This window comes from Haemorhous mexicanus, chromosome 23, assembly GCF_027477595.1.
Source record: "Haemorhous mexicanus isolate bHaeMex1 chromosome 23, bHaeMex1.pri, whole genome shotgun sequence".
Classification (NCBI taxonomy): Eukaryota; Metazoa; Chordata; class Aves; order Passeriformes; family Fringillidae; genus Haemorhous; species Haemorhous mexicanus.
The window spans coordinates 5,595,469-5,880,536 of NC_082363.1; the positions used below are offsets into that span (position 1 = coordinate 5,595,469).

General features: G+C 44.9%; 9 protein-coding genes across 16 annotated transcripts; 5 read left to right on the forward strand and 4 right to left on the reverse strand.

Annotated features, from left to right (window-relative positions):
• Positions 1-1,655: 1,655 nt before the first annotated feature.
• Positions 1,656-21,143, forward strand: TTC34 (tetratricopeptide repeat domain 34). The gene is made up of 8 exons (XM_059866410.1): positions 1,656-3,256; positions 3,291-3,516; positions 5,112-5,304; positions 6,689-6,855; positions 7,299-7,566; positions 8,004-8,218; positions 13,801-14,090; positions 21,101-21,143. Exons 1-8 carry the CDS (start codon positions 1,656-1,658, stop codon positions 21,141-21,143), a joined length of 3,003 nt encoding a protein of 1,000 aa, XP_059722393.1.
• A 7,668-nt stretch (positions 21,144-28,811) lies between these two features.
• Positions 28,812-53,941, forward strand: MMEL1 (membrane metalloendopeptidase like 1). The gene is made up of 23 exons (XM_059866769.1): positions 28,812-29,324; positions 29,453-29,616; positions 35,081-35,140; positions 35,803-35,964; positions 36,365-36,445; positions 36,967-37,062; positions 37,286-37,404; positions 38,077-38,142; positions 40,321-40,455; positions 41,056-41,145; positions 41,396-41,532; positions 41,991-42,084; positions 43,343-43,471; positions 44,428-44,526; positions 44,904-44,987; positions 45,246-45,349; positions 46,488-46,546; positions 47,109-47,228; positions 48,213-48,346; positions 48,698-48,763; positions 50,896-50,991; positions 51,325-51,401; positions 52,977-53,941. Exons 1-23 carry the CDS (start codon positions 29,275-29,277, stop codon positions 53,074-53,076), a joined length of 2,322 nt encoding a protein of 773 aa, XP_059722752.1. The 5' UTR covers positions 28,812-29,274; the 3' UTR covers positions 53,077-53,941.
• Positions 53,942-57,983: 4,042 nt separating this feature from the next.
• Positions 57,984-59,534, reverse strand: LOC132337652 (transcription factor HES-5-like). The gene is made up of 3 exons (XM_059866411.1): positions 59,472-59,534; positions 59,076-59,256; positions 57,984-58,948 (listed from the first exon to the last, which is right to left on the reverse strand). Exons 1-3 carry the CDS (start codon positions 59,532-59,534, stop codon positions 58,707-58,709), a joined length of 486 nt encoding a protein of 161 aa, XP_059722394.1. The 3' UTR covers positions 57,984-58,706.
• Positions 59,535-72,492: 12,958 nt separating this feature from the next.
• Positions 72,493-74,401, forward strand: LOC132337792 (transcription factor HES-5-like). The gene is made up of 3 exons (XM_059866683.1): positions 72,493-72,558; positions 72,845-73,028; positions 73,364-74,401. The coding sequence occupies exons 1-3, from the start codon at positions 72,493-72,495 to the stop codon at positions 73,627-73,629; spliced, it is 516 nt and encodes a 171-aa protein (XP_059722666.1). The 3' UTR covers positions 73,630-74,401.
• An 11,154-nt stretch (positions 74,402-85,555) lies between these two features.
• On the forward strand, positions 85,556-104,614 carry PANK4 (pantothenate kinase 4 (inactive)). 2 transcript variants are annotated; one of them, XM_059866577.1, is made up of 19 exons: positions 85,558-85,727; positions 88,283-88,365; positions 88,834-89,042; positions 90,466-90,649; positions 91,146-91,238; positions 92,371-92,524; positions 93,183-93,364; positions 94,758-94,839; positions 95,951-96,051; positions 96,681-96,836; positions 97,651-97,763; positions 98,250-98,337; positions 99,543-99,694; positions 100,108-100,163; positions 100,638-100,687; positions 101,859-101,966; positions 102,121-102,221; positions 102,655-102,723; positions 104,103-104,614. In XM_059866577.1, exons 1-19 carry the CDS (start codon positions 85,610-85,612, stop codon positions 104,314-104,316), a joined length of 2,313 nt encoding a protein of 770 aa, XP_059722560.1. In that variant the 5' UTR covers positions 85,558-85,609; the 3' UTR covers positions 104,317-104,614. The 2 variants fall into 2 exon arrangements, with proteins under 2 accessions (XP_059722561.1, XP_059722560.1); XM_059866578.1 differs by lacking the exons at positions 101,859-101,966; positions 102,121-102,221; positions 102,655-102,723; positions 104,103-104,614 and adding an exon at positions 101,405-101,840 and having other exon boundaries at positions 85,556-85,727.
• Positions 104,503-116,532, reverse strand: LOC132337754 (probable glutamate receptor). Its single transcript, XM_059866580.1, has 10 exons — positions 116,427-116,532; positions 114,787-114,818; positions 113,726-113,785; positions 112,488-112,667; positions 109,960-110,186; positions 109,602-109,699; positions 108,935-109,152; positions 108,174-108,399; positions 107,505-107,752; positions 104,503-106,217 (listed from the first exon to the last, which is right to left on the reverse strand). The coding sequence occupies exons 1-10, from the start codon at positions 116,497-116,499 to the stop codon at positions 106,116-106,118; spliced, it is 1,464 nt and encodes a 487-aa protein (XP_059722563.1). The 5' UTR covers positions 116,500-116,532; the 3' UTR covers positions 104,503-106,115.
• Positions 116,533-120,054: 3,522 nt separating this feature from the next.
• On the reverse strand, positions 120,055-196,004 carry PLCH2 (phospholipase C eta 2). 5 transcript variants are annotated; one of them, XM_059866621.1, is made up of 24 exons: positions 195,459-196,004; positions 194,982-195,368; positions 186,054-186,532; positions 150,420-150,566; positions 149,320-149,563; positions 148,696-148,825; positions 147,532-147,702; positions 145,653-145,746; positions 142,115-142,318; positions 140,926-141,046; positions 139,527-139,698; positions 139,163-139,270; positions 137,852-138,010; positions 137,029-137,121; positions 136,464-136,564; positions 136,056-136,153; positions 135,555-135,737; positions 134,681-134,788; positions 134,397-134,521; positions 133,906-133,990; positions 133,301-133,447; positions 132,352-132,431; positions 126,865-127,921; positions 120,055-123,008 (listed from the first exon to the last, which is right to left on the reverse strand). In XM_059866621.1, exons 3-24 carry the CDS (start codon positions 186,163-186,165, stop codon positions 121,294-121,296), a joined length of 5,454 nt encoding a protein of 1,817 aa, XP_059722604.1. In that variant the 5' UTR covers positions 186,166-186,532; positions 194,982-195,368; positions 195,459-196,004; the 3' UTR covers positions 120,055-121,293. The 5 variants fall into 5 exon arrangements, with proteins under 5 accessions (XP_059722604.1, XP_059722603.1, XP_059722606.1 ...); XM_059866620.1 differs by having other exon boundaries at positions 194,982-196,004; XM_059866623.1 differs by having other exon boundaries at positions 120,055-123,011; positions 127,582-127,921; positions 194,982-196,000.
• A 1,963-nt stretch (positions 196,005-197,967) lies between these two features.
• Positions 197,968-200,991, forward strand: PEX10 (peroxisomal biogenesis factor 10). Its single transcript, XM_059866470.1, has 6 exons — positions 197,968-198,111; positions 198,292-198,372; positions 198,832-199,238; positions 199,901-200,076; positions 200,376-200,511; positions 200,786-200,991. Exons 1-6 carry the CDS (start codon positions 198,003-198,005, stop codon positions 200,855-200,857), a joined length of 981 nt encoding a protein of 326 aa, XP_059722453.1. The 5' UTR covers positions 197,968-198,002; the 3' UTR covers positions 200,858-200,991.
• A 190-nt stretch (positions 200,992-201,181) lies between these two features.
• Positions 201,182-209,172, reverse strand: RER1 (retention in endoplasmic reticulum sorting receptor 1). 3 transcript variants are annotated; one of them, XM_059866473.1, is made up of 8 exons: positions 209,019-209,151; positions 208,536-208,653; positions 205,540-205,625; positions 204,893-204,997; positions 203,905-204,004; positions 203,300-203,378; positions 203,058-203,193; positions 201,182-202,278 (listed from the first exon to the last, which is right to left on the reverse strand). In XM_059866473.1, the coding sequence occupies exons 3-8, from the start codon at positions 205,618-205,620 to the stop codon at positions 202,189-202,191; spliced, it is 591 nt and encodes a 196-aa protein (XP_059722456.1). In that variant the 5' UTR covers positions 205,621-205,625; positions 208,536-208,653; positions 209,019-209,151; the 3' UTR covers positions 201,182-202,188. The 3 variants fall into 3 exon arrangements, with proteins under 3 accessions (XP_059722456.1, XP_059722454.1, XP_059722457.1); XM_059866471.1 differs by lacking the exon at positions 208,536-208,653 and having other exon boundaries at positions 209,019-209,172; XM_059866474.1 differs by lacking the exons at positions 208,536-208,653; positions 209,019-209,151 and adding an exon at positions 206,300-206,422.
• Between the last annotated feature and the right edge of the window lie 75,896 nt (positions 209,173-285,068).

A 285,068-nucleotide genomic window follows, 5' to 3' on the forward strand; every position in this document is an offset into this window, starting at 1 on the left:
AGGTGTGGCTCTGTCTCCTCCGTGTCCCCACCAGCGGTGACATTGATGATTAAAAATTCATCAAATGGTTGTCCCAGCCTCATTCCACGGGCAGGGAATGCTGACCAGGGGAGTAGGTGCTTTCCAACCTCTGTGAACCTCTGTGATGTTTCTCCTCGTGGCTTTACTCCCCCAGAAACCTGGCAGTGACCAAATCCTAGCTTTTCACAGTTCCTGGGCTTGCTGGCATCTGGCATTTGAAAAGCTGCTCCCTGCAAATGGAAAAATGTGTGTTCCAGAGCCCCTCATGGCTGATTTTCTGCTCAAATTATGCTCCATGGTCCCCCATTGCTGATTTTCTCTCAAACCTGTGTTCCACAGCCCCTCAGTGATGATTCTCTATCAAAACTCAGCTCCACAGCACCTCGTTGCTGTTTTTCTGCTAAAACTCTGTTTCACAGCCCCTCATTGATTATTTTCTATTGAAACTCTGCTCCACAGCCCCTCATTGCTGATTTTCTGCTAGAACCCTGCTCCACAGCCCACCATTACTGTTTTTCTATCAAACCTCTGCTCCACAGCCCCTCATTACTGATTTTCTGCTCAAACCCTGCTCCACAGCCCCTCACTGATGATTTCTGCTCAAATTCTGCTCCACAGCCTCTCATTACTGATTTTCTGCTCAAACCCTGCTCCACAGCCTTTCACTGCTGATTTTCTGCTAAATTCTACTCCACAGCCCCTCATTACTGATTTTCTGCTAAAATTTTACTCCACAGTCCCTCACTGATGATTTTCTGCTCAAATTCTCCTTCACAGCCCCTCATTTCTGATTTTCTGCTCAAACCCTGCTCCACAGTCCTTCACTACTGATATTCTGAATCCACAGCCCCTCATTTCTGATTTTAGGATAAAACCCTGCTCCACAGCCCCTCATTTCTGGTTTTCTGCTCAAACCCTGTTCTACAGCCCCTCATGGCTGATTTTCTGCCAAAACCCTGTTCCACAGCCCCTCACTGATGATTTTCTGCTGATTTTCTGCTCAAACCCAGCTCGACAGCCCCTCGCTAATGATTTCCTGCTCAAACCCATCTCCACAGCCCCTCACTGATGATTTTCTGCTCCAATTCTGCTCCACAGCCCCTCATTTCTGATGTTCTGCTCAAAACCCTGCTCCACAGCCCTTCACTACTGATATTCTGACTCCACAGCCCCTCATGGCTGATTTTCTGCTCAAACCCAGCTCCACATCCCCTCATTTCTGATTTCCTGCTCAAACCCAGCTCCACAGCCCCTCATGGCTGATTTTCTGCTCAAAACCCTGCTCCACAGCCCTTCACTACTGATATTCTGACTCCATAGCCCCTCGTTTCTGATTTTCTGCTCAAACCCAGCTCCACAGCCCCTCATGGCTGATTTCCTGCTCAAACCCAGCTCCAGAGCCCCTCATGGCTGATTTCCTGCTCAAACCCAGCTCCACAGCCCCTCATGGCTGATTTCCTGCTCAAAGCCAGCTCCAGAGCCCCTCATGGCTGATTTCCTGATCAAACCCAGCTCCAGAGCCCCTCATTTCTGATTTCCTGCTCAAACCCAGCTCCCCACCTCTGGTTTCTGTTTTCCAGGCCCCGGCCATGTCCCGCCCGTGATGGCGCTCGGTGAAGGCCCAAGCCCAGGAAATGTCCCCCGAGGAGCTCGCCGCCCTGCTCTGTGGGGAAGGGGACGAGCGCCTCTCCCAGCAGGAATTTCCAGCAGCCACAGCTTTTTACCTGGCTGCCTTCAGCTGCTGCGCCCCCACAGCAGTGCAGAGAGTGAACTCCATGGCCCACGGGCTCTGGGAGAGAGTGGTGGCCACCTTGGAGGCCTGGTGCCAAGGCAAGGCTCAAATCCCCAAAATCCAGAGCAGGAACCTGGCCGTGGTGTCCCTCAGCGTGGGAATAGCTGCGATCTTCCTGTCCACCCTGATCCCAAACAACGTGGTGGCCTCAGTGTACGAGCTGGAGGCCCTGCTGAGGCGAGGGTGCTCGGAGGAGGTGGTGAGGAAATGCAATGTCCTGCTGGAGGCTAACCCGAGGGGTTCCATGGAGCTGCTGCTGCTGAGGGCGCTGGCACGGGTGCTCTCGGGGACACAGGCTGGGAAGGGAATCGTGGATTATGTCCAAGCCTTTGTGCTGCACCAAACTGAGGCAGCAGCCTACGTGTGCAGCCGGCAAAGGGAGCACCTGCCCCAGGTCGTCCAGGCTTTCTCTGATCATCTCTCCACGTGCCAGGAGGGAAGCCCAGGCTGCAGCTCCTCGGAGCAGTGGCTGGGTGACTGCTACAGATTCCTGGCTGCGGTGGCACCTGGGCACACCTGGGTGTGCAGGGCACGGGCAGCCCGCCTCCGAAAAACAGGAGAGTTTCAGGAGTGTGTGGCTGTTTGCACCAAGGCCCTTGAGGGCTTCTCAGCTGAGAATCTCAGAGGTGAGGACGTTCTGGCTCTGCTCCTGGAACGAGCTGCTGCGTATTTCTTCCTGGGAGGATGCACGCAGGAAATGATGCAGGATTTAGCAGCAGCCTTTGCAGCAGACCCTGCCCAGGCAATGAAAGGCTTTGAAGAGCTTTTCTCACCCTGTGATGCTGAAAAGATCGAGGAGCAGGCCAGAGCTGCCCTGGAGGGGAGGTTTGGAGCCTACAGGGAGGCTGTGCATGCTCGGGCTGAGCTCAGGGGCACCCGTGGCACTGAGCTGCTCCCTCCTGTCATCCAGACAATCCAGCTGCTCCTGCACATCTGCCCAGGATCCAGCCGGGAGCTCAGGGTCCGGCTGGCAGACTGTCACCTCCTGCAGGGACAAGCCAGGGCCGCCCTGGACATGTGTGAGCAGCTGCTGACAGCAGAGCAGAGCACTTACCACAACACCCTGCTGGCACTGCGAGGCTTCTGCTCCCTCCACGCCCAGGACCACCACGGAGCCCTGCAGGACTTCCAGAGGGTCATCGAGCACGAGTCCCCACATCCCAGCAGCTGCATCAAAGCCCTGTGTGGGCGTGGGCTGATCCGCATTTCTGGTGGCAGCAATTACTTGACAGCCCTGGATTATATCACAGCTTGCCAGCTAAAGCTGGATGAAACCATCTTCACCATCAAGTCCTACGTGCCGTGGAACCAGAGGGGATTGCTGCTGAAGGTCCTCCAGGAGGAAGGACAGATGATGCTCCAGAAGAAGAGGTACCCAGGAGGCAGCTCCGTTTCCTTTCAGAAAAAGCAAACAGGGCTGTGCACATTCCTAACCTTGAAGGTGTTTTGTTTTGTTGGCTTTTTTTTCCCCCTCCAGAGATGCCCCAGGGGTTTTCCAGCTGGCTTCTCTCTTGGTGGAGCTGGACAGCTCTGATGAGGCATCCCGGATCCTGTGTGCTGATGCCCTGTACCAGATGGGCCGTGGGGAAGAAGCCCACGAGATTCTGTCACTGGCCCTCTCCAGAAACCCCCAGAGGGCTCCTGTGCTGGCCAGGCTGGCACTGCTGCAGCTCAAGAGAGGCTTTGTGTACGATGGCAACCAGGTAAGGAGCACCTGCAAAGCCTCATCCTCAGGGTCATTCCCTCCTCAACAGCTGATTTGCCAGATTTTTCCAGACCACAGTGAAATTACAGATGAATCCCTGTGTTCAGTGGTTTGGGTGCATTTCCCCCTTATAACTAACCTTTGCTGTTAGGAACTCCCTGAGTAGCAGGAGGGAGAGCTGTGACACAGTGAAACTTGGAGCCAATGTGCAGAACCTCTAGCAGAACTTCAAGGTGTAAATACAGGGCTGATATTGCCATAAAATCATAGAATCACAGGAATTTGTGTCCAAAAAGGCCACACAAGGACTCCCAGTTAAATCCAGCTCATTCCTCACGTGCTTTTTAATGGCATTTCTCAGCACTTTAACCAGACAGAGCATCTTGGACAACATTATGGGATTGGGAATGTTCCCTTAGAGAAAAGAAGGCACAAGTGCCACCTCCCCAGTTATCCTAAGGAAGCATTGCAGAAGAAAGACACAAATGCAGAAATTCCAATATCACTCTGCAGTTTTCTGTCTCCAATGCTGATAAATTGTGCTGGAAACCCTGAAAGCCATTCCAGCAAAACTGATTCTCCTACCCAGGATCACAAAGCTGAATTCCCAGGCTCTGCCATCAGAGGGAACTATTGTATTCTTTTTAAAATTCCATATAAATTCTGCTAACCCATAAGGAGAAAGGTTTTATTGTCAGCACTTCACTGCTCCCTCAGAAAAAGAAAAGTTTGCTGTAATTTGCTGCTTTTGGGATGGCTGTTAATGAAGGGTGTGGCTTTATTAGAGTGCTCCTCTTGGAAGTTGGATTTCCATCTGCAGCTTCTCCTGCAATTTCTGCATGGAACATCTGAATATTTCTCTTCAAAATATTTTATCTCACCTGCCTGTCAGATGCCAATCACTTTTATCTATCAATAAAATAGAGAAATTTATGAGTTCAAGGGATGTGTCTGGTACATCAGGATAACTCTGCTCTTGTCCAGGCTTCTCTGGCTCAGATTTGAATATCCAGTCCCTGCTGAGCACTGTAAAATCATCTTTTGATTCATTTTCATTGGAAATTAGGTTTAAAAAGTGCTTGTTGAGGCAAAGATACCAAAGGTCAGACAGGATTCTTTTCCAGAAGGACAGTAGTTTGTGGGTTTGAATCCATGCTTTTCCCAGATTACCAATAACAACACTAAAAATAACTTCCCTAATTTTCCATGAATTCACTGGTTTTGATTTTGGCTCACTGGAATCCTTGTGTCCAACAGGAACATTCTCTTTTTTGGGCAATCATCCTGTATTTATAAAAACACTCCACTGCCAATGTGGATGCTGCCCAAAACAAAGCAGGCAGCACCAGGTATTTGCCCAGGATTATTTCCACAGCTGCAGTGGTGGTGAGGAAAGATAAGAATCCCTGTTTTCTCCAACCTGCATTCACAGCAGGGCCAGCTGAGGAGATAAATCAGGGAGATTTGTGATCCTGGGCTGGCTGAAGCCCCGGGGAGAGGTGGGGATGCTGGGGAAGGACACAAAGCTCTCACACACAACCTCACATCCCATTCAACTCTTTCTCTGCTGCCTTTTCCTCTCCCATCCTTAAGCTGCTGAGGAGGCTGATCAGAACTGGAGACTCCTCCTGCCTCCTGCCAGTGCTGGACATTTTCCAGGACGAGGACCGAGAGCTGCTGCAGAGCCACTGCCGCTGGCGAGCCCTGGCCATCCTGAAGGGCAAGCAGGAGGCTGCTGCCATCAAAGAGGCCATTGCCCACCTGTCCTTTGCCATTCTTGCTGCAGGTAGGACACCAGGCTGCCCATGGGGATTTGCTCCTAAGGGAAATCATGTGGGTGGGACAGGATGTCCAGATGTTCTCTGTCACCTCCCCGGCGAGGGCTGACACAGCAGGTTCATGAAGTGGTGGAGTTAAGCAATAAAGAGTTTTAAACTCCTTGAAATGGGTTCAGCTCAGTTCTACAGGGACAGCACCCCCTCTTCTTCACCCAGTGCAAAGAAGTGAATGCAGCCCCTCACACATTTCACTATCCCAGCTTTCCCTCAGGCTGACATGGAAATTCTTCTGGCGTGTTCCAAGTAAAACCATGTTTGTATGGAAATCTGCCTTTCACTCTGAGCAAATGTTATGACAGCAGCACTGAGAAGAAGAGAGACTGGCTGGTGGAAATGGAATAAAAACCCTGTTAATGGCTTGGAGATGGTTCCATTTCACAGCCCATGCATTCCAGCTTATCAGCTCCCCACCTGCTAGAACAGATGCTTGTTAAGAAATAGATATTGTCTTTAGAGGAGCCAACTGGTAGAGCTCCAGAGTGATAATAACCTTTGGTGCAGAAGTTTTGGAGCAAATCAGGAGGGAGAAAAAGCCTCATTACTGCAGAGGAATTGCTTGGAGCCTGTCTGCTAGCTGATCCCTGCAGGCAGCTGCATTTGCTGACCTCCCTATGAAAACATATTTCCAGTGGCACTGATGATTTATCATCCAATATTGGATGCCACAGTTATTGATTGCAACCCTGGGCAGGTTAAGATCCTCATCGAAATTGCCTTGGAAGGAAGGGATGGCAGAGAAATGCTCTGCAGGCAGGGAATGGAGGGACCAGGATTTTCACTGACAGCTCTGTGTGTTTATTTGGGCAGGACTTGTGTGAAAGCAGAGAGGGAAAAAAAAAAAAAAAAAAAAAAAAAAAGCAGCTCAGCATCACAAATCCCAGTGCATATTAATTCTGGCAGGGAATTAGTCAGTCCCATCTGGATAAGTCATTTATCCAAAACAATGTGTACCTTCCCTGCCCGTGGGAGGGGGCTGGGGACTCTTTAGGGTCCCTTCCAACCCAAACTATTCTGTGATTCTGACCCCACTTTATTAAAACAGCCAAATGGCTTCGTGCCTCCACTCTCACACAGTCACAGATCTCCCTTTTAGGGCTTTCTCCTCTCATTCCTGCTGCTCCCACTCCAACCTGACACAGATTCCTCTTTCCTTTCAACTCACGGCTGATAACACCTGGCAGGAATTCCACTTGCAACAAAAATAAAGGAAACTTCCACTTAAGCAAACTCTCATTGTACTTCACCCTGAGGTATCCTCAGGCCAAGTGGAGCTCTTTTGGAGTATCCTGTGGGTATCCTTGCAGTAACCATGGCTGCATCCCTGTCCTCCAGGTGGTTATGCTGAGGATTGCCTCCTCACCAGGGCTCGATGCTATGGACGCCTTGGGCAGATGAAAACTGCAATTTTTGATTTTAATGCTGTCCTGAAGGAGGATCCCAGGAATGTGCAAGCTCTGAGCGGCCGAGGTTTTGTTCACCTCGCTCTGAGGCAGCAGAAGGTACTGTCCATGTGGGGCTTTGCTGGTTTTTCTGAGGGTGCTGAACAATATGAGTGTAAAGCATCAGAGAATTTGTTGTGGAACCACTGGAATCAGGAGTTTCTCACAGAATTTGGGCAGTGAAAGGCTCTGGGTTTGGCTGGGTGTATGAACAGCTCATCTGGCTTCACTGATTTTCTTTCCCAAGCCTAGGGAGAGGAGGGCTAAACCTTGGTCATGATTTTTTGTGATAACCCAAGGAGTTTAAAGCACTTTGCAAACACTCGTTCAAACCTGCCTTTATGACCTCCTATCAGCTTTGCAAATGGAAAAGCTGCAGCACAAGGACAAGGAAGAGCAACGTTTTTCCATGGTTCACAGAGAACAGAAAGCAGCTGAAAGAACAAAGGATCAATACTTAATTACTGCTTCCATTTCTTTCCTTGGCGTTGTGTTTTCCACAGGAGGCAGTGCAAGATCTGATCTCAGCACTGCAGGTGGAGGCAGGAGCAGTGATCCCAGCAATCCTGTCCTTGAAGCCTGAAGCCCAAGGCTTGGTCACTGGGTGGCTCCTCCAGCATGGCAGGGCCACTCTCAGCGAGCTCGTGGCCACCAAAGAAGTCCCAGGAGAAGAAACCCTTGGGAACCTTCTGACAGTGGCAAAAGCACTGACCAAAATCTGCAGGGCTGCACAACATCATATCTTCTACACTGATGTTTTGATGGCAAATGGTGAGTTCCAGTCCTTCAGCACAGCTGGTCAGGCCTGGTGAGGGAGCAGAAAAATGAATAGAAGTGAATATTAAATGTCAAGAGTGTTGCTGGATGGTTCTGGATGGTGCTGGACAGTGTTGGGCAATGCTGGATGGTGCTGAACAATGCTGGATGGTGCTGGATAATGGTGGAGAATGCTGGACAATGCTGGATGGTGCTGGATAATGGTCGAGAACGCTGGACAATGCTGGATGGTGCTGGATAATGCTGGACAGTGCTGGATGGTGCTGGATGGTGCCTCTCAAGAGAAGTTTGAAAACATTTTGGGACAGGGTATGACATAATTAACACCTTTAGACGTGGACTGGCTGCCTCACCCCTGCCTTGCTGTGGTTTCTCGGTACCTTTCTCCCCATGGGATGGGTTATGGAGTTTGTGCTGGTGTTCCCCAACAGGAAGGCACCAAGAGGCCCTCAAGCACCTGCAGGAAGCCTTTGGCCCCTGTCCTGCTGAGGACTTTGCCAGGGCTCGCTTGGCTGTGCTGCAGCTGCAGAGCAGGAACGTGGCAGGAGCAGCTGCCCCGCTCAGTGCCCTGGCCAGGAGAGATGAGAAGGACTTGGCCTTTCTCCTGAACTTTGTAGACACCAAACAACAGCAGCATCTTGCTCAGGTACAGCCCTTTTTTTTTTTTGGTCCCACATCTGTGGATTCAGTGGGGAAAGAATTGGGAAGCAAAACTGGGATTTTGCAGGGATTTCTCCCTGCCTTGAGAAGTGTGTGAGGGAGAGTTTCAGCAGATGGACAGGACAAAAATTGGCTTTTCCTCCAGCCAGGTCAGGGAGTTGGGGCCAAACTTCTTCCCCTGCAGTGACCTTGATCAGTCTCTAATAATCCATCACTGCCACATCTGAGAAATTAGGATTCCTTTTAGGTCTCCCTGGCACAAGAGCTGGTGATGCCCACACTGAAATTCAGGGGGTGTCAGGGCAGCAGGTAGGGATTTAAGAGATCATTGCTAATTGTTGTACTCTGGAGGATACATGGATGGCTCCTGGTGAAGGGGGATTCATTTTGTTCATTTTCTTGGTGAAAAGAAGCTGAATATTTCAATTCAGTGACATTAAATGCTTCCATCCTTCTTTTGTGCAACATTTAGGATTTCTAATATGTTCTCATTTTTAGAAAATTAAAGGTTCTGAGGCTGGTTTTCTTTGCTAAAACTGACACAACAATGTCACAAAGCTCTGGTCCTCCACAAGTATTTACTATTCAGCATTTTTTCATGTTTCTCCCCCAAAGTACACCCAGAAAGTATCTCCAATAATAAGACAAGAGAAGGGCAGATTGATGGTGAAGAGCTTTAACATTCAGCCAAGCATCTGCAATTCTGATTACCCAGAAGCTCTGTGTTCTGAGAATCAGTTTGCTTCCTTTTATTCAATTTGTTGCTGGTGTGCACCCCGGTGAGAAGCTATATTGTTATGCTCTCTCCCAGGTTATAAAACAAACAACATGCTGATATCCTTAATGCAGCAAGAGGAGCCCTTGGAATGTATTTGAACAGAACAGCAGGAGGATATAAGTAAACAAGTATTAATTTACCAGTCCCCAGACACGACCCATTAGAGAAAAAAGAGCCCCTCTCTTCTAAATAATGTAAAAAGTTCAGTCTTAGGGGGAAGAGTTGGAAGATTTCAGAGGCAATTTGCAATCTTCCACTTTAGAAAGTTGATAAAGGAACAATTGAGACTGTGACTAGGGAGGCCCTAAGGAGGAGTCTGTAAATGAAGACACATTTTACAGCTGAATTTCCCCTGCTGCCACATCACTCCTTCTGGGGGGGTCTCACAGCCCAGTCCATCCATGCTGTTCCCTTCTGAGGCAACACAGTAGGGATGTTCTTTGCTGTCAGGAAGAAAAGAAAGAGGAAAAGATAAAATCAAACTGACATTTATATCGCTTAAACTGCACTGACATGTGAGAGCCCACTGGTGCCACAGGTGAGTGAAGCCTTTAAAATGGGAGAGAAACTTATTTCTGTCTCTTTTTGGCAGCTGTGTCTGAAATAAAACCCCTCACTGGGGCTTATTTATCATGAGAGATTGAGACAAGAGGTGTGACCAGGCTGATTTCAAAACTGGAGCCCAATACCAGGGTTGGAAGTTTAAAAAGAAAACATTGCTCCCTTTCATCTCATGCTTTTAAATGTTTAAACTCAAGCACCTGGGGGTTTTTAGATGTGTTTTGTGACCAGGGGAGGAGTGTGTGCTCTCTGGGGTGTGGAAGGAATTGTTTCATCCACCTGCTCAGTGCCTCAAAGGATTTCCCAGCAGCACTTCCTTTTGCCTGGCAGGTTATTCTGGTTTGTGAAAGGAGGATCTCAGTAAAAGCAAAGTTTTAAAAGCTTACAGACAGAATTAATGTTGAAATTCCCAATGATGGCCTGACTTTGCCTGGGTTCCTACCCTGGGAGAAGGAGTTTGCTCTGTTCCTGAATTTCCCAGGTAGGAAAAGAAGAGTTCAGAGTTCACACCCAGTCTCAGCACTCCAGCACAAAAGCATTTCTGCCACATTGTTTTCTGAGATTTTGGAAATACAGGCTTTTTAAAAACGTGTCATCATTATCCTGGAGCCAGGTCTGAAGAGCTAAAAATAGTTCTGCATAAGCTGAATAGGAAAGGGTGGAGGAAGGAGAGAGCTCCTTGATGTACTCTTTTTTATTTCATGGAAAACAAAGCCATAAAATTCTCCCATTATTTATAGTGAAAGGGGTCCCATGCTGAGAAATTTGTAAACAACTGGGAGAGCCCCATGGGAGCAGGAATCTGAAAGATTTATTAAGCTGCAAAAGGTCAGAGGAAGGGAGTTTGCTTGCTGCTCGTGCAGCTTCAACCCTTGGCTTTCCTAAGTCAGGGGTAAATGCTGATTCCCAACCCCTCACACAGATCCTCGGGGCTGCAGCTGCTCTGGAGATCCAGATTCCTACAAAAAGGGTCTCCAAAACTACTTGGTCTGTGCCAGAATTAGGTGAAGTTGCCATTGCACATGGCCTTCATGACACATGCAGGTGGAGGAGGAAAGATTTGCTCCAAACTCTCCTGGAAACACCCAACCCTCTCCCAAAGCTCAGAGTTTATCATTCCATCTCCTGGGATTTACTGCTCAGGGACTGACCCTTGGCCATAATTCCATGCCCAGTAAACTCCTCACTCTTTTTCTTTCTAACAATCAAGCCTTGGTCATGTCATAAGATTGGTCCCTAGGGATAGGAACCAAAAATGCCACAAAAGTATGTGTGTATTCAGTCCTTTCCACCCAGTGAGGTGAATAGATGGAAAAAAGGGACACAGAGACCCAATCCAGGGATCCAGGGATCCACTCATGGCCCTTCCCAGGTGGCACCTGAATTATTTCAGTCTGGAAACTGAAAATAATCAAACCTTTAGTGACAAGTTGGACTCCCCTGGATTGCACTCCAAGGATTTTCCTGCCCTTCCAGGTCACCTGCAGTGAGGCTGATGACAAAAATGCTTCTCCAAGGCCACGTGCAGGGAGCAGCTGAACTCAGCTGTGCCATCCCCTTCTGGCTTGCCTTGCCTTCTCTCCCTGAGCCTGGTTTTCATCTTTATCTCTGTTAGGAGACAATGTGCAAGCTGCTGGTTAATCCTTCCCTGTTACACCCCAAAACCATCCCAGCTCAGGTCCCTAAAATCAGGCAGAGCCAAAAGAGAACCCAGAATCCAGCTGAGCTGCCCAACCTTGCTCCATCAGCAAGGGTGAAAGGGAATCCTTTCTTTCCAGATGGGATTTTTCCTCCAAGTGTGGCAGGAAAGGCAGAATCTCGTGGCTTGATGTGGGAGACTCAGGGAGATGTGAGTGCCTCAGTGAAGAAATGCAACACTGCAGTGTTGCTCAGTGAATAAATGCAATATTGTGGTGCAACAACCCCAAATGCCCTAGGCTGGAGCACTGAAACCTCCAGCTTCAGATTCAGCATTCAGCACAACAACAACCATTGTGTTTTCTCCTGCCTCTGAGACAACAAATGCACCTTAGAGGCTGAAAATGACAATTAAACTACACAAACACGAGCTCTCTTGAGGAACTGCACTGAGTTCCTTGGAACAATGTGATCCAGAACTCTGGAATTTCTAGGGGGAAAAAAAAACACCTTCTCTTGCCAAGATGCTCCTCAGGCAGCTGCAATTCCACCTCGATCCCTTGTTAAATTCCTGCCACTGAGGGGACACTTGGGTTGAGGAGTTGTCTTAAAAACATTTCATTTCAAATGTCTTAAAAACATTTCAAAGGACAAAGCAAATGTGCTGCTCTTTAAATGTACACAGATATCTGAGATGGGTTTGGACAGGCTGCCTGAAAATTTGTGGCCAGGATTGCTAAAGCCAGGGGTTGACACTGTGTGGTGAGAAGTCCTGTTGCTATTTCTCTGTGTGGAAGCTGAGAGACTCCTTAATAAATATGATTAAGTCAGGAAAAATAGCAATAGACATATATTTTATATATTTTATATATATTTATATGACAATCTATGTTATATATAGATATATATTGCTATATATATAAATAGACATATTTATATTTATATTTATATTTATATTTATATTTATATTTATATTTATATTTATATTTATATTTATATTTATATTTATGGTTTGTGCATTATAATGAAATAACTGGGGCAGAATTCCTCCTAAACCATGAGGACAGGCTAAATTATTTCATGCCACTGCTCTCAGAGGAGGTGCTGGGACTTGCCCTGCAGTATTGATCCCTTCCCTGCAGAACCTGTTCTCCTCAGTTCTGCAGACAGCAATCAATCCTAACCTCAGCCAGCCAAAATAAAAAGGGCACACAAAGAGACTGGAGGACCTGACCTGGCTGTCAGGTGTGGCTACTAAAACAGTGGCTGGGCTAGCTGGGTTTCTGCCTCCACAAGCAGGAGTTACCCCTGGAATGAGGAGGATGGAAATATTTATCCTTTGCTTCAGCCTCAGCTTGTTTGGCCCAGCTTTTTGCAAGCCCTCAGCTGCTGATGGCAGCCTTGTTTATAACCTGAATATTCCCTCTCTGCAGCACGTTAAAAGCTTTATTTATTACCAATAAAGGGGAATAATGAGAAATCCATTTGAGGCAAATACTTCTAATGGAGTTTTCTTCATTGACCTCCATGAACCTAAAAATTATGTGGCTCTTTCGGCCTTCTTTATTTTCTTGTTGTTGTTTTTCCCTTCAGATGAGGGCAGAGAGTCAAATTGCACTCAAGATTAACAATTAGCAAAGCCACCAGTTGGCCTTTTTTTTTTTTTTCCTACAGCTTAGGTAAGCTCCAGTAGAGACAAAAATTTCATTTTTAGGTCTTGCATTTGTGGGGCAGCACCTGGGGATGTTGGTCCAGGCAGGTTTTTGTTCGTCATTCCTAAGGAATTTCAACAAATTCAGGAGATATTCTGTGCAAAAACAAAGGACCTCAGAAGCTCCTGAGATATCAGCAAGTTCCCAGTGAGCCAAGAGTTTTATATCTTGGTCACATCATAAGATGGAATAGATGGAAAAAAGGGACACAGAGACCCAATCCAGGGATGAACTCATGGCTCTTCCCAGGTGGCACCTGAATTATTTCAGTCTGGAAACCAAAATCAAACTTTTAGTGACAAGTTGGACTCTGGTTCCCCTGGAATGCACTCCAAGGATTTTCCTGCCCTTCCAGGTCACCTGCAGTGAGGCTGATGACAAAAATGCTTCTCCAAGGCCTCGGACAGGGAGCAGCTGAACTCTTATCTGTATGCAAAACCACACCAATTATTAGCTCTCCAGCTAGATGCAATTCCAATTGATAAAACAACTAACATTTCTTAGTGTCTGTTTGTGTGACCAGTCCAGACTAGATTTTGTTTTTCCCCCTAATTTTTTCTCCTTTATGTCACTATAGGACATGAAACAACACGAGTGCACACTGCTGCTCTCAAGGTGAAAAAAGGGAAGTTTATTTTTTGACTCCAACATTTATAGTTTTCTAAAAGTGACAATGGATTGGAGGGGGACAGTGCCACCTCTCCAATGAAACTGGAATTAATAGTCTATCAAATTTCTTTTCTTCCACAAAAGAATGCAAACCAATAAGTTATTTGCAGAAAGTGTGTGAGAAAGTGAATGTAAACATCAGAAATCTTAGAAAATCTTCAAAAATCAGGGCACCTTTATTAACTAACATGGATTACTCTGTCCCCACAGGCAGCAGCCCAGGAAGGGAAGGTGCTGATGAAAGGCCATGACCACCAGCAGGCTCTGGGCTACCACAGCCTGGCTGTGCTGGCCAGCAGGGCCAGCCCCAGGTACCTGAGGCACAGAGCTGCCTGCCTGATGCACCTGAAAAAATATGAAAAAGCTCTGAAAGACATGGAAAAAGTGATCCAAGGGCATGGCTGTAACAGCCCAAAAACACAGGCTGGGGACCACTGCTGCCAGGGCTTCCTGCTGCTGGCCCTGGCTCGGGAGGAGGCAGCAGTGCAGCACTACATGCAGGCCCTGCAGCTGGATGAGCCCCTGGCCCTGGGCACCATCACTGAGTGCCCTGGCAGGGAATCTTTAACCAAAACTTTTCACAAAATTGCACAAGATAACTTTGAAAAGCAGCGTTATGAAGAGGCCTGGAAAATCACAGACTATGGGTTAAAAATTGATAAAAGTTCTGAGCTCCAGAAGCTGAAAGTGAGACTCAAACGAGAGGCATCGAGCTGTAGCATACATTGATTTCTCTGTTTGGGGATTTTCCAGCCTGATTGCTTTCTGGGAGGCTGCAAGAATGAAGGAAAGATGAGGAAGATAAGAAAAATGAGAAGCTGATGATAAATATGCAACAGACACTGAACGTGGAGTAGAAAGTTTAAGGCAGCAAAACAAAACTGACCAAGAGAGCAATGAGGGAAAAAAGCAAATTGCAGAATTCAGGATTCCTAAAAATTATTGTGGATTATGTAAACTCCCCATTGTGAAAAAAAAGCCTTTTTTCCTGGTTAAACAACAAATTCTAACACAGGGGTTCCAGCCCTACTGAAGGAAAACATTCAAATCACTTGCAGCTCATGAATAATAATCATGTCTTTCCTAGCTAGCATTTGATGAGTTTTAACACTTACTGTTCAATCAATTTGCCTTTTTTTTATGGGCCAGTCAAAAGGATCAGTCAAAAGTAACTCCTGTAAGCTGTTTGTGAAGGCCCTGTCTGTTGGTTACCACAGGAAGAAAATTGATCCCATTTTTTTTTGTTTTCAGCTTGCAAATGGAGCCAGCAGTTGTTTAAGGATATCATTTCATGCTTGGAAAGAAGCTCTCCCACAGCATCTTGATGCCCATTATGGGGGAAAAGCCTCATCAGTGTCACTGGGATTAAAATTGAGTTTGAAGGGGTGGGTTACACCCCACTCCTGGATGAAGGATCTGCCCTGGTGGGAATGCAGGGGATTTGTCAGGATCAGCACCAATATCAGGGATAGGGCAGCACAAACCCCCAAATAAATTGTTCTACTGCCCCAGGGGACAGTGAAAGAACAGATAAACTGTTCTACTGCCCCAGGGGACAGTGAAATAACAGATAAACTGTTCTACTGCCCCAAAGAACAGTGAAATAACAGATAAACTGTTCTACTGCCCCAGGGGACAGTGAAAGAACAGATAAACTGTTCTACTGCCCCAGGGGACAGTGAAAGAACAGATAAACTGTTCTACTGCCCCAAAGAACAGTGAAATAACAGATAAACTGTTCTACTGCCCCAAAGAACAGTGAAATAACAGATAAACTGTTCTACTGCCCCAGGGGACAGTGAAAGAACAGATAAAACTGTTCTACTGCCCCAGGGGACAGTGAAAGAACAGATAAAATTGTGCTACTGAAGAACAGATAAGCTGTTCTACTGCCCCAAAGAACAAAGAAATAACAGATAAAATTGTTCTACTGCCCCAAAGAACAGTAAAATAACATTTAAGGTGAAAGGTGAGACTCAACAAAGACCAAACATCGAGTCAGGGACTCCTGCCCTGATACCCACTCCAAATTCACCTTGGTGTCTCCCTTGGCCAGCAGATAACAGGGATCATCTCTCCACAGATTGATCATCTCTGGTGTCTGCCAGAGCTGCTGAATCCCATCCCTCACACTCCTGGCTGCTCTAGCCCCAGAGCCAGCCCTGCAGCTCATCCAGAAGAGGTGATGCACAAGCAGGAGGCAGCATCCAGGATGGGATTGCTCCCAGAGCTGCAGCATCCCTTCCTCCTCCTCCTCCTCCTCCTCCTCCTCCCTGCTGGCCAATGTGGAATCAGCCCCTGGCAGGTCCAGGAGGGCTTGTCCTGCTGTCCTGGGTCTGTTTTCCAGCTTTCAGGTGGACTTGGGGCCGTGCTGGGACATCCCTGGGGGTTCAGCTGTGTGGTGGGAGCCTCAGCTCAGGCCAGAAGCAGAAAGGACCCGAGGTGGGGCCCAGAGCAGCAGCTCCTTCCTTTGTTTTGGCTGCTCCAGAGGAGCTGTCCCAATATTTCTGGAGTGTGGTAACACAGCCATGGAGAAAAACAGAAGCTACTGCTGAAAACAAAGATGAAAGCAATGCTGAGGAGTGCTCTGCTGCTTTGATTAGGATGAAAGGGAAGAGGGAGCATTCTCTTCTTTGTTGTGCTGTTGTCTCAAAGGACACATTCCAGGGTGGAGCTTCATTCAGCAGCCATGGGATCAACCCACAGCAAAGGTACAACCTGGAACCTTCCACCTTTTCCTCTTTGCATGCTCCTTTTTCTGCTCTAAGAGCACAGGTAAGACTGAGTTTCTTGCCCTTCAAATTCAATTTTAATCCCAGGGACACTGATGAGGTTTTTTCCTCATAATGGGCATCAAGATGTTGTGGGAGATCTTCTTTCCAAGCATGAAATTATATCCTTAAACAACTGTTGGCTCCATTTGCAAACTGAAAAAAATTTAAAAATTGATCATCTTTTCCTTCCAGTGGTAACCAACAGACAGGAAATTCTCTATTTTTGAGAAGTGGTTGTTTAAGGCTTTGTCATTTTTTTCTGGAAGTCTTTCCATTATGTAAAAACAGGATATCCCACTTTTTTCAGACCATGGAAAGCATTGGGAAGATAATCCAGTTGTCCTGTCTCCCAAAGTTATATTCCCTCCATTAGTCTGGAAATTTGGGGCATTTTGGCCTGGTTTTTTTGTTAAGCAATGTATTCTCCTGGACAGAATGCATTTATTGCTCCTAAAGAAATTTTTTTCTTTAAAAATAATGACCATAGGCATCCCTGCAAGACTGCTAGAGAGTTGTCCTGAGGAAAAATTCCTTTTCAGGTGACTGCCTATTCCTCATGGCTTTGAGGAATGGCTGCTTCTCCCAGCAGCTTCTGACTCATTTTCATTGCTTTCTTTTATTGTCCTTGTCCTCTGCCTGTGCTCACTAAAGTCCTTTGCCTGTGCCCAAGCTTCTGATTTATTCTTTAATTCTCTGTGGTGTTCTTACTCTTCCAGCCAGTTTCTAGGAGAGGGCTTGGAGCAATCTGGGATAGTGGGAGGTGTCCCTGCCCATGGCAGGGCTGGAACCAGGTGAGCTTTAAGGTCCCTCCCAACTCAAACAAGTCCATAATTTTGTAATTAGATAAAAGCCATTCTCTAAAAAAAAAAAAAAAAAAAAAAAAAAAAAACACAAAACAAAACACCACAACAACACCACCACCAACAAAAACTGGTTCTACTTCCTCCAGGTAGAAGAAAAACGTGCAGTGATCATATCTGTACCTTTCTGTAAAGTTAAGCTGCAATTCATGGGGATTGTGGAGCTCTTTCCCACTTTGAGATCCTTCCCTCACCCTGTGCAAGCAACCCAAGGCTGAATTCTTAGAAAAGGAACTTTATTGGTGCTTGTACAATGTACTGTAGGACACATCCTCAAGGAATTCTGCTGCAAATGTCACACAGCTGTGAAGAATTCAAATAAACTTATATTAATCAAGATTGTTGTAATCAAGAAGAAAATACAGCCCAATAAAAGATGAAACTGGATACCTGTTTGTAATCCAGCTTGAAGCTGCAGTCATTAATTAATTACAGCTTAAATATCTGTAGTTTATTCAGCTCTGAGCTCTGCACAGACACTTCCAACTATTTCTTTGCTCTCCATAAATTCTGTTCCTTTAAAATATTCTGCACCCTCAATAACCGTGGTGCACATCACCACCAGGTAATGAATGCTGAAAGAAAACTGTGAAATCGTGGTTGAGAATGTTCCTGCACAAACAGCACCCTGCCAGGCTTGCCCCTCTGAAGTATTCAACATTCCTTCTAAGCATGTGAAAGGAAAATCAGATGTGAGAATATTTGCATCACAAACAGAGTTGGACAAGGGAAGTTTCCTGACCTCATGCTCTGCAGTCCAGCAGGCAAAGAACAGCTTAGAAATGATGGCAAAGTCTTTGGAATTAAATATTCCACTGGAAGCTTTTCCTCAGAGTTCAGGCAGAGCTAAACTTTGAGGTTTCATTTCCTTTTAAACCCCATCACTCCCATTAATATTTCCTATTTCACTTCACTGTGTGCTCCCAGGTACTGAGGGAACCTAAACACAGGAACCAACTTCTGCAGCTGCTTTGGAAGCTGACACATCTCCAGGGAATTCTCCTTCCTGCCTTTGAGCCCAGATCATTGTGCTTCCCAGCTCCAGAGCGTGGTGGAAGTGTGGCTCTGGCCCAGAGCCATGCAAACCCAGGAATTTAATGAGTTTCCTTGTGCCCAAGTGAGGACAGTCCCCTTGGCTTGCAGGGGCAGATGTTCCACTCTAATGACAGCTAATCTAAAAGCCATTTCTTTCACCATCATGCCCCTGCAGAAGATAAACTGTTATCATTGTGCTGCTGCTGCATCCAGCAGTTTCCAATTTGCCAGGGCTCCGAGGAGCTGCTGCCACCAGAAATTGGATGAAATGATCACTGGCACTGGAGCCTCCTTTGGAGCCTTGGCTGCTTCCCTTGGATTTCAGCCACACTGACCTGGGCTGGGATCTGCTGCTGCACTCAGCCATTACTCAGTGGCACTTTAAGAATAGCAGGTCATTATTTAGCAGGCACAGCATTCCAAAGCTGTGGGATTCAGGAGACTCCTTCCCCTCCTGCTCTGCTGTGCATTTCAGGAATGACTTTTCTGTCTCAGGATTGACTTTTCCAGAGACTGCACCTGCCCACAGGTGTGTGCAGACAGCCCTGAGCACAGGAGCAGTGGTTTATTGGCTCCCAGAAGTGCCTGGAGGGCAGAAAACAAACTCAGCTGATATTGCTGGTTGTAGCTCTCGGCAGCTGAGGATGTTCCAGGATGGGTGGGGAAGAAATTTCCACCCCAAACGGGAGGCTGGAGAACATGAGCCAGTCCCAAAGATGTCAGCTGAGTGGAAACCACTCATGATCACAGTGATGCTGTTTTGAGTGCCTCACCAATGAACCAGCAATTGAGAAAAGTGAGAAAGTGAGAAAACAGCTCCTGTCCTGGCCTTCCCTGAAGTCACACCTGGTGCCACTGACCCTCTGGGTCCCCCACCTCAATACAGGTGTGGAGCCTTCACCTCTAAGGTGTGCAGCCACGTAATTTCCAATTAATTCATTTCCAAAGTCTACCTTGGGCACAACATGCATGGCCAAGACCTCCTGGAAACCTTGGCAAGCCTCCCTTGTGTCCCTGAGAGCCACAGGGGACATGTTCTGTGCCAGAGCAGCTGTGGTTTAGGTGTGTCACCAGCCAACCTGATCATTTTTGTGTTTCTGTGCTCTCTACACAACCCCAAAGAGTCAGGAGTTGCAGAGAATGAACGAGAATAAGAATTTCCCCCTGGACTCTGAAGGAAATTAAGAGCAGTAGCTCATAATCAGTTTGCATGCCTCATTCCTGCATCAGTAAATGAGAAAATTCAGCTGTAAAGGCAGGGGGGGATTGTAGGAGGGAGCAGGGAACACAGGAGGATGTTAATGGTTTGCATTTTGTTATCCCCCTCATTTGTGCTCTCATCTCCAGGTGGGTGCTGCCACACCAAAAACCCCCTTGGGGTAACCCAGAGTGAGGGACCTGGAGTCCCCACAGAGCCCCAGCCTCAGATCCAGATCAGTAGTGGATGAAATGGAAAACTGACAGGGATTAGCATTTCCCCACTTGAAATGACCACCTCAGAGAGCTTCTTGATTGCTTAGAAAGCTCAGACGTGCTGTTAGAAGACATTCCAGCACTGGTAATGTGCTCCATCTGTTCTCTGCAAGTCACATTCAAATCTGGAATTATTGGGAACACCTCTGAGTGCCTGTCACGGTGCAGGGTTTGTTCTCCCACTGTAGATTTTAACAATGGGAACAATTATACCTTGCCATGTGCTAATTTTTGCAGCCTTGCCAAGAGGATTTTTGCAATGTTGTTTCTTTTCTTCTGGTGCATCATTTGGCCGTTCTTGATCTGCTTCCTGAAGTAAACAGGTAATTAATTAGCCATCTACAGAAATTGCCCTGTGTCCACACCATTAATGTGCTTGGATGTTTTAATTGATTGCATTCTCAAATGGCTTGGATGGCTTAAATGCCAGCTAATGCAATCCAATTAAGACTCCTAATAAACCTGCCTGATGAACTGCAGGATAATCACACATCAAGCACAGATGTAGAGGAAAATGCCACGGAAGTGACAGTTCAGAATAGATTGTGTCATTTGGAAAGATCCAAACCGTTCTCAGCAGGGAAACTGAGAACATTCCCTCTGGCTGGTGCTGGATTTGGGCCCCAGCACCTGATCCAACACAACTTTTAAGCACACATTTACATCAGTTCCTATGCACAGAACCTTTTACACAGAGTCATGGAACAGCCCAGGTTGGAAGGGACACCAAAAGTCATGTGAGCCAAGCTCAGTGGGAAAGGGGTCCTAGATAAGATTATCCAGCACCCTGCCCAGCCTGGGAAATCTTATAAACTTCCAGTGAGGGGAACTTTATCATGTCCCTGGGGAGGCTCTTCCAGTGATTGATTACTCTCACTGGAAAAAAAAAAATAATTCTTTTATCAAGATTAAATCAAGATTAAACTTTTCCCACTCCAACATCCTTTTGGCCCTCGTCCCCCACATGAAAAGAACAACTCAATGCTCAAGGGAGCACCAATGCAAAGGAGATTTCAGGTGATATGGATGGAGGAGCTCTTAAAAATATTCAAACAAAATTAGCTGAGGCAGCAGGGAGATAAATAAATTCCTGCTGGGATAGGATGTGAACTTCCAGTAGTGCCCCACAAGTAACTCATTTGAAGGTGGTGCAGTGTCTTTGTGGCAGCTCTGGAGGTCTTTCCTCAGCCCAAACAGAGATTGGGGATTTAATGGAGCAATCTGTGTGAAATTCTCTGCTCTGCTCTGCCAGATGCCAGACAAGACATAATAGCTCCTCTGGCATCAATGTCTATTAATCTAATCTTGACTTTGATTCTCTGTGTGACTCCCTTTCATCTGTAAAATGGGGATAATTCTCTCTTTCAGATGCCTGTCAGCACCTCTTCGTTCCGGGTACACGGTGCTTTGAAGATTACATTATTTGTACATCTTCCATTATTGCCAAAGAGCTGCATTTTGTCCCTGGCCCCTGTTCCTGTCCCTGTCCCCAGCCCCTGTCCCTGTCCCTTTCCCCTGGCCCTGTCCAGAGCCCCTGTTCCTGTCCAGAGCTCCTGTCCCCAGCCTCTCTCCCTGTCCCCAGCCCCTCTCCCTGTCCCCAGCCCCTCTCCCTGTCCCTGTCCCTTTCCCCTCTCCCTGTCCCCATCCCCTGTCCCTGTCCCCTGCCCCTCTCCCTGTCCCTGTCCCTTTCCCCATCCCTGTCCCCAGCCCCTGTCCCCTGTCCCTGTCCCCAGCCCCTCTCCCTGCCCCTTTCCCCAGCCCCTGTCCCTGTTCCCTGTCCCTGTCCCTTTCCCCATCCCTGTCCCCAGCCCCTGTCCCTGTACCCAGCTCCTCTCCCTGTCCCTTTCCCCTCTCCCTGTCCCCATCCCTTGTCCCTGTCCCTGTCCCCAGCCCCTCTCTCTGTCCCCAGCCCCTCTCCCTGTCCCTTTCCCCTCTCCCTGTCCCCATCCCTTGTCCCTGTCCCTGTTCCCAGCCCCTGTCCCTGTCCCCAGCCCCTCTCCCTGTCCCCAGCCCCTCTCCCTGTCCCCATCCCTTGTCCCTGTTCCTGTCCCCAGCCCCTCTCCCTATCCCTTTCCCCTCTCCCTGTCCCCATCCCTTGTCCCTGTTCCTGTCCCCAGCCCCTCTCCCTATCCCTTTCCCCTCTCCCTGTCCCCATCCCTTGTCCCTGTCCCTGTTCCCAGCCCCTCTCCCTGTCCCCAGCCCCTCTCCCTGTCCCTTTCCCCTCTCCCTGTCCCCATCCCTTGTCCCTGTCCCTGTTCCCAGCCCCTCTCCCTGTCCCCAGCCCCTCTCCCTGTCCCTTTCCCCTCTCCCTGTCCCCATCCCTTGTCCCCAGCCCCTGTCCCCAGCCAGGGCTGCTGTTGGAGGTCACCCCCTGCTCTGTGCCCTGCACAGCCCCTCAGCAGGGAGGAGGAGATCTCACCCAGCCCTGCTGCAGGCTCTGTGTTTGCCTTTGAAATGAGAATTAATGAAGACATTCAGACCCCAGTGCAGGCCTGGCTGACCTCCAGGGGCTTTGCTGCACAAGGAACCCCCAGAGCTGGCCATTCCAAAGGGAACCCACTGTCCCTGGTGGGAAATTCCAACCAGAGGGGTACCTGGAACCCAAACCCTCCTCTGAGGGCACCCAGGCACCTCTCTGCACCCCCAGAGCCCATTCCTCATCCTAAATCCAAGGAGTGGTGGCCATAATCACCTCGAGGGAGCCCCAATGCAAAGGAGATTTCAGGTGATATGGAGGGGCTCTTAAAAATATCATTCAAACAAAACTAGCTGAGGCAGCAGGAAGTTAAATAGACTCCTGCTGGGATAGGATGTGAACTTCCAGTAGTGCCCCACAAGTAACTCACAAAACACAGCAAGCTCCACCTCAGCCTGAGGAAGAACTTTTTCCCATGGAGGTGGCAGAGCTCTGGAGCAGCTTCTAGAGGGTGTGGAGTTTCCCTGGCTGGAGAATTCCAAACCCACCTGGATGCTCTCCTGTGCCACCTGCTCCAGGTGACCCTGCCTTGGCAGGGGGTTGGACTTGGTGATGTCCAGAGGGCCCTTCCAACCCAAACCATCCTGGGATTCTGGGATTTGAGGCACCTTCAGCTGCTCTTACATGACAGAGCTGAGCAGACTCTGCCTCCTCCTGTCCTGCAGCTCCTGCCACAGCCACCCCTCACACTCACTGTCCATTCAGGGACAAGTTCAGCCCTTGGGCTCAAGGATGCCAAGCCCCTGATTTCCCCCACAGCATCCTCATTGCCAGTGGGAACACAAGGAAAAGGGAAGGGCTGGCTGAAAATGGGAATGCTGCTGAAAGTGAAGCATATCTATAAGGATTTTGATAAGCCAGCATTGATCAGCACCTTGATAATCACAGTCTTGCTGAAACCAAGTGTAATCCTTTATTGAAGAGGATTTTATGGCTTGGACTTCTGGGCTGCATTAAATAACAAGTGCCTGGTGTTTAAATACAGGATCAGGGTTAGATACTCTAACTTTTCAACTGGTCTGAACAGCTTTCCTTGGAAACAGGAATCATCTCCTTGTCATTTTTAAAAGCAGTGCATTTAATGGAACAGCTGAAACTTGCATGTGCTCTGTAACTGAAAATAATTTAAGGTAAAATATCTGAGATTTATTTTGTTTGGAATCTGTCTTCCTATACTGCAAAGCAAGGCAAAAATATACCTTTACACCTTTCAAGTGTGCATGTAATTTTAAAGTGGTTTTTTTCATTAAGAATATGATTGCAATACTAAAATAATTACAATACTGAAATTGGGTGTGAAAATGAGACACTGCATTCCAGGAGTCTTGAAAAACCTAATGGGGAAAAAGGTAAAGCACCTCGTGGAAAACAAGAACTTTCCTAAGAATTAATTACTGGAATAGAAGAGAATTCTCCAAATGTTGAGAAGCCAGGAAATCACCTTGTCCTCTTAAAGGCAGCCCTGCCACACAACCTAATTTCCAGTCTAGACATAAAACCGAGTGATTTCAGACGTGTTGGAAGGGGTTAAATCCCTGAGAAGTCTCAGAGCATTTAATTCATTGGGCGTTGGAGCCACCTGCATGTGAGTGAGGGGGAGAGAGGGAGATTTGGGCACAGCACTTTGCAAAGACCATTCCTGGGGAGAGCCTCAGCGCTGGGAACATGAATAAACATTTCTTTCTGACTGCCAGGAAACACACAGAGCCCAGGTCCACCCCAGAAACTGCTCGAGGCACCTCTGCAGCTGGAAAACCTCCTCCACAAGAGCCAGGTAAGACACCTTCACCTTTTTACCTGCTTGTCGCTGCAGTGAATGCATCCAGAAACTCAGGGCAGGAGCTGCTGTACCTTTCCAACACTGATATCTGATCGTTTTTAATTCTGGGGGTGCTCCAAGGATGCTCATCTCTAAAGGGAAGAGAAGAGTTTTGAAACATCGCCCAAACTTCAAGTTTTTCCCAGTTCTAAACTGTGCCTGTACCAGGACTTATTTCCACCCCACACAGCTGGCAGCCAACCTGCTCCAAGGAGATATTTCAATGCTGAGCTTTATTTCATTTCTGCTGGCTGACAGATGACAGGGTTCTGCTGGCTCTCAGAGACAAACCCATTATTTCTGAGCACAATGAGTTCTCCTCTGTGGGCAGCATCCCTGCCACAATAAATCACAGGCTACATCCAGCCATTGTCCTGGAGCCAGGCATCTGCTGATTCACCAGGGAGAGGCTGCTGGGTTGGGCTTTTTGGTTTTAATGTCACCCTATAGCTTCAGATTTTCTTCTGGATTTAAGTGAAAAGTGAATCATAATCTCATTTGCTGGCATTTTGACTGGAATAATGGACACTGTTCTGGTTACTAAACTGACCATTTCACACGTGCATTATGAATCTTGGTTCAGGTCACTTTTCCTGTTTAGACTAATTTATACACACAGAAGAAATAGATCTTTGTGTAAGCTGAACATTAAAACTCAGACACCAGCTAACAGCTCTCTTTCCAGACTCATGGTTCTTTATTGAACTAAAACCAAAAAGGTAAAAAATAAAAGAGATTTTAAGTAGTCTTGGAGGAGTTTTGGAGCTGCTCCTCACACAGAGGAGCTGATCATTTCTAACCTGATTCCAGATCTGGAATTGCACTTCCACTGACACAGAACTGCCTCAAATAATTTAATTTTTTTTTTTATGCACAGGCAAAGGATTCAGGGCAAACTACAAACCCTGACAGCCAGAGGGAAGAGAATTTCCCTCACGTCTCAGATAGATGTGAATATAGATATATATATATATTTATGGATATCTATAAGGATGTACCAGATAGAGATGGAGACCTTGTTTCCATGGCAACAACTCTTAAGACAAATAACACTAAAGATGCTGCCACGTCCTGCTTGGCTCAGATTGCTTTAGGACATGGAGTTGTTTTCACATTTCACATTTGGTGGAGCTGCTTGATTCCTGCAGGAGAGCCCCAGAGCTCCAGCTGGGAAATCACTGCTCTACTGCACACCCACTCCCTGAATTTCTGGGAGCAGCAGCCATGGGATCATCTATTCAGGTGACCCAGAGCATTCAATCCCATCAATACTAACACTAAAAACTGTGCAACAATTGGGCAGGCCACTAAAGTAGGTAATATATTCTCACATAATACTATCAGGTGCATTTATATTTAATTTTAGGTTATAGATTCTCATGTATTCTTATAAGCACAAAGTTTTGAGGTTCATATCACCAGTGACAAAACAAACACAGGCAGAGGGGGAAAAAAAACCACAACTCCTGACAATTTCTATCTGCAGAATCAATTCCTTCCCAAGGAGGAGCTGAAGGTCAACTTGACATTGTGGCAACTGTGACACAGCAACCAAACATCTGAGCAAGGTAAAAATATCCTGGAAGAGTCTCATCCCAGGTAGTTATTCCAGATTCTCCAGGGGAAATATGAAGACAAAAATATTCAAGTGCTGTCTCCCAGACAGGTGAAGCACCAGCTCAAATATTTGCTGTCCAGGGCTGGAATCTCTGCTCTAAATTCCCCCCAGAAGAAAAGCACTGCATAAAACCCCCGAGCTGCTCCCTCTCTGTATCCAGGAGTTCTGAGCAGTTTGGGATGCCTTGTGCCTGAGGAAGCACCTTTGGAGCAAATATTCACACGTGGAGTCTCTGAGTTCCCACTAAATACACCCCACAAAGAGGCTTGGCTGCTCAAGCCCCATCCCTGCAGGATCCAAGGGTAAAATCCCTCATTTGGGGTTTTTTCCAAGCTGTAACCCTGCCACACTGTGAGCTCTTTACACTTCCAAGTTCCAGTAATGGGAGAACCTCCTCTGCAAAGTTCCAAAGTAAGCAAAAAGGGAAAAATCCTTTCAAAGGGGCCCAACCCAAACAGCAAATGCCTCATTGCTCCATATGGTTTGTGTCCACATTGCTTTGGGGAGAGAGGATGTTTTCCAAGAGCTGAAAACCCCCACAGTTCCTCAGTCTCTGGAAGAAGAAACCCCCAGTGCAGTGTTCACCTTCCCAGGACTGCAAAGAGGAATTAAGCTTTTAAAAGCTCTTCTGTAAAATGAAGGGCTGATGGCTGGTGGGGTGGACCAGCAGATGAGAATTCCTGCAGGCACTGATTCAATGATGAATAATTTAATGGAATGTGAGATTTAGGGGGAAAATAAATATCAGAGCAACCCCATTCCACTTCCCAGCATGGAGCTGCCTTTTGCCAAGGTGAGACTGTCAGAAATCAGAGCAGCTCTGTCCCCTCCAAAGCAATGACCAGAACAGGGACCTTGCTGCACTGCCAGGATGATGGATTGCTCCATTCCAGTGACCACTCACAGCTGCTCAAGACAATCAAAATTAATGATTCTGCAAATAAGTCCTTTCTGTGTGCTCCTCACACAGAAAATGAGGGGTTTCTTGAGGTTTTTGGGGTTGGTTGTTTGAGTTGGGTTGGGTTTTTTTTCACTTAGCACAGCAGAAGGAACGAAGCTCTCAGATTCTTGGCATCTTGGTTCTCCACCTCTAAAATGGGCAAAATAATACCCTGAAGTGTCTTATAGCCATGTGTAAGAATAAATACATCAATGAGAAAAACTGCATTGAATCTATGAGAATAGCTACAATAAACTTACAAAAAATAATTACATTAAATCTATGAGAATAGCTACAATCTACAAAAAATAACTACATTAAATCTATGAGAAAAACCACATTAAATCTACAAAGTTAACTACATTAAATCTACAGAAATTGCCAGTTAAATCTATGAGAATAACCACGTTAAATTTACAAAATTAACTATATTAATTCTACCAAAAATGCCAGTTAAATCTATGAGAATAACCACATTAAATCTACAAAATTAACTACATTAAATCTACCAAAACTTGCCAGTTAAATCTATGAGAATAACCACATTAAACCTACAAAATTAAGTACATTAAATCTACAAAAAAAGCCACATTAAGTCCTGTGAGGAACCTGCCTGTTGCACTTTTATGGATGCCAACCAGGTAGATCCTACTCAGAGCCAGCTTAGGTGTAAAGTAAGAGTAAAACTGCTCAACACCGAGGAAGATTCCCATAAATCAATCTTTGTTAGCTGCAGAAATTTCTGCAAACAGAAACGAGAGATCACTTAGATCCTAATTAAATGTATAGATTTGTCCTTAGCAGTGCCCTTGCCTGCTGCAGCTCTGTGTGCCATATGGACACCCAGGAGCTGCTGGAGCCCCTGAGCATTTCCCATCCCTGGCTTCTCCCACTCCTCCTCAGCTGCTGGGATGAGAATTGCTGCCAGGAGCTTGAGTTCACCTGACTCAGGAGAGAAAAAAATCACAGGGAAGTTCTCCCAGGGATTTTGAGGCAGAACGGTGACTGGGAGAGGAGACCTGGGCTCCTGGCAGAGGGAGCTGGTGGTGATTGCTCCCCATTCTTGGAACACTGGGTGTCCATTGCCAGCAAAGGAACCCCTGCTCTGCCCCCAGCACCTCCTGAACTCACACACAAAACTTGGAGTGCAGAGGCACAACCTGGCATTTCTGCCGAGTGAAATCCTGCAGCGAGAGCAAAACACCCCCAGCCCCAGCCCCAGCCTGCTCCTCCCTCCTCCCGCGGTGAAACAAAGCCCTCGGGAAACCCACCCTGCCCTTGCTCTTACTGCCTGTCCCAGCTGTTCCCAGCCACATTTCCATGCAGGAATTGTGTGCATTGCCTGCAACAGCCCATAAATCAGCCCGTTTGCTCGCACTTCTGCCTTCATCCCACCCCAAAGCTGCCGGTGCTCTGGGAAACCGGGGAGCTCCAGCAGGTTCCCAAATCCCTGCGAGGGCAGCAGCCCAGTAACGGGATGGCTCCAGGGATAAAAGAGTCCCGGGTGGAATTCAGGGATAAAAGAATGATGGGGTGGCTCCAGGGGTAACAGGATCCCGGGTGGAATTCAGGGATAACAGAATGATGGGGTGGATCCAGGGGTAACAGGATCCCGGGTGGAATTCAGGGATAACAGGATCCTGGATGGAATTCAGGGATAACAGAATAACGGGGTGACTCCAGGGATAACAGGATCCCGGGTGGAATTCCAGGGATAACAGAGTCCCCGGTGGTATTCAGGGATAACAGAATCCCGGGTAACATTCTGGGATAACAGAATCCCGGGTGGCATTCCAAGGATAACAGAATCCTGGGTGGGATTCCAGAGTAACAGAAGCCCGGGTGGCATTCTGGGATAACAGAACCCCGGGGCCAACACAATCCCGGGTGGCATTCAGGGATAACAGAATTCCGGACTAACAGAATCCCGGACTAACAGAATCCCGAGCTAACAGAATCCCGGGCTAACAGAATTCCGGACTAACAGAATCCCGGACTAACAGAATCCCGGGCTAACAGAATCCCGGGTGGATTCCGGTCTAACAGAACCCCGGGGAGCTCGGGAGCAGCCGCCGCGGCTCGGAGCGCCTCCAGCCCATCCCACTCCCTCCTCCCCCGGAGCATCTCCCCGGAGCTGGGAAGGGCTCGGGGCTGAGCTCCCAAGCCTGAGCATGGCTCGGAGCAGCCTGGCAGAGCCGCAGCCTCCCGGAGCCGCCCGCCGTGCCCGGAGCCGCCCGCCGTGCCCGCCCTGCGCCCCCGGAGCCGCTCCGGGGCACCTGCCCGGCTCCCAGCCCGGCTGCCCTGAGTGGTGACAGAGGTGACAGAGCCCTGCGAGGGTCCCAGCCCGGCTGCCCTGAGTGGTGACAGAGGTGACAGAGCCCTGCGAGGGTCCCAGCCCGGCTGCCCTGAGTGGTGACAGAGGTGACAGAGCCCTGCGAGGGTCCCAGCCCGGCTGCCCTGAGTGGTGACAGAGCCCTGCGGAGCTGCCCAGCGCCACGGAGCGATTATTCGGGCAGCGGGAATACTTTGGAAGCGGGCAGTGGAAAGCGGCTCTTTGCCCCCCTCCTTCCCTGCCTGCGAGAAAGGAGTTGCCCAACCTGGTCATGAGACTTTTCCAGACTTCCCAAAGAGGCTCCTGAAGTTGTGACACTGCACCAGCCCCCCCAGAGCAGACACGCAGCCACGGGAGATGGAGAATGAGCTTGGCAAATCTGTGGACAATCAAATGGACAAATACATGTAATATTTTGGAAGTTGTCTTGCTCTCTTTGTTTTTATTCTGCTTATTTTTATTTTTTTTTTCCTTCTCCCCTAGCCTGATGTAGCCGTGCTGTTAACCCTTTCTCGCCCTCCCCTCCTCGATTTAGAGTTACAATAATGGGGAAATCAGAAAGTCAAATGGATATTGTGGAAAAATCGACCAAATCTGGGAAGAAGCCCTGGAGCTTTGTGGCCATCGGGCTGGCTGTCCTGCTGCTCCTCATGACTTGTGCTGCCGTCGCCCTGGTGATCCTCTATGCCAGCAGCAGAGGTAAGAACCTGCCAATAACCTTCCCCTTCCCTCTGCAAACAGCAAAAAAAGTCCTTTTTTTCTCAGAGCTAAATGAAAACAAAAATACAGGGAGACCATGAGGTCACCTCTGTGAGGGACTGAGCTCTCTCTGCCTCGCTCCCTGCTTGTGCATAGAGATTATGTTGGCTTTCACTTACATTTTGAATTATGCTCTGTTAGACTCAATGCTTTTATTTAATTCCCTGCAATTTGTTGTTTTCAGAGCTGTTTTGACAAAGCTGATGTGCTGTTTAAGAGAGAAGGTGTGTGTCTGTGTGTGAGGACTGACATTTCCTTATTTTATCCAAACACAAGCCAAGATTCATTCTTGCCAGGGTTTTTAAAGCAACAGCTGCTTTAAAACACTTCTAAAAACAATCTCCCTGAAGGGGAAATTGCTTATTACAATGTGAAAGCTTAAAAAAAAAAAAAAAAAAAAAGCCACTTGATGCTGAGGAAAAGGAGATTTTTAAATAATCCATCAGGCAGTTGGATCTCTGAGTGTGATTTGCTTCAGTGACTTGAATGCAAATATCTTGCCAGAAACCTGACACTGAGGCACGTTATTTTGAAGTGTTTTGCCTAAATATTTTAACTGCAGAGCACACTTGGTAAAACCAAAGTTTTCCCACTGGCAGAGCAAGTGCAAAGTCCCACTTTCAAGCCCTGTGAAGCACCGAATGCTCGGGAGCAGCTCTGCCTCATGTTTGTCACTTCCATTCAAGTCTCGTGGATTGGGAGCTCTGTTAAAACACTGGAGAGTGAAATTAAAGTGGGAACAGCAAAACTGGAGCAAAACACAGCAGTAAAACACACTATCTCTGCCTCCCCTGCTGCAGGGAGCTGCATTTCAGCACTTGTGAGTGAAACACTGCACAATCCTGAGCAATAATTCAGGAAAAAGCCTTGTTGTTGTTCACTCCTTTTGCTACCAAATCTGAGTGTTTGGCATTCATAAAGTTAATCAGAAAGTTAATTCTATCAGCTCAGGAGAGGAGAGGAAAGAAATTCCCCAGAGCCAGGTCCTGGAGGAGGAGTTTCTGTATCAAACACTGAGCTTGGCAGGGTTTTGCTGCCTGCATGCAGAAAGGATTTGGGAAATCTGCCCCACATCCTTTGCTGGCTCCAGGCAATGCAGAATCCAGATATTAATAATATTTACCCAAGTGTGGGTCTCATCCAAACCCAGGGGCAGAGTCTGAGCTCACTACATGTGGTTAAGGAAGTTTTATCTGTGAGAAAACAGGTCTAAAACCTAAATATTTTTCTCAGGCTCATATCTGCAATTAAACTTTCCCTGGAAGTGTTGCCCAGACTGAGCCCTGAGTGCAGGGCTGATGTTCTGCTGCCCTGTGCTCCTCACACCCCACCAGATGTGTCCAGCTGTGCCCTGGAGCCACTTTGTGCCTCTGTGCCCATCCCAGCTCACAGCTGGAGCAGCCACCAGCTTTCCAGTGGGGAAAGGAAATTCCAGGTGGGAAAGGAAATTCTAGGTGGGAAAGGAAATTCTAGGTGGGAAAGGAAATTCTAGGTGGGAAATGAGATTCCAGGTGGGAAATGACATTCCAGGTGGGAAAGGAAATTCCAGGTGGGAAATGAGCAGCAGGAGCTCCATCCTCACAGGGCACTGTCCACATGCACTGCCTGGGTCAAGAGCTGAGGCAAAAAGAGCTCTTCAGACTCTTCCTGCAGCAGAAATATCTTTTTATTTTGTCTTGAAAAGTTTTGTCCCAGTGCCCCCCTTAGCTCTGTTTTGCTGTCACACTTCAGCCCGTTCCCAATGCCCAGGCAAAACCTCAAATCCTTTTTCCCCATGGGAAAAGCACCTCTGGCTCAAAGCTGTGCCACAGAAATCCCACAGAACAGGGGGAAAAAAACCACAAAACAGGAAAAAAAACCACAAACAAGGAAAAACCAATGGGGCTGAGCACCCTTCACACCACCAGAGTTATCCTGGGAATCTCCTGTTGCTAATTCCACTGAAATGGTAATTTTGGAACCTGCATGGGACACTGGATTGCTCACTAAGAGCAGGTCCAGATTTCTCACTCCACCTTGATGCACCCTTGATCAGAATGACACTACCCAGGCTTCTAAAAATAATTTTGTTTGGCTTGTAATTAGGAATTAAATTAGGAAATTGAAGTGCTGCCTGTCCTGCTTTGCATTCCCTTTTATTTTTTTTAATTTCTAAAGGCATGTTCAGGCTTTGTGGTTCAGGGAGAATATTTTTCTGCTTGTATACATCTTGCAGAAGAGCACTGTGGTGCATGAAATGGGCCTGTGGGCACAGCAATAATTCCTGGAGTTCTGGTAATGCTGACTGGGATTTTTATCTCTATTCCCAGCCAACAAAAACACTCCAGCTCTCACAGCAGAGCAGTTACAGAGTTCTGGACACAATCTGGGGATTTTTGACATCCAAGGAACTTTTCAGACCCCAAAACTAAATAAGCTGAAAGAAAACACAGGAAGAATAAAGTAATATTTGGGTGACAGGTTCTCAATCCTTCCCTGCCCCCATCTCAGCAGCCTTTTCACAGCTCCCCCCCAGCATTTCCTGAATCCAAACCTCCTCCCTTGCTGGAAAGTCACAGCCTGAGGAACATCTCAAACCTTTCTAGTGACACATCAAATCACTCAGCAGCTCCTCCAAACAACTTCCAGCCTCACCCAGTAGCTGCTCCTGTAATTCTGGTTATTTCCTTGAATTTCTGGCTCTGAGCAGGAAGGTTCACTGATGGTTTTGTGTCTGCATCCCCAAAAGTTGTCCCTGCTGGCTGTCAGGAAGGTCCCAGCCCTCTGCTCTCTCCAAACAAACAGAAACACAAACCAAGCAGCACCTTGTTCTGGGGGTGGTTTTTAACAAAAAAAACCACATTTTTTCCCTGCATTTCCTGTGCTGAATGTGATTGTTGTGCACCCAAATAAAATTTACCCCAGCCTGCTGAGCAGGAGCAGGGTCTAAACAAAAAACTGAGGGGAGTGCTGGCTGAGCTCGGGCTCCTCTCCTTCAGTGCTGCTCAAATGTCCTCTGGAACCCTCCCTAGGGAGCCAGCTCTTGAGGGGAGATGCAGAACTTCACCAGGTGGCAGCTGCCACACCAGGCATGGTGACATTTGGGTGGCAGGGCTCTGCTCAGTCCCAGTCAGGTGAGTGGCAGCCCATGCAGGGCCTCAAAATGGGCAAAGAAACACAACAAACACACAATTTCCTGGGTCTCACACCAAATTCTGGCTCAGCCATGGTTCTAGGTAAGAAATCCTAGGGAAGCTGAGATAAAACCAAACATTTGTGTTCTGCACTCCTTGTGAAGACGCTGCCACCTGGCACAGGCAGCTCCTCCCAGACAGAAAACCTGAATTTGGCAATTCCCTTGTTTGCTGCCAGCAAATTTCTGTTCTAGCAGCAACAGGGGCAGCTTGCAGTGCCAGAGCAGCTCTGAGGAAAGGGAAGGTGCTGAGAGGTAAAAGCTCCCACGTGAGTGAGTGCCTGGTGACAACTGTGGCTCTAATTGTCACCATGTGTGCCATCCCCAGCCATCTGTGCTCCTCCAAAGGCACCAAACACAAGCTGTGTCCTCCAGAGCCCTGCAGGAGGCTTGGCTTGGCTTTTGTTCTCTTTAAAAGGAGCTGCAGGAAAGCTCTGGAAAAGCAGTTTGGGTTTGAAAAGCACCATCACTCCCAAGGTGAGCTGCTCCAGGGGCTGCAGCCACCAAAAGATGCCACAAGTTGATTTTCTGCTCCTGCTGCTGGCCAGGGAATGGGGAGACACCAAACACAAGCTGTGTCCTGCAGAGCCCTGCAGGAGGCTTGGCTTGGCTTTTGTTCTCCTCAAAATGAGCTGCAGCAAAGCTCTGGAAAAGCAGTTTGGGTTTGAAAAGCACCATCACTCCCAAGGTGAGCTGCTCCAGGGGCTGCAGCCACCAAAAGATGCCACAAGTTTATTTTCTGCTCCTGCTGCTGGCCAGGGAATGGGGAGACACCAAACACAAGCTGTGTCCTCCAGAGCCCTGCAGGAGGCTTGGCTTGGCTTCTGTTCTCCCCAAAATGAGCTGCAGCAAAGCTCTGGAAAAGCAGTTTGGGATAAAAAGCACCATCACTCCCAAGGTGAGCTGCTCCAGGGGCTGCAGCCACCCAGAGGTGCCACAAGTTGATTTTCTGCTCCTGCTGCTGGCCAGGGAATGGGACAGGACTCAGGGGATCCTCGTGAGGCCAAATTAAGGCAATAAAATCCTCTAGAGTGACCCCAGGGGGTCTGAAGCATGTCCCAGCTCTCAGGTGAGCAGTTCACCTCTGGAGTGCTTCATTTCCCTCATTTTCTTCCATTTGGAGCCGTCCCACAGCTCAGGTCATTTCATTTATCTCCATTAAAGCTTCTCTGGCCTGATCAATTCTCTGCTGCTGCTGTGTCAGAGTGAAATGGATGCCAGGGCAGGAGCCCCTCTATCACTGCAACTCAGCCTGTCAGCAAGACTCAACCAGGGAGGAAAATAAACAGAGAAATACCTCTGCTTCTGCTGAGAACCTGGGCTTTGTTCTAGAAAATTAATTGAGATAAATCAATAAATAAATACCCATGCTTCTGCTGAAAACCTGGGCTTTGTTCTAGAAAATTAATTGAGATAAATAAATAAATAAATACCCGTGCTTCTGCTGAAAACCTGGGCTTTGTTCTAGAAAATTAACTGAGATAAATAAATAAATAAATACCCATGCTTCTGCTGAAAACGTGGGCTTTGTTCTAGAAAATTAATTGAGATAAATAAATAAATACCTGGGCTTCTGAAAACTTGGGCTTTGTTCTAGAAAAGCAGTTGAGATAAATAGAGAAATACCTGTTTTTCTGCTGAAAACTTGGGCTTTGTTCTAGAAAATTAATTCAGAGAAATACCTGTGCTTCTGCTGAAAACTTGGGCTGTTGTTCTAGAAAATCAATTCAGATAAATAGAGAAATACCTGCTTTTCTGCTGTAAACTTGGGCTGTTGTTCTAGAAAAGTAATTGAGATAAATAAATAGAGAAATACCTGTTTTTCTGCTGAAAACTTGGGCTGTTTTTCTAGAAAATCAATTCAGATAAGTAGAGAAATATCTGTGTTTCTGCTGTAAATGCTCAGAGCGTTTTAATAGATTGTCTAAAAAAGGATCCCACACTTTGAGTGACTGTGGAGGCAGTTAGCAGGTAGAAAAGATGGTCTTATTCTCCTTCCAGGAGAGATAAAACTCACTGTCAAGACTGTGTTGTGCTGCTGCCAATAGATTTTCCTCAAAAACTCCCAGATCTCTTCACAGTTGTCATCTGATGTCTTTGACAGGCACCAACATTCCCTCTCCTGCTCTCAAACCACTGAGCTGTCACTGGGATGGGGCTCTGGTGAGTGGCTCTGGGAGCAATTCCCTTCCAAGCCAAGTAATTCCATCTGCTTTCCTCCTCTCCCTGCAGGCTCCCACTATGGCACCAACTCGGGCAACATCTGCACCACCCCTGGCTGTGTGACAGCAGGTAATGGGGGGCTGGGAATCACTGCTGCACAGGGGAGGCTTTGTGGGCTGGTACTGAACCTGAGAAGGAGAGAATTCAGAGTTTAAGATGAAAAGGAAAGAGATTTCCCCTGGGGTAAGGAATATCATTCATAAGAGGCACAGGAGAATTCCCAGCATGGCAAAGGCCATGGACTGACCAACTCCATCTGTATTTGTAAGCAGAATAAAATTCCCTTCAGACTGAATTTTCTCTTTCATGGGGCATTCACCTTCTTCTTTGTGGTATCTACCCCCCAAGAGAGGTGAGACTCCAGCACAGATGTTCCCAACAGCCCCCTGGGAACACTGGTTCCTTGGCAGTGCCTAAACTGGAACCCAGGGGAGCACTGGGTGCTCTTCCCTGCAGGGTCTTGTGCTCTGGGACAACTCTTCTGCCATCCAGGTCTGCCATTCTCCCTCTGCCATTCTCCCTCTGCCATTCCACACCTGCCATCCAGGTCTGCCATTCTCCCTCTGCCATTCCACACCTGCCACTCAGATCCATTTCCAACCAGAAAACAGGATTCCTCAAGTCATGCCATGTGGGAGTGAGTCTTGCCAAGCAGCTCCTTGAGTGTCTCCAGCAGTCCCAGAGGTTCCTGGGCAGACTGTAGAATTCAGCTCTCCAATTTTGCTGCCCAGCTGCCAGAATCATCCAGAACATGGATCCCACAGCTGACCCATGCCAGGATTTCTACCAGTATGCCTGTGGGGGCTGGCTGAACAGGCATGTGATCCCAGAGACCAGCTCCAGATACAGCATCTTTGACATCCTGAGGGACGAGCTGGAGATCATCCTCAAAGGTAGGGATGAGGCTGCTCCCTCCCCAGAAACCTGGGTTGATTTCAGAGATTCCTCACTGCCCATCAGACAGAGAATAAACTTGCACAGAAGTGCTGATTGGGATTTTTTTTTTTTCCCTCTGGTCCTTTTATCTCTACATCTCTCACTACACCCATTTTGTGGGGACAACCTGTTCCCACTAAAAATTACCCAGAGGTGGTTGGGTACTGACTCCAAAAGGAGCAGGACAAGCTGGCTGCAGGTCCTTCCTCCTGACCCTTTCTTCATTAAGAGCATGAAGAGCTCTCTAGTTTGACAGTAATTGCAGCCCACACTCACAGCCTGGAATCCTCAGGGATTGCTGTAAAATGATCAAAGGTCTCCAGGGCACAAATCTCACTGCAGTGGTTCCTTCCCCAGGTGTGCTGGAGACTGCAGACCAAGGGGACAGAGAAGCATTTCAGAAAGCTAAAACCCTTTACAAGTCCTGCATGAATGAGAGTGAGTGTCTTCTTGTTCCATCAATTCCCCTCTTCAAAACCAGGGGTACAGAAAAACCAAAGCATTTTTAGCAAAATCCAGTCAATATTTGTCTAATCCATGTGGCCTTGCCAGGAAAATTCATCTTCAGATGGATGAAGATGCCTTGGTATTTCATTAAACCTCAAAACAGCCCTTTGGGATGTGGAAAGGATGGAAGCTGGGTACCCACCCCTGGTGTGGATGCAAAGCCTTTCCTTCAGAAGGCACAAACCTGGCCCAGCTCATCCTTCCCAAACCAGCCCACTCCAAACCAGCCCTGGAAGTATTCCAGAAGTCATAATTATTATGGATAATTATTATTATTATACAGAAGTCTTTTCATTCCTTTTCTGAAGACTAACATAGAATGGCTTCAGGATATCTCTTATTTTTTGCCATGACACATTCAGTTGCAAATCTAAGCTGTTAGGCCCGTTACCTATTTTTCCTAATTGTATTTTTGTATGAAAACAATGCAGAATTTGTCTTTGCTCCCTCAGGTCTTATAGAGCAACGAGATTCCCAGCCTCTGCTGGAGGCCTTGAGGATGGTTGGAGATTGGCCAGTGGCTTCTGCAGACTGGAGTCAGACCAAAGGTAGTCAGAATTATTTACTGGAGCAGGGAGGCCGCTGTCACCAAAATAAATCCTTCCATTTTCAGTTTCTCTTCCCAAACAGAACTCAGGCCATCACACATTTAACACTCCTTGACCCATTTAAATAGATCTCCAAAATTTCAGCTTGTGAACTGTCCAACTTCAATCAATCTGACACAGATTGACAAATTAACTCTATTTTTTTTTCTATTTTATCTCCCAGAGCCAAGCTGGAGCATGGAGGAAACCCTTTCCATCATGAACTCCAGGTTTAACAAACGTGTCCTCATTGACATGTTCGTGTGGAATGATGACAGGGATTCCAGCAGACACATCATTTATGTAAGAAAAAAAAGGGACAAGGGAATTTTTTATATGCCAGAAAATCATAATGGATCATTATTTACACTGCAGACAGATGAGCTTTGAACAACAGTGGTACAATGTAGGCAACAGTTCTGTACCCTGAGTGTCAGATCGATCTCAAAGACATTTTGGGAATGTTTTATGGCAGCATAATTTTTGTTTCAGCAAAAGAAATAAGGATCAATGGAACTTCTGCTGATTTACAGCATTTAAGGGCTGTAAATTCTTCTGACTTACAGAAAAGAGGATGAGGTTTAATATATGGTAGGAAACCATGGGTTTAAAACACAGAAAGAGTATTTCAGAGTTTGGTGGTGAATGGTTGTGCAAGAAGTCCAGCCCTAAAGTCAGGCAATGTAGAAAAGTAACTTAAATTTGTTCTTGGGTCTCCGTGGTTACTGAAAGATTTTGATTTTTAACCCACACTAAATGCACCCTGTCCTTACCTGGAAGCCCAGAGATGAGAGCTGTACCCTCCTCCTCCTCCCCCCAGACCCAGGAGAGCCCAGATTCCCCAGGTGTGTGGCAGTGGTGTCACCCCAGCCCTGCCAGGGTGCCTCTCACAGCATCTCCTGCTCCCCTCAAGGATTCCTTTGGACAAGCCCAGCTCCTGTTCACCACTAACCAGAGAAATGCATTTTCCTTCAGATTGACCAGCCAAGTTTGGGAATGCCATCCAGGGACTACTACTTTAATGGGGGCAACTATCAGAGAGTAAGTAATCCTTTATTTTGATTGACTCTGTGCCACTAAAACAACTTTATTCCTTATCCCTGTGCTCTCAAAAACCCCAACACACAAATTCTCACACTGTGCAACAATCACAACTAGACTGGGACATTCTTTGCTATGTTTTTTTCCTAATTAAGCCAACATTTTGCAAAGTTTACCAAAGGACTGAACAACAGGATAAATATCAAGCCTGCCCAGAACTGGCCAACTCATGAAAAAGGTTATGGGAAAATAAAATTGTGTTTTCTAGCTCAGACAGTCTCTCATTTTAAAGGACAGCTTCACATTTTCAGTGCAGGGGATTTGCTTGTATCTTCCTCTGAATCCCTGATGCTCAGCAAGTAAAATTCTGCTGCCACTTACCCTCCCCTTCCCCCAAAATTACATGAAATTGTGAGAGATTATTTTCTAGCTGCTTTCCTCTGCCAGTGCTCAGGGCAAAACCACTGATTCTGCAAAAACACTGTTTCTGTAAATACACAGAAAGCTGTTGCAAACAGAGCCAGATAATTTGTCTGTTTCCAAGATGAAAATACTGCTTTAGTACATTTTATTTTCCTCAATTATGCCTTGCTAACAAAGAGTATTTGCAGCCCAACATCAAACCAATTTTCCTAACAAGAATGGAAGGGAATACAGAGGGACAACAATCAGCATTTGAGACTCTTTTGTCTCGTGGCTGTAAAGGCAGATGAAAACATCAGTGGGAAGAGTTTTCTTCTCACTTGAGTGTGTTTGGCTACACTTTATAGAGAATTTAGCTAAAATACAAATAAACCCTGTGAGGTTTGTAGGAGATTGTCCCCACACCTTCTGGGCACCTTTAGGAGCTGCCAGGTCCTGGGACAAAACAATCTCCTGGAAAAGGAAAAATGTGGAAAGCTGCTGACCCAGGAATCTCCCCTGCAAGTGTCACCTCCCCAGCAGAAAAGAGGGAAGTTTATGCATTGGGGCATGAAGGTCAGACCTAGATTGACTTGGAGGAGGTAGGAAATCAGGTACAGTGCAGAGACAATCCTAAAGCAGAGAAAGAAAACCAGTTCTGCTCAATACAGCTTTAATTTGAAGGCACAAAGCAGGGGGGCTGAGGCTGTGCTTTTAATCCTAATGACCAAGGAGGAGACACAACCCCTTTTTATTTGTATTTACCAGCTCGCTGCCCCCAGACAATGAGCCCAGCTCTGATGACCCAAACTCCCCCTGTGCTTAGTCCAGCATCTTTTGGCAAAACTCCTCCTGAGGCCTGGGGGAGTCTGGCCTGATTAAGGCTCAGCATTCAGCCTAAAACCACAAATCCTCATCTGGAAGTGCCCAGACTCAATTTCACCACGACCACTGTGTTTATCTGGCTTCCAGGGTCTACAGAGGGAGAAAAGCATGTGAGGAGAGCAGGTAGCATCAAGTTTTCCTGCATCAGGGATCAGCAGCCAAAAGTCTTTTCAAGGCCCTTTGTGAGGCACAAATCAGTCAGAGCCTCCCATCAGGAATAAAGCAAAGGTGCCACTGGGAACTGCCTGAAACAGAGCTTTCCTTTCAGACACCAAAACCAGACCTGAGAAGATTTATGGTATTACTTTCAGAGAGCTCAGACCTTCCCTGTTCACCCTGGAATTTTGGATCACTGTTCCCACAGTGTAACTCAAAGCACAGAGCCTCCTCTTTGCCCAAGCAGTAATTCTAACTCAGAATGCCAGGCTTGCATGGCACTGAGAAGCAGAATTTTTTGTTTTGAGGCTGGCAAGTGCCCTGTAAGGTATTCATGACAAAGAGAATGCTTTGCTGAATGAGAAATGTGAAGATGAACCATAGAAAGAGTGAAGGGACTGTTTACAAGGGCCTGGAGTGACAGCACAAGGGGGAATGGGTTCAAACTGACACAGGGCAGGGTTAGAGGGGATATTGGGAAGAAATCCTTCCCTGTGAGGGTGGGCAGGCCCTGGCACAGGGTGCCAAGAGAAGCTGTGGCTGCTCCTGGATCCCTGGAAGTGCCCAAGGATGGGTTGGAGAGGGCTTGAAGCAGTCTGGGTTAGTGGAAGGTGTCCCTGCCATGGCAGGGGTGGCACTGGATGGGCTTTGAGGTCCTTCCAACCCCAGCCAGTCTGGGATTCTATGGAATGATGGACAGCAGACCTTTCCTACCTGTTCTGTGTCCGAGTGCAGGTGAGAGAAGCTTATCTGCAGTTCATGATCACCATCGCCAGAATGATCCGGGAAGACAAGAACGTGTCCAGAGATGATTCCTTTGTCCAACAGGAGATGGCAAAGGTCATGGAGCTTGAAACAGAGATTGCAAACGTGAGTAGAGAGGTCAAGGACTCCTCAGGAAGCTGTGGGGGGCAAGGGGAGAGGGGGAAGAGACTCTTGCTGGTGTGTGCAGGAGTTTTCAATGCAGCAGAAAACCCACAGACCAGAACAAGTGGGGGAAGAAAACTTTCTGTGCCATGAGCAGCCCAAAAATCAGAGCCTGTGTGTCTCTAATTCTGCCTGCTGTGAACACTGCTGCTGTGCTGCTCCAGTCCCAGCCTTATTTCTATTTGGAACTCTTCTAAAGCAGATAATTCCCCTTCTGCTAACCATGCACTGGGATAACACCAGGCCAGGCTCCCTTGCATCCTTAAAAACCTAGAGCACCCTAGAAATCCCCCAGAAGTCCTTCCATTCTAAAGAGGACAGAAGGAGCCACTTGGCTCAACACACCCCTGAAACATTATTGAATAGGGGGGACCCAGGTTCCTGTACTGAATTTTTGGAAGCAACACAAATGATTTTCCTTCTCCCCAAACAAACTGTTTAATCTGAATATTATTGGAGTGTGTGTATGTGCACCTGCATGTGATTTCAGCCATTGATATTTCTGTCAGTTGATTCCAGCAATAACCTTGTGAATGTCTTCAGGCCACCACCCCAGCAGAGGAAAGGCACGATGTGACCTTGTTGTACAACAAAATGACCTTAGCAGAGCTGCAGGAAAAGTTTGCATTCAATGTAAGTGTTTCATGAGCAGTGTCATACTTCAGGGTCTCTTAATTACATGCCAGTCAGAAATGGCTTTGTGAATTGATCAGTGCTTCAACAGAGAGGTATCAAATCATTCCCATTCCTGATTTTGCCTTCAGAACCTCTTTAAAGGCTTTGTCCTATCAAACAGCTGCATTCAAGGTCATCAGACTGTCAAAAGTTACTGGGGCATTTAATCACCCAACCCTGGAATGTCTCTCTGTTAAATTCTGCCTAGGAATTTAACTGGACCTTCTTCATCCAACGTGTCATGTCTTCAGTGAGCGTCCAGGTGGACCCAGAGGAGGAGGTGGTTGTGTATGGGATGCCTTACCTGCAAGAGCTGAAAGCAATTATCTCCAAGTACTCAGCCAGGTAAAGGAACTGCAGGATAGGTAGGACAAGAGTCACAGAAGGATTGCTGAAATCTCAATTATTGGATCCCCCCTTGCTAGTTCTGAGCTTCTGAGGGAAAATGAGACCTCTGTAAAATACAGGAAATGCCTTTGGAGGTTTCAAATTCCAAATACTGCAGTTCAAGGTGTCTCACTTGCTGCTTCCTTAGAAAAGGTTAAATGGGAAGAAAAAAACACATGACGGGCTTAGCTTTTGTTACATTCTAGAAGGAAGAAAAATAAGAAATGAATCCCAGAACAGACATGACAGCCCAGTCCTCAGGCTGGATGTCTCTGCAGTTGAGATGCTATGACACTCAGGGCTGGCAGCAATGATTTCCTTCCTTGTCTCCACCCAAAATTGAGATTCCCCTCTGCCTGCCTGCCCTAGTGCTGGTTTTTACAGGGGGTTAAGCTCAGCTTTGCTTTCCCACACAGCACCATCCAGAACTACCTCATCTGGCGCCTGGTGATCGACCGCGTCAGCAGCTTGAGCCGGCGCTTCAAGGACGCTCGGGCCAGCTACAGGAAGGTATTTCCTCTCTTCACAAAGAGGAGAGCACAGCTGCCACCAAACCCAGCCTGCCCAACCCAAAAACCCTGCCAGGGGTTTGGAAAGAGATGAACCTTAAGCTCCCTCCCAGCCCAAACCGTTCTACATTCTGTATTACATCAGGGAATCCTCGAACAAGACCAATCCCAGCAGTGGGAGCGTTTGGGTTAATTTAGGCAGTGGTTTGAGAGCTTTGGGTTAATTTAGGTGATGCTTTGAAAGCTTTGGGTTAATTTAGGCAGTGGTTTGAAACCTTTTGGTTAATTTACACAGTGGTTTTGGAAGTTTTGGGTTAATTTAGGCAGTGGTTTGAGAGCTTTGGGTTAATTTGGGCCGCAGTTTGAAACCTTTTGGTTAATTTAGGCAGGGGTTTGAAAGATTTTGGTTTATTTAGGCAATGGTTTGAAACCTTTGGGTTAATCTAGGCAGTGGTTTGAAACCTTTTGGTTAATTTACACAGTGGTTTTGGAAGTTTTGGGTTAATTTAGGCAGTGGTTTGAGAGCTTTGGGTTAATTTGGGCAGCAGTTTGAAACCTTTGGGTTAATTTAGGCAGTGTTTGGGTTAATTTAGGCAGTGGTTTGGAACCTTTGGGTTAATTTAAGCAGTGGTTGGGTTAATTTAGGCAGTGGTTTGAAACCTTTGGGTTAATTTAGGCCGTGCTTTGAAATCTTTGGGTTAATTTAGGCAATGGTTTGGAACCTTTGGGTTAATTTAGGCAGTGGTTGGGTTAATTTAGACGGTGGTTTGGAACCTTTGGGTTAATTTAGGTGGTGTTTAGGTTAATTTAGGCAGTGGTTTGAAACCTTTGGGTTAATTTAGGCAGTGGTTTGGAACGTTTAGGTTAATTTAGGCGGTGTTTAGGTTAATTTAGGCAGCGGTTTGGAACATTTGGGTTAATTTAGGTGATGGTTTGGAACCTTTGTGTTAATTTAGGCAGTGTTTGGGTTAATTCAGGCGGGGCTTTGGAACCTTTGGGTTAATTTAGGCAGTGTTTGGGTTAATTTAGGCAGTGTTTGGGTTAATTTAGGCGGTGCTTTGGCACCTTTTGGTTAATTTGGGCGGTGGTTTGGAACCTTTGGGTTAATTTAGGCCGTGCTTTGGCACCTTTGGGTTAATTTGGGCGGTGGTTTGGAACCTTTGTGGTAATTTAGGCCGTGCTTTGGCACCTTTAGGTTAATTTGGGCGGTGGTTTGGAAGAGCTGCAGGGCAGGGTTAATCTGGGCTCTGGTGCTGCAGGCCCTGTACGGGACGACGCTGGAGGAGGCGCGCTGGCGGGAGTGCGTGAGCTACGTCAACAACAACCTGGAGAACGCGGTGGGAGCCATGTATGTCCGGGAGACTTTTGCTGGTGAGAGCAAGAGGATGGTATGTAGTTTACCCTTCCTACTACTGTACATCCACTGTGGTGGCAGCTCTCTGGTCAGAGAGAGAGAGAGAAAGAGAGATGAGCTTTGCCATGAGTCGGCCTGGGAAGCTTTAGGGAGCTGGAGAGAAAGAATTCTGAGCAATCTGCACCTGGTGTTTTGTAATAAGGTGTTTAAAACCCATAAGGTTGTTGGCAAATGGGTGTCTTGTTAATTAGCAATGGTGTTTTGATCAAGGGACTAATCAGGTCCACGTGTGGTGAGCTAGAATATAAAAAGGAATGGGTTCTCTGATAAAGGGAGTGAGCCTTCTGAATGCCTTGGGAGCTGTGTTGCTCATGACTCAACAGTAGCACTTCCACAATGCCCACAGTGCCCATTCCCTCTGGTGTCAGCTCCCTGGTTTTTGCCTGGGAGAGCTATCCACCAGTCGAGGAGGTGCAAGGACTCATTTGTGAGGCTCTTTTATGTCACTGTTGCATTAAGAACGGCGAGAAGCAAACAGCATTTGATTCCAAAAGCTCGGAGGGCATAAAGCAAAACTCTGTTACCAAACTCTCCATATTTATAGGCAGGACCGTTCACCCAGAACCTGACTGGTTCTCAAACAACATTTCTCATGCCATTGGATAGTTAGAAACAACACTTTCTTGTACTTCTCTGTCTATAAAACTCACATACAACATTCCACCTAAATACCAGGTGCACAGACCAAGATAAGAATTTTCATTCTTTTCTCTGAGCTTCTCACAGCTTTTCCCAGAACAATGCCTGGGAAAGTTATCTGTTTCACTCCCTGACCAAACTGTCACACCCACACTTTTAGGAGCTCAGTGCCATGGTTTAGAGCACAGAATTTGGAGACGTGGCCTTCCAGCAGGAAGCTTTTCATCCCTCCTTAGCTGTGCCTGGGAATAGGGCATGGGAATGATGAGTGTCTCCCTGGCTCTCTTTCAGGTCCGAGATTTAATAGAGAAGATCCGTGAAGTGTTCGTGGAGACCTTGGATGAGTTACAGTGGATGGATGAGGCATCCAAGGAGAAAGCTCGTGAGAAGGTCAGACATAACAAAGAACTTCAGTTTTCCCTCATGGACATGAAATATTTGGAATTTTGTAGTATCACCATATCCAGCTTCTCCACAAACAAGAGGCAAAGAGGACATTATGATCCTGTTACATTGTCCTTTCCTTTCAATCCTTTGTTAGCCCACATCAATAAAAATGCCAACTGGATATGACACAATTCCCCCCAAAAAATAAAAACATTTCCAACTTTTAATTGACCTCAGGACCATCAGCACCATTCCAAAGCCAAGAAAAAACCCCAAACATTTAACTATTCTTTGTATTGTGACTTTGGTAAAAACAACCCAACAAGAGCACACCAACAAAACCCACAACTAAGAGGAAACATTCAACTCTTTTCTTCCAGGCAATGGCAATCAAAGAACAAATTGGCTACCCAGATTACATTTTGGAAGATCACAATGAGAAACTGGACCTGGAATATGCCAATGTAAGTGTTCAGTGCATATCTCACCAAATCCCTCCAAATAAACCCCTGCATTTGCTCTCTTGCCTCTGGAATGTTTGTACCTGTGCAACTGCCCTTTCCAAGGACATTAAAATGAACACATTGATAAATAACTGGTGCAAAGAACCAACTATTCAGTGAAGCCATGCAACCAAAACGTTCTTTAGAGGACATTCAGTGGGACGAGGAGTTCCTCTTCCTGCTCAGCTGACCAATGTACTTGGACCCCTGTTTGTGCAGTTAAACTTCAGTGAACACAGCTACTTTGAAAACATCCTGGAAAACCTGAGAGCTGGGGCCCAGAAGAGCCTGAAAAAGCTTCGAGAGAGGGTTGACCAAGATATGTGAGTTTCCAGACAGAGCCACAGACACAACCAAAATTCTGGGTTCATGGTGGGGGTGTTCAGCTCATGCTGTGGGCACCTGGGAGTGCCTGTGGCTGAGACAATCAAGGAATTAAACAATTCTAAGGGAAATGAAAAATGCTTTTCCCCTTGGATGTTGTGTGTTTGGGATGCAAGCTGCCTATAAAGAAGCCACCATGTATTTCCTGGTGGCAGGAATTCTTCACAGCTGTGATCAATGCACCCTTTTTCCTACATGAATTCTTGCCTTACATAATCTCTTTGTAAGGGTTTTCCTTCCTGTTACAAGGGTCTTCCTTCTCCTAACAAGGAAATTATATTTCTTTAGATATCCATATATACATTCCTGAGAATATATATGACATATATATATAGATTTATAGTACATATGTGTGCATATATGTAAACATATATACACATACATATATACATATATAGAGATAGATATGTAGATAGATATAAATATAAAGATAGATATAGATATAGATATAGATAGATATAGATATAGATATAGATGATATAGATATAGAGATAGAGATAGAGATAGAGATAGAGATAGAGATAGAGATAGAGATAGAGATAGAGATAGAGATAGAGATAGAGACAGAGATAGAGATAGAGAGATATAGAATTAGAGATATAGAATTAGATATAGATAAATATAGATATAGATGTAGATACAGATATAGATAGAGATAGAGATATAGATAGAGATAGATAGAGATATAGAGATATAAATATAGATATATTATAGATATAGAGAGAGATATAGAATTAGATAGAGATATAGAATTAGATATAGATAAATATAGATATAGATGTAGATGTAGATATAGAGATAGAGATGTAGATATATAAATATAGATATATTGAAGATATAGATATAGATATAGATATAGATATAGATATAGATATAGATATAGATATAGATATAGATATAGATATAGGTATATTATAGATATAGATATATAAATTGATATAAATAAATAATCCCTGAAAGGATGATATCCTTACAATCCTTTCCTAAATACCTTGCACTTTTTAACCAGAATTAAATTTCAAAACTGTCTGGGGAATAAAACCATCGTGACTAACTGTGTGCAACGTTTATTTCCAGATGGATAATTGGAGCTGCAGTGGTCAATGCATTCTATTCCCCCAACAGGAACCAGATAGGTAGGTTTAAACACTTTTAACCAGCTGATTTTTTCCACACAACACTGCAGGGCTGCATCCAGAGGATTCCATCCAGGAATTGTGGGCAAGGCTGCCTGGCTGTTCAGCTCAAGCACTTTGCTGATGAAAATTCAGCTCCCCAGTTTTATACCCTGCCACTGAGCAGCCTTGGGTTTGAAAGCCTGGCCCAGCACCCAGTGGTCCTGGGCTGCTCCTGCTGCTGAGTTTGCAGCCCGTGGGGCAGCCCTGCAGCTTGCTCTGTGCAATGACACTGCTGAGAGCCACCCAGAGTGCAGAAATCAGGCTGAGCTGAATGGAAATGCTGCTGGGGTCTCAAACAGGGAGATAGTGTAGCTGCAGATGTGCTAAATTAAACCTTTATTAACTTGTCATTTTTCATTTATCGAGAGAGAAACAATTCCACCTGAGGCATGAGCTTGTTTCTAATCACTTTATATTTTCTGTTCCTTCCTGACCCTTACACCAAGCAAACAATCTGTCTGCCAGTGATGCAAAATTAAGCCACTTTACAGCATTTCCCCCTTTCTCCCTGTCTTTGCAGTTTTTCCTGCTGGGATTCTCCAGCCCCCCTTCTTCAGCAAGCACCAGCCCCAGGCCCTGAACTTTGGAGGGATTGGGATGGTTATTGGGCACGAGATCACTCATGGCTTCGATGACAACGGTGAGGAGATGGCTGAAAAAATGTTTTTATTTCAGCTAAAACTGGTGGCAGGCACGGCAGGGATCAAAGGGCACTGGGACTGAAGATCCCTGCAGAGCCACATCCAGCTCAGCAGCAACAGGGGCACACTGGGAACACTCTGGGGAAAGTTTTGCAGGGAGTGTTTCCTGAACAGAGCACAAGAAATGAGCAGGTGTTTAAAAAAATTGAGGCAACGACAATTCTCAGGGAAAAAAATGTTATTTTTACAGCATCAGAAACACAAACAAGCTGATCCATGGGCTCCTGAATACAGTGAGATCTGTGGACAAAGTTTTTGGGATAGAACAAACATCAGTAGTGTCTTAAAATCCCAGGAGACTTTGTTTTTTTACCCAAATGCTTGAAATAAATTGGCTTTTTTAAGTTTCTCAAATGCCATGTAAAAGAATTTGGGGGAAAAGCTCACTTCTGCCTCTACCAGTCAGGAGTTTTTTTTTTCCACGTGGTATTTTTAGTGCTCTTTAAGTTCATGCAGATGACACATAAACACACTCTCAGAAACTGAGGTCTAGAGCAAAGAAAAGCCTTGTTCTAGCCAGAAAGCCAAGAACACAAACTCCAGAACTGCAATTCCAGCTTTTAATTCTCTATAAACTTCAGTTCTGTCGTGTGGCCACACAGAACCAGCACCTCAGACACCTCAGAGCTGGGGGAAGGTTTTGTCACACCATATCTGCAAACCCCACCTGGAAATAAAGCCAGGCCTTGGAGCTGTCCCTGAAGTCAGGGCTGCAGACTGAACAGGAAATCAGGGAATAACAGAGACCACAACTCCTCTCCCTTGTGACAAAGAGAATAAACTGTGCCCAAAATATGTCTGAGCATCTAAACTCAAGGAGGAAAGAGGGAGTGCAGCTCCAGCATCCCAGCTGCCACACTGCAGGAGCAGCAGCTTTAAAATCTTGCTCAAAACTTTCCTTTTGTCCCTGGGCTTTCCTGCAGGTAGGAATTTTGACAAGGATGGGAACATGCTGGACTGGTGGAGCAACTTCTCAGCTCTGCATTTCAAGGAGCAGTCCCTGTGCATGGTGCACCAGTATGGGAATTACACCTGGGAGCTGGCAGGGGGACAGAACGTGAGTGACACCACCACAGCTCTGGCTCTGCACAAATACTGACTTTAACAGGGGATCCCCGGGGGGGATAAGCACAACCCCAGCTACCACAGGGCTGGGATGAACTGGGGACACTGGTGTGGCCCAGAAAGCCCAGGGTCTGTGTGCAGTGAGGTTCTGTCCATGTTATATCTGTGTGTGCTCTGCTCCAATCTGCAGCTCTGACCCTGTGATTTGTTTAATTTCACTCTCTCTTGTCCCAGCACAGCTTCCCTCTGCTCCAGGCATGTCAGGCTGTTGTATGGCTGACCTGTCATCCTTAGAGCTGCTGATTTTATTGACAATAGAGTAAATAAATTATTCTTTTTACAGGTCAGTGGCATAAGCACATTAGGAGAAAATATTGCAGATAATGGAGGAGTCCGACAGGCTTATAAGGTAATCCTCAAACACCCTGTGAGTAAACTTTACCTGTTCTATGCTAAAAAAATGGACAATTACCATGCTATTAGCATATTCCAAAAGCTAAAGCCTCAGCTGCACACCTGGAAGCTCATGGCTTGCTGCCATTCCTGCACCCAGGAGCAGCCCAAGGATGGAGCTCAGGTGTGGGCAGGGAATGTTCTTCCCTACAGAGAATCCCAACAGATGTCACAGTAAAAACCTTTCTCTTTGGTGTGAAGGGTGTTTATGGAACACCCTGAATTTTTGGAAAGTTAAATCCCAACCCTAAGGGACACCATTCCAATTAATTGTTTCATTAGGATTGTTCTAAAAGCCCTCACAGACATGGGAAGGGATGTGAGAACATCCATGGATTCCATGTGTGACACAAAGTGCCTGCACATGGAATCCATGGATGTTCTGTGGTGCTGGATCTCTTTTCACCCTCAGCTCTCCCTTCTGTGCCTTGGGCCTGTCTCAGGTATGAGCAGGGAATGCTCTTCCCCACAGAGATCCCTAACAGATGTCACAGTAACACCTCTTCTCTTTTGTGTTTTGAGTGTGGTGTTTCTAGAACACCCTGAATTTTTGGAAATTTAAATCCCAACCCTAAGGGACACCATTCCAATTAATTGCTTCATTAGGATTGTTCTAAAAGCCATGACAGATGTGGAGGGGATGTGCCTGCACATGGAATCCATGGATGTTCTGGGGTGCTGGATCTCTTTGTACCCTCAGCTCTCCCTTTTGTTTCATGCCTTGGGCCTGTCTCAGGTGTGAGCAGGGAATGTTATTCCCTACAAAGATCCCTAACAGATGTCACAGTAAAGCCTCTTCTCTTTGGTGTTTTGAGTATGGTGTTAATTTGAATTTAAAATTTAAATCCCAACCCTAAGGGACACCATTCCAATTAATTACTTCATTAGGATTGCTCTAAAGGCCATCACAGACATGGAAGGGATGTGAGAACATCCATGGATTCCATGTGTGACACAAAGTGCCTGCACATGGAATCCATGGATGTTCTGTGGTGCTGGATCTCTTTTCACCCTCAGCTCTCCCTTCTGTGCCTTGGGCCTGTCTCAGGTGTGAGCAGGGAATGCTCTTCCCTACAGAGAACCCCAACAGATGTCACAGTAACACCTCTTCTCTTTGGTGTTTTGAGTATGGTGTTTCTAGAACACCCTGAATTTTTGGAAATTTAAATCCCAACCCTAAGGGACACCATTCCAATTAATTGCTTCATTAGGATTGTTCTAAAAGCCATGACAGATGTGGAGGGGATGTGCCTGCACATGGAATCCATGGATGTTCTGGGGTGCTGGATCTCTTTGTACCCTCAGCTCTCCCTTTTGTTTCATGCCTTGGGCCTGTCTCAGGTGTGAGCAGGGAATGTTATTCCCTACAAAGATCCCTAACAGATGTCACAGTAACACCTCTTCTCTTTGGTGTTTTGAGTATGGTGTTAATTTGAATTTAAAATTTAAATCCCAACCCTAAGGGACACCATTCCAATTAATTACTTCATTAGGATTGTTCTAAAAGCCATCACAGACATGGAAGGGATGTGAGAACATCCATGGATTCCATGTGCTGGAATCCTTGGATGTTCTGGGGTGCTGGATCTCTTTGTACCCTCATCTCTCCCTTTTGTTTCATGCTTTGGGCCTGCCTCAGCACCTGAGAGGCTGCAGAAACAGAATGTTGGGAATTAACCAGCATGAGGGCACATTAACTTGTCTCCACCGTGTCAATATTCCTAAAGAAAGCAAATTGGCCAATTAATGTGCAACAATAACAGGTAATGGATTTAACATTGAGCAAGGTTGTTATCTGCTATTTAATGAGCAGTTACCTAAAGGGAGAAAAATCATCACTGTAGAGAAGGAGAGGAGATTTAACACTTTATTTACAGATATAAATTCCTGTAGAAAGAGTCCATGAAATCAACAGTGCTTAAGCTGACAGCTTTTTCATAAAACTCTCTGCCCTGTTTGTATTAGAGAGAGAAGGTGTATACAAATACAGAAGGGAAGCATGCTGGTTAATGCTGTGGTGACTAAAATCCCTCCTCCCATTCAAAATCCTCCTGCTGCTCCTCTGAGTTGATCTGTGATTATTTCCAGGCCTACCTGAAGTGGCTGGAACAGGAAGGGAAGGAGCCAAAGCTGCCTGGGCTGAACATGTCCCACAAACAGCTTTTCTTCCTCAACTTTGCCCAGGTGAGAACACACAGGGCTGGGCTGAACATGTCCCACAAACAGCTTTTCTTCCTCAACTTTGCCCAGGTGAGAACACACAGGGCTGTGCCTCAGGCCCTTGGGCTTTGCTGGAGCAAACACCTGGGGGACATCAAGGGCAGATAGATCTGTCCCAGAGCACCAGATCTTGATAAAACAAAAGCTAATTAATAAATAATTGCATCTATTCTGCCTCTCTATGAAACAGACCCCAGTGATATCACAGCAAACTGGGATGTCCTCAGGAAAGCTAAGAGGTTCCCAACAGGAATTCCCTCCAGTACTGAGCCACTAATGATGAATCTCCCTGTGCAGGTTTGGTGTGGCTCCTACAGACCAGAATATGCCAGTCAGTCCATCAAGACAGATGTTCACAGCCCTCTGAAGTACAGGTGGGTTTTAATTTGCTAACTCACACCTCACTTCATTCAACCCCTTGCCCCAGGACAGCACAGGAGGGTCTGATACCACACAAGATAACTTCTGAGTCATTTCCTGATTTTCTCCCATGGCTTCCAGGACACTGCTGGAGAGCACTTACCTCTTCCTGACCTGCAGGAGAATTTGCCAATCCATAGGGTGTGGTCTTTGCTGGGTCTCCAGGATGAGGGAAGAGTTGAATCTGACTCCATGTTCTCAGAAGGCTGATTTATTATTTTGTGATATTATATTCTATTAAAAGAGTGCTATACTAAAACTATAAAGAGAATAGAGCAAGGATACAGACAGAAGGCTTTACAAGAATGAATAATAAAAACTCGTGGCTGACTCCTTAGTCTGACACAGCTGATGGGGATTGGTCATTTATTAAAAAAAATTCAGATGAAACCAATCAAACATGCACCTGTTGGTAAACAATGCCCAGACCACATTCCAAAACAGCAAAACAGGGAGAAGCAATCAGATAATTATTGTTTTCATTCTTCTCTGAGGCTTCTCAGCTTCCAGGAGAAGAAATCCTGGTGAAGGGATTTTTCAGAAAATATGGCAGTGACAAAAGGGGATGGAGCAGGACCAAACCCACAAATGTCCTGGCATTTCCTTGCCCATATTACCTACATTTCCTAAAGCATCTAAATGCTTAAACTCCCATATTCTGAACTGCACTCCAATTCTGAGGTTCCAAACCTCTTTCTGTTCCCCAGAACAGCATTTTGCCAATCCATAGGGGATGGAGCAGGACCAAACCCACTCTGTCCTGGCTTTTCCTTGCCCATATCACCTATATTTCCTAAAGCATCCCATATTCTGAGCTGCACTCAAGTTCTGAGGTGTTGGATTGTTGGGGGTAGGACGGTGGGGACGGAGACGAGAGATCTCTGCAGCCAGGTCGTGGAACTTGGGGTTTATTGCAAAGAGCCTGGGTGCAGGGCCCTGCTGGGAGCTGCCAGCCACAGCTCAGAGCAGGCCTTAAAGAGGGAGAGTGGTAAAGAGAAAGAAGGCAAGAGCGTGGTAAAGAGGATGAGAGAGTGAGGAAGAGTAAAATAGAGCGAGGTTCCCGTTACAATACCATAAATCTTCTTCTGTGCTGAATATTCCAATTCTCACTGACCAATCTAGTCCAAGATACAAATCTTACTGCATTTACACACAGCCTATAAGAATCATTACATCACCATACCGTGTTACATTTTAAAGCCTAAAAACTCCTTTGGCCCCTTCTGCCAGGCCTGCAGGGTCTGCTCTGCCTCTTGGAGCTGCCTGCAAGCAGAGGGTGTTGTTTGATCACAAGGGGATTACCTTCAGCCAGCCACACCATTGTTTTCCAGTTGTTCAGTAACTGAGGGATCTCAGAGCTTGCTTTCATTTCAATCTCACTTATAGTTTCTATATCCTCAAAATCTTTTGCCAGGCAATCACACTTATCAGGCTTTCCTGTCTCATCCTCCCCACCACGAGGCCCCAAACCACTTCCTGCTCCCCAGAACAGCATTTTCCATGTAAACGAGTCCCTTCTCTTTGTTCAGGGTGATGGGCTCCCTGCAGAACTTTGAAGCCTTCTCCGAGGTGTTCCACTGCAAGAAGGGCACGGCCATGCACCCCGCGGGGACGTGCCGCGTGTGGTAACCCAGCGTGGCACGCTGCTGACACCACAACCAGCTGCTGGCAGGGATGTGCCCGGTGTCCTGCCCAGCCCCAGCCAGCACTGCAGGGGCAGCTGCTGCAGGGAGAGCCAGGGAAGCCCTCAGCTGTCCCAGTGCCACTGGGAAGCACCGGGGATGACGGGGATGGAGCCGGGGATGGCGCCGTGTCCCCGGGCTCAAGGACTGTTTCCAAGGACATCCTGACTGTTACTGAGACACTGCTTCAGGGTTACAAGGACTCATTCTTACACAAGAAAACAAAACCAACAAGCAGCCACGGATCTATTTTTCAGAGAGGAATAATAATTTTAATCCGTCAGCCCCGCTTTCTGGGGCTGGCCATGCTGTCTGAGACGTTCCACTGCTCCCTCTCCAGTGTTCTCGTTCTGTTTCTGCTGCATTTTTCCCCAGGCCAGGTTAGAGCTGGTGTAAACTCTCGTGCTGTCTGTGCCCCTGCACTTTGATCACTGCTTTGTTGCTCATGGATTGCTATTTGTGGTGACAGTGAGCTCTATGTCAAGATGCCTGTCGCACTCTCCTCCTGCACTTGAGTTCCTCTGCTCCAAAGAACCCCCTTCAAGTGAGGCATCACAACAATTATCACATTTTAGGAGTACAAATTCTGTCTTTATGGTCAAATTACAGGGTCCCACCCTTCAGAGATATATTTAAAATGATGCTTATTCTTGTAGAAAGTGTATAAAATACCTTTTGCCAAATAGCAGATATGTATCCATGGAAACAATTAAGCTGGTTTTAATCCTGTGCCTTTTTATTTTGCCATAGGCTATTTTTCAGTATTTACACTTGAAAATGTAACATGTATTAATTTATAATAAAATTTAAAATAAAAAAAAACCAACGGTGGTGAATTCAGCAAGGATTTCCCTGTGGAGAATATGGGGGAGCTTTCCTTGGCAAGCATCCTACTCTAACGAGAATATCTTAAACTTCCACCATTTAATAGTGAGTTTTCAATATTATTCCAGCAAATGCTTTTCTCTCTAGCACAGGAATCACAGGGCAGTAACTGCCTGTGTGACTCTGCAAAATCAAATCTCCTCTCCAAAAGGAACCCTGGAGATGGGCCAGCAAAGGTTCTGGCACATGCAGCTGTTAAAGGGATAACTAAAATGTTATCTGGGGTTGGGAGGGTTAACTCCAAGTGACCATCACAGCCCATGGAAGTTCCTCTGTGTTTTCATGTAAGCTAACCCCATCTCCCACCTGCAGAACACTGCCCAGTTTGTGTCAGGGCCGAGGGCAGGAGCTCCGAGCTCCCCCTGCAGCCCCCCGACCCTGGCGCTGTGCCCACAAACTGCAGATGAGAGAAATGGCCCCGAATTCCTGCTGACCACTGGGTCACCTTTCCACAAGCACAAAAACGCTTCAGCCCCGGGGAAGTCCTGCACCCAGAGGTGTTTTGCTGCACTTTGGCTCGCAGACAGTGAGAAGAAGCTTTATTTCAAGCTGAGGAAAAGAAGGAAGATCCTGATGTTCCCCAGGAGGAATCCGAAGCATTTCCCTCTCCCATGCTGCCACCTGGTGACAAATCCTGCTCCAGCTCCTGAAAGACCAAACCTCGTCCAACAGGAGCAGCTTTCAGCTCCATCGGACCACAGACATCGAATCCTGCAACAAAAAAAAAATTCATTTTTAGTCGGTGGATTGCTGGTCCTGGTTGATGCTGCACCTCTGTCCCTGGCTGTGCAGAGCTCCCTGCTCACCTGCAGCAGCTGGGATTTTGCACAGCCATTCCTATAAAGCACAGACTTTCTGAAACATCACCTTACTCTGCAAAAACACCCAGGATGAATCCTGCTGAAAAAACTAACACAGTAAAAAAAAAGAAAAAAAAAAAAAAAGGAAAAATTAAGATGTTGCCGATCATATTTTCCTTGAGAAAAAAGCCAACATTTCCCTTTTTTTTTCCACTCCTCATGGTCATGTGGATGTCACCTCCCAGATGTCCCAGCACACCCATTTAGGGTTTTCTTCTGTGCCTCTCCAGATTCTTCCACATCTCATTTTATAGACAATTCTGGTAACTAAAGCATTTCTATCCTCACCAAATTCTTCCTTAAAAACATTCACAGGGATGATTCCAGAATAATCCTTTTCCTTAAGGTAAAGCCAACAGCCACACAACTCAGAGTTTTCCTTTCTGCAGGTACCAGGAAAGTTCTCCAGTAAGAAGAACTCACATTCTCTCTCCAGAAAGAGAATGTGTGTTCTTCAGTAAAATCTTTCTTTTTAGACACAGTGGACACAGAGGATATTAACTTTCTTTACTAAAAGCTACATGGTTTGCTTGGCACAATGGAATTTTTATTTTTAATTTGCTTTACATAGAATTGCTGTGTACAATTCCTTTCTTTTCTCCTAAAGACTGAAAAATCTGTACAAAAATGCATTTGGAAGCTGCATTGTGCATTATGCAGAATGTTTAAAATGGATTAAAAAAAAAAAAAAAAGCCAGTTTTTTTCCCCACCAACAAGCAACAAGTGGAATAATTAATGCATACCAAGTGTCAACTGTCCATGGGGCAAGAAGAAAAGTCCAGGCATTCCACACAGCCCACTGCTGCTGAAGGGGGTGTAAAAAGGAAGAGTTTCCAGCCCCTGGGACACTCCCAGTGCCTTGATCACTCAGCTATTGCTTCACAAGATGCCACTGGGATGTTTCATGAACTCCTTTGGAAACCTTCCTTTTCATTTTCAAGCTGCCTTTCTCTTCATGATGATTAAGGGAAAAGAAAAAAAAAAAAAAAGAATAAAAAGAAGAAGGGGGTTGTGCTTGGGGTTTTTTAACCATCCCCATTGTGTGGCACAGTTCAAACCATGTCCAATTCAGGCCTGGGGCAGGCACCGAGTTCCTGCACAGGAGAAGTTGTTTGATCTCCTTTCTCCTCATTAACATCAGAACCTGCCCGTGCTGTTCATGCTTCCTGTCAAAGGGGAACACAGAGCATGAACAGCCAGCTTTTCTCAGCTTTTATCAGCAAATCCTGCTCTTTCCACTCTAACAGCCAGAGTCAGGGTGGAACTCTACTGCTCTCAAGAGCAAAAATCACTGTGGGGTCACTCTCAAATCAGATTTTAATGTCTTACCCAAAAAGAGAGATACCTCTGACTCCTGCACTGCTGCAAAGGAAAGGAAACAGCCCCACCAACAAGCAGGGAGGGGAATTTTCAGCTGGAGAACTAAGACATTTTTCAGGATATTATTACAAAACTACCCCTTTACAGTCATCTTCTTCGTACTTGTGGGGCAGGTAACTTTTCCTCCTTTGCCAGATATTTCTGAGGGCAGCTGCACCAGCCAGCAGAACCACAGAGACAAGGATTTCCATGATTGCTGTCAGAGGTGGAGCTGGGGAAATGTTCTGCTCCTCAGGTGTGATTTGAGAAAACACCTGGCAAACCCCTTAAATTGTGGCAACTCCCTCAAAACCTGACAAATCCCTGGAATCCCAAGCCAACCCCTCTAAACCTGGCACAACCCACCTTTCAAAACCTGGCACACCAAGTCCTTAAATCCTGGTACCAACCCCACTAAACCTGGCACAAATTCACCCCTCAAACCCTGCAAACCAAGCCTTCAAATTCTGGTACAAACCCCACTAAACCTGACATAAACCCACCCCTCTAAACCTGCAAACCAAGCCCTGAAATCCTGGTAAGAACCAAGCCCTTAAATCCTGGAACAAACCCCACTAAAGCTGGCAAAAAACATCCCTCAAAGCCTGGCAAACTGACCCCTCAAATCCTGGTACAAACCCCTCTGAACCTGGCACAAACCCACCCCTCAAAACATGGCAAACCCACCCCTCAAATCCTGGTAAAAAAACAATGCCTCAAATCCTGAGAGAAGCTCCTCTAAACCTGGCATAAACTCACCCCTCAAAATCTGGAAAACCAAGCCTTCAAATTCTGGTATAAACCCCTCTAAACCTGGCAAAACCAAACCCTTAAATCCTGGTACAAACCCCTCTCAACCTCGCACAAACTCACCCCTCAAAACCTGGCAAACCAAGCTCTTAAATCCTGGTACAAACCCCTCTCAACCTGGCACAAACCAACCCCTCTTAACCTGGCAAACCCACCCCTCAAATCCTGGTAAAAACCCCTCAAAACCTGGCACAAACCAACCCCTCAAATCCTGGTAAAAACCAACCCCTCAAATCCTGATAGAAGCCCCTCTGAACCTGGCATAAATTCACCCCTCAAAGCCCAGAAAATCAAGCCCTTAAATCCTGCTACAAACCCCCCTAAATCTGGCAAAACCCCACTCCTCAAAACCTGGCAAACTAAGCCCCTAAATTCTGGTAAAAACCCCTCTAACCCGGCACAAACCCACCCCTCAAATCCTGGTAGAAGCCCCTCTAAACCTGGCACAAACTCACCCCTCAAATCCTGGTAGAAGCCCCTCTAAACCTGGCACAAACCCACCCCTCAAAACTCAGCTAAAGTGGGCTAAGTTTGTGAGCAAATGGTGTAGAAATAGGAGTCAGGTTTTGGGCAGGTGCAGGACACTGCTGCTCAGGTGAGGGGTTTTGGGGCAGGGCTGAGGGAATGCTCAGTGGGATTCTGCAGGAATCTGTGTGACAGGAGCACTCCTTGAGGTTTGGGGTGGCTGACATGGTGGGATTCACCAGAATATACAGAGTAAACATGAATGGCAGCTCCTTGAGCTTTACAAAATCACATTTCTCCAGAATGACAGCCTTTCCCAGGGGGGCAAGCAGCTGCACGTCCTTCAGATGGAGAGACCCACACAGAAGTTGCACACAAATGCATTTTATTGCTCTCTACACACACAGAGATGCATACACAGTATGCAGGTGAGCCATAGGGCAGTCCCAGCACTGGGAGAAACATCATCCACCAGGAATTCAACCACTCAATACAGATAAAAATCATTATTATAATGAAAATGCTAAAAAAAGCATAGCTTACACCCAGAATGTATAACATTGACAAATCAAGCCTGTCACCTACTACTTTTCTTTAACATAAAGCAACAACATACTCTTTTTCTAAATTGAAAAAAGCATCAAATAGTAGAAATATTCCACATAGTTTCCTAACTCCTGGTCATCCCTCACACTGTATGTACAGGACTATGAAAGGGCCGTGGGGGAGAAATCCAAACCAAAACCAAACCTGTTTTTTGATGCTGCACAAAAGCAGAGGGAAATACTTTAACCAAGTAATAAATTTATCCTCCAGTGTGACTGAGCCAACCAGAGCTGTCAGCCAAGCCAGAGCAAAGCTGATGGCTCTTACTGGGAATAAGAGAGAAAATCTCCTACAGCAATGCCTGTCCATCTCAAGTGTAACTTTTACAAACACCCTCCTTCATTCTGAAGACGTTGCCCCCGCCTGGGCAGCACTGCACCAGTGCCTACACAGCTTCAGCACTAAACAGAACACCTCAGCTTCTGCCAGAGGATCCCAAAAGAGCCAAAAGCACAGCGTTCTCTCATGCATAAATTAAACAAGGGGGGGATTAAAATTCCCTACAGGAGAGAGGATCAGAGCTGGACTATCAGATGCAGTCAGATCCTTCCTCTGGACTGTCACTGGTCCATGCAGCGAGGACTCCCCTGACTACCAGGGCCTCCAGAGAGGGCTGCTGTCCTTTGGAGACACTTGTTTCAGGGCACTGGCATTCCCAGGGGAGAAGGAAACCTCTGGAGCAGCTGCCTGGCTCTTCTGGAAGTGGCTTAAAAGTTTGGTCTGTGTTTCAGTTCGGACTTTGTGGAGAGAGAGGAAGTAGAAAGCTTCTTGCAAACACCTGGAGTAGCCCTCTCTGAAGTCAAACTGGGAGCTTTTATGGAAGGATCCTGCAGCTGGAGGAGGGAAGAAAAGAGGGAGAGGGAAGAAAGAATAGTTTAGAACAGCTGTCCATGGCTCGAGATTCGTACAACAGTCACAGATTTGTGGTAAAATGGAGACAGAAAAAAAACCAAAACTTACTCTTCATCTGCAGCTGGCTCTGCTGCTTCAGGTAGCTGACAGTCATCTCCAGGATGTCGGCTTTCTCCAGCTTGGAGTTGGGCTGGTGCCTCTGGAACTCCTTCTCCAGGAGCAGTTTCAGCTGCTCGATGCTGCTGTTGATCCGGTCCCGGCGCATTTTCTCCACCACCGGCTTCCTCAGCTGCAAAAAGCAAAGGAAAAGAGCCCTGTGATTAAAGGATCCTCTCCCTGACCCTCCACCAGCTTCCTCAGCTGCAAAAGCAAAGGAAAGGAGCCCTGTGATTAAAGGATCCCGTCCCTGACCCTCCCCAGGGCTGTTTGCTGCCCACCACTGCTCCTCAGCAGAGCCAGCAAGGTCTCAGCTGCTGCAAACTGCTCTGCTGGGCCTGCACTTACTTTGTTTTTCTCCTTTGGTGTCAGCAGGTTGTCGGGCTCCAAGAAAACAGCGCTGGGAGCCATCTGTCCTGAGCAGGGAGAGGATTTGGAGTGGAATCCAGGAGGAACGTGCTGCTGGGAGCTGCCCGCAGCCCATATTTATACGGTCTGAGCGTGTGGGTCTGCGGCTCGCTGGCGTTTCCCACACTCTCCAGCCAATCCCTGCCAGGGGCAGCACAAAGGCAGAAGCAGCTATTCTTGCATGCTCCAGTGGCACTGAATAGCTCAGGGATAATGACCTCCTTCTCCCAGATGAGCAGGTGGGGAGTGCGCGCGCCCCGAAAGGCCGCGAGCGCGGTCCCGCGTGTGTCAGGAGCTGGGAAAGAGCTGCCCTGCCACGGGAAAGGCTGCTGACTAATGCCAAGGATCAATGGCATTCCAGGGGCAGCCCGGGGTTCACAGGCAGGAGGAGGAAGGAGGAGGAGGAAGGTCAGCTGCCCGTGGCGGGATTGCTGCTCCGGCACACGCCAGCAGCTCCTGGCGAACAGAAATTGTCACCGACGTTTTATAAAAATCCTTTCCTTAGGGTTTTTCCTCTTAAGAAGCTGAGAGGCTTCAAGAACAAAATGCAAACAATGATTATCTGTTGCTGTGGAATGGTGGATCTGTAATTGGCCTCATGTGGTTGTTTCTAATTAATGGCCAATCCCAGCCCAGCTGTCCAGACTGTCTCAGTCAGAGACAAACCTTTGTTATTCATTCTTTTTCTATTCTTAGCCAGCTTTCTGATTAAATCCTTTCTTCTATTCTTTTAGTACAGTTTTTAACATAACATATATCATAAAATAATAATTCAGCCTTCTGAAACATGGAGTCAAAATTCTCATCTCTTCCTCGTCCTGGCACCCCTGCACACACTGTCACAAGAAATCCCCCAAAATCACCAACCTGCTTTCCACCTGGGGCTCTCCCACAGGTGACTCTGGCACCAGCTTTGCCCATGGGAAGCAGAAAACACCTTCCTGCTTTGACTCACTGCAAATAAAAATGTTCCATTTTAAGCACGCACAATTATTACACTAAATATACTAAATTTACACACAAAAATTATATGCGCAAAAATTATACTAAATATTATATATATTTAGTATATATGCATTTTTATATATATTTAGTGTATATATATATATAGATTATATTATACTCATGCACAAAAATTATACTAAATAACATTTGAAAATGTTATTTTCAATAACATTAAATAACATTTGAAAATGCTATTTAGTATAATTCTTCTAAGCCCATGAAGTGGCTGGAAAGGAAGATAAACTCAAATCCCCAATCAGGAAAACATTTTCAGATTTTTGATCCTTGTTCCCTTCCCTCAGAATTTTATGCAGCCCCTAAGAAAACTCTCATAAGTGCTTCATGTTTCTGTTTCCAAATACCTGCAAGACAAATACTTGTGGAAGAGTGACTTGGGATTGTTTCAGAATCAGTTCAGTATCACATGCTGCCTCTTGCTTCCTCCCCAAAACACATTTTATTCTAAATATTTTCATTTAGTCTATGAACAAAGGAAAACTGGGTGCAGAAGAGATTTATAGCCTCATAAAGGTATCAGAAATCAAATTCCTGATTCCTCATTATTCTCCCCTGGGCCAGTTGCTGTGTGTGATGCACAGCCTGTGCTCAGGAGGTGCCTGATAAAAACACAGCCAGGGATTCCTGCTGGAAATCTTGAACCAGATCTGCCAGCAATTAACCCTTCAGGTGATGCCAGGGTTTATGTTTGTGGAGCTCTTACTGCAGTGAGTAAACACCAGTTGTATTCACATTAATGTACGTGTAGGTGAGTTCACCTTTCCATTAATGAGTGTGTGTGGCCACCCAGGGCCTTCAATGTGAGCACACACCCCCAGAGCACGGGGACACATTTCTCCCTCCCTCTGCAGCTCATTATTGGTGCACCAGGTAAGGCTTCAATGACCTCTTCCAGGCTCTGCTTTTCCATCCCCATTGTGCTGCCCTGAATGGGCTCCCTTCTCCCAGCACAGAGCAGCAGCTGTTGAGCTCAGGGTCTTTTATGTCCACTTGTGGGAAAGCTTTTGTGACACCGTTTCACATGTTCTCCTCAAAGCCTGTGGATTATCTCTGAGCCCATGTAATGCCACCTCTGAAACCCATCTTGCCCTCTGTGCAAGAGATTCCCTGAAACAGAAACTCCAGAGCTGGGACTCATTTCTCCAGCTCATTAATTGAGCTCAGGAAGAAGGAAAGTGCCAGTCCTATGGTGGGCAGGGCAGTTTTGCCAGAGACAATTGCTGTTTCCATCTTTTTGCTTTCCTCTGATGCTCCACTCAGCACCCAGATATAAACTACATTAATTCCTCCACCTCTGTAATGCCACCTCTGAAACCCATCTTGCCCTCTGTGCATCCCTCTCAGAGAGATTCCCTGAAACAGAAACTCCAGAGCTGGGACTCGTTTCTCCAGCTCCTTAATTGAGCTCAAGAAGAAGGAAAGTGCCAGTCCTGTGATGGGCAGGGCAGTTTAACCAGTGAAAATTTGTTTTCCTCTTGCTGCTTTCCTCTTATGTTCCACCCAGCACCCAGATATAAACTACATTAATTCCTCCACCTCTGTAATGCCACCTCTGAAACCCATCTTGCCCTCTGTGCATCCCTCTCAGAGAGATTCCCTGAAACAGAAACTCCAGAGCTGTCATTTCTCCAGTTCATTTATAGAGCTCAGGAAGAAGGAAAGTGCCAGTCCTGTGATGGGCAGGGCAGTTTTGCCAGACAAAATTTCTCTTTCCCTCTTTTTGCTTTCCTCTGATGCTGCACTCAACACCTAGACAAAAACCACATTAATTCCATGGGAGCAGTCATGTCAGCCTCACCCTCCTTGCTCCTGGGAGTGGCTGTGCATGGCACAGTCGAGGGGTCACTGCTCAGAATTTCCTCTCCAAACTGACCCAGAGCCTGCACCTGAGGAGGCTGAACACAGTCCAAATGCACAGTAAAAAAAAAAAAAAAAAAAAATTAAGAAAAAAAAACCTAAATAAAAAATAATTTTCTGTGGCATTCCACTTTTTCTGGAGAGGCTGGAAGCCCTGCCTACTTGAAGTGGGTGTGGTAATAAGAATTACAATATTCCATGTATTACTGGGAGGTGAACGTAGCAAATCTCCCCTGGGTGGGAAACCCATTGAGGTTCCTACATCCTTGCTCTGTCACACACAGATTTTAAGGAATTGGAAATAAAAACATGTATTTAAAACAGCTCTTTATTTTCTCATTGGTTGCACAAGCCCTGAGGGGGAAAATTGGCCAATTACTGACCTAGTTAGGAGAGTTACTCAAGTTAGCTGCTCAATAACCCAAAATAGATGCTCTGCTTTGGCTGGAAATCCTAAAGAAGTGGTAACAAAAATTTCTCCCTATTATAAAGATTGCAGAGTCTGCACTAAGAAGAATGAATTTGGAATCACACCTCTCCCCCTCCAAACACACACACTGCTGGACAGAAAGCTCATCAGGATCCCAAAATACTGAATCTGTGTCACTGTGATGTGTTCTGAAAAATCCCTTCACCAGCATTTCTTCTCCTGGGAAGATGAGAAGCCTCAGAGAGAAATATAAATAATAATTATCTGATTGCTTCTCCTGTGTTGGGCTGCTTTGGAATGTGGTCTGGACATTTATTACCAACAGGTGCATCTTTGATTGGTTGGATTAATTAATTAATGACCAATCAGTGTTGGACTCTGAGGAGTCAGTCACAAGTTTTTATTATTCATTCTTGTAAAGCCTTCTCTCTGTATCCTTGCTCTTTCTTTAGTATAGTTTTAGTATAGTACATATTCAGTAAATATATATATATATAGCATATTATTGTACATATATAGAGAGAGTATATATAGTGTATATATACTATATATACCATATATATAGTATATATAGTATATATATTTAGTGCATATATATAATAATATTTATACATTTAATATTTATATATTTAGCATATATATTAGTTTAGTATAGTATATATATAGTATAGATATTTTTAGTATCCTATAGCATTTTAATATAATATAATTTTATTAATAATAATTATATTAATAATATAATTATATTGATAATGTAATTAGATTATTAATATTATTATAATAATAATATGACATGACATAATATAATATGATACTATATAATTAATATAATATAACATAATATAATTAATATAATATAATGTAATGTAATGTAATATAATATATGATATGATATGATATAATGTAATATAATATCATATCATATAATGTAATATAATATAATATAATGTAATATAATATAATTAATATATCAGCCTTCTGAGAGCATGGAGTCAGATTCTCATCTCTCACCTCGCCCTGGGGACCTGACAAACACCCCACACCTGGATGTTTGAAACAGGCCATCAACACCAGCCTTGCCCCAGAATCCCTGCCAGATGCTGGCCCTTTGGGAAGCCCGAAGGATGCTGCTGCTATCCCAAGCCTGGAGAGATGCTGCAGTGCTGCCCTGGCAGCCCAGATGGCCTTTTGGGAGCAGGGCCTTCCCACTGAACACAAAGCAGAGCCAAGCACCGTTGCTAATGTGGTTTGTAGTGGGGCACACTTCCTTTGTGACAGCAGGGAATGTGCTTAAGGAAGGTGTGGGAAGCTCCAGAGTAGGAGCAGGCAAACTTCCCCAGCAAACCTGCCCAGCTGTGTGTTAGTAACTCATTCAGAAAGGGGAGCAGGGGCAGAGATGAACTGGGAACAGGAGAAACAGCAACACTGGGATATTTAGTGCTGAGTCCTGCAGAGCATCCTGAGGTGGGAAGTAAAATGGGTCCAATCCCAAGGGCCTTACTGAGATCCACACTGAGGCCAACAGAGAATTTGGGCTCCAAGAATTGCTCTGCAGATTTTGTACCTCTGGAGCAATTTCCTGATCTCTGTAAACTTGTAAATACAAATTACCTCCACACCTACCTCAGAATGTATCAAAATCTGAATTTTCTCCTGCCAAATACCAAACCAAGATTCAGATCTGTTGTTTCTCATGCCTTTCTCCCCTGGTATTGCTGGTGTAAAACTTGACTGAGTTTTCTCAGCTCCCACGGCTCCACAGGGGTCATACAGAACTCTCTCAATACCCTCATGCTCCACAGGAGTTGCTGCATGTCCTGGGATGTATTAAACAGACTGGGGGGTTAAAGAGGCAAACAGGGGATGTGGCCCAGAATTCTCAGAGCAGTCTGACTCACCTCTGCCACCTCCAGTGGGACAATTGGCTTTGGTGGATGAGCAAGACTCTGCTCTGCAGCTCCTTTTCCTGTCATTTCCTCCCAGCTTTCCCTCTAACCCTTCTCTACATTTCCTCCCTGTCCTGCTGCTTGGCTGGTACAATTTCTGTCTGTCTTCACAGCTTCCTTCCCTTTTTTTTTTTTTTTTTTAATTATTTTTCCTTTTTCCTCGTGGTTCGCTTTCCCTCCATGCAGGTTTCATAATCTGATTTTTCAATCTGTCACTCCTTTCCCCCTCTGGCTGTCACAGGCAGATGTGGTTTGAGGACAGGGGTGTCTCAGAGCCCCACAGCCCTGGTGAGTGTGGAGTTCCCTCCAGTTTCCCACACTGCTCTCCCATTCAGGGCATTCAGGCTCAGCATAAAGGAAGTGTGCCATGCTACAAGCTGAATTAGAAATGGTGTTTGACTTCCCTTTGTACTGCACAGAAACCTTGCTCTGGGCAGACCATCTGCATAGCCCTCACCGTGGAGAAAACCATTGATCAAGGCCTGTCAGCCCAGCTGGGGGAACTTGGGAAAGTAATTCCTTGTGCCACTTCAGTTCTTTAGGGCTTAACATCTGGCTGCAGGGGGAGGCGACAGTTGATGGTTTAACAGTCTTGCTTCCTTTCAAGTTTGGGATGCTGTTTTGATCCCAGATAAGCCTTTCTGAAATCCTGATTTTAATAACATGGAAAGCATCCAGAAGAGTAGGAATAATGCACTGGCTTTGCATTTTCAAAGTGCTTTACAAATACCAGCTAATGAATTCTCAGCGACCTCCTCCGTGGGTGAGGATGGATTATTAGCAGTGTTTTACAAAGGAGGCAAAATGAGGCTGAGAGCAGAAAACCAAGATTTCAAGATTTCAAACAGCCTACAGGTCGCAGGCTTCTATGGCCAAGAGGTTGTTTGAGACATCTGGTTTGCAAAAATGCTCAGCACCAACTTTTGTTTTAATTAGCTTTGGCATCTCTGAATGGGGCCAGCTCCCTTGCTTGTGGGAGGAATTGGATTTCCAGGCTGGACCACAGTCACAGCCATGCACCACCCAGATAAGCAGCACCAAAGTTCTCCTTTGCCCTCAAGTGCAGCAGTGGGCTTTGAAAATGTTATTTAGTATAATTTTTCTGAGCCCAAGACATGACTGGAAAGGAAGATAAGCTCAAATCCCCAATCAAGGAAATACTTACTGTTGTGTTCAACAGAAAATAATCCCATCTCTCCAGAAAGTAAACTGAGTTTTCATCTGCTTATTCACACCCCTGCAGACCTGCAGCTGTGCTTAGTCCCTGGGCAAGTCTCTCTGTCTGTCTGTCTGTCTGTCTGTCAGCACCATGGAATTCTGCTCAGCTGCTTCCAGCAGGGATGGTTATCCTGGGGCTGGAGCTCCTCAGGGAGAGGGAGCAGTGTGCCCTGAATGGACTCCTGAGGGAATGTGAGGAAATCTGACAACGTGCCTTGCCCTGTGGAGGGAGATGAGACCTCTCAGCCCTGCCCATGGCCTGGCAGCTCCTGTGTGCCCCTCTGCCAGTCCTTTGCCTGGCTCAGGAGCAGGCTTTCCACCTCCTGAAAACCCTTCTTGCATTTATCAGACACCCTCTCTTCATTCCACTGCCAGCTGAGAGTGGCAAAAATGTCACGGAGATATTTTCTGAAAAATCCTTTTGCTAGGATTTTTCTCCTGAGAAGCTGAGAGGCCTCAGAAACAAAAAGTAAACAATGATTATCTGCTGCTGTGGAATGCAACAGGTGCATCTGGGATTGGTCTCATCTGGTTGTTTTTAATTAATGGCCAATTCCAGTCCAGCTGTCTCAGACTCTCTGGTCAGTCACAAGATTTTATTCTCATTCTTTCCTATTCCTTTCAAGCCTTCTGATGAAATCTTTTCTTCTGTTCTTTCAGTATAGTTTTAATAGTTCATTTTCTTTTAATATAATATATATCATAAAATATTAAATCAGCCTTCTGAAACAGGGAGTCAGGATTCTCATCTCTTCCCTCCTCCTGGGACCCCTGTGCACACCACCACATGAAGATATCTCCAAAACCCACCTGCCTGGCAGGGCAGGACCTCACAGGAGCCCTGGGACGCTTGCCCCAGACACACATCCACTGTGCTCTGCACCTGGTGACTGATGGCTGCCAAGCACAAGAAAATGGGCTCCAGTGGGAGCTTTCACCCCAAAACTCACCCCAAAACTCAGGCTGAGCTCAAGGGAAAAGGAGCAATCCACTGGGGCATAAGGGGGAGTCAGCTTCAGGCTGCAGACTTGTTCCTAAGGCAGGGACAATCAAAGGAGGCTCAGGGGACACCCAGGAAGCCTCTGGCTCTTATCTCCCACCCCTGCCCTCCCTGGCCTCTGGGTGATTCAGTATCTGCCCCATGCAGATGGGGCTTGGCACCACTGCTTGCTGACTCTTGGGACTCGTTTTACTGAGGGCCTTCAGCAGGACTTCATGTCCAAGCCTCATCATTCTATAAAGAGAGAAAATTAATTCTATCAATCCAACTGCTCAGTAAAAAAAAAAAAATCCATCAAAATGCTTTTATTTGTATGGGAAACATCAAATTGTTTCTGTCAAACCTCTGTGATGTTCAGCCTGTTTCTTGGTTCCTCAGAGCCCAAAGTTTGAAATATTTGAAAGGCTGGCAGCACTGCCAGACCCACAGAGGTGCAGAGCCCATTGGAAGGGCTGGATGCCACCATCTCCCAAAAACCCTCCCAAAACCAAACAAGGATGGAAGAGCAGGAGCCCAGCAGCTCCTGCTGGCTGCCCCCAGTGCCCTGTCAGTGACAGGCTGTGTCCTCCCTTGGCAGGGCAGGGCAGGTGGCTGATGGGGAGCTCCAGGGGACTTTCAGGGAGCTCCCAGGGAACCCAGCACCATCCAGGGTGCTTGGGAGAAACCTCCAACCCATCTGGCAGCACGTGGGAGATCTGTCCCCACAGGACACGAAACAACAGGACACAGACTCCCTGCTCTTTCCAAGGTAAAAAGGGAATTTTTATTTCGTGACTCCAGCACTTATGGATTTCCAAAAGTGACAGTGGGTTGGAGGGTGACAGTGCCACCTCTCCAGTGACACTGGACAAACCAACAGTCCATCACATTTCTCCTCCTCCATAAAAGAATGCAAAACAATCAGTTATTTACTTAAAGTGTGTGAAAAAGTTCGTTACAAGAATGTAAACATCAGAAGGCTTAGAAAAAAATTAAAAAATCAGGAGATTCCCTCAGTCCCATCCCAGAGATGGGGAACAGCAGCACTTCCAAAATCCCTGTAACTCAGCCCTGAGCTCCACGAGCCCCAGGAAGGAGCAGAAGGACAGGATCCATCCCCGGGTTGTTTTCTGCGGGGGTGGAAGGAGGAGGGTGACAAACACAGCCCAGGGTGGCTCCCGCCAAGCCTGCTCCCAGGGCAATGTGTTCCTTTGAGCCATAATTGATTCCTGCCATCAGGCACCAGCCTGCTCTCCCCCAGGGTCAGCTCTTTCCCACATCCAAGCCCATTATCCCACAGACCATGCCTTTTGTACAACACACTCCAGCCATTCATGTGCAAAGCAGCTGTAATCCCCAGACCTTTCAGAGTCAATATACCAGGAAATAATAAATCCCTCTTGTGCACTCTTGAATGTGCCGAGAAGTGACTTGTGGGAATTTCAGCTGGGCAGAAAAATAATAAATTCTCCTTAATTTTTAATTATTTGTGATGCTCACTGTAGAAGGACTATGTCATTGGGGCATGACTACTTGGGGGTCACCACACAAGCAGCTATAGAAATTGCTTTTGCCTCTAACAACCCTAAAAATGCAGATCAAGTTGTCTCCCGTGTTTCTTAATGATCAAAGTCCACTTCCCTTCGCTCATGCACCTGGGAATGGCAGTATATTAAACATTCTGGATCTGAAGAAAAACTAATTTAAAAAGGTTAAATCTGTGAAGAATGTACTTTACAGTATTAAGACCCCTTTTTGAGAGGGTTCTGATGTCTCAAGGAGGCAAGATAATGCCATGTTAATGACATTTAATGGAATATTTCATACAACAGTTCTAATAACAACATAACCTCTTCCCCTGGAAGAGGCAGATTTCCCTGGACTCCCACTCCATTGGTTCACATGCAGAGTTCCCTGTGGGAACAGAAGCCAGTCCTGAAAAACAAGATTTTCATGGATATCTCTTTATATATTGCCTTCCAGCCAAACAATTTTTATATTATTTTCTGTGTTTCATGTCACTGAAAGACCCTGAGCAGAGAATGATAGGCAGGATTAGGGTTGGGGTTAGGGGCAGGGTTAGGGTTGGGTTGGGGTTAGGGGCAGGGTTAGGGGCAGGATTAGGGTTGGGTTGGGGTTAGGGGCAGGGTTAGGGGCAGGATTAGGGTTGGGTTGGGGTTAGGGACAGGGTTAGGGGCAGGATTAGGGTTGGGTTGGGGTTAGGGGCAGGATTAGGGTTGGGTTGGAGTTAGGGACAGGGTTAGGGGCAGGATTAGGGTTGGGTTGGGGTTAGGGACAGGGTTAGGGGCAGGGTTAGGGGCAGGGTTAGGGGCAGGATTAGGGTTGGGTTGGGGTTAGGGGCAGGGTTAGGGGCAGGATTAGGGTTGGGCTGGGGTTAGGGACAGGGTTAGGGGCAGGATTAGGGTTGGGTTGGGGTTAGGGACAGGGTTAGGGTTGGGTTGGGGTTAGGGACAGGGTTAGGGTTGGGTTGGGGTTAGGGACAGGGTTAGGGGCAGGATTAGGGTTGGGTTGGGGTTAGGGACAGGGTTAGGGGCAGGGTTAGGGGCAGGATTAGGGCTGGGTTGGGGTTAGGGTTGGGTTGGGGTTAGGGGCAGGGTTAGGGTTGGGTTGGGGTTAGGGGCAGGGTTAGGGGCAGGGTTAGGGTTGGGGTTAGGGTTTGGTTGGGGTTAGGGTTGGGGTTAGGGGCAGGGTTAGGAGCAGGGTTAGGGCTGGGTTGGGGTTAGGGGCAGGGTTAGGGCTGGGAGAAGGGATCTTCATCTGAGACACCAAAGGAAGCAGTGGCTCCTCAATTAAGAGCTGTCAGAGGATCATTAGGGCTCACCTCAAGCAGGTAGCTCCTTGTCTTTTCACAGCTTGGCCAAGAACCTCCAGGGAGGAAGTTGTGAGAAGATGAGGGCGATGAAGGGGTGTGCTAACACTGCAGGGATTTGTGGTGCTGAAATCTGGGAACTTTCACCATCGGATCAGGTGCACCCAGCAGTGACATAGAGACCCAGTTTGAATATCATCCAAAGATAACATTTCCCCCCAGGTGTGTCTGCCTGGGACACTGGCAGTGCTCCTGCTGCCACCAGCACATTCCCCATCCAGCTGAGAGCAGAGCTGGCTTCACCCTCACCTCCCTTCATTTCCCTGGGTCTAAAAGCTTTCCAACAGAGCAGGAGAAGAGGCTCTCTCACCCCCCCAGCACTGCTGCTCCTCCACTCTGCTCCTGAGGTGCTCCCAGGTGATGCCAGAAAAGCACAAGGGCCACGTGAGCCCCGTCCCTGCCCCTTAGCACAGGCACAGGTCAGCTCCCAGCTCCCAGAGGGCTCCGTGGAAGAGCCCAGCACCACTCTCCCCTTTCCCAAAAGAGCAAACTGAGGCAGAGCACAACAAACCAGAGCCCCAGGATAGGCTAAGCTGCAGCTCAGCTCAGCATTCCTGCAGCCACCCCTGCATGAACCTCTGTCCCTGCCCTTGTCACCCCTTCCTCTCCTGGATAGTGAAACGTGCCCGTTTCAGCCTTCCTGGGTGACAAAGGCACAGAGTTCATGGTGCCCCAAGAGAAGCACAGCTCCACAAAGGGGTTATTAGCAGCAGGCTGTGTGGGTTTGGATTTCTCTGCCTTTCCCAGACTCTTCCCCCATTGATAACATTTCTCGCTGGGACAATAGAAGTGTGCCTTGCAACTCCTCCCGACATTAGTGACGGTGCTTGAGCCTGAATGATTTAAAGGGAAGGAATCCAACTCCCAAAAGACCATCTGGCTATCAGTTCTAATGCAGCAATAAAGGTCAGGGCTTCTCAGGAGTTGGGAAAAAAGATGGTTTTTGACACTGAAGTGTCTTCAACCAGCTTGGTCCATGCCTACCTGTGTGCCAGCATGGCTCCCCTGCTGGGAAGGGATAACCCAGGAGAGCAGCTCCTGGAGGAAGGCCAGCCAGAGAACACAGGAAAACAGGCAACACCTCATTAAAGCTGGCACAAGCTGGGGCTTGGTCTCTGAGCTGTGTCTTATTTTGTATCATAATCCTTTGGCTGCTTCAAAGTGTTCATGAGATGTCTTGTCTCCTGGCTTTCCCACAAGGCGGGGAATAAAGGGCTCCAAGGACAACACCTGCCCTTCACAAAGGGCTGAGTCCATTCAGGCTGCCACAATGAGTCCCACGTCACTGCCTACAGCAGTGACACCTCCCTCCTTCCTGTCAACTGCCCACTACCCCCGGGCTTCATTGCAGCACTTCCAAGCAAGGAATTCTTTGGCTTTCTCACCTCACTGCACATTTCCCTCCTCCTTTCCATGCCCAGATGCTCGGAGGAGGAGCACACCTCTGCCTGGGGCACCTGGGCTGGACCCACTCAGGGCAGGTGCAGCACAGCTTTCCCCAGGTAGCTTCTGGTTCTTTTTGGTGCTGCCTCAAGGGCTGTACCCAAGCAGATATTTTACTCACGACACAAAATCAGAACTGACCTCCAGCGCCCTCAAAGCTTCATTCTTTTTCTTGCCTTTATCACAAAGTAAAGGGTTGCTTTCCCAGCTCCCCACACTGCACACTCCACTGCCACCATGATAATTTCTGAAAAATCCCTTTCTCCTCCAGGAGCCTCAGCTTCTCCATGTTTTGCTGCTCTAGAATGTAGTCTGGAGATGGTTTATCCAACCATGTGAATTGTTTTTAATTAAGGACCAATCCCGTTCCTGGTGTGTCAGAACCTGAGGAGTCAGTCACAAGTTTTTATTATTCATTCTTGTTAAACCTTCTGTCTGTATCCTTCTCTTTCTTAGTATGGTTTTAGCATAGGAATGGAATGGAATGGAATGGAATGGAATGGAATGGAATGGAATGGAATGGAATGGAATGGAATGGAATAGAATAGAATAGAATAGAATAGAATAGAATAGAATAGAATAGAATAGAATAGAATAGAATAGAATAGAATAATAAATCAGCCTTCTGAGAACATGGAGTCAGATTCTCATCTCTCACCTTGTCCTGGGGACCCTCTCAAACTCAACACACAGACACAAAAACACACACACAGAGTTCCCCCAGGCTCTGGGAAGGGCAGAGATGTCCCTGGGGCTGTTGATTTGAACTCTAGCAGGGCTGCCCTCCCTTCCCCACCTTCCCCCAGAAGCGTGCCTCCTCCACACCACGGCTGTGCCCGGCACATGCCAGGCTCAGGAATGCCCCTGATGCCAGCCCAGCCAGCTGGAGGGTCGGTGCTTTCCCAGCTCCACACTCCACCAGCAGCGTGGGCAGAAGGTTATTCTCCCCGGGGCATTGGCAATCAATGTACCATGCACTAATGGATGCTTCCTCTATTGTCCCTCTGCGGGGCTGGATTGGCTGCGGGGCTGTGGGAAACACCGGCCAGCCCCACACTCACGTATCTGCCCCGGCTCCCTGGGTATAAATAGAGGGATTTGGGAGCTGCCAGAGCATCTCCTCACACTCGGCACGGCAGCTGCCTGGGGTCTGTGCCCAGGGCTGAGCGCTCAGAATGGCTCCCAGCAATGCTCTCATGATCCACATGGAGGAGAAGCTGCTGCCAAAGGAAAAGAATAAAGTAAGTAAAGCCCTGGAGGGGATTGGAAGGGCTGGCCTGCTCCTAGAAAATAAATATAACATGGGAGAAGAGGGGGAAGTGGTCTAGGGGAGAGCAAATACATTAAAGAGAGATAGGGGGATTATATAGGTTTTTAAAAATTAAAATGAGTGGGGAATGGGTAGGCAGAATCACACAGCTCTCCTGCCAAAAATAAGCATCTTTGAAGATGGGTGTATCAGGGCATCAGAGGGGAAACTGGGTCAGGTCTCCCCAAATCCCTGAGGATCTGCTCCCTCTCCCACAGCTGAGGAAGCCGGTGGTGGAGAAAATGCGCCGGGACCGGATCAACAGCAGCATTGAGCAGCTGAAACTGCTCCTGGAGAAGGAGTTCCAGAGGCACCAGCCCAACTCCAAGCTGGAGAAAGCCGACATCCTGGAAGTGGCTGTCAGCTACCTGAAGCAGCAGAGCCAGCTGCAGGACCAAAAAAGTGAGTGCAGAGCAGGTATTGCACACCTGGACCTGCTCGCAGGGCTGTGCCCTCCCAGACACCCCGAGGCGAGCAGGGGCTGGAGCCCCCAGCCCCAGGCACACGAAAGTCACTGCACAAATTGTTGATTTGACCCCGAGCAGGGCTGCCCTCACTTCCCCACCTTCCCCCACACCACATGCCAGGCTCAGGAATGCCACTGATGCCAGCCCATCCAGCTGCAGGGTCGGTGCTTTCCCAGCTCCACACTCCACCAGTAGCGTTGGGGCCGGGTCCCTGCCCCATGTTTTGGCCATGATTTTAACCCACTGCCTTTTCTTTTCTTTCTCTTTCAGCGTTCATCCACAAGAGCCCCGAGCAGGACTTTAACAGTGGCTACCTGCGGTGCCTGAAGGAAGCCATGCACTTTCTGTCCTACTACGAGCCCAAGAAGGAGACCCAGGTCCAGCTGATCAAGCACTTCTGCAAGGCTCAGCTGGCTGCAGATGCCTCCTACTCTCCAGCTCTGCGTGGCTCCCCCCTGTCTCCCTGTGTGCTCCCCAGAAAACAGCCTGCCCAGAAGAGCCTGGCTGCTGCTCCAACCATCTGGAGACCCTGGTAGAGCTGCTGAGCTTTATTCCCACGTTTTGCTCCAAAAACTAGAGGGACCTGTGGTTTATTAGTTCCTCTTTGAAGTAGGAAACGTTGCTTTCCAAAGGTGGGAGGAGGGGGTGGTTGTTGTTTTTCTGTCACCAGAAATGAGGGTCGCTGGGTGGTTTCCCTTCATAGTGAAGGACTCTGGGTGTATCTTGCAGCAAATTTGTTGCTTTTATTGGTGGCTCCTGGCCAAAGACAGGACCGAGTTCTGTGGTGATTTAGAGAGCAGATGACCTTTGGTTTCCATCACAGGCTGCTGAGCCTGTGGCTGTCAGTGGAAATCTTTCTGCTGGCTGCCTGGGTCACAGTTCAAGTGCTCCATTGTCTCTAGATAATGTATTGACCTTCCTCAAGGAGGAGCCCTTTGGAGAATGTATTTTGTATCACAAAGAGAGGATTGAGCCTTTCCCTTTTGAGTGAAAGATGTCATTAAGAAATGCTGATTCTTCTCAAGCTCCTCTGCTATTTTCAGTATCCTTCTTACAGAAAGTTGTGATGATCACAGAGATCTCTGGGGACAATTCTCTTCATGTCACTTTGTGCTGCTCTCATTTGAGGGATAATTGGTGCCTTTTGTAAAGGAAATACCTCTGCTATACCTTAAGGAAAAGGGGGAGGAAGGGAGGCAATAAGTACTTTATAATCATTCACTGAGCATGCCAAGGAGCTTAAAAAGCTTTTATAAAGTTGTGATGTATTCATCCTGTGTGATGTTCAGCTTGCATGTCTTTGCTGTACAGTACAATAAAAATGGTTTTAGTCATTAATGCTCTGCTTTGGGATGATTAAAAGGGCTGACACTGCTGGAGTGGGTGCCTGCAGCCTCTCCTGTGCTGGGGAAACCATCAGGAGGTGTCAGCTCTGAGCCCTTCACTCCAATACATGAATCACATCTGTGAAATCCCTTTGGCAGAGCTGGATTTCAGATCCTGCAAGGAAGCAACCTCTGGAAAAATTATCAAAAATCAAAATGGAAGTGAAATTGAAGTGAGGTGCTGAGAAGTGGCAACCTTTCAGATTTAACAGTGACCCATTCTGCCTCCAACAAATCACTCATTCCACAGCCACTTCATTTCCCCCACTAATTTTTTCACCAAGCTGAGATCAGCCTTGTGCTTTTTGCCTGTTTGGAAGGGAGTATTGTGCAAATTTCCCAATTACTTCCAAAGGGTTTGGCACCTGCCTCAGCTTGGGGATCTTTGACACTACCTGCAATGGGGTGAACTCATTTTTGCTGTCTTAATTTTATGACACAAATTCTGTCAGGCTCCCTTTACTGAAGTGAAATTAGCCCACATATGGCTAAAAGGATAATTAGGAGAGACTGAGGAAGCATTTCCTCTCCTAAATTATTTCTTTTTATTTCACCTTCTATTCAAAATAAATGTGCACAAATAATCATTTCACAAAAGGATTCTCTAACCACAATAATTCAGTGAAAATTTGGTTTATGACAGGGGATACTCTCCTTCTTCCAGAGACACAGGAGCAGCAGGAAACACATTTGGCCAACAATCCAACTTTGCTCAGACTCCCTGCGAGAGGTGCCCTTGAAAACCTGCATTTCAAGCACTCAGGGTTTGCTCCCAAACAAAAGGAAACACTGAACACCTGATCTTGTCAAAAGCACGGAGCAACCTGAGATCTGCTCAGCTGACAGATCCAACTGCAGCCAGCACTGAGCCTGCCCAGTCCTCGCTGGGTTTGTGGGGAAACCCTCTGTTAACCACACAGAAAAGCCCCAAAACCAAACAGGGATGTGCTGCTCTGCCTCATTTTGGGCCACGGATCATTTTGGTTTTGTTAGGAAAATTAATCCACAAAAACAAGAGGTTTATGTCCAAAAAGGAGACAGAGGAGCCTCTCCCTTTATTCAAATAAAGCCAAAAAGGACTCCTCTGTCTCCTTTTTGGACATAAACCTCTGGTGTTTGTGGATTAATTTTCCTAACAGATTTATTTCTGCACAGGCTGGTGGAGTACTCTTCAAGGTGGGGGTTTGGTACAGGTCTCTACCAGTGCTCCAGATTTATTTTTCCTAATGAACTGCTAAATAATTCACAAGAGATATTTTTGGGTTTTATGGTTGCTTAGCGAGCTTGAAGGAGTCACTTCAACCTCTCTGTGCTCAACTTGTCCTTGCCAATTAGCACAGGCTCCTGAATCCCAGCAAAACTCCAGCTGTTGTCCATGCCTGGGGGGTTTTAATCAAGCCTAATTCGGGTGGTTTGGGGGAGTTCAGGCTCAGCTGGAGTGCCATGTGCCCCAAAGCCCGGCCCAGCCTGATGTGCACTGCAGGGAACACAGCCACACGTGGCACAGGGCAGGCTGCTGCTCTTCTGGGGATGGATCCTACCCCAGGAACCAGGTCTGAGGGTCACAGCTGGCTGCACCTCTGCAGGTTGTGGAAAAGATGAGTGTAAGGGAGAGAAGCAGTGAATTCCTCCTTGCTGGGCAGTGGGAAGGGACCAAACCCCACGGGAACAGCTGCTTTTTGTGGCCCAAGTGCTCTCGTTGTGCTTTCCATTGTTAGGAAAATTAATCCACAAACCCCAGAGGTTTATGTCCAAAAAGGAGACTGAGGAGTCCTTTTTGGCTTTATTCCAATCAAGGGAAAGGCCATGGGGCATTCCCCTGGGGCCTCTCCAATTTTTGGAGGACACAGCCTCCTTTTTATCCCAATTTCCAGCCACATTTCCCTTCTCTCTTTCCCCATTTCTCAGGTACTTGAAAGGTTCAGAGTCCCTGATACACCTGATCCCAAAGATTCCCTCTAATGTACAACCCTCCCTTTTCATTTTTAATTCTTACAGAATTTAGGGGTTTTTCCCCATTTCTGAGGTACTTGAGAGGTTCAGACTTCCCAATACACCTGATCCCAAAGGTTCCCCTCTAATGTACAACTCTCCTTTTTCACTTTTAATTCTTATGGAATTTCTGAGTTTTTCTTCCCCATTGTTTCTTTCATCTCTCAATGTCTAATTTCTTTTATCAGCAAACATAAAGTTTATTTGTAAAAGCAAATATCTCTTTCCATTCATCAATCAGTGGAATCCTTCCCATTGTTCCTTTTCTCTCCCAGAGCTGGTTTGATCTCCCAGCAGACTCACAGCTTGTCCATAAAGACAAATCCACTGTTCCTCTCCCCACCAAGCCCAGCCTTGCCCCTCTGGGCTTTAATTTCCCCATTACCCCAGAGCTAAAAGCCAGACCTCCAACCTGCCCAGCCCTGCACAGCAAAGGTTATGTTTACAATTTATTAATTATTATCACTTCTCATAATTGAACTCAAAGCTTCTTAGGGCTCCTCCTGCCCCTGGGGTGACTCTCCCCTGCTCCTAACACATTCCCACCCTTAGGGAAAATGTTGTTTATTATGCTGATCCCACAGCTCAGGAATACTCCCCTGACAAAGCCCCTATTAACCTCAGAGTGTGGGCCTGAGTTTCTCGGAGTTTCCCACACTTTCTTCCCTATTTAGGGCATTCAGAAGCCCACAAAGGAAGCGTGCCTCACAACAGCCCACATTAGTGACGCTTTTTTGGCTCCTCATTGTGCCGAGCAGCAATTCCTGTCCCGATGGACCATCTGGAGAGCTCTTTTCCCAAGGAGCACATTGATCGATCAGCATTATGCCAAGGCCCTTTTCAAACTTGGGAACGTTATGCTCTTTGACACTAAATAGGTGTCTCAAGAGGGGTTGTCAGAAAGATTTTAAAGCATTTAAGGAAGGCGCAGGGAAGGGGAAAAATACACATTAAAAATCGTAATTATTTCTTTAAAAAGGCCATCAATGGCATCTGGGAGACAGGCTGGCATGGATGTAGGAAATGGTCTAAAATGAGAATGCTCTGAAATTGGTGTGAGCCGTCGAGTTGTGTGCTGGAAGCAGAGCCACAGAGGTACAGGGCACTGCTTTTTAAACCTGAGTGACACAGACAGGGAAATTCTGGGCTTGGCAAGAAAATTCTGGTTTAGCAAGGAAATTCTGGGCTTGACAAGGAAATTCTGGGTTTGACAAGGAAATTCGGGGTTTAGCAAGGAAATTCTGGGTTTGACAAGGAAATTCTGGTTTAGCAAGGAAATTCTGGGTTTGACAAGGAAATTCTGGGCTTGGCAAGGAAATTCGGGGTTTAGCAAGGAAATTCTGGGCTTCCACACTCTTTGCTGGTAGTCCACCCTCCTCCAGACCTGTTGCTCCATTGCAGCACACTGAGTTCCCCTTGTTAAGAAAATTAATCCACAAACCCCAAAGGTTTATGTTCAAAAAGGAGACAGAGGAGTCCTTTGGCTTTATTCCAATCAAGGGAGAGGCCATGGGGCATTCCCCTGTGGTGTCTCCAGTTTTTGGAGGGTGCAGCCTCCCTTTTATCCCAATTTCCAGCCACATTTCCCTTCTCTCTTTCCCCATTTCTGAGATACTTGAGAGGTTCAGAGTCCCTGATACACCTGATCCCAAAGATTCCCCTCTAATGTACAACCCTCCCTTTTCATTTTTAATTCCTATGGAATTTAGGGGTTCTTCTTCCCTCTTTCAATGTCTAATTTCATTTCTCAGCGAACCTAAAGTTTATTTACAAAAGCAAATATCTCATTTCATTCATCAATCAGTGGAATCCTTCCCATTGCTTCTTTTTATCTCCCAGGAGACCCACAGCTGATTTGGAAAGACAAATCCAATATTATATTATATTATATTATATTATATTATATTATATTATATTATATTATATTATATTATATTATATTATATTATATTATATTATATTATATTATATTATATTATATTATATTATATTATATTATATTATATTATATTATATTATATTATATTATATTATATTATATTATATTATATTATATTATGCTAAAACTATACTATAGAAAGAGAAAGGATACCTCAGAAGGCCTAACAAGAATGAATAATAAAAACTTGAGACTGACTCCTCAGTCTGACACAGCTGGACCAGGATTGGTCCTTAAATAAAAACAATTCACATGGAACCAATCAAAGCTGCACCTGTTGGTAAAACCATCTCCAGACCACATTCCAAAGCAATCGGATAATTATTGTTTTCACTCTTTTCTGAGGCTTCTCAGCTTAACAGGAGAAGAAATCCTGGCAAAGGGATTTTTCAGAAAATATCGTGGAATTTTCAGAAAACATCGTGGAAAATCCAGGAAAGCAGAGGAATGCGGGGCTCTGGGAGCAGAGGGCTCTGGTGCGCCTGGCTCACCATTCCCATCAGATGGAGGGAGCTCCCAGGATTTCCCATTCTGCTGTTCCACAAAAGAAGTGTGCCTGGGAGGGTCCCGGGGAGAGCCCCCGCCTGCGGCACCATCTGCCCGGCCCTTGGAGGAAGGGATCAGCCTTTAATCACCCCGAGCTGCTGCAGCCCTAAGGAGGCCGGGCATTGTGCTGGGGACAGCGTGGCGTCCTTTAAACCCGCTCATTTCATATTTCCAGGGCTGAAAATTGGGTCAGAGCTTCCCTCCCCTCTCCCCGAGGCTGCTGCCAGCATCCTCCTTCCTTCCCACCCGCTGCTGTCCCTTCGTCCCGGGAGGCATCCAGAAAATCCCGGGCTTCGCTTCCCTCCGCAGTAACAGCACAAGCACATGCATGGATTGAACTCTTAACTTTTGAGAGGAACGGGGGATTTGTCTTTCCAAAGAAGCTCTGGGGCTGCTGGGAGATCAAACCAGCTCTGGGAGAGAAAAGGAACAATGGGAAGGATTCCACTGATTGGTGAATGGAAAGAGATATTTGCTTTTACAAATAAACTTTAGGTTTGCTGAGAAATGAAATTAGACATTGAGAGATGAAAGAAACAATGGGGAAGGAAAACCCTTAAATTCCATAAGAATTAAAAATGAAAAGGAGGGTTGTACATTAGAGGGGAACCTTTGGGATCAGGAAGTCTGAACCTCTCAAGTACCTCAGAAATGGGGAAAAACCCCTAAATTCTGTAAGAATTAAAAATTAAAAGGGAGGGTTGTACATTAGAGGGGAACCTTTGGGATCAGGAAGTCTGAACCTCTCAAGTACCTCAGAAATGGGGAAAAACCCCTAAATTCCATAAGAATTAAAAATGAAAAGGGAGGGTTGTACATTAGAGGGGAATCTTTGGGGTCAGGTGTATTGGGAAGTCTGAACATCTCAAGTACTTCAGAAATGGGGAAAAACCCCTAAATTCTGTAAGAATTAAAAATTAAAAGGGAGGGTTGTACATTAGAGGGGAACCTTTGGGATCAGGTGTATCAGGGACTCTGAACCTCTCAAGGACCTCAGAAATGGGGAAAGAGAGAAGGGAAATGTGGCTGGAAATTGGGATAAAAAGGAGGCTGTGTCCTCCAAGAACTGGAGAGACCCCAGGGGAATGCCCCATGGCCTCTCCCTTTATTCAAATAAAGCCAAAAGGACTCCTCTGTCTCCTTTTTGGACATAAACCTCTGATGTTTGTGGATTAATTTTCTTAACACTTTTAACTTTTAACTTTTTTTGGATTTAACTTTGTTTTTTTTACTTCGAGATGGGGTAAATGAGAGGCGTTTTAAAAATTTTTATTCTACTTTTAGTCTTATGAGAAGGGTGAGATGATACAGATGCTATAGTTTATGTTATTGTAGTATCATTTATAAAATTATAATATTATTTATAAGAATATAATTTGATATTATACTATTAGAAGTTAGCTATTTTTTAATTGCAATACACTCTAAATGTTTATTAGCCTATCAGCTTCAACCACACCATACTATAAATACCTTAAAACTAATCATCTAAAATTACTCCTCATAAGTCCTACAACAACACATCTTTCATAATTCTCTTTCTCTAAAATATCTAATCTTATTTACAAAACCATCCTTTAAAACTCATTTCTAATTCGATTTCTCTCTCAACAATGTTTATCCTATTCTATGATATTTCTAATATTTCTTATCTCAAAATAAGAAATACAAATTTACATACAAATACAAGCTATATAAGCCTTCTATCAAACGTTAAGAATTTTCTCCAGATCCATTTCCCACACCTGCAGCAGGGGTAGCCCCAGCTCCAAGGAATACTGCAGATTACAAGCTGACCAAATAATTCAGTGAGCTGATTTGGAATGGGACTCATGGTCTGTGTTCAGTTATAGTTTTTGACAACCATTCAAGAATTAAAATTGTTGTACCCTAAGTGATCCATCTAAACATAAATTGTCTTTGGGCTTGTGGAAATTGTGAAAATAAAAATCTTCAGGTTAATAATTAAAATACAGGATCACCTTTAGCAGAATTATTCCTTTTATTCACCAGCCCTCTGTGTGATGGGCCACTTTGCTATCCAGGCATCCAGGACACAGGTTTGGCCAGGGGAGGGATGCTCTCATTATTAAATCAGAGGTTTCCTGTCTGATTTTGAAAGGCAGACACAAGAAATGAGCAGGGTTTTCATCAATGTTGTAAGAAACAGGTGGTCAAAAACTGCACGAGGCCTCCCACGCCTGACAGGGCCTGAACATGGCTGGGCTTGTACTGGGCTGTGCTGGAAGGGGGCAGCAGACCTGAGCTGGCAGCTTAAAACAGCCTGGAAAAAATAAATAAATATTGCTCCAAGGCAGCTCCAACCCAGGATCCTGCCTGGTCCTTTCTCCTTCGTTACAGAGGTGAGAAATCCCAGGACTGGGCAGAGTCACAGGAGGGCCTCACACCCATGGGACAACCTGCAAATGGGATAATATAGCAAAATAATAGTCAGGAAATTTCGTTATAGCAAAATAATAGCCAGGAGTTGACTTTTCACTCCCTCTCAGATGTCTGTAAACGGGAAATATATTTAGGTGGAGACTCAGGCACAGTGAGGCATTTACAAAGTGGCATGAAATCAAACAGGACATGTTTGGGAAAGACATCACAATCACAACATGTCACGGGCTGCCGTAGGAAAGCCCAGATTACCCAAACAAAAGCAAGGAAGAGCTCTGGGTATAACTTACAGAGGGACTTTAAACAATACAGAGGAAAATATTTCAAGCTAACTGTTTGAAGGGCTCTCCCCTCGATTTTAGCCTGAAAATTATCTGGTACTGTATTCATCTAAGCACGGTTTAATGTCAATGAAAGGGTTTAGTCCCTCTAATTCTGCATCTTTCCCTTTTCAGCCTCTCTTTGGGGCGCAGAGCATTATCTCTTCCTGGGATCAGTCTTCTGTGCTTCATTTCAAGGCAGCCTGGGAACAGGCAGCACATTGAGATGTCGAGGTTCCCAACATCAGGCAGAAGCCGGATGATAATGACGGGCAACGCTTTCCCACGTTCCCTGCCCAGCGCCGCGATGCCAAACCCTATTGTGTCCCACACTCCCCGGCCCACCTGCTCCTTTGGGAGCGGGGTATTATCCCCAGGCAATTCACAGTCAATTTGCCATGCTGTAATGGATGCTTTCCCATTGTCCCGGGCACGCTCGGATTGGCTGGCGACTGTGGGAAACTGCGACTCGCTCCGGACCCAGACTTTTGTAATGCGGCCCCTGTGTATAAATAGGGCAGATCCCGGCTGCCTTCCCCACTCCGAGATGGGAGCAGCCCTTGGGATAACTCTGCTCTGTCCCTGGACGTCTGCCCTAAGCCAGGACAGCATCCCATGGCCTGGAGGGGAGCGCAGGGTGAGTACCTGAGAGCCAGGAAGGGCCGCACCTCGGCGGGGCTGGGAGCTGGGGAGGGGGAGCCTGGCTGCTCACCTTCCCTCACCTTCCCTCCTGTGTTACAGCTCGGGAGCCCCGGCTGGGATTTGCAGCAGCTGGAGCTGTCTGGAGAAGGGATTTCAGAGGGGCCAGCCCAACTCCGAGCTGCAGAAAGGCGAAATCCTGGGGGGATGGCTGTGAGCGAGCCGGGATACGGGCGAGGTGAGTGCTGCCCATCCCATCACTCCGATCCCATCCTGTCCCATCCCACTGATGCTATCCCTTAGATCCCATCCCATTGCACCCACCCCATCCCATCCCATTGATCCCATCCCACTGATCTCATCCCATCCCATCCCAGACCACTGATTCCATCCCATTGCTCCCATCCCATCCCATTGATCCCATCCCACCCCATTGATCCCATCCCACTGATCTCATCCCATCCCATCCCACTGATTCCATCCCACTGATCCCATCCCATCCCATCCCATCCCATTGATCCCATCCCACTGATCTCATCCCATCCCATCCCACTGATTCCATCCCACTGATCCCATCCCATCCCACCCCACCCCATTGATCTCATCCCACTGATCCCATCCCATCCCACTGATCCCATCCCATCCCATTGATCCCATCCCATCCCACCCCACCCCATTGATCCCATCCCACTGGTCTCATCCCATCTCATCCCATCCCATCCCACTGATTCCATCCCACTGATCCCATCCCATCCTACCCCACCCCATTAATCCCATCCCACTGATCCCATCCCATCCCATCCCACCCCACCTGACTGATCCCATCCCACTGATCTCATCCCATCCCCTATCCCTCTCACTGCCTTTTCCTTTGGGAAAAGCGTCTCCCCATGTAACATTTCCTCCTCTCCTGCCCTTGCAGTCCCTGCCAGGAGCCCGCAGCTGGATGATCCTGACGGGCTCCTCTGCAACTCCCATCCCTCCATCCCACGGGGAAGCTGAGCTGCCACTCCCGGGGGTCACAGGTGGCACTTGGGGACTCTGCCTCTCCCTCCAGCGCCGAAGCGATGCCGAAGCCTCGGGAGGCACCGGCATTTCCCGATTCCACGATTTTCTGGACGTTTCCCATATTCCAGAGGAGCCCATGACTTGCTGTACAAGTCGCCCCCGCTCCTCTCACGAGTAGGGAAGAATGTTTCCCCTTTTCTGAGCAGGTCACTGCTCTGCCCGGGTGGGAGCTCCCCTTCTCCCCGAAGGACTGCAGCCATCCCACCGCGTGGAGAGAGAGTTGTTCTGAGGGAATGTGAGCTGGATCCTCCTGCTGGGAGGGCTCTGCTCTTCTCAGCCTCTGCGAGGCTGTCCCTGTACCTCTGCTGGGAAAGCTGTCACCCCTGGGACGGTCAGAATTCCCAAAAATCCTCTTTCCTTTTCCTCCCAGGGCATCCACACCTGGAATGTGTCTCACTGGACACATTTGGGAGTCTGGCCTTCCCAGGGTGCCACGAGGGGTTCTATAATACTTATAATCTATAATATTTATAGTCTGTACTATGTATAATCTATAATATTTATAGTCTGTAGTATGTATAATCTATAATATTTATAGTCTGTACTGAGCACGCTCTGAGGATGGTTAAACCATGTCCCAAACTACGTAGAGGAAATTCCTCGGGATGTCTTGCTCACGAGCCAGGGCTGTTTGTGAGGTTCAGGATGCGTGTGTGCCTTTTGTAAAGGCAGGAGCTCGTTTTTGTGTCCTTATAGGACTGAAAGTTACAGCTGTGCTGTCCATTATACAAGAAATATTTATCTAAGTCTTTCATGAAAGGCAGGTGTATAAATTATATTTAATTTTTGGTACCCTTTTGCCAGGGGAAAATGGGAATTTGTTACTGTCCTTGGAGGATGTTATGATGTGTTCTGTGCAAGCTGCACCAATGTATGACCTGTGCCAGAGTTATCTTGAACATCAGAAGTTGCAGAAACTTTTAAAGGTCAAAAATAAATAAAAATCTGGTTAATCAACCCAAAGTCATTATTTTTTTAAGTAGTTTTTACAGCTGGTTTCCCCGTGGTCAACTGACACGAGACAGATTCCAGTGAAAGCAGAGATATTCACATTTAACACCGAATTTCCCACTGGGACCTCTGCAATGCTGTTTTCCATAGCTCAGGAATATCAACCCCCAGCTCTCTCAGTCTGAGACAAAAATAACAGCACACCCGAGCAGCCAATTCTCTAGGAATTCAGAGCCAAGAAAGGTCACTGCAAGGGTGAAAAAAAATCAAGGGTTTGGTTGGGAGGGACCTTAAATATCACCTAATTCCAACCCCTTGCGACAGGCAGGGACACCCAACACAGAAAGTACTTTTAATTAAGAGACAAAATGTTCCAAGGCACAAATTCACATTCCTGGGGGTGTGTTGGGGTAACAAATGCCTTAGAAACACTCGGGGGGTTAAAAGTCAGGAGTTTCGCTACAGGGGACACGCGTGGGGCTGCTCCGTGGCTGTGGGGGTGGATCGGTGTCCCGGACCCCCGTGATCTACCGGGGATCCCCCTGCCCATTCTCCCCAATTGCCCGCGGGGGTCTCTTTGCCCTCCCCTGGGGTCTCTCTGCCCGTTCTCCCCAATTCCCCCCGGGGGTCTCTCTGCCCTCCCCGAGGGTGTCTCTCCCCTCCTCCCCAGCTCCCCCCGGGGGTCTCATCGCCCGTTCCCCCCCAGTTTTCCTCGGGGATCTCTCTGCCCTCCCCGGGGGTTTCTCTTCCCATTCCCCCCTCTCCAATCCCCCACCCCGGGTCTCACCGGCCCCTCCCCGGGCTGTCCCCTCATGCCCCCCGGGCTCTCACCATTCCTTCCCCGGGCTGTCCCCCCGTTCCCCCGGGCTCTCACCGAACCCTCCCCGGGCTGTCCCCTCATGCCCCCCGGGCTCTCACCATCCCTTCCCCGGGCTGTCCCCCCGTTCCCCCGGGCTCTCACCGACCCCTCTCCGGGCTGTCCCCCCGTTCCCCCGGGCTCTCACCATCCTTTCCCCGGGCTGTCCCCCCGTTCCCCCGGGCTCTCACCGACCCCTCCCCGGGCTGTCCCCCCGTTCCCCCCGGTCTCTCCGCCCCCCTCACCGCGGAGTCCCTCAGGCCCCGTCCCTCAGGCCACGCCCCCTGCTGGTGGGCGGGGCCAGCGCGCTCTCCCCGCCTGATTCCCCGCGCCTCCTCTCGTTCGCATGCAGATTTATGCGCATACATTTGCATGCCGATGAGGCCGGGGTGAGGGAGGGAGCGGGTCGCGTTCAAAATGGCGGAGCGGGGCGGGCGCGGCAGCGGTCACGGCAGCCTGGACAAGAGCATCACCCTCCCGCCCGACGAGATCTTCCGCAACCTGGAGAACGCCAAGCGCTTCGCCATAGACATCGGTAACCGGGCGGGGGAGGCCTGCGGGGAAGGGGCGGTGGTGGGGAACGGGCGGCGGCTCCGGCCCCGCTGCGGGGGCCCGCGGGGGGGGGCCGGGCCGGGCGCGCGCGGGGCACGCTGGGAAGTGTAGTCCCCCGCGACGCGCGGGCCAGCGCGGGTGGGCGCGAGCTCACTACACCTCCCAGCGGGTTGTGCGATATGGGGGGCGGCGCCTGGCACGACGGGAGTTGTAGTCCCGCCGCTGGGTGCAGACGCAGCGCGGACGAGGAACGGCACTACAGGTCCCGGCGAGCCCCGCGCGGGTAACGGGCCGCGGGGAGCCGGGCGGGGTGGCCCGGTCGGGGCTGCCCTTGGCGGCCAAGGGGGAACGCGGGAGAGCCCGGAGGGCTCGGCCGGACCGGCGGGGGGGCGGCGGGGCTGGGGGGCATCGGCTGCACCCCCGCAGAGCGCGCCGGGCCCTGCCCCAGTGCGCCAGGCCCGAGTGCGGAGCCCCTCAGACGCCCCCCGGCCCAGGCCGCGGCCCGCGGGATGCTGCGGGCGCTCCTCCGGGTCCCAAAACCGGCCTGGAAGAAACAAAAAGGGCCGGGGACGGCGGCTGTGACACTGCCCGGGCGGGACAGAGCGGCTGCGGGGCTTGCCGTGTGTCAGGGTCTGTCACTGCTGCCTCAGTCACCCCCAAAACCACCCGCTGCCCCGTGCGTACGCTCCAGCAGCCGACATGGGCGATTTCACCGGGGGACAGGGTGGCACACGGGACAGGGTGACACATGGCAGGGTGACATACGGCAGGGTGACAGCCGGGAGCTGTGCAGGGACAGGCTGAGCCTGCTCCCCGTTCCTCCCGTGCAGGGATCAGCAGCGGTTCTGCGGACACCCACTAAGCCCCAAGTGCCATTTCACACATTTCCCTTCCCTTTTACGGTCTCGGGCTCAGCGGAACTTTTCAGGAGAAAAGCCAGGGAAAAGAAAAGCAAGCTATTAGTGCTCAGGTGAACACTGCTCTGTGTGCTGGGGACTCAGGGACAGTGGTAGGAAAACCTTCACCATAATAGAAAATGTTGTCGTGTCGCTTCAGCCCCTCGGGAGCTGCTGGTTGCACGCCTGTGAAAATAACAGCTGGAGCTGGCCCTTTGTGCGGGTCAGCTCGGAATTAGAGTGCTGGGATTAGTTATAAAACCTAGTTACATGTCTCAGCTGGTGTTCTGAATGGATTTAAGTCTTTAAAAACTGGGAGAGCAAGGGGATAATGCACAAAGCGTGGCTCTGCATCCCGTGGGTCTGGTGGTGAATTCCTGCAGCACCTGTGTCATTGTCGGTGTTAAGAACGTGACACTCCAACGCTGAGCCTCTCTTTGGAGCTGTGGAGGGAAACTTTCCCATAAAAACTGTGCAAGGCCTCACCTTTTAGCAGAACAGACCATGGGTTTTGTTTGCCAGAAACTTCAAAGCACTGCCTGGGACACTGAAATCAGATCCAAGGTCAGGAACTTTTATTGCTTTTGTTACTGTAAGTGTCTGTCCATGGTCACTCTTTGTTGACCTCACTTAAATTTTCCTGGAGTAAGCTGCCTGTTTTTCTCCTACAAGCTGCAAATACTTTCCTAACAAAAATGTTTGAGCACTATGGAAGAGCTGACAGTGTCTTTCACCTCTGCTGCTTCATTTCTTGGTTTTTATTAGGCAGCAGAGTGCAGTGCCACTGAATTTAGCCATTGTTTAGGATCTAACATTGCCAGGTTTTTATTTACTTTCAAGACTTTGTTAAACCAGTAGTGGATCACAGTTACTCTCAGACCTGGAGCACTGTGGTGGAAAACACTGAAGCTGTTCAGTGTAACCCCAGAAATCCACTTTTGCAGGTCAAATGCAAAGACAGGGCAAGAGCTTGAATTCTGTGTCCAGGGGAGAGTTGAAAGTTTTATTGCCATGAGCAGACTGGAGGCCTGAAGGGGATGATGAGGCTGCTCTGCTCAGACTTGCACATTGTTAACATCTCCAACTGTTGTGTGCTTGAGAAACATCACTGTGAGCATTCTTTACCCCAAAGCCAAAACCAGTCTTGCAAAATAATTACTCAGTACAGAGGGTCATTTTGTAACCAGCCATGAGTTTGCAGACTTGTCCCTAAAAGCAGGGTAAGAATATTATTTCGGTGTGGCTGCTGAAACATTCTGTGCACATGGGGGGCATTGCTCAGTGGTGGCAAACCAGCTGAGAAAATCCTGGTACGGATTTGGGGGGGTTTCATCAAGTTCCCAAACAAGGTGAATACCAGCAGTACGTGTACTGGCCTGGCTAATTAAGAATTTCCACTGCTCATCTTCATCCCACATCAGTCAGGCACAAACTGAATTTATGGAGTTTTTCCCTCCTGTGATGCTCTGGGGGTTAACCAGGCCAAGAAGTTCCTCAACAAAGGATTCTTTCTGCATTTCCATTAATTTTCTCTGGCTTTACCTGAGGAAACCTGGAGAACCAAGAGCTGACATAAACACAAGTTCTATTGTTTGCTCCAAGGTGAGCCATTAATCATAACTTGTCATCTCTTTATGAACAGGTGGTTCATTAACCAAGCTGGCTTATTACTCAACTGTACAGCACAAAGTGGCAAGAGTGAGATCCTTTGATCATTCTGGAAAGGTGAGAATTCCATCAGGGATCAGCTGCATGGGATTGGCTCACAGGAGTGAGGTTCTGGACTGGCTAGAACAGAAATTGTATCCAAGCACATCTCATAACTTGTTTATATAAAACTTTTTGGGAAGTGTTTGTATTGCCAGGTACTGTTTGAAATGTTTATTTTCCAGACAGTAAGTGTGGAAAATAGAGTAACTTTTGTAAAAAAACCTTGCTCCTGTGCAGACCTGAGTTTCCTCATGCAGAGGGATTTCCTGCAGTCAGCTGCATGGGAGAATTGATTATCTCAGCTTAAGGAGAATTAAGAGCTGTGAAACTCTATTCTTCTTTGGCATAGCTTGAGGTGTTATGTTTAATGGCATTAACACAGTTTCAAGGGCAAGAAAAGCACAAGTATTGATGTTCAGTAGTTCAGCATTTAACCTTGCTTCTGCAAGAATGTTCTCTAAGAAATCCTTTTCTCTTTTAAAGGACATAGACAATGAACCTTTGTATGAAATATCTGTTCAGGAGGAGATTACAGCTCGACTTCACTTCATTAAATTTGAAAACACTTACATTGAAACCTGCCTAGATTTCATCAAGGACCATCTTGTCAATACAGAGACAAAAGTCATCAAAGCCACAGGTGGTGGTGCCTATAAATTCAAAGACCTTATTGAGAAGAAACTGGGGTTGAAGTAAGTGAAGCTTCTTTTTATTTTATGAAGAATTAACTTACACCTACTCCAAAAGCTTTTGTCATTTTCCTGGGCATGCTCAGAGGTAATTCATGTGACAGTCATTTACTGTACAGCTCCTACCTAAACTTCATGCAAAGGCTTGCAGCAGAACAATGAATGATAACCTCATAAATTTACTGTTCAAATACCATTATCAAACACCAAATACTAAAAACTTGACACTGAAACCTGCCTAGATGTCATCAAAGGCTGTCTCATTAATACAGAGACAAAAACCATCACAGCCACAGTTTGGTGCCTATAAATTCACACTTTCTATGCTGTAAGTGTAGAAAAACATTCATTTACCCCAATATTAAACATCACTGGGGAGAGCTTCAAGGCACCTCTCCTGCTGTGATCTGTGTAGATTCCCCAACCCCTGAGGGGCTGTGCTCATCTTTTAGACTCTTTGCAAATTAAGTGTTTCTCCTGATAAGCTGGGCTCTGTTATCTGCTTATTTCACACCAGCCCCCTTTAGTACTTCATTGGCTGGTACTAAAGATCAATTGATCAAGATAAGGAGGCACTTTCCCCTCTTATCTCATGTGGTGCACCTGGTTTAGGTTTTTATTTGGTTCTGACACACTCAGTTTTTCTCCAGCTCCAAACCAGAGCAGCTTCTCCACCGTGGAACACACAAATCATTCTGTAGTAGTTGAGATGAGTTTGTGCCTTGTTTATGTGTTTCCAGCAAGCCTCAGGATGTTTCCTGTAAGAATTTCCATAAATCAACAACAGTACAGAGACACAGAGGTTCAGAGAAGTCAGTGTGTGTTAGCTGACTTATCAATCATCTTCTCTAAGTTTTGTGTCCCATTCCCAGACTCCACACTGGGGATATCCTCTTGGGAATCCTGCTGCTCTTGTGAGAAATCTCTTTTTCTGTGTTTGCTAATCCCACTTGTAGGCTCCTCCCAGCCCCTTGAATCTGTCATAAACAAGTGCTGAAATGTCGAGGGGGCCTTTTGTGCTTTATTAGGAGCCAGGGGAAGAGCAACAGACAATTATTCCATGTTGGGAAATTGTTTTTTGAGGTTAATTTCCAGCTAAGCCTCCTGACCTACTTTGTGGCAGGGGTGCACAGACCATGAAAGGAGCAGGGCAGGAAAAGAGCAGTGTAAACAAGCAAACAGGATTATTTTTAATGACAACATGATTAAAGTCACTGTGTAACAGAACTCCAGCCTGCACTTCTGCCATGGAAGGGGAGCCCCAGACCATGTGCAGATGGAGGTTTCATGTTTCCAGGGAGCTGGGCTTGTGCCAGGTGGTGTGAAAATTCCCCTCTGCCAAGTCTGTGCAAACTCCTGCTCCAAAATCAAACTGCCTTATCAGGAGGGCTGGGACATTTATTTCAGGCTTTTTCCTCCCCCTCAGAGTTGATAAGGAAGATGTAATGACCTGCTTAATTAAGGGGTGCAACTTTGTGCTGAGGAACATCCCCCACGAGGTGTTTGCTTACCAGAAGGATTCAGACACAGAATTCCGGTTCCAGACCAACCACCCCAACATTTTCCCTTATTTGCTGGTGAACATTGGCTCAGGGGTCTCCATAGTGAAGGTGAGTGTTGGCCAAAATGCTCTGCTGGAGATTTGATCTGAAACCTCTCCCTAGTTCAGATTTGTACTTGTTTCTTCTTGGGTAATGCAAGGTTTAAAAATGAAACTGTGCCTTTTTAGAAGTTAATTAATTGCAGAGTTATGAATGCTTTTCTATTCACTAATTTTTTTAAAATTACATTTAATTTGATGTTTAGAGAAGTGATTACCTAATGAGGACAAAGGCTGTCAGATCAAAGTGATTTTTGTTTGTTTTGTCACACTGTTGAAGAGACCAAGTTTAGTGTCTATATTTAGCAATATTTGCCAAGAATTAAATACAAAGATTTCCTTGTGGTGCATGTGCAATGTGCCCTTCTCACCTGCCACTTCCACAGTGGGAGGATTCCATCTCCACTGATTCCACTCTTCCAAAACCCTGCACACTCTGACATTTAAATCTGTGTTCAACATTATAAAAAGACTTTCTAAGTAAATCTGCCCTGTTTGACTCACAGGTAGAATCAGAAGACAAATTTGAATGGATTGGGGGCAGCTCAATTGGAGGTGGAACCTTCTGGGGTCTGGGAGCTCTGCTCACCAAAACAAAGGTACCCAAGTGTCTCTTCAAGGGGGCTGGGGTTTAATTAAATGCTGGGATGAAGCCTGAAATGTTGGAATGTTAGGTAACAAGGCTGAGTCCTGCACTTGTGTTTATATTTTTGACAGTTCTGATGCATAAAAGGAAGTTTTACATGAATAAAAGATACTGGTGGAATATAGGGACAAGAATTAGAAGGTGCTTATTGTGACCAAAAGCAATCCTGTTGGGGCTCAAGGGCAAGTGATGGACAAGAGCCTCCTCAAAGTAATTTTTTATTCTCTTTTCTACTTAAAATGCCAGCCCAGTTCCTGCAGTACTATCTGCAGGAGAAAGCAGGGAGCACAGAATTGCTGCAAAATGTCTGGGAGCTGAGAGGAGAAATTTTGCCTCATGGTTGGTTCCTTGGTTGCCAATTCAAGTTTAAATCCTGGCCTGATGAACAAGGCCTGACTTAGTCCTGCTCTGACATCATGCTGAGCTTCCCAAAGAGCCACCTGGCTTAAAGGAGTGTCCTAAATGTCAGCAGTGTAGGAAAAGCTAGAGTTACAAATGCACCAGATAAGAAAATGTCAAAGGGAGGGCACAGCCTGGGCTGGGCTTTTGGTTTGATGCTCCTAAAGAAGAAATCTCAGAACACGACAGTGCCTGCTCTTAATTCTCTCTTGGTTTTGTAGAAGAAATTCAAGTTAACAGGGTTATAAATTAAGGATTGGCATAATGGAGCTTGCCTGCAAGTTTAATTTCAGGCACAGTAAAGGCACACTGAGACTTTTTCCTCAAACTTCTCTGTTATTGTGCTCCAGGAAGACAAAATTCTGTTTCCTCTTAGTTCCTGTGTTTCTGAATTCCAAGATAAGGGATGCCATGAGGCCTCTGACTGTTTTATATGTGCTGACCCACCCTAGTTTTCAGGGAAAATTCAACAAAATATCTGCAAGTAAGAAAGGTTGATTGTGCTTTTCATCTTTTAAGGAGCTCCACTGAAGATCTGTGTGTTTGATCACTCTGGATACAGCCTTGTAATTAGAAATAGCCTGTCTTTGCCTGGCAGGGATAATTCTAAGACTGGTTTTGGTCAGTAAAGATGCTGCAGAACTCTGGCTCAGGTCAGCTGTGCTAACTGTGCTTCTCACCCTCAGAAATTTGATGAATTGCTGCATCTGGCTTCAAAGGGCCAGCACACCAACGTGGACATGCTGGTGAAGGATGTGTATGGAGGTGCCTACCAGACCCTGGGGCTCAGTGGGAATCTCATTGCCAGCAGCTTTGGGAAGTCCACCACAGCAGACAAAGGTACTGGGATAAAAAGATCTACCCAAACATCTCCTCTGGCTCTTGGGAATCAACTTTATACTGATCTGACAAGTAGAGCTGAAAATAATCACCAGCTTCTTTCATGATTTTGTGTTTTGCCTGCACAATATTGATATAAAGTATTATGCAGTACTGCTTCATAAGCAGACATTTAAATTTTCAGTTTGGGATTGTCTAAGCCAAGGGAAAATTAAAAAATAGCTGTCTGGTTAGCCTGGGGTTAATTCATTCCTGTGGGAAATAGATGTGGCTTTCTGGGCTCCAGAAAGGCCCTTTGGCAGTGATTTGTTACAATTTGCAGTATCTTAATGAAATATTTGCAGTGCATCTCAGGCCAAGAGGGATGGATGAACCCTCACCCGTGGTTCCTAGAGAGAAGAAATGGATTCCTGCCATCCAGAAGTTTCTTTCCAAGAAATGTTCCACATAGACTTATTTTCCTGATATATTTACTCAAATCACACTCCTCCTTGTTAGAAGTACATTATACATGTGAGGTTTTTCTTCTCCACACATCAGGAAAACTCCTTCAACCCTGGATTTTTCTTTCCTCAGCTGCAGGTTCAGTTAGAAAAGCAGCAGAGTCCACTGGAGCTTCCTCACTCTGTCATTTGCTTTACTCTTCCTTGCCTTCCAGAGTTTTCCAAAGAAGATATGGCCAAAAGTTTGCTCCACATGATCAGCAATGACATTGGCCAGCTGGCCTGCCTGCATGCCAAACTGCACAACCTGGATAAAATCTATTTTGGAGGGTTTTTTATCCGGGGCCACCCCGTCACCATGCGCACAATCACCTACAGCATCAACTTCTTCTCCAAGGTAAGGGAAACACAGGCTTCCCTGCAGCAAAGTCACATTTTAGGTGTTTTTCTAGGCTGTTGGGATACCTTAATAAATGAATTTGCTCATGAAGTAAGCTTAGAGTGCTGCTCCTTAGGTAGGTGAGGCAGGGATGTGCTGTGGGAGGGGTGAAATCAATGTGAAATGTCTGGGAGTTTTGTCTGGCCTTTTTTCTCTCTCCCTACCTCCCCCTCTCTCTTTTTATTATTATTTTTTGATTGACAGTCTGTCTTGTAGCTCCAAGTAATGAGTTTCCACTGTGTTCTTAGATAGTCACCATCCTTATTCAATTCCTCTTGCTGATTTGCATCTTTCCACCCCCAGGCCATGCAGTGTGGGGTTGTTCTGCTGAGACAGTTGGCATCAGTGGGGTTTTGTTACTAAAGAGAAAATCAAACCTCAGATCAACCAAGCTGAAGTTCTTTGCAGGTTTTGAAGCTGTGGAAAATAATGAAGATTGTTGACTAGGAGAAAGGTCCAATCCACAAGCTGGTTAATGGTTGTTACAGGTGGATTAGTCCTGCACTTGGGGAGTTCTGTAGAGAAGATGACACCAATTTTTTCTCATCTCAGTGCTTCATGCAAGAGACTCCTGTGTGCTGCCTTTTCCCCTCTTTATTTCACCATTGTTGTCCCTTTCTGCTCCTAGAAAGCTATTGCAAAACTGCAGCTTTAGGTTGTTGTAAGAGACACTTTGCCAGGGATTCAAATCCAAATCTCCCTGTGAGCTGGAGCTGCTGTTTCCCTGTAGCTGCCCTCAGGGTGAGCTGTCCCCACAGTCCCTGCTGGATTCCTTGGAACAGGCCATGTCTCACCCAGCCTGGGAAAGCTGAGGGGCCCTGCTGTGAGGATGGAGGCTTCTCCTCCCCAGCATCCCTGCATTTTGCATTAAGAATTGGATTTTTTGGATGGGGGAATGCCTGCCTGTGGGTAATGCCCAGTGTCTGTGTGGTGTTGAAGAGCAGTGCAATGAAATAAAGACAAGGAGCAGTGTCCCAAAGGTGTTGGCTGCAGTGGCACGCACTCACCTTGGCAATCCCATGCCCTTGCATTTGCAGCCTGTTGAAGCAAGAGGAGTTGAATATTCATGGAATGATGCAGTGGTGCTTTCCAGGGAAGGCCATAGAGCACACACTGCTGGTGCATGGGTGTTTTCCAGCTGTGTGATAACTGGGGAATGATGTGTGTGAGCAGTTCCTCCCTGAGCTGTTCCAGAAGCACCATTAAAGTTGCTGAATGTGTGAGAATGTAGCACAAATGACTATTACCATCTTCTGGTTGTTTCTATTAAATTAAAGTGTGAAACTAGTGACAAAGAGGTGCCTGTTAGCCCTCAGGGACCATCCAATTGCAATGTTTCATATTGTGGCAGGGAGAGGTTCAGGCATTGTTCCTGAGACATGAAGGCTACCTGGGAGCCATTGGGGCATTTTTAAAAGGAGCTGAACAAGACAGTAAGTACAGCACTGCTCTGTTCTGTATATGCTGTGTTCTGAAATGTCAGTGTACTGTCCAAGTTTCTCTTAAGAGGCTGCATGTAAGCTGTTGCCTAAATAAATCCATTTGGCACTAATAAACACAGATGCTGGGCTTTGGTTTTATACATTCTGGCAGGGACATCTTAATTTCTCACTGGATTTCCTGCTCACCTTTGAGAAGGCAGCAGGACTGGGCTCTTCTCCTCTCTGCACTTCTACAAAGAGCAGTCACAGCTCTAAATCCAGCTGGAGAAATGTGGGTTTGGAGACCCTCCCCCTCTTTAAGAGGCCACTTCTGAATTCCTTTAATGTACTGAGGAAGACCAGCATCTCCAGACTGTTTGTCTGAGAGTGAAAAGCCTCCCAGAGGAGACCCTTCTGTCCAGATCCCTTGGATCCAGGGTGCTTTGGTGGAATTCTGCCTGTTTAGTTTTCCTTTTCCCCTGTTGGTGTACTGGCAAGGCAGGCAGTACATTGGTTCCAGTGGCACAGCCACAGGCTGCTGATGGTACTTAGCTCAGCAGGTATCAAATACACCTCCAAAAAATGGATGTGGAATCCTTTTCCTGCCCATTTGATAGAGATGGGCAAGGAACCAGCTACTGAAGAATTAAAGACATTGCTTCTGCAGCATGTACTGTACATCTGAGCTCATTACATTTTTCTCAAATAAAGCAAATCTGGAAATACCTTTAATATTTCTCTGAAGCTTACATTGTGCTTTGGGAGTTCTGTAATACTATTTTGTTAATAATGGATCTAGATTTAGAAATAAATGCTCAGTGGTAGTGCTTTGGAGGCATGCTGATTAACGACAAGGAAATGGGGTTAAAAATAATGATTTTTGAACTCAAATTATCTCTTGTCTCATTCAGGTTGAAGCTCCTTGGAGCAGGTAATTCATTGAGTGGTTGAAACATCTCTTTTGGGGGTTAGAGGGAAAAATTCTGTTTGCTTTTAAAGACAAGGGGAGCTGGCTTGTGTAGTGCAGCAGCTGCTCAGAGGGATGCTGGCTCTAGACTCACTCACAGGAGTATTCTCAGTTTTATTTTCAGATTATGTGTGTCTGTGTCTTTCTCTTTTCTAGATCCAAACCAGTACAGCTGGGGAGAGAATTATGCTGGGAGTTCTGGGCTTATGAGCACATCCCCTGATGTTTCCCCCCTGCAGAGAACACGGAGTGGTACAGTATGTGCTGTCTTTCCTAGCCCTGTGTGAGTTCTCTTAGCAGTGCTGACCTGGACATTGGGGATTATTCTCCAGCTGGTTGCTGCTTGCCCTTGAGGCTCCTGCTTCCCAGAGAAGTGCCCAGTCTGGTGTCTGGTGTGGTGATGTCTCGTGTCCTGTGTGGTGTTGGATGGAATGTTTCATGAAACAGACTGGCTGCTACTTTGGCTTACTCTCCTTCACCAAAGTATGGGGAGTGTTTGTCTCTCACCCCTTTGCTGCAGCTGAAATACCTCAGAATTTGGATTTTCTTAGTCAACCATCTTTAAGCAGTGTTAATTTGCTTCCTGTGAGAAGAAAAATACAAGGTTGGACAGAAGAGCACAAGCCCAGTCATCTCTTAGTCACTGACAGTGCAGCAATTCTGATTCCACCGTGGATTATTTTCACACTGGATAATTTCTGTCTATAGAGTGGGCATGGATAAAATAATCCACAGAGGGAACTGGATTATTTATGATGACCTATAATTGTCTGCAAATCTGTCAGTCTTAACAATGGCTGGACTTCTGCAGCCCTTGTGCTAATTTAATTAATTGTGAGTTAACTTCTGAGTGAGTTCTAATCCATCTCTTTCATTTCTCCCCTAGTTTGACATGCTGGAAATGGACAGATTGGAGAGACCACTTGTTAACCTGCCACTGCTCAAAGACCCCTCCACCTATATCCCAGACACTGTTGACCTCACAGATGATGCCATGGCCAGAAAATACTGGCTCACCTGCTTTGAGGAGGCACTGGATGGGGTGAGTGTCACAGAACAGTCCTGTGTCAGTGACACAGGTATTTGGGAAACAAATCTGTGGAGCAGCATGTTTGTCCTGGAAAATGTTCCTGCTGGCACCTTTCTGGAAGTGCAGCCCCTCTTTCTCTGTGACAGAGGCACCTGGCATTGTCCCAGTCTCTTAAGGAAGGGCTTGGTCTCTTCAAAGGCAGAAATGTTCTTTTGTGGTGCTTTTTTTAAATCTCCTGAAAGGTGTTTTCAAAGCATTTTCTGTCTTTAATGGCACTTGGACCTCTCTGTACAGAGCTGCAAGCAGGACAGTTACACAACCAAAGGCCAGAGATCCTTGGGTTGTTCCTCCTCTGGGAGCAGTCCTGCTGCCTCACAGACACTTGTCCATGGGAAGGGAACAATTGAACCAGACACAAATTACTTTTTTCTGCACTGAAGCTGATTCAGGCAGTTCACTGGAGTAAACACAAAGAGAACACAAGGGGTCGATATGCACCATTAAATTTCTGCCTGCTTCTCCTTTACTGTATGTGCATTGTTATTTTTTTCTCCTCCTCTAAATAGTTAGAACCTGTGCTTAATTTCTGAAAGTGCAGTCTGGAAAACAAGCTTTAACTCTTTTGGGATGAGAAGAGCCATTAAAATTGTTTACTGTTTGGAATGAAGGGAGGCTGGGAGGGGCTGTGTGGGAGGGAGCAGCCAGGCTGCAGGCACAGAACAGGGAGGCAGATGGAGGGGTTACTGCTCAGACTGAACTTCACACCAATTACAGGAGGAAGAGTTAATTTGGGAACTCCAAAAATGTTGCCTCTTTTCTCTGCCAGGTGGCAAAGCGAGCTGCAGCCAGCCAGCCAGACTCTGTGGATGCACAGGAGAGAGCTGAGAAATTCCGCCAGAAATACTGGAACAAGCTCCAGACACTCAGGCAGCAGCCCTTGTGAGTGGTTTGATTTTCCCACTTGCTGCTTCTGTTGTGCAGTGAAAGACAACCAGAAGCTAACCAGGTTGGGGAGCAGAGCAAACAAAGCCAAGTAGGCTGAAGGCTCAGATGTGCCAAACATCAGATCCTCTGCGCAGAGATTTTGGATTTCACCTGCTGGAGTTGAGCAGAGAAATTCTATTTTGGCAGAAAAATTGTAATTAAAAATTTGCATGTGGTTATTAAAAATAGCAGCAAGTTAATTCTGGACATTCTCCCTCCCTGTATTTAAATAATCTTATTGTAGATTTAAGATTATTGAATCTCCAATAAATAATTGTAGATTCAACAATCTTATTGTAAAGCCAGGGTTTAGCACCTGTGTCTTGCAGCTTCAGTGCTCATGTGAGGGGCTGTGACTTCCAGAGGAAACAGAGGGAAAAAATAACTTTTTCTGTTTGAAGTTACTGATTTGGTTTTTTTTCCCCTTCTCCCTTTTTAAAGTGCTTATGGTACCTTAACAGTCAGAAGTCTCTTGGATACAAGGGAACACTGTTTGAATGAGTTCAGTTTTCCAGATCCCTATTCCAAGGTGAGTTCAAGACACTTTTCCAACACTCTGAAACTGCACAAGTGATGGATGGCTCAGAGGGGAGAGATTAGGATCCAGTTCCTGCACTAGCTGGGAGGAGAAACAGCCCTGGGGAATGGGACATAAACCCTTCACCTCAACAGGCTCCTGGTGAGGATAATGATAACCAAAATATCACCAGCTTCAGTTGCCTGGCAGCCCTGAGAAGCCATCTTGGTGCTCCTGAGCTGGGTGTGGTGGCTGTCACCAGTGTCACCAGGCTGACACTGCTCTGATGCACTCCTCTGTGGCTGCTTTTGTCACTTGTGAGGTTCTCAGCACTGGGTTGGAGAGGACACAATGCACAACCTCCTGCTCTTAAAAACATTCATTACTGTGCAGCTGTTTTCTCTCTGTGCTTAGTTCTGTGACATGAAATGACTGGGGAGAGGAGATTTGAGTCATTATTTCTCAAAAAACAACTTTCTGTATGTCCATTGTTTGTGTGACATCTAAATAACAACAGTGCTAGTGGCTGATCCAAGACTCTTTTCCTGACTGTTGACATATTTCTGCAAAATACAGAGAAAGTTCTCCCTGGCTGCACTGTCAGGTGGTACCTTCACTCTGGGAAAGGGCTAAAACACATGGGAGGTGGCTTTTGCTCATGTTTGCTTCCTGTAATTCAGACAAGTTATTGCCAAGACAAGACTTTGGTACCCAGAATCATTTTACATTTTCTAAGAGAGCTCACCCTGTAACACTGATCTTACTGGAGCCAGAGAAGAGAAAAAACCTCAGAGCTGCTGAGAATTTGGGATGATGCAAAAGAAAAAAATAAACACCCTTCAGATTTTGTGGGGACTGCTGCTGGTGGTTTCCTGGGGTTGATGGATCATTTTACTACCACAAGGTTTTTTGTGTCCACTCTCCCATTCCCCACCTTGCCCAAGAGCCATTTCCCAATCTTCTCAAGATCTATTGCACCTCTGACCTGCTAAGAACAGCAATTCTTGAGCTATAGATCATATCCTGGCACTCATGACACTTTTTGTGAGAATCTAGGAAAGTTTCCTTGGTGCTAAGCACTGACAGCAATAATTGGTTGGTCCATGAGAGGCCTTGAACACAGAGGAGATGCTTAAAAGTGGCCTTGGGACTGAGACAGACAAAGCTGGGTGAGAAATGTTGGTCTGTAAATCCAGTGTTTCCTGTGTGTCTTACAGGTAAAGCAGAAAGAAAATGGAATAGCCCTGAAGTGTTTTCAGAGTGTGATCGAGTCCCTGGATTCCCTGGACTGGGAGGAGAGGCAGTTTGCACTGGTGAAAGGACTTCTGGCAGGGAATGTCTTTGACTGGGGAGCAAAGGCAGTCTCAGAGTAGGTGTTACATCCTTTAACAGCACCCTTTAAGCTACAGAATGTAAAAAATTCCTCAAAAGTTCCCCAATCTCCCCCTCACCACTGTTACAGCCTGCAGCTGGTTTAAGTCATGACAGTTCATGGTGGTTTGCAGACCCAGAAATATCTTTTTTCCTGTAGCCTGCTGCCTGCAAACATCTGTACATTGCTGAGGCTGTTTTCTTTCAGCATCAGAGCTCTGATTTAGTCTCCTGATGTGCCTTTTGTTTTTAACATGATTAAAAAATACATTTCCCAGTCCTGGGACCCACAGACACTCCCAGTTTAAGCAGTGCAGTAAAATTGCTGGGCCCCAGCTAAAGAAATGTTTGAATTCCACTGATGTGAGGTGGAGGTGTTGAACTGTGCCCTTTGTCTCTCTCCTGTCCCAGTGTTCTGGAGTCTGAGCCACAGTTTGGGTTTGAAGAAGCCAAGTCAAAGCTCCAAGGTAAGGGGAGATCCCTGCTGGTGGTTGGATGTTAATGAGGGAATGTTTGTGGGGCTCTGGGACCTAGGTGACAGAGAATCATTAGGGCTTGTTAGGATTATATAAATGCAGACCCAGAGTTTGGGTAATGCTCCAAAGGAATTAAACCTGCACACTCTCTCCTTAAACACAGAGATGGTCACTCACTGTTGTGTCCCTGCCAGGGAACAGTGTCCTGGGGGGTCCACACCCAGCTCTCACCACTCCAGAGCTTTAGTGTGAAAATTCCACTTCAGGCCTCCTGTCCTGGAGCCATTCCCATAACAGAGGGCTCAGGAACTCTGCCAGCCTACACATTTCACATTGGAAACCTGAGCTCAAATGCTTCAGTGCGTGCAGCATGAGCCTCCTGCTTGTACCAAGTGCAGAATGACTGCTGATAAGAGTTAGTGGCTGCTGATAAGAAATGCTGACACTGCTCTGTCTGTGCCACAGAACGTCCCTGGTTGGAAGATTCCTACAGCCAGTGGCTGGAGCGACTGAAGGTATGACCCTGGGTGGCCCTGAACCCACTAATTAACCACCTTAATCACCAAACCACCTTTGCTAATCGTGGGGTTTGAACAGAGCTCTGTTCAGACAGCCCAAAACAATCCCAGTAATTCACCATAAAGAAAGGAATGAAGGAATTAGTCTAAAATGTGGTTGCTTCCCCAGCTGAATTCCCACTGGAGCCCAGCTGCTCCAGAGCCTCCCCTCCTTATCAGGGCTCTTATTTCCATACCCCCAGACCCCTGAATTTAAAACCCTGGGGCCAAATGTAGTGTTTGAGTTGTTCCTCCCCCTGAGTAGCCAAGTTAAAACTGGCATTGATGTAGGAGCTTGCTGGATGTAATGAACTTGCCAATTAGGAAAGCTTTTTTTCTTTTTTCCCATGTGATCTCTTTTACCATTTAATTAAGATTAATTAAAAAGCTTTTGTGTCTTTGTGTAAATCTCTCTGTTGAAAATGGCAGCCTAAAGGTTGGGATGAGCAGCCTATAGCAAATCATTACATGCTCCATCCTAAAACAAAGCACCAGCTAATCTTGTGTAACTGGGATGATTAGGGAACTACAGGCACTGTCCTGTCAGTTTTTATTAGGAATTAAGCATTTTTCAGTTCTTCTGTTTTCTGAACTGGAGTGAACTAAGTTTCATAACACCAGGTTGAGAACAAATGAAGAGGTTAATGGAGAATAGGCACTATCTTTTCATTTTAGGATGTCACTGCCCCCACAGTCCATGCTGCCCTTTCCTGGCAGAAGGGAATGCTGTTCAGCCAGCACCAGGCTGGCTTAAAACACCCTCCAAGGTAGGTCCAGCTGTCACCCAGCGCGTTCAGGATCAAAGCCTGACTCTGGAGTTAGGCCTGGCTTGAGTTGGCAGGTGCAGGTTTTGTTGCTGGAGTTTGAGAGCCCTGTCTCAAACACAGCCCAGGAACTTGAGGGGTGTTTTAAAACAGGAACTGTTTTAAACCCCTGTGCAAAGGCACCATCAGGGAGCCCCGTTCCTGCTGTTTGTCACTGGTGTGTGCTGGGAGTTTCCTGCAGTCCAGACCCCAAGCTCAGGTGTTCCAGGGTACAAAATGTGGGGCTGTGGAGGAGTAGCTGTGAATAACAAACTGCCCTGAGGTGAGTGGTGCTCCATCCTGAATGCATTGGTTTTCTCTTGCAGGAGGGTCCCCCTCATAAATGTGCCTTAATTTTCGCAGATAACAGTGGGATAGACATAATTTTAGGAGTCTTTCCTTTTGTCCGAGAGCTCCTTTCTAGAGGGACAGAGGTGAGTGCTTTTCCTTGCCAACTCCTCTGGAGTTTTGGTAGCTGCTGGAAGGTGTCACTGCCCACCAGCAGGACACTCTGCCAGACTGGGAATGATCCAAGCACCTGGAATGCCAGAGCCTGACTGTGTGACCTCTCCTGGCACCTTCCCCCAGGTGATTTTGGCCTGTAACTCTGGCCCTGCCCTCAACGACGTCACCTACAGCGAGTCCCTGATCGTGACCGAGCGCATCGCGGCCATGGACCCCGTGATCCAGTAAGCAGCACCTCTGTCACCCCTCCCTGGGGACAGCAGATCCTGGCCACAGCCTGGCTTTGCATTTCACTGTTCATCTGTAACTGCAGCCTCAGCCCAAGGCAGAGCATTTGCTTTTGTTAAAGTGAAAAATTTAGAAATTGGGTCTTTCTGGCACGCCCATAGTTATATTTTGTGTTGTGTCTTCCCCTGACAAGCACTCCAGCTGCTCTGCCAGGAATTATCTGTGTTAATAGAGGCAAATCCATGTATGTCACACACAGAGTGTCCCCAGGAGAGGATGCTCAAGGAAACATTGTGTTTCCTGGTGAAGTCCCTGCAGCAAAGGAAGCCTTTATAAAAGAGGGTTTGATATTCCTGCTTCTCTGGTTTATTCCCAGATGTGCAAGGCCCTGCTGAAGCAGCTGTTTAATATTTTTGTCTTTTTTAACAGCTCTGCACTGAGGGATGGGAAGCTGCTGTTGGTTCAGACGGGCTCCAGTTCTCCGTGCCTGGATCTGAGGTACGTGGGCAAAGCCCCACTGTGTGGTTTGTGTCCCTCAGCTGCAGGATGGTCAGAGGTTTGGCTGTGGAGCATCCCAGGCACCCTTCCCGTTGGGAATCACTTCTGCACACCCATCAGGAGTTGCTTAGTGTGGGTTACAGAGCTGTCACTGCTCAGGCCTTACAGCCCTTGGTGAGGTGTCTGTGTTCTGGGCACAGCTGGGTGAGGAGCTGTGGTCATGGCTGGTGTCAGATACTGCAGGTGGCCAAAACCCCCTGGGACAGAAGCACCATTTCACCTTGTTTAACCTATTCTGATCAGTTCCTCTATTGGAGACAGAACTTACCTGTATCAAAATCCCAACCTGGCTACATTGAAACAACATTTCAGTTGATCCCCTTGGCTTTCAGGTGCTGCTGTTTGTGGGCACCAGTAACTCCATGCAGAATCCCAGTGGGCAGCTCTGGGGTGCAGCTGCAGGTGTGGCTGTGGTGTGGCTGCACTGGTGGCCGAGGGGTGGCTGTGGTGTGGCCACAGTGTGGCTGCAGGTTGGGCTGAGGTATGGCTGCAGTGAGGCTGCAGATGGAGCTGGGGTGTGGCTGCAGATGGAGCTGGGGGGTGGCTGCAGGTGTGGCCGCAGTGGTGGCTGAGGGGTGGTTGCAGTGTGGCTATGGTGTGGCTGCAGGTAGAGCTGAGGTGAGGCTGCAGATGGAGCTGGGGTGTGACCAAAGCGTGGCTGCAGTGGTGGTTGAGGGGTGACCGCTGTGGTGGCCAAGGAGTGGCCACAGTGTGGCCGTGGTGTGGCTGCAGATGGAGCTGAGGTGTGGCCATAGTGGGGCTACAGTTGGAGCTGGGGTGTGACCAAAGTGTGGCTGTAGTGGTGGCCGAGGGGTGGCTGTGATGTGGCTGCAGATGGAGGTGAGGTGTGGCTGTGGTGTGGCCATGCTGTGGCCGCAGTTTGGCCGTGGTGTGGCTGCAGGTGGAGCTGAGGTGTGGCCGTGCTCTGGCCGTGCTGTGGCTGCAGTTTGGCCGTGCTGTGGCTGCAGTTTGGCCATGGTGTGGCTGCAGGTGTGGCCGTGCTCTGGCCGTGCTGTGGCCGCAGTTTGGCCATGCTCTGGCCATGCTCTGGCCATGCTGTGGCTGCAGTTTGGCCGTGGTGTGGCTGCAGGTGGAGCTGAGGTGTGGCCGTGCTCTGGCCGTGTTCTGGCCATGCTGTGGCCGCAGCTTGGCCATGGTGTGGCCGTGCTCTGGCCGTGCTCTGGCCATGCTGTGGCCGCAGCTTGGCCATGGTGTGGCCGTGCTCTGGCCATGCTCTGGCCATGCTGTGGCCGCAGTTTGGCCATGGTGTGGCCGTGTTCTGGCCGTGCTGTGGCCGCTCTGACCGCGCTGTGTTGCAGCCGCCTGGACCAGGGCCTGGCCGTGCTGGTGCGGGAGCGGCAGACAGACCTGGTGGTCATCGAGGGCATGGGCAGGGCCATCCACACCAACTACTACGCCGTGCTCAGGTGTGAGAGCCTCAAGCTGGCCGTCATCAAGAACTCGTGGCTCGCCGACCGCCTCGGGGGCAAAATCTTCAGCGTCATCTTCAAGTACGAAGTGCCCTGTAAATGATGGAGCTGGCACGGCCCACGGACTTGCACTAGTTTTACTTTAACTGTAAAGAATGTATTTTTATTACAACAGGGACAAGAGTTCACAGGAAATTCCGTATTTATATTGTGCTTTTGTGACTTAAAAAGCGACAATATGATTCACTCTATAGTCTACACACTCAAATATATATATGTATATCACTCATTGTTTATTTTGGTAAGTGTTTATTTTAATGCTGCAGTATTTGTGATGGAAAGACTTTATTTTTTTGTTCTGTGAGACATTCATATAGAAATATATTTAAATGTCAATGAAACCTTTTTTATACATCTCTGCCTACTCTGCCAGCAGTGACACAGCACCTACCAAACAGTTTTTAACTGCTAAGTGAACCTGTTGTTGCATTTTCTGATGTTGCATTTTCAGCTTTTAGACTTACCTAAATCTCTCCTGCTCTGTGCAGCTCAGTTGATGGAAGGGCTGATCCACCTTCTCACCCCACAAACGTTGCTCAGGCTGTGACTGAGCCAGGGCTGTTGCAGTGTGAGTTAAGGACCAGCCCTGGTTTCCCAACACCTGGAATTCCTAACTCCTTGTTTATTCCCATTAGCAGGAGGGACAAGGGAGGGAGTCCTGCAGCTGCACTGAATTCCTTCACAGCAGCTGGAAGCTGGGTCTCCCTAAGTTCCCCTCCCAGGGAATGTGCAGTGCTGGATTCAGGATCACCCAGAAGTTCCCAGCCTGAGCCCCCTTGGTTTGTGTTGCCTTCAGTTCTCCCTGCTGGGACTGACAAGGATTGGTGGCTTTGTTCCTGCAGTGCAATTACAGCCATTCCCAAGGAACCCAATTTGTTTTTTCCCTCCTTCAGCTGTGCAGTTCATAAATGGAGTGATTTCACCACCCATTTGCCCTAACACTTAAATGCCTCAGTCATCCCAGCTCTGAAAGGGAAACAGCTTAATGAGGAAGGTGTTTAACATGCAGCTGAGAAAACTGTTCCCCTGAACTTCAGCATTGTTTGAGAGCAGGAGCGTGATGCAAAACACCCTCACATCTCCCCTTGCAGGGGAGCTGGGGCTCTGCTGTGTTTGACTCATCCCCACACCTTCCCTGCTCTGGCACTGATGGATTTCCACTGTCAGTCTTCAAATCTTGGGCAACAAGAACAAAACATTCTCTGTCACCCCACAGTGGCCCTTATCCTGTGCTGGGAAGGGACAAAGGACAAGCCCTGCCTGGCATTTCATAGCTCACCGTGGTGGCAGGGGCTCCCTTTTTGGGGTGTGGGGTGCAGGGAGGGCCTGTCTGGGGTTACACAGCAGCACTGTCAGCTCTGATCCAGGAATTGCCTTCCCAGGGACCAGCCCCTCCTGCTCAGGCAGGGCAGGGTGAGGCTATTTATAGCTGCAATGCTTAAGCTGCTGTTCCTGATTATGAGACAGACAAGAGCTTTAATGTTCCAGGACTGTTCCTCACACAGGAATTAGTAGCAGAGGCTTCACATTAACCTGTCCCCAGTCACTTCCTCCTCCAGGCCTTCATGGACTTACAGGGTGAACTTCAAACCTAAACATGGACCCACCATCCTGGCCAGCTCTGCTCCACTTTATCCATTTGTCACAGTTCCACTCAACCCCTTAGCAATTTAAATTCTTCCAAGCCACTTAATTTCCCTGTGTCTGCAGCTCCACCACCACTCCAGAAGTGCTGTGTGTGTGTGTAATTAGCAAACTAACACTCTAGGCTAGCAGAAAAACATCTTCCTACATTGATACAGCTCCTAGGACGTGGCACAACCCTAACACAGCAAAAACTCCTCAAGCATTTGCCTTCCCTGACGTCTCCTGGCTTTGTCTGGCAGCTCCTTTGATGCGTAGACGAGTGCAGATTTCTTCTGTGAAAACAGAGCAGCAAGATTTCTGAAAGAGAAATGAGGAGAGGGCTGTGGGTGGTTGTTCTGTGGATCCATCTTTTCCATGTGCACATTGGGAGGGCTGGAGAGCAGGAGCACCAAGGGGCACGCCGGGGCACTGGTGCAGTTTCACTCTGTGTGTGTGTTTTCCTTGCCTAATGACTACAGAACAGCCACCACTCATAAATAAACTCATTTGGGATCAGTTAATGTCCTCTCTAACACCCAGGGCAGTGGAATGCAGTTTGGCTGCCTTGGGATTTCAGGGAATGTTACTGATTTTTTTTTTTTTTTGGGGGGGGGGGGGGATGGGAAGGGATGCTAGGGGTTAATTTTATTTCTATATATTATATTTATGCTGCTCAGGCTGCAAACCCATCCCACAGGCCAAGCTGTGAAATTTTGGCACTTTAACTGCACAGCCTCCTCTCACCCCTTGCACAGCTTTTCTCAGAAAACCAAGGTCAGGGTGGAAATGCTGGTGCAGGAGGGAGGTGGGGAGACAGGACAGGAGCTGGGACCCACCCTGGGGAAAGGAAGGCTAGAGAGAGGCAGGACAAGGTGCAGGGCCCACCTTTGAGAAAGAAAGGACACAGGGATGGCAGGATGGGGCTTGGAGAAGGAGCCAGAGCCCACCTTGGAGGAAGGAGGGAAATAGGGAGGCAGGACAAGGTGCAGGGCCCACCTTGGGGGAAAGGGGGACACAGGAGGCAGGACAGGATTAAACACAGGAGCCAGGGCCCAGCTTGGTGGAAGGAGGGACACAGGGATGCAGGATGGGGCTCGGAGCAGGAGCCAGGGCCCACCTTGGAGGGAGGAGGGACACAGGGATGCAGGATGGGGCTCGGAGCAGGAGCCAGGGCCCACCTTGGGGGAAGGAGGGACACAGGGATGCAGGATGGGGCTCGGAGCAGGAGCCAGGGCCCACCTTGGAGGGAGGAGGGACACAGGGATGCAGGATGGGGCTCGGAGCAGGAGCCAGGGCCCACCTTGGAGGGAGGAGGGACACAGGGATGCAGGATGGGGCTCGGAGCAGGAGCCAGGGCCCAGCTTGGTGGAAGGAGGGACACAGGGATGCAGGATGGGGCTCGGAGCAGGAGCTCGGGCCCACCTTGGGGGAAGGAAGGACACAGGGATGCAGGATGGGGCTCGGAGCAGGAGCCAGGGCCCACCTTGGAGGAAGGAGGGACACAGGGATGCAGGATGGGGCTCGGAGCAGGAGCCAGGGCCCACCTTGGAGGAAGGAGGGACACAGGGATGCAGGATGGGGCTCGGAGCAGGAGCCAGGGCCCACCTTGGCGTGCGCGGCCGCGCGGCGGCTGCTGCTGGAGAGCTCGGCCAGGGCGGCGAGGATGCCGAGGGCGAGGCCGATGCCCAGGGTGAGGAAGAGCCCCCCCAGGGCCGGGGGCTCCAGGGGCCCCCAGCGCTCCCGGCTCTGGCGCAGGCAGCTGCTCTCCCACCACTTGTTCCTCAGGTAGTCCAGGTCGCCCGACTCGCGCAGCTTGAGCACGGCGATGGACAGGGGCTTGGTCCAGGGGGATGCTGGGCAGCAGGAGAGGAGAGGGAGGAGGGTGGGAGAGCCCCCAGCCAGGGTTTAGTTAAACATTGCTAAAGGGGTCAGAGGTGCCACTGAACACAGCCCCGCCTGCCAAAGGCTTTCCCTGGCTAGCAATGATCCTGCCCTGGCCACAGAGGGGTGGTTACACAGGTGGGATAAGGGCAGAGCAAAGGTGCTTTGGGAAGAACATGAGCAGACTGTCCCCTGCTCTGCATTCCTGGGGCCAAGGCCACCAGGAGATGAATATTTATGGATTAGAATCCAAAGTGAGAGCCAGTGTTAATTCCCCAGAGAGCAGTGACCCCGCCATGCAGCGTTCTCAGTCTGGTCACCCTGACAGCAGTGCTGGCTCTGGCCCGTGGCTGTCCCAGGGAGGAGCAGGACAGCAGAGGGGACAGGACTCACCCTGCGTGGTGGCAATGCCGAAGCCACGGGCCCCGATGACCTCGGGGGCCCTGATGAGGTTGCAGTGGCGGGCGGCCGCCAGGTCCTGCGAGATGGACTCGCCGATGAAGGCGTAGTTGGAGTCCATCACACGCTGCACGGCCTCCTGGTAGGTCTTGACCAGCACGTGCTCCCTCCTCTTCTCCATGTACTCGTAGATCATCTGGTGAATGGGGTTCTTGGAGTTCTGCAGCCCAGAAATCCAAGTGTCAAACTCAAACGTCAAACCCAAGTGTCAAAAAATGCAAGTGTCAAACTCAAGGGTGAGACAAGCACCAAAAAAAGGAAAAATCTGCTTGTATGTGCAAGGGTTGTGAAACTGTTTGGAGAAGAAGAGCACTTAAACCATGTGTGAACCCCTGCAAGCACAGATTGTCCCCAACACTGGGGACAAGCATCACACAGGCGTACAAGTGTCACAGATGGCACCTGCTGCCCGAGGTACACAAGGGCAGCCCCTGAAGGGTAGAGAGATTTTTAAAGGAGAATTCAGAATAAAAATAAGAATTCTGCACCTGCTTTCCTGTGAGAAGAGGTGGAGGAAGGGCTGAACAGCACAATAATCAATAATAATAAACAATTTTATTTGAAGCATGCCAGGAAAACTGAGGGAGTCAGCAGTGACGAGGGTGCTGTAGGGGTTACAGGGCCTGAGCTGTGGGACAGCCCCAGCTCAGCAGTGCTACAGCCCCTGCCTCTGGGCACAGGGAGATTCTCTGCACCTTGAAGTAGTAGAAGGTCGAGGAGCCCTCCAGTGTCCCAAACTCCAGGTTCCTCTGCTTGACCAGGTCCTCGAAGGTCTGGATGGGGAGCTGCTCGCTGCCGGAGCTCAGCAGGGCCGTGAAGTTGGCGATGTAGGCGGCCAGCAGGGCCAGGGTGAAGAGCCACCAGACCACAGCAATGACCCTCACCGAGAATGCCTGGGGCCTGGGGGTGGCACCTGCACCACGGGGAGCCAATAAAGAGCCATAAATCACACAGGAGGGGACGTGGGGCCAGAGACACACCAAGAACTGCAGGTCCACCAGCCTGAGTTACAGACTGCCCTTTAAATAAAGGCAGACTGCAGCACCCTGCTGCAGCTACACAGAGCCTGAGCCTGGAGGGTCCCTCTGTGCTGCTCTGGGCAGGGCTGGGGCAGCAGCAGTGGCACAAAGCTGCACAAACAGCTCCTCTGCACAAAGCTGCCCTGCCATGCTCAGCTGGGCATTGCCTTACCCAGAGCAGAAAATGTTCCCCAGCTGGAGTCAGTCACCTGGACAAGCCCAGCAGGTCTGTACTCACACCTTCCCAAACTGGTTGAGAGCTCCAGGTGTCCCTGCTAGGACACCTTTTCACCCCAGGGTCACAGCAGGAGCTGGGTGCACCATCACCATCCTCCCAGCTCACCTTGCAGGGCCAGTGCTCCTGCTCCAAACCAGAGGCTGTTCAGGAAGGTGAAGTGGTTCTCCTCATTCTTTGGCTCGTTCCATTCACAGGGGCTCAGTCTGTGGGAAAATGACAGGATAAAACCAGACATTCAGAGGGAAAAAAACAAAAATAATCCCCATCCAGAGATCTGGTGTTCCTCACGGGGAGATCCCACTCATAATGCTGGCTTAGCCTGACAGGGTTTAAGCTTTCTTAGCCCTTGTCTAGAGCTGAACAGGAGGTTCCTCAGAGCAAAAGGCTCCCTGGGACCTGTGAGCTCTTCACAGGTGAGAAAGGCACTGACTTGAACAAATCTGGGAAAGAAATGCATTTGTACCTGGCAACAAGGAAGAGGCAGAAGCAGGTGAGCAGGTAAGCAAATAAAAGAGCTGTCCAGGTCTCCTTGCTGAACGGGGACAGGAAGTGGAAGAAGGACATGTCCTGGGAGGCCGTGTCCTTGCGGAGCAGGATCCCAATCCCGGTCTGCAGGAAGGGCGTGGTGAAGGACACCACCTCCTCCCTGGCTGAAGTGACAGTCAGAGGAGCCACTGCGATGTCAGCTTCCTGCCAAGGAGACGAGAAACAATCAGCCCCCAGCCCAGGGAACAGTTCTGTCCCTCAAGCAGTTCTGTCCCTCAAACAGTTCTGTCCCTCAAGCAGGTGCTTCCCTGGCTGAGTGGGCGGGTGCTCCATTATTACAGAGCTCCATTATTAAGCTTAGAACTTCCTAATATTTTACTAGATATACTTTTTTGTTACTTAGAGAGTTATTTTAGACAAGGCTCAATACACAAACCATTATTCTATTTGTCCTTAGTTTTCTACTTCTTATAAATTTTTTCTACTGACAAATCAGTTACAGCTCAGCTCTAACCCTAGTTCTACTGGCTCTAAAGCCTGCCTTTTGCAGCTTTCCCAAAACCCTCTCATTTTAAAGATTCCCACAGAAATGGCATCACATCTCCAGGTCCACAGCCTTGGGATGTGACCCCCAAGGAACAGCTCAGGTTTCCAATAAATAAGTATTTGTATTTTTGGGTATTCAATGCTCTTATATACTTCTAGATACTCCTATATTCTCTTATATACTTATAGATAAAAGGACTCTGTAATCATCTGTAAAGTAATACTTGCATGGATAAAAGGGCTCTGTGATCACCTGTAAATTGCAGTGTGTATTTGGGAGTTATCCCACAATAAACACACACTTTCTAACTCTAAACTGTTAGAGAGTTTTTGGATATCAGAATCCAAAGATTTTGGATATCCAAGTCAATAGATCAATATCCATATTGGGAATGGGATGTACTAAAGTTATGAATATGTATTTGTATTTTTGGGTATTCAATACTCTTATATGCTTCTAGATACTCTTATATTCTCTTATATACTTATAGATAAAAGGGCTCTGTGATCACCTGTAAATTGCACTGTGTATTTGGGAGCTATCCCACAATGAACAAACACTTTCTAACTTTCAACTGTCAGAGAGTTTTTGTCCATCAGAGTTGGATATTGGTACTAGACCAATATCCATATTTTTAATAAATCATAGTTGGATGTCAGTACTAGATCAACATCCATATTGGGAATGGGATGTACCAAAGCAATGAATATGTATTTGTATTTTTGGGTATTCCATACTTGTACAGATAAAAGGACTCTGTAATCACCTGTAAATTAATACTTTTATACATAAAAGAACTCTGTAATCACCTTTAAATTGCAGTGTGTATTTGGGAGGATCCCACAACAAACACACACTTTCTAACTCTAAACTGTCAGAGAGTTTTTGTCCATCACAGCTGGATATGGGCACTAGATCAATATGAATATGTACAATAAATCACAGCTGGATATGGGTACTAGATCAACATCCCTATTTCAAATAAATCACAGTTGGATATGGGTACTAGATCAATATCCACATTTCCAATAAATCACAGTTGGATATGGGTACTAGATCAATATGAATATTTCCAATAAATCACAGCTGGATATGAGTACTAGATCAACATCCCTATTTCCAATAAATCACAGCTGGATATGGGTACTAGATCAATATGAATATTTCCAATAAATCACAGCTGGATATGGGTACTAGATCAATATCCACATTTCCAATAAATCACAGCTGGATATGAGTACTAGATCAATATGAATATTTCCAATAAATCACAGTTGGATATGGGCACTAGATCAATATGAGTATTTCCAATAAATCACAGCTGGATATCAGTACTAGATCAATATGAATATTTCCAATAAATCACAGCTGGATATGAGCACTAGCTCAACATGAATATTTCCAATAAATCACAGCTGGATATGGGTACTAGATCAATATGAATATTTCCAATAAATCACAGATGGATATGGGTACTAGATCAATATGAATATTTACAATAAATCACAACTGGATATCAGCACTAGATCAACATCCACATTTCCAATAAATCACAGCTGGATATGAGTACTAGATCAATAGCCATATTTCCAATAAATCACAGCTGGATATGGGCACTAGCTCAATATGAATATTTCCAATAAATCACAGCTGGATATCAGTACTAGATCAACATCCCTATTTCCAATAAATCACAGCTGGATATGGGCACTAGCTCAATATGAATATTTCCAATAAATCACAGTTGGATATGAGTACTAGATCAATATGAATATTTACAATAAATCACAGCTGGATATGGGTACTAGATCAATATGAATATTTCCAATAAATCACAGCTGGATATGGGTACTAGCTCAATATGAATATTTCCAATAAATCACAGCTGGACATGGGCACTAGCTCAACATCCCTGTTTCCAGGATCCCGCGCAGGCGCTGGGGAGGGGCTGCCCTTACCCTCCTGAGGATCTCCCCGATCATGCCGCTCCAGTTGCCTCCAGCGGCCACAGCCCCGTACTGGCCGTCTCCCACCACCCTGACGCGGTACTGGAAGCGCAGCATCCCCGCCAGGGCTGCCAGCAGCTCCATGCAGTACCCCTCCAGCTCTGCTCCCCTCACCATCACGTAGGGATCCTCCTGGAGGGGGGGACACACAGCCAGCTCAGCCCACGGGGTTAAACCCGGCCTTGGTAAACCCACCCCGTTATTCCTCACCATGGTTTTTTTATATTTTATTTTTCTTTTTTTTTTTTCCTTTTTTTTTTTTCCTTTTTTTCCTCTTTTTTTAAAATATTTTATTGCCATCAATATTTTCCAGATTTCTCCCCTCCAAAATTCCCAAATTCCTGAAGTTTCCCAGAATTCTGGCAGAGCTAAAGAAGGATTTTTTAGGGTTTGGGGGATTTTTAAGATGTGAAATCCATGGAAATTCCCGGGGCTGCCTCAAACTGGGGTTGTACTCATCACAGCCCCCCAAAAAAATTCCAGAATTCCTCAAATTCCCATAATTCCCAAAATTTCTCAACCCCCCCCTTTAGTGCAGTTGTGTTCCTGCTGCAGTTTTGGGTGGGAAAAGGGGAATTAGCCCAAAAAAAAGTTGGGAATTGTGGGAGGGAGGAATCCCAGAAAATGTTGATATCAATAAAATTCCTTGTTTCCAGGCTGGGAAGATATTCCCTGGATTCATGAACCACCCCCAGGGCAGCTGCATCCTGCAGGTCACAGGCACCACAGGAATGAGTGAAAAATCTCTTCTCAGCCTAAAAGCCAAATATTTTCATTTTGGCCCATCAAAGCCTGAGGTGAGGCACACAACAGGATCAGAAAATTCCCTGCTGCAGCTTCTCCTGCTTGTCTGGAGCACCTGGTGATGCATTTGGGGATTTTATCCCTGGGTTTGTCCCTGTGTGACCTTTACATTGTTCCCATACAACACTCAGGGGACTGAGCCCCTCGGGTGCAGCCCAGCAGAGAGACCTGGCTGCCCCCCCAGAGCACGGACACAGCCCCCCAAATCCTCCCTGTGCCCACTGCAGACAGCTGGCACCTCCACAGCCCTGAGCCAGCCCCCCAAACCCTGCCAGGAGCAGGGACATCGCTGCCAAGGCCAGCCCACACCCCCCTGCACATCAGTAAGAGAAATCAAATCAATGCCAAGAGCAGCTCCAGCTGTCCCCTGCCCTGTCAGGCCTTACCAGGATGGTTGTGACAGTCAGGGTTGGGAGTCCCTCTCCTGCTCCCCGTGGGTCTGTGCCCTGCAGAGCAGAAATTGAGGCACAGTTGGGTTTCAAAGTGCCAGCATGGCTCCACCAGGCTGGGCCCTGCTTTGGGGTGACCTGGGGGGTGCAGGGGGTTCCACCAGCCCTAAAGCTGCAGTGGCTGCTGCTGTCTCCTGACTAATGAAGAAATCACAGCCTGGTGATCACTTCACTGCCTGGTGCAAACAAAAATCGCTGCAAATATTGCTGCTCATCTTCGGATGGGGTGTGCAGCCTTCCCAAGAGACCAATTCCTGCTGCAGACAAAAGAATTAGCAGCCAATTAAGGTCTCATTAGAGAGCAATTCCAGAACAGTTGGAAACCTGAGAGGAGGAGGAGGAGAGGAAAAGTGGATTCATTTCTGTGAGTTAAAGATACAACTTCCAATTTTACAGTCACCCACTCGAGAGGATTCCTCATCAAAGGCACTGCAGGGCAATTGGAGCTTTTTCTAGTGAAGTGTCAGGTTCTGTGAGGTTTGCTGGTCTGAAATGTGTCTGCTTATTGGAAATTACAGGGTGATTTTTCTAGACAGAGAGAGAGGATGTGTGTGTGAATACATAAATATATATATATGCAGTACAAAACATCAAAAGAAACCTCAGTCCTTCCAGGAGCCAGTGGATCTTGGATTAATTCTCTCTGTGCAATGGAAAGGTTTGAGGGATGAGCTTTGAGTGGAAAGCTGTGATCACAAGTTCCCCAACTCTACCAGCCATGAAGACAAGGGCTACTGGCAGGTTCTTCCCTGGGGCACAACTGAATTCTGAGCTCTGGATAAAAAAATCAGTCAAAAATAACCTCACAAAAACAAACAAAGGAAAACAGCACAGAGACACAGCCAGCCATGAAATAATACAGCCACAGTGTTCTTGAAATAATAACTCTTCAAAGATGAAAATCTTTCACCTTCTGATCTCTATTTCTGAATTAAATATGTAAAATCATCTGCCCCACACCTTCGTCAGTGGCTCTGCACTAATGAACTCAGACATACCTTACTCACAGCATCATCATTCCTCCCAGCTCCTGGAAAAACACAACAGAATCAGATTTGTGTGGGGCTTGTGTTCACAGCTCCTCATTTCACAGGGCATGAAATCATCAGGACAATCACCCTCAACTCCCAACCTCCCTTTGTTTCCTCCCCCAGGGCACAGAAGAAGGCAGAGGCAGCAGAGAGGGGCTGCAGGAGGTTCTGATGTCACTTAATGATGTCACTTATGTCCCTCACCCTCTGGGGGACTCCTGCACAGCCAGTCCATCCATGAGGAGGGGCAGCACCAGCTCCTCTTCCTCACACAGCCCAGACCTTCCCCCTTTCCTGCCAAGCCCCATCTTCCCCTGAGGAGAACCCAAAAGTTCCTCACCACCCACTTCCCAGACACTGATTTTTCTTACTCCTCCTTTCCCCTACTGCTGGCAGGTTCTGCATCTCAGATGCAGAATTAAAACCACAATTTTGTCAATATATTGCTTACTAATTGCCCAGGATGATTCTTCTAGAATCTGCTTAGCATTGTTCCTTGGACTCAGAGAATTCACAGCACAAAAGCCAAAATCCCTCAAGATAAACTAAAAAATGCAGGATGTTTTCACTTCTTTCAAGCAAAAGCTGTGAGTTTTTCTCTAAATATAACAGCATATTCATTCATTATGTATTTATTTTTCCTTCTTTGGTGTTGCATTTTCTGGCCTTGTGCTGAACTCCACATTATTGTAAAACAAAACCTGTTTTTTCCCTCTCCACTACAGTTCTCCATGGGGGCTGGAAATCTCCACAAAGGACTTCTCTTGTCTCCCTTTAGAAACCCTTTAAAGCCAGCAGCAGCTTTTGGAGGCCCCGTGGGGTTCCTTGGAAGGCAGCAGAGCCTTCTGAGGGCTCCAGCTCCCAGCTCAAAGCCCCTTTGTGAGCCCTCCTGAAAGGCCCAGGGGTGATGGGGCTGCAGCACCAACCCCAGGTCATGGCAGTGACAGTGCCCAGCATCGAGGATTCTGCTGGAATCCTCCTGGAAATCCTGGGGATCCTCCTGGGAATCCTCCTGGGAGGCTGCAGCAGCACAGGACAAAGAGAAGGGCTCATCCCTCCCTTCCCCATAGGTTGGTGGTTGCAGGAAGAGAGTGTGGCTGTAAAAAAAATCAGCTTTTTCTCTGCTCCTGCTACCCTGAGCTGGCCCAGCCTTCCAAAGGGAGGCTCCTGCTGGGCTCGTGGGGAAAAGGCTCCTGGCACTGCTCAGGACTGGCCACCTGCCCTCAGTTTTACCCCCATCCCCAAGGGACCATCAACTCCCAGAAGTGCAGCTTTAACCACAATAACCACAGCTAAACCCACCCCTTTTCCTTGGCTTTTTTCATCTTCCCCCATCTCTGTCATCTGGCTTTCAGCTGTAGCAGCAAGGACACTTGGGGACATCAAAGGCACTTGGGGACATCAAAGGCACTTGGGGACAGCACTCACCAAGTCCCAGCCACCAGGTGAGCCCTGGGGAATTTTTTAATAACCCATTTGAAAGCAAATTCTGAGATTAGGACAAATTCCTGCAAGCAGTGGCAGGTACAAACTGAAGGAATGAATGATCTAAAGAAGAACAAAACCAGATTTGGGTGCAGGCAACACTTCTGGATCCTTCTCCTCACCTGCCTGGCTTGATTCCCTCAGGAGCAGCAGGGCTGTGAGCACACAGACTGTGAAGTGAAGGGATTTATCCATGGGAGCAGAAATTCCTGCTGCTCTACAGGAACCTTCCTGCTGGAGGTGAAAGGCAAGCAGTTAAACCTGGTTCCACAGTTCCCCATCACGGGGTGAGATCACTTTGTCCTGGATTTTCTGCTCCTTTTTCTGTAGAGCCACAATTCCAAATGAAGTCTCCAGCTGAAAACAGTCACTGCTGAGCTCAGCCAGAACAAACACCAAAGAAAGGCTCTGGTGAAGTCCCCACTGCAGCAAAAGGATGTGACAAACCTAAAAAAGGCATTTACCCACTGGTGGTTCTCTCCCTGTGGGTTCCCCCCCAGGGAAAGGGCAGGAGAGGAAGCAGCAACAATATTTTAAATGGTATTTGCTGTCCAGCAAGGTACAGGACACCATTCCACCAGAAATGATAAAAAATAAACTAAAAATGTCCAAGAAAACTTATTATTTATGAGGGGGTGTAGGCAAAAATATACTCCCCATGGCATTACTTGTGGCTGACTGATGCTCAGAAAACACTGGATTTAGGGATCTTACCTCATCAGCTTTTAGGAAATTTCCCCAATCCTGCATCCCATGAAAACTCTCAGCATTACAGCTCAGCACTTTCCCTCATTCATTTTTCCTAATGAGAGAAATAATTAAAACCTCCACAGAAGGTTCTTTCCAGGTTAAATTTCAATGGTGATTTTGTTGTTGCTGCTGTTAAAACATTCTGCCAAATGGGGAAATGTTGATCCTTGTGAAAGGATCCCAGAGGAGAGGGCTGAGATCTGAGCTGTACATCAGCCAACACTTGTGAGAAATGGGTTTGAAAAGAATTCTCAAAACCTGAGAGAAAGCTTTTACAGCCTTGTACATCTGTATGCAAATACTGAAACAAGGTGGGCTGATTTAGGAATGGAGATGATATTGTTGAGATTGAGATTGAACTAGAGACAAATTTCAACAAGTTTCAAAATATGGCCTTGCAAAAAGACCAGATGTTTTAGAGAATTGGAGCTGTGAAAGATGCATTGTATTGTCACCAGGAAATAGTTTGGCTTCTGATGGAATGGTGTTGAGTTTTACATCTCTTGTGTCTCACAAGAGATGTAATATATAATGGAATAAAAACTTTTAAAATGCTTCTCAGTTGCCCCATCTCTGTAAAAGCTGAGAAAACCAACAAACACTGACTTTTCCTACAACTGCTTTTTAGGCAAAGTAGCTGCTGCCCTTGGCTGTTGCCAGAGCAGCACAAAAACTGAGCAGCTGCATCAACCAGGGAAAAAAAATATATATAGAAGAAGCAGCAGCCTTCAGGCTGAGCCAGGGAGGAGCTGTGCTTTTCCTGGTAGGTTTAGCCTCTAAATTCCTGTTCCTTTTCCCTTCCAATTTGGTACCTGTGTTTCAAGTGGTGCCCAAACTGACCAGAGCTGGAATTGCTGGCATCCCCTTGAACAGAAAGGTGTTAAACACGCAGCTCATCTCAAAGCACAGATAGGCTGCAAATGTGGGTTAAAAAGCCAGGAAGGAGCCGGTGGCAGCAGGCTTTGCCCCTTGCCAGAAGCAGAGCACGAACTGAAGGCAGATTGTCACTTACAGACTCCCTTGGGCCGTCTGTCCGTCCGTCCGTGGGTCCGTGCGGGAGCTGCTTGGGATGCCCGGCCCAGGAGTGAGGATCCAGCGAGTTTGGGCATCCCGTGCTGGGTTAAATACCCGGGAGAGGAGGAGGAGGAGGAGGAGTGGCTCTCAACGTGCCAGCTGGACCAGGGGACACCTTCGGGGAAGGAGGAGACCTCACCAAAGGGGAGCCTCTGGAAGCAGCTGGGTGCAGCAGCTGGATGCTGCATCAGGACTCACGGAATTCCTCACTGTCCTGTGGTGCTGCTGTAAAGTTCCTCTCTTTGGAACTGTCCCCAGCAGCCGTGCCTGTTTTCCTGCCTGTTGATCACACAGACAAAATCAGCTTTGAAGGACACAATTGAATGTTCATTAGCAGTGCTCAGGAAGGCCAAGCTGGAGGAATACAGACCACAAATCCCACGTCCAGCCATGTCCAGCACACTGCTCGTGATCTGGAGACTCTGGATCTCAGATCTTACCCTTTAATGCCCATCCTGGAGTCTCAGGATGCACAGGAAGAGCAGAAGAATGAAGAGCAAAACCATGACCTTCTGCTGACTTAAATTCCAAATAATTCTTAGATGCTGGAATGAATTCCACTTATAGGAATAAAAAAATACATGATGAAAGGTCAGTCTTAGATAGTGTCACAACACAAGCTGCAAAAATGGTTGCTATCAATTTGGAAGCAAGAGGGCAAATGTCACATGTTCCCTAATGATTTAGATCCAGACACCGTTGGTTAAAATTCTGAACCAAGGTAAATGTTTTAAAGTGCTCCATGATGCTCCTCCTGTGAGGTGCATTCATTTAACAAGTGTTGCTTAATCAATTAAAGATGAAAATAATCTGATTGTGAGACTCAGTCTTTGAGAAGACACAAATAGGCTTTTCAAACATTAACTTTCCAAAGCTGTCAAGTTGCATGTACTTGACATTAAAGCTGCAAAAGCATTAAAGTTACAAAAGCAGCGACTCCCTGCAGCTTTTCAGCCCGAAATTAAAGTATTTACATGAATGACTTTTCACCCAGAGAATGTTAATGAAATTTGCTTTGTGCTGGGGCACAATGGGAGGCTCCTCTTGGCAGATCCCACGTTCTGCTGCAGCCTCACCTCCCTCCCTTGCGAGCCTGCAGTGATGCTGTGGGGTCACCCCAGTGCACATCCCAAAGCTCTGCTGCACAAAGCTGCCCTGGGATCTGAGTCCTGCAGACAAGCTGGGCAGATCTGAGCCAGCCTGGAAAACTCAGGGAATATTTTCAGACCAAACATGCTGGAGAGCATTTGAAAAGATTTAATCAGGAAATTTAACCCCTCCAGCCCCATGGCTGTGTTATGGTGATAACACAGTCAGCCTTACATTTTGGTATCTCAGAGTTTAAATTTTGTTACTGTTTTGGTATCTCAGAATTTAAATTTTTGTGGCCAAGTGATTCTAAAATGAGAACCAAGAGCCCCTTCCCAGCTCCACAAGTGACAACCCTTCCAGGAGGAGTGGGAAGGAAGTAAAATGCACTTTCACTGTGCACTTTGCTGGGACAGGAATAGAAGTGATTTTTCAGTCAAGTGACAGGTGAAGAGCAAAACTGAGCTGCAGCATTTTCAGCCAGACTTTAAACCCCCTCAGTGCTGAAACAGGGCCATCTGTGTTACTTGTACAGCTGCTCCAGGATGGATCACTCCTTCTGTCTGTTTGGCTACTAATTCCACCAGTTGCCCCAGAGTTTTCATCCTGCCCCAGCCCCTGTGCTGTGTCTCACACCACATAATATCAGTCTGCCAATCCTTGCACAAGTTCTGGAGGACCTGAGAAAATCTGAGTGGGTCTGTGCTGGCTGCCCCTCTGAAAAAGAGTAAAATTAAATGTTATCCACAAAGGAAGCTGAAAAACAAAGCAGATAGAATGAACCATGTTTGTGTATCACAAACCCCAGTGTTGTGGTACAGCTAAAGAGTCACCAGCTGGGAGGTTAAATATGTTTATTTTAGTAGTGTAAGGTGGTTTTAACAAACAAATTCTTAAATTTTGCAATATACACAAAAGAATCATTACAAAGGCAAAATATCCTCTCAATAATAGGGACTCTATGCAGCCTAAAATAAAATTAAACCTCTGTTTCTCTTTAAAATGCATCTCAGTAAACATTCTTCTCCATCACTGATAAAATGTACATCTATAATAAATGACATCATAAATGGGGACTGGGGGGGACACATGACAACATCCCTAAAAATAAAAAGTAAAAAAAAGGGGGGAGGAAAAATTATTACTCTGTTGTTATTTAATTCTAAATATGTCCATCTAAAAAAATTAAATATCTCTTTGTTTTTAAACATATCATTGAAAATTTTGCATGGCAGTGCAATACAGAAATAGTAAAATTCATCCAAAAAGTGCTATGTACAGCAGCATTGTTAAAATACCATAAGAAGGGACAGTGCTGTTTCAAGAAAAGACTAACATGCTTCATAGCCATTTCTGAAGTAAAGTCAGAAGATATTTCTATTTTTAGCCATTCCCTTCTCTCTCCTGTCTCAATTTCCTCAGACAATGCCTTGAGACAAGGAGCAGTCACAGTTCAGGTTCAGGGTGTGCATGTGTACAAACATGTGCAGACATATCTTTGCATACACACAGGTGTATATATATAGATATTTATATATATATATATAGATATATAAACAGGCTGAGTTTATAAAAGCATTGCTTTGGAACAAGAGAGCTTTTCTTCAAAGAGAAAATATGGATTTTCACTGAAATAAGCAGGTCCACAATGGAAGATGGACTGTATCTACTACATTATTAATTCACACCCTCAGAGGCCTCAAACTCTTCCAGAAAATAAAATGTGATTTTAAGTTCAGCCTCCTTACATGGATCCACGATTTGTAAAAGAAAAATTCACCTTAGCTGTCGTTAGCATCACATGTAGCTATTACACATTAAGGTCACTGTTGTCAGAAGAATCATTGAAATTAGTAAAGACCAAGAGCAAACTGCAAACGCAAGAAGTGGTCACACACAAAGGAGGCCCAAAGGGAGGCTGGGCAAAGCGCAATTAAAAGTGAATCCTCGTCAGTTCCTTTGGAGTCGTGGTACCAAGCACCCCTGGCTCAGGGGAAGGCCAGGAAGCACAGGACATTTTGGGCCTCTCAGGTTTTGCTGTGACAGGAGTGCCAGCAGCGCCCAGCGCCGCCAGGGTCACAGTTTGAGCATGAAGAACACCTCGGTGTCGGCCGCGCACTCGGGCTGCCCTTTGGGCGAGGCCGCCAGGGCCGTGTGGGCAGCGGGGTCGGTGCAGCCAGCCCTGCCCACGCTGCAGGCGCCCTCGGGGTTGCCCCTCTCCTCGATGGGGCTGCCCCCGAGCTGTGCCCGGCCCTGCAGGCGCTGCCTCTCCTGGGCCTGCCGCGCCCTGTTGGCGATGTAGCGCACGCGGCTCTGGCTGCGCGACGACGAGCGGCGCAGCAGCCCCACGCTCTCGCCCTCCTCCTCCGACTCGCTGGGCTCGAGCCTGATGGGGGAGGTGATGTCGTTTTCCTGCTGGAAGGCCGTCAGCTTCTTCAGCTGCTCCGTCAGCTCGTCCCGGGATTTGGCCGAGGGCCGCAGGCTGGAGGAGCGGCGCTGCTCCCGCATGGAGCGGGTGACGAAGCTCCTGCTGATGCTGCGGTATTTGCTTTCAAAGGTGCACACGATGTCATCAGAGGTAAGGTCCCCGAGGCTTTTGGACTTTGCCTGGTTATTCACGACCGTGTCATGCGCTTTGGATTTGTTAGAGGACTGCCTGAGACTCTCCATGTAGAGCCTGCTCCAGGTGTGCCTTCTAGGAATGGACGAGAAGGCGTCCTGAGGGCTCCTGGCCAGGGGCCGGGGGCACAGCTCGTCGGCCGGCAGCTGGCCAGACCTCAGGTTGGGGTTGGACTTGCTCTTGCTGACCATTGGCATCTCGTTGCTGCAGGCGGTGGCGGAGCGCGGGCGCATGCCCTTCCTGATGGCCAGGGGCTCCAGGCTGTCCTGGCGGATGCCCAGGTCCGGGAGGCTTTTGCGGGCCAGGCTGGGGAGGGAGAGGTCGATGACGGTGTCGTTGGAGGACATGCTGGACGAGGAGGACATGCTGTCACGGTGGCTGGCACAGTCCAGCTTGCTCCAGATCCGGTCATTGACAGTGGCATCAAAGTACACTTCAGCTGCTGGAGACTGGCTGCTCGGGATTTTTATTAAGGCTGAGGAGTCTGACGTCTTCAGTCCTTCACTCTTTGGCCTTCTTGCCAACGTGTAAGAGCTCGTCTGGGGAACAGGGACAGGGAGAGCCTGTGCAGCCCAGGCTTTCTGGGGAGAATCTGCCTGGGGGCTGTTACTGACACTGCTTTGCTGGGGTGGAACAGCTGCTGCACGCGGGTTTTGCCCTTTGCATACAGAGGTGCTTTTTGTGTCTGCTAATACCTGACCTGGTTGGTTTTGCTTCTGGCAGTTTCCTACAGGCTGGCCAGCACCGTGATCTGCTGCCTCTACCAGCCTGGCTGCTGATCCACCCTGCTCTTCAGCCTCACTGCGCTGTGTCCAGCCATTTCCTACTGTGGGACATCCTGCCACTCTTGTCCTCTCATCCTCTGGGGCTACCAAACCTGTGTCAGCTGCTTTTGGGACATCCTGGCCTTGGTCTTCTGCAGCCAGAATTGTTCCTTGTTCTCTGGAGGGTGGGGGCTCTTGAGGCTGGTTGGGTGTGCTGCTCCCCTCTGATGGAGCTTCGGTGGAATGGTCAGAGCCAGATCCTTCCTCAGAGTCACTGTAAGGGGTAACAGGCAGGGGGAAGAGAAGGCTGCAGTGATGGCTCTCAGTGGCAAGGACAGGCTCTTCTGTGATCGTTTCTAGGCTGCATAAAGAAGTGACTGACCTCTGCATGGAGAAGTGGCAGACATCTGCTTGGGAGGCATGAAAAGAAAAAGAAAGAAACAAGAAAAACAGAGATACAGGGTTAGTTATCTCTTACAAATTACAGCTGAGCTAAGATTCATTCCTTATGTGTTACCACTGTTCTCAAGGTACAAGTTGTCCATGTTAATAATGATTTTAAAAATAACTAGAGATTTCAAATGCCTGGCCAAAGGCAGCAAAACATTTTGCACATTGAGTTTTAGCTGCACAAAGCCCTGTTGCTTCAAGAAATCTCAGTCCATGCACAGCAGCACCATGTGACTGTTCTGGTTTTCTTATCAAACAACAACAGTACCCAGCAATTTTTGCCCTTTGTGACCCCTTTTGTAAACCAGCTTTTCTTCCTCCACCATCCAGCACCACTTGATTTTCAGTTTTCCTTCCTTCCAGCACTCAAACAGGTCAGGGTATCAGAGCACAACCAGAGCAAGTACAATGATCAAACACCAGTTTGACCAGCAGATGTGATCCCAGTGACCAACCACTCAGAAGAGAAGCAGCACAGGACTTGTGGAGCAGATTACAAATGATCTGCAGACAGTGGAATGTTGGCAATGGGACTTTTAAAAACAAAACAAAGCTTTAAACAGACTTTGTTCTTCCTAAAAAAACTTGGTAATTTCTATTTAAAAAAAAACCTCTGCAGACAGATGGGTCATGAACAGCAGGCTGTGAGTGCAGCCCTGGAGAATCACTCCAGCCACCAATTACCTGGAGAAAATGCTCCATCCTCTGCAATGTTTATCACCTGCACCCCAGGAGCCAAAGCAATCATGCCAAAGAGATGATTTCCCAAATCTCCAAAGCACAGTGCAGACATGCATTCCAGAACTAACAAAGCACCACCAAGCCAGATCACAGCCTCAAGGGTACAGGAGCAGGTAACTACAGGGCAGCAAACAGGGGAAAACCAGGACTACAGGCAACAAGGGCTGAAATCAGGGACACTCAGCAGACATTACCTTTGACTTGCTTGTCCTTTCAGTTCTTAACTAGAGAGAGAGAGTGTGCATGTAGAATAATAGGACAGAACAGAGGAAAAATCCAATTAATGTAGGGAAGGCAGGTGCAGATAACAGGATAAATTAGTGCTGAGGGAGGGAAAGGAGACATACAGGAATATTCACACATAGTTGTAGGATCCTAAGAATTTCTGACCAACCAGAGCACTCAATGGAATCCACACATGGACAGATATTAAGTTCTTCTTTTTTTTTTTTTTTTAAAATCAAAATATTTGTTAGTGTTGAAGGAACACGCTCCACTGGATGGGGGAATGGAATCACAGAATCATGGAATCACAGAGTGGTTTGTGATGGAAAGGACCCTAAAAATCATCAAGTTTCAAGTACCCTGAAATAGGCAAGGACACCTCCCAGGTCTCTCAGAGGAATCTGGATTCCTCCAAAGCCCTCTCCTAATGGGAAGCATCACTCCCAGAACCTGACCAGGGAATACCAGGCCTTTCCTTTCCTGGAATACCAGGATTTCCAGCCCAGTGCAGAACTCAGGGGTGGGAGCAGCTCTGCCCTGACCTGCCTTAGCTGGGAGTGCTGGAAGGGAATCAGGCACCTGTGCCCATAACCCAACTCCAACATTCCATACCCCAAATCCAACATTCCATAGCCCAACTCCAACATTCCATAACCCAGATCCAACATTCCATAGCCCAACTCCAACATTCCATAGCCCAAATCCAACATTCCAGACTCTCAGTGCCTGCAGGAGTGTCAGGAAGGGCCCAGAGCTGATCAGATTTATAAATTCTCCTTCTGCCCATCCAGCAGCACAGATTGGGGCACACTGGGAAGGGAAATCACTGGAAAGTGTAATGCTGGGCCAGCTATAGTAATAATAAATATTATTAAAATATTATTAAATATCTTTATATTATATATTATTATAATATTGATAAATATATTTATTTATGTATGTTTGTATTTTTATATTATATATTTATAGTTTTTGTTGCATTTGTTTGTATTGTTGTTTATATTTTTGTTGTATGTATTTTAATTGTGTGTATTTATATATTTATATTGTAGGAATAATTGTTATTAAATATATTGATTTAATATATAATAAAGGGCCAGCTATAGTTTCCTGCCTTATCCCAGGGCACTTCCCCCAGCAGAATGCCAATTCCCAAGTGCAGCCATGGAGCTGGTTTCCCTGGTTTCCTGGCCCAAGGCATGGCCTTGCAGGAGTTTGGGAAAGGGAGCTGTTTGTGCAAACAGAGGGGCTGTCACTGGACCAGCAGCAGCCAGTCCAAGGCACCATTTCATCATTTGAAGGGTTTGCTGATTCCATGCTTGGGAAGTCAGATGGATTTAATCAAATTTCAAGCATATCACAATATTTGTTTAGTGACTTGGGGGGGCTGGCAGGGGAGCTGGCACTGCTAATGGGAAATGGTTTCATATGTCACAGTACTCAGAGTTTGTGAAAAGCCCAATGCCAATAATTTAGGCATAGAAAGAGTTCTGCTGCTTTGGATTAACTGCAAGTCACGGGAACCAGCAAATTTCACCCCTCCCATTGTCCTGGTATTTTCCTAAGAGTCTGAAGCTGATATTGGAAAAATATGCTTTAAAATAAATGGTATTTAAAAATAGAAGGTAAATTTCAGACACCCATCCAGATGAAATTGGTCAAATAAGTAAAATATCTCAAATTTCTGTGTGAGCCTTTCAAAGAAGCCCACTATAGGTGGGCAGTCAGAATCTGTTATTAAGAAAGGGATTACATCTTAGGAAAAGCACCAAAATCCCTTCACTGCTCCTGAACATGCAATCATCAGTGTCCAGATTTCTGGGACAATTAACAAGGAGGGTGAGGGATTTGAAGAGGAGCTGCATTGCCAAAACCTGCATTTCCTCCTTTCTCCTTACAGTTCTGTGAAGCAGAAAATTCTTATCAAAATCTCTTTCCTTCTGTCCCATTCCTGCCAAACAGGAGGAAAAATGCCATTTTTCTTACTAAAAGATATCCTTTGATTGCCTCTGCTTTGATTTCCCATCTCTACAAACCCCCAGCTCATGGTACAGGTGCAGCCACACAGTCCCAGTTTGAAACAACCACAGGATGCTGCAGCTTTAGGAACTTTCCTCTAAGTTTTGGGCACATTTTGGGGGGCAGTGGGGAATGGCAGGAGTGCCCCAGCCTGGCTGATGCCAGGGAGCAGCAGATCACACCCTCTGCCCCCAGGCCACCAAGATCACAGCACAGCAGAAACGTCTGCACACACATTTAGGAGCAGAGAGGGCTGCTGTGTTTATAAAATACATCTCCTGAAGAGAGCAGAGAAATCCATCCAGTAATTCCTGGACTGGCAGCAAGATCTTTGAGGAGGGAATGGGTTTATTGTTATCAGAGAGCACATTAGACATCAGTCCTGATGGGGTTATCCCTCAGTGGAACACAAAGGCTGATAATGGAAATATTGTTTGTGGATGTGGGTTTTCCATATTCAATCTCACTTAATGCTCTGGTTTGGATCTTAAAATTTACTTAGTATCATACCACATTCACTAAGAAAATCAAGGAAACAAAAAGCCCTGAACAAACAACCCCAACATTTATGGACTACTGACAGTGTCACTACTGCAGATGGTTAACTAGGCATGGCAAGGACTAAGCTAAACCAGACACGTCTACAAAAAAGAAAATAAAAATATTTATGCAGATTTTTTTCTTCTGCCATTGCCAAAATTAAAAAAAAAAAAAAAGACCTCTTGACAGCCAAACAACATAGAGGAGCTTCTAAGTAAGGATGCTATGCAGAAGCTGAGACAATGATGTGATCTACAGTGGAGAAGGGTGAAGAAAATCTGGTCTTACCAGTAAAGAATATAGGGGATTTACTTCGAATTTCCTCCAATTTTTGAACGAACAAGGCGTTCATTTCCCTCTGGAGGGTGCCCACTTGCCTTCGAGAAGGTTCAGACCAGTGCTTGGGGAATTCTGGGCTTCCAAGGCTTTCTAGACTGCTGGAGTTGGAGGACACAGAGCCATTGCTGGCTGCAACCAAGTTGACAGTGCTTCCATACTTGCCACCTGAGTGGCACTGCCAGCGCTGCCGGGGAGGAGCCTTTAGCCCGTGGCACTTAGAGTCACCACTCGTCTTCCCTGGGCTCACCAAAGCCTGGCTGCTCCTCCTCAGGTCACCTGCAGTTCCAGGGCTGCTGCAAGGCTGCAAATCTGACAGTGGCCTGGGCTGCCCTCTGACCACCCAGGTGTGCAGCTCTACCCTCTCCTCTGCACTGCTGCCCTGCCCAGGCTGCAGGGGCTCTCTGGCCACAATGGACCTGCCGGGGTGGTCGCTCCAGGGCCCCTCAGGGTCAGGGCTCTCTTTGGAGCCAATCATGCATTTCATGCAGTTGGTGGCCACTCCGATCCTGCCCGAGCTGTTGATGGCACAGCGGGCGAAGACGCTCGGCTTCTCGCCCTGGGGCTCCTGCAGCCTCACCCTGTGTGCCCTGGGCAAGGGCTCGCTGAAGGGAGCCCCGGGGTGGGCACAGCTCTGCCCTGGCCCCTGGGGACAGCCCTGGGCCTTACCTTTCAAGCCCCTGCCAGGTGCCTCCCCAGCGGCACCGTCTCGGGGAGCTGGGGACGGGGAAGCGCTTTCTGGCTCTTGCACAAAGCGAGGCTGGGAGGCAGCTTCCACTTCCCTCCCTTCTCCAGCCCCTGCAGAGCTGCTGTCCTTTGTGTCAAAAGCAATTTCTGGAAAGCCCTTCTTGTTCTTCTTCTGGCTCTTGGTGGGTGCACTGGCCGTCCGTCTCAGGATGTGGCTGCTAAAGGAATGTTTGCGATGGAGCTGCCCAGCAGCATGACTGTCCAGAGAGGCCTGCTTTGGATTTCTGAGAAACAGCCCTTTTAGACCTAGAGCTTGTTTGGCCTGCAAAAGAAATAAGAAAAGAATAAAAATAGAAAAATAAAAATAATATAAAAATAAAAATGCAAGGCTCTTCCTCTGGGCACAGGAACTCATGAACAAATATCATTCACACACAGTCTCCTGCTATATTCCTACCATCAGCATGAGAACTAACCCAGAAATAGGACAGGCATTAAAAATGAAAAAAAAAAAAAATCACTAACAGCAGCCTTGCAAAATAACACATCTTCTTTTTTTTTCTCAGCTATGTTTTTAGATAACATTTTCCAGCCACACTTATCTCTGTATTTGTCATCATTTTCTTTCTAGCATGTAATTGCTTACAACATCTACATAAACATCAGAGCTATTGAAAAGACAAAAAAAAAAAAAAAAGGAAATACTTCTGTCTACAAGGTTTTCCTTGTGAAAGCTGAAGAGTTCCTCAGTTTCACCCAAAGCAGATGTATTTAAAATTCCTGCTGTGACTGCATTTTCTAGGAACTGCTGGGAAATAAACACTGACCATAAAATAGGATATTTTTTTTAACGTAAAGGAGATCTACACTTGAATTGAATTGAGCACTGACATGAATAGCAGCTAACTATACACACACAAAAGATCATTGAGTATTTCAATTTCTACCTGTGTGATTACATTTTGGTAATTTTTCCTACCATACAACACTTATCCCAAGACACTGGTGTATGTGTTCAGCACTGAGGAAACACACCACAAACAAGGGAGGTTAGTCAGTGTCACATTACAGTTCTCCACAGTCTTCAGTAGTTATTTAAGCATTAAACACACAAATTCACCAGCATAAATCTCCCACCACCATACAACTGATTTACATTTCAATGAAACAGAGGTCCAGCATTCCTGCAAACATTCCAGGTGTACTTGCCAACTTCCCAAGCCCAGGCTGATGCCTGAGTCAGCGCTGGCTTGCTTTGCACAGAGATCACTTCAGGCACAGAAAGGTATTTCTCTTTTAATCTACTCCTCCCCCTTTGCTCTCCTTATTTCCAGTTGGATCAGACTTTTGAGCAGCTGTAGCATCCAGGATGAATAAAGCCAGGGTAGATCATGACTGAAGTGCATTTTAAGAAGCCCGTGACAGAACCTGAGCAGCAGCCACGCTCGCTGGCACTCGCTGTCAGTTCCAGTTTTGCACTCTGATGTCACATGAGGTCACATTTCTGCAGTGCCAGACAATGGCACAGAAGGGTCTCATTTAAATTACAACAGTCTTTCACCCCAAAATAAATATTTGAGTGCCTGCTTGTGCATTTCCAGTGCTGCTGTGCAGGACTTAATGCAGATGTTGGCTGCCCTGTGCACTGAACCTGGGCCAAGAGCTGCTTTTACCCCAAGTGTCCTGACCAAGCTGCATGTGGGACCAAGGTTTATTTGGCTGACACAAGGGCCAGTAAAAGTGTTCACAATATTATTTTTTATACAATATTTAGTCAATTATAATTAACTGAAGTTTAGTTATCACGTGCCAATTTCCAGTGTGAGTAAGGCATTATCAAAAATTACCTTTAGGATAAGATAAAGATAGCAGGGTTTGATTTTTTCCATGTAAGGCAGATATTAAATATTGGAAAATCTTCTGTGAGAGCCAGACTATTGAACAGTTTTGCTTGGATTACTGGGACACAAGTTGGCAAGTACATGAATTTATTGCTATAAAAATCAGACAATATAAATATTTGCAAAACCCAGAAAAAAATTGTCATACAAACAACACAGACAAATAATATCCACCAAAAAGAAAAGGGAAGCACTGATGGAATGGGTGGCACGCAGTGCAGGGCCCAAGGTGTCATTCTGGCTTGTTTGCTGCAGCTTTGTTAAGCTGGACACTGTTGCTTGAATCAAGGGAGTGATTCAAGAACACAAAGGCAGATTTGGTTAACTTGGGGGGAAAAAAAGGTTTTAAAAGAAGGGAAAAAAAATAAAGGAGAGCAGTTTTGAGGGAGATCCAGGACATTGTTCTTTGAGCTTCCAGCCTAGCTTTTACAGGGCTGCTTCACTCTGGAAAGCAGACTTGAAAAACAGCACAAGAGGCTTCCCCCCAATTTAGCAAATGATTCTTTTCTGTGTGAAAGAAGGGGTTTGAATTGCAGCCCTCCAGAGAAAAGGCAGGAGAGGGAGAGGCTCAGAGAAGGGGGAGAGAGGCAGGACCTTTATCCTGGATCTGCTTCACACGGGGAGGGCTCTGTGGCTGTCAATGACCCCACAGGGGTGACCCAGTCAAATGTCACAGCCCATGTTCCATGAGTTGGAGAGCTCAAAAATGCTACCAAGGAAAGGTTGATGCTAATGAAGCCACCAGCTCAAGGCATGCAGGTGTGTGGTGGTGTCTGCACCTCCCTGGGACAGGAGGGGTACCTTCAAGGCGTCTAAAAACGCTCTGCTTCTAAAAGGAGACTTTTTTGACATAGAGAAGCCCACTGAAATCACAAACAGACAGAGTAAAGGCAGAGTAACAGTGAGGGAGGAGCTCAGAGATAGGCACATCTAGAAAAACCACAAGAAATTCTGCAGTACATCAGCAGAGCACAGAAGAGACAGAAACAAAGAAAAGCCTTTCCAGGAAACAGAGCAGTCTGAAAGAGATTTCACACATAAGATTATTTTCTTTCACCTGAGACTGTTTTAGTAATACCAAGCTACTGAGCAGGCAGAATATCTCCATTTATAAAAAAGTTCAAGAATGTAAATGTTTGCATTCAAATCTCTGGATTAATAAAGAATGGGTAAAACCAATTAATAAAGAATGGGTAAAAACCAAACCAGGCTGATAACTGGGGTGATTTTTCTATCCATAATTAAGAGAGGAGAAAAGAAAAAATTCTAATTTGGACAGCAGCCTGTTAACTAAAAATCAAAGCAAAAAGCAATTCAGACAGACCAAACCAGAAAGGGATGTGTAATATTTGTTCCACATTTTCAGTAGTTTTTATTAAAAAATATAAATTAAAAAAAAAAACAAACCAAAACAGAACCAGAACTACAACACATACAGTCTTTCCTTCCAAATCCTTGTATTTTGTCAGTGCACAGAATCACTCCCTAACACCAGCAAGCCCAGAGAGACTGCAGTGACAATGAGAAGCAATCAGGGAACACCAAGAAAAATCTAATTCCCAAAAAAACTGCCAAAGTTGAAACGGACAGGTTGCCCTTCTGCAAACTATCACAGCCAGTCACTCATGAAGAAGTTAGTAAGATCAAATAATCATGAAAGGCCAGAAAATTAAGGCTAAACAGAGAGAATTTGCCAAAGGAGGTTTGAAGTGAAAATACTTCACTGATGAAGAGGAGGAGCATTGGCCCCTCCATTAAACGCCGCTGGCAAGGGCAGCGACTTGGGAGCTGAGTTAAGTAACTAAGCGATGATTAAAGTCTAAAAAAGCTGTTTTCCTGTTCAGGATTGCTCGAATTTCCCTCTGGAGGAGGACCTGGGCATTCCCAGCCCGCTGGATGCCTCCTCCTGCTGTCCTGATGCTGATATTGCATCTCACTGCTGCGGGACAAACTGGGATCCTGCAGGGAGCTTTGTACCTGATTTCATCAGCATTAACAGCCCTGAACACTGCTGATGTTTTACTCGTACTTGAGTAGGTTTTTGTAAGTCTGATTTTGAAATTAATGAAAAAAATGAGAAAACAAAGGAGGCAGAGAAGTTTTCCTTCCTCCTGCTGTCACAATGCTGATGTTGCACCTCACTGCTGCAGGACAAACAGATCCTGCAAGGAGCTTTGGACCTGATTTCAGTGGAATTAACAGCACAGAACACTGCACTCAGAGGACAGGAGCTGCCCCTTTTTTATCTGGCTTAGAACAAGTCTGAAATTAGGGCTTTACCTCTGTGGCAATTGAGATGTGGCACACTGAGAGTTATTTCCTGTGTGTGAAGCAAACACACCCTCAATAACAGACAAGGATTGTAAATATGTCCAGCTATTACCTGCATCACCTTTCTTCTGCATTTTAAGAGTTATTATGGCAAAAAATCCAAAGCAAATAAGCTTGAAGAATTTAATTAAATTTAATTGCTAAAACATCAGGCAGAGCCTCTAAAGCATCAGCTTTGCAGGGAGCAAGTGCTCAGGGTTAAGGTGTGTAACTTTGGTTCAGCAAGGTGCACTCACAATCACATTATTTATATAAATGTGTGTGCTGCAAGGAAATGACCTTCCCCTATGGCTTCCTCAAAAAGGCACTGCAAGAATCTCTTTTACAACTTTCCCTACAATTTGCCTTTATCTCCATAGATATTCAGAAAGATCTCAGGCTACCATGACAAGCACAGAGATCAATTTTACTCCAAGTCAACAAAAATGTCAGCCTTGACCTTCACCCACTGAGCTTCCCTGGTGTGATACAAGATGCTGGCAGCTCCTGTGGGGGTGTTGCACACCACAGAGACACTCACCTTACCACAGATGTCATTTATAGCCACATGCACAAAGATGGAAGCCTCTTCTATGCCTTCCAGGTACACGTGTCTGTAACCTGAAAGAGAGGGAGCAGAGCTGGCACAGGGCTGGCACAGGTCACAGGAGGAGCAGCAGAAGAGATCAAGCAGGTTTGTCCCAGCTCCTCCTCACAGTGAGGATCCAGGCTTGAGCATCACCTTGCCACACTCAGGTGTACCTGGGCCACACCACCTGCAAACTTCACCCCCATTTTTTGTCACCATCTCATAAAACAGCCCTGTCCTCTTTCATCCAGGCTCTGTTATTGCTGCTGTCAAGCCATGGTTTAAACTTGACCACATTCTCTCCTCTGGACTTTTAGTTCATTATTGAGACTGCAAACTTTCATCCAAGGTCAGTTTAGTGAGACTGGATGGTTTTTTTTAATCTTAAAGACAAACTTTTTTCTTGACTTTGAAAGGAAAGAAAAATACACACACAAGAAGTTTTAATGTGAAAGAAGACTGAACTGAAAACAGAGAGAGGAAACTGTCAGAAAATGGCATTTAATGGCTTGGATCCCATCATTAGAATAGGAAACTTTCTGTTCTGTGTTAAACTACTACTCATAGTCATAAAACCAGGCAAAACCCTAGAATTATTTCAAAAACTGGTGTGAAGAAAGAGAGGACAAAGCACTAAAGGAGTAAAGTATTTAAAACCCACAGTATTTACCCACCCTGCTTAACAGTCTTACCCATTTTTTCAAAATCTAGTCCCAAAAATCAAGAGTTAATTGATTTAGTCTTCATCACCATATCAGTCAGGAGCTGACTAAGGCAGAGAACTCGGGGCCCAAACTCCAGCCTCTTCTTCTAACTAGAAATTTCTGCAGCAGATACATTAATTTTCATCTTTCCCAGGAAAAATCCCAGCCCATAAAGTTGGGATGACTCTTTCTCTTACCTGGCATCATGCTGCTGAAGGCTATTGTCCTCTGCCCAATGAAATCCCTCCCGATGGGGTCGTGGTCCCACACCAGGAACCGGATCAGGGCGATCTCTGGCATGTGCACTGTGAACACCAAGGTCTCCTCCCACATGGGGTTAAAACCTTCCAGAGGGGGAATTAGCCTTTAGGAATCTCATTCACAACAAACTACAAGTCTGCCTAAGCTGTGGTGTCATTCCGGTCTTCCTGATAGATTGATTGTTCTTGGAGAATCCAGTATTCCCACAAGGAACAGAGTTGGGTCTTGCCTAAATTTGGCCCTGCTTCCAGCAGGGGTTTGGCCAGCCTGCCTTTTGACCACAGCAAGCTCAAAACACCCCTCTCTCACACATAATGAGAAAACAAATGTTTTGTTTCAAACCAAGGTCTTCAGCATATTTATACCAACTCAATCAAACAAGTCAAAATCCAAGTCTAATTAACATTAAAAATGCTGAAATCCCATTTTCAGTGTTTTGTCGTAATAGGCACCAAATCTTATCTACTCCTATTTTTATGAAAAAACCTGCCTGAAAGAGGATGTTACAACCATAAAAAACCTAAATCTCAGACAAACTTACCATTATCATCAACTACTCTGGTTTGTTCTTTGAAGCAATCAACAGGTAAGCCTATGACTTCTACTTCAACAAATGGATCTATGATCTGAAAAACAAAACACAACAAATATTGAAAAGGAGTGACAAAGATGAAGCCCAAGCAAATAGCTTTGACAGCATGGGCACTGGACATGAATGTCTGGGTAATTATTGGTCCTGAGCCTTGTGGAGTGGATTATTAAATTGATAAGGTCTCTCTGCCTTTTTGGTTTTGCTTCTTCTGGAAGTCCTGTGCTGGCAATTGAGGAAAACCATCAAAGCACTGCTGTGATGCTTAAAAGTAAAAAAACAAACAAACAAACACCTGAAGATGTAGGATGTTCATGACCTATTTTATTCATGGTCTGTGTCTCCTGACAAGTAACTGCAGGATGTGAACTCCTCACCCTTGGCCCAGCCAGTGAGGAAATAAACCTTCTGCATCACAAAAAACAATCACAGCTGTCCCATACCTCTCCTCTGTCTCCCAGCATGGAATCACGCGGTTTGGGGAGTTGTTGACCACTGATAATTCTTAGAACCAGCTGTTTCTTCAATTGACCAGGCAGTGGATCTTCAGAATTTGGGTTAAAGACACCTGAAAGAATGGAGAATCCCATCATGTGAAAGTGCAACATGACTTTAATTACAGATGCCTTCTGGCATCAGAAATGAATCTTTAAACAAACTGTACCAATCCTCACACTCAGTCCTGTCCTGCAATCAGTGTTCCACTGGTGTTGCTGCTTTTCCTTACCTTGACACATGCAGTTTGGTTTGAGGACATAGCCACAGTTCCCATTGGCACTGAATTTGGCCCGGTTCAGTTGCAGCATTCTTCCCTCTGACTGGTAGTTTAGTGCAACTATTAAAAAAAAAAAAATCAGATTCAAATTTGACTTCTTATATGCAAAAAAAAATCAGATATCTTAAGGAAAATTATTCTCTTGTGTTACAGCTTAAGGGAGAGAAGCTCTCCAGAAGAGATGAACTCTGAAGCCCTCTTGCATTTGAGAAGTTCATTCATTTCCATTTACCAGACAATTCCTTGCATGTAAGACACATGTTCAAGGTAATCAGTCCAGGGACAGTAACAAGGAGGACTCCATGGTCAGCAAAGCTGGATAAGCAGAGGACTCAGAGTGTCCTAAGGGGTGATTCCAGTGCTCCTATTCAAACATCCTGTGGAATTAAGCTCTTTTTTGACCCAGACATGGGGCAGCTGAGAGGTGTTTGAAAAACTTTTATTCTGTTTTTAGTCTCATGTGAAGGGTGAGACAATACAGATGTTATAATTCACACCATCACAATCAGGAGTCAACTATTTCTTAATTACATTATAAGCATTTCCTGGCCTATCAGCTTCTGTTACACTATGTTATAAATGTTTTAAAGCAAATCATCTAAAATTACCCCTTGTAAGTCTTACTACAATGCATCTTTCACAGTTCTATTTCTCTAAAGTATCCAGTCTCATTTGCAAGGCCATCCTTTGAAACTTATTTCTCGTTCCTTTTCCCTCTCAACGTCTGTCCTATTCCATGGATAGCATTCTCTACAAATCCATTTCCCACAACATCCCTCCCAAAATAAACCAAATAAAACCCCAAAGAAGGTTCCTTTCAGCTCACCAAGTTGGCAGCCAGCATTCCAGAAGGGCTGGGGGTTGTAGTTGCTGGAGTCCACCCTGTAGGAGGAGGGGTAGATGCGGGACAGCTGGTGCTGGTTGAAGCGCAGGTACTGTGCTGGCTTCTGCTGCAGGATCTGGTGGGCTTTGGTTTCACTGAAAGATGAAACCTGCCAGCTGGAAGAGACTGCAGAGGAGATTAGAGGTAATCTCCTTATTCATTTATTTATTATCTAGATAAAGCTTTCAAAAGTACATAGCATTAGTTCCTTTTTAGCTATCAAGCATCATTTCAGGGCATGCCACTCAGAGGGAATTCTGTTTTCATTAAACTACAGCAGACACTCTGCTTACTGGAGCAGTTATGGTTGGGAAAGTGAAGCTGAATATGATGATGACCTGATTCTTCATTAAGAAGTCTTTTAATGAAAAGATATGTAAGAACATAAACCTTTCCATTTCTTTGTGTAGCAATTATTTTCATCAAACTTTTATTTCAACTTACTTTCAGTTTCAACATCATGGATGCCAACAGACTTTGTGTATTTCACCAGGTCAGACAGGGCCCTGGACAGCTTCATTGTCTTCTTCTGTCGGCTTACCCTACAAATTAACAAAACAAATTAACTTCCCACCAATTAAGGGGCAAATATTATCTTTCATATTTAAAAATAAATCAGGGTAAAGAAATGGATGAGACAGTAAGAGCTCAAAATGCATAAAAGGTCCACTGTGCTTTGATAATGAATCTGAACAGCACCAAGAGATCATTCTGGTGATTTTGTGGCAGACATTGACAACTCCCCACTGCAGTCACCAACAAACTGGCATCCAGACCAGAAGCAAACCTATTTAGTGGGTGCATTTATGGAGGCATGTTTTAGCAGCAAAGTTGTCCAATCATTTAACAAACCTGCTGTAATGTACAGAGCTCCTGGCTAAATTCCCTTGAGAATCCGAATCGTCTTCACCCTCTTCCAGACTTGATGCCTTTTTCAATTTGCTTCCTTTTTTCTGTGCCAGAAGGAAATAAAAGCACAATATCATAACTGTGTGATCAAAGTTTGAGCAGCTGGCTACAATTCTGCTTTGTTATGCCGATGAGTGTGTTACTTAGAGAAAATGGAAAATGACAGCTTTCATAACACTCAGCTCTGCAGCAAAATTTGCACATGGGGAAAACTCAGCCCAAGGTCTGAGCCTCGTTACAAAGGAAGCCCAAATCCTCAGATAAAAGGTGTGAATTAATTTTTGTGTTCTCAGTTAGATCTTGGATGCCCTCAGACCTCCATGTAGATTGAACCTGTGCTGTTATGCACAGTGATAAGCAGCTCCCCAGCCTGTCTGCTCAGTGAACAGCCTCAGAGAGAGGTGCTGCAGATGTTGCAGTTATGAAATTCCTCTCCCTTGCAAGCAAAAATAAAAATCCCTCCAAGAATCCAAGCTCTGGTGCAGATCTCACCTTGGCAGGGTCTCACCTTGCGTTTGGAGAAGCTGCCCATCAGTGACCTGCTGTGCCTTTTGCTGGCACTGAAATCTTCCCCAGATTCTGCATCATCCTCAAGTTTGCTCTGAAGTGACCAAAGAGAGAAGAATGAACACAGGAGCTCAGCCAGAGTGCTCAGACATCTCTGGGCAGCAGCACAAACAGGAGGGGATTTTGGAGCTGGCTATTCTGGGTAACATCTCTGCTAAAGGGTTTGGCAAGCCTTGGCCTTGTGGCTCTCACAAGAACTCTCTGATACATCATGTCAAGCACTGGGTTTAAAATACATCAAAATTCACCCCACAGAACGTTTTGGGGCTTTTAGTTCTCATCCCTAGTTTAGTTTTAATCCCTGGTTATTACACCTGCTTATTGTTGGCAGATCCCCACTGCTTTTCATTTGCATGGAACAATCCTCCCAAAGTTTTTGTGGCTTATTACAAAGTCTAAAATGAAAATGCCTCAACTTCATGAAGTGTAGTCTGTGGGCTGAATGCATTTTTATAAATTAGAGTTAATATAAAATTAAAATATATTGAAAATGCATAGAACATAGAGAACTGAGGAACAGAAAGAGCCCAACATTCAAAAGCAGGTTTTATCATGGAAAATCAAATTCTTTCTGTTGAAAAGTCATTTCAGAGTACATTTCATGCTCCAATTGCTGTGTGAGCAAGATAAATAGTTTGTGTATCTGACAGTGATGTTCACCTGGCATCATCATTAACTGCATGAATTCAGCTATGAAGCTGAAGTCAATATAAGATATATTTAGTAAACTAATGGAACACAAGTACAATTAAACATAAATTCACCTTCTTACTATCAGACTTCAGCCCAGCCTTTCCTGAGGATGGTAGAGTGGAAACTGTAAAATTGTTTGGATCTTCACAGTCACGGATTTTGGATTCTTTGATCAGTGAGTCGAGTTTTTTCTTTGCTATATTCTCCACTCTTTTCCTGTTAGCAGATGCCTACAAAGAAAACATTAAATCATTAAACAAGTGATGAAGGAAGCATCATGTGAGTCCCATGCCATGTCCAGGCTGACTCTGCTGCTGTAGTAGGTGCAAGATCTGTTGGGTGGGATGGATGGGAGATGCTTTAGAATCCTCTTTTCAGCAGATCAAAGGCAAAATGCCAGAGATCTCCTGTTCCCTGCTCTGTGTGTACCATGGTCCATGTGGGGAAGTGGGGAAATAAAGCTAAAAATAAAAATCAAGGGTTTTCTTTTCCACTCAGGTCTTTCAAGGGGTGACAGATTGAGTTCTCTCTGTAAGCCCCAAGAATTCCCAGTTACATTTGTCATGAAACGAACTCTGATTTTCTGAACTCTTCAAAATTTCATTTTGGAAAGCAATCCAGGTGTAGCAAATCTCAGATTCAAAGCATCAGTAAATCTCAGCAGGGTGAACTGTTAATAACAAAGATGGTGCTGTAAAATACTGAAAAGTGATATGCTAACATGTAATAACTTCCAAAAAGCAAAGAAATTATTTTTCTCCTTTGGTAGTCTTATTCACAAAGAAGTTTCTCTTTTAGATGAAAAGGATCAGATCCATAATACAAAATGAGGAAATAACCTGAGGGAGAGAGGACTGAGAATGCAAAATCTCTCCAAGGCAATCTGGTTTATGTCATGAAATGGTTTTGCTGTGTTTTGTATTGTTTCTGCAAGGTGCAGTGGAATTTGCCAAAAGATTAAAGTGACAAAAAAATGGAACTTTTAAAAAAGGATGAAATAAAATAAGGGATTTTCAGATTGCAGCCAGCAGAGATTTTTCTTACAGTAAAAATCAATCAAGCCCAGCATTCAGCAAAGCAAAGGGATGCACTGTAAAATGACCAGAATTTGATGTAAACAGAATATTTTCTTTTCTTTTTTTTTGCATTTTAGGGGAAGTACTCTGTGATGCACTGAAGAATCATGAGATATTAGAGCAGGTGCTGCTTCCTGTGCACTTTTGTGAATCTGCCCCCATGAAGGTTTAGAGCCTGAACCACTTGTGATGAACACCAAAGATCTGACCACACCCAAAATCCAGAGAGCTCCTACAAGGAGGGATAGGATGCTCCTCTCACTGGGATGGGAAGCCTTGGCAGAGATTTACATTCACTTCACTTACATCTCCATTCATTAGTTTACAGTCATCATCAATCTCATCAGCACTGTCCTCATCAGAAACTTCTCCTTCCTCTGCATCATCGCTGATGTTGGCTGGAAGTTTCTTGCCCTAGAAGATAAATTTATTACAGAGGAGGGGAGCATGCAGCTCTTGCTATGACATATTCTAAAAAAACCCCAAATTATTCAAAGCATGTTCTTTCCAGGTTCTTACTGACTGAGAAGATATTTTTTATGAACCTTAAGTAGCAGTTTCCTAAGGTCTGCTTTTTGTGAAGTGATTTGAGTTAGGGTACAGTGATAAGCAGGCAGAAATCATCACCACAAACAAGAGGAGGGGAAGGACACATGAAGCAGGAGTTTACCTTAACCAGGATCTTCCCTTTAAGACTTGCTGGTGAAGGGAGCTTTGTGGAGTCATCGTTGTGCACAGAAGACAGATCCAGTTTGTCTCCCAGGATTTCTGTAAGATACTGAGCCATCTTCTTCTGCTGCACGATGCTGCAGTGGTTCTCAATGGACAGGATCACAGGGTACCTGCAGAGAGCAGAAAGCATCAGCTGCAAGCTTGGCTTTTACACCATGAAGGCTTTTCCCACTATCAACAGAGCAGGGTCACACAGATAAACCTGCAGACAAAGCCTCTTCTGCAAAGACAGCAAGTGTTGTTTCTGGTTTTAGTTTTACTGTTCTCATTTACTGTGGATTATCCAGGCCAAGGCCAAGGAACAACAATGCCTGGTTGGAGAGAAGACTTGGGGAACATCTCCTCCAGTGTGGTCAGTGCCAGTAAAACCACACTGAAGATGGATTTCTCCTTAGAAAGGATGCTTTTTTAAAATCAGCACAACAGCCAGTCTATAAAGGAGTTTTGCAGGATCAAACTATCAGGAATTCATTCATTAAAAATTAACTATTTCTATCCTGACATCTGGCCTTCATTAGCTCCTCATCAGGATTTGAGCCACATCAGGACCAAACTTTCCCAGTTGATGATGTTCCCTTTTTGTAAAGGTTTAAAAGCTGAACTATTTCAGAAGTACTGCCTTTGATTTATTTACCATGACTTCAGGCAAACTGCAAAAAGTATCAGGCTCACAAGAAGTTTACCTGGTCTGCAAATTTAGTGCAAGTTTAGCTCTATTTGTAAAGGCAGATGGGCTGCTTTGGGGGAGCTACTGGAAAATTTTTACAGCAATAAAGTAATTTCTATTTAAAAAAACTCAAAGGTTGGCACACACGTTTTGACTGTGTGGAGGAGGAGAACAGCAACTGCCAAGGTATATGAAACATCCCATGAATAATGCTGATTTTCTGAGCAATGTACCTGTAGGGAAAATAACTTCTTTCTGATGAACACTCTGCTTTGTCCACAATTAGGCTACTCTCTCTTTGGATTCTTTATTCCCTGACTTGTTTCCTATCCCTGGAGCACCCAGGTGTAACCTTGACAGCACCAGAGTGCACATCCATAGAGACAAAGTGGTTTAACTGCCAGCCCTTCACTAAAAACATTCACTGGCAAAACCTGTTGTTCCTCAGGTGTTGTACAACCTCAATAAAGCCAGCTCCACACCTCTGTGCAGAATGTCCCTACTCAGCTTTGCCTTGGTGTTTCTTTCTGAAGGATCTGAAGGATTTCCCCCAGAAAACAACTCCAAATTCTGTCTGGAATTCTGGAACAGGTCAGGGATGTACAAGGATGCCAGGGAACACTCCCATTCACAGCCCTGAGACTCAAAGGTTGGCAGGCTGGATACATACTCGTTCTTGATGAAGGCATATTTGTTGATAGTTTCAATCACATCTTTGAAGAGGATTTTGGAAGTCAAGGTGTATCCATGGTGGACAATTGGTTCCCCGTCTGGCCCGTCCCAGCAGTCAACTGTAGGACAGAAACAGTGACACCATCAGAGCAGGAACACCTGGGCCACCCTCTGTGGGGGACAATAAAACCCTGAAATTCCCTTCAGCAGCCCAGCCAGCCGTGTCCCCAAAGCAGGGCCCGGGATCATTCCCACCCTGCACTCCCTCCTCTCTGTGCTGAGCATCCTTCCTGGGAAGGAGCTTCCTGAACGTGGCCTCGTGCTGGGACCAGGGACCAGGTGACTGTTCCCACTGTCTGAGAGAGCCCTAAGCAAAGAAATCTTTTAAAAAGTGCTGAGGACTTCATGACAGGAGAGAGGTGACAGAGCAGAGCATTGCTTTCATTGTGCTCCTGCTGAACCTGAAAAGGAAAGCAGAGACTCTCAGCCAGGCTGCTCACACCAAGGCCAAGCCAAGACCTGCCCATCCCTAGCCCAGCCTGGATTTTGCCTGATCTTATACTTGTCCATGATCTTATTTCCATGGAATGTTTTACTCCTCTGAAGCACCCAATGGCACATCCAAAATCCAACCTAAAACAAACCATATTTGCCTTTTGAAAAACTGTGCAAACACTTTGATGGTCAGAACATTAAAGATGATAATGAAAGAGGCAATGTCTCAGAAAGGCAGCACAAGAAGGGATTGCATAAAAAGGTCTCCTGGTCACTGCAGAGACTGTCACCACTTCACAGAATACTTCTCTGAGCAGAAATACCCACTTTCCTCTCAGGTGTGGCAGGAACTCTGCCATATTTGCCAGTCTGGTTGTCACACACTTGGCTAGGCAGGACAAGCACCAGTGCACTCTGCCCAACACCAGCATCCTCTCTACAATAGGAGTTTTGCAGGTTTTTTTCCTCACTACCAACAACACCACTCCTCAAATGTCTGTCCCATTATCATGCCCAAGAAAATTTCTCCATTCTATCACATTCTTTTGTTGTTCTTTATGAAAGGAAAACACCAATTCCCCAGGCTTTTTCCTCTCCCCAGCTACCAGGCCTTCTGCAGAAGACACAAGTCTTTCTTCAGAGAGGAGAAACAAGACTAGAGAGCCCACTGGCAGCTCCTTTTTGCTCTTTACCTTCCACACAGCGACAGCCAGACTGTAGCACCCATGCATACATGTCCACCCTGGACTGGGACATCAGCTGATCTCCCATGAGGTAGGTGTTGTGTGAAGAGGTAATGAAATAGTGACTCAGGGGGTAGCTCATGTCCTGGTTCACTTGGTAATGTTCTGGGTTGAAGATGTCCCCTGATGGACTCCGCATGTAATTGGTGAAACCTGTCAACAAACAACACTTTCAATAATGTTTCATTCACATTATTAACAGTTTCATCCTTTTTGTTGCTGTAACCTTCCTGAAGCCAGCCTAAAATCCATCCCTGTATTCACCAGCACATTTAAGATAAAGAAATAGCACCAGAACACCCAAACTGTCACCATGACCAAGTGCAATTATTGCTTTTCTCATTGCTTTGTACATTTTCCTGCTCTGCCTTTCCTGAGAAAAATATGTCTATTTAATCCAAATTACTTATAACTTGTGTCAAAATATTCTGCTAGGACATTGGGTCACACGGCATGTAAAAGCCTCCAGAGATCTGCAGTCATATCCTGGAGCTGCTCCTCAGTGAAATCTTGTAAGATCTACAGTTTTGGGCTGTGTAGGGACAGTTTTTGATGGCCCAACAGGAGATACTCTCCTCTTTCAGTATTTTCCCAAAATAATGACAGTACACTTTGGCTTGCTCAAGCTACACTGTAATTTGGATATGACACCACAAACCTGTGGAGTGGGGAGCTCTGCAGTACTGCACTCATGTCACTTCAGAGGCTAAAGTTCACTCCAGACACTGAAATATCAATTATCTGTGGGGCTTTCAGTGATGCTACCAGAAGAATTTATTTTTCAGAGCAGTGGGATGCTTGTAAATCCTGCAGGCATCATCACCTGGGCCCTCTGTGTATTGCAATCACTTCTCTTGTTCAGAAGCAAAGTTTTAGCAAGTTATGATTTAATCTTTGTGTGAAATTGCTGCTCTCAGACCTCCAGCAGACATTTGTGCACATATCACAGCCACTTTCACAATTCAGACTGACATGAAACACTGTAACTTCCACTTCAGATCTCCCCCAAAGGTTTTTCTTTCACCACCAAGGAAAGACTCAGACTCCCATTCACACCCTGGCTTTGCTGACAGTGATGATGCCTTTGGTCAGCAGGTTTCTGCTTCAAGACTTCAATTCTCCTGACATTTCACTCATTCCATAAATTAATCAGTGCCCCTGTAAAAATCCTGCCAGGCTTCCAAAGGTCTTAACACACTTTGACTGTGACAAGAGAAAATGTCACCTTTATGATGGTCCTTCTAGGCCACACATTTGGTGTTGATGAAAGCTTTATTAAAGGAAAAGAGCTGATAAACACAAACAGCAGCCAAAACATTTTGAGCAACACACTGGGACACAGTGCCAGGGAATTCAACTCAGCCCAGCTGAATATTGAATCTCTTGGAGCACACACCATGATCAGTGAGCACATCAGTGGTAGAGGCAGGAAAACAAAAGATGAACCAAGGCAGAGCAGCCACTGTGGCAAATGGATAGAGCACAGAGTGTGTCAGCAAACACACAGCCAGCCACTGGTGGCAGGTAATCAGCTCCTCCTGCAAACCAATCAGCTGCTGCAAGATTAATTCCACCCAGCACTGGGAGGGCAGCTGCTGCAGCAGCACCACTGTTTGCTTTAAGCTCTGGTTAAAATATGATGGCATGATGGCTGTAATGAGTTCACACTAACTGGATTTATCAGTCCTACAAGGAGGAAAGGAAAGAAGGAAGGTGCTGGTAGCAGTGAGTCCCACAGGACTGCAGTGGTCACACTCAGGAAGGTGCCCTGGCACGGTGGCACTTTGATCAGCAGACAAAGGTAAAGGGTTTCTTTGGAGAGTGTGAATGAGCCCATTGTCACAGGCCAGTCCAAAAGCCAGCACAGCTGAGGACAGGCACATGAATGAATAGGAAAGGACAAAGAACATGGCACAGTTATCTCATTGCTATTGAGGTGCAGCCAGGTGTGGGCAGGATGCTCCTGTTTGGGCTGTACCAACCTGAGGAATGAACAGGCAGCTTCAGCTTCCACGGCTGCTGCATGTCAGTCCCCAGGGCAGCACAGGACCTGTTTTCTGGGAGGCAGGAGCATCTCAAATCTCAACTCCACACAGACAAGAGAGGAACACCTCCTCTGTGTGTGTGTGCAGACATGTTCACACATGATGTTCATGCAGACACAGGTTTAGGATTTTTAGGCAGCTCTTCCTCCTTTGTCAGCACCAGCCCAGCAGTGTGCCCCTGCCAGCTCCTCAGTCACCTCTGTTTGGATGCTGCCAGAAATGTCCTGCATTAATTAGGCTCTAGATTAGGTCTGCTCTGTTCTGCTGCACTTGCAGCAAGTTACTGGAGGGGTTAAGGTCACAAAGCTTTTTCCAGTTGTCTCCAAAGGATCTCACCTTCTCCTTCCCTCTGATCAGGAGCAGACACCAGCAGAATGTCACATGCTAGACTTTCTCTTATCCTAACCCATAAATTCTCTAATTTTTTATCATCCATTCTGAGGCAAAGCAATTGTATAGATTTTGTTGTTGTTGTTGTTGTTGTTGTTGTTGTTTTTCTCTATGGAAACTTACAATACTTTGAAAAGCCTACTCTTTACTTTTTTAGGTATGAGGAAGGCAAGATAATGAACTTGCTTATTCATTATTTATGTGACTGCAACTCTCTGTAAAGACCAGAAAATGAAAAGAATGTCATCTGCTCCCTCACTGGCATTAGCATAAGCTTTAAAATAAATTGAAAATTTAGTCTGGAAGTAGAACAGACCTTGACCCATCCTAAGCAACCACCTTACGCACTGTACCAGAAACTACCCACTTCTTCCTGCAGGAAACCAAACAACTTCTGTTCTGCCACTTTTCAGGATGACAACACACCCACAGAAATGGACAAGACTGATTTTCTAAACGTCCAAGAACTTTTGCACAGAAACTAATTCCTCAGGAATATACTCCCTTCTTGGGGTCAATAAATCTGACTGAAGATTTACTATTTAGGGGAAAAGACTTACAGTCAGCCCCCAAAATAACAGCTACCAGCCTGGTGGTACAGCATTGATATATTTAGAGAGAAGGTTCAGCAGCAAAGGTCAGGAAGGCAGGACCAATTCCATCTATCATCCCACTCAGACATTTACTCTGGATCACATCACTCCTCTTATATTAAGACTTAAATGATTTCCAAAAATACCTGCAGGAATGATGCAACTAAATTCAACTGTATTTTCCAAAAGCACAAATAGAGACACCTCCAGTTCCAGCTGACTTTCAATGACTGCTGCTTCATCCTGATATGTACCTTTCAAAACTCCTCCAAAGATATTCTGGTTTTTTTAGGTTTCTCACTAAATGGTAGATATTTTAAAAAAAGGTAAAAAGACTGAAAACACTTTATACAACATGACAAAATTCTACATCTCTCTATTCTGCAAGCAGCAGCAATATTCTCCTGAGCATTGAGCCAGTTCCCTTTTCCCCCACAAAAGCTGCACCAGCCAGCTTACCATCAATTCCCAGGGCTCCCTCCTTCTTGTTCTCTGGGCATGGCTCAAACTTGCTGATGATTTCCAGGCAATGTTCTTTAGTCACATTTGTCATCTGGAAAAGCAGCAGAAATGCAGTGTTAACTATTAATCACAGCTCCTCTCCATCTCCAGTCCAACAACCGGGCAGATTATCCATGGTGGGACTGAGGATTTCCAGTTCCCCAGAGGGATTCTCACTCCTGTCAATCAGTGTCAGCTCAGATCAGAAGTGGAGCTCTCTGTGAAAAGTTTCTGTGCTATTGGCAGCTGCCTGATGACAGAGTTCTGCTTTGTAGGTCAGATCTGTTGTTAGGCACCACAGAGCGTCCAAACAGAACGAGCTTTGCCACAAACCAATGGGATTTCTTCTCTTGTAGGATTAGAGGATTAGTTTGCATTATCAAAGGGTTTTTTCACTTTAAAATAAAACAAGGAAATGGCTCATCTTTATGCAGCAGACAGAAAAATCTGTTAGTAGCAGGGAAACAGAGAAACAGGACATAATGTTCTCAGGAAATCTGCTAACTTCAAGGTTGCTCTGCATTCTCAACCAAAAAAGAAAAGAGTACAAAGGGAAATATTTGTCTGTAAATGTTGTCATTTATGACACCAGGGTTATTCATGCTGAGCTGTAACTTTCTTTACATAATGCAGTGTTTTAGTAACTTAATTTTAATACAATTAATACTCCTACTATTAACTGTTGATGTATTCTCTGTTATCCTGATATTATTTAACATTCCTGTCCTGAGTGGTCCAGCAAATCCTTTCTATTAGCTGCTGTACATGAAAACACAGAGTGCAATAAAGTGACATCAATTTGGCAACACAGAATCTTTGCCTGGGGGGAAATGAAACCACCAGCACATCTGCTACAAGATCAATGCCTTTTCTGGGGGTAATTTAAAACCTAATAAATAAAAGTAAAAGAAGAAGACAAAAACCTCTAACTCTGGATTTGAACGTCGATGATACTGGGTTCAAAAGATGAAGCTCTGGAACACCAGGTTTTCCTGGAATGGAGTAAAGATGTTTTCCCTGTCCATGTTGAATGAGAAAGGGTGGCAAAGGAGAGAATTCCCCCAGGCAGGATTTGGCCATGTCAGTAAATAGCTGAGTTGATTTCTGTCCTGTGGTGAGTGTTCATTTTCCCCTCACCATTTGGAGGATCAATTGACCAATGAAATGGAAACACACCCCACTTATCTAAGAAGATAACTGAAGAGAGGTGGATTTTTATTCATTCCTTTCATGGACAATGACTGAAAATCATGGACATCTATGGCTTACAGGCATGAAGCTCCAGAGGACACCATGAGAGGAAAAGGGCAAAGAAAAGTCAAAGGACTTGTTCCTGAAGCACTGGACTTAAATCACTCTGAGAAAATTCCTTAGGTACTAGAACTTGTTCCAAAAACTCTCCTATACATTAATCATCCTCTCAACTGCTGTTTGAAAGATAATCTTCCAGTTTACACACTGAGCTAGTGTGACAAAGTAATTCAGAGTTTCATCATGGGCTGTGCACTAGGTCACAAGCAGAGCCAAGAACACCAGCGTTGCTCCAAGGTACTGAATACTGGGAACAGACAGATGCTGATGGGATTGTTCAAGGGGAACACATGAAAGAAGAAAGCAATTTTAGAGATTATATTTAGGGCCTCACCAAAAGAGCCTACAGGGCTAAAAGGTAGTGAGAGCAAGAAGATTCAAGAAATAGTCCTAGATGAAAATCCAGAGACATCTGTCTCTTTCACATGCACAGCATCCAAGTCCCCACTCCTTTTAAAAGGGAATTCATTCCCAGTGGCAAGCAGGAAGGCCTGCAGCTGGAATCCTGCTCCTGGCCTGGGCCTACCTTCTGCTCAGTCTCCAAGAAGCGTTTCAGGTCATCTGTGTCCAGGTAGTCCTTGTGGTTGCTGTAGGTGAGCATCAGCAGGTACAGATCGCGCCGCGTCGACATCATCTTGTAGAAGGCACAGAACTCCTCAAAGTCCAGCGTGCCCTGGTTGTCATCTGTGTCAGCCTCCTGCAGCACACAGCAAGCAGACAGTCACAACACAACTGCCTGCACCAGTTTTAAATAAACAAACCCCTGCAGGAGAGTGAAGCACTGGAATTAAGTGCAGGTTGAAGCTGCGTGACGTGGCTGCTAGAAGTGACAGATCTATCAGCCTTGTCACAGGAATCCCCTGCACAGCTTTGAACCTCTCCCATGGACACATCCATGCCAAAAATAACTTTGAAGGTTTTAATTGTTCCACAGGGAACCCTGCTGAAGGATTTCTTCTGTCTATGGCAATCAAGTGAAGGCAAGTTCCCCTCCAACAATATGTGTATGTCTGGCAGAATTACCCACTCACATCTTCAGAAGATCATTGGAGCCCAAGTCATCTTGAAATTAATTTTATATCCAGGATTTGGGAGGATATCTGTTAAATCCATGGCCATAAATTAATAAGATCTGGAAGAATACTAATTTTGCAAGTAAAGAAAAAACCATCAGGGATTTCACATAAAGGCTTGCTGGTCCCTGCAGGGACTTTGTGATAACAAAAGCTGCACATCTCCATTGTTGCTCACTAAATTGGGCCAAGGTCAGCAGAACCCAATGTCAAACAAACAGCTCTCAGCAGTGCAAAAATCTGACAGATAGAGAAGTTTGCATGCTGGATATTTTATTAGTACCAGATACTTTACTTTGATAATATTTGTTAGAGAGAACATAATTGGAGGAGGAAACATGACTGGGTTTCTGGTAAAAAAGATTTTGCAAAAGAGCAATCTTGGAACTGTGTGTTTTCATGTTATGTAACACCAGAAGGTACCTGGTGTGTTGCATTTTTCTGTGCATAACAATTTATCTGTGACGTGTTTCTGGAGCTCTTTCCAATTTACCAAATGGACTGTGTAGTATCTCCCAGTAGAGTGGAAACAAACCAGCTGCTGAAGTATTTGCTATCTCTCCTACTGGATTTCGTGTTAAATCCTTGATTTTTCAGGAAAAAAAAAAAATTCTTACCTTAAACATTTGCTTGACTTTCTGTCGGGGTAGGTTCACATTCAGTTTGTGCATGAGCTGGAGCACTTCACTAATACTCAGACTGCCATCCCCGTTTTTATCTGCCTCATCAAATGTCTGCTTCAACCACATTGAACAGGAGTTAAGGAGCAGCATGGAATATTGAAGGATATTACTGAACATCATGGATATATGATTTTTTTTTCACATTAGGAAACCCTGCAAATGAGACTGGGAATGAAAGGTCAAGGTAATATCTAACTCTCCTCATGTTAGTTCAGTAACAGCTTCCAGGCTTGCTGTGCTCAACATGCCACATGTGATCTGTGCCTATTTGACAACACAGAAGAAAAACTTCTGAGTGAATCTCAGTGTTACATGAAATTAAATGGATGGTTTTACACTGGGAGTGAGACTGAAGAATGTGTTTTTCAGTCCACTGCAGTCAGTTATCTCCATCTCCAGAACAATCCTCTTCAGGAACTCTGTCTGGAAACAGGGAGTACAGTGGGAACTGCACTGAAGCTCTGAGCCTCGTGCTTACTTGTAGCAAAAGAAATACTGTAAGGAATCCTGAGCTTCTCCCACTGCTGGGAAAGCTCCCAGGCAGCATAAGAAGGATATTGGTCTCTGGTCCTTTGGCGTTTGGAGAGGCTGTCCTCATCACTGATGCCTGCCATCAGGTACTTCAGCCCTGTGATCCAGGTCCGTGCTTCCTCAGCACTGGAGGACACCAGGTCCAGGGACTCCATGTGGTCCCCGTAGTAGATGCTGAAGCAGCAGTTGGGGTCGAAGCTGCCGTCGGCGTAGCGCTGGAAGATCTCCGACTGCTTCCCCTCACACACCTCCTGGATGGAGTCGATGGAAACTGCAGGGACACAGGTGCAGCTCAGAAATGGCTGTGAGCATGCCCAGAGACATCCCAGAGAGGGAGAGCCCAGACCTCACCCTGCAAGGCCCCACTTCACACAGGGGTTGCTTCTAACCCGTTTACAGCACCCTGCAACTTGCATGGCCAACCACAGCACCTTCAGCTTCATAAACAACCCATCGTAAAATCCTTTACTGCCCTTTAAAGTCAAGTACAACACCATGGAATCCTTTGAACCCTTCAGGCAAAACTCCAGGGCCTTGCCTTGGAAGCAGGTACCATAGAGTTTTCCCCACCTAGGCTGAAAGAGAGGACTCAGCCCCTGGTGCTCGGCAGCACTATTGCCAATCTAATGTAGGTTGCTTCCCCCATTGGCCAGTTGACCCTGCCCACCCCAATTATTCATCCCTCACTGCCCCTACAGGTTGCTGCCCTTTGCAAAACCCCTGTTCTCTCAGGTCATTGGCCATTGACTCCAAACTTAAATCTGTGCACAGCACATGCTTCTGTCTTTTGTCCCCTGATTTCCCTTTATCATGCTGGAGTAAACCTTCACTGGAATTTATCTATCATACAAAAAGCCCTTCTGCCTCTCTTTGCTGAGCTAGCTGTGGTGTGTGCTGTGTGGACTTGACTGCTTTCCCTGAATGCTTACCCAAGATAGTGGATGGTGTTACCTATTCCTCAATAAGCTTTTCCACAGAAGATGCTTATTGGGAAATAGGTAACACCATCCACCATCTAAACCCCACGCTGCTACACAACATCTCTCATTGGGCCAGACCCTTCATTCTCCTTTGTTTACAAGGCCCCAGGAGGGGTCAGAGGGGGAGGTTCTGTGGCTGACACTCACTTTTGGCTTTCTCATTCTTCCGGGAGGGTCTCCAGCGAATGCAGGACCTGTGGTCATCCAAGTAGTAGAAGCGGACCAGCCCCTTGGAGCCACCTCGGAGTTTGATCATCTGGGTGCCCGCCTGCATGGAACTCATACATCTTTCCACTGAGAGGGGAATAAAGAGAGAGCAGTGAGCCAGACCTTGCTCCCTTTGGAATTGCCTTTACAGGATGAAAACACATCAAGCAGCTGCCAAATGAACAGCTCAAGTCAAAGGAGAAGGGTTCCTGAAGTGCCTGGTGTAAGAGGTCAGGTGTTAAGATCAAAAAGTCAGGAAGATTCTTGGTGACTGTGGGTTTACCTCTAAATGTGAAAGTGTTCATTCCCATATTGATTTATAAGAAATGATCCTATGTTGGGACCAGCACAAGGTATGTGCCTTTCTCAAGACCATCTCAAATCTGAGCTCCTACAACATGTAAACCTTGTGCTGGACACAGGGTGAAATTTCACCTGGAAACTGGAATCCTTGCCAGCAAGGTCCCACTGCTTCTATGGATTAAGTCACTGATCCTATAGATTTGCTTAGCAAGAACCTCACAAATTTTTCATCTCCCAAATCCCCCAAACCCCCATTTTCCTAGCAGGAAGCATCTCACCTGTGTTGTACTTTGCCTCTGGGCCTCAGGAGCTGCTCCATTCCTGTGGGTTTGGCAGAATCTCAGACAGTGCAGCCTTAAAAGCCACGAGTGTTGGGAGAAGTTCCCTGCAAGGGCCTGATCCTGCCCTTTCCTGGGGAGCTGCTGCCAAACCAGGGCTCTGGCACTGGAAGCCTCTGGGAGCCAGGTTGGGGCTTTCTGAAATCCAGCTGCTGCAAGGACTAAGCTCAACAACTTCAATCCAACTGTGAGTGGCTGGCTCTGTCCCAGGAATAAATGCAGACTCACATTTTCTGCCAAGTCTCCCATTTATTTCCCCAGATGACAGAGCAGAGCCTGTGACCTGATTTTCCTCTGACTTTCTGCCTGAGCTGTTTAAGTAAAATTAAAACTATTACTGTGTTCAACATTCTTTTTTTTTTTTTTTCAGCCCTAGAGATGAGAAGTGAAAATTACTACTGAGATTCTGGATTGAAGAATGAAAATTAATGCATGCAATACACAGTCTAATTCAGAAATAAATGCAAGGAGAGTCTGAGGTCAGCTTTCTTTTATCAATCTTCTGCCATCAAGATTAAAGATGAAACAGTGTCCAAATGAAAACACTGATTCCACGTGTTCCAAAATGCATCAACACCAACACAACTTTTTGGAGTGATTCAAGTCCACCTCTCAGGCAAAAGCAAAAGCAAGGTAAGTAAAAAGAAATGGGAAAAGGCTTTGATGTCCCTGTGCTTTAGAGCTCATGTTCAGATAAAGTCAATTAATTCACTCTGGAAAAGGTTCAGCAAAATAGATTCATTTGAAAGCAGACCTCTGTGGTACAAGAAAATTTTAATTTGAAGGCACAATTCTGTGGAGTTCATTGTCCATGTTAATAAAATATTCATGGAGAGAAGGTGTGGAATTGAGAGCAAGATAATCCCTTGTGTAACATTTTACTTCTTAAAGCTGGACCCTTGTCTTCAGGCACAGATACCTTTAGAGAAAATCAATATTCAGCAGGTATCACCATAAAGGAAAGAGCTGTGCCAGAAACATCCACTGCAACATCAGATCCACACTCAGCCCAGCCCTCTCCCAGACACTCAATCTTTTCAGTATCTGTTTTCATTATGATTCAGAAGAAGAGAAATACTTCTCAGATTTACTGAAATAATAATTATGGGAAGCTTGAACTTATTTTCATTTCACAAGGCTCATAGGGTTTTTGAAAAAAAAAATTGGTCAAAATAGTTAATAAAAGAATTTCTCTGAACACTAATCACACACACTTCAAAATCACATTAAATTTCCAACTTCCTCTTTGGGAATTACAGCAGTAAATAATCTTATTGGAAGAAATCAGAAGAGTAGAAATGGGAAAAGTATCAAAGATCACACCTGATGCAAAGCAGAACACAATGAAGAAGCACCAAAATAAAACCACACTTTCTGCAGCACACATCTACTTTGCTTTTGCATGAAGCAGGAACATGTTCCCTGCTGTTAAATTTTAATAAGCATCCTTGGATTGCTTTTTCCATGCTGCTGTTTATTTTGTTGCAGGATTTCTCCCCCAAAGCCCCCCTGAGCACCTCACAGCTGCCTGCTGCAGTTCCAGCTCCTCTGGACTGAGCTGGGGTGATCCATGCCCAGCCCCACTATTTCAGTGTTGCCATCTTTTGGGGCTGGTGACACAGGGAAAGGAGGGCACAAGAAATCCCTCCCTTCCTGGGTGAGAGCAGCTTTTGTGGATCCTGGCATTGCAGGGGGAAGGAAAACCCCAAAGGGAATGCAGAGGTGTTTGCTGGGGACACCAGGCAAGGGCCAGGACATGGAGCAGGGACACCTCCACAACTGTCCCTGTATGTGGCACTCACACACACCCCCTCCCTTCTGGGACTGAATGTTTAGAGCACTACAGAGACCGGGAGGAAGAAAAAAAAAAGAAAGAAAAAAGAAATCCTAGTGGTACTTATATCAAACAGAAAATGAAATGGTTTTTTCCCTGAAGTCTTTCACAGCATGTAAGTGAAAAGGGCACACTGCTGAGAAGTAGAACTGCTTCTCCTTGCCATTGTTCACATTCCTTCTTTAAGGATTCATTCCTATACTTCAGATAAAAATCCCCCAGTCTTGCAATGAATCAGGTTTTTAAAGAAATGGCTCTTAACTATCTTCAATTAAGGCTGAATTACAGCTTTTCTGGTTTTCACTTCATTAGTTCCTTTTTTTTCTCAGAATTCAGCTTATGTTCAGCTCTCATCTGATCTAATGAGTTGCCTCAATTTGCATCTGAACAAAAAAAATTGTGGAGAGAAGATGGATCTCTGTATACTGCAGCACAGAGCACTGTCAGAGCAGAGCAGAGCAGGGAATAGAAACGTGGAACACCCAGTTCCACACGGGACTGATGCAGCAAAAAGACTCACAGTGATTTCTCATGCTTCTTAATAACATTCCTATTTACTATACAAAGTGTTAAAGTAACAATAAATAGCAAAACTACACAAACCATAAACCCTACAATTTGTCCTGAAACAAGGAGGGAAAAGACTGATATAATTCCTATTGTTAGCAAGATGTTCTAGTGTCTGCAAATTAATTATTTATGGTTCAGTAGCATTATTGTCTTTAAGGAGTCTCTGAGTTTGATATAAATATGTGAAGGAGTGGGAGTATTTTAGCATGTGGGGATGAAAAGAAGTCAGGAGATTGAGTCATTGAGTATTTTTGTACATGGACCAGCTTTGTCAGAAGATTCCCATCCCCGGGCTCAAGGCAGCCCCAGGTTGTGTCACACACCTTTGCCCCAGGCAGGCTTAGGGACAGAGAGCAGGGAGTATCAAACCCCTCTGCTGAGTTCTGCCCCAAGAACAGATCCTGGAGGGATGAATCCTAATTGTGTGCCTCACAACAACCACCCTCCTAAACAACATCAGGAGAGGAGAGCAGATTCCAGCAGCTTATTTCTGTCTCGAAGATGTTTGTGAGCCCAGAGAAACCCCCCAGTACACGTGCACCAAAAGGGCAAGAAAATATCCCCTTAAAATATCACCAAACCAAAACAGCTTTCCCCCACACACACAGAGGACACCCACACTTGTCACACATTCAGCACTGCCAATCCATTGAAGACAGAATGACTGCCCCATTTTTTTAAAATCTCACTGGAAATGGTTTCACAGCTCTAAGTGTCTCATCAATACATAAACCAAAGAGCTGGCTCCAACTATTCCTGCCAGGAATATCACTTTCTTTCTAGACAGGAGGCAAAAAATCTTTTTAAAGATCAATATAATGATATAAAATATGTAATATATCCAAATACATAATATATCCAGCAGAGTGTGTTGGGAATTCTGTCCAGCTGAACAGTCCAGAAGATATTTTGCCATTCCTGCCTAAGAACTGGCTGCGGTGCTCCTGGCCCAGGTACACCAGGCTCACTCACATCACTCCATTGGATCCAGTTAAAAACCAGATCACATCCAAACCAATTAATCTTCGATTGTTTCATTTTGCATCCCTCCAGCCTAAAGAACAGATCCCTCTCACCTTTTAAACCAACCATCTTATTCCCAGCACAGCTTTGTCCCCCTTGCTGGCTCTCAGTGGCTCAAGCTTCACTGAAGTCCAGGACTTCTACTGTTCTGCTCATTGGCCAAAACAAATCTGGAAGTGTCTTTGGAAAAGAACAAATCTCTATAATTCTCCAGCAATGGCTGGGACAGTGTTTACTGTATACAGAGATGATGGAAGATTGAAACCATCCTTAAAGCACAACACCCCTAATAAATGAGGTGTTAATGGGAGAAGAGATGTTCTTAATCCTGTGGAAGTTAGGGGCTTGATTTGAGGTCGGGCTGTCAGCTCTCCATGCCTCCATCAGCCCCCTGCATCCAGGGAAATGCAGAAGCAGAGGAGGATGGTGTTTCTCCTCTGCAAAAATTCCCAGTACTTGCTGAGCTATCTCTGTGTCCAACTTTCTTGCTAAAAAAAATCTTTGATCGATGAAGCTGACAGACAAAGAGGACAGAAAAGTGTTCCAGGGGAATGGGTGGTTCTGGTCAGGCTGCAGATTTCCTCACTGGCCATGCAGAAGTGGCCCAAGAAGGTTGTTATTAAAGTGCTTTTACTAGAACAGCTGTTTTCTCTGGCCATCTCTAATTAGGTTTCCTGGGTTTATTAGCTATTTAAATGAAAGGCTGCTGTAAGCACCCAAAGGGGATCCTTCTCACAGAGCCAGTGAAGCTTGAGAGTTTTGTGTGTCTGTATTCAGAAAACAGCCTCTAAACAGCCCAGTCACCTGGTGTGGATGAAGGCAGCAGAGATACTTCCAAATGCTCACTTTTAAAACTCTAAACTACAAATAAAATGAGAGAGTTGAGGTGTACAGTACTGGCAGATAGCAAAACTGTCGTGCTGTGGGTAAGGAGAAGGAGACTAAGTCTATGCAACAGAATATTTAAAAGGGTCAACAAGTGTCAAAATGTACAACTTTGCTCTAGCTTGTCCTGAGGAACATAAACCAATCATGAAATTATAAGTGGGGGCTTGCTGAAGACAAAAGAACTGCACTAACATCAGACCAGGGCTGCCTCCTCCTTCCTTTTCTGCTCCCCACGCTGCTGCTACACAAAGGTGCCACTGCCTAAGATTTCAACATGAAAGATTTAAAGGTGTCACCATTTCATTGAATGCAGGGGTTCAGCATCTTACCAAAGTGGCCAATTTTCCATCTCGGAGAGGCGACGATGCTGCCACCAACCCAGAAAAAGTCTTCAGCCAGACGAGCCACTGAGAACTTATTTTGAAGCAAGGGAGATTTTGAGATATCCATATCTGAGCTGGACTGGAAACAAGCACTGATGGCCTTAGGAGGTATCAAAATTTTGTAGTACACATTCTCCATGTAGCAGAATAAAAATGTTATCAGAAAAATAGAAAATAGCCATTGATTTCCAAAATCCACTGGTATTTTTCAGGTATTTTTCAGGTTTTTTCAGAAAAGTTTCTTAGCTAAATTAAGCCTCTTTCACAATCCAGATTCAGAACATTAAAATCCCAATAAAATCCTTTTTATTGTGATGTACCTGTGACTGCTTTGGAGGATTGGGTGGGCTTCAGTTCAAGATTTTAAAGAAGACACATGATGGAGCATGAGGCAATTTGGCATGTGGATGAAACCATTTCTGGACAGCAAGGCCTCCTGATGATATTCTTTTCCTCCTGCTGATTTTCTTTTTCCTTTGGTACTTTCCCAACTGCTTGGCATCATCAAGACATTACAGCAATTTATAGTTGTTGGCTCCTCCACCACTTCCTCCTCCTGACAGCGATTCCCACAAGGAGAAAACCCTTTCCTTTCTTTGGTTACAAACAGATTTGCAGGTCCCACTCTTTCAGGGGCTCTACCTGCTCTTCAAAACCAACCAACACCATCCCCTGCAGTAAATAATGCACAGTTAACAGCACAATCCATTCCCCTCTCTGCCCTCCTGAGCCAACCTTGCCTTTCACTGTGGATCTGCCCAGGTGCATAAGCTCTTCAGTCTCTTTCCAGGGCTGGAAAAAAAAGAATAATCACATTTTCTTCTCATACAGCTCTTCAAAATATCATTGTGATGGTCTTCTTCTCTTCTCTGAAGGTTCTCCTCACTATTTTAATGGGCATTTCTGATAAAAGAAAGAATATTTCTCTCTAGGCAGCAAAAACTAGATACGATGGAAACACAGCAACACATGTTTGCTTCAAATCCTAAATCCATCACAGGCACTAATCCTAAAGCTGTGCTCCTGCCCTATCCTGTCAAGGGATTTAGGTGACATGTTACAACTGAAAAAAAAAAAAAAAATTCAAATAAGTGAAATAAGTGCATTCTTCTGCTGCTTCTCTTCTTCATCTTCTTCTCCTCTTCTTCTTTCTTCTCCTTTTCCCCCAGTATCTTTCCACCTCACACTTTATTTAGGGATGTCTTTACAGGCTGACACAGCCACAGGAGATCTTGCTCAGGGCACAACCAGGCAGCTCCTGTGCCCAGAGCTGCTGTACCAGAACCAGGAGCACTGAGGGGGCTCCAGGACTGACAGATAAAAGCAGGTGAGGATGAATTTTTAAAAAGCACTAAGTCACTACCTCATTCCATTTGAAATGCACCCAATGAAGTCCAAATACAGAAATCTGTCACATAGGTTTTCACAACCACTTAAGCTACATTAAGTTTTAAGTACAATAGACAATCTCTCTTGCCATCTGTGATCTGTACAAGGAGCCTCATATGCTTCTACCCTGATGAGCTAAACACAAATTGCCCATTTAAAAACACATTCATTAAGTGCTTCCCACTCTTCCTTTCACAGTTTGAAAAAAGCTTTGGAGTAGTTAATTCTGGAGATGATTCACTCTCAATTACAAGTTGTTTATTTCACCACCAATGCCCAGAGTTCTTATACTGGGCTTGACTCTGAGTTTAACCACAGATTAATTCCAAACTAGAACCAAACTGGGTCTGCACCACAGGAAGCAGTGATGCTATGTACAATCTTGCCACTATTTATTCAAACATTTCAACCACAGCCTTCCTCCCTCCTAAGGCATCTTTCAAGAGCAATTTAGTGAGATGACTGCAAACTGTCATCAGGGAAAGAGCAACTTCTCCTGTAAAATGCTCAGGAGGATCTATGCATCCCACAGAAAACTCTGCCCTGAAGGGAAGAACAAAGGAAACTTTGTTCTAAAGATCCTAATCCTTTCTTCACATGAAGCCTGGGCCAGGATGAGAGACCTGTGAGTTTCATGGTCTTCTTTATCACCTGCTTCTCTGAATTCCTCAAATAAACCCATAAGCATCTTTGTGTAATGTCCATGCTTTAGAAACACCTTAAATGGTGAGAATGTCACTGCTGTCCCTCACAGGGAAGAAGAGAGAACTTTGAGGCTCTCAATTACAAGGAAACAGAGTTAAGGCAATAAACCAAAAGCATTGCAGCTGTTTAGCTCCTTTTTTCCCCTCTTGCAGTACTAATCAGGTTTCCTTGCAGTTTTCCAGGCTGTGCATGCTACAAAATCAGTGGCTAGCAAAGAATGCTAAAGGTACTCCCTTCAAAATTCAAATATCAGTTCTGCCAGGACATCCTAGACTCTGCATTCACCATTTTTGTGTTATCAACCTAGGGACAAGGGGAAGGGAGGAGAAGAGGGAAATGTAACTCCCACTGCAGCATTGCTCAAGATATTGGTTTCATGGTTCATAATTAGAATTCTGCAAATGCAGGGCTTCAAATATGGATTTGGTTCTATTTGAGTAGAGAGAAATGCCAGTGATTTATAGCACTGGAAAAGAACTATTACAATATTCAAGTTAAAGTTAGATTTTTAATCCTAAGAGCACACAGAGAAGGTTAATTTAAATTATTTCAGTTGATTATCCACACACCCCTTCAGGCCTCTGAAGAAAATCCTCATGGAAACAGAGAAAAATAAAATCTTTTAGAAGGCTCCTCCATTTATTATGCTGGATAACAGTGTGGAAAAGCAGCAGGGAATAACAAAGGGTTAAATTGGACACAATCCCTCTCCCAACTCTTAAGCACACTGAGCTGAGGACTTAGGATCTAAGCCTACTGCAATGGGTTTCTATTCTTGCCTCTCTTGACATCCTCAGAGCAATCTTGCTCACCTGACCCAACGGGGAGATTAAAGACTTCTTTCCCCAGCACTTCAGGAATGTATTATTGTCTGAGTGTAACAAAGGCTCTTCACGCCACGAAATAGATTTTAAAACCAACATTGTCTGAGTCTCCAGGCTGGCCTGTGGCTTAGCTAAAAATGGAACTCAGAACACTTGAACAATGCTGGAATGTCAAAGTCTTGCAGAGGAAGAAAGTCACTTGGAGAGTGCCAGAGGAGCCAGACTCTATCCCACAGAAAGAACATCTTGAGGAAGACACAGGAGCACAACACACATATGGTTTGGAAGATGGAGAAAAGGGAACAGGATGGAGATCCTCCTGAGACAAATGGGTTTATCATTAATGCAATCCTTCAGGAGGGAGGGATTCACTTGACTGCTGAGGGATGGAAAAAGTGTGAACAGTTATGTAATACAAAAGGAAACAGCTGCAGACCTCAAAGTAGAAAAACCAAAAGTAGAAATTTCAATATCCTGACTGCCAAAGACACGAAACATTACAGAGCTGGCAATGTGTTTGACCTGCAAATCCACCAGGATTAGACCTGTGCCTTCCCAGCCCTGCAGTCCCTTTACCTTTGCATGGACACACTACAGACCCAGTTTACCAGATTAACAAACTGACCTCGTCACAGGAGGCTGATTCTGAAACTCTGAGCTGTTCATGGGCAGCTATTAGTGATACACAGAAGAACTTTGATGCAGCTACTCCCATTTCCCACTTCCCACCCAGGGAAATCTTGCTCCTGATGGCTGTAGGATGACAAGACAATTATTAACAACAACACAGCCATAAAATACAAGGAGGAAACAGAAGAAATCAGCGCCTTCTGGCACACCTCTTTCTCACTTTTACCCTCCCTGTTGCACTTTCACCAGTCAAAAAATCCTATAAAAATTGCAGAAACTCCATTTACAGCTACCTCTTAGCTATCCCAGCCCAAGATCTTCACAGGAGGTAGCCAGCCTGTTACCACCTTCTGAAGCACTAAATGCAAAGATGTTTCTGAAATACCAAAAGCAAAAACATCTCATTGAAGTGCACATCACTAAATACAAGTCAGGAATACTCTCAGTTATGGTAAAGGTCCAAAACACCACATCCATGGGCACAAACTCAAGCAGCAGGAGATGACTGGACTTGATGAACCAAAGGTGGATGATGCTCATTCACTTCTTTTAAACATGTGATTTTTGTTTCTTCCCTTTCCCCCAGAAATGCTGCTTCCCAGAGGGCTAAAGCAGCATGAACTGGGCAGCCAGACCAGCCAGTTCAGCTGCAGTTTCTCTTCTCTCTGCTGGAGTCATTTGCCTTTGTGTTCCCAATGCACCCTGCTTTTGCACAGCTGTGTTTGCATGCAACAGCTGCCCACTGTTTTTAGTGTGGGCTCTTCCCAAGAAGAGGGATTTGGGGAGCAGATGCTGATGGAAAAAAGACATTTACTGTTACATTTTCTATTTTTGTCTTTCAGCTATAAACTTCTGTATTAGTTCTATCAAGAATTGACTAAATCGACCACTTTCCAATGGTTTTGGCTCAGAAAGGCCAGAGCACCTGCTCTGGGGCCACAACCTTATCCCAACTGTGCCTAAGCTGCCTTTTCCCTAATTCTAGCCCAGCTCCACCCTCTGCCATGGGCACGGGCAGAGCCTGCCCGACCATCTGGACAGCACCTCTAAGCACAGTAATCCCCCCTCGAGATTAACACTGCACATCTTGCCCAGATCAAGTGGAATTCAGGTTATTCCATGGCCCCTGTGCCTCACCCACCAGGCCTCCAAGTGAAACATTTGTGCACTGGCTCAGAGCATATTCAGCAAGTTATTGAGCTTGTCTGAAATCCACCTGTCTTCAGCATCCATCCACTGGCAATTCCACTGGCAGTGGCTGTAACATCACATTTTCCTGGTGCTCCTTTCCCTGATGGAATTCACAGTGGGCAAACCCTGGGACAGCTGCTTTAGGCAACCACAACCATGAACTCCCCAAAACTGTTTCAAAAGTCCCATTATTAAAATGAACCAGTTGTGAAATCCCTTAAAATACTTCATTCACTTGAAGGAGTGTTTGTGGAATGGAGACCCATTAGCAACAACAGCACTAATTTAATGACAATTACTCTGCCTCCTGCCATGATGTTTAGTTTTCTTGGGCTCATCTGGAAAAAAATGATGCAATTATTTTAATTAAGTGAGAACAGGCTTTGTGATTTGAGCTGCTGAAGTCTTTTCCTTGCAAAGCTGTGACAAACAAATTTTGTCAGTTGTAGAAAAATGTCAGCATAAAATGAAGATTTTAAGACTACAAATGGTGCTCTAAGGTCACCTTGTCTCCAACCACCAACTTGTATAAGAAAATGTCCCTACACACTTAATTGAAGTAAGATCATAAACCCTTTACATTTAAAGGTCTTTCAGTGCTTGACCATCTGTTCAGGGCCATGGGGCATAAAGACAGAGAGGGAGATTAAGGCAGGTTGGGACAAAAGCAATCCATCAATATGATTACTCCTTCTAGGAAAACCCCTCTAAGAACTCTAGAATCCAAGGAAAAATGGGCACAGGAATGCAAGGTTGAAAGACCTAATACTGAAATGCATCACTAAAAAGTGATTTAACTCACAAATTTTACTTCTGTATTTGGGATGAATTTTAATGTATTCTAGCTGTATAAATTGAGAACTGTTCCAGACCTTCCTTTTGAGCCATGTACATTTTGAAATATGTGACAGACTCCCTATTTCTTCAAATATAGACCAGTCTCATGAAAGATGGGGGAAAAAAGGAGCTGCAATGGCTCTAGGAATAACTCAGTCTCTGTCTTCATTCAGTACTTTTCTCAGCTTCTGTGACATCCAAGAGACAGCCTTATGAGGCTGTTCTTTAAATTTCCCTTAACTTATCAAAAACTTATCACTCAACAGAACCCAGCATCTGTAAATCTCAGAAACCAATGGCAGGTCCTTCTGGAAGCTTGAAAGATGACCATAATTGTGGTTTCCTTTGAGCAGGAACCACTTGCTGCAATCCCAGAGGGGAAGATTACCAGCAGAAAGCAGCACAGAGAGTGCAGGGTGCTGAGCTGGAGCCCCCAGCAAGCTCAGGGGCTGCAGTCTCACAGCTGATTGCCCAATTTCATTTGGTCCTGGATTCAGTAGGGCTCAGGTAAATGTACAGGAAGTAAAGTAATTGCTCCTGAGCTCTTACAGGAAATCTGTTTCTATCTTTTGCTGTGGCCTTCAATATCCACCTCAGCTCGAAACAAAGCATCCTGACAGATTCATTTCTCCCCAGGGCTTGGAGCCAGAAGATAAGCAGGCATTTGAAGGCTGACGAAAGTGTCAGCTCGCTGGCTGAACTGGAAAAATGGGCTTTCAGGAAAATATTTTACAGAGAGCCACATTTAACAGTGGTTCTGGACTTTGTTCAGTACTGGCAGGTCCACATTCACTCCATGTCAGATCACATCATGCCAAAAATTTAGTTGCTCTCTGCCACATAATGTCTTTAGACCTGCACAGGCCAATATCGATTATCCAGCAGAGGCCAATATAGATCATCCCACTGTAATTCCCTGAAGTGGGAAAGCTTTCCCATTTAGCTGGACTGGATTCACATTCCCCCCACAAATGATTGTCAGGGACAGAAGGGATGTGAATCAGCAATCTGCACGTATGCTACCAGTTAATTTGAAGTTGTGCACTTAGCATTAACATGACATTTTCTTTGCAATATTTCCCTATTTTTTTTTAAATCAAGTTGAAGATGAGGCATCTGGAAACAATCTCTACTTGAGGGTTAGACCAGTAGAAACAACATCTTCAGTAAAAGGCAAAATCAGGAGCAGTGATGCTGGAGAACCAGAGAACACCTGAGTATTGGTCTTCCCCAGTGAGAGACATTGTGCAAATGCTGTTCCTGGGAGTCTGTAGCAGTTTGGAGGCCAAAATTCTGCAGCCACATCCCATGAGCTGTTCCACTGGAAGATGTTTGCCAGCTGCCATGTTTTTGAAGGATTTCCCTAGACAAGATGCTTCTCTCAGGACATGGCCCATTCTCCTCCCAACAGCACTGACAGTGTCAGTTGTTTCTTTACTGATAGCTGAACATTTCAGAATTACAGGGAACAAGGAATCTTTTGGATCATCAGCAATGACTCCTCAGCATCTAGTCAGCCAGAACCCCTTAAAAAAGGAGAGTGGCAAGTCAGTGGAACACCAAAGCCTTGAGAGGCTGCATGTTGATGCCTCTCACTATGCATGTTTGAACAGACCATCATATGAAGGCTTCTGGAGGCTTCCATACATTACTGGCTTCATGACTGGTTTTATATCTAAGTAGGAGGAGAATCCCATTTCCTTTTAATGCTGCTGGTGACAGCAAGAAGTGGAACCCTCAAAAAGAACCTTCATGGAACCCCTGCCTGTGCTTCAGCCCATGGAAGTCCTGCCCATGAAGCTCTGCTCTTTTCAGCCAGCCCATTTGTTTTCCAGGTGTTTCCACTCCCTGGCTTAGAAGGACACCATCTGGCAGAAACACCGAGCAGGATAAATCACAAACAGATCCAATCTCAGCCTCAGCAGCTTCCTACTGCAAGCAAGGAATCAACCTGAGTAACTGCTACCTGGGTGATCTCCAGGGAGATCCTCAGGTGAGAGCCCCTCTCTCTCATCCCTGCTTTCAGAGGTTGAAGCTGAGCCCAGTAAGAAGAAGCCAAAAGGACTTTGGGTGGCACAACTCCTGCTCCATCACACCTTCCCTGAGGAGCTTGTCTGTTTAAAGTACAAATGCACCCAGGTGCATTTTCAGAGAACAATAACTGCATCAGGAATACTCAGGCTGTCCCATCGTGACATTTTCAAAACCAAACTATTCTGGTTTTCTGTCCTGAAACACTTCTGTTAGAAAATGCAATCATGAAAAATGTGTTAAGGCTCTCCACTGCCAGAGGGCAGGGTGAGATGAGATACTGGGATGGAATTGTTCCTTGTGAGGGTGGGGATGCCCTGGCACAGGGTGCCCAGAGCAGCTGTGGCTGCCCCTCCATCTCTAAAGTGTCCAAGGCCGGGCTTCCCAGGGGCCTGGAGCACCCTGGGATAGTGGAAGGTGTCCCTGCCATGGCAGGGGGATGAAAAAGCCCCAATATTTTAGGTCCCTTCCAGCCCAAACCATTCCAAGTTTCTATGATAAATGTACCACTTCAGCCAACTCAATCCAAAACTTGAGGATTTACACATTCTGAAGATTTAAGAAAACCACCTTCTTTCCTTGGAACAAAAAAAGTTCTTGCTTATAGGAAATAGTTTCTCCCTCTTTGGCACATTGTTCAGTTAAAGCTTCCATGCTCCCAAATCTCCAGCCTCTATGCCAGCAATATGGTACAGGTAAATAAATTCTTATGCCAAGTATTAAAGTCTGCTTTTTTGCTTTTTAAATAAATATTGACAATGCCCAAATGCATCTCATCATCTCTGCTTCATTCTTAACAAATCTCCAAGGAAATTGGTTAACATTTGCCTGTTGTTGTGATGCACATGGAGACTCTCTCATTATTTACCTGAATTGTTTGCATACTTCTCAGATTCATTAAATCTGTTGCAGCCTAGAAGTATTCTTGGATTTTATATTAATTTCATCAATAAACAAAATAATTTCCAAAATGGTCATAAAAGTATGGAAAAAACAATGGCAATTTCTATGTGTAACAGAAGCTTTTTTTTTTTTTCCTGTGTGATGTTCTGTAGTCACCTCTTCCTTTTTTAATTACAGTTCTGCTCTAGAATGGGACCCTTTAAAGTCAATTTGCTGTAATTCTCACATCCACATCCTTCTTCAGTTTCTGGAGCAGTATTTGCTGCAGTGATGAGTGACTGCACAGCTACAGCCACACCTGAGTTACCTGTTGTCCTTTTCTCAGTGAATGGCATTGCTGGAGCTTATTTTTGGTATTTTAATAACTAAGACAAGGCAAAGCCAAACCAGAGCTCATAGGTATGAGGTTTGGTTCTGACAGCCAAACACCAAGTTAGAGCCAAGCATTTTTCCACTTTGGTAAAGTTTTCATCTAGAAATGATTTTTAGAAAAGAAGAGAGAACTTTAAGGAGTGCTTCCTTCAAAAGGGATTGAGGAACAGGCACTAAGCATTGATTAGTTGAGTGAGGGATACTGCTGTGCCTTCCCAAAGACACCAAGTGTGAGACCAGTGTCCAGAGCAGCTTTTTTGAGCACACAGAACCCAAGACATCCTCCTTTACTTGTTGCATAACTCCTGTAAAACCACAAGCCTAACAGCCTTGTACAAAATACAGAATGCATACAGACAAGCAGCCAGGCACTGGAGTCAATTAATTTACATCACAGGGAAGGGTTTCTCTCTCTGGGCTTTTCCTGAGTAAATCAAGGAGGAAATAAAGCTTTTAAAAATAAAAATTGGGCTTTTGAGAATTGGTCTTGAGTTCATATTTTCATCAGCCATCAGTACAGGAGGGATGAGCTCCAAGTTCAGCATGCAGGACACTGCAGCACAGTTTTCCCAGCTCGAGGCACTTCCCTGACTTCACCCCTGGTTTAATCCCACCAGGGAAAACTTCAACCCCAACTGATTCTGTGCAGTCTTCTTGTTGGATGGGTGTAAAGAAACCACAGCTAATGAGTAGCAAATCACCTGTTTTAAAAAATTAAAACAATACAGCTGACTCACAACAGTACTAGAGTCTCTTTTCTCTCTTCTAATGTGGGTAGCAGAAGGTCTCAGGTTAAAAATAGAAAGCCTTTCTTATGGTGACAGCAGCTAGTGAAGCAAGCAGCAAAGGAACATGAACATACCTGGTGCACTCCTTCGTTGCACACTTCATGCAGGAGGAAACAGCCATTAGAGATACATTTATTATTTAAGCTTTAGTGATAGTAGGAGGCAAAGGTGCAGCAAAAGCTCCCTTAAGAACCTGCTGTATTTGTTTAAAGCATTTAAGTTTGAATAACAGAAAAGAAGTGACCAAGGAAGCTTTGTCAACTACACTTCCCAGTAAAACTAATTTCCCTCAGAAAGGGGGTTAAAATAAACATTTTTCCCCTTACCTTTTTCAGGACTGAGGCATTTAATTGTGCTTGCATCATCCATATTCCAGTGAGAGATTCAAGTAAAAACACCAGAGGAAGCAGCAAAGACCATATGCACATCCCTGATCTTTCAAAGGACTCAAGTAAAGAATGAGGAGAGGAGCACTGCCCGTGGTTTCACTGCAGCATCCGAGGGCTCCTGGGGATGCCTGCTGCCTGTGCTCTGAGCAGGCTCATCCTTTATTCCCTGTGCAGGGGTGCAGCAGGAGCTGCTGCCAGGTAGAAGCCAGTGCAGGAGCTCAATGAATGTTCCCAGCCTTTCCCTGCAACTCAAGTGTTCAGCCACCTGGGATAACTGTTCCTTAACTCTTTGCCTCCCTGCTCCCAGGCAGGACGTGGGGATGGTTTTTGCTTTACTCCTTTGGAAAAGAACTGAGGGGAAAACTTGTGGATGTCAGCAAAGAAGCACAGAGAATAATTCACTTTTAATCCCTCTGAGATGTGTTGCAGTAGGCAGAAAACATCAGTGAGGTGCTACTTCATTTAAGAAGGGAAAAAAAACCAGCCTCTTTTTCATGTTAATGCCTCCCCTGTGTCCACTCAGCATCCTACACATTGTTATGGGATCCTCCCAGACTTGCTTAAGTTTAGAAAGCAAGTCTACAGCTACTGATAAAAATAGGCAAGCTGTTCTTTTTGGAATTCTTTCTAACTCCTTTTCTTGGCAAAGATGACAAATTTCCCACCTTTTTAACTTGCAAGGAAATATTAATGCAGGATTAATGGGATATGGCTAGGAAACCATGCCCATTATTGTAGCCTGTGTCCCAAAGCACAATGCAGGAGAAGACAGACACAGACCTTTGAGTTCTGTCTAAATCCTGGAGAAGAATTTCAGCATCTTGGGATGAGGGTGCTGCCTAAAAACTCCGACCAGGAATAGTTCCTGCCCCTCCCACATGCCACTGAAATACACAGGATAAAACAATTTGTTCCTTTGAGGGCTTGAAATCTAATTAAACATGAATGATAAAGGATTGGGAAAAGTTAGAATCCCCTCTAGGAAAGGAATCTGCTGCTGGAGGGGCAGGGTAGGCAGGATCCCAGCATCCTGCCCAACACCCAGGGCATTCCTGCCATGCAGGCAGTGACCCCACACAGGTCCTTCAGGCAGTGCTGCTCTGGATCCTCTTCCCCCCTGACTGCAGGAGCTGAAGCCAATCTGGTTGTGCTGTTTGGTGTTGCCCTCTTGCCTTGAACCTCCCCATCCTGACCCACTTCAGCACACGAGGTGCTGTGGAATGCTCAAAGTCACTTTCTCCCACTCCACTCAGGCTCTCCACAATGGGAATGCTGACTCTCTCCATATTCCCAGCTCCTGCAGCTGGATTCTCCTGCTGTTTCCATTCTACATCAACTTTGTATTTTAGATATCAGTCACTACTGCAGAAAGATCAAGATCTTTGCAAGTTCTGACAAAACCCTCTGCAGTTTTCATTTAAGCACAAATCCTGTGGTCTTTGCCATCTAAGGAATGGCTCCAGGACTTGGCTCAAGTTTACTTTCAATAAAACATTATCCTATTTGCTTAGTGGCTTTCAGCACTAGCTGTGTCCCCTGAGGTCCCATCTCCTGAGCAACCCTTCCAGAAGCACTTGAGGAGCACTTACTGCAGGAGCCTCTGGGGCCTCCAGTATTTACACCACGTTACATTTGGGCAGTTCCTCTTGCAGCCACGGAGCTTTAACACAGGCTTACCAGGGTGAACACTGCACACAATGTGCCAGCTTTATCCTAAAAGTAACTCTCATTTCTGTTCTTATTTCCTGTTGGCACGTGCAGGTTATCAACAAATCTCATCTCATATCAGAAGGGAGAAGATGGGCAAGTGCTGAGGCCCAGAAAGTGCCTGTCAGACAACTTCCCTGGGGAGTCCCAGGGCAGGAAATCTTCACACTGCAGGGTAGGCTCAATTCACTGCTGGAGACAAAGCTCCCATTCAACACCACCTATTCCTCACAACCTGATCAAGAGACAGAGCAAACTTAAAGATTACAGCTAAGGATGATCAACTAATTCACTAATTACCCCATCAAATTGAGCAAAGCTTGTTGCTTCACCAGGCTATGCTTTCTTTAGAAGAAAAATATACTCCCATCTGAGACTATTAGGGATTCAGAATCAGTACCTAATTACTGTATGACATCAATTTCATAAAATGAAATGTTTTGTTTCTCTGGGAGCTTTTTGCTGTGCAGTTAGAACAGGGTCACAGAACAAACGTCAGAGAAACATTTGAATGCCTTCACAACACATGCAAATTTTTTGAAATAAAGAGAACACAGACTGTGCTATCATTGAGACCAAAGCATTTTACATTAAAAGATTCTCTTATTCCAAGTAATGTCTAGTCTAAACCAGGAAATTTCTCTGTGCAAAGACAGTCTGCTGACTCTTGAAATCAATGACAAACTTTTATCTGGGTTTGTGGACTCTGATTCACACCAGAAGTTCACATGTGGCTGGGAAAGGTCACCAGCACTCTAGTTTGGAGAGCACAGTGCTGGCATGGAGCAAACCTACCCCGTTGTCAGTTCCATATTACACAAAGCATAGCATGCCCTAATTCCTTCATCCTCCATTCCCAGCTCTCCAGCTCTACCAAACAGAGCAGAAGAGTGACTCGTGGTGTGCTGCTGTCACTTCACAAAGGTTTAAAGTCCTAAGAAGGGACTAAAAGGGGCCAGGACTTCTCTCAATTCCTTCTTTCCAGGATATGCAGAGGAAGCCCAGGGTAATGCCACTGAGCAGCTGACCCTGGTTAGGGGAGCTGAGCCATGCCCTGACAAAGATCTGCCCTTGCTGTGTGGCTGCACTGCCCACACAGGATCCTGAGCTACCCCAGACCTCTGCCAGGGCCACAGCCCCATCCTGGCTGCCTGGAAAGGAACAGGGCACTTCCAGAGAAACAGCACAAGGCACCCAAGCTGATGGCACAGCTACATTGTAATTTCACTACACATTCACCTACACATACATCCTTCATCCCAAGGCTCCAGCTGCCACGTTTTATCACATTCTAAGGCCTATTTCCTGACAGAAATAACAGAGATCTCATTGCCCAGCACAGGGGAGGAGTGTTAGCCCTGCTGGGGATTGAATGAGCCAGCTGGGAAATGCAGCACCACCACATCACACCATGGTTAAGTGGAGAATGGAACATCCACAATAGTTAAGTGGAGAATGGAACATCCACAACATCAGGGACGTTCTAAATAACTTCTGAAAGTCAAACACTGAGCCCTCATTGAAAGCCATAAAACTCCATCCAGAGAGTTCCATCTCTCACAATCCGTGGCATCACTTCAAGACCTTCTATAAATCAACTTCAACACATGTGGGTGTCTGTTCTTAAGTTTTTGTTCCCATAGTTACCAATGTACTTTACCACAGAAGAGAACAGCAGGTGGCAAGACATAGAACAAAATCACCATTCTCTTAACATATGAAGAGTTGGGAAGTTTCAAATTAAGGTTTTATTGCAAAATGTTTACAGACAGTAACCAAGACAAACACTATCAGATTAGAAAACTCTAAGATCCTTCCATACATTTAATCCTGGGTCAACAAAAAATTCAACATCCAGTAGGATGATCAATTTCCAGCCCTGCATCAGATGATGCCATGGGATTGCACAATCTACTGCAGCAATAGTTTTGTCTTTGTAATTTGAAATTCTTCCTAGGTCCCCCTGATACCTTCCCATGTACTTTCTGCAGAGAAAAGGTGAAGAGGCCCAGCACACTGTATACAAGACAGATTTCTCCAAATACAATTATCTTTGTGGGATAGAAACAGTAAAAACAACCACCAACAGTCTGTTCAACGAAAACAACAATTGACTTGAAGGCTGCTATCAGAACTCTCACAGCTTGAAAGTAATAACTTCTGCATTGTCAACACAAATAGAGGGCAAACTGACTGGCATTGAATGTGCTGTAAATACCAAGGAGATGCTTTGCATAAATAAGTTTTGTGACTCTTTCTGTAATAAAATCAGACACTGTGGTACTGTGTGCTGTCCATTGCCTTCTGCTCCTCCTCAGGCAGAGGAATAAAGGCAATGTCCCTCACATGTGCAGTGCTACAGGCTCCCATCCTGTCACATGTGTCTGACAGCAGGACAGGAATCAAAACTTCACAGCCAAACTGTACCTGCTCCTGAAACCCTCTGAGTGACCAGCTCACCTCCCTGGGGGCTCACCAATCTGGTTGTAACACAGAGATACCAACCATTCCTTTGGCTCTCAGAGATATCAACCATTCCTTTGGCTCTCAGAGATATCAACCATTCCTTTGGCTCTCCTTTCCATCCCCCTTCTCCCAAACTTTTCCTGAGCACCAGAAGGAAAGAGAACACTGAGAAAACTGGTTGAACTAAGCTGGTTTAACCTGATTTTTTTCACCACACAGTTTCAGAATAAACAACATTTACAATCTTTATCATTTCAGTCTTAGATCTTTTTCTGATTTGGAGTTTGGAAGAACTGAAGTGTTTTGGTGGCCTATTTTCTTATAGACCTATAAATCATCTTGGCTGTTTGAGGTTTACAGGGAACACACATTCTTCCAAGAAAATCTGTGTTACATAAGATGGGAAGATGCTCATGTCTAGCAGAGAAGGGGGAAAGGCAGTAATGAAAGAAGACAAAACCAGCTCCAAATAGATCTTGGGGTCTTAGAAAGCCTTCAGAAGTAAAGCTCAGCTACCAACCAGACTGAACTAGTCCTGAGTTCTCAACCACTTCAGTGACAAGAACAGTCCACAGCACCACAACCCCAGCCCCACACACACCTCGAGCCTCTCTGCAGCACTTCTGTTTCCTGCAGCATTTCATAAACAAGTTTTCAATGTGTTTTCAAACTTCTGACTAACAATCTGAAAATGAGGGAAAGATCATTGGCTGGACTGCTTTGTTTAGACAAAAACGCTTCAGTAAGTGGTTATACTGTGTGCAGGTGATAAAATCTGGAGATGCTGCAGTGACAGCTGCAGACAGATGTGTTTGCTGCTGGAATTCCTGCTACTTCTTTTCAGATCACTAAAAGGAAAACGTAAAAATCCCTTGGCTTGCTGCTTCTCTTTGTCCCTCCAAGATTATAACTGAAAAGTCAAACTCTGTGTTAGATCTTGCTGCACAATTGCTCTCATTGTGGTATCATGGAATATCTGACAAGCTGCAAGCAGCCCACAGGCAGCAGTGTAAGCTGCCTTGCAGAGTGGCTGTGTGGCTCTGGCTGCAGCCAGAGCAGTTTCCCAACTGCAGGAATTCTGTCCAGCCAGGGCTGGCAGGCAAACAGCTGGGAGCTGGACACCTTGGGGCAGGAGATATTCCAGGTGTCCTAGCAAGGAGTTGTGTTGGAAGTATGATCCTGGAGATCATTTCCCTTCCCTCTAGTTCCTCCCTCACAACACCTTCCCTGTCTTTTCTACTTTGTTTTGTCAACTCCTCCAGTGAGGTGCTACACCTCAGTTACTCCAGTGAGTCTGGTTATCCCAGATGCATCCAAGCAACAGAGACACAGTTCACAAAGATTAATGTTCAATTACCTCAGATCCCTTTGTTTCTCCACGCAATCTTTTTTCTCCCCTTAAAAATAGAAATGCATTTAATATTCTTGCTTGAGTGCAGCCCTGCACAGTTCCTTTATTCCATGGTTCTGCTGTTGGTAGTGGAGGGAGCCTGCTCACAGCTCCCTGCTCCTGGTCCTGTTACTGCTTGTGACATATTTCCAGCCTGCAGCCCATTGTCTGCACAGCTCTGCTGCCTCTGAGAATCCGGTGTCAGCACAGTGGGAGAGCTGTGCAAAAGGCACAAAACAACCACAACCAGAGGAGAATCATGGCTGCCTGAAATACATTGATGGTCCCTGTGAACAGATAATAACCTGCTTCAGGGTAAATCACATCTTTGGTGTGTGCTGAGGACAAGATATGAGATACCCAAGACAGGAATGGAGCCAAGAAATAAATTAATCATTTCATTTTTCAGCAGACAGCACTCTGACACATATGACAAAATCTCCTGAGCTAATTCTCTCCCAAAATCAAAACTTGCAATTCATTCAGTCACAACTGTGACATGGATTTCTGAGCACAGACACAGTTCTCAGACAGTTGAGCCATGAAAAACGCACGGTGGGGTGGAATTGATTACTAATTAGTGATACAAGACACATATGCTTGCATCCATAGAAAACAGCTGGGCTGCACTCTGCTCCATTGTCCCAAATAAATTGGAAAAGATAAATGCATTGCTCTGTGAGGCACAAAGTAGATGAGGCATTCATGCTTTGTTAAACTTTCCAGGCACTTGAGGGTGTTTGAAATTATGATGCATGTTAAATTTAAGCAGATTTATTATCCACGTGTTCCAAATGCAATGAACACTTCACTGCCTCACATTTCCTACTTTAAAAATAGCAGATTTTCTAGACTGAACACACAAGTGTGTCTTGTGTAGGTCTAACACAAAACCTCTAGTCATACAGATGCTCTGAAGCAGCAATTAATGCCTAATTTTAAACATTTTCCCATCTATTTATGCACACACAGCTTCAAGTGCCCACAAGAGCAGGTACAATAAAAAACTTGCATAATAATAGTGGAGAAGTGCTGGGTCTTTTTAAGCCAAAAGAATTTTGGGTGTTTTGCATCAGAAGTTCCTAAATAAATGTTTTAACACTCAGATCACTCCACCTGTTGCCAAAATGAGGACAAAACATTTTGCACTCTAAGGCCTGATAATTAGATAATTAGGGTTGCAACCCTAATACATTTGTGTTTGGATAAACATTGTCCAAACTTTGTTTGCCCACACGAGATTGAAGCAGAGGATGAAGATGCAGCAACACAAGATGAGTATAGAGTGTGGAAATTATCAGTCACTATCTGCACTAATTAGGACTCTGGGTACTCATTAAGAGGAACCTTTCTGCACAGTAGAAAAGTATCTCAAATCAGACCTTTTTGTAGTGCACTTTGTATTTTGTAATTAGAACAAACTCCCATAGCAGATAGGTGAGATTTCTATGTCAGCTTTTCGGTGTGTAGAGAAAACAAAAATGAGATATCAGAGTTCTACATGAAATTTTCAGGCTTGTTCCTTTACTTCCCAGCACTCTCCTTATGCAATGCTTTAATTTAGACTATCCTGAGTACTGGTGCAGAATTAATCAGGTCAGCAAAGGGCCTGCCAGCCACGATTACTGCACCTTTAAATACTTCTTTTCACCATCACTTCAGCTGTTACTCTGCTATTTTTAAATCGGTTTCAAACTCAAGACCCATGGACAGGGGGCAAATCCTTCCCCAAAAATGCCATGGACAAGGGGCCAACACCGACCTCAGCTCTTGAGGTTATTCCCCTTTTTCCTACAGCTTGTTTACTGGATTGTTAAGCATTCTGGCAGCAAATGGAAGGGGGTGGGGAAGAAGACGAGCTGCCACATTTCTAAAATTAGCATCTTCTGTCTCCGAGAAGCCTGTGGAGATTTAAAAAAATTAGGTTTCTCTGCAAGATGCAGAGAGATGTGGAATTTAAACTGCGTTACACAGCTAAAATCCTGAGCTCTGTTTCATACCTGCAAGCTAGTTCACCTACCTTCCCTTTCATCCCCTTCTCCCAGCTGCCACTTAGAGACTGTTACAAAACACCTGGTCCATTTTATTGTAAATGGAATTGCATTCTTGTGCCATGTCATCCCCAGGAGCCAGTCCATGGAGCCACAGACTCGTTCCCTGTTCCAGGTCACTCCTGCTGGGCTCTCACACAGCCTCTGGGGGGGCTGCCATTCCCTGCTCACTGGTTTTCTCCCCTCAGCTGTGGTTTTTGGTGCTCAGGTAGCAGGTAATGCCCTGCTCAGGGGATGTGCCGTGTCCTTCTCCAGTCTGGGATGTAAGCATTCCTTGCAGAGCCTGCTGCAGGAGCTGCTGTGCCATATTGTGTGTGGATAGAGCCAGGATTGCTCCAGTTCCAGAGCTGAGTTGTACAGACATGTTGGTTTTAACACACACACTGCCATGAGAACACCATGAAAAGTAACATTTTGGTCTTTGCTGTTTATTAATAAAACCCAAGAGTGAAAGAACTGACTGTGCCTCAGTTCCTTCAATGCCTCCATTGCCATTTGTTCTGCACAGAAATAACAGAATATTACACCAGACCTGTGCTGAAAAATCCTAACCCAGAATACTGGGCTTTCACAGATGGGCTTGAAGTGGAAGAGACTCAAGAATAAAACTCAAGTTTCTTTCCAAGAACCACTAAGGGTGCCAAAGTCTCCTTTGGATCACCTTGTGGAGGAACCAAAGACTCAGCCATGACACAAATGCAGACTGGCACAGGCAGAATTAAAACATATGGGACCAGAAGGCTTTGTTCCAAAAGTCCCTTTTCTTCTTTTAGCAAATATATTTATTCTGCTGCTATTACAAGTCACAGTTCATGTCTTATGACAACTATATATGCTTAGATTTCTTTCAGGTATTGGAAGCATCAGTGGGCAGTGTTACAGCAGAAAATTGTGAAAAAAAATGGGAAGGCTTCAGGATTTCTACAAAGGAAAGTTCCCAAAATAATTCATGTATTTTGAATCAACATGTTTTGGTTCATCAAAATAGTTGCTGGCTTAAAAAGCACATGTGATAGTATATAGTATATGTTATTTATATATATATTATAGATTAGATGTACCTGGTAGTATGTAGTATAGATTAGATATATATAAATTTAAATGAGATGAGATGAGATGAGATGAGATGAGATGAGATGAGATGAGATGAGATGACATGACATGACATGACATGACATGACATGACATGGTTTAAAACAATGAAAAAATCTGCACATTTTGTTCTAAAACCGACAAAATAGGTTTATTTGAACCTGCAGTGAAATACTTTATCTTTTTAATCTGACATGAGAAACAAATCTAAAAAAATTCTATTCTACAAAGCATTTCTCATTTGGTGAAACCCCACAGAGCCAAAGTAAGGGATTTCATTCAAGTTGCTCAAGACACCTCTAGTTAAGATGTTTAGTACAAAAGTTTTCTCAGCCTGAGTCTTGCAGTTAAAAAATGAGCTTTCCTGCCTGGAGACAGAAAAATCACATAAACTTGACCCAAAATCCAGCAGAGCAAATGAGAGGGTGCAAGAGACACCAGTCAAGGCCTTGTCACATCCCAGGGCTGTCCTACAGACAGCAGAGGTGCTGCAGGTCCTGCCTTAGCACAGGAGCTTGCTGCAAGTCAATTCTCTGCACATATCTCTGCCTGTCACTGCTAAATTACAATTACAGTCACCCCTTTTAGCTGTTTGCACTGATTAAATGAAAGCACAGAACTCAGTTTATCTGATTAGCCAGTGTGAGCAGCAAAAAATTACCCTGCAAGCAGCAGCTTCAGTGTTCTTAGTGACACCCTGCACCCACTTTATGTGTGCTCTGCCCTCTCAGAGGGCAGCCCTTGGAAATTTCCAGGGTAAGAATTTTCCCTCAAAGCTGATCTTACTCCAAAGGGGTAAGGTGACCAAAGGTGCATGAAACCTTCCTGTCTCCCCCTAAGGGAAACCTCTGCCCCCACCAGAGCAGGGAGCTCAGCCTGTCCTCACTGTCCACAGGCCAGGGTTTGTTCATCCTTGTAATAAATTATGGATGCCCCCCCATACACATCTGTTACTCAAATCACCAGTTAATAATGTATGAATAAATGAAGAGACTGCTCTGAGGGGAGAGAGCTGTGGGGGACTAAACTTTGAATTCTCTGCTACAGCAGCAAGCATCAAAGCTGTACTGCCAGGCTTGACCTCAGCTGGGTTTTCTTTTTTAAGAGGGTTAGAACTAGCACCTTATGAACATGAATGGCTGAACAGCAGGGGCATGGCATGAAAGCTGGCCCAGAAACACGGGGAAAGAACGAAACGCCAATGAAAATCTTGCCAGAAGCACAGGGGTATCAAAGGTCTTTGCTATCTGGTGTCAGTCTGAACTGGGAGTGAAGGTCACAAGTGAATTGATAATTCTCACCAGAAATACACTGTTAATTCTCACTAACAGAGTTCTCAGTCAGGGAAACAGATGCCATTTGAAAATACAAAGCCTGCAAATAAGAATGGCTGCTGAAGAAGTTTCTATGTTTATAGTAAGCTTGTGCATCACATGCTCCAGAGCTGCAACCTGGGACCAAGCGCTGCTGGCTCTCAAGCTGGAAACATGACCGTGTGCTCAGCAGCCCCAGCTGGAAACAGCGCTCGGTGTGGCCTCGGAGGCGGCGCTCAGGAGGGGACAGTGCCTCCCCAGCCCGCGGGTACCGCTCGCTGCCGCCGGGATGCGCTGCGGGCGCACGGAGCGCGCTCCGCCGCACGGGAAGCGCTCCCGTCCGGGCGGGCAGCGCTGCATCGGCCCGAGCAGCACAGCCCCTTCCCAGGGCACCAGGGGACACTGAGAGCAGCACAGCCGCCGGCTGTTCCATCCTCACTGAAACTGCGAACAGACCTGCAAGTATCCCAGCGGGCTGATGGGCACAAGAATTCAGTGCACAGTGCACTGCATGAACGACAAATCTTAGACACAAAAAGCTGTGCCAACCCAGGCAGTGTCATCCAGGGATTGACCGAGCCTCCTCACTCCTACAAGTGCAGCTCATCCATCACCTGTTCAGGTGCTGGAGACTGATAGAAAAGCTATTTCTCCACTATAAAAATGAATGGCACAGTCTGTCACTGCATTGTCTCTTGTCCCTAAATTACCCACTTATTCTGCACCTTTCACAACAAAAACGAAGCACAGAATCTTCACAACTCCCCTATAACTCTAAATTTTATTATTGCTTAAAACTTTATTCTGACCAAGGTAGGAAATCTGCACATCTTGTGTGGTTCTTGCAGCCAGTTCACAGCTTTGACTGAGAAGCAAACAGCAAACTGCTCAGAGCACACCCTGTCTAGCCACCTGAACTCAGAGCAGGAAAGCAAATTGGGCTCTGAACCAGACAGTGAAGAACTCAGAGACCCTCTGGTGATAGTTATTGGCAAAGTCTCTCTGATCTCACAGCCACATTTACAGGACAGCACAACCACAATTCACTGTGCAGAGAATCCAGACTTTATCCCTACACTGTCTGTAAGAAGCTTGAGTCTAAAATCTGGTACTTGTACTATTAAAAAAGCTCTTCCAGCTGAGGATTAATCATCTCAGTAGGACTGTGCAAATGCATGTGAGATGAGTGGGGAAGGTTATATAAAGCCCACAGAGAGAAAGAAAATGCAGAATAGAACTGGGGACCTGGCTTGCACAGCACCTGAATGCCTGCAGGTGCTTCTAACAGAGATGCATTCCGAGTGCTGATTGTAATTTACTTGTCAGTCATTTACTTGATTAATTATCTCCTCCAAAAGGCTCATCACCCAGGGTACCTGAAGTGTTACAACCATCATTAGAGATGCAGTAGTGTGATCCTCCAGCAGACACAGATGCCAGGAACAGTCCCCTCTGCACAAACACACTTTGCCACGAGACACGCAGCTGACAAACGTGTGTACAGAGCCCCAGGAACACACAGCACTGCAGAACCATCTGAGAATGCACATCAGAATGGCTTTAATGAACTCTGCACCACAGGTAATGAATGATAAGATGACTGCACAATCCAACCTGGTCAGCATAGTCTACACCAGCAGAACTCCTGTAAAATCACTGAGAGAACGCAGCAACATCAGCTCTGTGTGCCAGCAGAAATCATTTTATACACACAGCAGTGAGTAATGACACTAAGAAATGATGGGCAGAGTTTAGCACAGTGCATTGTGGTGGAGTTTCTGTTGTTTAAGAGCCATCCTTCCCTTCCTCCATCAGTAAACTTTGCAAGCACACTCAAATGCAATGTCTACAGCTACTGAAACTGCTCTGGAGTAAACAATTCATTCAGAGAATTGGGAATTGCTCTGTCCTTGGCATTATGGTTTCTCTGAAGCAATACATGTTTCATTTGCTGTAAGTGGAATAGATTTTCATTTACTTAGCAGTCTTTGTATTTATCTAGATACTATGGCCATAATTAATAGAACATGCCTTCTTAAAGACAAAAGATCTTTTGAAATGACAGTGAGCTGATAAGATCTAAAAAATATTATCCTCTAACAAACAGGGTCAAACGGCTGAATATTTCTGAGCAAGTGAGGAAAAGGAAGAGTAATGTGATGTTATGAAAGTACTACTGAACAACAACTGAGCCCATAAGCACAAGCACAATTTATCTTCTAGCAAAAATTCTAGTGGATGAGGTAAAAAGAATAAATCCACCTACTGTGTTTCTGCGATGGGCTTCCTAAATCCATCATCTTGTAGAGGTAAGAGGGTTTTTCTCAATTTCCTATGTTAGGAAGTAAAAATACTCTGCATTTTCCCTCCGTCTTGCTCCCTCTTCTGCAAGTCTGTGTCTGTGTGAGAAGGCAGTTTGAATTTCATCCCGTTTATTAGCTCAGGCACTGAGGAATCACTGTCAGTTTTGTGATGTACAAGCTCCATTCCTCTACACAACACCGAGGAAGCGGGGGAGAGAGGAGAGGTAGGATTTGATCTAAACTACTTTTTGCTGGAACAATTAACTCTTTGCTGACTGACAGCTCCTTCCTGGTGTATCTCATGTCAGTTGACACTGAAATGTCTGCTCCTCTAAGGCAACAGGGGACTCTCTGACAGCTGTTAAATGCTCATGTTGCTTCTTTTAAGGTTTCCTCCACTTTTCTCTCCCACTGCTTAACTGGGAACTCCAGTCAGACATCACCACAGCCATGATCTCCTACAACCACACGAGGTGCCCCTGTTCAATTATGGCAGAGGGACTTAGGGTTACAAATTTGTTCCTCAGTCCCTGCAGCTTCTAAAACTTACAGAGGTCTCTAACAGGGATTTATTCTCCACCAACTAATGCTTGCTGCTTCTTCAGGTAAAGCATTTAACACCACTAACCCTGAATATCCAAAACTGAACAGAATTATTTGCATTGAAGCCAAATTCACTGCTGCTAGAAGAATGAAATGTGGATGCACCTGTGTATACCACCATCCTCAAACACTTTCATTTTCAAGGTAAAGAACAGAATCCTGTTCATTCCTCTGCAGTGAATTTTCAGTCTGGTAACAACAAATGATCTTGCTTCACTTTCTCAACCACCTGTTCTAAAAAAGAAACAGAGTTCAGTAACACCACCCCATAGCCAGTTCCACATTCAACCAGGTCTGCAAAGGTTTCCCCAAGTTTAGTGTTTTCCTGGGAGAGCTATTACATAAATATAAATATATGAATGTATGTATATATATATAAAACTCTGTAGATATTTGCATCTCTTGAGAGAGTTTTAACTTTTTAATCTCTGCCCACAGTAAAACCTCTCTGATGCAAATTTTTACTTAGAGCTCTATGAGAAAAATGAGTCAAATTAACTAGATTTTCCACACTAACCATTTTCCTCCAGAGAACAGCATGCAGGATTGAGCACAAACCTTTCTTCCCCCCTACTTCAAACAGCACTTTGTAGTCCATCTCTTCCTTTTTTCCGCTGGCAAATGAGGACAAAACCTGTTCTGCAATCATGGATCTGAATGCTAGTGCTTCCAACATATTTATATTTTCATACTTAATTCTAGCAAATGAGCATTTTGAACTTTCAATAAGCTTAATTTCTTGATTTTTGAGCATTATCTTGACAGCAACCCAGCTCCTGTATCTGCCACTATCCCAAAGACTTGCCTGGTGCTGGAGCACCCACTTGGAATAACTTTCCTCGGACTTTCACTGATGGTCTCACACATTCTAAGTTCCTGCCTATGTCAACACACAGTTCATTCACTGTGACACAACCTCAGCTTTTCTTCCTTTGATCCAGTCACAAATCCTGCTGGCCTCCTGGGAATCAACATCCCCCCTTTCAGTTCAGTGAGAGAGACACCAGTTAAGGGGATTAGAATAGTCTCTAAACAGGTTTAAAATCTTTTGTTTTCCTCACCGAGCCAATTGCCTGGAACTTCAGCATTTCAGCAGGGAAAAAGATTATTACTTCAGGGAAATATCAGTGGTTCTGATATTGTCAGAAACAATCTCACTCACTCTTCTCTAAACTGTTCACAGGTCTTCTATTGTGTGCAGAGCATTTTCAGCATAATAGAACAGCCTCTCTTCACAGTGGCTACTCAGATTTAACTCATGTTTGTATTCTGAGATCAGGAGTTCAAGAATATTCTCATTTCTTCTCTGTAGAGTCAGCAGTGCAGCTGAAGGATCCTGGATTTGCCTGGGAGATGGCAGCAGCCACGCATCAAGTGGTTCCTCATAGTTTGATAACTGTAGAAAACCACTATGGTTTGCTTCAGAAGACAACTGAAGTTATTTGTTCTCTCAAGAAACAAAGCATTCCTCTCTCTGATAAAGCATTTAACCTCAGATCAAACTGACAGATAAGATTCTGATGTGAAGATAAATAGAAAACTGCTTGGAGATGAAGGGCATTGAAACGTTTGGGGAGGTGAGGTGAGATACCAAAAACCAGGGTGTTTCACAGTATCACAGCCATGATTTTAAAACACAATTTGCCAAACTCCAAATGCTAACCAAAGCCAGCCATGCTGTAAGACACACAGGCTAGCAGTCACTTGGCTGTACCAGCTTTTGGTGGCTTTCAGGGGGATTAAGTTTACCAGAACTATCAGCAGATACAAATAATTTGCTTGTGAGAAAGTGTAAGAGGGAGAGACTCAGCTCTTGTTTACAGAGCCTCAGAGCAGCATCCCCGTGAGTGGCTTTGACTGACAGGATTATTCACAGCTAATGGCAGCACCTCCAGAACTTCCCACAGATAATGCCAATATCGTTGCACTTTGTTAAACAATATTGGATTTCCACCCCTCCCATCTCTGACAGCACACAGGCTGAGCACTCATATGAATGAATGAAAGAAACAGATTTTTCCTCTCACAGCATTATAAAGACCTGGTTTTTAATTGTTCCAGCACTAGTTCAGTCAATCCAGAAGTTGGTTTACTACCTCTAAACATGCTGCACTTACTCTAACCACCTGACTGAGCATGATTTTTACCTATTTCACTGTTATTAGGATCAATCCAGGGTAACTTCCTTGCTACCAGGTACACCTATCAAGAACTTTCACTCTGCCTGGCAAGGAGCAGCGGTTCCAAGCAGCAGTTACCCTGGTTAATAACCCTCAAGGGATGCCAGGTACAAAAGCTCCAGGAGCAGCGGCACTCGGGTGGTTCTGAGGCGGCTGAAAGTGCCAGCGCTGGGTTCTCGCAGGACGGAGGCTGTGAGACTGCTCACCCAGCAGATGGCAACCGCGAGACAGCCCACGGCATGAGCGGTGTCCTCAACCGGGGATGGGGCGCACACGGCGCTGTTTGTTCTGCTGCATCGGTACCTTTTCCACTGCACACTCCAAAATCCTCACAGGCAGAAAGAGAGACATGAGATAGGGCAGGAACACTTGAGGGGGCAGAGGAGAAGAAGGAAGAAACAGATGGTAACATTCAGGTGATTCAGTTTCTAGTCCAGAAAAAAAAAACCCTGATTCTGCAAGAGAGTTCAGTCAGTGCCTTTTATCTCCTTTTCCCCAGTTAACTTCTACAGGAAAAGGAGAGCTGCTACATACATTGAGTATCCAGGTAACGCTGCCCTTTTTATTACAGCCCCATGATTCACTAGCACAGAGCAAAGAAAGGTGAGGCCAGACTGCAATATTCCTGTGGACCACGGAGAAGGAGCAATAAAGCAGAGCTCTGTCAGAAGCACCTTTGTGGTGCCCATTGCTTTTCCTGTCACATTTACAACCTTTATCCTAACAAACATCCACTGAGACAAAGACAGGTGGTTATTAGTATTTCCTGATTTTAAAACAAAATCACTACCAAGGGCAGAGGCTGTGTGAGCTGGAGGCAAAGCAGATTCCTCCTGCTCCATAGCAGGTGTCAATTCATTGGTATTTAGGCTCCTGCCTTCCAAGAGATTGCAGCAGGAATGTCTGAGCCTGAACAGGAGTTAGGAGACTAAACACCTTTAGGCATCTTGGCACAGAGCCTCCAAAAACTACATTACAATGCACTTTACCAAAAACACAGGCAAACAAAAATCCCAACCAAAAAAATCTAAGAAAGAAGTTAATCTAGAAAGCCATAGAGATTTTCATTACCTGTTGAATCTCTACGGGCCAAATGGCAAGGTTTGAAATGGTCACTTGGAAATAAATATACATTCCTCAAAGACAGGAAAAAGGAATCTGAGTCACATCAGCTGAAAGACAAGATACTTAAGCAGTATTACAGTCATAATGAAGTTCAAGGACCTGGGCTCAGTGGTTCATCCTGGGCTCCTGAGCCTCCTGCTCAGCCCTTTGCTGGCAGCAAGGAGCCAGACATCCTCCAGGTGCCTTGTGCCATACATGATTCCCAAATCCCTGCCCTCCATCAGGTGCAGGAGAATTATCTGTGAAGTGTGAATGAATGGACAGAGCTGAGAGCTGCCCCTGGGTGCCAAGCCCCAGCCAAGGTTACCACTGCCTGCAGTGAACCCAAGACACTTCCTCACCCTTTACAATGCATTCTGCTTCACACAAAGGGACAATTTCTTATAATTTTGTCATATCTTAATGTGATATAAAAATTCTCAAAGACTGAATGCTTTGAAACAATTTTTTCTTCTAAGACTTGGACAGTATTAAAGAATTCTACATGATCTTGGATGTCCAAAACCAGCATTTTTCACTGTTCCATCAGTCCTCAGATCTACTCCAGGCCACCATCACCCAAGATTAAAAACCTCCAGGGCTCAGAATCCTTTGTGGTCTACAGATTGCATGTTGCAGAATAGTTCCCAAGCAGCTGATATCAGCACCCACCATCGCCACTCTCTAGATCTTACCAGAGTTTATTTCAGTGCTGAATTGCTGAGGTTGGACATTATTATTATTTGTATTTCAGAACATGTAAAAAAGACCTAAACATGACTGAGAAGTGTCTGTTGTGCAGGATCAGCAGCTCCCATTTATAATCAGAATAAGATACAGGATAAGGATAAAATGAAATCACAAAAAGAGCCAAACAAGAAGGCAGTAACAGAATCAGAACTAGAATCTGGGTCTGCTGAGCAGTCCAGTATTGTGTCCTTAGGTTCATATCTTCATTACAACAGTCTGTGCACCATTAACATAAATTTGTATAAGCTGACACTGCCAACAAAGGAAACAATTGTGCATTCTGCAAACCTCACTTGTGCATTTCTGCCTCTGCAGCAAAAGGAAGGACAAACAGCACTCTCAGTGTTCCTTACACTACAGCCTTGTCCTCCATTCAGAAAGGAAAAAAGGTGTTGAAAACATAACTCTCAGTTGACACTGTGCAAAACCTTCAGGATTTGGTGTCACAACTGTGTGGCACCACTGTCTGTGTCACACCAAACTGAGGAGAATGCCATGTTTGAGCTCAGTCATGACAGGGATAACAGCATGTCTGTTCAGATGGATTCAAACTGCACCAACAAAACCCAAACCCAAACCAGGTCCCATCCTTCCCTCACTGCCCTGTACAGGCAGAACAAGCAGAACTGCAGCATCAGGTCACATTTTATTTTTAGCTGAAAAACCAGTGAAGCTGGGCAGTTTCTAACTAATCTAACTCTAATTGAAGTTCCTGTCAGACAGCTGGTGCCAATTCACAAAATATCACCTGCCTGTCTGTCCTCCAGCTCAGCTTGTGCCACGGAGTGGTTTGGGTTGAAGGGAGTTCTGCAGATGCCCCAGCCCAAGCCCTGCCATGACAGCAGCTGCCCACAGCCAGGCAGATGTTGGAGCCCCAGCTGAAGGCCAGCTCAAGTGCTTCTCCAGGCTAATCTGATGTACCACATATCTCAGCAAACAGGATTTTGCATGTCTGTGCACAGCACTCTTTCATCAGATTACAAGGGAAAAGTGAGTCTAGACATGCCAGAGCATATTTGAAAAATAGAGGATTACTGAATTTGCCATATCCCTCCTTGATTTTGGACTCTCCCAATGCAGCTGTAATAAGGACTAATGACATTATATATAACCAAATTATGTAAAAGTTAATTGCATTCCACTCAGATTTCCTTTTTACATAGCAATCTGCTTCCTCATCCATGTACAGCCTACACAGAAAAGTGGAGATTTTACTGCAAAAAAGCAACAGGTTTTGAAAAGTGTCTCACTTGATGAAACATCAGAAAGCTGCACAGGAGTGCCAGGAGTTCCAAGCCACTGAAGATGAGTAAGCACAGGAGATTGTGGGTAACTGTGATACTGTGGGGCCAAAAGATCACTTGAGGGGCACTTAATTAACTTCATGGAGAAATTGCAACCAGTGGTTTAACTCCAGCTCAGTCCTCCCCTAAGTTTTCTGGCAGATAAACTCACCCAAACATGAAAGGAGAAGCGTTGTGCTTGGCAGGCCAGCCTGACAAAACTGAAATGTTATTTATGAAGGCACAGGCTGCTCCAGGCAGCTCAGCACTGTCACTGTCACTCTGTCTGTGCAGGTGGCTCAGTGTCTGTCACAGTGCAGAGGCAAAACCACATCAGAGCTGCATTTCAACAGAGCCATGGAAAGAGTTAAAGAGGGAGTCCAGGCCAGGCTCAAGTGGGTGTTCTGAACCAGCCTGCAAAGGGATTCCTGAGCCCAGACCAGCTTTTGTTTAGGTCCAGACCCACTTGCATTGGAATGCTGGAAGTGCACAATGCAGACTTTCTCTCCCTCCAGCTATTTCTGCCTTTTCTTTGCACTTTGTCCTGGGTTTGCACACTGACAGAGCTTCATGTACAGGAATATGTCATGCACATCCAGAGTCATCACCCTACAAATAAAAAATGAGTTCCCTAACAGTTTGTGTGATAGAGCCATAACTGGAATAAATCACCTCACTTCTGTGGTGCCAGAACACACAAATGATGCAATACACTCATTTCACATCTGAATTTCTGCTCTTTACTTTTTCAGACTCCTTGCAAATCAATATAAGAAGCACACTGAGACAATGATAATGGCTTGATGGCTCTACCAGGAAAAGTAGCATCAGTAAATGTGTAAGAAAGATAAGAACTAGGATAACGACAATCAATCATGGATTAATTATTTCACTGACAGGCTATTTTTAGTACACCTACAATATAAATATATTCAGCAAGTAAAAAATATACTTATCAGCACAAATTGTAAGCCAACAAAAAGTGAAATTGATCTCACAATTGCTGGATATTTAACCAAAATTACAAAATTAGGTCCTGTGAAAACCCAGCCAAAACTTTGAGTGCTGTCAACTTCATGATTGTAGGCAGTAAATTAAATGCATTTCAAGCAAATGAGTCCTGTGTTGAATAAATGAAGTTTTGATTTAAATATTAAGTTAAATAATCTTTTTATTATTTATTTTAAATGCAAAAAACCCAGGCCCTCCTCCCTCAGATGTCTCCCATAGCACTAATTCATCTGCCACAGACATCAGTTACACAATTCCCTCCCTCCTACCCAATCTCCAGTCTACACTTGATGTGCACAATCACATCTGTAATCTCCAGAGCTTCCTAAGAGAAGAGCTCATTTTCCCCTGTGCAAGCTGTCAACACTGAAAAAAGAGCAACAGCCAACAATAGTTTTTCTTTGAGCTCTGCATCTCCCAGCTCAGTTCAGACAACTCCGTGGCACAGAGCCACAACCTGAGGCACTATAAATCCCAGTCTCATCAACTTCAAGAAACATTTTCCAGAAGCACTGGAAAGGATCAAGGAAAAAAGTTGCAATCTCTTGACAGTCTCATCCCAGCACACTCATCTACATTTTTTTACAAGTTTTACAAATCCTGCACATGAAGGTCTGTTCACAAAACTGAAATCTCACAGACTGCACAAGCAAGGACAGAAGACAGATTGATTCAAAGTTATCCTCAGTGTGCAGGGCAATGGTTGATTTGGGGATTTTTTAATACATTTTACCCAAACTCTAGTCTCAATACCAACTACACAGAAAAAGGGACTCAGGAATATACAAGCACAGTCCCCTCAAATTTAAGGAAAACTAGCTGTCCCATATGAAATATCAGTACAGTAAAAGTAAATTTGGAGAAGAAAAGAGTGCATTTTCAATACCAAACTATAAGATGAAAGGATGACATCTTCCACTCACCTACTGAGAGGATGTTTGCAGAGAGGAAATGGCAGCAGTTTCCCTCATGGAGAATGGATTCTTCTCTTTGTGTCAAATCCCCTGCTAGAGATTTTGGAGAAGTCAGAGCCATCTCAAGCTTTCAGAGCAGCCCAGCAACAGCTTGCTCCAAGTCAAACAAAGCACTTTAGTGCAGATATCTGCAGAAAGTTTCAGTCAAGCAATGAAAATATCCAAGGAAAAGCAACAATTTCAGGATGTTGCTGCTTTCTTGATTTGGAAGTGCTAGTGAGTGCCTTCTCTGCAATTCCACATTCAGGAGACTGTCCTGGTTTAATTCTTTTGCCACATATTCCACGCATTGAACAACAGGATTTACAGTATCAGTGTGGAGAAAGAACCATGGAGCTCAGTCTTGACAGTCTTGAGGGCCCTTCCCAGGAGCACAGGAGTTACAAACATTCCGTGGATCTTCCCAGTGTTTCTTGCATGTGGATACCCTGGATAAAACATTTTTTAAACAGTAGAAGTTGCTTTAACTGTGAGATATTTACCACAGGAACATACTTAGGTGATGTGCAATGCACTGACCTCAGCAGACAGAAGGCACCAACTCTTCCTTCCCTCACCCCAGGATTTTCCACAGACAAAGTTCCCTTTTTGCCAGCAGCAACTTCTCCAGAAGCCAAAGTACTCATGCTGGGATTAATTAATTTATAGCCACAGACACACAGAGATGTAATATGTACATATACACTTAGCTCAGTCATTCTGCACAACAAGTGAATGTACTGGGTGCATTCCCAAAGGACTCTGCCTGATGATGGCTCCCTCATCCACTTCCACCTCCAACCCTTGAAGCTCTTTGCTCCTCTTACCTGTTATCAGCTGTCTCCATCCTGTATCTCTGTCTCTGGCATTCCCTTTCCCTTTTCTTACCCGTCTTCTGCCCACTGGATACAGAAGACTCACCTTTCCAAAACTCTCAGTGGATACCTTCCTCAGAGGAAGAGGGTCAAAGAAGGCTCCCTCCAAACCAGCAATCACACCAGACAGAAACCTGGGATCCTACCTAGTGCCAGTAACTGTTTGAATCTCTGGGAGTCTCCTTCAGTTTGTAATTACAAGCTGAGCTCTGAAGCATTGCCCTAACATGTTTTGTTGTGAAAGCACAGATCCAGTTTGACATTATTTTAAAGGGAGAGGGCAATGAAGCTCACTATTAATTACAGTGATTAGAAATAGAGGAGGGGGTTTGAGACATTGGTAGCAAAAAATGAGTAAGAGAATGCCCTGCTGGAGCATCTGCCTGTTTGCAGCTGTACCTCTCTCCTTGTCTTTGGTCCCTCATGCAGCTTCTTTGGGAAGTCACTTCCTCCCTGCCATTATCTTTTCACCAAGCCCCACCTTCTCCATTCTCATGCTGTTAAAAACTCCTCTGTTCGGAGGGAGCATCACAGTGAAGTAACACCCTTATGTGGAGCCAAATGCATGGTAACTTCATCTAGGGGACAGCAGTGCTTGGCAATAATTATCCTGTAAAAAATCAGCATCATTGCAATCATTTGTTTCCACATTTAAATGGGAAATGTCTCACAGGGCATCCTGTGGCTCTGCAGTCGTTATGGACATCTCAGAGGGTGACATTCATTTGGCAAAGGATAGCTTTATTACAGAGCACAGCTGGAGTAACTAACACCCAAATTATAAACTTAGGGCAGATTCAAAAGCTGACTGGATTGAGAGGGGAGGAAGATAATAGATTATCAAAGATACATCCTGTGCCCCCCACATACTCATTCTTCTACATGCTTGTCTCTGTAATTGTCTCTCTTCATTATGCCCTGGCATATACATAATTAGGTAAAAGCATACAGAGCTAGCATTCTGCTTTAGACTGAGCAAAATCAATTCATACACTTCCCTGTATTCATTTAATACACTTCCATGCATTCATTGAATACATTTCATGTATTCATTTTATGCATCCAAAAATAAATGTTTTTTTTTCCTTTCAGTTAATCCTTGAATCAATATCAAAAATACACTTACATATAAAAAGCTGACTTGTTTTATTTAGAATGGAACCTAAAGTAGATGTTAGAAGTTATGTCAGGATTTAAATCAACTTGTCCAGAGAAAAAGCCAAAACTGCACCCAGCAGCATTTCTGAAGCTGCTCAATTGCATGTTCTGGGCAGATACTTCTGCAGATGACAGGCACTGCCTCAGTTATCATCTGCTTTGGTCATCTGGGCAGCTCCTGACCATAATTTTATAGCCACTAGCCACAAAGTGCCATTTCTGGTACCTGTGCAGTGAATGTTTAACCCTGGATGAATCCAGGGATCACAGGCTCCCAGGACAGATGGAACTGTTCTAACATCAAGACAAGATCAGCCCATTTCCTTTGCAGAAAGCTGAACTGGTGGGTAGTTACTCTGCTGACTCTCTCACCTCTTTGCTTCAGGGCTTATTTGAAAGGCCATTTCCTTTGGAGGAAGTTCAATCAGTGTGACTAATTAGACACCAAAGAACATGACCATGAGGGCGAGAAAGACTGAATGGGCACGGGTGCTCCTGCTGGTGCTAGAGCAGCATCATTTCAGTGAAAGCAGCTTTACATTGATGTGGCTCATTAAATATTTTATTGTCTAGAGTTATGTCAAATTCATGTTCTTTATGCTTTGTTATGATCTGAAAGTGAAGCTACTTTGAGGCAGCTGATCTCTGAATGTCTTCACTTTCCATGCAAAAGATGTTCTTCCTGCACTCAGTCCCATCTTTTACAGCTTCCTACAGGTCCTCAGAGTTCCTTTCCTCCCCTCCCTCTCTTCAGCATACCTGTGTTGATAAAAAATAAAAGCCAAGCCCCTCTTCCCAAACCAATCCCCACAAATCCTACGCAGCCAATGGAAAAGTACACAATGAATCCCTAAAAATACAGATTGGTATCTCAGAACAACATTCAGGGGCCAGATTTCCTAATAAAGTAAATGAAAGAAGCTCAGTTGGCTTTCCTGGAAAATTTGTTGTGAAGGTTGTATGATGGAAAATATCAGTTGCACTCTCTGGAAATACCTCACCTCTGTTAGAGTAGGAACCACGGTGGCTCTGAGAACAGGGAGCACGTCAAACAGCCAAAAGAGAGCAACTCTATCTGTTCAGACCACATGAACAAGATTTAAACTGTCTGCTCAGGCTAAGAGCCCTGCCTAAGACTATTGTGTGAGGTTCTGTATTCCCTTGGAAAAAAGGACTTAAAACCCTAGAGGCAGGATCTGTATCACTTACAGACAATAAAAGCTATGTACACCATTAACAATTCTCTAGCCATTTTTATATCACTGTAGTATTTAAAGCTTAACCCCACAAGACCTGCTTTTGTTCAGGGAGGTTTTGTGTGGTATCCACAGAGCTCAGACAAGCTCTGATATCCTCCCAGGACAGATACACTGATACCATGGATGAAACACACAAAAACCAAGCCATCACTTAAACCTGAAGAGTTTGATCAGGAAGCAGATCAATGGATAAAAGATCAAAGCGCCATCAAATGGGAGGAAAAAAATAATACTTTAAAGAATTTAAATGTGAGAGCTGGGATTTGCTTTTAAGCTGCAGTGTGGTTGCCTCTGACACGCTGCTCATTTGAAGGAATGCAGCTCCATTCAGCAGGAATTGCGCGGAGATAACCTGCACGCCCAGGCACGCCAGTGCACAGCCAGGGCTGCTCCGGAGGAGAGGAGGCTGCTCCAGCCCCGTGGAACAAGGGCTGAGCCCACACCTTAGGGTGTGATCCCGCATTCCTCTTCCCAAGGGACCGGGCACACTCACAGCACCCGCGTGCCACTGAGTCCCGTGGCAAAGAGCTGGGTTAAAAAGGAGAAAGTGCAGAAAAGGCACAAGAGGACATCAGGGTTCCTTTCTGGCAGGCTGCTGTGTTCACCTTCACCCAGAACATCCCACTTAAAAGGAGCACTTAACATTTGTCAGCTTTTCCTCACCCGCCCCTTACAGCCTGAGCTGGAGCTGCACATGCAGGAGCCCTGCATTTTTGTTGAATGATGTAACTGAAAATTCCTTATGCAAGTAAGCAGACATTATTAAATCCAAATTATTTATTTCAGGTTTGTATGAACCATGTCATACGACTTTAGCATTCACTTTATGAAACAAAATGTGAAATTTGTATCAACTTTTCTCTATAGGGATAGACCTGTTTGTAATCCTCTGCCCTATTTATCCTGAATTGCCAAAACTCCTCTTGGTTTCACCATCATTCCTTGTCACCAGCCAGTTCCCAGACCTGTCTGAAGTGACAATGGAAACACAGCAGCCTCTTGCTTCTGAAGAAAATTTGCATTCTGTACTAGCGAGGGAGAACGGGCAGTTTCTATTAGGAGACAAAAGGAACTAATTAAGCAAAGTTCTACATCTCATCCAATAGCTTGGCTCAAAAGAACTTTGAAAATGAAAGTTTCATACTCTAGACCACAAAAAACAAAAAGCCTCAGAGAAGAAATGAGGGAGGAAGATCTCCTTGTTAGGAGACAGACGGAAAGTGAGGACTGCTGGAAAAGGTTCTGCTGCACTTGGGAATTTGTGAGTCATACTGAGGAGAGCTAGACTATGGGCTCCAATGCCACTGGTAATCAGATCTATAATTCCAATAATGTTCATGCTGTCAATTGTGCTGCTGGCAGTCTTGGTCACTCTCCAGAAGTCTGATTTTCTTAAAAAAGTCTTTCTTCAATTTTATGTAAATGAGCAGGAATTTCTTTTAAGAATAATGTCTTTAATCAAACTGCCTTTAATTCTGTACAGCAGCTTAGTGCTGCATTGATGAATCTCTTGGATATTAAGGATTAATTTATGCTGGGGGAGTTAGAGAAAAGTTGGCAACTTGTCACCTTTCACAAGGCAGTGGTAAACATCAGCTTTCTCCCAAGGATGGGCCAAACACAAGAGCCCAAGCACAGGCAGACAGACACTAAGAGAATATTGCAAACAAGAAAAACATGCTTGTGCTTGGCAGCTTCAAGAGGACACTGCAGCTTTTTTTTTTGGTTTTTGCTTTTTTTTTGCTTTTTTTTGCTTTTTTTTTTGCCAAATATCCAAACCAATTTCTAAAATTATGAATCTCCTTCTCTATTAGCAGGAATGGGTCTGGGAACCACTCAATCCACCCTTTTTTTGTCAAACACAGAGCAGTGACGTGCACGCCTGGGAATTACAAGGCAGCAAGTTTTTAAGGCCTGATCCAATAAATATCAAGGTACAGCTCTGCTTTGCTCTCCACCTTATCATGGACTTTAGTACCTGGTTAGTCAATAAATAACATTACTTCAATAACCTCATCTCAGTCTAAACTCACAGGAGGGGAAGAAGTGGGATAGGTCACTTTATAGTGTAGGAGACAAAAACCTGTTAAGTTGTTTAAATAGAAAATATTTCACGTAGTCCTTGCAGCAATCCCACTAAATAATGTCATTATAACTCATCCCAAAGTTGTGTTTTTGAGGTTCTCCTCTGCAGGCTACAAAACTTCTTCCAGGCACCTCAATTGCAGCTGCCATTTTTTCCTCAGGCTCCATTCCTTAGTTGTTTTTTGTTGTTGTTGTTTTTTTGGTGTTTGGGGTTTTATTATTATTATTATTATTATCAAATAAAACACAAATTACATGTTTTCAGTTAAGGGCAGAGAAAACTTCCAGAGAATCTGTTCCAGCATCTAAGGGCAGTAGGAAATCTGGAATAACAAGCTGTAGGGTTGGGGGGGGGTGGTTATGTTGAAGGGTAGAAGAGGCAGGGAGGAGCTTCTTTTGTTACCTTACAGTAACTAATCCTGCAAGGAGAACTGAGAAGAGACATCCTCTGAACACCAGACTGAACACAAAGAGTAAGCTGCTGTAAGTTTCTACCTAAGGGCCCTTGGCAAACCTCAGGGAATGGGAACTACAGAGCTTGTGCAGCACTTTCAATCTCTCCCAGGAATGCTAACATGGAAAGATCCCTCACCTTCCCACCTGATCTCCCCTGCCATGTCTGAGGCAATCCAGAGCTCCTTGACAACTATTAAGATGTCAGAAGATCCTACAAGAGCCATTCCCTAATTAAGTGGAAACAAGTGAGGCTGTGATGAACAGTGAAAAGTGTGGGCCAAGATCAGAACCAGATACACCAAAATCAGTCTCTCAAGTTTCACACTGTGTTTGTGATGCAAATGCATCTGAAATCCTCACTCAGGTGATGCTTGTCTTGATGTCTGCACCCAACATTTCTCTCAGGACTGCACAGTCTCATGTGCAGTCTGCCAGATAGCAAAGAGCAGGAAGGAAGCTGAGGACTTTGTCTCAGCTTGTGTGAAGGTTTGTCACAGCCTGCAGTGTGCAGGTACCTATCCAATGACTCTGTGCTGAGGGGAACTGCTCCACCCCCACAAAATGAAGGCAGATTAAACAATGAATCAAAAGGTTGGAAATTCCCCACAGATGTAGAGCCTGTGCCCTAAGCAGTAATGTGGAGACCAGAATTTCAGTGGCTTGCAGCAAAAACTGGGCTGAGGAGTTGCACACAGTGGCCATGGAAAGCTGAACCCTTGGAACAGGGCTTGACTCATGTCATGCAGGGCTTTCCATCTCCCCCAGCTGAGCCTGGATCATGGCCAGTACCTACTGCTCATGTCACAGCTGCCACCAGGAACTGTCACAAGGGATGGACACAAGGTTTGCCATCATCCAGCGAGGCCAGAGGGAACAATGGAAGTAGAGGTGAACTCAAATGAGGTCAAGACAGTGGAAGAGAAAGAAGATTCAAGCATAACACTGGAGAATCTATTTCAATATGAAGATCAGATCAATTTAAGTTTATCATGGGAAGAAGTGGGTCATTTTAAAGATAACTAATGTAGAACTGAGATATCTGGGTGCATGAAAATTGTATTGCAGTAAATTCAAATAATCCTTACTAACTGCAAGATTACTTTGCTGAAAAATCTCTTCAGCCTCATCCTCTAACCTCACTCAAATTCATTTATACAGTAATTTTCTCAGCTCTGGACAAATTAACAAGAACAAATTCCAGTGATATTCACAAGTATGTTGTCCCCTTTGAGTTATATCTAGGAACTGAGGGCTCTGTACCATTTATTTCAAAACCAAAGTGAGACTGTGTTGTTTTGAAACTATGAGTACAGGATTTTAGAAAAGCCCTGCACACCATATATTTATATTTTATTGTTCTGCTATTCCTGCAGGACCATTCACTAAGATATTCTCAGCCACTTTAAGTATGGAGTAGCTTTCAATTCAGAAAAATTACAGAAATGATGAATGAAAACAAAAACCTTTTCAGACAATGTAGAAGGAGCTTGGCTATAAACTGGAATGTTATCATCCTTTTTTGCAAAGCCAGAATAAACTTGTTCTTTGGCTGAGAATAACCAAAATACACTGCATTATAGGAGCTCATCTTGCCAACAGAGTCATTAAATATAAGATTCAGCGAGCCCTGAGTGTTTCAAGATTCAGTTATACAGGTTTATATTATAAAAATAGGCAGTTCTGGTGAAATATTGCTTATTGAATAAAAACCCTCGCAGTTAACAACTCTGCCATGACAAATATTTCTGTATCTGGCCATGGACCTGTGCTCTCTGTAATAAACCCTTGGTGCTCAAAGCAGAGAGCCTGTAACAAGCAGTGCTCCTGCTGAAGAGCTCAGAGCCAAGATGACATTTCTCCCTGTCCCCACAGCAGTCCTGAGGCCATCAGAACACAGTGACTCTGACACCACTCAGCCTTGCCCACATGCAGATAACTCAGTGTCCTCAGCACTCACTGACCTCCCCTCACTTGCACTGAACAGTTTCTCACACTAATCTCACTGGGCAAAAAGGAATTCTCCCCAGCACAGCTTTTACACCCTCAGTAAGGACAGAAAAAGCTCTCCCAGTAGACAAAACTTTCACCACATTCCTTGAAACAATAAGTTAACTTTGAGCTCCATTCTGAACATGGCATCAATTTCCTACCTCAAATCAACCACAGTTTGCAGTGACTCTTACTCTACTTCTGCTTTATTTGATAACAGGCAACCTACCTCTACCATGAAACAGAACATGATTCTAGAAATCACCACCCTGAGGATTCAGGGTATATTTAAGACCTACATCTGAACCCTGAAGCCTGAGGCATTTGGAGCATACACAGCCCCAGCAATCCAGCCATCCTTATGATTTGCCACATCTCTGCAATCATTACCCACATTTTTATGCCAGGAAAGAACTGAAAATTATTTCTCTATAGCCCAAAAGAATGAGATATTTTTTAACTAAAAATTTTTCAAAAATAAAAACTAGCAAACCTTTTCAAGGTGTTGTGCATGTCTTTCCTCCCAAGTTAAGACTTGGCTGTTCAGTCACAGAATCAGCCACGTTCTGTTGCTAAACTGGTATTTTATTTAAATACCTGAAGTTTATTTTACATCCAACCTCTCTTATCCAAGTCAGTTTTAATTTTGGCTCCATACACCTGGGAAAGCTCAAGGCTCAGGTTATCAGTTCAGGATGAATGCAGTAGTCTTTCATTTAAAAAAAGCAGTTGTCCAGTTAGAAAAGTCTAACGCGGTTTGCTTCATCCCTACAAGCTCAGAGAATCTAAAACTTTAGGACTAGCAGAACTCCAAGGTTCCTGAACATTTTCACGAACAAGAGAAAGCATGATAAAATAAAACAAGCATTAGACATGATGGTCTTTCCATTTTCCCTCTTCCTTCAAAAAGAAGAGCAAAAGTAGTAGCAAATTCTGTCATAGCTATAAGGCTGTGCTCGCTGCTGGGAGAGCGTATTCTAAACTTTGTTTCTAACACCCAAGAGCGAGCAAAAGTGTTAAAAGTACACCACAACGATGGCTGCAAGAGAAAGTAGCAAAGCAAACGCCGCACACACCTTTGTCTCTGCGGGCCGGGCAGTGCAGACGGGCTGTCCCGGCTCCTGTGCGCGGAGCGTCCAACCTTCATACCCGGGACAGAACCGGGAGGAGCGAGGGAGGGACCGGCGGAGTCTGCAGCGAAATCCCGCCCCGCTTTCACATGGTGAGGGCTCTGAGCTCTCTGATCACAAAGCAGCTTTACAGCCCCTGTTCAAACAGTTCAGCTCCAGGGTAACAAGTTCAAAGTGGGAGGAGGCAAAGGGAATCGGAGGGTGGTAACAACGCCGAACAGGCGTTTCGTTCCTTTGGCATCCGCAGAACCTGTTCTTCAGGTTGGAAACTGAAACATCTGCCCGGTGCCCTGCTTGAAAGCTGCGCTCCGAACCTCGTGTCTCCTAACAGGTCTGCAGAGGCAAAATCAGATTTTATGATGCACAGACAAGTAGCCTGTGGGAGGAAAAGTTAATCATTGCTGAGCACCGAGGGTTTTTTACATTTTGGACTTCCTTGTGGTAACGCCAGCGAAGCAGCTCGTTCCCCTGTCAGGTCTGTTAGAAGGAAAAGCAGAAATCATGGCATGGAAATCAGAAACTTCGCTCCCAAAAACGTAATCAAAACCACAGCAATGACGTTTTAAGAGATAATGGTGCTTTTCTCAAGTCACCAGTATCAATCAGAATACAGAGAAGAATCGGATTTTCCTGTCAGATCATAGTGTAACAGCCAACATTTTATGCATGTGTGTGTTTATATCTATGTATTAATATATGTATGAAAGCATATCACAAAATGGGAAGGTTACTTGGCATGCTGCACCTCTTCAGTTCGAAATACACTGGCAGGACCCCCACCCTTCAAAACATCACAAAACAACTTTTAGAATATAATAAAATCCACATGATAAGTCAAAACGGGCATACACACAGAACTAACACACTTCAAATGTTTTAACACCTGTTGGCAGAGTCCGACCTTCAGCTTTATAAATGGTTTCCAACCTAATAATTGAGTGGTCATTAGTCAGGATTTCAGCTTTGTAAAAAAAAAAAAAGCAAAAAAACCCAAACAAACAAAAAAAAAACCTCTCAAGCTCTTCTTTGGTTTCTTGACCCATAAAATAAGAAAATCACATTTACCCACTTCAGCAAAAGGGCAACAAATATGTTTGGTATTTTTCTTAACAACTGACCTGTTGGACATATGAGATACACTCAGCTCTGCCTTTAAACAAAAATCAAAACATGAGAGATTGGATTGGAATCCTGAACGAAATGATCCAAGGATTGGCCAATCGGTTTTAATTTTATATATTTTAAAAATTCTGTAATTTAAGGTAGCAGCTTCGAGTTGGTTATTTAATAGATTTAAGTGTGAAAATGTCCCATTCCAGACCCCACTTCGCGTGGGACATTTCCTTATGCAGGTGCGTCCCCTACTGTTCAACGGCGGAAAAATGTGCCAATTTTTTCCCCTCATTCCATTAATTTTACAGAGGGAACAATCCGCGATTCCATTGATGCGACACACCCTAACAAATAAAAATTGAGCAGCGCCTGGAGCAGGGAGGGAGGGATTAAGAATGTTTTGCTTATCTGTAAGATTCATCACAGCTTTACTTATCACGTACAACTTCTGGTGCAGTTTAATTAGAACTTTGATCTGTGCACTAATAGGCTACTGAAAGGATTACAAATATCCAGTTTATTTGTGGTTATGTTTGGCCACAGGGAGTCTTTCTTTGCTTCTCAGTAAAAAGAAAGAAAAAACCCACCAAGCTCCTGCTCTCCCAAAACTTTCCAGTGAGTTCCTGCCATATCAACCTGTAAACTCTTCAGGAAAACACCTACTTTAATTTCAGTTAAAGTAGTTTTGTCAAATGAATTAATTAAACGTGGAACTGTTTAACTGTCTCTTCACTTTAGTGTGCTGCAAAACTGAATTTATACCATGCTACACTAAAACCCGCTACGAAAAAAAAAGGTGTTTTGGCAAAAATGAATGTACCAGACCTCAGAGTGTCAATATATATAAATACACTCACACGTAGAGGTTTATCCGCCTGGTACCGGGATTTTGGAGAAGGATACACTGACATGTTGATGTGTTTGGAGCTTTGCTGTGTGGAGGTTGTTTGTTGCTTGCCTCGTGTAGAGCTCGGCAGCAAACAAAGGGCAGCTTGTTCAATTTCCCCATAGAAACAGCTCGTCTTTGAAGGGATGCACGGAGACTTTCGCAGCTGTCAAAAAAGCAGTGGTAGGAAACTGAACGCACCTTCCTTCTGAATTATCCCCAATTTTTTAAAAGAATAGATGACACCATGAAAAGCATCCCTGCTTTAAGCATAAAGCTGCAGATAGTGGATGGCACCATGATGCTTAATTGAACAAAAAACAAAACAAAAAAACCCAAAAAAAAAAAAAAAACAGGGAAAAAAATAAACAAAAAAAACTGAGGAAGGGCTGGAGAATTTGTACAGGGTTGTGAAGTGCATTTGCCTGGGGAGCGGTGATTCGGTGGGTTCCGTGTGAACTATTCTGAAACATGCTAGACCAAACTTTTACCGATCTTAGCGCCTCAGCCGCGATCGCGGCGCTCCTTCCCCTTCCTTTTCCCTCCCCTTTCCCCGCCCCTTCCCGCCCCTTTTTCCGGCCCTCTCTGTCCGTTTCCTCGCCCCTTTTCCCACCCCTCACAGCCCTTCCCTCCCCTCGCGCTCTTCCCGCCCCTTTTCCTGCCCCTTCCCGCCTCTTTTCCCACCCCTTTTCCCTCCCTTCCCTCCCATTACCGCCCCTCACGGCACTTTTCCCGACCTTCTTCCCACTCTATCCGCCCTTTTTCCCACCCTTTTCCCACTTTTCCCACCCTTTTCCCACTCGTCCCGCCCCTTTCCCCGCCCTTTTTTCCCCCTCAGGGTAGGGGAGGCGTTTCCCGTCCCCTCACGCGGCCCCGCCCCTTTTCCCGCCCCTCACTGACGGGGTATCCCTGCGCGGCCGGCGGGTGCTCCGCCGCGGCTCCTGAGGCCCCGTGTCCCTCCGCCCGCCATGGCGGCGGCGGCGGGCCCGGCGCGGCTGGTGCGCTGCGGGCAGAAGGACGAGCTCTACCGGGCCGGGCTGCGCAGCGGGGCCGGCGCGGCGCTGCGGGGGCTGGCGGGTAATGCCTACGGGAGGTTGGATCCACGCCGAGCCCTCGCGGGTGTTCCGGGATCCGCCGGCACAGCGGCTCTGGCTGGGGGTCGGAGGGGACCGGGAGGAATTCCCCGGGAGGAATTCCCCGGGAGGGCTCGGCCCAGCACGGCACTGGTGCAGTGACAGCCGCGCCCCCGTCCCGCAGGTGCCCGGCCGTGGCTGGCGTGGAGGAGGGAGGTGGAGCTGCTCTCCGATGTGGCTTATTTCGTGCTCACCACGCTGTCAGGTAACCTTCTCTGTCATTTATCGCTTTTTATCATTTCTGCCAACATCTGAAAGCTGGGGAGCCAGTGCTGCGGCTGCTGTGCTGCTGATCACCACCTGAGACTGCCCAACAGCAGTTCTTTCCAGCCTGGGGGTTGGTTTGGTTTGGTTTGGATAAATGCCTTCTGGTAAATGTGAAAGCACGAAATTGTCGGGGTTGGGTTCAAACACACTTTATTAACACAGATAGATGTTCTTCTAAAAGCAATTTTTTAAAAGCAGGAATAAATGACACCACGAAAAGTATCCCTGCTTCAAGCCTAAAACTTCAGATAATGGATGTCACCATGACACTTATCTTAATTCAACAAAAAACTATTTCCAAATTCCAAAGCCTGAACAGCCTGTCCCCACTGCTCAGCACACCCAGAATGACCCCACAGTTTCCCTCTCACCCCGTTTTCTGTCACACATTGTTTAGGTTATCAGACTCTGGGAGAAGAGTATGTGAACATCATTCAGGTGGACCCGAGCAAGAAGAAGGTGCCTTCTTTCCTTCGTCGGGCCCTCTTCATTTCCCTGCACGCCGTGGTGCCCTACTGCCTGGAGAAGGCACTGCTGCACCTGCAACACGAGCTGCAGATGGAGGCTGAGGAGTCCAGGAGCCCGGAGAACCCCCCAGCACTTGGCTTTCCCAGCAGGAGCTTCATCCGCAGCTGGATTCGGAGGCAGGTTGGGGAGCTCAGTGAGCAGCAGAAGAAAAGAGCCTCCCAAGTCGTGGATGTCCTCAAACAATCCATCCCCCTGCTGCACCGGCTCCACCTGGCAGTGTTCTACATCCAGGGCACCTTCTATCACCTGTCCAAAAGGGTCACAGGCATCTCATACGTAAGTGGTTTTGGTTCAAGGTGTGACTGCAGAATTTTGGGCTTTTCTGGGGTGCTGTATGTATAAAAGGGATAAGGAATTTGGCTGTTGTGGCAGAGCAGAGGGGTGAGAGGGAAGGTTTTGCTTTATGTGGGGGGTGATGAGTCCCTGCAGTCAGGAGGTTACAGGTAATGTCAATGTGGTGTCACAAGTCAATAATGTGTAACTTCATTCTGTCAGCCACAAACACGTTGGAAGTGAGAGGTGACTTGATAAATCCAGGGGAAATATTGTTTTGAACAACACCCAATATACATTTAGGTAGCATTTTTCTATATGAAGATAATTTTTTATCTTTACAAAAAAACATCAGAAATGTGTACGGACAAAAGAGTTCTCAACAATTCCCAGCATCAGTGCAGGAAATAGGTGTTTGTTTGCTCAGAGATTCATAAGAAAACCAAATTAATTAAAACTGCAATTTTTATGGGCAGACAGCAGCTAAGTCCAGCCTGACTGAAGGTGGTTACAACTCCTGAGAGACAGCTGGCTCAGAAATCCTAAATTGTCAATTTTGTTGACATTATGAGAATCCCAAATCAAGTCTGTTGCAGATGGGGAGAGGAGGAACAGTTTCCTAATACCACAGTAACAAAACATCTCTCTTTCTGTGAATTCTCTAGCTGCATTTTGGAGGACTGCAAGGAGAAGATCAGAGTATCAGATCAAGTTACAAGTTTCTTGGAATAATTTCCCTCTTCCACCTTCTGCTGACCGTTGGAGTTCAGATGTACAGCTTCAAACAGAAGCAGAGAGCGAGGCAGGAGTGGAGGCTGCACCACAACCTCACCCACCAGAAGTAAGAAAGAGGTGGTTCTTAATTCCTAGGAAAGAGGTGGGAATGTCACAGCTGTCATGAACAGGGACAGCACAGGAGTGACACCCCAATTTAGGTTACAGTCTGATGTAATATTTCATTAATTAACACAACTAATTCCTTGCTGTTTCATGCCTGTCTTGGACTTCATGCTTTGCTGTTTTTGAGACCTTCACGAAAAGGGTTGATACTTGAGCACAGGTTTTACCTCAGGATGTGTTAGCCAGTATTTCTGCCGAGCAGGGTGAGTGCAATTAACCCCCTGTGCCTGTGTTAATTAGAAGCAGGAGCCAGGAGGCGGCGGCCGGGCGCCAGTCGCGCTGCACGCTGTGCCTGGAGGAGAGGAGGCACAGCACAGCCACCCCCTGTGGGCACCTCTTCTGCTGGGAGTGCATCACTGCCTGGTGCAGCACCAGGGTGAGTACACAGCACAGCCACACTGCAAGGTGACCCCAGCCTGGCTGCTAACACCCTGGGTCAGCACCCAGAGCTGACCAGCACCTATGCAGCTGTGTCAGTACAATGACAGTGGCACAGGTGAGGTCAGTACGTTACACTGGGGCAGCTCAGGGGAGCTTGTACCACAGCTGGGACTGAAAAATTATCTTCTAAAAGTAGCTAAGTAGTTCTATTCAGATTTTTTTGAGTACAACTATTCATTATGTCCATCTACTTCCTTTTCTTTCTGTAGGCAGAATGTCCACTGTGCAGAGAGAAGTTCCATCCTCAGAAACTGATCTACCTACGGCACTACCAAATGTAAAGGAAACCTCTTCTGTCTCCTCATACTTGTCCTCAGGCTTGGGTTGGTCCAAGAAAAGGAACCATTAAACTGGACTGCCTGTGCAAGGTGGCACTACATTCCTGTGTGACAGAATAAAGCTGGTTTTGCTTCTACCCTTCTGTCTCTTCTGATGGAGCTCCTGACCATATTAAAAATGGGGTTCTAAAACATGCTTAACTCAAGTGAATGCTCCCTGAGGAGCTGAAAAAGGCATTGCATGAAGGTAAAGTGAGGGCAACCATTACAGAAAAGGAGTCATAAATAGTGTTAGATCAAGAGATGTATATAAAGATAGAGAACAAGTAAAGGGGAACACTGTCTTTTAATAAATTTTGGAATTAAAAAGTCACTTAATAAAACTGCAGTTGTATCACATGAAAAAGTTTACATGCAGGTCATTTATCTCTCATTTTTTTTCCCCCCCATAAAAAAAAGAAAATCTGTGTTAAAACCCCCATGACTGTCTGTTCTGGCCAGTTTGGGTACATCCTGTGGGGCTGCATGAAGCCAACTTCAATTATTGAAGAAACCATTACGTATGAAAGAAACTCCAACCAATAACAATTAAAATATATATTTTTATAATTCCAGGTCCTCAAAGGAAATTGTGATAGAGTTTGAACAAAGTTCTGAGTCATCAGAAAGAGCCCAATTTTAGCATCTGCTGGGAGATGGAACAGTGAAACTGGCATTGAAACCCAACACAAACGAGTTGCTTTAGAAGCTAAATGAGTATTTTTGCCCTACTGCAAACCCCATAATTTAGTAATTTCTTATTCCTATCTATACTTGTTTGGTTATAACTCAGTAATACCATGCATTTAGGAAACTGGCTGAAGTTCTGCATCTAATTTAGGTCTACTGAATTTTTCTATGAAAACAGCACACGGCCATGAAGCAGAAAACAGCATCACGTGTGCCAGCTTACACTTTCCTCCACAGATGTGCACAGCACTTCAGGGTGATGTTGAGCAGGAGAACTATGTAAAAATATCCAACTCTAGGCCATTAACCTCTCCAGTGCAATGGATCTTGAAAGAAAAACATTATCCCAAATCCATGGGATTATCAAAAGTTTCTCCAACTTCTTACAAAAGAGAATAAACTCAATGCAATTTGGTTAGAATGCCAGTTTCCTTGAGAATCTGCTATTTCAGATAAAAATAGCAAGATCCTCTTAAAATGAAAATTCAACGGCTTTGTCACCACTCTGTTAATCACTTTTATGAAGAAAAAAGGCATTGTTACAATGGCTCAAAATCGTTCCTTTAGTGAGCAGTAGAATTGGTCAACAGGTTGATTGCTTCTTCCTAGCTAGCAAAGGTCTTCCCCACATCCTCCTTCCCTTTGTATTTCCTCTTGCCATGTGTGAAGGGTATATATCTGTACTTTATCATGTGCTGCAAAGAGAAAACAGCAGTTGTTGAGACAAGAAAGATATGTGATATTTAGAAAAAATGGTTTCTACTGCACACTGTAAATTACTGAGTCCTCCAGAAAGAGAGTTCTTAGTAAAGGTAATGAAATAGCTAATCCTACAGCAGTTTAAATCTAAATAGGAGTATGAGAGCAGTTTATAAATCTCAGATTTTGGGTTACTCAACAAATTGTACACTACAGTGAAGATTACTGATTGGGGAACCATGGGAAACTGAGGGAGTCCAGAGGTACTAATTATTTACTACCCTTTCAACTACTACCCTTAATTTACCACTTTGAGTCACAGTACATGACCAAAATTCTGAATATCTAAGAAAAAAAAAAATAGGTTTTTTTTTAAATGCTAACAAACCATAAGTAATTTGTTAAAATGTTCTGAATCACTTGCCTATGTTCTTTCCCTTTCCCCCTTCTACTTCCTCACACCACCTTGTGAGAACTTCCCCTTTCACCCACCAGAGATGGTTCAACACCTCTGCATCCAAAATAGCCACAGGAAGTGGATGAGAACCTACACAAAACCCTGACACTGCACTCCAAAGTCAAAACCTTTTGGAAACAAGAATAAAGTTTTGTAAAACACACCCCACAATTAATGTTCCAGTATTAGTTATTGAAGTTCCTCCAGTAAAATAAGTGTGTGCAGCACATTTAACCCCTGAAGGGCTCCACTGGATGGCCAGTTTGGAGCAATGCTGTAAATCCTGACATCGCAAATTCTCTGCTCTTGCCAAATTACCTTGATTTGCCTCTTCATAGTGATACAAAATAGCATAATGAAGTACATCACAAGGATTGGCCAAAACACAGGAACGTTGAAAGCCTCAAAGAATGTACAAGCCATAGCAACCAGGATTCCTTTAGTGGCAGAATGCCTGAAAAATAATAGTAACAATTAATCCTTCAAGCCCAGTTACCATTAATGTCCTGCAGATATTTGTATTTTTCAGAAACAGAACAGAGGCAGATGGATCCACTCACCAGAATTTGAATTCTGGGAGCCTTCTAATGAAAGGCCGAAATTCTTCATTTTGCCTTGTAGGTAAGGAAGGACCATCATCTAAAAATAACAGAAAAGAAACCAAACCACAAACCTCCTCACGGTAGTTTTTTACACTATTTAGATTCCAGGTGTTTTTTTTTTTAACTTTTTATCTTAAGGGAAAAAAAAATCACAAAACAAAACCACACCCAATTTCCATTGTCACACATAGATCCCAGTTAAGAGTTGCTGATTTAATTTGAGTTCACAGAGATTCCTTAAAATAAACTTTACATGGATTCCTTTAAAGAAAATAGGGACTAGGAATGCCAGGCCACTTGAGTTTCTATGGGGAGAGCTTAAGTCACATAAAACTCCTTTTAAAACACAGAAAACGAGTACAATATGGAATAAATCCAAGTCCAAAGAAAAAGGACAAATTTCATAGCAACTCTTGATGTTAAGTTGTACAGATTTTTTTTCAGGTCTAAAAAATACAATGTAGTGCTAAAACTGCATTATCTTTACATCACAGTATCAGACAAAAGGAGCTGGAAATTTGACCAAGTTTCAAATGATGGTAAAAAGGAACTTTTCCTCATACCTGAATCTTCCATTAGAGAGGGGTCTACCTTTGGCGACAGGAAAGCTATGAAGAGGTTGAGGTGGTAGATTCCCAAGGCATATGTCACAATGTACCAACCCTGCACAGGGAGAAACAGACAAGGGTAAAATCCTCCTGAAAATCATTCTCTGATACTGATTTTTTAACAAGGTTAAACAAGCTCGGTTTTGTGCTTCCTTGAGAAGCTTTTCTATATCCCCATATTAACTAAAAGGTTTCTGGGCTTGTAAAAATATCAATTCTCAATCATCAAAACAAGTTTTAGAAAATGACAGGAGAGCAAATCTCTCATGCAATGACGGATTCAACATGAAACCATGGTCTAGCATCCAGGTTCTTTACGTTCAGGATGTGGACTTCAAAAATAGAAAAAAACCATAAAACCAACCCTTTTTAAAATAATCTTTGCAGCCCTTGGAGTCTGAGATGTTCCTACTACTATGACCTGTAAAGGTTCACATTCTGTAATCTTCAGTTTTTGGGAATAACAGTTCCCAAGTTCTTAACTGAACTGCAGACTGGCATGGAGCATCTGAAACAAGCATGGAACAATCAGAAACATCTGATCAGTGGGGAATAGTCTGCCCTGCCTGCAGGGAGAGAAATGCTGACAAAGCCATTCCTTATGGTTTTCATGACAGAAAGGAACCCCTGGCTCTGAGCATGTTGTTATACAGCTTTAATATAAAAGCAAAAGCTTAATTACAACAGTTCCCAGAGATTTATTTTGTGATTTCAGATTGCCATCAGATGAATATCCTCAAGTGGTCACACATTTTTCTTTCTGCATCAGCAACTTCCACACCCACAGGATGTGTTCTCTCTTCAGACTCCACAATCTCCCTCCTGCTGCACGATACCACACCTGATTCTGAAGTAACAGCACACTTCAAAAACACGACTAGAATCCAAATCAGACCAGCAACAATATCTGGAACTACTTCAGCATCAAATGCAGTTCTCTCACCTGCAGTAAATAAACTCTAATCATGTAGATAAAGCTCAGCCCCAGCGTTACAATCCATCGCACTGCAGTGTAGGGGGTGGATTTGTCTAACCAGGACTGGTAGATCTGGAGGAAACACAAAGTGCACAGGAAATAATAAATACTGTGAAATACTTCATGCACAACAGATAAAGCTTATTTGAGGGTAGTATGGGCAAAAGAAAGCATTTGGGAGGAGTATTTTAGGAAGGAGAGTAACATGAAACACTTGCATTCTTTATTACAAATAAATTACACAGAACTGTACTTACAAGCTTCTACATTTTTACAAAGGCAAAAAAAAAAAAATCTCTAATGCTTAGGGCATTGTAAAGCAATAAAGCAATTTAAATTTTCTGTATTTTATGCAAGTTGCTTCCCTTAAGATGAATTTGAAGCTAAATCTGAACTCGCTCCTCACTTCTGACAGTAACAACGTATTTTCACAGTGCAATGTCACACATGCCCATTAAATATTCCAGTAAGCCATTTATTATATTTATCTATTTTAAAAGGCTTCAAAAGAATTTTTTTAGCTTTTCAATAACCCAGCCAACAAGGAGTGAGTTCAAGAAGCTGCAGTGAGATCTGATTCTAAAGAAGTCAGAAAAATCCTTCACAACACCAACCTGTCCAAGTCTTGAGAAAAATCTATAGACCACGGAAGGTTTTCCATGCACAGACTCCCCAATGCTGTCCCCTTCTGACATGGTGGCTGTGGAAACAAAACATGGGACAAGGGAACATTGAAATCCAAAATCCAAGCTCAGGGAGGTTTAAAGCACATTCTCTGAACCAGCATCGACACACAACATCCTTCTGGCTTGTCCTGTGTGAAACAAATTATTCTGAATATTTTAAAAGAGAGGACATTTATGCCAAAATGAATGAAAATTCCTTGTCCGAGAAAGCAAAGAACAGGGTATTTTACAGAGGCAAGATGGGATCCAGTGTGTTTTGGGGAAGGAAATATAGAAGTCCAGAAGGAAATTCAGGACCAGCCCAGTTGGACACTGTCACCTTGCTAAGGGACAGGCTGAGGTACAAGCCCTGAGCAGTGAGACATGAACTCATGGCATCACCTCCCTCCTGCCACCTCAGACTCCAGAGGCAAAGAACAAAACCACAGGAAGGTGATTTTTTTAAAAAAAAGCTGCTTAGGATTTTAAATCCTGAGTAACTAGTGAAGAAATAAACTCAGGACTCTGCACACCAGTGGCTTCAGACTCTGCCAGAGCACCAAACCCCAAGTGCTGCCTATGCTGGAGTCATTCAATGAGTTTCTCTGTCTCTTCAACACCAAGAGCTGAGCAGTGACAGAAGAATTTTATACAAGAGCAAAACTGTACAGTCAAAGGGCCAAGAGCCTGAACTCAAATAAAAAATTACCCAAAGGGATTATTTTTCAGGCCATGCCTCTGCTACCAATTGAAGAGCTTTACTTTTCTTATCAGTGAGTTTTACAGCTCACTTTGAGATAGAAGCCAAATAAAGTGGATCCTAAGCAGAAACATTTTGCCACATCACCAAGAGCAATCCCTGGCATTACTTCCTGGAATCCTCCTCTGTGGGAGGGACTGTGTAACTCTGGGATACTGGGAGTACACTCAGCCCTACTCAAGAGCCTCAGAGGATAACAAATCTGTATGAAACATTCATAAATTTAAAAAAAAAAAAAAAAAAAAAGCAAATTGTCTTAGATGCTGCAATACAGACTGCTGCAGAAAATTTAAGATCAAGGACAATCTGAGGAGGCACAAAACCTTAAAGCTGTGTATTTTTTCTGTAAACATCTGAAAATTACATCCTGTGGAATAATTAGAAAGTAGGAAAAAAGGAGCCCTGTTACACTTCAAAAGCTAAGGGGACTCATTAGGAGGCTTCAAGAGCTGAGTCCACTTTGATTCAAGCTAAAAGAAAAGAACTGAGTAGAAAGTCATACAATATACACACTTTTCCATTACAGGCAAAAAGAAATAATTATTCTTCTCCCCACTCTCTGCAGGACAGAAATTGTTCTGCATTCTCAGCTGAGCATCATTTGGTGCTTTATTTTGGGGTATTTTTTAATACCCAGAAGTATAAAGCTGTAACAAAAAGTTATTCAACTAATTCGAATCACAGAATAATTTATCAGAGACCAATGAAAACTCTCATAGTGTCAAAATTAATTCTGCAGATACATTCACAGCAAATATGGACTACAGGCAGACCTTACAAGACAATCTTGTAAATGTTACCATGTGTGTGAGGCTACTGAAGGCTTCATGCTGGAGCAGGGATCATGCTTGGTGTAAAATATTGCATTATGTGTGATTATGTATGATTTTTATCATGCACACAGTTCTTCCAGAGCAAACCAAGAAATACAACAGTTCTACTGAGGAGAAACCTCTCTGGGGCTCAGTTTAACCACAGGACCCAGACTAGAATTTAAGGTCGTATTTCTCATCACATTAAAACTCTGCTGGAGGAACACCTGTAATGAACAATTACCAAAGGCAGGAGTGCTTGGCACTGCTCTGAGGGCAGCTCACAGCTAAGAACACTGGGTTGTGTTGGTTTAAGGGAATGATTAAACCTAGACAGTTGCAATTTCTCTTTCATAATCATGGAACCATAGAATGATTTGGGCTGGGAGGGACCTTAAAGATCATCCCATTCCACTCCTGCCATGGGCAGGGACACCTTCCACTATCCCAGGGAGCTCCAATGTCCATCCAACCTGGCCTGGGACACTTCCAGGGATCCAGGGGCAGCCACAGCTGCTCTGGGCACCTTGTGCCAGAGCCCCACCAACCTACAGGGAAGAATTCCTTCCCAGTATCCCATCTAACCCTGCCCTCTGGAAGTTTTAAGCCACTCCCCCTTGTGGTGTCACTCCAGGCCCTTGGGAAAAGCCTCTCTCCATCTGTCCTGAAGGGGAACATCAGATTCAGAGCCCAGCACAAGGAGCTGTCACTGCCCTGCAGCCACACCAGACACACACACACAGAGGTGAACACAACCAGGGACACACACACACACACAGGTTAACACAACCAAGCACACACACAGAAATTAACACAACCAGACAAACACACAGCTGAACACAACCAGGTACAATCACAGAGCTGAACACAACCAGGCACACACACAGAAATTAACACAACCAGACAAACACACAGCTGAACACAACCAGGTACAATCACAGAGCAGAACACAACCAGACACACACAGAGAAATTAACACAACCAGACAAACACAGAGCTGAACACAACCAGACACACACACACATACACACAGATTAACACAACCAACGAGGGAATCGTTAGTACCAGCAGAACTGATGCTGCTCCTAACACGAAACCGTATTACAGCAGTTTTCTCCGCTGAAAACACCACGTAAGCGAAGGTACGGCCTGAACAATTATGCTTTTACCGCAATTGTTATGGTAATTTCATTACAAACAGCACTGATCGCTGAGTTCTGAAAAGCAGAACCTCCGGCAGTAAGAATAGCCTCACATTATCACAGAGAGGTACAGAATTAGAGCACAACTCTGCTCATAATACAGATTTTTCTTAAATTTAAAATATAAATGAAGCAGGTAACTAGCAAAAACACATTACTCATTCAGGTTACCTTATCTCATAGAGGAACTGTCTTTGGAGAGCAACACACTAAGGTGATTTATTACGAACTGGGTGAACGGACAACCACGGGGAAACATCCCATTGGTCGCTCAGACTGGTTTTTCACACTAAAAAAAGGCAGCTTTTAATTTTATCCATTGCCACAGCAGCCGAGCAGCACCTGCGCTTCTCGCTTGTGCCCGCAAGCGGGGACTTCCCCTTGCCCGGGCACCGCTCAGCCCCGGGTACAATGAACGGGACTGCGCTGCCTCGGCACGGGGCGGAGCAGGGCGGGGCCGGCAAAGGGGGAACCGAGCCCAGGGAGGCCGCGGCCGGAGCGCCGAGCCCGTAGCAGCCCCCGCGCTCCCGGAGGGGCCGCTCGCTCCAGGCCCCCGCCCGCCCGGGGGTGTCAGCGCCGCGCCCGGCGGTCCGGCGGCGCAGTGCCCGCTCCCGGTCCCACCCCGCTCCGGCCCCGGTCGGTCCCGGTACTCACAGGCCACCGGGCCGGTCCTGCCTTCCGCTCCCGCCCCTCCACACACCAATATGGCGGCAGCACCGGGACGCACTTCCGGTTCCGGGGTTCAGGGGCGGGGCAGAGCCCCGGTGCTGCCCCGCTATTGGCCCTAGGGGAAAGGGCGGGGCCGCGGCGCCGGGCGGGGCAGCGGGAGGCGTGCGCGTTCCGTGAGGGGACACGGGGAGTGGGAGGGCGGTACCGGTGGAGAGGTAGGAGGTGTGGGTGTGTGTGGCCTGTGAGGCGGGGCGGGATCGGGTGGTACCGGCGCGGACCGAGCGCAGTACAGGACGGGGCGCGCGCCGCTGAACGGACCCGACCTGCTACCCTGAGGGGGGCGCCAGGCCCCGCCCCTCTGTCTAGCTCAGCCAATAGGAGCAGCTGCTAGGGCGGGCGTGGACGCCGGGCCAATGACGAGACGGCAGCGGGTGGGGAGGCGGGACCGAGGGAGTGGCCGAACCGAGTACAGCCGAACTCAGCCGAGCCGGAGCCGAGTTCTACCGAGATGGGCCGAATCGAGCCCGAGCCGAACCGAGCCCGAACCGAAGTCTACCGAGATTGGCCGAGTCGAGCCCGAGTCGAACCGAACCTAGCCGAACTCAGCCGAGCCCGAACCGAGCTCTACCGAAATGCGCCGAGTCGAACCGAACCGAGCCGAGACGAGCGGAGCTCCCTCACGGGCTGAGGCCGAAGCTGTTGAAGGATTTTAACGAGTTCGGTGTATTTTATTAAACGAGAACGTGAAACTTTAGGGATCAAAATCAGTAGGAGTAGACAAGAAATACTCGTTACGTGGAAAAAGAGGTGACACAAACATCCCTACACGTGCTGAGGTGCGTCTGTTCCCGTAGAACAGAAACACTGATACACGAACCCCGGCCATGATAATTTACTTTGCCTGGAGTCGCTGCCCCGAGGCTGTTCAGAGTTTCTGTACCGCCTTTGGGCACCACTGGGCGTCTCTCCAGCATCTCTTTTGGGGCTGAATCAGTAAATTCTTCAGGCTCCGTGGCTGCAGGATTTAGTACTAAAGTTTACTTCAATTCATGCTCAAAAGTGACAAGATGCCAAAAAAAAAAATTGCCCTGACACTTCTGAAAAACCTATTGATTTAGCATTTATAGTATGCAAGTATTTGAGTATAGTTATTTCATACATATAATAAATAGGTTAGAAATAAATATATAATTATATATATAAATATAAATATATTAATAATATATTAATACACTTATATTCTAATAGAAGTATATTATAGTATAAATATATTGTCTATATTTACATAACATAGCTAATATATATAAAACATGATATTAAAATTATATATTGTGTATAATATTTCAAGCTCTAGGATATCCCAACATTACTTCTGTGGGGTATAGGGTGGATTGAATATTGGCATGAATGTTTAATCTCAGTTTCAGCTGCAGCAGTGTCAGGGCCAGATTTTTAGATCAATCCTTGGCAAGTGATAATCTCTTTAGTGAGTGGATGCTGTCAGTTAACAGCACACTGCAGCCTGGGAATCTTCTGAGATTCAGGTCGATTAAATGTCCACTAAACAAACAATAATTACAACTATCAACAGAGGAGATTAATAATAGCAAACAACTTTGATTTATCTCCTTTTTAACAGTAAAACCGGTTTTGCATTTGGTAAAATTGAAGAGGTGCTTCTATAACTGAGTAATAAGGAACATGGAGCAGAGTCTCTGAAAGCTGGTTTTAAAAGTAATGAAAATAATTTAAAATAATTCAATAAAGCCCCCAGTGACCTGTGGTGGCCTGTGGTATTCATGCATTTTTATGTGCACAGGTTTGAGGATGAAAGGAAACAATGACACTTGAATGAAGTTTGCAGAGGTTCATGAAGGAAAACTCTCATTTTTTGCCATAAAGATGTTTCCTCCCTGTGCTCCCTCCTCTCTGGCTGCTGCCTCGCTCCGTGCTGTCCCCGTGGCTGTTTCTCTGAGTGCTTTGGCTGAGTGTGGTTTGTCCTGGTTCCTGAGGAAGCCCTGCTGGCTCACACACCTGTTAGCCACACAAACAGGTGCCCGGCCTTCTGGGCTTCCTCACCTGCAGGAATCCATCTCAGCTCCCTGTTCAGAGCACTCAGCTCACTGCAAATTATTTACATTTCTGCAATTTCAGTTCTTTATTATTAGGCTGTGGGTGAGTGAGCAATATGAGACCATAAAACTTCCCAAATCTTGATTATGATTACAACATAAGGATCTACGACATAAAAATATAAACAAAACTATTCCTGATTTAAAAACCATGAATGAATCTCCCCACTAGTAAGTGTTGAGCTCTATTTTAATGGCTTTTGGAGGGGACCACTAAATTCTGGTTAGTAAGAGACTACTCTGAGTAAAGCTAGGTGTGAATTTCTGCAGTTAATTCACTACAGTTCAGTTGTTTTCTCAGAACTAGCTGTTTCAAAGTTGTTCCCCACGATGAATAAATTCGTAACATCTCAGGTTTTTCAAACACAAAATGAGTCATGCCAACCTGTTTTCGTAGGCTGCTGCAGAAATGAATTAATATGATAATATGACCCTGTGAAATTACTACTGTTCGTGCAATAAATGTTCTTATTTATTACCCCTAACATTTAATTGTAGTTTAAATAAATTCCATACAAACACATTTACTGCAGAGTTTAGAAACAATCCACAATTACATGATGCAGGAATAAATTCCCTCTCAGTGATTCTTAGGAGAGGAGGATTTGTAGAGTTGATACCAAGCTGATGATAACCAGCTTTGCCTTTATCAGTTCCTGTTTGTCATGAACTCTTCACAGAATCCCAGACTGGTTTGGGTTGGGAGGGACCTTAAAGCCCATCCAGGGACATCCACGGGCAGGGACACCTTCCACTCTACCAGAGTGCTCCAAGCTCTGTCCAGCCTGGCCTTGGACACTTCCAGGGATGGCACATCCATTTTTGGTTTGGTCTCTATCAGCCCCTTGCAGTGGCTCTGTGTCTGTGGCATCCTGTCTCTGAATCACAGAAATCACAGGGTCTTGCTAAAACACAAGGGCTTTTATGTGTTTAAAGCAGAATTTCCAATTCTGCCTTAAAATCCAAACCAAACACAAACAAACCCCCCTGCAGTTTAACTCATCCCATCACTGGGAGCTTGGAGCTTTCCCTTTTTCCCTCTCCCTGCTCCCTTTGGGCACTGGTGGCTCTTTTCCTGGAGGCCCCGTGTCCCTGCGGGTGTTCACGCCTTTGTTTCTCTGCAGAAATGTGTGATGTAGAGATAGTGCTTGTGTGGACGTCAGCATTTCCAAACCTTGCATGTGTTGCATTGCTAAGCAACTTTTAGCAACACTTATCTCGCGTCCTTATGCCATCTGGAAAAGAGGATTAGACAAGGAAATGTGCCAGGGAGAGACAAAGGCACATCTAAGAAAGAGGTGGCTTAATTGCTTAAGAGAATGAGTGACATTAATAGTAGGCAATCAGCAGAAGTGATTGAAAGCAGGCACAATGCTTCACAGGTAGTGATAAGGAAGCTCTGGGAAAGGTGGAATATTTTATATCCCCTGGCCTCTTCCCTCCCTGCAGGAGGCAGAACTTGGCTGCATCCCATTGCATGATGCAAGATGAAGGCCCCTGGGATTTCAGATTATAAATTAGATACAGTTCCAGTGACAGTGAGTCTTTTCTAGATCTTCCAGTTGTTCTGTCCACCCAGGAGTGTCACTGGCTGGCTGCTGTTTGGAGGTCCTTCCTCTACAGCAGAGGAGGCTGTGAGCTGCCAGTGGAGCCTGGAACTTGAGCTGTTGCTTGTAGAGATGTTGTACACACGAGTTACAATGATTTTGTACATGAGTTACCATCAGTGCAGCTACTCTGGAGTAACTGCTGAGGAAAACATCCTTGCTGTGGGGGGATGGCAAGGGTAGAGCAGAGCACGTGGTCTCAGGAGTGTGTTTCTAGAGAAGTGCTTTGTCTTTGTTGTCATCTTCAGCACACCTGTAACTGCCAGAGGTGTAAACCAAGCCACACCTTTGGCTACTAAATCTGTCTGGAGCTTCAGCTGGGTTCACACACGTTTGAAAATTGTAGGAGACCTTCTTCTGGTACCTCTGCTGTAATCACATAAAAAGCCAAATATCCAACTTAATAGAAGAATGATCATTTAACATTTTAAATATTCTTATTCTCTAGTTCCTTATGCACTCTGAGATTGGAGAAATGTTGCCTGATGGTTAAACAGGATTTAGTACCACATAAAACCAGTGAGGTTTGTTACTGAGCTGTTTTATTTCCCATACCTGGACTTTTGACTGCACTTTGACCATTGTCTGATTATTTCCATCTCAGTTGTGACTCTAAAATCTTCTAATAATATGGAACAATTCACACAAAATTTCAGTGCCAGCTCTGGGCTTCAAGATGATTTTTACATTTATCTTGGAACAGAACTGTCCCCCAGGATACAATCCTGCATTTTCTTCTCCCAGCAGGAACTGAAACCAGTATTCCTGACCATGTCCTCTCCTGTCCTGGCTGGCTGTGCTGCCAGTTAATGTCATTAAAATGGTGGCAGCACGTTCATGATGACGTCAGGCTGAGCTGCACAGTTACGTGTCCACTTTTAACATTGCTGGAAACTTAATTGGCCCATACCTTCTGTGGTATTTGGCTTTGCAGCCTTAGGAACCTTTAAACTTTTATGCAAAGGGAATACCTTGGGTGAAATGCAGACTGGATTTAAATAACCAAAGCTTTTTGGAATGGAGTTTGGTACACTATTTCACTTTTCACAATCTTTAAAAAGCAAAATAATGTGTGATTCTGTATGTGACAAAGCAGTTATTCATTCTTGCCATGTAATTTAATGCGATGTTCTATATGAACTGAAGGGCTTCACATAATAGTATCCCACAGTAACAAACCTTGGGCAAGAAATGTTTGATTCTCCTCCCTTTCCCCTTTAGAGCAGTGCCACATAATCCTTGGTTGTTGTGTGGTCTCCTATTCAACTTTTCACACAAATGTTGGAAGGGTATTTATAAAAAGTCTTGAGGACCACCCACTTTGCTATTGAAAATTGGCTGAAATAATCCCTTCTTTATAATTTAGCTGTGGTGTTGTCGAAATTTAAGTTCCATGTGTATTTCTGTCCAAGGGGCAGGGGAGAAATGACGTGTTGGATGGACGGGACGCTGTGGTTGATTGTGAGGGTGACACCTGTGACAGGCTCCGTGCCTGGGACGTCCCTTCACTGTGCTCCCAGCTCCTGACAGGACTCTGACATAATGCTTTATCCTCTTTTGATGGATATGATCTGACTGGAGTGTTTGGCATCCTCTGAGTGCTCAGCTCTCCCAGAACACAAGGTTCTCTGGAGCAGGAGGGGCAGAGACCTTTCCTGAGCTTCATTCCAGTTAAATGCAGAAGTACAGTGAGGTGCCCAATGTTCTTCTAATGATTCTTTTTTCTTGCAATAAGGGAGTGGTCTTTGCTCTTAATATTGTTGAATTTTAATTTTAAATGGAAAGTACTTTGGAATCAAAAAGTTGGAAAAATGGGGAAAAAACCAAGCTCTGTGTGTGCATGCATGGTTTGTGTGCTTGTCAGAGAATAATCCCAGTTAGGGTAAATTACACATTATACACTGGAAACAGTAAAGGATTGCTCAGCAGGTTGTAATTTGTCAAGCACAGAGCACAAATTAATCCCATCCTAATGCAGAGATATGGAATCCATGGCTTCATGGAAAGCTTGTCTAATCCAATTGACTTCTGGGGGGGTTCTGTTTGCACAGCACACACAGCTCCAACCAGAGCACAGCTGGGCAAGAGGTGCTCACAAGTACATCTTGGATTTCCTCACTCAGATATGAGTGTATCACCTCAAAGAAAATGATCACAAAACTTGGGAATACAGCAAATAAAAATATCCTCTCAGTGTCAGGCAAGCAAAACACATGGAATGGAACTCAGAAGAACCAATACAGCAGCCCATCCAAACAATATTTGCATGTCAGAATCTACTGTGGGATGTTAACACTCTCAAAATGAAATATTTAACAAAAAAATCAGAGGAATATAGTTCACCAGATTGATTTATTTCTACCTTTAATACTAGACATGCTTACAATGCTAGGTCATATGTTCTGAACCCAGAATGAAAATATTTCTTTTTAGAAGCATTTCCTCTAAAGGGATAAGTTTTTGTAGGTTTCAAAAGTCTCACAGTAAAGTGCTTCTTTAATCCAGCCAAAGTTGATAGTAATCAAAATTCATAGCAATGTTCAAACCCTGTGGAATGTTGGGATGGTCTGTTCCATGATTAGTTAGCAGATGTTAACTTTAACAGGCCCTTTTTTCTGTCTCTGTAAGCTGAACAATAAGGAATTGAATAGGTCTTGAAGAAATCGCTACACAATCATGGGAGTATTCTCTTCAGATTACTATAAGGATATATTTGAAGAGAGAAAATTTGTTCCACTCCTGTTCATTGGGTACTTAGAAGACTTAATTTTCCCTTTTCTCAGCAGTGCAATCATTTACATTCTGCATTAAGAAAGCATGATATTCCTGTTTATTGCAAAAACTTAATTGTTTTCTTTTAATCTTTTTAAGATGCATTTTTGTGGAAGTTGAGGTTATTCACAGGACTTCAGTTTAAACATCAGATAATTATTTCAGGCAGAGAGACAGCTTGGCTTTTGTGAAGAAACTGCCTTTTAGGGAATGAATCTGTGTCTTCTTTCCATCCCTCTGGGAAGACAGGTTTGTTTTACCACTGCACAGCAGAGAGGATCTGGGGGGAAAAAAAGCAAAAACAACCCTATGGAGACTGAGGTGAGGGGAAGGAGGTTCACCAGGTGTCAAAGCAGATCTTCCTCCTGCAGCCTGTGGAAGGTTGGAAGAAGCTGTGTGGAGCAGGTGTTTGGTGTCCTGGTGGAAATGCAGCCCAGGGAAAGCCCAGGCAGGAGCAGGAGCAGGTTCTGGTTCTGGTTCTGGTTCTGGTTCTGGTTCTGGTTCTCCTGATGGGATTCTGGCTTGTGGAGGAGCCCTGCTAGAGCAGAGAACGTGTGAGGAGGAGGGAGCCCCAGAGAGGGAATGTCATGGGCTGGCCACAGCCCCCATTCCCCATGCCCTGCACCACTCTGAAGTATTAATACTCTGAAGTATTTAAGTCCCTGGAAACTGCTGTATGAATCAGTACTTTTAAGAAGCCAGGAACCTTTAAAGCTCACCAAAATGTGTTTCAAAAATCTCACCCAGCATTAAGTTTCTCTCTATATTTTATGGCAATGTTGTTCTTTTTTTCCTTGTCAAGGATAATAGCTGATGTCAGAATTGTAAATACTCTACAATAATTATTTGAAGTACAGAACCAGATTAAATAGACCCTACAGTGAAATATTTCTTTGAAGCTGTGAAACTTGATTCTTTGTTTATTAGGAAAGTCACTGCTTTAAGATGGTGCAGCATTTCAAAAGACTTAGAAAACACAAGAAGTCCTAAATAAATTCTAAATTCCCATTTGTCAGCTCCATCTCCAGTCTGACACAACCTAATAGATTTAAGTTGTTGGAGAGGTAGTTCTCAATATGTTGCTTTATGTATGTTTTCTGCTGGATACTCTGCTGCAAATTTAATACACTGAGCACCTAATGGATGTCATGGTGAATTTTTTCCTTATATTTGGACTTAATTAAGATTTAAAACCCATCAGCACAAACAAACAAAAATGTCAAAACTGTTTTCTCTCCCTGGCTCTGAGTGTATAAGCTATCCTTTGACATATGTTGCATCTGGAAGCTGGGAACTGAAATCTCCTGTTTCTGTCATTAGCAATTCTGGATTTGCACTGGCTGATTTGCCATTCCCTAAGGGAGACAGAGCCAGAATCTGGGTCTGACACCCAATGTAGAGCAGGAGATGCTTCGAGCAGCCAGCATGGTGAGTAAAGATAATGGATTAGTTGACTGCTCAGCTTTCTGGTTAACTGAAAATAAAAAAGTATCTTTGCATTGCAGTAAAATACCTTGAGAGTAAAAGAAACAGCCTTTGTAATACAAACAGACAGGGCTTTTTTTTTAGCAGAGTGCTGAATTCCTCATAATAAATACAAACAAAGTAATTTTTTGACATTGATTCCATTCTGTAGGAGAAATCTTTCCCTCCTGGGGTTTCTGCTCAGTTATTTTATTCAGGCAAAACACAGTGGTGTGCAGTAAGATCAAAAGAGTTCAAGTTAATAATTTCTGCAGCCCTAATTCATTTACCAAGAATGAAATAGGGCCTAATACTTAAATCTGGACCCCAGACTTTATACCCTTCACTGATATTCAGGAACAGGGCTAGTACTTCACATACTTTCAGTAACAAGTTTGGCATGTGAAATGGTCCCATAAATACAGCAGCTACAGGATCTTAAACTGTGGGAGTTCTACTTTCAGGGAAAAACAGGAATATTCAGGCATGTAGGCTTTTATGTCCACGCAAAACCATTTTCACATTTTACAAATTATTCAAGCAGATGGTGGAGGCAGAAATGTTTCATTTTTTTCCTGATTTAATGTTCTGTCTGATCTGTAATTCGTGGTGATTGAATGGCTGTTTTAACCTGGGAATTACTTTGGTGCTGGGGTAACAAGTTCTAGCACTGCTACTCCAAGCAGTGAGAAGTTGAGTGCTAAAAAATCACTTTTCCTTCAGAAACACCTGATTTGACTAATGCTATGAAGGTTCTAAAGGTGGTGGATTTAGGTTCTGTTTATTTATATTGTGAGATTTGCAACACTGGAATTCCCAAACCATAACACTGGGTACATTACACAAGTTTGGGGGGGTGGGGGGGAAGGGAACCAAAAAAAAATAAACAAAAAAAAAAAAAAAACCACCACAAGATCCTCCTGGCTATGAAACAAAATCAGAAGACTTGGTTACTTTGATTTTAAGTTTCAAATTTGATGCTTCTGAGGAGGTGTTTGGTAGCTGTGGCTGCAGAGGTGACTGTCCCACCTGTGTACTGTGTGGAAGCCCTGAAAAACAACCAGTTGATTTGCAACCTCTGTGCAAATCCTGTGTGTGACTCATGAATTTAATCAATTAGAAACAAAATATCTTGTGACTCTCTGGATGGGGCACCATATGTTGCAACAGAAAAAGAGCACTTTAGGAGGAGGCAGTTTGGTGTTTTTGGAAAGATGACATTGGAGAGAAAATGTAGAAAATGTGTTTGGCTTTAAATATTAGGACTTCAAAACAAAACCCAGCCGTTGTTTTGCATAGTTCACTGAGCTAAAGATTGTTTTGGGGATTGGAGTCATCCTGTTCTTACGGGCACTCAACTATTTCTGGTGTTGGTGTCACTGCTCGGGGGTGTTACTGTGATATTGTGATATTGTTTTGTCCTTTCTGAGTGTTCATGGCAGGCAGACTTTGGGGCTTTGCAGAGCTCAGTAATCATTGGGTTCAGTTTGGCCAGGGACATTGGCAGAATTGGCACTGGAAGGTGAGTGAGGCAGAGGGGGCAAGAGGAGTGGGGAAGAACCTGGGGGACTTGAAGAAAAGGAGGGAAGAAAAAAGGAAAAATGAAGAATGAACACAAAGTTCTATTCAGAGATCTTTTCTCTGGGCATTGCTGTACTGATTTCCCTTCTGAGTATTCTCATCTCTGCTTTTGGAGAGAAATGTTGGCTAACTCTCAAAATACCTTGGGAACAAACCTCTGCTGATGGGTAAATGATGAGATCCTCGAGGCATTCACGCACCACTGCCCATGGTATGGATATAATCATTCAGTGATGGAGAATCATCCAGTTTCATCCACTATTGATGAACTGTCAGTGAAAGACTTCCAAGAGGCTTTACTGTTTAGTAATAATATCTGTGTAGCTATAGTTTAAATATGGATGGTTTTCATATTTCAAATAGGGAATGAAATCCAAGCCCATGGAAGATGGTTTTGATGTTATTTGATGGGAAAACCTCTTTTGTCACCACTTAGTAACACATCTTAATGCTTACAAATTAATTTCTAGTAGTTTCATGGTGTTGGCCAAGCAAGTGACCTCCACTTGCAGCTCTTTAGCTTTTTTCTTTTCTTTTTTCCTCTTTTTCTTACCACTTGTGATGTACTTTTGCATTTTTTGTTAAGTTATTGATCATTTTCCAAGGCTGCTTGAAGTAGGATGAGATCCATTGCTAAACAGACTTAGAGCAGCAATTTTCCCTTGGCTATTTCAGTTTGCCACACTGATGGAAGCAATGCGTGCATGGTGAGGAATGTTCTCCTCCAGATTCTTGATGTTATTACAAGATATCAAAATGTAATAAAGAAAACAATTCCTAGGCACTGATAGCAATGACACAATATTGCTGCTTGTCCAGATCACTGTAATCCCTCTGGTTTCCATTTGCCCCATATCAACACATTTCTGCTGCATCAGCGAAAATATTTTTCATTTTTCTGGACTGAAGAATGTTCTGGTCCGATGTGTCTTAAATTTACAGGAATTTACAAGACTGAGTAACAAGCTTTCAATTGAAACCAGGGCTGGGAATGCACGGAGCTGGGGTGTGGAGCCAACTCAAACACATCACTGGGTCATTGTTCAGGAGGTGGGAGCTGTAAAAAGTTCAAGTTTTGGCTCCTACTGTTTTTAGGTCCAAGTATTGTCCTTAAGTATTTTGCTATCTTTTTCAAATTTATCAGCATTGGATGGTTTTTCATCCTCCACCCACTATCTCCACTGAGTTCCATTAAAAGTTAAATCTCAAATTGAGATTCTTTTCTGAAGGTTCATTAGGACTGAACAGATCCCTTCTTTCTTTTTCAGTTGTGAGCATTCCAGTACCAATTACATTTTGCCATGTCAGTGGATATAACTGCTAACACTGGACTTGAGTGGGAAGCCAAACCCACTGAGGTGGTGGAATCACAGATGATTTTAGTTCAGTGAAGCAGATCATAGCTCACATAGGCCCATGTTCAGATGACTGGCTAACCAGGAGACAGGGCTAACAAGACTGGATTTCCAGGAGTGGAGCTCGTGGAATTGTCAGCAGCTTGTTTAACAAAAAAGGTGACAAACAAGAGCCACTCTTTATGTCATCATGTCATAGCTCTGAACTAGAAAAAGTTGACTGGCTGCATAAATTTAATCACATCATCAGTGGTTTCATGGCTTAACACCATGTGCATGGGGAAAAATACCCTGTTTTCTCCCTACTATTTCTTCGTCCAAGAAGCCCTTTTTTAGACTATTTGACAAAAGTGAGTGTGTAACTGAATTCAGGAACAGCATCAGATGACACACAGGCTGTCATATGTTAGTTAAAAAAAAAAAAGGAAAAAAGAAAAATAGTTACCATAACAACTGACTCACCACTTGTATTTCCAAATTTCCAACAGAGAGAATATCTTAAAAGAAAATGTGATGGGTCAGTCCATGTGTGTTGGTGCTGTCAGTGAACAAGCAGGAACATTTTTCATGGGTGGCAAGAATGATTTTTTTTCTTATTCAAATAAGGATTTGATCTCAGAAGTAAGACTGTGCTTCTTAGAGGATCCTTTCCATTGAAACAACAATGCAAGAAATTATGTTTAAAAACAAAGCCAAAATTCCCAACCCCGCTCACTGGATTTCTAAACAAATTAGGGAGCACTCTTTTTTTCTTTTAGAATTACTGATTTTTCTTTTGGGGAAGAAAACTGATCCTGCTCATGTCTGAAGTCAGCAGGACTTTTACTGCTGACGTTGGAGCGTGTGTGATCAAGCCTTGACGTGATTTCCCATTTTGTGTCAGCCCCTCTGAGCCTGCTTCAAAGCCACTCCCCCAGACATGTTTCCTGCATCTCCTCTGAAGCCCTCAGTGCTAAAATTTGACATCATCACTCGAGGTAGCCTGAGGATCATCAGAGACTTTGATGTAATTTCCACTACAGACAAATACTCTGCTGAAAAAAAGGTTTTGACTCTACCCCCTCTTTCCTGCAGGCAGTGATAAATAAAGAATTTCTGCAGAATCCAATTATTTTTAATCTGACATTTCATACATTTTCCTGGTTTAGGGCAAAGGGAATCAAAGAATCACTTAGGTTGGAAAATACCTCCAGTAGCAGAGAGTCCAACCTGTGACCAGTCCCCACCTTGTCACCCAGCCCAGAGCACTGAGACCCACATCCAGTCATTATATATATAATAATTGCAGCTGTTAGGAGGCTTCCTCTCTATTTTATTATTCAGATTTGTTCTTATCTGGCCTGCATTTCAGCAAACAGTTCTGCTTCTTTTAGCCCACAGATATTTACTGTAAGTTTGATGATTTTGTCTGGAATTTTGCATGAAGCCATCACTTTAGTAATTACCATATTTCAAACATAATGAAGCCTGACTTCTCCACATATGACGTGGAAAAAGAAATACTAAGGTTTGGACTCATGTAAATTAATGTGCTCTAGGAAGAAATAATTCTTCATTAGCAACAATATGTAAATTTGGTATCTAAAGTGTCTACAATAACTTTACTTTCTTAATAGTTTCTCTTTGAGTTCTCTTAAGGGTCTGAAAGACATTTATTTGGGTATAATGAGACCCTGCTGGAGCCCAGGGTCAGGCATTTCATGGCTGTGCATGCAACCCTCCCCCAGGCACTGCTTCCCACGGATTTCTCAGCACCACACGGTGGCTGCTTGAAAGAACAAATTAGTCTTAGTGTACATTAGTTCTGTGAATTTAAATGTACACGTTTACCTCCCTGGAGACGTGTCAGGACCTGAGATCCCATAGAATCACATGGCCAGGGCACAATGACTTTGGTTCTCTGAGCAACTCAGACCTGTCTGTAGTAGGTGTAAAATAAGAATTACCACCCCTATCCATAATTACTTCTCTCCATAATTACTTTTTGACCACACCAGAAATTGTATTGTGGCAAAACCAAACCAAAACCATTATTGTCTTTCTACTGTTGGAATTAAATATGTCCCTTTCAGTCCCTCCCAGCTTGCATCTTCCTCTACTTCACTCCAAGTACTCTGAGGCTTTGGCAATGTAGAACTGAAGCTTGTGTGTGGAGTAAGGCACACCCTGGGTAACCCTCTGTCTGTGCAGGTGATTTATTCTCTACTCAATTTCTGAAATAATTAGTGATAATGATTCTGTCATCACAGGTCAATGCGCCACACATATGTATGAATGTGTACATACAGATCTGTGTGTGTGTGTGTTGTTCTTGTTTAGTTTCTTGTAAAATATCAGGGTTACCTCACATGGTATTTTACCTTTCAGACACCTGTTTGCACACTGGGAGCCCTACAGAACTATAGCTAGAAAGATATAATTATCAAAAGCACCTTGCAGCCCTGCGTTGAAATAGCAGCTAAATGAATTTGTCAGATTCCCCTCTATAATCTCTCATACACATCTGTAATCTCATTTCACAACAAAGTGATGATTAACATGTTTGCTGATTTAGCAATTAGAATCCTTGGGCTGGTCCTGAACATGCTGATTCTCTCAGAGATGTGAGGAGAGCAGGAGCTGCTGCACTGATTGGGATAAGAGGGGTCCCAGCATGTGCCAAGCACATCCACGTTAACTCAGTGTAATGAGGCATCAATTTGGAGACAGCCTCTCACTGTACAAATCTCGTACCTGCTCAGCTTTACTGCAGCCTCCACAGCCCAGGAGAAATTCCCCACGTTGTTATTCTGGGACTTGTTAACTAATTTTTATAAAAGATTATTTATTTGTTGGCAACAGGAATTAAGCTTTCGTGTAAAAGCTCTTACTTAGAGTTTATCTAGATCCAAAGTTCCTGCATGGCCACTTATCCTCTTAAACTTATTTAAACTTATCAACTCTGTATTTTTCCTGAACGTCCTTCTTGCTGATATCTGTTACAATTCCATATTCTCATCAAATTCACTGTTTTGATGTTGTACTTTTAATGACCTTTTTTTGTTTGTTTTCATCTGTTCTGCTTGTAACTTCAGTCTAAATAAAGCAAAGCTGTGGTTCCAAGCATTATAAAAACATTTCACTTTTTTTCATTGCCCGTGGAAGCTACAGAGAATTGGAGGCCACTTCTGAAAATATGGATATAGTGATGTAGTGATGACTTTGGAGGAAACTGTGTGTTATTAGAACTCATTGAGTAAAGAAACTTCTAGCTGATTTTGACCACTTTTTTTTGACCACTTTTGACACATATCCCTCTCTAAATCATGCACTAAAATAATTTGGGATTTTGAATCTGACCATGTAACAGGATCATTGTGAGCCTTGATAGGAGTGATGTTCCTTTTGGTGCTAAGGAAAATGAAAAAAACAAAACTATAGAATGCTTTCCTTTGGCTCTAGGGTTTGTTTTGTTTTAAACTTTCAGATTGGCTGCTTAGCATTTTGCTTAAAGAAAAGCCAAGCTCACACACATGGAAGATTGCCAGAAACTCTAATCCCTATTTTGGTTAAATTACAGTACCCAGATTTTGGTAACAAAGCGCATTGATTTTATATTCAAAAAGATTTTTATATTTAGTCTGTTAACCTTTTGTAATTCCCACCCACAGCTTTACACTGGGGAACATTTTGATGCTAATTGTTGTCAGTAGGGAATCTGCCACGGCCCCTCGGGAATGTCAATCCACTGAATTGGAATGCAGGTGCTGGTAATTGCAGGACTGTTATTGTCTGCTGGCTGCAGCGTGGATGTCTCAAACAATTCTTTTCAAACTGGATTTGAGAACATTTTAAAAAAATAAATCCGGCATTTGAAGATAGCCTTACATTATATTGACCATAAAGGAAGGAGTTGGAGACATTTTCCCTCTAATTGCTAAGACAGCTTTCCATCCTTGCAGTTGGAAACCACTCTGCACAGGGCAGACTCTCAGGTTCAACAGCCATTGTGTCGTGGTTAACATTTCCCTGGGGGTTTGGATGTTTGCAGGATTTTTTTCTGGGGTGGTTCCTGAAGGCTGCTTGGTGAAACATCATCATGCACTGGATGTGACATGGGAATGACAAAGAGAGGCTTTGTGCTCGGAGCCCAGATCCTCTGAGTGACACTGGACGTATTGCTTCCTTCTAGCCCTGCTTTTCTCAGGATAAAATAACATATTGCTTTTCCTTTAAACATCTCAAACCCTCGTGGCTACTCTGAACTCCAGCAAAACTCTCTCCTATCATTTTTGTGGGCACTTGGGTGTGTTTTCTATGCATAAGAAAACTTAATATTCTTTACTTTACTAAAATCTTCATTATTTTCTTCATAAGATCTCCATGGTGCAGAGTTAATGATTATGCAACAGCACTTTGTTTGGAATACACAATATGCTAAAGTGCTGCCTGGGAAAATATTTTAAATACAGACTAGTCATTACTTTTATTAAATGATTATAATTTTAGTGGGTTTGATGAACCCTCCCCCTAAGTGAAGTCTTTGTTTCCACAGAATGCTTTAATATGGATGAGAGTCATTCTCACAAAAAATATCTGTAGTGAGCTGAAGTTACTATACAGAGAAAAAAGAAAAATTAGGGTCAAAAATAGAAGATTCTCATATTCTTTGTTGTAATATAATTTTTTTTTTCAATTAAAACCACTCAAATTCAACTTTAGTTCCTAAGGATTGTGTTAAAAATGTAAAGGCAGTGAATAATCATGATGAAATCACAGAATCACAGAATTGTTGAGGTTGGGAAAGACTGAGACCAGCAGTGAGCCCAGCATCACCACTGTGCTCACCCCCAAACCATGGCCTCACCTGCCACAGTGTTTTGAGCATTTCAAGGGATGGGAACTCCATCCAGCTGCCTGCTCAGCCCCAGAGAACTTCTCCTTATCTTTCTAAACCTCCCCTGGTGAAACCTGAGGCCATTTCCTCTTGTCCTGTCCCTTGGTACCTGGGAGAAGGGATGGACAGCCACCTCCCTGTTTTATTTTGCCAATGCCATCAATGAAATAGAGTCAGGTTTGGGGGTTGTTTGCATATCTAACGTGTTTATTCATGCTCTCAGAAGTTTGGCCTCTGTAGCAATGCTAATGGGGTCATAAATTAAAACATGTTTGCTTCTATACTGCACTTCTGCTGAGAGCATTACTGTGGATACATCACACTTGATAATTTTCTTTGGCATCAGTACAGTACTGAAATAGTCCTTGGTAACTTGAGTTAATACTAGTTCATTTAACAAAAATTAAATATATTTTGCTTTCTGCTGAATAGATCATCTTTATCTTCTTTTTTTTTCCCCTGAATGAACAAAGCTCTTTGGTGAATTGACTCCTGCATTAAAGACTAATGCAGTGTGTCTGGTCACCTTTAAATGAAATGTCTATTACCCCTAGGACCAATAACTCTTTCTTTTTAAAAACCTTTAGTTAAATGAGGATGATTTTTCAGCATTTATTCTGCTACAAACAGATAATAACTCTTTGTGGGATGTTAACAAACATTCCAGCTGCATCTGTGGGGTGACTGCCCCATCAGCCTCACTCAAGGTCCTTCCCTGCCAATGTTTTTTCCTTCCTCTCCCCACCCACCCACCCACCCTCAACTTCTGGCTTGATGTCCTACACAAGTGATTAGTGTGCTGTAATTGAATTGGCTGTAAAAAGATAATTAATTGATATTTCACTCCCAGAGAGGTCAGGCTGCCCTATCTTGAAGGGTTGTTATGGAAGGAGTCATTCTGCTGGCACTTGGCCCTCGAAGGTGGCACATGAGCCTTGTCTTGCTGGTAGTAATAATGGGTGTAATTAAAATTAACATGAGGGGGGTATTTAAGGAATGATTCTCTGCTTTGGATGCTTTAGCTTCACTTGAAAGCATGTGAAACTGGAATTTATTTTAATGCTCAGCATAAGACACTTCCATTTGAAAGTCCTGTGCAGTGTAATGTGGGACCACAGAACTATCTCTAGAGGTGTGTAAGGTTTGAGAGGACTGATGGGAAATCCTGTCAGGACCTCAAAACAATTGATCCTAAACACCTTTCTTTGAACAGCTGCTTGTTTTGAGATGATTTCACCTAAAGATTGACATGAAGAATTTTTTTTTTTAATAAATGAATTTTATCCACATGTAGCACCTCACTGATGTTTAAGAGGCTCTTAAACATTTCCTTTAAAAGTGTGTGGCACAAGAGCTATCAATTAATAATATAATAATATTAAAACCACATTAAATTTAGTGTCACAGAAACCTTTCTGAAACTGTTAGTGCATTAAGAACCTGGAGTTATTCTGTAAGGAGTGTGGTTCTCACTCATTGCCCAGAGAATAAATACTGCTACTACAGCAAAAGCTAATGGGGAGAAAGATGTTATTTAATGTCCTTGCAGAGGCAAAGACTTAACTTTTATCACACCATATAATGATAAAGTTATGGTGCTGTGGAGGGAACTGCAGCACTGCCAACTGCAAAGTTCTTATTTAAGGTCTTCTAGCTCAGATAAAGCATTGCAGTAGAACATGATCTTTCTTTCCATTTACCCCACAAAATTTGAGGCAAGCAGTGCTATTAATGATTCATATTAAACAACAGCTTTCCAACACCAGACATTCCTGCCAGGATGGGGAATGACCCATCAAACATTCTCCTGGCTTCTGGTTTGTGTTGTGAAGTGGCCAAAGCAGCCTCTCTGCAGGTCTCACAGGGAATAGAAGTTAATTAATAGGGAAATTCTGGTTCCTGCAGGGTGTATTGGTATAAAATTATCATGAGGGGTCACAGTGTTCTGTAATTGTGTTGGCTGTGACAAAAACCATGCAAGGTGGAATCAGTTCTGTTACACCTGAGTGGAAAGGGGGGAAAAACCCCAATTTTGTGTAATTCTGTCAACAGAATTCCTCAGGCTTTGTAGCACTTCTTACAGTGGGATCCTGAAGAGATTTCAGGAAAGGAAGAAAAGTAAAAGCTGTTCAACTTCTGTCTGTGCCAACCTTAGTGCAAAATACTGTGTTTGCATGGATACAATGCACTAAAATGAGCAAAGCAATGGTGTATGCATTGAGCTCCAGGAAATAGTCCAGAAAATAACTTGTTCAGAAAATAACTGAAGATGTATTGGGAAAATTCTAGGGGAAAAGCCTAGATTCTATTATTCAAACTGAAAAAGAAAGATGTGTCAATTCCCAAAATTCAGGTATAGATAACAATTTACTATTTATAGAGAACTGTTTACTTCACTCCCAGCAAGAATATTCCAAAAGGGAAGAGCAGATGAGAGTCTCAGATCAGATAAAGTGCTCCAACTTCTGGTTTCAAATTCTTTTGACTGTTGAGTTGTACATTCTGGCTTTTGTCTTCACACTGCAGGGGATGCTGATAGTTTAGTGACCAGGATCCAATTTTGTTTACAGAAATAAATAATAGGAAATCACAAGAGAATCTTAATGTATGTAAATCAAAACCCACCATAGTCAAGTGCTGATGATTTTGCATTTGTTCTTAACTTAAGAATGCAAAGGAAAACACTAGCACATCATAAATTACACCATTTTTGGCACTTCCCTGGAGCACTACAGAAATACTTTTTTTTTTTCCCTGCAGAAAGGAGGCAAAAAGCCAAGTGGCAGGATATCTGCTGAGAAAGCTGAGAAGATGACAGTCTCGCAGGAGAAGAGGGAAGGCAGCAGGTATGTGTGAATCAGGATTGCTGCTGCTCAGCTGGAGGCTGCTGCCTGCCCAAAGCACATTTATCCCCCTGCAAGGCACCTCCCCTCCCTGCTGCTGGCCCCAGGTCAAGGTTTTGGTTCCCTGGGCACTGGGGGTCACACTGCCCTCCACATTTTACTCCTCTTACTTCCTTAGAGCTGGGCTTGTGCTTGCAATGACATTTTTCAGTCCTTCATTTTAGAGAGGTTTTAGTGTCAGGGGTTTTGGTGCTTGGGTGGGGGTTTTAAGGGTTTTTCTTGATTTAGTAGAGCTTTGCCCCCCTTCATTCAAATGAAGTAGGTTGGGGAAAGGGTTTCACCACACCTTTAGAATTGTCATCAAATCTATTTTACACAGTTTTTAGGTGAGAAAACCTTTTTAGCTGTTTTGCAGTCTGCTCTGATGAGACTTGAGTAATTCCATCTAACCTTGCCATTACACCTAACTTCACCACATGAAAACTGGTGTGTTAAAACAAACCTGCAAAATTGCAAAGCATAGGATGTAGAAAGTTAAAAATAAAAGAATTACATAGAGAAGAAAACCTTTTCTGTTTATTAGGTTGGTCAAGTTTTGCAACAGTGGTTTGAACTATGGCAATGTTCATTGATTATTTATTTAATATTAAAATTACTGTTTATTTGATCACAGAGAACCCCTTCTCTCCAGAAAAAAAAAAAAAAAATCAAATCAAATCACCATCATAACCCATTAGTTTGACTTGATTGAAAATTTAGGATGGAATTTGGGCTGGAAAGTATATAATGAGTCTTTGTGGTATTAATGGATCAGAAGTTAACCTGAGCTGTAGATTTTGCTGGTTGAAAACAACACCAGTCTAACATCTTTCTGCTTGATAGGGGAGAATTAAGTAACTGGAAGAATAAACTCACTTCAAGTACAGGGAATAAACCTTCCTTTTTGTCAGTAGCACGTGGGAGCATGGTAAATAAACCCTCTGGTTTCTTGTAACCATTTAATTGATAGCTCAGAGAGAAATCCTGAATCTTCTCCATGCTCCAGCCACAGATGTGCTCACATTAAGGCTGTGGTATGACAGTAAATGAAATTGCAGCTACAGCAGCAAGTATTAGGGGGAAATGAAAATTCCTGACTCAGAGGAGCAGGGCAATGACAGAAAGACTCCTCATTATAGATCTCTTCATGTGGAGAAGAATGACTGGTAAATGAGGTTTGTGTGACACAAAGAGGATGGAAATACAGTTGGACGTTCAGGCAGAAATTGTGCTCACTGTACAAAACAAACAGAAGAATAGGGCAGAGCTCATTTGCATTTCTTAGCTGAAAAAATGAGCAGGGAGATAGAAATCCTCTGACATGGATGGAAGTTGCAGCAGTTCAGAGAAAGGTATTGTTCAACTTCCCCATTATTTGGGTTGTGATGAAAGTGACTTTTACTCCAGCCTGCTACTGGTAACTTCTTCAGTGTTTGCTTGAATTTCTCTGCTGTAGAATAGGTTACAGGCTCTAAAAATACTTGAGCAGATCTGCCCTGATGACATTCTTCACCTTTGCCACTAGTTCAGCCAACAGCAAAGCATCCAATAATGATAACAGGACTGGCTGCCATGAGCAGACAGTGATCCCAGTGCCTGCAGGCTGGGCCCACTGAGGTGCAGTAGTTTCTCTGTCACAGACAAGATGTTTTCTCACCTTTAACCAGCATGAGAAGTCGTGTTTAGTTCACAAGAGAAGGGACAATGTGCACTGAGAAATCAGAGAAATCAAGGTGTGGAGTCTGGAATAGTGGAAGGAATCCCTGCTGATGGCAGGGGATGGAGCTGGATGGACTTTCCAGGCTTCCAACCCAAACCATTCTGGACTTCCATGATTCCATGACCCACTGAGTGTGAAAGCCCACTCAAAAAAGCTTCACTTACCACATGCAGCAACTGTGTCCCTCATTTTTGCCTGGTGACCAGGCAATTGAGTGTAGACTGTTGGGGTTGTTTTCCTTAAATGGCATCACTTCATGCATTCAAACCCTTCAGTCTGAACCTATTTGTTTTATACAGTTACATGGCCTAAAGAGTTGCAAATTCCCAGATTTATGGATCTAGAATAGCAGGAGGTGCCTTCCCAAGACACCATCCTCCTCTGTGGACTGTCTTTGAGCATCAGATTTCTTAGTACTTTCCAGAACTTGGAGAAGTACAAAGGGTGTTGTTCATCCAGCTTGGATTGCTGTGATTGTCACACTGTGATGGGAAGGGTCTGGCCTTGAGTGCTGAGAGGATCTACCTGAGAGGCCCCTGAAATGAACCACTTGAAATGCTTGACTTTTAAATATTTTACCCCATTAAAGACCAGGAGTAACCTAAAACATGAATGGACACAGACAAAGCACAGTGCTGAATTTCGGACAGGGCACTCGGGCTCCTCCCAGCTCTTTCCTACCTGGGTGCTCCCCTCTGTCTGCTGATCACTTGCACCCAGCAGCAAGGACTGAGTTATTCATTAGCTTCACCCAGAAGTCACTCTCTGCCTGCAGTGGCAGCCACTCCATTATCACCAGGTGTATTTCAAACAATAGAAATGATTGAAACAGGAACTCCTACATTTCTGAGAAGATTAAGAATGGCACACCACCCTGTAATTTAGGTAGTTGTGCAAGTTTGCATTTGCATTAGCAGAGTAGTGCAGATTGTGTTGAGTTATTCCATAAAAATACCTTCAGGTTTTGAAAGATTTACTGTGCCATCTGTATGTTGTTTCTTTTGGAGAGTTCTGGTGTGGTGGTGATGGATTTTGTGGTTGTTTTGAATGTATGTGTCTTCAAAAGAGGACGAAACTGAGCTTTATTAATTCCCTAGAAGCCCAGAGAGTGGCACGTTTGAGTCTCAGTGCTGGTTTTAAGCCTTGAGAGCCACCTTAAAACTCTGATTGACATTTATAGAATAGCTGAATTTAATTTTAAATCTATCACTCAATTCTATTTCTTTTATTAGTAAAATGAACTTCTTTCATATGTGACACTGACAGTTATTGCAAGCAGAGAGTTGTTGTCACATATTTTTGTTTTCTTCTGTTATGTGGTAAGTAGGGTCAAGATTGTGTTATAATTAATTCAGAGCAGTTGAAAATCTTATTTTTTTGAAATCTGGATGAAGCTGCTTGATGTAGCTTTACTTACATTGTTCTGGGACTTCAGTGATTTTGAATGGTTTTGACAGGGTAGTGCTTAATCATGCTAGAAGTGTAATTGGACATTATGGAGTCATGTAATGATTTAAAATTCTTCTCATATTCTTTGTCCCTTTAGCTTCTCCCTCCATATTCTGAGCCCTATTTTTAGTCAGCTGGGCACTCTGAGCTTTCTGTTCATTTCCAGTGGCTCTGCAGAGATCTTCCTCATCAGGGTTGTGGGTCAGAATGGTTCTGGTTAGGAAAAACAGTAATTGGAGAAACTTAGTCAGTACTAAATGTTGGTTCAGTTATTTTAGGAGAAGTGGAACTTACTTGGCCCTAATTCTGCACCTGCAGCTCACACCAGTGCTGCACGTTTGAATCATGATTTTGAAGGAAAGTAAAGTTTGTAGAATTAGACATTTGTTGATTAAAGTTACAGGGCTGTAAAAATTTCTTTTTTCCCCATTAAAACATTTGATTTTAATTTTATAAAACCCCTTATTTTATACATGATAATGTATTGTCATCTGGGATATGGAAAATTGTTGCAGCTGGTGGTGTGAAGATTTGCTGTGGCTGCAAATAACAATTTCTAGAATTTCAGGACAGCATTCAGCAAACAAAATATTTTGTGTTACTATTTGTGCTTTGGACTTTAATATTTTATATGCAATGTTTCATAAAAACGTTTGGTGCTGTGTAAGGGTTACATGCCAGTGGAAAGTTGGTTTATCCAGTCTCAAGATGCACTTTTTAATTCCATAACACATTTTAATACATTGTTTTAAATAGATTCTTCTCAGCTGTTGAGGTGGAAGCAGCTTGTTATTTTTCCAAAGCAAAGGTCACTATGCATCAGGTTGTCAGGTGCCTGGCAAATAAAACTTAAAATAAGTTCCCTACTGCCATCCTACTTTACTTGAAAAGGATTCTTTTAATTGCCTGGTCATTTTATTCATGCAGGAAAAATTCCTGGAATTTCCCTGTGTGGTGGGGGAGCCTGTCAGTGCATGGAGAATATGGAATTCTGATGGAGTGTGTGAGGTGTGGGACTTCACCAGCAGTGGATGGAAGCTGTGTGTGAATCTGGGCTGGTGATGGAAGAGGAAATGTCAGCTTCCTTTATTATTAATGCTGAGCACTATTAATTACCTGCTCTGTGATGGGGAAGCTGCAGCCCCGTGCAGAACCCAGATCCAATCAGTGCATGTGAGCACAAAGTTTACAGAATGACCTTGTGTGTAATTACTCATTTGGTGGCTGTTAGGAAAAGGCACAAATGGAATCTGACATACATTAGAACACATTAATGATTGCCTTCCTCCCTCCATCCTCTTCTGTACAGAAAAATGATTTTAATTAAGACTTCCGTGATTAGTCATTTAATCAGTCATTAGGCCAATACAGATGGAGTCAATTAATTTTTTTACACTTGAATAGAGACTTGATGCTACTGCAAAACGTACAAGCTTTTTTTTTTTTTTTTTTTTAACATTGTATCATGGGCAATTGCCTTGATGTCTGTCTGGTGAGTGTGCATTGCTCTTCCCAAAACTGGGTAGATTTTCAGCACATCAGTGTTATGGCAGCTATAGGTATGTTTTATTACAGGCTTTCAAATTTTAGGGAATGAGTTTGGTTTTCAATTCAGAGTGACAGTTATTCTTGTTATGGAATATCCTTGGTTTTTTAATGAGTAATGTGGCAGAGTTGCCTTTGAAAGCAAGTGTATTCAGCATCTCCTAACACATTTCATTACAGATGATAATACTTTGTGTTTCGGTGCTAAATTTCATGCAAGAATGTCAAATGTTTTAAGAACTTAAGGGCCTGTTTCTTTGGTGTGGGAAGGTTCTCAATATACTTGGCTGATTCAAATAATGAGGTGGATGAATTGAAATCAAGACACGAGTTTGCTCCATCAAATAATAACCTGGTGTGCCAGATGTGTGAGAGGAACAACTGCACTTGTGGAAGTGTTTGTGCAGTAAGGACAAGGAGGCCTGGGACATTTGGCTTGCATTTTAAATGTGTCTGGGTTATTACTCTTGAACACTTAGTTATAAAGATCCTAATGGAAGACTAACCTGTGACATGAGAGAGGGTTGCAGAAGGAAGGGCTTGTGTGCCCCTCTCTGGAAAAAGTACTTGACAAAAAGGACAATCAAATGCTCAGGCAGTGTGATTTCCAGATAAAGAATCAGAAAGTGATTCAGATGGATTGCCAGCAAACAGGCTCCAGGAATGGAAGCTGAAAATGAGTACAAGTGGAGAAGCCATTACTTAAAGTATTCCATGAATCAGTTTGTTCATTCACCACCCCCCAAACCTCTTGAGTCCATCTCCAATGTAAGAGGAAGACAAGGCAGTTGAAATCCGTGGGAGTAGGTGGGGTTAAGAGTCTGTGCTGGCACAATTTCTGTAATTGATGATGTTTCTGTTCCATTTTGGGTCATTGTCCCCATGCTGGGCGAGGAGAGGGAGCTGTCCAGCCTCAGGGTGTGAGTGGCTCCTGTAGGTCAGGTCTGCTCAGTGTCAGCAGTTTGCTGTCATGTTCTCTTGCAGAGGCAAAAGGGGAAGGATAGATTGATTTGTGTCTTTTCTAGGAAAGCTTGTAAAGACTGAAAAATGTGCCCTGTCTTGTCTAGCCCAGGAATAATAAATAAAAGCAGGTGTGAGGTGTTGGAATTGAAAACAGCTGGATATGACGGATGTGATCCGACTTCTCTAGAGCTTCAGTCTTTAATCCCCGTGGCTCAGTGTGAATATTTCCCCCCTGATGCAATGCAGAAATAATAAATAGAACACAGCACATGGAAGGGTTCCTAGACCAAGAGTGGAGGAGGGAACAAGCCCAGTTCACTCTCTGCATGCTCACTTTTCCCTGTACCTCTGTACTCAGGAACCCTCTTGGTGCATCCTGCTGGTCCTCACTGTCCAGTCCTTGGTGTTTGCAGCAGGGCATGGCATGCTAAGCTGAAAAAATGAGAAGCCTTTGGAAATTTGTGTTGCAAACTGGAATCTACCTCCATTCCAAGCAGTATTTTGGCAGATGTGTAAGGATCCCCTCCCCATGTTTGTGTAGCTTTTGCACATGAATGCTTCTCCCCAATTAAACATTGAACTGTCACTATGAATGGCAATGAAATGCTTCCTATAGCATTCAAATGATCACATATTCAATTTAAAAAGAGTCATCCAGCCTTATTCTGTCAAAGCCTGCCCCTTGTAAACTGCCAGAGGGTGGCTTTGTCCACTGGAAAATCTGCCACCTGGTTCAGAGAGTTCCCTACACAGAATGGATGGGAAGAGCATTCCTTGATTAGAGCTAACACAGTAATTGAGGTGACATCAACTGATTCATTGCATTTGTCTGAGGCAGCAGGATTCAAAAATAGCCACAGTGCAATTCTATCCTACCCAGTAATGGTTTTCTATTTAACCTGGGTTTAAAATGCTCCAAATGCTGGGATGAATCCTTTGGCATGGCTGTGCAGTAGGATGTAAAAAAAAACCAACGAAATACCCACTTAAATAAATGATACGTGGGTTCTTTCCTTCATGTTTATTCTATTCCAAGAGTTTGATAAGATTCATCAGGGTCACACTTGGAAGCTGTCTTGCAAAGTAGATCATTTAGAGAAGCGTTTTGGCACCCCGCGGGTTTGTCGTATCTTCCAAGCAGGTTGTGCCAAAAGAAAATTGTAGAAACTGCTGTCACAGAGTACAAAATCATTGGATTTATAATAGGAGCCAGTGGTGAGAATTCATTATACATTCACACCTGCAGATAAAGAGCATCTAAAATTGGAAGTTTTATTCCACTCATCTTTGATCCTGATATTATTAGATTATATTAGCATCATCCCACACAAGGCTCTTTAGCTGGAGCAGGTATGAATTCCATCCATTAATTTTTTCATGTAAGTCATTCTTTCTGTACATCACTTTACACATTCCTTCTGTACACAACTGTGTCCTGTGTTTGGAGCACTGAGGCTCTTGGTGTTGTTCTGTTCTGTGGTCCCAGGCTTCCAGCAATCATTTCTTTTTTGTAAACCAAGGACAGAAAAATCACTCAACTCAAATCATTCCACTCTCCTGAACAGAAAACTTTTTCATAATTCTAAACTATTTGGAGAGCTTATAGAAAAATAAAGATCTGCCACCTGAAAGTTTTAATCTGTACCCAGGGGAAAGTTGAAAGAGGAGTGCAGATTTTTGTCTATTGTTGTAAGGGAATTGATAGTTTACTCAGATGAATTAAGGCAATATTATCTGAAGTTTTATAGGCAGATACTGTACCAACATTGTGAAGCCAATTAAATATCTAATAGCAATCCAATTAAGTTATTTTTATGAGTAGATGAAAAGTTACTGTCAGTTTATTTGTAGGCAGCAATTCAAGTAAATCTGAAAGGTTACATACTGTACAAAAGAATCTGAAGGATCTGGAGAGTTTTGTTGTAAATAATCATTCAGTCTGGATATTTTCTGCCAGACATATAGACTCTGTGTTCAGCTAAGAAATAAGCAGTGCATTGATTTTTTCTGATTTTAATTAGTGGAGAAAATGCAATATGAGTTGTTTATCCAGAGTTTATGTCACTTGATATAAAAAGTCTACAAACACAAGAATGTGGAGATTTACTTTTCTAGTCCACCTCAATATTAGCTTGTGATTTTCATGCTGTAAAGTTATAAAATTAAACCCAGATCTGTTGAATTACATGCCTTTCAAGTAGAATATAAAATAGAACTGACAGAAGAGTGGATGGAGTGGAATCTACATTTGTAGAATGTGGAGGTGCCCCTGCATTTCTGAGAGATAGGAAATCATTAATATCATTTCTAGAATAAGACAATTCTCTAAAGAGAATCAGTCTGATCAGCCCTAGAACTCAAAGTGACATGGTTTGAAATGTAACATTTTCCAAATATGTAATTTTGGGTTTGTACAAAGAGAAAATAATGTTAAAAATAGGGTTTTATAGATCCACAGACTAAATAACTTGGCTTCAAAATTCTGTTCACCACCAAAGAATGCTCCTGGAATTTCTAGAGCAGCATTTCATTCACAGTGTATCAGACATCTATTATTTTAGCTGGTAGACTGAGATTAATTTTTTTATATACATTAAATCACTGACAGTATTCATTTCTACAGCATATTCCTTGGCAGTATTTGCTGGGTTGTTTTTCATCAAATAGTTGGTCATTAGGAGAGGTGTAATGTCTACCCACAGATAACTCATTGTAGGAAGTCTGGGCAATATTTTGTTTGCTGCCTTCCTCCATTTGAGACCCTTCCCAAGCAACACTGAGTTGGAGTCCCCCCACACAGGTGGAATAAGCCTGTTTGCTTTCCCACCTCCAGGGCTCATTTGCACAACTCTGAATGATTAACTATGAAAATTCTTAAGTCAAAGAAGATTCCAGGTTGTGCAGCCCCTCCTGTGCTGTATTGGATCCGTGGCTGCTGAGGTTCTAACAAAGAGAAAATGATACTCCTTTTCTAATTAAAGAAGTAATTTTCCTTTGCAAATAGACTTTTTATCTCAGCTGCAGTGTTAAGGATCAATGGGTTGTCACATGTATGTCTTTTTAATAAATGTCAGCTGAGATGACATTAAAGTGATAGACTGATCACTGTAATCAATGCAATTCAAAATTGCTTCATGTCTTAAATGAACTCGGTTCCTTCCCGTGATTCTCCTACAGTTAACATTGTCTGAGCAGTGAAGTACAAGGTTACATCTCACTTTGGAGTAAAACTGAGCATGAGATGGAATTCACATTTTTACATACAGGTTTTGCAGTTTAACTCCTGGGTTTCTGCAATTCAAGGGACCTCACTAGAGATTCTTCCTGGGGGGAAAAGAAAGAGAGAAGAAAAAATGAAAGTAGGAGGGATACTGTGAAATTTCCCCTTTCATCCCCTGCACTGCCACCTCCATAAACGAGTGAGGCTGAGGCTTACTGAGATTTTTCTGTCCTTCACTGTCTGGGTTGAGCCACAGCCCATGAATGGCTCAGCTCAGGCACACTCAGAGCAGGAGTCTGAGCAGGGCTTGCACTGCAGAGCAGGAGTCTGAGCAGGGCTTGCACTGCAGAGCAGGAGTTTGAGTAGGGATTGCAGGAGTTTGAGCAGGGGTTGCATTGCAGAGCAGGAGATTGAGCAGGGGTTGCAGGAGTTTGAGCAGGGTTGCACTGCAGAGCAGGAGTTTGAGCAGGGTTGCACTGCAGAGCAGGAGTTTGAGCAGGGGTTGCAGGAGTTTGAGCAGGGTTGCACTGCAGAGCAGGAGTCTGAGCAGGGATTGCACTGCAGAGCAGGAGTTTGAGTAGGGATTGCACTGCAGAGCAGGAGTCTGAGCAGGGCTTGCAGGAGATTGAGCAGGGGTTGCACTGCAGAGCAGGAGTCTGAGCAGGGCTTGCACTCCAGAGCAGGAGTTTGAGCAGGGGTTGCAGGAGTTTGAGCAGGGATTGCACTGCAGAGCAGGAGTCTGAGCAGGGCTTGCACTGCAGAGCAGGAGTTTGAGCAGGCGTTGCAGGAGTTTGAGCAGGGATTGCACTGCAGAGCAGGAGTCTGAGCAGGGCTTGCACTGCAGAGCAGGAGTTTGAGTAGGGATTGCAGGAGTTTGAGCAGGGGTTGCACTGCAGAGCAGGAGATTGAGCAGGGCTTGCACTGCAGAGCAGGAGATTGAGCAGGGGTTGCAGGAGTTTGAGCAGGGATGCACTGCAGAGCAGGAGTTTGAGCAGGGTTGCACTGCAGAGCAGGAGTTTGAGCAGGGCTTGCACTGCAGAGCAGGAGTCTGAGCAGGGCTTGCACTGCAGAGCAGGAGTTTGAGCAGGGATTGCTCTGCAGAGCAGGAGTTTGAGCAGGGATTGCAGGAGTTTGAGTAGGGGTTGCATTGCAGAGCAGGAGATTGAGCAGGGATTGCAGGAGTTTGAGTAGGGGTTGCACTACAGAGCAGGAGTTTGAGTAGGGATTGCAGGAGTTTGAGTAGGGATTGCACTGCAGAGCAGGAGTTTGAGTAGGGATTGCAGGAGTTTGAGTAGGGGTTGCACTGCAGAGCAGGAGTTTGAGCAGGGATTGCAGGAGTTTGAGCAGGGATTGCAGGAGTTTGAGTAGGGGTTGCACTGCAGAGCAGGAGTTTGAGCAGGGATTGCAGGAGTTTGAGCAGGGATTGCACTGCAGAGCAGGAGTCTGAGCAGGGATTGCACTGCAGAGCAGGAGTCTGAGCAGGGTTGCACTGCAGAGCAGGAGTTTGAGCAGGGTTGCACTGCAGAGCAGTAGCTGTGTGTCTCTGCTGTGCAGTGCCTGTGCTGCCACACCTGGGCTCATCCCTGCTCTTTGTGATGCTGGAGTGTTTGGTCTCCTGGAAGTTCCTCATTCCCAGCTCCCAGAGAATCCAGGGATGGAGCAGCTGGTGATGGTGGAGGAGAGCAAACCCCAGGGAGCAGCCTGATTCCCAACTAAAGAATCTTCCCCTACTATTATTCTCACAGCCTAATCAGTGTCTTTAAAATCTGTTTATGCAGAATACTTCAAAACTCTTTTCTTGTTCTGGATTTATTTTTTCAAACCCCCAGAGGTTCTGTAAAAACTCTCAGAATCCTTGTAAACCTTTTTATTTCTCTTAAAGCTGGCAGACTGACAGGCTTTAGTTATGCTTAGTGCTAAATTATTTATCTTCCTTTCCCCTCCTAGCCCTGACTTCTGAATCTTTAACTTGACTCTTGGGACATGTGGGGTGGGTTTTTTTGTGGGTTAGTTTTTTTTCTCCCACTTTAAAGTGAAGCCATTTTTATCTTTTGTCTTTTGTGTTTTACCATAAAAAATGCACATGTAAAATTTGAATGTGTAAGTATGTTTAATGTGTGGGATCTGATTTTTTGTAATTGTAATATGAAGTGTAATAAGATAAGTAGGACATGTAAACCATTTTATGTTTAGTTTGTATGATTCTTACCACCTGCATTTAATAGTGAATCTCAAATTGATTTATTATTTTTTTAAATGCCATTATTACACAATCTCATATTCATTACAGAACAGTCTTCAGGCTTTCCCTTCTAGAATCAAATTCTTTTAATTGCCAAGAGTTTTTCAACAATCAAATGATGATGTGAACGAGTGAATTTAAAATGCACAGAGTGTTCAAAATGCAACTTATTCATCTTGGATATTTCAGTTTTGTCTTTCTTCATTCCAAGTTGTTGACACAGTAGATTTCCTGACCTTGTTCTTTTAGACTCTTCAAATTGCCATGGATGATGCTTGCCCTAATACTTCTGTTCCATTTTTACTCACATTAGTATTAAACAGTAACTTTCTGTTCCATTTTTGAAGTTGGTGACCTCTGAAGGATTTGGAACTCTGAAAGTTTCATTGGTGGAAAAATATCTGATATCATATTCTGGAAGGCCTATGGCTCATTAACTTATATCTATTAATGGCTGCAAAATTCATAAACCTTTACATAATGATTTTCTTTAACTGTAGTACTATTAATTTTTATGGTAATTTTACTGTTATTTATGATCATCAGAAGAGTTGGTTGGAGAAGGAGAGAATCACATGGGGCTTCCAATTTGTGGGTCCTCTCTGCCTGTAGTAATTGTTGCAGGCTCTATTAAAGATTAAGGAGGTTTCAAGCTTTGACTTTATAAGGTGAAAGTAATTCTTTGAAGGAAAAGTTGTATTATTAATAGTGATTGGAATTGATTACTTAAAGAGCTGGAGTAATTTGTTCATGAATTCCATTCTGTTTTATTTCTCTCAGGGTTTGAAATGTTTTATATCTGATCATGGCATCCCCATTTATTTTTCTCTTTCTGCTTGCCAATTATAGGAGCTTTAATACTCTTTTAAAAAGCCCACAAATAAATTATCAAACACACAGGCAAACAAAAGAAACAACAACTCTGCAATTAGAAACAGAAAAAAAAAAGTTAAATGACTGTTATCTGTAAAAATAGCAGAGAACAAACAATGTGAACTTTGGTTTTCTCTCCAGAATACACAGAATATATGGTAGGTCAAGTTCTATCCTGTAGATGGTGTGCAGATATTTAACAGGACTTTCCTCTGGATAAATCACACCCAAAATGGAGCAGCTGGCAGGTATTTTCCATAAGGGGCACAGTAAATCCCCTGTGTTCTGCTCCTTTTAGAGTGAAGCAAAGAACCACGTCATACAGGCAGGAAAAGCTGAGTTTCAGGAGATGTTGGATTGTTTCTCTTGGCATCCTACAGATTCACAGTTCCATAAGAAATGCCTTTTTGTAATTCAGAACCAGCACCAAAAGCTGCAGCTCTTAAAGTCTCAATGAAGATTTGCATAGGAAGAAGTTTTGGGATCACAGACTGATTGATCTGAGCTGTAGGATTTTCTGTTTCTCTGCAGTATCTTAAAAATATTTCTTTCAGAGCTGTTGCACTGTTTCTTGTGTCCTCACCCAGGTGGAAGGAATGCAGAGGAGTTACAGTTCTGGGACTGTCTCCAGTTCTGTGACATCACCCTGCCACAGGTGCCACTCTGACCATGTCCCCTTGACCTGTCCCACAGGAGAGAGGATCACAGAGGAAGGCCACAGCTGAGGATTGAGTGATTGATTGATTGATTGATTGATCTACAAGAGTAGGCTGAGGGGGAATGGCTTCACACTGACAGAAAGGAGGTTTAGATTGGATATTGGCAAGGAATTGCTGGCTGTGAGGGTGGGTGTGCCCTGGCACAGGTGCCCAGAGCAGCTGGGGCTGCCCCTGGATCCCTGGCAGTGCCCAAGGCCAGGCTGGATGGGGCTTGGAGCAGCCTGGGACAGTGGAAGGTGTCCCTGCCATGGCAGGGGATGATCCTTCAGGTTCCTTCCAACCCAAACCATCTGTGATTTAGAATGAGATTTATTTACCTCCTTCAACATTAAGCCAGGGAATGTTACAAGCCTGACATTTTGAGAAGTGCAGTGAAAGCTTTATCCACAACACCTCAAATATTGCCATTGTTAATGGATTCTGAGGGAGGGCTGAATGAGATAGGAAAGCTCCTTGGGTGTACAGCAGGAGACATTCTGTGTCTCTGCTTTTCCTTCTTTGCAGACAGGATGAGCAGTTGCTAAAGCATTTGCTTTTAAAAAAATAAGTTAGCAGTCAGCCTATCTGGAATATATTTTTCAAAAGTTTGGAGTTCTTCCATTAGTATGTAAGTACCAAGAAATATATCATAAAAGCCAGTTGGCCTCCCAAACTTTGAATCTAATACCAGTTAATTGTATCAAGTTGCAGTTGTTTTAGTGTTTTCTATGTAAGGGGTCAGAGTTCCAGCAAACATGTTTCTGGAGTTGTTGGCAGCTAAAAGAGAAAGGCTGCTTTATTGCTTTTCATAACTGCTCTGATTTCCATAGCCAAGAAAGCACCATTAGAGCTTTTATTATTTTTCATTTTAAAAATGCTTTAGAAAATACATTACACAAGGACACCTGCAGGAGCAGAAAAGTTCTGAAGTTTTGGACATGATTCCTGCTTTGGAAAGAGACATTTTCTTTTATATGCTGAAGAAAACACAAAATTTCAAACCCTTTATTCATGGCTTTGTAGCAGAGCTAAACTGTACATAATAAGCATCTTTCTGCTTAAAATCATCTGGTCATATCTTAAACCAAGACCAATCTTTGCTTTCATTGCTTCTTCATTCCCATTTATGGCTTTTAAGAAGTATTAGTAACCCAAATTTGATACACACCCTCAATTCCTAATACTCATGTGATGTTTTCCTCCTAAATTTTTGATCTGTTCCATGGGTAGAGTCCATAACTTTTTAAAAGAAACTACAGATGTAACTGTCAACTCCTCTGGTCCCATATCAAGATGGAATTACGTAATCACAGACATCAGAGATGGAAAAAACCTATTAGGTCATCCTGTCCATGTCCTCTGCCAGCTCGTTCTGCCTCCCTGCAGGAAGTTCTCCAGGGAGCTGCTGAGCTCAGTTCTGGACAGTTCCTCTGAAATCCTTTCCCAGGATTCTCAGTGGGCATCTCTCAGTGGCCTGGTTTTAGTCTGATGTGACAGGTGCAGATTGGATTTCTGGAAAATACTGTGGCTCAGTCTTGCATTAAAATTTGGAGGTTCCAATAGAACAACACCCTCAGTGCATTGTTTTTACTCTTCAGTCTCATCATGAAAACGAGTCATTGCCACTCCTGAGCTTGATTTCTTAAATTTCCTTTAACTTTCTAGAAAACAGGAACAGACTGCCCACACAGGGCTGCTGCTCAGTTATCCCTGTCCCAGCCACTGCTGTCCCAGGAAGGCACTTGGGATCAATTCTTTGCTCTTTTCCTCCTTTTCCCTAACTATCTGATTGGAGCAGCATTATTCTGATAGGCAGTAAAGCCCAGATGTGAGGACTCAAGGAGTTCTCAGTGAGCACTGGTAGTTCAGCCCAAAGAAATGAGCAGCTGGTTTGCTTTGGCTGCTTTCCTAAGCACACAAAGAGTTAAATCACATTAACTAACTTCACACAGAACTAAGACATTTGTCTTCACTCTGGCTGCAGTGTCTTCTCTTGCCACTTTAACTCTATCCACACCTTTGGGGATCCCTCTGGATCTGTCAGGGATGCTGTGCTAATAATGATGTGTGGAAGAAATTGTGTGGGAATCATGAAGAAAATTTGGTCCTTCTCTTTCTTCCTGCATAACTTTAATTCTGATTTATTTATGTTTTTGTCGAATAATGCCCATCAGAAAGGATACAAAGAGTGGATGGGGTTAAACTGGAGCTGTAATTGCTGCCTGGAGGGGGAAGAACAGACTGAGGGAGTGTGTGAGAGCTTCTCCCACTTGGCTGCTCCCCAGCCCCGAGAGGGTACAAGACCCTGCTGTGCTCCCTGCGAGGGTGGGGTCACCTCACACCCCTCCTCCCTCTTCCACTTTCCCTTCCTCTTGAAATGGCTTTCACTTAACATCTGGAACGTTTTCCCCTAATCAACAGCATTTCCTCAGCTAGAGCCCAGTGTTTTCATGATTGGGGAATTCCTATGGTTGAGATCAGCCAGAGAGAAGTCAGAGAGGTTTTGGCTCCCCTTCCCTTCTCTCTCATTTTTCTACCATGTGAAGAAGTGTGTCTGAAATGTGTGTAATGCCTCGTCTAACTGCACTGGAAAATCACAAATTCCTTAAAAGGAGCACAGCAAGTTGGAGGTTTTCCTGGGAACCTTTGTTTATCCTTGGGACTCTCAGAGCTGTTACACCACACGGGCTCAGGGACACAGTGCTGTGGTTTGGTGTCTGCAGCCCTCCACATCTAAAAGCACCAAGTGTGTTCTGAACTCCACTTGCAAATCCCAACTGCTCTAGGAAAGAGTGAGAGTGGTATGCAGGGATCAGCCACCCCTGAAAGGGAAGGCAAAGCTTTTAAACATCAAACATGAATGTTTAAAAACAAGTGAAGAGTCTGTAGGCTTTGGAATTTCCATGGGAATGTAGGAAGTGGGATATGTTTGTTGTATTTGGAATTGAATACTGAGCTGGAAACCCAAACTTTTCATGCTGTTCTTTAATAACATCAAGTGGCAGTGGATTCTGTGTTTTGTTGCACCCAGAAGGGAGCCCTTCCTACCCCCAGGTCCCATGAGCACGACACAGCCCAGCCAGGGAGAGCATTTGGAGCTTCAGCAGAGATCTGCCAAATCCAACAGGGAATCTGGGAGCTCCAGGCATTCCATTTTGGTGACTTTTATGAAGACCACCCCATGTCTGTGTGCTGTCTGTGCAGAGCAGCAGCCACAGCACCCCTGGCAGGACCACAACACCTGTGACTGTGTCTGAGTGAGCCTGTGCTGTTAGACAGCCTGAGTCTTACTTTAAAAAATACCTGCACACTTCCAAAAGGAATTCAAATTCCTCTTGCTTCAGTGATCTGTTTCCTAAGAGTGTGATGATCTTACCATTTCTTTCCAAATGCTTTTTAGACTCTGTTCCTTCTTGGCTTTCCTTGGTTGTGAAAAGCTGTTTTTGGTTTCTCAGCCTGATTTTTCACTCACATAGTTAATCTTCCTCTGGCTCCTGATAAGCTGCCAAATGTTTAAAATCTGCTTTGGTATTCCCTTGTAAAAGAAGTTGGATTTACCAGAGTTCATCACTGTAAACTATTTTTCAATTTTCAGTGTTTATTTTGCTGTAAGATCTTTCTAATAAACAAAGGAACAAACAAAACCCCCATTCTGCTGGTTCCTCGTTGTCAGGAACATGAGCTGTCGCTGCTCTTCTAATGAATTCCATCCTCTCCTCTCCACAAACATGGCTCTCCTCATTTGTAATGATTTTGTCCAGACTCAGTGGGACTCCTGTCTCAGAGCTGTTGCAGCTATTGACTGTTTTTGTAGCTCTTCAGATGTTGTTAGACAGGCTGCATGCTTTATGTAGATCATTCTGGAAGGACTTCAAATGAACTTGCTTCCATCTCACTCAGCAAACCCTGCTCCTGACTTCAGACTAATATTCAGGATTTCTTCACTGGGAGGGGTGGTTCTGCCTCTGTCCCTGCAATACTCAGACATTGCAGAGTGGCACCCACTGTACATTAATTAATCCCTTGCCAAATGTGGCTCTGAAACTCAGATTTATAGACCAGTACCTACAGGACCAGTTTATCATCATCTGCTCTGACTTTCTGCAAAGCACAGGCTGGAGATTTACACTGAAGTCAGAATTAATTAGGGAGATACTTGATGAATAGGAAACTGGGCAAGGAGGGTAGATCCTTTCATCAGATTTCATTACAGAACTGGTCATTTGTCACTTGTCATTTTGCAGATCTGATTTATAGGTGGAAAACACTGATGTTGGGCTGATAGATTTTTGGGTGGCCTTTGGGAATGGTAAGACTGAAGCACATTCATCAGTATGACAGGGGTGTGGGGAGCACTGTGAGAGCCCTGTGCCCATCTCACTGTCTGCATGGTTCTTACAGAGCCTAAAAGATGTCACTGCCAAGCCAGGAACTGCTCATCTTACCCTAAACCTGAATATTCTTATGATCACCCCGTGGCATTTGATAGTTCTTTGTGGAAAGCTCTTTCCACGTTCAGGTGTGTGCTAGGAAAAGGTCCTGTTGCTATTGGATAATTTTCCTTGGGATTTGTCAGCCCCTGTGTTTGCCAGGGTGTCACTGTCCCCAAGGACCTGCAGCACACACAATTACATCACCTGCCTGGACAGCAGCCTGGCACTGCCATGGAACATTCCTGGGCACCTCCAAAACTTCCCCAAGGTGGCATCAGGAAATTACAGTCCTGATGTAAAAGGTAAAAAAAGGTGAAAAAGGAACTTGAAGCCACCTTTTCCACCATGCTGTCCCTCACTAATTCCTGCTGAGCAGTTGCTTATTCCACAGACAATTCATTGCAATAATTACATTATTTGGGGAATATTTGGAGATTTGTGAAACCTCAGGGGTACTTTTTTCCAAGTGACAACCATTTGCAAATATTTTTGGTCTATTTTTTAATTTTGGTTTAAGTTAAATTATTTTATTTGTGGAAGAATAGTTTTTAGAAATCCAAATCTATTTATAATAAGACTGCTGTCAGTGAGATCTCTGGTTGGGATGCCACTGCTGGTGGTCTCCTAGGAAAATCTTGTGTCTTGTGAAGAAAAATGTAAAATCTGTAAAATCTGCCCTACTGGCTACTCCAAGGTCTTTGCCTCCTCACTGTCTGTGGCAATAAGCTTTTGCCTTTGCAAAGAAATTATCATTCCTAAGTCAAATTAGTTTTCATTTTCTCTCATCTTGGAATTATTTTCTGTAAGATGACTTAAGGAAAATGCACAGCCAACCAGTCAAGTGCACAATTCATTTTTATTTGGAGAGGACCATGGTTGGAATAAACCAAATAACATTAAGTGTTATTCATGGCTTCGCAGGCTCTACTGTACATCGTGGGATGAGGTTTTGGTGAAGTAACATTCCCTTGGAATAATGAGTAAATATTTGCAGAAAACCAGGAGTAATGCACCTTTCTGGGCACCCAGTTTCTACTAAACAAAGGAACAAACAAAACCCCCATTCTGCTGGTTCCTCCTTGTCAGGAATATGAACCCAGAGTGCTGCTTCTTTTACATAAATGTCAAATTCAATCCATGACCTTTTTTTTCTATCCAGTTATCTCAATTGCTAATGGGAAGAATAGAACCCCTGCAACAGCTTCCTCCTTTATTTATGAGTTAAGAACAGTTTTATCAAATAGCCATGCCTCAAAATAAAAACCATCTGCTTGGCAGAAGTGCCCTGTCAGCAGACAGCAGCAATTACACCGAGGCCAAACAACATCTAATGAGCTCCAAGGCAGGGACAAAGAGAGGAGCTGTTCAAAGCAGAATCAATCTGGGGCTAAATCAGTGCTTTTATTTAATGCACAGGGAGAGAGGCTGAGATGAGACACGCAGGACTCCTAGCACAGCTTCCCCTCAGCTCTGTGCTTCCTTCTGGGCGCTGCCCAAGGATTTGTGGAATTGCTTTGAGTGAAAAAGGCCCTCCTTGGCATGTCCATCTCTCTGTGAATGCTCCCACACCCCACAGCACAGCCCAGTTATCCCAGAAAGAGCAGCAGAGGGGACACTGGAACCTTGCCTCATTCCTGGGCTCCCTTCCTGAGCTGTTGACCTTTGGGATGGGGCAGTGTTACCTGGATGCAAACAAGTGCATTTCACTTGTTTGAAGACACGTGTCACAGGGAAGGAGCAGGGGCTGAGAAGGTTGGTGACAAGGCCATGGAGAGCACTTCAGGAGGTGTTTGGCCATGGCATGAGTTCCAGTTCTTTCCCTTCCCAGGCAGAAAACAAGGGCCATTTGAGACTTTCTCCTTCTGAGCAGACAAAATGAGATTTCCCTCCTTGGATGTTTCTTGAGGGATTTCAGCTGAGGAAAGGGCAGTGGGAGGAAGTTGGAATGAAATCCTGGATAGACAATGAGCAGAGCCACCAGTCCAGTGCTGAATCCTGAACTATTCACTATAACCAAGGTCTCACCCAGCAGGAGACCCTGCCAGGCTCAAGGAGCAGGTTAAAGATTAGAGAAAATAACCACCTGCATTTCAGCACTCACCTTGGGAGAAATGTCTGTCTCTGGCAAGAGGTGCTTCATCCAAACATTCTGTTTCAAATCTGGAATTTTTCTGGTTTCATCTTAAAGCCCTTGCTTCTTCCTAAGCTCAAGAGTCAGGTGATATCTTTCCATCTTCCATGATCTATTTAAGTCACCTGTCAATCATCTTTTTGAGATATTAAATGAGATCCTTGGACTAACAATTATCTTAGCAAAAGCAATTTTCTCCAGACCTCAAATAATTTCACTCTGTGTTACTTCTTTGTGTCATTTGTAATTTTTCAGATTTTTTTTTCAGAAAATACTCATCACTTAAAAGCCTCTTTAATATTAAACTTAATCAGTCTCTGTTGTCTCTTTAATTCTTTTTTTTTGAACCCTGAAATGGTTTCACTAACGTGCTGGTGGGACAGACCTGCAAATGGCTGGAATCTGGACCATTAGAGGCTCTGGAATTGCCTTCAGTCCCTGTAATGCAAAAATTAATCAGAAATGATATGTAGAAACCAAATCTGGTTTCTAATTCTGCTGATGGCAGCAGAAATGGAATTTATACAGTGACAGAAACTGTGTAGTCATGAGTTTGTTATGATAATGTTGCATGCCAAGGGAAGCCTAGATTTAATAACAATGTAAAGCATCACTCCCTGTAATACATACGTGTGTCTGCTTGTGTTCCAAGTGTCCCTGGGCGGGGCCATCAGGAAAACCAAGAGCAGCTGTGGTGGTGAAACAGGGAGAATAAAAGTCTGAATTATTGTTAACATATGTACCAGTGTAACAGCCCCAATTTGATCACTCTCATGAACAAGCTCATTGCTGAGCAAACCCCCTCTGGATATGTTTGTATTCCAAAATATGTCATAAGGAAAGATTAACAGTTCTGGAAAGGGATCCTTTCCTTGGGATGAAGATTTCATTTCCTTGCCTGGTACTCTTGGAAAGCTCCCAACAAGCTGAAAGCACAATAAAACAGTCGAAGATGGTGTGTTACAACCTGACCAATGTCTTGTTCAGCACAGCAGGCAGGGCCAGAGGAGCTCACTGCAAGCAAGGCACGAGGTTGTGCTCTTGGGAAAGGCAGTTTTGCTCTCTGAGTTAAGCTGAAAAGTTCAGGAGTCACTGCACTTTGGAAAGTTTGTGGTTTTGAAAAAAAAAACCAATAACTTAGATCTTCCAAGAACATTTTTTTCCTCTGCTATAAGGAAATGGTCTGTAACAGTTTTCTCAGATTAAAGAGATTTGTTTCTTTTATAAGAGATTGAAAGGATTTCACTTTCACATCACCCTTCTGCCCTCTCATTGAAAATAAAATGTTTTGGTCTGTCCAGTTTCACCTCTCAGTCAGATCCCAGTGCCCAAATCCCACTGTGCAAGTCATGAAGAGAAGTCATGCACCAGTGAAGGTCCTACAACTTTTTTGTGTATAAACCTCACAGAACAACAATACTTTTTATAGGTAATAAGTGCTCCTTGTTTCCTTTTGTTTTTGTTACAAATTCCCCACACTTTCTAATACTCACTCTCTAATTTATAGTTGTTGCTATCAGTTTCTCTTATTTCATCCATGCTTTTTGTAGAATTAGCTCTATGATTGCTTTTGCATCCCTGGTGTTTTATAAATGGTTTTATTTGTTTTAACTAACTTAACATTGTGTTAGTGAGATTGCCTTTTTCCTCAATAAGTAAATGCTGTTATATAACTTGTAATTATTGTTAACATTTTTATTTTATTTCCTCAAGGCACTTTTGCTCTGTAATTCCTTTTGTCATAGTGAAATTGTCCATTCAAAGCAGAAAGTGTGTGAATTATTGATCCAGTCTTCATTTTCTCAAAACAAATGCAAGTAAATAATATTCCAACAACGCTCATTTTTTATTATTAAAAAAATTTATTTTCATTCCTCCTGATTTTGCTGTGCCAGGTACAATACTTATTGAGGGAGAAAATGATTGGTATCATCTGTAAACAGGAATGATGTTTTGTTTGTGTGTTTCTGGCAGCATGGAGCCTTCAGCAGGCAGAACAAAGATTGAAATCACTCACTGTAATACAGTTTTCCAACCCATTTCAAACAAATGTTTGAGCAGGGGACATTCATTTTCCTGGTGTGAGGAACTGTGAGCTCTCCAGTGTGAGGAAACGGGGTTTATGGGCTAACAGGTCAAACAGCTGATGGTGAGAGGCAGTGCAAGGAGTCAGGGCTGGGATCCAGCAGCTCCTCCCTTGGGTCATGAACGGGACTGAGCTCCTGAGCCCAGAGCTGGAAACCCAAACCTGGATCTGGAGATCAAAGAAGGGTGGGGCAGGAGAGTGATGCTCACAGCCACAAGCAGGGGGTCTTCTTTAGGGATCCAAAAAGCAACGAAATTCAATGTTCTTTCTATTTATTTTTCTATTCTATGATCTGTTTCCAGTCACCCCCTGCCCTGTCCATCCCTGTGAGCTGCTCATCAGCCTGCTGCAAATCCTCCTGCAGGGCTCTGTGCCTTTAGAGGCTCCTTTGCAATAGCCCTGGCCCCTCTGAGGGGGCTGGGGCTGTTCCACTGCCATTCCTTGAATCCAAACCTTGGGAGACAAGGAAGAGACAGTGAGCAGAAGCTTTCATGTGTCTCCCAGCTGCCTTCCTATCAGAGTCAAGATCTGATTTCATTCCTGAAAGGTCCTATTGTTCCAGTAAGGACTGTGAAATAGTTGCCTGTTCAGTGACAGTGAATGGGAGGGCAGCTGGGCCAGCAGGGATGGCTCTCCCTGAACAGCTCACAGCTGTGCACGAGGGTGGCAGATGTGAGGATCTGACACCCCCTGCTCCCCCCAGCACTCAGGAGGGGAAGCTGCTTTCTCTGCCTTCACAGGGCAAATACCTTTCCAGGCCTGAATAACCTGCACTCCTCCAGCAGATGGTCAGGTGCTCTTTTACACAAGTTTTTCCCAAAAGGAATGTCAGAATGTCTTGGGGTGATTTTATAAAATACTGTATTTTATAATACAACCACATTGCAAAAGCAATACCCAGATTTTTGATCCAGGTTATTGACTAACAAGAGAAATTTTATACAGCATGGACAGGATAGTGCAAACAGTGTGGCTGAGGATGTGTGCATGTATCAGAGGGCTGAGAAGCAAAGGGCTGGCAGCACGTGGAATTTCTATTTGATTTTTATGACTGTGGGAGCTGCAACTCCAGCCTGTGTTTATGAAAGGAACTTCTGCACATAACTATGTCATTTCTAGCATTTATTAGTTTGTACCTGGCTGTGCAAGTGACTCATTCTTTGTCCTTTCCAATGGGAGACTATTCCACAAGCTTCAATTACATTATTCCCATGCTGCTATTTCCTTTTGCTTTGCTTCATTTCATTGCTCCTGAATTTATCCTGTTATATTTCACTGAGCAGTACCACTCCTTTATTTTTAAGACATCACATACTTAGTAAGTTTGTCTTACTGTTTGTTTTTACATTCTCACATTGATTGGCTGAATATTGAGTTGAAAGTCAAAACTTGAGGCTTTCTGAAGTTTGGACTAATTAGTGGAAGGACAAATATGTTAATCCACAAAGTAAAAGAGCTTCAAATATCACTCAAAACTCTTGCTACAAATAATGAATAAACTTTAAGGGAACAGTTCAAGGTCTCAAAATTTAGAGACAGACAAGATAGGAATAGGAGACCAAAATTTATTTCCCATCTGTCATGGAAATGAGCATCGTGGTAGACAGCTGAGAGCTTCCTTAAGTTGCACTTCCTATTTTTCTGGAGTTGGAGTTTGTGGGAAAACAAGAGCTGGAAATTGAGCAGCTGCCAATGTTGATGAGGGGCCTTTTGTCATGATCATCATCTTATACCCTGTAGAGGGGTCTTGTGTTGGAAAAAGGAGGAGTGAGATTCCCACCACACGTTGCAGAGGAGTCTTGCTGTTGTCCCCAAGCAGGTGGCTGTGTCCTCTGCTGGCTGTGTCACACCTTCACCTGCAGGAGCTCTCCAATGCAGTGAGCACACACCTTGTTCCAGCCTCACACACTGCTCCAGACTGTGGGGAACAACAAGTTCCAGACTTGAAACAGTCTTAATGGGTCTGTCTGAAGTGTGGAGGGGCTCACTGGGGTGTCAGTGGCTGAGGCAAATCCTGGAAGTTCTGTGATTCCATGGCCTGTGGTGCTCAGCACTTGCTTTCTCTGGTCCAGGTGTGCAGAGGGGCACTGAGAGCAGGACAGTGTGTAACAGCAATGTCTCTTCTGTAGCTTTTTTGAGTTCAGCTCTCTCAAAGCAGAAAATGTTATGTTGCTTGAGTCTCTCTCCAATCACACCAGGTCTTTTTCTCATTTGACAGATGCAAAACTTTTATTCACCAGAGATAAACTGGGGTTTGTGTTCTACAGCACCTGGGCAGCAGCCATGACAGAAACCTCCTGATTCCCTGTGCTGTGCTGCTGCCCTCTGTGCCCTGCCCTCCCCAAGGAACAGAACTTTCTGAGGCAAAGCTATTTCCTAGGGAACTTTCTCAGATTAAACTGGCAAACAGAAAAATAATACTGCTGCAAAAGAATAGGTGATTAGAACAATAAGTTAAGCTGTGGGGCTCACAGTGGGAAGATCATCAAATCCTTCTTTCCTGTAACAGACTGTTCTTATACTTCAGCAACAGGATATTTGAGAAATGGGCTGAAGCAAAAATCTCCAGCTGCTCTCTCCTAGCCAGCGGAATGCTCCCAGAATACAGGCAGTGGGTGGCCCAGAGCCTGTCACTGGTGGTGCTGATGTTCTTCCTCTCCCACTGTGGTGACACAGGGCCTGTGAGGGACAGAGGGACACCACAACTGACAGGGAGCAGCCTGGAGACCCTGGGGCTTCAGGGAGAGCTGGTAGGAGTAGCACAAGCTGTCATTTGGCTCAGAGTGGGAACAATTGTGTTTTCCAAAAGCAGGTCTTGGTTTTATAGGGAGGGAGTTCCTGTTGGGACTGAATGCCATTTGTATGGTGCTTTCCCCTGGCCATCAACAGCCCGTGGTTATTTGAAGGCTTTAAATAAAAAAGGACAAAAGCAGCAACCTGCATGGAGTCTGTAAGAGCTTTTAGGAAGGAGAATAATTTGTCCTCTAGGCAGGCAGAGCTAACACCAGTATTCATCGCCCCATCTCTGCTCCCAAAGCCTGGAGTCAATTCATCCTCAAATTCTCTGAGAGAAGAGAACCAAGAGAGTTCTTGAAACCAGGGGGATTTGATTTAGAGAGTCTGAGATCACATCAGGGCCAGACCTCCCTGTTCTCCTGACCCAGATCTGAACTGCTGCCAGCAGTTTGTTATCTCCCTTCCTGGGCCTGCAGTGAAGGACATCAGCTCCCCTGGCCCCTGGAGATGATCAGCTCCATGGCAGAACTCAAAGGTCAAATGGAGAATCCACCAAAAAGCACAAACACAGTCCTACAGCTGTACACATACACACGTGGACACTCTTCAAAATACTTGTCTCTACCTAAAAACATGCAGCCATATATAAAAATGCCAATTTTCCCCCAAAATAAAAACCAATTCGTACCTATAAATAAACACACTGACACCTACAGCACTGCCTAAGCACATACCTGATCCCAGGCTCACAGTCCACATCCTCCTCATCCTCCAAAGCCACCTCCAGCACACCAACCTCAAGCTGATGTTCAAACATGTCAACAAAAACACTTCCCAAATAAACTATCTGGGCACATTCATGCCTTGCAATAGCAATGCTCCTCAGCATATTTACACACACAGAATCTTCCTGCTTGGGGGAACAAAAACCCACTCAAGCAGCACACACACACACACAAGACAGGAATCACTCAGCAGCTCCAGTGTTTATGCTGGCAGGAGCACGTCAGTCACTGAGCAGCCTCCAAACAGATGTTTGATTGTTTTTGGGTTGCGGTTTAATTGTTGGATGGTGTTCCAGCACTCAGAGGGGATCGAAAATACTCCAGGTCTGCAGCTGCAGCAAATGCCAGCCTTAAAACAAGGCGGATTCTGAAATCACTGCTTGGGGGGAAACTGCTTGCACAGGAAACCTCAGCCAAACTCTGCATTAATACTACTTTGAAGTCAGAAAATTAATCTCTGCCTTTTAAAAAAGTTCTGTTTTTTCAGGGCCTTTTGTAAGTTTATCTAATACAAGCCAATTCCTTCTGGGCAACTGTGACAGTTTATTGACTTGCCCAGGCTTAGAGACTTTACTGGGCCTCTCTTCATTTTCCAGAAAATCTTTCCTGGATTCTATCCTGCACTTCAAGGCTGGTGGAAGTGAGAAGCAACTTATAATCAGTCTCCTAGTTTCTAGTCAGTTTTTATTCCATTAAAAGGCTTCCTCAAAATAATTGACCTTTGTCAAGAAGAATGACCACTGCAAGACTGCATCTCTGCCTCTCTGGCCACACAGAGGAGCAGGATGTGCCACTGGAATCAGATGGTGGGACTTTAGGATTGGTGGCAGAGGAATAAGAGCATGGGACACATGCTCCACCTTCAGCTCAGCTTTGTGGGAAGCAATAATCCGAAGGGAGTGGGAAGCTGCTCTCTTGAGGATAGAAACAAGAAACATTGAGAGATATTCAGGGGACAACCCAAAGAAGACTTTATTGAGGGTAATCAAATCAAGGTCTGCATTGGACCATCCATTTTGGATTCATTTAAAAGGATGGTTGCATCACTGACTCTCTTGACTCATCTGTTCCCTAGGAACAGTTTCTGTGAAGCTGACAGGGCAGTGTGGGCCTGTCATTGAGAGGGTTCTGGCATCCTTTAGAAGATCCCCTGACTGCCTGCTGCAAGAAAAGGAGGTGGCATCTGTATCCAGGAAGGGCTATGGCTTGCAAGTAGCCTGAAATTCAGAATATTGTATAAGATCTTTGTTATCTACAGGGGAGCAGGAAACTTTGGGTTCCTTTGGGACAAGACACCAAATACCTGCAAGCTCTTCTGACTATTGTAAACATGGATGAGTCCTGTATATGGCCTTTTAATAATATAAACATCATGGAATGAAATGGGGTTTTTTGCTATTCTTTTGAAATCAAGGGGGATATTTCCTACAAGACAGACAAAAGTTTAGGCCCAAGCCCAGAGACCAGCTGCCCTAGTTTCATCTGGCATTAAACAGCACATAGAGAGGACAAAGAGTAAATTGTTCCTTTGGTTCTCTAAACCAACCCCAGGATGTGCGTAGAAGGAAATACCCTGAAAAGGCAGCCAAGAAATAGCAAAGAGCCTCTGGGCAGGGTCTGTCTCATTCCCCAGATGGATTCTGTTGGTGTCCCATGCAGGGCTACCTTGACAACCCCAAACCCAAACGCTGTAGATTTAATAGGTGTCAGGAGCAAGGGCTGGAGCAACGAGCTCATTTAATGACATCATGGAAGTCACTTGGTCAGCCCTAGCTTAGGTAAGCCTCAGCACAGCTGTCTCAACTACATTCTCCATTGCAGACTTCCTCAGCTCTGAAGTTTGGGCCCTGCATGGTTTTTTTCACTGACATTTTTTTCCATTTCCATTCCTCTCCTTCTCTTGGAAAAAAAAAAAAAAAACAACTGTAATTCCAATATTTGTACCAGTTCTGTAAACTACCACTCCTGCTGAACTGACCTGTCCAGATGATGTTCCCCTCAGCTCACAGAGAGCAGGAAAGTACAGGGTATGGAGTTTGAACTCTTTAAACATCTATATTGTACAATTTGAGGGACAGAGGAAAGCAGTGGGGCCTGCCTCAGAGCCATGGTATTTTCTGCTGGATTTCTTCTATAGCTTTTTTGGTCTTCCTGTGGTCTGATATTAGATGAGAGTTCTTTAATCTTTTTTTGAAGCAAAACCAATTTTCTGGTCATATATATGCACACATCACACACCGTGATATGTTCACTTCCAGACTCCATTAGAATACAAAATAAATATTTTAAAAATTACTTTCCACTTCATTCAACATTCTTTCCAGGTCTTGTGACTCTCCCAAATCCATTCCTTGACCTCTACATAAAATCCTTCTTCTCTCTCTTTTCCAAAGCTTTTAATCTGGGTTGCTCCATGTCTTCTTCTGGCATCCCTAACTCAAGTTTCAGGATTTTCAGCACAATGCTGAAGGCTCCTTGCTTGTTTTCCATATTGTCTTAATTCTCCTCTGCCTTTCTGAAACTAATCAGTCTTACTGGAAAATCCACAGAATGCAGAGATGGAAAGGCAGAGGAAAGACAATCAGTACCCAAGTGGAGTTAATTATCTGCATGGACAACACATTCTTGTGAGAATCATCAAAAATCAAAGAGCTTTCCTGAATCAGAAACCTTTCCTGTTCTGCAGGAAAGCCCCAAACTACAATCCAGGGAGCCAGATTCTCAATTATTTTTAAATTTACCCTTAACAGTTTAATGGTGCCAAAACCCAGCAACAGATAAAACTCAAAATGGAAAATTCCTGGCGTAGGAAGAATAATTTATCATCTACTTTGTACATTTTCTGAGAGAAGATTTCAAAACAAAAATGAGCAGCAGAGGAAAGGCTAATCCTATGGCACTGTCCCTGCTTGTGGGAAGAATGGAATGATTCACTCACCCAGGGCTCCAGCACAACACAAGTCAAGTGGGTCTCAGCCCTTTCACCACTATATTTTGTAACCTAGAAAATATTACCCCTCCTCCATGGCTTTTCAGCCAGGCAATGCTCAGATACCAGATAAAACCAGAATTTTGAGATAGATTGCTGGGTAGATTAAGGTTGAGTGGCCCACTAAGGTTAAGATTCCCTCCTCCTGTTCTTCCAGGTGGAACCAGGTGGAAGGAAGCTGGTAAAGCTCAGCCTGATCTGTGCTCAGAGCTTTCCTAAGGTGTTCAGTCTGTCACAGTCCAAGCCTGTCTAATTAGGACAAAGTCCAGGAAGTTTGTAGTGTTGACCTCATGTAGTTCTATTCCAGCTGTTGAACTGAGCTAAAGCTGCTAAACCACGATCCTAACACTGTTCTAGTGTTGGCTTTTGTTTAGTTAAATGAGTTCAATTCAGCTATAATTCTTGGGAAAAAAAATCACTCTTTTCCTAGTCCAGACAAAACCAAAGGGCTTTAAAGCCCAGGCATGACAGGCCCAAGTTAAGGCAGGACCAAGTTAAGCCAGGCCAGCTGTGATTCAGACAAAACTACTGTGCTTTATACTGCCTTCCTTGTCTTAAGAATAAAATGAACGAAGTCAAACAACAAATGTGAGAATTCTGCTCATTCTGTTATTTTATGTGGCTGATCAGTTTGTTCAGCCAACCTTCAAAAGGGAGATAAAAAGAGAGGCCACATTCCTTCCTGCACAAACCCTACAGGTGGCTGACCAGGAGCAGATACATTTTTAAACCATTCCTTCTTAACCTAAACTTGCTTGAGGCTCTGAGAAGCCTTTTCAGACCCGATTCCCCAGAGAAGGAGGGTGTTTGTCCCCCTCCCAGCCCTCCACCACCTCATCCAGCCGTGTTCCTGCAGAGTTTTCTGCAGGGAGGATCCTGCGTCATGGCCAAGCGGGAGCGATGGAGCGGGGCTGGGATCTGCTCCTCGTGCCAAAGCCCCATCCAGAGGCGAGGTGCTGTGCATGTGCTGGCTGCAGCAGGGTTCAGGGAGGGGAAAAGCTGAATAATTTATGCCCTATCCGAGGGCCTTTTAATTCTTCCCTGTTTGTTTTTCTCCCTCCTGTGGCAGCGTTTAGTCATCTCCTCACAGTGTGTCTTCGAGAAGGGAAGGGAAATGGAATGTTTTCCAGGAAGACATATCATTCTTCCCAAAGTGGGTTATACAAATTAGAGTTTAAGCAGCTCAAATCCATAGGGCTGGGCTGCTGAGAATGTTCCACACAGCAAATGCTGCCATAAGGGAAGGGATAACGTCAGAGCTGCTCTCCCAGACGTTCTGCAGAAAACATGGTGTCAGCACATCCAATTCTTTACTCCTTTGAGACAATTTTTACTCATTTTATTTGAAATTGACTTGAGACAAAGTAGTAAAGCCGAGAAATCTGGAGAAATGGATGTAAACTGTGAAGAAAAGAGAAGGCATGAAGTCAACTTAGAAAGGGCTAGCAATTAATCCAAGCATTCATCCACTCTTCCCAACAACACAACCACCCATTGGAAGGGGGATGTGGGCAGTTCTTACAAGCAGTGACTTCTACCAGTAAAATCAGTTCATGTTCCCACTGTAATGTAGGGTCTGATCCTGCTTCTACTGCTAGGAATATTCCCCTTGCTGGTCCCTGTGAGCTGAGGACTTCATCCAAAGCTGTTGAAAACATGGACACAGGTCGTCTTCAATCCAGCTTCCATCACTTTTCTCCAAGTGTTCTCATGCCATCCCTGCCAGAACACCCAGTGCACCTCACAGCCACAATGGTTCAGACTTGCTTTAAAGCCACACAAGCAAAACACACAAGTCTTTAGGGGAGACTAGTAAAGCATTCAAAAAAAATAAACAAGAAAGGTTCTCATAGATCTAAGATATAATTAACTGTGTTTGCATTGATACAAACATTCTGTCAGATTTAAATGAATATAAATGGTTGTTCGAAAATAAAGGAAAGTATTCTTTTTTTAAAAGAGCATAGTCTGCTCTAATGGGATCTAATAACTCTTAATAGTCTTCTATAAAAGTAATAGTGCACTTAAATCTCCACTTGGCAAAAATCTGGGGCAGAAAAAAGTGCATTTTAAAAATGGGAACAGCTCAAGGCTGCGTGTTCCCAGCCAGCAACGACAAGCTGAAACAATACAAGGAATCCAGATAATGAAGCACATATGTCTCTCCAGGACCACGAGAGTCAACAGCTTCCTCATTTACGCAATCCAGAGGGGAAAACGGTCCCCCCTTAATCCCAGCACCTGAGGTAAAGGGGTGAGGCCCAAAAGCAAAATGAGCCCTCACATCAGGGCTGGCTGAGGTTTTATGTGAACTCACTTTGTGCTTTGATTTCTTGTCTCTCTTTCCTTCCCTTCTCTTTCTTCCTGGTGCATACATTTCCAAACCCAGGGACTCTGGAAAAGCAGATTAAAGGCAGCCCTGGAGGTTTCTATAAACTCCATGAGGCACATGGCAGGATGCCTGGCATGAAACATTGGGCCTGATTCATGAAGGGTTCAAAAGAGCAGATTTAAAGTGTAAAGTGGAGGGGTCTCTTGGCCATAGCTTGTAGCAGAGCTCCTCAGCAGAGTGCAGGAGAAGGAACCTCTGTCAGTGGTTCTCTCAAGACTTTGAAGTAGCTCCCTCAAGGTCCTTTGTATTGATGGTGCCAAGTGTGGGCCCCAGTACAGCACCCAGCTCACAGGGGGGTGATAAACTGGTTTTGATAAGGATGGGGGCACATTGAACCCGTGCTAAGGTTTGTCTTTGCCCTGCTACAAGCACTGCAAGCCTCATTTGCATTTACCAGCTGTAAAACATCCAGAGGCAAACCCACTTTTTTAACCCTGGATAGAGAAGGGAGGGGTAAAAGCAAAAATATTGAGATAAAGCCAGAAAGAGTTTCATGTCTTGATGTGCTTGAATGAAACCCAGCACATTTTCATTCTGAGTTTTAAAGTAATCTTTCATTTGTAATCAACATAAAACACTCCCAAATCTATGAGTCTGAAGCAGCAACTTGTGGTTGTATATTTAGGAAAATGAATTCCATTTGAATTCAGAGTGGTTTGGGCTTTTTTTCATAATGGGAGTAAGAAATCCCCCCAGACCAACGAAGAGCAGATCCCATTAACTGCAAAGGCCAAAGGGGGAATTGACAAGTGAGTGATTTGGCCACAAAACGAGGTGAACTAATTTGCAGAGGAATGAGTATTGCTGAGCATCTGGTGGCTGGCCTGCCTATGATAGCACAGATAAACTGCACGCAGAAATGAGTATTTGGCTTGCTTGATGGTAAACAGCAATGGCCCCAGAACTCTCCAGTGATTTGGAGTTTACAGAAATTCTCTGCATTACCAAATATTTTCTTTTTTTTTAAGCTGAGCTCTTCTTCCCTACCCAAACGTGTCCATGGCTCTGTTCAAAGTAGCAGTGAACAAAGACTATTTAGGCCCAGGGCCACAGATGTTTCCCCTGTTTGTGTGATCTACGTGAAGCAGATATTATTCCATGCCGTGTTATCTCAGAGATTAATGATGGACCAGTTTCAAAAGGTTTGAAATTTCCAAATAATTGATTTGGAGGAACTCCCACAACACTGAAGCTTCTTTGGATCTTATCAAAACTCTGTGTACATGGGGGATCTGTAGCAGGAGCCAAAGATGACTGAAACAGCAAAGAGAGCCCTCAACCCCCTGCCAGGGCAGGAGGGGAACAAGTTAGTGAGCACATAAAGAAAAAGAAATCATTTCTATGACTTCTATGGAAGGAAATTGTTTCAGAGAATCATGTTTCCTACATATGCTCATTTTCCAAAATCGTTTTGGTTCTGATTTAGAGGAAAAAAATTTGCAATTTAATCTTTTAAACATTGTCATTTTATTACCTGAAAAAGACTTGGATGAGGAGTCTTTTAGAGATGTCCCTTGAATTAACAAGGATGAGGACACAGAGCCTGCTAATTAGTTACACTGAAATGTTCTTCCTACATATTTTTGTTTTTGGAAAAGCAGTGGAATGGAATTATGAAATGTGTATTCTTGCTTGCTAGAATCAGCTGCCTTCTTTCTGAAAGCATTTTGTGAGGGAAGGCTGAGGAACAGGAGAAATAACAGGCTCTACTCCGGGAGTGTTAATTGCCATTTCTCATTTGTTGCTATTCTCCTGCTAAATCAGCTTGCATACATAAAATCAAAAAATCCACAATTTTAAAAGTTGTTGCCATTAACTTCTTGTTTTGTGGAGGTAGCTAAATGGCAAAGGACTGAATTCTGAGATAACTGCTAAAAGAGAAGTGAGAACTTGGGGAGAACTTCTCTTTTAGCTCTTTAGTTCCAACTATCTTTAGTTAGGATTACAAACAGGAGAAGCAGCCCAATGATTGAATACAAGAAGGAGAGAGAACTGATTTATATTTGTATCAGATGGAGGGAAAAGGAGAGCCAGAACAACTTCCCCAAGTGATGTAAAGCTGGAATAAACCTTATGAGGGCAAGGAAGGCACAGCAAAATGGAGGCCAGAATGAAGAGCCTGGGATGTTTTATCTCAGCCAATTTTGTTGATTATTGTGTACTTTTCTCTCTTCTTTCCATTAAAATGGGTGCTCTAAGGTGGTTTAATCCCTGCTCATGCTGACTGTTCTCAGGAACCATGGCAGAGGGAGCAGCTCATTGCATTTTTCCTTTCCCCTTCCCCCAGTGAAACCATGAGAGACTCAGCCTTACCTCCACCAAATCTCCTCTGCACCATCAGCCCCTGGGCAAATGCTCTTTTTACCCCTAAAACTGAGGATCAGATTGTCCAGCTCATTGACCCAGCTCCATCCAGTGCTTTGCAGGCAACTGTCAGGATGGAAAAGTGGATTCTTCACTGCCAGTAAACCTTATTACCAATGGACCAAGAGGAAGAATGAGTTCCTTAATTGAAAATGCATTTCTAAAGTCTAAATGTATTAAGAAAATGAGTTTGGTTTTTTCAGCTGCTGTCATGAAGGAAAGCACTGTGTGGGAGGACAGGCAAATTCTCTGAAAACTGTTCAGCCTATTTATGGCCACTGTCAAAGTCAGATTAATAAATTTTTATCAAAATGATACACAATTAATAGTTTTAAGGATAAAGAGTAATAATTCAAAGGATAATTTTAAATTATCCTTATGGTTTGGAAGTAATAACCACATCAAGCTCTGGGTTTGCACATCCTGTGGCCTTCAAAAGCAAGAGTTGAGTCTCAGAGACTATGAGAGCTTTAGTAAAGCTTCATGGATTTAATCAAATGTTATGTTGTAATTTTACACTGCATTTAAACTACTAAGTTTCTCAAAAAATCAGACCTCTAATCCCACTAATCCAAAAATGAAGAACATTTTTAATAGCATATCTTGTGTAGTCCCATTTTTTAGTCAAAAAAATGCAAAATACCACTTCTAATATGCATTGACATTTTTATTATTAATGTCCTATATCCTTTTCATGCAATTGAAAATGATGAAACTAATTGTGCAAGCACCTATTTGTGCCAGTCTAACAGAGCAAATCTGCTCATTCCACCCAGCCTTAGCCCATGGCCAAGGCCAGGGAGGAATGTGGACAGGGAAGGGTGAATAAAAGCCCTGGGACGCTGATGCCTTTTCAGGACTGCCTAAAAACAGAGGCCAGACAAAATGAAGATAATAAAAAAGCATTTCTATTTATTGAAGGGCCTTCAGGTACATTTAGGGCAGACAAAGCCCTAAGGTGCAGGTGAGCAGGTGCTGGAGGTGATGCTGGCAGCCTCCAGAAAACCAAACAGGGCAGAAATTCTGTCAGGTCAGGGTGATTCCTGCTTCCCACTGCTGCCCTTCCTGCTGGGGGCACAGAGACTGAGCAGGGGAGGTCTCTGGTGCCTGATGAATTTCCATCCCCCAGATTCCTGGGTGCTGCATCCTCCTGAGCTGCTCTGACCTTTCAGCTGACTACATGGAGTTAATAGTTCAAGGCTAAAGAACTGCAGGATTACAAATACATGAAAAATGTAAAACCTAAAATCCCAAGGCATCAATCCATCTACAAGGGTACATCCACAGCAATGCTGTCTGATTTGATCCCATTCCTGAATGTCTGGAAGTATCACCAGCCCAAGAACTCCAGCTTACCATTTTTACATTAATTTCAGTGGAAATAACTCCCATTGTATGTTCAGTGGTGGCTCCAGCCCTGCAGGGCTGGGGATCCCAGATCTCAGGGATGGAGCCACTCCTCCTCTGGTTCCCCTCCCAAGCTCTTGGCATCAGGAAATTGTGATGGAGCAGAGACATAAGAGAGACATTGCAAGGAGAACTGATTACATTCCTGTGAGGAAAAGCTGCAGGGCCACTGGGTGAGATCCACAAAGCTGAAATTCCCAACCACTCCTGGTCCCTGGGGATGTTGTTGTGCTCCTTGGGTGCTCTCAGCTCAAGCATCCCTTTGCACTGGCAAAGTCTGGATTCCTTCCCAACTGCTGGAGTTTTATGGGGCTCAAGTCAGGCTGTGGAGTTTAGATTGGTGTGGTCTGGAAGTGGAGCCATCCAAGCCAGGAAGAGAATTCCTGTGACAAAAGCTGATGGAGGCCCTGTCTGCCTGCCACGAGGTGATTTTACAGGCTCAGAGGAGAGGATCTATGTCATCAGCTGTGTGCATCCAAAAAGTCTGGTGGGGCTGGATCTGAGGAAGGAGTGTGGGTTTTCTGTTTGTTATTTCATGTGAAAGATGCTATTTTAGATGGGAGGAGTGTGCTCTGCAGAGAATTGGGAGGTATTTGCCATTCGTACCAAATATAACTCAGTGTTCAGTTTCAGGGCCTAGCAATGCTTCAGAACAGTCCATGAAATTCAGTGTTAGGGATTGTTGTGTTTCCAAGAGACAGATTCCTGGGCTACAAGGTACAGTAGGGAGAACTTCACGCACTCTCATGCCTCATGTGTGTTTCCAGCACATCCCAAGGGCCCCCAGAAGCTCTGCTGGCCGTGGTTGGAGGTGCTGATAGGAAAATGCAGGAGTTCTGTATTCTCAGCAGGGCTCAACATCCCTGTTCTCTCTCAATGTCACAAATGCATTGTACATCTGAAGGCTTCCCATTGGCTCCAAGAGAGGCAGAGGGGTTTATTGCATAAAATCATATTGGAATTTTTTTTTTTGTAATCAAGATATAACAATTTGTGTGTTCCTGGACAGCCCCCTGAGCAGTCCTTCTGGGAGTTTTACCATAGGCATCCATTGAAAAGGCTCAAAACCAAACTGTGAAGGCTTGAACCTTAATTTTGTATTAAAATGAATATACTTTTATATTTCTATTCAAATCATGGCAGTATCTGGAAGTTTAAACTAAAGATCAATAACTCTGAGGTGGTTTTGTGGATGACAAAATGATGTTTGAGTTAGGTTTGGGCAATGCCTCTCTGAGAGGACCAGTCCATCAAGGGCTGCTTCTATGAGTAGCTATGAGATAAAGCATCACTTTGAGCTGCTTTGTAATCTATTTCCACTGTTGACTTCTACCTATTTATCCAGGGTGTGGCAATATAAAGAGATCACACTGAAACCTTGAGGAAATTCTGTCCTGGCTACTGCCTGCCCATCACAGATAATCAGAGTCAAAATTTTAGGGCATTGAAAATTAGCAGCACATAACTTATAGACTGCACCAAGTGTGTAACCTTGTTGTACTTACATAAAGTAATTTCATTTTGATTGCCTATTGAATAAGTCTGATTATTCTTTAAGAGTCGCTTTGGAATGGAGCCTGAAGGTACAATATAAAATAATTGAATTGAGCATAAAGTTCCAGCTGGTAACCTTGTCAGTAATTTGAACAAAGATCTTGTCTCTGTAATTTAGAGAGCTGTAGATGTGAGTGTGAAGTGGATTCCACTGATACTTAGGAATTTACCCCCTCCTTTTTCCTCCTGCCAGTGTAACTTCTGTTCTCACCAACAAGCTCATTTTAATGGAATTAACGTACCAGTTGATGGCAGCACACTGGAATTACAACTATATGGTTGGCTCAGATTTATTTCATGCTATATCACAGTATGAACTTGAGGAATGATTTCCAGGAGACTAATTATCACATTGCACTGAACTGCACTGAAACTACAATCAGCAGAGTGACAGGATTCTTTTTCATCTCTTCGAAGCTATTTGTTGCAATTTTGGAGCCCCTTGGTGAAATTCTAAAAAAGAGGAATTCTGGAGCTGTAGCCAAATGTTCTTTAAGAAGTGACAAAATATACTGTCACTAATATCCTGGAGTATAAAATCCAGACCCTCAGAACTTCTGAGAGTGGATTTGAGTGTGTCATAATTTGAGTTTTGGCAGCTGCTGTCCCTGGGCCAGGTTCTGTGCTGCTCTGTGGTGAAGGTGCAGTCATGAAGGACAGAGAGCACTGCAAGACAGCTCATTCCTGCCTCTACATTTAATTCAGGGGCTCTTCACCATCAGCCCCTCAGACCTGTCCTCCTGTGCCCTCTCTCTTTACAGGTGGTGCATTTAATCTGGACTAACTGGCCCCCAAGGACAGAGGCTGGAGTCCAAGAGCTCCTCTGGAGGTGGGGCAGCCTGTTCATTTCAGAGGGAAACTAAACTTGAAATCACCTGGCTGTGAACTCTTATTCACTATATTCTCCCAATTTTACTTTGTGCATAAAGAATGGAGAAATTTCCCTTGCAAATCCAGACAGCTCTCTTTTCAAAGCCTAAATTATTAATAACTGCAATAGTTATCTCATGGAGAAAACAAAATACTGAGGAATTGGAAATTAATGCAATTTGGAATGTGGAAATCATGCACAATTTGTTTTGTGCTGCTTAAAATCTGTATTCAGCTAGAAATAAGTTTATCAATCCTTTTTTTTTTCTTTTTTTTTTTTTTTTTCAGAATTTAGGATGCACTTTTCTTTTATTGCAGAGGCAGCTTCCTTAGTTAGACAAATCCAAACATGGAAATCAACTTTTTGGAAGCATCCAGATCAATGGTATGTTACTATGGCATTTTGGACGCCTTCTCATTTAGTAAGCTTTGTGTTGCTAAGAGGCAAGGCTGATGCACAAAGCAATGGGCCATCCTGGTCTCCAGATCACAAGGTCAGAGTACAAAGCCAGCAGGATGTGATTTTTCACAAATGACATGAGTTCTGCTTAGAATGATTTGATTTTTAAACACTATTTGAAGTAAATGTTTTCCCATCAAAATAGACTCATTATTAATAAAATCTAATTCACGACTTTGGTTCAATAACTGGTAAATTTGCCAACTTGAGACACGCTCCAAGCCCCCACGTGGCTTTGGTGCCCCCCTTGGCTCCCTGAGTGACACCCCCACCTTGATTTCCCAACCCTGCTCTGCCTCATTCCATGAAAGGCTCCAAAGAGCTGCTGCCAACCATCCCATGATGCTGTTATACCTCCCTCCTCCTTTGATAGCTCCCTTCTTATGTCCCAGCTGGTATTCCTTGGAGCTTTGCCTTTGGTAAACTGCCATATATTCTTTGCAAATATGCCACAGCTATTCACTTTTCCTTCTGCAAATGACTCGCATTAGCTGCTATTGTTGCTGCATGTCAGGGAGAATATAGTTCCTTCAGCTCACTAGCTGCTATTATTTTTCTCCAGCTATTTTCCATTAAGATGCATTTCCTCCCAAATGTTATGAAAATATAATTCTTTTTTTCGTTTACTTAGAATTTGTAAAGCTTTTCCCATGGATAAATATCTCCCACAGGACTGACTGTAGAGAGTGTGAGAGGTTGTTGTTGTTGTTCTTTTCCTTCTGCAATGCATTTCCCCCCCTTAAATTTCTGTATGTGCCTGCCCCCTCTTTATGGATCCGTGTGGGAAGGGAAAAAGGGAGGATCTGGTGATAGGTACATCTGTGTTTGCAGAGAGAAGGAATAGTTTTGGGAATATCTGTGAGCACTGTGAAGGCAGCCTTAATCTCTTCTGCAGGATAAACAGGCACACCAGGAATTTTGGGGTTCAAAGATTTGATGAAGAGAAATCCTGGCAGTTCTGCTAAAGATAAAAACTTCTCCTGAGGAGTTTCAGAGGTGAGTTCCACATGGTGGAGGACTCTCAGCAGGAAACGATGGTAATTCCATTAAAGCTCAGGATTGTTTTCTGCACTGTGTGCTGTCCAAGGTGTGCAGAGAGCCCTGATCCTGTGCTGACCACAGGAACACAGAAACCTCACAGCAGAGCATGTTCTGAGGGGGAGAATCAAGTGAGAGTTTGCAGAGACACCCTAGGGCAAGGGTAGGAACAGGGTATGTCTGTAAACAAGCAAGGGTAGAACACCTGAGTCCTAACTTGGGCATAGGGTCTTGATTTAAAAACACATGGTTATCAGAAGCTTTATGAAAACATTTGCATTTTTGTAGGAAAGACAACCTTGTAGAGTGCTTTCCTGGAAGCCTGGAGCTCTGAGTTTCAACTGCAGTTCTGGCACATGCTGCCTCTAGTCCTGGATCAGGCTGAAGGAGCAATGCAGCTTCTCCTTGTGTTTCATTCCCAGAGAGAGAAGATGTGATGGAAGGAGAGGAGCAGTTCTTGAAGTGTTCACACACTGACACAGTAGAAACAGTGTGAAATCTGCCCAATAATGACATTTCTGCCACTCAGAGCACCACAGTTTTTCACATTCCTTCCCAGCACATCGAGGCTGACAAGGAATCTCAGGAGGGACCTTGTGGTTCTGCACAACTCCTGACAGGAGGGGACAGCCCCAGGTCGGGCTCTGCCCCAGGGAACAGGGACAGGAGGAGAGGGAACAGCCTCAGGCTGGGCCAGGGGAGGCTCAGCTTGGACATCAGAAAGAATTTCCCCATGGAAAGGGTGCTCAGGCCCTGGCAGGGGCTGCCCAGGGAGGTTTGGAGTGCCCATCCCAGGAGGAGTCCAAGGAAAGCCAGGATGTGGCACTCAGTGCCCTGGGCAGGTGACAAAGTGGGGATTGGGCACACATTGGATTCAGTGGTCTTGGAGGTCTTTCCAACCTCAGGGATTCTGTGATGCTGGTTGAACATCAGCCCTCAGAAAAAGTTTTGTAGCCACAAGTGGGGTTCACATCCCAGCCTTGAGCAGGGAGCACAGGCAGTGCCTTGGGGGCACCTAAATCCTGCTGCAGTTCTGGGGTTTGTGCTGGGAGTCACAGAACTTCATCTTGTTGCAGCCATAGGTATATTTTTAGGTTGGGAAAAAAAAAGATAAACAGCAAATATTTTATACAAATAGCTTGATTTCAGTTCCTCTCCTGAATATTTGATCACTCCTTTGGCCAGGCCCTGTCACTGCAGCTGAGCCCTGGGGATGGACTCAGCCTGCTGGAAACACAGCAGAAAAGAGGCATTCTCTGCTTAGATTAAGCAGCACAAATTGGAAGGGAGGGAGATGGAGCAATTTTTCACATAACCATAATTGTGTGCTAATTATATCATGGAAGGAAAGCAATTGCCCAATTATAAGACAATGTATCACTCTATCAAAGGCAGTGCTTTGAAGGTTTATGTACTTTAAATTACTGTGACATTCCCAAGGCTCCTCTGTTTACACATTTGTCTCAACATCTTCTACCAACAACAGTACTATGACTAAAGCCATTAATTAATATATTCCCTGTGTCTTTGCAGAAGTTAAGGGGTCCTGTTCAGACTGAATTTGTGCTGTTTTGTAAAGCAACTTGATTTTCCTATTATGGTGCTAATGACCACTCAGGGTCTGAGAACTGAGGGTGGATGAGGTTGGTTTTCTCCTCCATTCTCCTTGAAAATGTTTTGCTGTCAGTGTGCCCTCTGTAGTATTGAATTTTTGTGCCTCTCTGAACTTTACTGTGATTGTACTCCCCCCTTAATGACAGTAGATTCTCCCATCATGACATTATTGTTTCCTGGATTTCCAGAAAAAGTGAGAGGAAAATCTTGGCCAGTAAATCTGTCTTCTTCTTTTTTACCACCAGTGGAAGAATACCTTGTTCAAAGACCAGAACTGCCATTTTATTCTCAGTTAATTATCAATAGGTGTTTGTCATGGCATGTAGAACTGTTCTATACACAAGTCCACAGCAGCAATAATAAAGTTAGACAGAACAACAACCACAGAGAGAATTCAGTGACAGAGACTTGAGTGTGGCCTGTGAAAACCTGACCAGAACCCCCAGAGTGTGGTCAGATGGTGACTCTGCACAGAAGCTGAAATGTTTGCATTTTCCAAACTGTTGTTGCTCATTCTTGCACGATTGAACCTGGTGTAAAACTACCTGGAAAACCCAGTAGGAGACAAGCAGTAATTTGCCAATGTTTGTTCTTGAAATAGACAATGTAAATCCCATAGCACTGAGATTTAATTCCTTTCATCTGAAGACTTCATCCTTGTCCCTCTTTTGAAATAAATCCCACTGGGGAAGTCATGTTGTATCTGCTACCAAACCTTCCCTGTGCATCCACCTCTGAGCCCAAAGCACAGAAAAGCACTGAGGGCACAGCACTGCTGCTTCCCCTTACACTCTGCTGCACCTTGTGATGCATTAAACCTCAACTCTTGCAGGATAGATCAGGTAATGACTGTTCCTGGACCTTGGGAGAGGATGGATCCTCCCAGGGCAATCCTACCCCACAGGAAGAGGAAGGATTTCTCCAGGAAAAGGCTGGGAGGATTCTCTGCACACTCTTGGCCAACACCAAATAGTCAGACCCCAGGTATAAATCCCCAGGGTGGCAGCAGGGATCCTGGAGTGCTGGGAACAGCCCTTGCTGCACCAGCCTCAGCTCTCAGGGAGGTTTGGGGTGCAGCCCCCAGCACAGCACTCTGCAATATGCCTCCCTGTCAAAGGGAAAACCAGGGAGTGTTGACTTATTCAGCAGTTTCACACAAGGACAGGCTTGACAGGTGGCACCAGAATGTGAGGTCTGTTTCAGATTCTTTCATTAATCTTCTGCAAACTTTAGTGGATTTTGAAAGGAACCATATTGACAGAACTAGAGGCTGCACTGTGGCATTTATCTGTAAAATATCCACGGGGAGGGGCAATGCTTACCTGCCTGCTAATTGTCCAGACTGAAAATCATTCTCTTCTCTAGCATGTTTAGAGGGTGTGAGAACAAAGTTGACTCTTCAATTTTTTTCTCTGATTAGAGGTTCATTAGGGGTTTCTGAACTGTTTCCTCTTATTAAAAGGAGACTCATATGATCTTCATTGGAACTGCTTGTCAGCTATATGGCACCAATTTGTTCCACTTTTTTTTTTCTTGATTTATTTTTGATGTCTTTGGCTGGGTTTGTAGCTATTTATTTTGGATGTTTATCAAAACCTGTTGGTATCTTGCCTTTTTTACCATTCTTTGAGCTTTATGATCTTGGTACAGTATTAAATAAATGGCTGGCTCACAAAAGGCACTATTCAAAGTGCTGATAATTGGCACCTCAACAAATATTCCCAGCAGAGGCCAAGGACCAGATAGTTTCAGAGATGGGCTGACCATCTGCCTCTTCTTGGTGGTTCCTCATGGCTGACTGAGCAATATTAGCAAAGCTTGTCTGCTTTACCTTTCTTGGGGACAAGTCAAGGATTTCTCTACTACCCATCTGGCACCTGATCCTGACATTATAATCTCTATTATTTTTAAGATCATTTGTCTTCCTCCCCAACTCCTCCATGCCAAAACATTTCAACCTCCTGCCATTTATTTCTGTTTAAGTGGCACCAAGTGGAGACAAACCCTCGAGTTGCTGTCCCCTGGGATTTGTTCCCACAGGTGATCCCATGGCCAGCCCCGTGCCCCATGCAGCACAGCCAAGGTGTTTGCCACCTCCAAGCCCCCAAGAGCTCGGTATCTTCCTTCCCTGCTCTGCTCTGATATTAATGCCTTGGCACATAAAAAATGCCAACAGATGCCATCAAGTGTAAAGAGACAGGTGGTGTCAGTGCGTCAGAGGAGGGACTTCCTCCAGAAAGATGGCACTTGCTGAGTTCTGTGGGCTGCCCATGCAAATCCTTCCCCGTGTGACACCTCTCTCCTTGTGAGACAGCCCTGATGTCCCTGTGAGCCGGCACGGTGCCACTTGCAGCCCAGCCAGAGCAGCCAGGGGCTGCACAAAACCAGGTTCTCCATGGTGGCTCTGGAGAGATGTTTCCTGCTGCAGCCCTGTGCCCCACAGCTCCCAGTGGGACATGGTGGGATGGGTCAGGGGTCCCAGCTGGGTCCCTGTCACTGCTCTGTTGGGTAAAGGGGCTGAGTCCTCAGGTGGGTTGACCAGAGCTCCTCAAGCCTTTGGTTTGGTATTCTGCAGCTGCAGGGACTCTGTTGGGTTAGAGGTACAACGAGAACATTAAACACCAAATCCAAGTTCACAACCCACAGCCTTTTCACTCTTGCCTTCAGGCCAGAGGTTTTCTGTGTTACCTCCTACCTCGTCCTTATTTTGCTTCATATTTCCAGTCATAAAAAGATTAGATGAGCTGTAAGCCCAGACCTCTTTTTCTTTGGCATCAAAATCCTTCAACAGATAATAGGCTTAATTCTCTAATATGGGCAGACAGCTTAATGAAACAGCTAATCCCCAGACAATGAAAAGGAAGATTTTTTTTGTCTGTTTTTTTGTTATATGTCACTACTGACCTTTTATATAACTCACCATTATATCATCACTCTCGTGTGTTAGAGCCCTGGATCCCATGTGGAAGGTGTGGTTCTCTGACTTTTGTCCCCCTTATGGGTCAAGTGGCTCAAATCTCATCCTTTTAACCAATCAGTGCCAATGTAGGCGACCCTACTTTCCTCCTGTACCTGTAAAATATTACTATAAGGCTGTATTATGTCATCTAGAGACCTTTCCCATGATCAGGACTGTGTTAAAACCAACACAGGAACGTCACCCTCAGCTCCCAGTGCAAAATGTGTCACCTACTGAAATTGATTGGGAGAAGGCTAAAATCAAATAGCTTTGCTCTTACACAAATATTTGCCTTTCTAAAAATACTTTCAGTTGGCACTAAGACCACTGGTCTGTCAAGCTGTGATTAATTTTCTGACAGGATATATCAGGGGTGAGCTGCATGTCAGATATCCCCTGCCAGATCAGCCCTTGCCCATCCCATTATGTCCAATAACTTCTGCCTGATGCTTTTCAGCATCTTTTCGTAGGCTAGAGGGTTCCTGACTCTGATTCCAGATATAAGAGCTGTTGGTAGTCTGACAGGGCTGTGGGCTGTGCTGTACTTGCCTTTTGTACATCCCTAGGAGAGCTGTCCTGCCAGACATGGAGCTACCAGGGGGTTGGGATGGAAGCAGAATGAATTATTTACACCAGCCGTGACTGAGTGCTCAAATATGTGTCTGCATGTTCTCTTGGAGCCAGTCTGCTCACAAGCTTTCACCAGCCCCACTTTGGCTTTTCTCAGTGCGAGGAGCAAACTCTGCTCAGTTTTTAGGTTCTTTTTTAACAACTACTGATTGCTTAAAGATAAGGAGGGGCTCACTAGAAATATCACCAAAGGCAGAGCCTGCCTGTGGAAGCTTTTCAGGGAGATGAAGGGCACTTCTCCCCTCCAGAAGGTCCCTGTTCCTTCCCAGGGATACTGTAATCTGTTGCTAAGGCAGTGGCTGTGCTGTAACAGAGTGTTCTCTCTCTCTCATTGTGTTTATGAGCAGGTGGAGCAGAAATTGCTTGGTTTCTACACAAATAGCTACAGAACAAATGTACCAAAGGAAATGGGAGGTGGGCGGAGAAGATCCACAACATGATTAACATGAAAATAAAAGAGATGTGAGAACATGGCATGTTTGAATAGTAAATATATAAATAAAGTTAATCGTTGAGCACCTTCTCAGCGTGAGCAGTCCCATTCACAGAGGATCAGACTAAACATCAGGAAATCATAATTTTATTCTTAGCTCTTCCAGCAGCCTGCTGAGTGCTTTCAGCCAAGGTACTTTCTGATTCTGTGCTTCAGTTTTTCCATCCTTACAGAGTGTCACTGATTCTTTGTAAAGACATATGAGAGCTGGTGAAGAAAAATACTGGGTGACATCTGGATTTTACTGTCACAAGAAGGAGGCATTTGGTGAAGCACTGGGAAGGGGTTTTTGCTGAAGATGAGTTCAGGAGCACAGTAGTGAAAGAAACAGAAAGTATGCACCAAAGAGAAACGATTCAGTGGGGAGAATGCTTGGATTTCTCTTCTGTGCAGTTTTACAAGGCCAAAGAAGTGGAAGCCAAGCCCTCTGCAGCCCGTTTGCACCCCGGGGCTGTGTCTGCAGCCTCGTTACCTTGACATTGGAGGAGCCCCTCGCTGGCAGCGCTGGCGTGAGCTCAGCACGTTTTGCCATGTACCAGACACATTCACTGCAGAGCAAAACAAAGGCAGATGAAGTGAGAAGTGGGAGTCATGAATCATTTAAAAAGAAACAGCACACACAGAGCCCACTGAGAGAGGGGTGGGAGTGTCGCTGGGAGGGCTGCCAGCGGGTGAGGGCACAGTGCCACGGGCCAGGGCAGGGCCAGAGGGGTGGCACCTGTGTTTGGAAGCTGAGACGGGCATCTTCTCTCCCAAATCCTCCTCCTAACCTGAAATTTGGGCTTCCATGACAGATCAAATTAATTTCTCCCCATTCCCCTCACAGGTGTGGGGTTTGGACAGGTACGACCCATAGACTTGCACTGCTCTCTGCCATGGGCCTGTGCCAGAGCCACCCACACCGTGCTCCTGGGAGGTGGAGAGAACCCTCTTCTGGCAAGGCTTTGTCTCTCCTTTGCATTTTCTCTGAGGCCAGATTCTTCCTTCACTCTCATGAGATTTACACTGGGGTGGCTTCAGTGATTAGCACTGGAGATGAGGGATCTCATCACCCCCTGCACTCCTATTTGCTGAAAATCATCCAAGAGGGGTTTGCACAACACTCCCAGGCACGTGCTGGGGTTCCTGGGGCTGTCCTGTGCAGGAGCTGGGTGATCCCAGTGGGTCCCTTCCAACTCTGGATATTCTGTAATCCTATGACAATGCAAATCCAGCAGTTCTCTCTTCCCCTTCTCTCCTCTGCTTGCTCTCAGAGCTGCTGTTGTCCCATATTGCCCTGGGTTTGAAGCAGTGAGTTTTGCTCCTGGTGCCTTTATTTGGTTGTGTGTCATCCTCTGGGCTGGATGAAACTGTGAGTCCTGATAAAAATGGGTCACTGAAATCAGTGCTTCTGTCATTCTCTTTCTTTGAAACCTTAGGATGTTAAAAGGCAATTCTTTCATCTGTCCTCAAGGAAAAAAATTCAAAGTTCTTGAAAGTCTGGGTTTCTGGGTTTTGGTTTTTGTCCTGAAGTACATCCTGGAGTTCCTGTTCCCAGTATGGTAGCTGGGCAGGGATCCTTTGGCTTTTTTCCCACATCAATGCCTTCTCCTGGATGCTGAATTATTCAGACTTTGCAGGGTATTGGAAGGCATTTTTCCTCTTTATTAGCAGGGGGTTAATTCCAATTACTAATTTTGAATTTCTGTTGTAGCTTATCTGATATTTTCTCGGGCACTGAGCAAATTTTGAATTTCATGAAATTCACACCACGTTAAACTCTGTAGAAATACTCATTGTCCTCATGGGGCTCTTCCACCAGAAGTGATGAATGTGTCATCAAAATTATGAATCATTGTTAGGAACAGTCTGGGCCATCAGAGACTGCCAGGTCAGTGGTTTTTAGAGGGTTTAGATCACAAGCACATTGTGAGTATTCCTGCATCATAAATAGATTGTAAAGCTTTAGTCATTTAGTTATTGCAATGGATGAAAATGAAAACTGGTAAAAGAACATTTAAAAAGAACACAGCTTGAGTCATCACACAGGACCTTTGTCCCACAGAGTGAAGTCTAGAGGAAGTCTTAGCCTCAAATCTTTCATTCTCTGTAAATATAATGTGTCTATTTTGCTTTTGGTTTTAATCCCTCCTTAAAACAATTTACTGTATTTTGCCAGCTATGACTCTAAGTTCACCCAAAAAAACATGCTGAGTTTTGCAGAGTGTATATAGTTAAAATGAAATTACTCTCTGAATTCATAGGTTTAAGTGTTAAGTTTTATTTGAAGGGAAAGAAAGCAGGCTACCAAAATGATCCAATTTCCCTGACATACTGTAGAAGCAAATAGGAAAAAAAAATCAAGTCACTTAATGCAAAAGAAAAGAAATCCAAAAAAACTAAAAAAAAACCCAACTGCCAAGACAACATTTTTAACACTTACACCAGACAAACTGTTGGATTTCAAATTGGCAAACAGTCTGTTATGACAGTCCTGTGATGGAGCAATTCATAGAAAGAAAACTATCAGGAAAACTCCACTCTAAGCAAGTGGGGCTTCTAATCAAGAGATGGTGCCACTCAAATCTAGATCAGAAAGGAGTCACAGAAATAAAAGATTCGTTCCACAGTGCAATTTGTGTGGGTAGGAGCAGTGCCAGGGTGGAATCCCAAAGGCAGGGAGGTGATTTAAACCAGAACTGAGCCCTGCTGCCAGTGCCAGCCCTTGCACAGGCTCATGGGCTCCTGGCTGATGTGGTTTGGCACTTTGCAACCTCCAGTGCTCTTGAAAAAGAGAGGGAATTCAATCATTTCAATCCATTTTCTGATCCATCCTGCATTCTACAGCCCCGAGAACCTCTTTGGGTAGCCTTGAATAGTTGTTTAATTTCAATATCCCCTCACTGGAGAGCCTGTGGCTGCATTCCTGAATCTGTGAGTGATGGACTCTGCAGTGCAAGAATCAGGGCAAGAATCCTGACACCCATTTCTTTCAAGCTTTCCCTTTGCTTAAAATACCTCCAGGTATTTCAGGATTTGGGCTTTTTTTTTTAAGTTCAGTATTGCCAATCTTATACTAATAAAGGCATAAGCCTGTACTTCAGAATCCTGAGTGGCATAATTATGACTGTAAAAATAGAACACTTTTTCATAAAGGCTGAGGTATTCAGATGACATTCAAGCAGCTGCATCTTCAAGAGAAATAGCACATATTAGGGTTTTGCTAATAAAATTGTAAGTATTGGCAACACAGTGCTTCATGTAATCACAGTCCTCGGGATTTGTATTCCTTGGAGGAATTCCTTTGGACTGACACATCCCCCTGCATCCAGTGCATCTAAAACAGGCCAGTTTGGCACCTGGAGGCCACCCAGTGATGGTGACACCAGGCTCCAGTTTGGATCTGGCTTTTCCTTTCATCACAGACTTTTGGTGTTGCCTTGGGGAAAATCAGCTTTTAACCTCCACTGCAGAGCACTGGGAGGAGCATCCTGGCTCTAGGCCAGGGTTATGGACACACTGGGCTCTATCTCCCACGGGGACAGAAAGGAACTTTACCAATTTCCCCAGAATTAAACAGATTCTGGTGATGTTCTTCGCAGCCCCAGCTTTAAAATAGGAGAGAAAGCACTGCCTGGTATCACAGAAATGTTCAGAAAATTAAAGACTTTGAAGCAGTTTGAGATCTAATCAGAAGTGCTACAAAGTGTCGTTAATTATGGTTAATTTGTTCTCTGGCTGCACGCAATTTTTAGCATGAGGTTCTCTGATACAATGATAATGAGGACTAAACAGGGATCTTAATGTGATTTCTGTGATTGTCGGCATGAACTTCACTTGCCATCTATTTCCAGCAAAGTGTGCATAAAATTAACCATCACAGCAGAGAATATTCAACGAGACATATTGGAACAAAAGCCTGAACTGATGCTTATAATTGTGGTATTTTCTTAATGAGTGACAGGTGCTCTGCTTGACGTGATGTTCTCACAGATCTCTTCATTCAATGGTTGATTCACAAAACCCTGCCCTGTTTGTGTAACCAAACAAGTGGGTTAAGAAAAAAGAACCTGGGCTCTACTTTTCTCCTTAAAGTTTTTTTTTCTCCTGTTGTTGCTGAACAGCAGCAAGACTGCCTGAACTTTAAATCACTTAAATGGCTGTGTTACACCTACAGCTGAATGAATAATTCAGCTCCCAGTCACTGTCTGAATTTGATAGGAAGGAAAGGGGAGGGTCCCCACGGGACTGGATGTGTGAGCAAGGGGGAAGGGGAAGGCTAATTAATTACACATTTGCAGTGGGGAATACTTTAAAAGAATCCACTTAAGTACTGTTTTTTTGTTACATATTGCTGATCACAGCTGAGAGCATAATACCAACCATATTCCTGAAAACTTAACTCTTTGGTGCCAGACCAAAATGAAGGGGAAAAGAGCCCAATCCCAAACCCAGCGTTGTGTTTCATTAGATAAATGCTTCAACTAAGGAATGATTCACCACCTGCTGATGTCACACTCATTTCTGGTGCAATTGCAATGTGAATTTCTTTTTTTCTCCAAGTTATTTTCAGAGATTTTCTCTCTGAAAGCAGTGCTGAGCTGGCTGCCTCTCCCGGGGCGTTGAGGCAACGTGGTAGTATTACCATTGACACCAAGGATGCAAATTATTTTTCTCTTGGCACAAGGAAGATTTTTGCTGCCAAGAGAACGATCTCTAGATTAAGCTTTTTTTAAATACTGTAAACTATTTTGGTAGTAGCAAATTTCTGTGACTCTGTACGTGATCTCTGACTATTTTTAAGGCCCCTGTGGCAGAGCTGCAGAGCTTTCCCCTGGACTTGTACGGTCATTTTGGGAAGGAACCCAGGCCCCTTTTATAGCCAGACCATTCCCATTCTCTGCACAGCAAACACCAACTGCAGTTGGAATTGATTTATTTCAAATAGCTCTGGAATTATCTCTCTCTAACAAAAAACTGCCAATTCTGAGGCAATGTTTAATGACTGCTTTTGTTTCATATTCCCACATGGGGTTTTATTCTTTGTCGTTTTCTTCTCTAAAAATCAGGCAGACTTTGATCCCCCATTGCTCTACATCATTAGTGAAGGAACCAGCTCCCTAAAAACCTGCTTTATTCCATTGCAAAGTTGGTCATGGCAGTGGATGTGTTTGGGAAGATGGTGATTATTGAACACTGGTGCATTTTGAGGCACTGCAATATCCAGCTGGGAAGAACAGTTGGAAATTTACTGCCACAGGTCTGCTCCCCTTCCACCATCCCCTGCAGTATCTCCACAGTGGTTCCATGCAGTGCAGCCACCTCACAAGGCTGCAGGCTGCTATCCCTGATCTGTGTCAGCTCATTGAGGAATCATTCCCTAAGTTTTGAAATACTGGAATTTACTAAAACTGTCTGTCACCTACACCTATGGAGATGTGGCAGTTCCCAAATCATTTCCTCTTCTGTCTCCCAGAGTAGGCTCAGCAATTTGTGAAATGCTTCAGAGCCCTTTGAGTGAAAAGTTTGAATGTTTGGGTTTAGATCCTCCAGTTCATGTGTAATATTTATTGCAGGCATCAGGGAGAAGGAGCAGTGTGGGCCTGGGCCTCAACAGAGGCTTTAGGAGATGCTGTAACATAAAAGTTTATAAGAATGCTCAGAGTAATTTAGTTCTGGATTAAAACATAGCTGGCAGGAGAGATGGGCAATTACCTACTCTTTAATACAGACAGGGAATGCATTCTCCCTCCCAGCTATTATTGTCCATACCTATTATTTCAGAACCACTGGACACGGATGTGCCTCGCTGAGGCACAGCTTCCACAATGAGGTCACCTGCAGCTTGGAAGTACAGCTGTTCCCCTTGCCTTCATTTTTAATTCATGGGCTTGTTGTGGGTGTTAGTTTTTTTTATCTGCTGTTTATTCTGCAAGCCCCTTTTGGGCACATTGATGCCTCCAGCAAGCTTTGTGTGCCAGGGAATTATGGGTCCAGAGATTCTGAAAATCTGCATCCCAGCCAAAGCTTTTGAAAGCTGCTTCTTTTGAATGCCATGCATTCAGCTCACATTCCTTCTTTCCTTTCTGTCTGTCTCTCTCTCTCTCTTTTCCTCTTTTTTCCCTCTCTTCCCTCCATTTCCCTCCTCTTTCTCTCCCTCTCTCACTCTTCATTTTTCCCCTTCTCCCTTTCTTGCATCCTTTCCCCTTTTTCCTTCTCTCTCCTTCTCTTTTCCTCCTGTCCCCTCTCCCTTTCCTTTTCTTTTTCCTCTTTCTCACCCAGTGATCCTCCCAGTAAAGATGGGAAACTGCACAGCACAGTGAACAACTTGGCTGGGAGGAGGAAGAGAGAGCTTTCCACTCCCCAAAAGATGAGCTAGAAACCTCTGCACAGGGTGGTCGGGACTATGCACTGCAGCCTGTCCGTGGACTGATGTCTGCAGGATTCCAGGGGCTCCAAATGCCCACTGGAGAAGGTGTTGAGCCATTTCAGCTCCTCCATCCCAGCCCTGTGATGTCTGGCTCATGGCTCCATCCACAGGGATAACATCCTTCCCTTCCAGTCCTTTTTTCCCCTCACTCCCTATTTTATTTTTAAATATTAAAGCTCTCTGGGTTTCCCCAGTAAATCAGTGTGTTGTGAAGTGCTGGTTACTTGTAGCTGGAGGCTGTTTTCCCCCTCTGATGGACTGTGAGCATTTTGTCTAAAACCGTCTTCTCTCCATCCCTCCTCCCGTCCCTCCTCCCCCGCCAGCCTCAGCGAGCTCAGCTGCACATAATGACATCCAATCTGTTCAGGAAAAGAAAAAAAAAACAGGAGGGGGAGAATATTTCCCTTTGATTTATACAGAAGCTGAGTTGGCAGAGAGCTCAGCTCAGGGGTGGGTGGAAGGGGAACCAAAAAGCAAATTTGTGATGCATGGGCACACTCTCCCCTGGGGTGGTGCCAGCCAGCACAGCAGCCAAAGCCGCCGGAGAAGCTTTGCAGGTTCCGTGTGTGCGCCCAAGGCATCCTCCTTCCCAGCGTATCACCCTCGCCATGCAAACACACCCCCTCAGTCTGGGGTTAATTTAATTTTAAAATGACATTAGAGATAACACAGGCCGGCTCATTAGCACCAGACAAAACACACAGAGCCCTGCGCAAAGCCAGGCTCAGGCTCAGGCTCAGGGAGAGGTCAGCAGCCCCGGGCTTTGCTCATTCCAGCACTCAGCCCTTGAGCCGGGTCAGCTCTCAGGTGAGAAGGACAGGGCTGGGTTCAGAGGGGAAAGGATCATGGAAGAAAGGGAAGAGAATCTTGTGCTGCAGGTCAGGTGCTGGAGTGGGATTCAGGTGAAAATCCTACTATCAGGTCAAGGAATTCATATGGATTTGTATCACCTCACAGAGGATCTCCCCAAGCACTTCATGCCACATCTGACATCCAATGAAGACAACACAAGAAAAGGAATCCAAAGAGGCCCTGGTGCTCCATCTGAATGCTTTGTGAGGGATTATGGGTGGAAGGGACAGCACGAGGTCTGTGCAGGAGGTGTGGGCTGGTTCCATCAAGTCCTGAGCAAGCACAGGAACCTCCCATGTCCATAATCTGCTCATAATCAGTTCCCCAGTGCCTCGGCTCCCGTTTCTGCTGGCACCTGTCCTGGGGACACTCTGTCATCTGCAATGTCCTGGGGGACCCAAGCCAGTCCCTGCCAGATGGCCTGTGGCCAGAACTGCTGGAAAACTCAATCACTGAGGCAAAGCCCTTCTATTTTACCCCTCACCACAGCTATCCAGTCTCAACACCCATTTGGGTGCTAATTAAAACCCTGGTCCTAAACTCTCCCCTCTACTCTTCTCCAGTTCTTCCCCTTTCAGTCTTCAGCTCTCCCCTTCAGTTGCAGGGTGACAAATTGGTTTCCTACATAGGTCTATGTGTGTGTGCATCTATAAATAAACAGACCAATATTCTGGTAACTGAATTGTACCCTCCCCTTCCCTGCCTCAGGAGCATCTTGTTCCCATCTCTCTCCAGCAGAACAGCGAGCCAGAATGAAATGCCTGATTCCTAGTAAGTACTGTCAGCACAGCAGCTGGGGAGAAGAATATCTGAGGGAAATGCACGAGTGCACTGGCATTTATTTATTTCCTGGGGATATTTATATAGCACAGACCTCAGAGCACAAGTGCACTTGATGTTTCTGTCAGCGAAGGAGGGGAAATGAGATTGGAACACCGGCTGCACCGTGCATTTTTTGCTCCCAGAACTGCCAGGGATGGCCCCCAAGGCTCTGAAGGTTACTGGGATTGAGTCCTCGTGTCCGACTGCTGCGAGTGGGAGGCACAGAGCCACCAAGGCTGACACTAGAACGAGATCAACTGCAAGCCCTGATTTGACTACTGTGCTATTTTTTCTCCTCTAGGAAAAGACCCTGTAAAAGGGTAGTGTCACCACTTGTCAAAAGTACAGTTTTTTCTTCTTTACCAAGGCAGAATTCCTTGGCTTCCCTGGGATATTTTCCTGAGCAAACAGTGAGGGGAGCCTAAATCGGGTTTAATTGTCCATGACTTGCAGTTTCTGGACTTTCCCAGCTCATTCCTCCCTAATCACTAAACATCCCCATGCTCCCATTTCCTGTAAACTTTTCAGAGTGTCTCTTTCCACTTCAACTTTCCATGTTCTAAAGAGTCAAGGTCCAGCATTGAGAACTGGGTACGTGACAGCAGCACAGATCCCAGTGCCAAACTGCAACTCCTTTTCCTGAGCACTCCTGGCCCTGTGCTCCCAGGGCTGAGGGAAACTGCTGCCCCAGACCTGTCTGCAGGAAAGCAGCACCTGTGGAGTCACCTTGGCTCATTCTTGGTGCACACCAGGGCCAAGGCTGCTCCCAGTGCCAGAGAACTGCCTGCAGGAATGTCCTGTGTGTGCCTGGGGGAAGAGGGAGAGGGAGGAAGAGGAAGGGCTGGGTTAGTAGTCATGCAAGAGGCTTCCCAACATGCTGCCTTCATCAGAGGGACATGCTGAGTAATTAACAGCCAACAACGCCAGACAGGGGAGATCTTTGTTCCTGTTTGGAGGGCGGGGGCTACGGGAGAAATTAGGAAGCACGGAGATAGGAGCAATTTGGCCTCGTTCCACCAGTACACACTGCTTTATTAATAGGAGCTGCACATGTTCCTGAGCTGTGGAGCCAGGCAGACACTGCAGGGGCTGGCTCCTGGCTGCTGTCAGGCAGTGATTTACCGGGGGCCACTCGCTGCCCTGCACGAGGATGTGATGGAAGTGAACAAGGAACAAGTGTCATGAAGTTGTTCCAAGCAGGAATTTATGTGCTAAGAACTGGTCTTTTAGCATAGCTTTTTCCTAAAGCTGTTCAGACTTAGAGGAGTTCTAGGCAGATGATTTGTCTGCAGGGGCATCCCAGTGTTATTAAAATGCTCAGTGTTCCTTCTTCTGTTTAGGAGCTGCCATTGTGGAAAGAACACTTCATATCCTACTTGTCTTTTCTTCACAGCTGACGTGCACCCAATTGTTTCTGCAATTGAGATAATCTGTACTCTGTCCTCATTAGATTATTCCCACCCACAAATATTCTTCATATGTCTTCAACCATGAAATGACCTGCTATAACACCAGCTGTCCCAGTGAGCCCACTGGAACTGGTGCTTGCATGAGTCAGGCTTAGAGCACTTGATCTCAAGCTATTTAGACTTTAGTCACTCAGTTGCTGTCTGGTCCTACAGGGAGGATGGATGACTGTGTACAGCAGAGCAAGCCAGGAACATTTGATTCACCATCACAGATTCTTTTGCCCATGTCTGCCTATTTGATTTAAAAATATATACATGCCAAGGGGCTTGATATGTCTCTTGTGCCCCATTTAGCATCTGCTGAACGTCCTGGAGCAGCCTGCAGTGTAACACAAGTCACTGGAGGATAGATTTGATAGAGGCAAAAAAACAAAGCAATTGATACCCTCAGGCTCCAGAAATGTTCAAACCGATTCTTGCTGACTACAGGCAACAAAGCAATTCATGGCAACGTGGTTGAAAGTTCCTTTTATTTCAAAGCTGCTAAACCCTCCCTGGCACTTAAAGTCACTTTTCATAAGGCAAACCCAGTGAGCTTGCTGGGTTCCCAAGATCTCAGCCCCAGGAAGCCTTTAAGGAGTCAAAGGAGACATTAAGCACTGGGGAGGAATCAGGGAGACATAAAACAGAAATTAGGGCTTAACATGGGGCCGTGGGGAGCTCAGCAAAGAAAAGGCAATTTCTTCACGTGTTATTTCCCTTCTGTGCATTTCCCTTTTGGTCAGACCTTCAGCAGAGCTTTTTCTGTGGAAGTGGCCCACTTTGCCCAATGAATGAAGTGCACTCTGCAGATGGGAGCTGGGGTGTTTGGAAGCGGGTGTTTGGAAAGTGGTAGCCAGATTATTTTATTTTAAGGCTCTATTGCAGCAAAAGGCAGGAAAACAGACAGGGGGAGAGTAGTGAGTGGTTCACTGGCACCGATTGTCTACCACAGCAGGTTCAGCACTTCGATTTGAGTGACTTCTCTCTCCAGATGGTTGGTGGGAGCTGACTACCCAGATCTTTGCATAGCATGCTCCATAATGAAAACGTATGGCATCACTTGCTATCTTTTAAGAGCTTTTTTCTTCAGCCCAAGTATAGCTCAGTGTGTTATGGATCCCTTCTCTGCCTGATGCAGAAAATCGGGTCCCTGTCACCCACCCAACCAGGGACTGGGAGCTGGGAGTTCCTGTGTTCAAGGCAGACTCACTCATGCTTTTACAACTGTATAATGCCACGAGGATGAGGAGTAGTCTTCCTGCCACAGGGAAATTGGTAGAATGGCCCCACTTTTCCAGATCATGTTACTTTGCATGCTTTTGTCTGACCTAAATATTCAGTACAACTAGTGGTTCATACCACACTGATTCTGTGGGAGCTGAGAAATTCTAGTAATCCAAAGAAAGTATCTCAGTGTCCTCTCACAAAGCACCAGGGATTATAGAGGCAGCATCTTCAGAAATGCTGGATTGACATTTCCAGCTATCACAGAGTGGAAACCACTGTCTGGCTTTGCCAGCAGTGCAGGATGATGTTACTTGCCCAACAGTACCTTCTGATTTTGTTTGAATAAGGATCAGAACTATCTTCTGAGTTCTGGTGCCCAAAACACACTACTTCCCTCAATATTGTAAAACAGAGGTAAAAAGTCAAACAGGTCTTGCTCCAATACAAAATACAAGCTGTAATTCATTGTAATTTGGGGTCAGATAAAATTATCCTGTACACATCTTTCCATGTATCAGTTCCCAGGGACATTTTGACTGATATCTTGCCCAAAGCACCCAGGTCACTATGCCCTGTCCATGTTCAACAAAGAATTATTTCCATAACTTCTATTTCCAGAAGTTCTATAACTTCATTTTCTGGATATGAAAACCCACAAATCTGCCCTCTTTAATGTGTCCCCAGAGTCTTTGAAGTTGTCTAGTGACCTTGTTTTTGGTTTTGGGTTTTTTTTTTTCTCAATGGTATCAGGATTTTGCATCTAAATCACAAGGCAAGCCTGGGTTTGATTGGATTCTGCTGACTCCTTCCCAGGCAAAACCAAGTCCATGCTCCTCAGCAGCCATTCTCGTGCTCTGGTTAAGCTCTGCTTGTCACACATGATATGTGTGACACACTGGATTCCCTTTGTTTCCCCCAACTTTTGATTTCCCATCTGAGAAGTGGAGTGAACTGGGAAACACAGTGAGTGGGAAGAATATACAGGAAATGGAAGCCATAAACAAAACTGCCTGCTTGAGTCTCCCTGAGGTCTGGAGTACAGTTGTTGAAACAAAGCACTGGTGACCCCAAAAGATCTGAAGCTAAACAGAATCCTTTCAAGATGGAAATGTGGGACAAAGATGGCAGAGATGAGTTGGTAATGGCCTCATCTTTTCTTTTGTAGGCTCTGTTCCAGATGGAGCTTTAAAATAACAGCAGCATGTTGGACCCACACAAGGGCAGGGCTCAGAGTTAGGAAACCTTCATCTACTCTGAGACTCATGATGGGATTTTGTCTTCCTAAACCTGGAGAATTGCCTTCTAAAGATTCAAACAGTCAGGGCAGGAGGCATCTTACCAGAATAATTCAGCTGCCATTTCAGGACTAATAAATACAAACCTTTATAATCTATTTCTGAGGCATATAAATGAAGAAAATACCTGATATTAATATCTGAGATGGGCTTCAAAAGAGACACTGTTCTTCCTAGTCACAAAAATCAATAATCCTTTGTAAGTGTCCAGATTTCAGCAACCAGAAGCTCCAGCCTGCACCCATTAGCAGGAAGAAAACAGGGAAATGGTGTCATTCTCACAGCAGGGTATAACAAGGGGATATTTCATGTATTTCTCAATGAGAGATACTTGGTTTTGAATTTTGGAAAACCTGGATGCTTCTCAGAGATGTTAAAAAGAAAATGTTTGGATTCTGCTTCATGGTGTAGGTGCTAAGCCAGCTTGAAAATGTTGGCATCATCACCAAATGCCAAAGTTCACCACATCTAGGTAAATTCAGCTTTTTACTGGTGGTCAAACACTGGAACCAGTTTCTCGGGCAGCCTGTGGAGTCTCCATCCTTGGGTACATCCACAATCCAGCTGGACATGGCACTCAGCAAAGTCCTGACCCTGCCTGAGCAGGGTGTTGGACCAGGAGATCCCAACCTCAATGATTCTGTGATAAACTCCATCTTTGTTTTGTGTCATTATGAGAATTTCTATGTGACTCAAAAATTATTCCATTCTAAGAATTTGGGAGTCTTAACATTAATTTAAGTGGGAGTGAGATCAAATTCCAAGATGTCAGGGTGGCAGAAAGCTCCTTATCTCATAAAGCTCCTGGGCACCTTTTACTGGAATTAACTCTGGGCTTTTTCCCTTCAGATATTCTCCAGCCTTTGCAAAGGAAACTGCAGTAACAAATCAGATTCTGCAGTACAGCATTTTAAGTCCTGAAGCAAAATTCAGCAGTTTTAGAGGGACAGCATAAAAGGGAATGGGGCGGGGGAAGTGGGGTGGGAAGTATTTATAATCCCTTTAATATTTTAAAATTTAATTATATCCAAATTGGGTTAGCGAGACTGACAAGAATACTGCATCTAAAGCATGGAGCCCAGAGGCAGCATTGGAAAATGAGAGGAGAAATTAATAATAAAAAACTCCTATTGCTTCAAGGCAGCAGACTGGAACACTGACATTCCATTACTCCGTCTGTCTGCTGAATTCATTTAGCATCTGTGGCCTAAATAGGCTAGTTTTAAAGAGGCATGCTCCAGTTTTCATGTTGGCAGGGGGTGGGGGTTGTCAGAGGATTTTTCTTCCTTGAAATCAGTCTCAGGAAGGCACATCAGGCTGTGGTTAACAGGGGAGAGTCCCCCTGACCTCCCAGCAGTTGTGGTTCAGTGATACCTTGGAGGGGTCTGTAAAGCCTTCAGAGTGGGGGTTGCAGCACTGGGGGCTCTGCAGGTCCATTTCCCAGGGCAGAGCAGGAGCAGGGATGTCGTGCATGGAATTGCAGCCCAGGGTTTCACTCTGTCAAGGCACAAGTTCAGCCTTCACTGAAGTCCAGCCATTTCCAGCAGCTCTGAATTAAAAGGTGTATCAAGGTATTAAAGGGAATATCGCAGAATTAACAGGGCAGATTGGGAAATGCTCTCCTTCTCTGAACTCCCAGCAGTGCCCAGCAGCCCCTGT

Coding starts and splice junctions, on each gene's coding strand:
- TTC34 (XM_059866410.1), top strand. CDS start 1,656: ATGTCCCCCGAGGAGCTCGCCGCCCTGCTCTGTGGGGAAGGGGACGAG. Junction 8,219..13,800: donor AACAGCAGCATCTTGCTCAG/GTACAGCCCTTT, acceptor CTGTCCCCACAG/GCAGCAGCCCAGGAAGGGAA. Junction 14,091..21,100: donor GCAGTGCAGCACTACATGCA/GGCCCTGCAGCT, acceptor TCTCTCTTTCAG/ATGCCTGTCAGCACCTCTTC.
- RER1 (XM_059866471.1), bottom strand. CDS start 205,620: ATGTCAGAAGGGGACAGCATTGGGGAGTCTGTGCATGGAAAACCTTCC. Junction 204,005..204,892: donor TTAGAGTTTATTTACTGCAG/GTGAGAGAACTG, acceptor CTCCCTGTGCAG/GGTTGGTACATTGTGACATA. Junction 202,279..203,057: donor CTATGAAGAGGCAAATCAAG/GTAATTTGGCAA, acceptor TTCTCTTTGCAG/CACATGATAAAGTACAGATA.
- PEX10 (XM_059866470.1), top strand. CDS start 198,003: ATGGCGGCGGCGGCGGGCCCGGCGCGGCTGGTGCGCTGCGGGCAGAAG. Junction 200,077..200,375: donor CACAACCTCACCCACCAGAA/GTAAGAAAGAGG, acceptor TGTGTTAATTAG/AAGCAGGAGCCAGGAGGCGG. Junction 200,512..200,785: donor CTGCCTGGTGCAGCACCAGG/GTGAGTACACAG, acceptor TTCTTTCTGTAG/GCAGAATGTCCACTGTGCAG.
- LOC132337792 (XM_059866683.1), top strand. CDS start 72,493: ATGGCTCCCAGCAATGCTCTCATGATCCACATGGAGGAGAAGCTGCTG. Junction 72,559..72,844: donor TGCCAAAGGAAAAGAATAAA/GTAAGTAAAGCC, acceptor CCTCTCCCACAG/CTGAGGAAGCCGGTGGTGGA. Junction 73,029..73,363: donor CCAGCTGCAGGACCAAAAAA/GTGAGTGCAGAG, acceptor TTTCTCTTTCAG/CGTTCATCCACAAGAGCCCC.
- PLCH2 (XM_059866621.1), bottom strand. CDS start 186,165: ATGGCTCTGACTTCTCCAAAATCTCTAGCAGGGGATTTGACACAAAGA. Junction 141,047..142,114: donor TGGCTGTCGCTGTGTGGAAG/GTAAAGAGCAAA, acceptor TCTGTCCTACAG/TTGACTGCTGGGACGGGCCA. Junction 132,432..133,300: donor CTTCAGCAGCATGATGCCAG/GTAAGAGAAAGA, acceptor CCTCTCTTTCAG/GTTACAGACACGTGTACCTG.
- MMEL1 (XM_059866769.1), top strand. CDS start 29,275: ATGGAGAATGAGCTTGGCAAATCTGTGGACAATCAAATGGACAAATAC. Junction 37,405..38,076: donor CCAGCAGACACATCATTTAT/GTAAGAAAAAAA, acceptor ATTTTCCTTCAG/ATTGACCAGCCAAGTTTGGG. Junction 41,533..41,990: donor ATCTCCAAGTACTCAGCCAG/GTAAAGGAACTG, acceptor TTTCCCACACAG/CACCATCCAGAACTACCTCA.
- PANK4 (XM_059866577.1), top strand. CDS start 85,610: ATGGCGGAGCGGGGCGGGCGCGGCAGCGGTCACGGCAGCCTGGACAAG. Junction 97,764..98,249: donor ACACTCAGGCAGCAGCCCTT/GTGAGTGGTTTG, acceptor CCCTTTTTAAAG/TGCTTATGGTACCTTAACAG. Junction 100,688..101,858: donor AGTGGCTGGAGCGACTGAAG/GTATGACCCTGG, acceptor TTTCTCTTGCAG/GAGGGTCCCCCTCATAAATG.
- LOC132337652 (XM_059866411.1), bottom strand. CDS start 59,534: ATGGCTCCCAGCGCTGTTTTCTTGGAGCCCGACAACCTGCTGACACCA. Junction 59,257..59,471: donor CACCAAAGGAGAAAAACAAA/GTAAGTGCAGGC, acceptor TGCTTTTTGCAG/CTGAGGAAGCCGGTGGTGGA. Junction 58,949..59,075: donor GAGCCAGCTGCAGATGAAGA/GTAAGTTTTGGT, acceptor TCCCTCCTCCAG/CTGCAGGATCCTTCCATAAA.
- LOC132337754 (XM_059866580.1), bottom strand. CDS start 116,499: ATGGATAAATCCCTTCACTTCACAGTCTGTGTGCTCACAGCCCTGCTG. Junction 114,819..116,426: donor GAGGGAATCAAGCCAGGCAG/GTGAGGAGAAGG, acceptor GTGTTTTTCCAG/GAGCTGGGAGGAATGATGAT. Junction 113,786..114,786: donor ATGATGATGCTGTGAGTAAG/GTATGTCTGAGT, acceptor TCTGCTCTGCAG/GGCACAGACCCACGGGGAGC.